Source organism: Panicum virgatum, chromosome 2N, assembly GCF_016808335.1.
Source record: "Panicum virgatum strain AP13 chromosome 2N, P.virgatum_v5, whole genome shotgun sequence".
NCBI lineage: Eukaryota > Viridiplantae > Streptophyta > Magnoliopsida > Poales > Poaceae > Panicum > Panicum virgatum.
Window position 1 is genome coordinate 15,722,821 of NC_053146.1, and position 283,126 is coordinate 16,005,946.

At 46.9% G+C, this 283,126-nt stretch overlaps 19 protein-coding genes, 3 long non-coding RNA genes, 4 other non-coding genes and 1 pseudogene across 57 annotated transcripts in view; 14 read left to right on the plus strand and 13 right to left on the minus strand.

The window, feature by feature from the left end:
- Positions 1-18,257: 18,257 nt before the first annotated feature.
- LOC120663114 lies at positions 18,258-18,364 on the minus strand. Its single transcript, XR_005670337.1, has one exon. It is a non-coding gene; the product is annotated as a small nucleolar RNA R71 (small nucleolar RNA).
- A 2,670-nt stretch (positions 18,365-21,034) lies between these two features.
- Positions 21,035-21,139, minus strand: LOC120663121. The gene has a single exon (XR_005670344.1). It is a non-coding gene; the product is annotated as a small nucleolar RNA R71 (small nucleolar RNA).
- Positions 21,140-21,923: 784 nt separating this feature from the next.
- LOC120662440 lies at positions 21,924-27,039 on the plus strand. Its single transcript, XM_039941586.1, has 4 exons — positions 21,924-21,929; positions 22,322-22,546; positions 22,604-22,654; positions 26,761-27,039. The coding sequence occupies exons 1-4, from the start codon at positions 21,924-21,926 to the stop codon at positions 27,037-27,039; spliced, it is 561 nt and encodes a 186-aa protein (XP_039797520.1).
- A 19,320-nt stretch (positions 27,040-46,359) lies between these two features.
- On the plus strand, positions 46,360-47,300 carry LOC120658145 (thaumatin-like protein 1). The gene has a single exon (XM_039936388.1). It carries the CDS (start codon positions 46,360-46,362, stop codon positions 47,035-47,037), a length of 678 nt encoding a protein of 225 aa, XP_039792322.1. The 3' UTR covers positions 47,038-47,300.
- A 3,153-nt stretch (positions 47,301-50,453) lies between these two features.
- On the plus strand, positions 50,454-51,877 carry LOC120658146 (thaumatin-like protein 1). Its single transcript, XM_039936389.1, has one exon. It carries the CDS (start codon positions 50,454-50,456, stop codon positions 51,126-51,128), a length of 675 nt encoding a protein of 224 aa, XP_039792323.1. The 3' UTR covers positions 51,129-51,877.
- An 893-nt stretch (positions 51,878-52,770) lies between these two features.
- LOC120658148 lies at positions 52,771-55,019 on the minus strand (annotated as a pseudogene).
- A 2,376-nt stretch (positions 55,020-57,395) lies between these two features.
- Positions 57,396-62,632, minus strand: LOC120658150. Its single transcript, XM_039936394.1, has 9 exons — positions 61,093-62,632; positions 60,927-61,007; positions 60,024-60,113; positions 59,725-59,891; positions 58,591-58,660; positions 58,240-58,319; positions 58,094-58,156; positions 57,878-57,954; positions 57,396-57,787 (listed from the first exon to the last, which is right to left on the minus strand). The coding sequence occupies exons 1-9, from the start codon at positions 61,369-61,371 to the stop codon at positions 57,687-57,689; spliced, it is 1,008 nt and encodes a 335-aa protein (XP_039792328.1). The 5' UTR covers positions 61,372-62,632; the 3' UTR covers positions 57,396-57,686.
- A 165-nt stretch (positions 62,633-62,797) lies between these two features.
- LOC120658151 (ATG8-interacting protein 1-like) lies at positions 62,798-65,933 on the plus strand. The gene is made up of 3 exons (XM_039936395.1): positions 62,798-63,097; positions 64,248-64,927; positions 65,528-65,933. The coding sequence occupies exons 2-3, from the start codon at positions 64,259-64,261 to the stop codon at positions 65,636-65,638; spliced, it is 780 nt and encodes a 259-aa protein (XP_039792329.1). The 5' UTR covers positions 62,798-63,097; positions 64,248-64,258; the 3' UTR covers positions 65,639-65,933.
- A 224-nt stretch (positions 65,934-66,157) lies between these two features.
- On the plus strand, positions 66,158-68,903 carry LOC120658149. Of its 4 annotated transcripts, none has more exons than XM_039936391.1 (5): positions 66,158-67,090; positions 67,123-67,363; positions 67,451-67,683; positions 68,060-68,538; positions 68,574-68,903. In XM_039936391.1, the coding sequence occupies exons 1-5, from the start codon at positions 66,581-66,583 to the stop codon at positions 68,620-68,622; spliced, it is 1,512 nt and encodes a 503-aa protein (XP_039792325.1). In that variant the 5' UTR covers positions 66,158-66,580; the 3' UTR covers positions 68,623-68,903. The 4 variants fall into 4 exon arrangements, with proteins under 4 accessions (XP_039792325.1, XP_039792324.1, XP_039792326.1 ...); XM_039936392.1 differs by having other exon boundaries at positions 66,173-66,734; positions 66,885-67,090; positions 68,060-68,903; XM_039936393.1 differs by having other exon boundaries at positions 66,592-66,801; positions 66,885-67,090; positions 68,060-68,903.
- An 830-nt stretch (positions 68,904-69,733) lies between these two features.
- On the plus strand, positions 69,734-71,974 carry LOC120658152. Its single transcript, XR_005668534.1, has 2 exons — positions 69,734-70,401; positions 71,497-71,974. It is a non-coding gene; the product is annotated as an uncharacterized LOC120658152 (long non-coding RNA).
- Positions 71,975-81,741: 9,767 nt separating this feature from the next.
- On the plus strand, positions 81,742-90,489 carry LOC120662441 (putative cyclin-dependent kinase F-2). Its single transcript, XM_039941587.1, has 2 exons — positions 81,742-81,935; positions 89,599-90,489. Exons 1-2 carry the CDS (start codon positions 81,742-81,744, stop codon positions 90,386-90,388), a joined length of 984 nt encoding a protein of 327 aa, XP_039797521.1. The 3' UTR covers positions 90,389-90,489.
- Positions 90,490-91,096: 607 nt separating this feature from the next.
- TRNAS-GCU lies at positions 91,097-91,178 on the plus strand. Its single transcript has one exon. It is a non-coding gene; the product is annotated as a tRNA-Ser (tRNA).
- Positions 91,179-94,331: 3,153 nt separating this feature from the next.
- LOC120663175 lies at positions 94,332-94,470 on the plus strand. The gene has a single exon (XR_005670395.1). It is a non-coding gene; the product is annotated as a small nucleolar RNA Z247 (small nucleolar RNA).
- A 7,222-nt stretch (positions 94,471-101,692) lies between these two features.
- Positions 101,693-108,878, minus strand: LOC120662442 (inactive leucine-rich repeat receptor-like serine/threonine-protein kinase At1g60630). The gene is made up of 4 exons (XM_039941588.1): positions 108,651-108,878; positions 108,056-108,454; positions 102,141-102,468; positions 101,693-101,697 (listed from the first exon to the last, which is right to left on the minus strand). Exons 1-4 carry the CDS (start codon positions 108,876-108,878, stop codon positions 101,693-101,695), a joined length of 960 nt encoding a protein of 319 aa, XP_039797522.1.
- Positions 108,879-121,538: 12,660 nt separating this feature from the next.
- LOC120658741 lies at positions 121,539-123,751 on the plus strand. Its single transcript, XM_039936955.1, has 2 exons — positions 121,539-121,832; positions 123,414-123,751. The coding sequence occupies exons 1-2, from the start codon at positions 121,587-121,589 to the stop codon at positions 123,747-123,749; spliced, it is 582 nt and encodes a 193-aa protein (XP_039792889.1). The 5' UTR covers positions 121,539-121,586; the 3' UTR covers positions 123,750-123,751.
- Positions 123,752-127,434: 3,683 nt separating this feature from the next.
- On the plus strand, positions 127,435-158,107 carry LOC120659852 (BTB/POZ domain-containing protein At5g41330-like). Of its 6 annotated transcripts, XR_005669219.1 has the most exons (4): positions 127,435-128,975; positions 154,673-154,828; positions 155,085-155,147; positions 157,429-158,107. XR_005669219.1 is itself a non-coding variant. In XM_039938109.1 (2 exons), the coding sequence occupies exon 1, from the start codon at positions 127,505-127,507 to the stop codon at positions 128,951-128,953; it is 1,449 nt and encodes a 482-aa protein (XP_039794043.1). In that variant the 5' UTR covers positions 127,435-127,504; the 3' UTR covers positions 128,954-128,975; positions 154,673-154,829. The 6 variants fall into 6 exon arrangements, 3 of the variants coding, with proteins under 3 accessions (XP_039794043.1, XP_039794042.1, XP_039794041.1); XR_005669217.1 differs by lacking the exon at positions 157,429-158,107 and having other exon boundaries at positions 155,085-155,198; XR_005669218.1 differs by lacking the exons at positions 154,673-154,828; positions 155,085-155,147; positions 157,429-158,107 and adding exons at positions 130,213-130,352; positions 130,463-131,104.
- On the minus strand, positions 131,468-136,113 carry LOC120659850 (F-box/FBD/LRR-repeat protein At1g16930-like). Of its 2 annotated transcripts, none has more exons than XM_039938106.1 (3): positions 134,964-136,113; positions 132,772-132,951; positions 131,468-132,204 (listed from the first exon to the last, which is right to left on the minus strand). In XM_039938106.1, the coding sequence occupies exons 1-3, from the start codon at positions 136,053-136,055 to the stop codon at positions 132,112-132,114; spliced, it is 1,365 nt and encodes a 454-aa protein (XP_039794040.1). In that variant the 5' UTR covers positions 136,056-136,113; the 3' UTR covers positions 131,468-132,111. The 2 variants fall into 2 exon arrangements, with proteins under 2 accessions (XP_039794040.1, XP_039794039.1); XM_039938105.1 differs by having other exon boundaries at positions 131,468-132,184; positions 134,964-136,106.
- LOC120662443 lies at positions 153,510-154,151 on the minus strand. Its single transcript, XM_039941589.1, has one exon. It carries the CDS (start codon positions 154,149-154,151, stop codon positions 153,510-153,512), a length of 642 nt encoding a protein of 213 aa, XP_039797523.1.
- Positions 158,108-164,951: 6,844 nt separating the features above from the next.
- LOC120659854 (homeobox-leucine zipper protein ROC6-like) lies at positions 164,952-167,598 on the plus strand. Of its 2 annotated transcripts, none has more exons than XM_039938110.1 (6): positions 164,952-165,356; positions 165,464-165,560; positions 165,668-165,883; positions 166,025-166,199; positions 166,328-166,728; positions 166,910-167,598. In XM_039938110.1, exons 2-6 carry the CDS (start codon positions 165,516-165,518, stop codon positions 167,357-167,359), a joined length of 1,287 nt encoding a protein of 428 aa, XP_039794044.1. In that variant the 5' UTR covers positions 164,952-165,356; positions 165,464-165,515; the 3' UTR covers positions 167,360-167,598. The 2 variants fall into 2 exon arrangements, with proteins under 2 accessions (XP_039794044.1, XP_039794045.1); XM_039938111.1 differs by having other exon boundaries at positions 166,331-166,728.
- A 4,147-nt stretch (positions 167,599-171,745) lies between these two features.
- LOC120659856 lies at positions 171,746-173,681 on the minus strand. The gene is made up of 2 exons (XR_005669221.1): positions 173,480-173,681; positions 171,746-172,092 (listed from the first exon to the last, which is right to left on the minus strand). It is a non-coding gene; the product is annotated as an uncharacterized LOC120659856 (long non-coding RNA).
- On the plus strand, positions 172,697-175,042 carry LOC120659855. Its single transcript, XR_005669220.1, has 2 exons — positions 172,697-173,099; positions 173,355-175,042. It is a non-coding gene; the product is annotated as an uncharacterized LOC120659855 (long non-coding RNA).
- Positions 175,043-177,203: 2,161 nt separating this feature from the next.
- On the plus strand, positions 177,204-179,765 carry LOC120662444 (thaumatin-like protein 1b). The gene is made up of 2 exons (XM_039941590.1): positions 177,204-177,276; positions 178,993-179,765. The coding sequence occupies exons 1-2, from the start codon at positions 177,204-177,206 to the stop codon at positions 179,685-179,687; spliced, it is 768 nt and encodes a 255-aa protein (XP_039797524.1). The 3' UTR covers positions 179,688-179,765.
- A 31,849-nt stretch (positions 179,766-211,614) lies between these two features.
- On the minus strand, positions 211,615-214,655 carry LOC120659859. 8 transcript variants are annotated; one of them, XM_039938122.1, is made up of 4 exons: positions 214,443-214,652; positions 213,745-213,819; positions 212,863-213,095; positions 211,615-212,773 (listed from the first exon to the last, which is right to left on the minus strand). In XM_039938122.1, exons 3-4 carry the CDS (start codon positions 212,874-212,876, stop codon positions 211,810-211,812), a joined length of 978 nt encoding a protein of 325 aa, XP_039794056.1. In that variant the 5' UTR covers positions 212,877-213,095; positions 213,745-213,819; positions 214,443-214,652; the 3' UTR covers positions 211,615-211,809. The 8 variants fall into 8 exon arrangements, with proteins under 8 accessions (XP_039794056.1, XP_039794057.1, XP_039794053.1 ...); XM_039938123.1 differs by having other exon boundaries at positions 212,863-212,959; positions 214,443-214,648; XM_039938119.1 differs by having other exon boundaries at positions 211,615-212,959; positions 214,443-214,655.
- Positions 214,656-216,226: 1,571 nt separating this feature from the next.
- On the minus strand, positions 216,227-229,934 carry LOC120659858 (sterol 3-beta-glucosyltransferase UGT80A2-like). The gene is made up of 14 exons (XM_039938115.1): positions 229,760-229,934; positions 228,504-228,670; positions 227,753-227,992; positions 227,235-227,346; positions 226,969-227,139; positions 226,737-226,800; positions 226,299-226,356; positions 225,268-225,445; positions 224,890-225,020; positions 223,867-223,969; positions 223,697-223,773; positions 217,964-218,011; positions 217,725-217,874; positions 216,227-216,736 (listed from the first exon to the last, which is right to left on the minus strand). Exons 1-14 carry the CDS (start codon positions 229,812-229,814, stop codon positions 216,548-216,550), a joined length of 1,743 nt encoding a protein of 580 aa, XP_039794049.1. The 5' UTR covers positions 229,815-229,934; the 3' UTR covers positions 216,227-216,547.
- Positions 229,935-231,636: 1,702 nt separating this feature from the next.
- On the minus strand, positions 231,637-268,294 carry LOC120659857 (myosin-6-like). 2 transcript variants are annotated; one of them, XM_039938113.1, is made up of 40 exons: positions 267,928-268,264; positions 266,650-266,778; positions 266,245-266,388; positions 265,792-265,937; positions 265,547-265,703; positions 264,952-265,010; positions 264,674-264,833; positions 258,591-258,740; positions 258,371-258,507; positions 258,153-258,299; positions 257,949-258,050; positions 256,972-257,029; positions 256,757-256,858; positions 256,387-256,424; positions 256,186-256,312; positions 249,879-249,947; positions 249,354-249,521; positions 249,141-249,272; positions 246,593-246,702; positions 246,449-246,509; positions 245,781-245,958; positions 245,470-245,675; positions 244,918-245,037; positions 244,382-244,480; positions 243,941-244,150; positions 236,777-236,916; positions 236,561-236,669; positions 236,370-236,405; positions 236,202-236,282; positions 235,930-236,100; positions 235,655-235,804; positions 235,259-235,432; positions 234,836-234,988; positions 234,690-234,760; positions 234,504-234,603; positions 233,972-234,028; positions 232,775-232,831; positions 232,603-232,683; positions 232,220-232,305; positions 231,637-232,145 (listed from the first exon to the last, which is right to left on the minus strand). In XM_039938113.1, exons 1-40 carry the CDS (start codon positions 267,928-267,930, stop codon positions 232,031-232,033), a joined length of 4,593 nt encoding a protein of 1,530 aa, XP_039794047.1. In that variant the 5' UTR covers positions 267,931-268,264; the 3' UTR covers positions 231,637-232,030. The 2 variants fall into 2 exon arrangements, with proteins under 2 accessions (XP_039794047.1, XP_039794048.1); XM_039938114.1 differs by lacking the exon at positions 249,879-249,947 and having other exon boundaries at positions 267,928-268,294.
- A 1,500-nt stretch (positions 268,295-269,794) lies between these two features.
- On the minus strand, positions 269,795-270,523 carry LOC120662446 (DBF4-type zinc finger-containing protein 2 homolog). The gene has a single exon (XM_039941591.1). It carries the CDS (start codon positions 270,521-270,523, stop codon positions 269,795-269,797), a length of 729 nt encoding a protein of 242 aa, XP_039797525.1.
- An 8,836-nt stretch (positions 270,524-279,359) lies between these two features.
- LOC120659861 overlaps positions 279,360-283,126 on the minus strand; it is a 4,493-nt gene continuing 726 nt past the window's right edge. For 3 of the 14 annotated variants that reach the window (XR_005669225.1, XR_005669223.1, XR_005669222.1), the window contains 3 exons: positions 282,346-282,465; positions 282,220-282,265; positions 280,997-281,347 (listed from right to left, as the gene is read on the minus strand). Coding sequence is in view for 4 of the 14 variants with exons in the window: in XM_039938124.1 (XP_039794058.1) it covers positions 279,618-279,876 (259 nt within the window). In the remaining 10 variants the exon portion in view is untranslated. Of the gene's footprint in view, positions 279,877-280,996; positions 281,491-282,219; positions 282,266-282,345; positions 282,507-283,126 lie in introns of those variants that run through there. The other 11 variants (XR_005669231.1, XM_039938124.1, XR_005669229.1 and 8 more) reach the window with 10 other exon arrangements.

A 283,126-nucleotide genomic window follows, 5' to 3' on the forward strand; every position in this document is an offset into this window, starting at 1 on the left:
TCCTCTGTTGTTCTGAGGCCGGGAGTCGCGGTCTTCGTCACTGGAGACCGTGCTCACGGCCTTTGGGGTCTTCGCTTGCTCGGCCCGATATGGCTTCGATTGGTCGCGATTGCGCGACCTCTTCTCATTCATCTCTTCGATTCTCCGGTGATTTCCCCTGTCCGAGATGCAATATTCTTGCATAATCTCGAAGAGCCTGTTCAGGGTCTTTGGCTTGCGGCGCTCGAGGTACTCCCCGCATGGGCCAAGGTTTAAGCCGGCGATGGCGGCTTCAATGACGGTCTTTTCTGCCACATCTGGAGCCCTCGCGCGAAGCCTGATGAGGCGATGCAAGTATTCTTGCAGAGTGGATCCTGCTTGGTTCAAGTTGTGGAAGTCACATGAGCTGATTTCTTCTGGCTTCAGCGCTCTGAAGGCAGCTGTGAGCTCTCTTCGGAGCTGGTCCCAAGTGTGGATGTGACCACCTGGGAGGTTGGAGTACCAATGCTGAGCGAGGCCCTTCAGCGAGAGGACAAATGCTTTTACTTTGCATGCCGCGCCACCCCCGGATGCTTCGATGGCTGCTTCGTACTTGAGGAGGAAATCTTTTGGGTCGGATTCCCCATCGAACTGTGGGAGAATGGTGGGGTTGAAGCGTGGTGGCCACGGGAGCTCTTCGAATTCTACGGAGAGAGGCAAAACTATCACAGACGAAGGTGATGTGGCATCACGTACTCGCCTCCCTCTTCGTCCGAGTACTGTTCTCCTTCAATGAGAATGGGTTGTTGGTGAAGCCTTTGAGGCTGAGGCGCCTGTTGCATGGGTTTGGGGTCTTGGCGAAGGGGCTTCATCATTATCAAACGATCTCGAAGAGATTATCGCATTGCCTTACAGTGAAGTTCTTGTTCCTTTAACTTGTTGAGTTGCTCCTCTAACTCTTCGGTGGTGAGCTCTTGTCCTTTTCCCTTTGCTCTTGTAGCTGCCGGCGCTGTCGATGTGCCGGCTTGTGCTTGCTATGTTCGACGGAGACACTCGGAGAGGCGTGTGTCGATTCTCTTCATGACTTGGATGTCTTCGGCGGAGATGCCGAGGTCGTGGAGGTTGACCTCGAAGTCCCCATCAGCGAGGTCTTCGACCTCAAGGTCTTCACCGTGGTCTTCGGTGGTGTTGTTGCCGTTGGACAGGACGAGGGCGTTGTCCGTCGAAAGTGGGGCTTCGGTCGAGGCATTGGCCTCCAAAGCGCCAGGGTTTGGTTTCTTCTTCGGTGCCATGTGGTCGTGTTGTTGGCGCTCCTTAAGTATCCATTTTATCCCTTGTTTAACTTTGATAATGGCATGAATTTAATATCAAAATCACTAACCATCCTAACCTCGGCCCAATTATTGGTCGTTTTCACGTTTGCACATATATTTTGGAGGTACTTCGTTTTTGCAGGTTTTTGACCAATTTTGGAGCATGAAATGGCGAGGCCCACGATCACGCGATGACACGAAGAATGACGAAGGCCAAAGCCCAAACAAAGGATCGAAGGCCATGATTATTAGAGGCCCATTCATGCACATCCACCCTCCAATGAAGCCCAAAAGACAAAGCCCACAAGATAAGATTGAGATGCTTCGGGGCTAAGCAAAGCAAAGAGATATTTAAGGAAAGATTTTCCATCCTATCCTTCTTCTCGAAGAAATCTCGAAGATAACGACGTCTAAAGGGGTGCAATCGTGAAAGACATAAATTCTAGAAGATTCCAGGAGACTTGGGGAGAAAGTTGAGCACCAGCCGGCGAAGGAAAGACCCAGGCCGGCCGGCCTAGGCTCATTGGGCCGGCCGGCCCAGCCTGTTTTTAGGTCGGTTCGACCTCCCCTTTGACCGAGGGTTCCCTGAGGCTATTTAAAGACCCCTCCCCAAGGTTCACGCGGAGAGCAATTCGGGAGACGACGCCAAGGAGCAGAGAAGATAGAGGGACACCTCTCGGAGAGCCGAGGGTCGTGCTAGTTGTCTAGGGTTTGCCCTAGCTGACGTGGGAACCTTGCAAGGAAGACCACGTCGGAGTTCTGGAGCTAGGATCATCAAGATCAAGGTAGGGCCCCGGTTGTGATCTTGTGATGTACTATCATTCATGGTGAAGTTATTTGTGTTTCCGAATGTTTAGCGACCATGTTCTCCTCTTTCGATTTCGTTATTTTCTTTGGGTTCGCTTCATCTTAGATCTATTATCGAGATAGATCACTTAGCATGATCTTGTAGTCATGGTGGCTAGAGGTTCATGGCGGAACTACCAAAGTGAGTTCGACTTGCTTCAGGGTATCCCGTTGAAAAGGGGGGCGTCGTGACAGGCCGTCTCCACAGAGTAGGTTGGGTATCGAGGGATCGGATTGGAGATTTTGGGGTTAAAGAGGCATTTCATTGAGATTCACATCTATCTTACTTCACTTTATCTAGCTGGAACTATAACATATGCATGATCTAGGTGATCTAGATTGGTTATCTCTAACTTTCTCTTGCTACCTTCGGTGTTTGTCGTGTTTTTAGTAGATTAGATTCGTTTTCACCATCTCACATAAAGGAATCTCTATGCTAGTAGATTGTTTCTTGTCTCTTTGGTTCCGTGGATTGATAAACCTTGGGGGAATACTCTGAGGGAAAAGCTACACGAAACCGTGCGCTTGCGGTATATAAATCAGGGGCGCTAAGGAGCGTCAACACGTGTCAAGGACGAACCACGGGTGGGTGCCAAAACTGTTGGTGTAGAACGCTCTCCGGGATGAAGAGGCCACAACAGCTCGAATGGCAGAAGGCGAAGTCTTGTGAGAAATGGCGACAAACACAATAATGACACGAAAATCAAAGCAACAACGCGTTTACTCTGTTTTCCATAATGATTTGTATAGTTACAGAGGGGGTGTTATAGCCCAACGGCTCACCTACCCACTTGCTAAAATTCCCATAATGCCCCCCTAACTGCCCCAAATACAGAATATTCCGTGGGCTTTTAGGTAATATTAAATCTACAAACTCTCAATGGATTACAGCTGGCCCGACATGCGGGTCCTAGTCTTGTTCTAGATCCTTCGCCGCCGGTTGCCTTCGACCAGGGTTTCGGGTTTCCATCCGTCCTTGTACCTTCGCTTCGGACCCTTCGCGATCGTGCAGGACGGAGGTTGACAGCCGCGCTGGCGGGCGGGGCCTTCGTCAAGGCTACTTCGCTCCGAGGGCTTCGCTTCGGGGTCTTCGCTCTCGACCGCCGGCGTCTTGTCGTGTACTGGCGTCTTCGCACCCCACCGAAGGTGGCTTTCCCAACACTGCCCGGATGCAACTAGCATATACTCTATATCAAACAAAGTTAAGAGAGCGTTCACTAGATGGTGCAGCTCAACTGGTTGACATCGCGCCATCCGAAGGAGGAGGTCTGGGATCGACCGCTTCCGCCATCGGTGTTTTTGCAAAAATTATGCGTACCTTTGGGTTGAAACTGGCTGCGCTGCACTCCGTGGTCGGAGCAGGCCGAAGCCCATGCAGCCGAAGCCTCCCTAGGCTGAAGGACGTGGAGCGAAGCCCATGGAGCCAAAGCCTCCCTGGGCCGAAGAACATGGAGCGAAGCCCATGCAGCCAAGCCTCTCTGGGCCGAAGAACATGGAGCGAGGCCCATGCAGCCGTAGCCTCTCTGGGCCGAAGGCCACGCTCCATCATTTCTTGGGCCGAAAAGGATGCCGGGCCACGAAGGTACGTCTGGGTGAAGTTGACGCTGAATTGCGGCTGGTTGTGCCAAACGTGGGCCGAAGCTTGCAACTGGACACAACAAAGGCTCTTCGGGCCGAAGCCACCAGTGGTCTAAGGCGGCGTCTGCCACGTGACGACGCCGGGCAGGTGGCCCCCTTCGCCTGGAGGCGAAGTCGAGATGCGCCGCGCCTATGGATGGCAACGGGCACATTACCCGCGGGTAAGAAGCCTACAGACCCGTACCCGCGAGGCAATTCTCAAACCCGTACCCGCACCCGCAACCCGCGACGGGTGAAAAACTATGCCCGTACCCACTACCCGCGGGTACTGTATGCCCGCGGGTACACCCGCGTCTGCAACGTTCCAAATAGGCAATGGGCTGCAGGGGTCCCTGGGCCACCACATGCTGCTCCATTCTAACATGGGGATGAACTGACAGATTGGTCAAGCAACAATAATATCATCAATTCAAATGGAGCAAAGCCATCAATCATGCAAATCAACATAGTAAAACATACAAGAACATGTTCATCAGTTCATGGCTACATCACACATAGTTCAACATTTAGGAGTACAAATCCAAATATGCATAGTTCAGCAAGCCAAAGTCTTAGGAATAAGCAGGATACATATCACATACAGTGATAGAAGTGCACATAAATAACTTAACACAAATGGAACAGCAAGTTTTTAGGCTAATCCGAGTCAATCGAAGAGATGCATGGTTCATCCTTCATTTCTTCTTCAATATCTTCAAGGCAAGACCAAAATGTATCAATCTTTCCATCATCTTGACCTACAAAAGTCATTGTGTACATTACTAGCTGCAGCCATCAAGATCAAATAATTTGAATAAAAGAGCAATATGATACAATACAAATGCACATTTATTTACCTTTCAGATTGTGACGAAACCAACTTTGAGTGCACATTAAGGCTTCCAACATTTTTGGTGTAAGGCGGCTGCGATGCTCACTAAGAATCCTTCCAATAGTGCTAAAAGCTGATTCAGAAGCTACTGTGGTGATGGGAATTGCCAAAATATCACGAGCTATCGATCTCAAAGTGGGGAAACTAGTTCCAGCCACCTTCCACCAACCAAGGACATCAAAGTACTCATTTTCATCATGAGGAAGAGTTTCTTCATCCAAGTACCGATCTAACTCATTCTTTGCTTTCCTCTTTTCTGATTATCAGCAGTCCATAAATCAGTTGTAATAGCAACACGACAATTGAGCTTCTGAAGAAACATCCTAGCTTTCCTCTTTTCACTATCATAGCAATCCATGATACCCTTCCTAATAGTGTTTCTAGTTCCTATCTTGAACAGGGGCTGCAATGCACTAACAAATTTCCGAAAGCCATAGTGATCCACAATGGACAGAGGGTACTCATGTAGTGTTATCATGGTGTAAAGTGCTTTCCTTGCTACATCTTGGTCAAAAACATAATTTTCAACAGCTACTGCCCCCTTTTCAGTGGCCGCAAACCTAAGATTTGTTTGCACTTTCTCACCAGGCTTCTTTCTATAAAGACAGATTTTCAGATGAGTACGCAGATGGTTTGTACCATTTCTTGTTGTAGTCGAAAGCTTCTTGTTACAATGTTTGCACCTTGCCTTCCAAACTCCATCATCATCACACACTCTTGTGAATTCGTTCCAAACTGGAGAAGTGAGCTTCCTCTGCGAGCCGCGAGAGCGACTAGTTGCAGGAGTCCCATCTTGCGGCGCATCATCTGTTCCATCATCGATTGCTATGACTTCATCTTCATTAGCAGGGGCATTGGCAACTACTTCAAGAGGGATGGATGGTGGTGAGACTTGTTCAGGCTGGTTACTGCTGGACGGCGTTTCCATCACAATAAAAGAAGATGGAGTAACTCCAATTAGGCAAACTCTGTGACAAACACTGAATTTAAGGTTAAGCCAACATTATTTGGTCCACCATTATGGCAAATTGGCCAAAACACGTATAACGGTATAAGCAAATGGTTTATTTAAAATAATAGTAGAACCTATCAGGAGACTGGACAATTAGTGGTAGATCAATCAACAAAAAACTGATGGACTAGATCGTAGAGAAAAATGGACCGTAACACTATGAAATTAAAATGGGAGAACCAGACTACTCCATGGCCTGATAAGCATTTCGCATCTAGCATCGACATAACTACCAGTGCTACTACCTACTGAGTTCAGAACCAAAAGAGAAGGCAATACCTTGGCCATCACAAATAAAAAGTTATATTAAACAAAGTAACCAAGCAGATCTGATAATTTTTCATGCATACTTGCATCTATCCTTGCAAATCTAAGCTTTTTGCATCTAGCATCGACACCTACTGAGTTCAGAAATCAAAACCAATAGAGAAGGGCAGAAGGCAATACCTTGGCGATCCGTAGGGGCAGTGGACGGCGGACGCCGGTCGTTGGGGCTCGGGCTTCGGCACTCCCTGGCTCCCTGCTCGGCTGCTCGCCTCCTCCTCGCGAGTCGTGACCGCGCCTTGCTAGGGGGCCTGGGGGCGGGTGAGCCGGCGAGCGCCCGAGCGGGACCCGTTTGAGGGAGGGCTGGCGGTGCTGCGGCTTGGAGGAGCCAGGAGCGGGCTGGCGGCGGCAGCTTGGAGGAGCGCGGGAGCAGGCTGGCTAGCGGCGGTGGTGGGGGTCGGGGCAGTCGGCGGCGGGGTCTCGCCGTCTCAGGGACTCGGCCACTCAGGGGACGGGAGCAAGGGGTGGGCCGGTGGGGTGGCGGCGGCTGCGAAAGGGAAGCAGGGGGAACGGGGGAATGGATTCGATGGAATGAGTGGAACGAGTGATTATATATGAAAACCCTAGCACGAGTTGTATACTTGTATATGGGGTCCACATGTCAGTTGATTTTGGGGGTTCGCGGGCACAGGTACAGCTTTTTTGAACCCGCAAAATTTTACCCATCGGGTTCAAGTGCAAACCCGCACCCGTACCTGTGGGTACAAATCCAAACCCGGATCCTCGCCCTAGCGGGTTTTTGCCCGCGGGCACGCGGGTAATTTGTACCCGTTGCCATCCATAGCCGCGCCGAAGGGTGGGGTCAAGCCGGTGTCGACTATCTGCCGCGGAACAAGCCCCTGCACCGAAGCCTGCATCGAAAGTTGCGCCAGACGCCCCGTCGTGTGGTAATCATGTGGGCGCCAAACTGTTGGGGAGAAGACTCCGCCAAACAACAGAGTGAGAAAGAAGGCACTGAAATCATATATGAGGGGAGGGAGGTGGTAATCTTCTCCCGGCCCCCTAGCAAGTACCTAATTTACAATTAGGTCATCGGGCCGCCGCATGAGGCCCATTAATCTCATGGGCTGGGCTACTCCCCCAACATACTACTACTCCAGCCCACTCCCCCAACATACTACTACTTTTCTATGGGACTAGTTTACCTCTTGTTCAGTTTAAATTCACTTTCTTGTCTTGTCAAAGCCTGTTTTACGGGTTTTCTTGTCCGTACTAGTGTAACTCAAGTTAGTTCACTAGGTTGAGGGGGATTTCTCTTGAAGGCCTCAAGAGAAGTGTTTCAGGAGTCCTTTCTCACTCGTTGTCCTCCCAGCTACTACCTCTCTAAGATATAGAATCTCCTGTGTGTCAAACGGTCATAGACTGGCCATTTATCTTTACTAGTTATCTGGCTTACCCCTGCTGAATTAGCCGGTCGATAGATTCAGTAAAGGTTGCCACTACAATTTATGATACACTTTACCATTGTACTTCCCTGAGGATTTCACGATACCCCAGAATACTCCGTGGTGAAGTGCTACACCTGTGATTCTGTGCACTTGCAGAATACCTATTTAGATTGAGCATAAGAGACGCCAACAGCGATCTTGTGCCACGAGGGCACATGGTCATATAGTAGAAGGAAGAGATAGCTTGACCTTGGGGTCGATATAAACTTTCTCAACGGAGACTAGGATTCACACGTGGGCAATGTTTTCCTAAACGTTAAACGGTAAACAATCTGTCACCCTTTGTTTAGTGTTTAGGTCATTTAAACAGTGTTTAGACCGAGTTAAACGACCTAAACGGTTTGGCATAGTAACATTAAAATATGCATATTTATGTACGTAAATGTCAAATATGCTTGAAAGTCTATATATTTATACATGCAAAAGTAATTATTCTGCCAAATAATCTTTTTGGAAGAAATCTAAATCCCACAACATTTCATATACTTACGGTGTTACTTGGTTCGGTATTGATTGTGGTAGTTGTAATCCTCCTACTGACTAAATTATGAATTAAATGATCATTTAGCTCATTTAATCATGATTATTCCGACTCTGTTTAGATAATTTAGACGGCTTTAACGGTTTAAACAGGTTTAAACGGTCCAACCGTTTAATTCACCGTTTAGGGCCTAAACGAAATGGGTGACCTCTGTTTAGCGTGTAAACGTTATTTAAATGGACTAAATGGCCATTTAGGCGAACAGAGCACATGGGTGCACGGGGTAAATCTGAACTTTGATAATACAAATTCCTATATTCATTGCATTTACATTTGTTTTGTGGATTTGAGGAGCTCTCCATTAGACACTAGTGTCTTGGAGAGATTGTTGTTTTGCGTGTGCAAGATCTGTGTGAATTGGGGTTTGAATTGACTCTACAATTGGGGTTTGAATTGTGTCAAGGAACTTCACTGATTAGACTCTACAATTGGGGTTTGAATTGATATTCATTTTCTAAGCACTATTTTTATTGTTTTCAGTCTACTCTGAGTGAACTCAAAAGTTCCGATTTGATAAACCCAGAAGTTCCGAGTTCACCTACTGTCTAGCCCAAATCCGGAAGTTCCAGACTTGCTAACCCGGAAGTTCCGGGTTTGGTAGACAGTGAATTTAATCCGCTGCGTTTGAGTGAAAAATATGTAGGTGCGCCTATTCACCCCCCCCCCCCCCCCCCGCGTCTTGGCGACATCAAGGTCCTCTCACACCTGATCACCTTCCATACTTGCAATTAGCGGGAACCGACCTCCAATAGTATAAATAGGGCCTCTCCACCCCCCTCTCATCACACACACACATACACACACACACACACACACTGTCAGACCTGGGGCAGCGGAACTGCTTATAGGCATAGAATATTCTAGAGTAAGGGATAGCTCATGGATGTACCTTACTTCTCTTGTAACTACCCGAATAGGCGTAGAACTAGCTGCAGTACGAAGGAAACTACCTGATCGTGTTGTAGTAGAACTCCAACTGTACTCGGCTAGGACTTTCCATGTAACCCTGTCCCCCCGGATATATAACGGCGGGCAGGGACCCCCTCGAAAGATAAACACCTAAGGCAATATAAACAACCACACAGGACGTAGGGTATTACGCAACTCGCGGTCCGAACCTGTCTAAATCTTTGTGTTCCTTGCACCATCGAGTTCCAGAGCAGTCGATCCCTACCTATAAACCTTACTGCTAAGGGTATCCCTGAGCAGGCTTGGTGGTAAAAACCGACAGCTAGCGTGCCAGGTAGGGGACTCGGCGAGTTCATCGGTGAGTTCGATGGCCACTTTCGCTTTCAGCACCATGGCGCCTCCTCAAGGCGCCACCTTCGTCTTCGGCTCGTGGGTCTGCGTCGCCAATGGTTTAGGCGGCTTTGACAGCCACCTAACCAATCCCCCCACACTGAAGGAAACCACGCTGAAAAGCTCCAACAAGTTCGCCAGATCAGATGATCATGGCGTCATGCTGCTTCCCGACCTCGCAAAGGAGATCGAGATGAAACTCGAAGACAACTCGAGTTTCACTTGGACTCAGATTAATCTCGAACCGAATTCTACACGGATTAAGATTCCTCTTGCCCAACCCGTCTTTGGGTTGCACAACGCATCATCTACTTACAAACAGATGATCAGATCCATCTATGAAAATAGCTTGGATCATCTTCTCTACATCAAAAACCACTCAGTCACCGCTAGCTGGGAGGCACCCGTTTTCGACGTATATCCAGATCCAGTCGAGTCGTCTCAAGACAGCCTGGATTTCATCACCAATGCGCTGGCAAGAATTCAGCTCAAGTCCTGCCAAAATCATACACTCGCAGAACTACTCGATAACCTTCGAGAAGTTGCCAGCATTGATGATCTCCCGTTTCAACATGATACTCCCCTCGCGACTGAGAGGGAAACTGGGTCTGGGGAAACTGTGCTAGCTAATTATGAATCAGACCTAGAAAGCTTCTCCCCCGAGCGTCTCGTTTCTATCATCAACCAGCAAGGAGGAGGTGCTCCTAGCCAGCACGATCCCAACGAAGCTTGGATCAGATTTCAGAAGACAACCTGACCCAAGATGCCCCGCCAGATGAGGATGAAGCTACTCGCACAGCTCACAGGGCAAGAAATCAGCGTAAAGAAGAATGCAGGGATCGAGCTGCTGAGCGCGCTCGCCTTCCCCCGCACAACCTCAACAACAAATTCAACAATGTCGCGGATCCAGTCTTCACTACTCCTATCGCCGCAATGACAGAAGCAACCCTACGACTCATGCAGATGCCTCAAAACCCGGAGATGGAGCGTGTTATACACCTCGCCAAAAATGCTGTCGAACAACTCAACAGACAAAACCCCTTGTCCTCGCTTCATGGCACTCGATCAAGGGCTACCACGACAGTCATACCTCAAGCAAGTTGCACCCCCGGAGGCCATCATCGCCAACAACATCCGGAGCAGCAAAACCAAAGAAACCAAGAGGATTAGGAAGTCGCAAGCAACCATCGCCCCAGGGGTGGCCAGCCACCTGCTAACCAAGCCCTTGGGCCGCAACCAAACCGCAACAACCACAACTGAGAAGTAGCCGATTCCATCATGGACGCTCGAGACATCATCAACGCAAGATGCAGAGCGCAGCTTGAAGATAATTCCGATCGCTTTCCAGCCCTCAACAGCATCTTCGACAACGCCGAGTACCCAAAGCATTTCAAACCAACAAACATCCAGAAGTACAACAGTAAGCAAGACCCTGCACAATGGTTACGTTTATACTTGACCACTGTTAGTGTTGCAGGAGGAGACACCAACACCAAGGTCCTCTACTCCCCGATGGCCTTGGAGCCCGCACCTCTGACGTGGCTCGAGAGCTTGGCGCGCGAGTCCATACACTCATGGGAGGACCTCAATAAGGCCTTCATCGACAACTTCCAAGGGTCCCTACATCGAGTAGCTACTCGACACGTCTTGTCCATGTGCAAATAGGAACAAGGTGAATCCATCAGATCCTACGTCAAGCGCTTCTTCGACACAAGAGCCACCATTCCCAACAGCGCGGACGACGATATCATCGACTACTTCTAGAGTGGCATTACTATCCAATCTCTCTACCGCGACTTTGGGCGTAACCGCCCCAAAATGGTAGTAGAGCTACGCGACATGATGCAGTGTTGGGTTGACGAAGAGGAGCAAGAGCGCAGCCGCTTCCCACGCTGTAACAACGATAACAACGGGAAGCGTCACAATGACCGTGGAGGGTCCAGCAACCAGCGGGATCCTGCGCGCAAGCACAAGCCCGATGACACCGTCGGCACTATGGATCGCACTCCGCGTGGCAAGAAGAATGAAAAACCGCAGGATCAGTTCGACAAGATCCTTCACAACAAGAGGTGCCCAATCCACCCCAAGAGCAACCACTTGATGTGGGAGTGCACGATCCTGCGCAAATCCTTCTAGTCGACACCGCCAGATGCTCCTAAGAAAAAGCAGAACAAGGATGACGAAGACGACAAGAAAGATCCCGACGGGTTCCAACAGCCACAAAATGTCATCAACATCATATTTGGAGGAGATCCCAGCTTCTCCAAGCGGGCCCAGAAGCTTCTACTCAGAGAAATTCTTTCAGTTGAGCCTGCAATTCAGAGACCACTAAAATACAGCGAGGTTCCCATTACCTTCTCCAGGGAGGACCAATGGACCAGCTTCTCCGAACCCGGAAAGTTCCCACTAGTACTTGATCCAGTTGTCCAAGGATCCAAGCTTACTCGAGTACTCATCGATGGTGGAAGCGAGCTCAACTTGATCTTTGCAAGTACTCTGGCTAAGATGGGCCTCAACTACATGAGTCTGCTCACTCCAAGCAAGGCCCCTTTCTACGGCATTGTTCCCGGAAACTCTTCTACACCAATTGGCTCGGTCACCCTTCCGGTCACATTTGGTACATAACAAAACTTCCGGACAGAGTACATCAAGTTCGAAGTCGCCGACTTCAAATCTTCCTACCATGCCATACTGGGAAGACCTGCTCTGGCCAAGTTCATGGCAGTGCCACGTTATGTGTACCTGCTCCTCAAGATGCCAGACAATACAGGAGTACTCTCCCTACGAGGAGACCTCCTCAAGTTTTTTTGAATGCGACAAGGAAGCAATAGATCATGCTGCCACAATTCAAGTTCCTAGCTCTGTCAGCGAAATACTTGCTGCCGCCAAGGAACTTTCTCTCAATAAGGACTCAATGCCCTCCAAGAAGCCGAGCCAGTCGTCGGTTAAGCCAGCCGGTGACATGGGCACTAAGACTATTCAGCTACAAGAGGGAGATGACTCCAAAACTGCCATCATCGGAGCTGGCTTGGGCGACAAATGGGAACTCGAGCTCGTCAACTTTCTTAGGGTCAACCGAGACGTATTCACATGGAAACTAGCGGATATGCCAGGGGTGCCCAAGGAGTTGATCGAGCATGCCCTGAAAGTTGACCCTAAAGCCACACCAAAGAAGCAACGGCTATGACATTTCTCCCCGGACAAACGAGAAGCCATCAAGAAGGAGCTAGCGAAACTACTAGCAGCAGGGTTCATCAAAAAAGTCTACCATCCCGAATGCTTGGCCAACCCTGTACTCGTCCAGAAGAAGAACAACAACGAGTGGAGGATGTGCGTCGACTACACCAATCTAAACAAGCATTGCCCAAAGGATCCTTTCGGGCTACCCCGCATTGATCAAGTAATCGACTCCACGGCAGGATGCATCCTGTTATCCTTCCTCAACTGCTATTTAGGCTATCATCAGATCGCCTTGAAAGAAGAAGACCAAATCAAGACGGCATTCATCATCCCTTATGGGGCATACGCCTACAAGACCATGTCCTTCGGGTTGAAGAACGCTGGCGCCACTTACCAGCGTGCGATACAGCTGTGCTTTGCTGATCAGCTACATCGCAATGTTGAAGCTTATGTTGATGACGTCGTCGTAAAAACAAAGACCCAGGATCAATTCATCACTGACCTGGAAGAAACCTTCAACAGCCTCCGAAAGTTCCGTTGGAAACTCAACCCAACCAAGTGTGTCTTTGGCGTACCCTCTGGAAAACTACTCGGATTCATCGTCAGCAACCGAGGAATCGAGGCTAACCCAGAGAAGATCAATGCCATCATGGCCATGGACGCCCTAGCTACCATCAAGGACGTCCAGAAGCTTATAGGCTGCATGGCAGTCTTGAACCGGTTCTTGTACAGGCTTGGTGAATGGGGCCTACCCTTCTTCAAGCTCCTCAAACGACAAGACAAATTTGAGTGGACTACAGAAGCCGCAGAAGCACTCGAGAACCTCAAGCATCATCTCCAGTCACCGCCAATTCTTACAGCTCCACTACCAGGCGAGGAACTACTCCTCTACATCGCTGCGACTACTCATGTAGTCAGTACGGCGATAGTAGTCGAACGTCCGGAGGAAGGCCACGCTTACGGCGTCCAGAGACTAGTCCATCAATTCAGAAAGTTCTCTATGGAATTCTAATCACCTCCAGGAAGCTTCGACATTATTTCGACAAGTCCAAGATCTCAGTAATTACTGACTTCCTATTGGCGGATATACTCCACAATTGGGATGCCACTGGACGAATCTCAAAGTGGACAGCTGAACTGGGAGCCTTGGAAATCAACTTTAAGCCAAGAACAACAATCAAGTCACAAGCACTAGTCGACTTCCTAGCTGAATGGCGGGAAAATAAAAAACCAGCACCTCACAACGTTCCAAAGCATTGGGTAATGTACTTTGATGGCTCACTCAAGCTCGACGGAGGCGGCACGGGAGTTCTGTTCATCTCCCCCAATGGAGAATAGTTGAAGTATGTGTTCCAAATCCTGTTTAAAGTCTCCAACAATGAAGCAGAATACAAGGCATTGCTACAAGGCCTTCGCCTAGCAGTTTCTCTCGGCATTAAGCGACTACTTGTTTACAGCGATTCCCTACTCATTGTTCAGCAAGTAAATAAAGAATGAGACATCAAAAAGGATACAATGGACGCATATGTTGAAGAAATCAGGAAGCTAGAGAAAAAGTTCTCTAGATTGGAAATCCACCACGTAGACCGTGACAACAACGTGGGAGCTGATGTCCTCTCCAAACTCGGATCTACTCGAGCAGCTGTTCCACCTGGAGTCTTTGTTCATGAACTACATCATTCATCAGTCAAGGTACAAAGTCAACAAGCTACTAACGCGGAGGCTCCGGCCACAGTCAGATAGGTACTAATGATCGAAGAAGACTAGCAGATTCAGTTCATTGACTTCATCAAGGAATTCAAGCTTCCTCCACAAGTTGATGCCAAGAGCACTGAAACTGCCCGCATTATCAGGCGAAGCAAGGGTTTCGTTCTAGTTGGTGACAACCTGTACAAGCGCTCTGCCTCCGGCATCCTAATGAAGTGTGTTACCCTTGAAGAAGGCAAAGACATCCTCAGGGAGATACATGAAGGAGTTTGCGGCAACCACACCGCATCAAGGACACTAGTCGGCAAGGCCTACAGGTCAGGATTTTTCTGGCCAATAGCTGTATCAGATACAGAAGACCATGTCAGACGATGTCCTGGCTGCCAATTCTTTGGCAAGAAGACTCATGTACCAGCACACAATTTGATAACAATCCCTCCATCATGGCCGTTCGCCTGTTGGAGTCTGGACATGATCGGACCACTGATCGTAGCTCCAGGAGGATTCAATCATGTGCTGGTAGCAGTCGACAAGTTTACCAAGTGGATCGAGTACAAACCCATTGTGAAGATATCATCAGATAGAGCAGTGGATTTCATCTCCGACATTATACACCGGTTTGGATTTCCGCACACTATCATTACAGATCTGGGTTCTAACTTCACATCGCAATCTTTTTGGGATTTCTGTGACAATTCTTGCATAGAGGTTAAATACGCTTCAGTAGCTCATCCTCGAGCAAATGGTCAAGTAGAACGTATCAATGGCTTAGTACTCGATGGCCTGAAAAAGAGACTCTACGACGCCAATTCCAAGAAAGGTGGCAAGTGGATTCAGGAACTACCCCATGTGGTATGGGGGCTGCGAATGCAGCCTAGCAAAGCAACTGGACAGTCTCCCTTCTTCCTCACCTATGGGTCAGAGGCTATACTACCCGCAGATATCATGTGGAAATCTTTGAGAGTAGAAGCCTATCAAGAAGGAGAAGCAGATGAAGCTCGACAACTTGAATTGGACTCAGTCGAAGAAGCCAGAATTAATGCTTTGACCCAATCGGCTAGATATCTTTAAGGAGTCAGACGCTACCATGATCGCAATATCCAGCAAAGATCTTTCAGTATAGGAGATCTAGTAATATGAAGGATTCAAGATGAAACGGGACTGCACAAGTTAAATTCCAGATGGGAGGGACCTTTCATCGTATCCAAGGTTACAAGACCCGGATCATACAGAATTACTGATGCAGATGGTAATGAAGTACCCAATTCCGGGAACATCGAGCACTTGCGCAGATTTTATCCTTGATCCAAGTAACATGATGATGTCAGTTGATCTCTTTAATAAATCAAGGATTTCCATTAACCATTTGACTACATTAGAGGCAGTTTTCAACCTGGCAGCATCATATTGGACTATTCTCTAATAGGTTTTTTCCAACCAGAGTAATCTTCACAGATTCATACCGACCTGGATAACCTAATCAGGATAGCTTACATAGTTTTCCATGGGGACAACTATACAAGCCACATCCTTGTCCTCAATATAAGGACACAACATACTCACTGGCTCGAGAAGGTATATGGATACCTTTACTAGTTTGTCCAACTTGGGTACCTCGACGGAGTTCATCCTAACAGGTCAACTATAAGGAACTCCAGCCTTGTGTTAAAAGACAAAACTAATTGATTGCTCGAGTATATTTTGGATACTACTAAAATTAGTCCTACTGGGGTAACTCGACGGGGTTCACCCTAACTAGTCAATCTTAGTAGTTACTCCAGTCTACAAGATAGACACCCTACTCGCTGGCTCGAGTAGGTCTTGGATATTTTAAGATGGTTTCGTCTTGGATAACCCGACGGGGTTCATCCTAATAGATCTATCTTAGAAATTACTCCAGTTCTTAGCCAGGATACCCCACTCGCTTGCTGTTGACGGTCGTTAAGTGCAAAATATGACCGTCAACTATACTCATTTAAGAAGGAAAACTATACCTCTTACTCGCATATTTGTATCACTAACCTAGCTCCACAGTTGTTTTCGAGAATTTATGATTTCAGGAGCACAGGTCCGGAATAAGACGAAAACACGACGAATACGCAGACATAAGTCGCGAACGAATGTGTCCTGCATAACATGAGCAAAGGAGGCCCACAAACCAGACCAAACTGACCAACCAAGCCCCGGCACCGACCATCTGACATCAGGACCCACAGAGCAGTGAACCAGCGAAGGTTGGTGGGAAATGGCACCAAGGGGGGGTCGGCCGACCCCACCTGGCAGCCTCCGAGGCTGGGTTTTGGCGGGAAGCTTGTTCTTATCCTCCTGAGGTCGGTTAGGCATGTTTCCATGTATAGAGATGGCGGGAACCGACCTCAAGCACTATAAAAGGGGCCTCCCACCACTCTCTCAACACACACCATTTGGAAGCCTCTCTCTCTCTACATTCTCTTGTGACTTGTACTCCTTAGGGTAGTGGAGCTAGGCTAGTACTTCATCTCTTAGCGAATCTAGTCGTCCTCGGGGTCGGCGAACAATCCTCGGCCTCTGGTATGGCTTTGTATTCCGACTTTCTTTATGCTAATCATTCAGAGTTCGTTCTTGGTTATCTTGCTATGTTCATAGCTTGCTTAGCCTTGATCAGTGTTTATCGAAGTTATAGTAGTTGCATGCTTAGACCAGATGATCTGGGTAAGGATATCGGTTCGTTGTGCTTTCGGGCTTGCCTTAGCATCTTACTTGTCCATCCGAAGGGTGGGGGACCCGGGGGTGCTAGGGTAGTGACCTCATATACGGGCATGGTGCCCAGGTATGAGGAATCCTTCGGATATGACGGTGCTCCACGGTGTGACTGGGGTAGACCGCAGGTGGTGACAGCCCTGTCGGTCCTCCGGGAAGCTGCTTCTCGGTTAGCGTACTCCCCGATGTTCGGGTACGGTGTAGGAGTTCATGCAAAGATGAAACGGGACTGGATGTTCTCCAGTGCGGGTCATTCTCCCCGATGTCCCTAATTTCCCGGCACCTACAGCTCTAAGCAACGCAGCTAATGTAACTTATCCGCTAACATGATTAGTATAACAGAAATATTTGCCTATGCTCCCACTAACCTTAGGATTACTTGTTTATTCTTTATTCATGAGAGTTGGTTGTTCTGTATGTTTTACATTACCCCTGATTATCCTTATCATTTATCACTTACCCCTGTATAGTCAGTGGTCTTCATCTTGCTCATACGTGTCATGGTTATGTAACTAAGTAAATACACTTTACACAACCTAGCCATCCCTTGGGAAAATATAAATAACGATACCCTGAATACTTCCGAGTGAAATGCTACAACGGTATATCCGTGCGCTTGCGGATCCTTCTGTAAATGTTAAGACATACCACATGGCATCTTCGAGGCGCCATTGCTAGGAACTAACCACTCCTAGTGATGACGCTAAGAAATGCCAACAAGCATTTCTGGCGCCGTTGCCGGGGATGGCACTAGGTGTAAAGTATATTTACTAAAGTACATAAATAGGGCAATATAAGTAAGAGGTAGCTACTGCTTATACAGGCTAATGTGTTTATCTTTTTGTTTTCTTCTAATTGGATGAAAATAGGGTAGTGTATGTATGGTTTCTCCTTGCCGACAAATTTTGTTGAAAATTCCGAGAAGCTCGTGAGAAGGGTCCGACCTCGCGTCGTTCCTCCTCCGATCTCACAGTCGACAAGCGAACCAGCTTTCCAAGCACCATCAACTGAACTCATGGCTGACAAGACTCTCCGCGACTTCTCCGTCCCCTCAACTACCAATGTGGCAACTGGACCCAACGTTGATGTTGGGGACATGAACTTTGAGCTTAAGTCTAGCCTCATAAACATGGTGTAGGCTAGCCCATTCTGTGGCAAGCCAAATGAGGACGCCAACGCCCATCTCCAGAACTTTCTGGAGCTTTGCAAGACCGTAACCATACGGGGTGTTACGGCTGACGCCATCAGGCTCCGCCTGTTTCCTTTCTCCCTCCTGGGGAAGGCAAAACAGTGGTTTTATCAGAACAAGGAAGCAGTCAGCACGTGGGAAAAGTGTTCCATGGCGTTCCTCGCTAAGTTCTTCCCGTTGGGCAAAACTAATGCCCTGCATGGAAGAATCTCAAGTTTCCAGCAGACAGGGATGGAATCCATCCCAGAAGCTTGGGAAAGGTTGCAAGAGTACATACTCGCCTGTCCTCATCATAAGATGGACGAGTGGCTCGTGCTCCAAAGCTTCTACAATAGGCTAACGATTACATCCAAAGCCCACCTTGATGCTGCTGCTGGAGGAGCCTATCTTGATCTCACAATTGCCAAGGCCACGGCCTTAATCGAGAAGATGGTCTCCAATCAGGGCGGGAACGAGGAGCGTTCCCAGCCCAGAGCCAAGGGCGGAATGCACACCGTCAAGGAAACGGATATGCTCACCGCCAAGCTGGACCTCCCATTGAAGAAATTCGATGAAGGGAACCAGCCACAGACGCTTGTTCCCGTCCATGCCATGAACTCATACTTTACGTGCGAGGTTTGTGGTGACGGTGGACACTCGGGGAATGACTGCCCCGAGACCCTGTTGACGACCATTATTTCCCATTTTGACCGTAAACTTCTCGAAAATAAAATGAGCTTTACATCATGTTCCATACATATTTTACTTATTTCTAACAAGTTCCACAAGTTTTGGATTAGTTGTGCTTTCAGGAGACAATATACCAAAAATGAGCTAAAATAGGGAAAAACCCAGCCGGCCGGCCTGGCACCTCTACACACTGTGCTATGTCTTTGATCCAGGAGTGAAGTGACATCCTCACATTGCCTCTAAACCATGGATTGCAAGTTGGTTTGATCAAATGGACCGAAAGGCCTAGCACAAGGATTAAAAGACCCACTTGCAGCACTTATCGAAATCTTTTGGGCCGGAACACCACCATGGACTTCATACATATGTGGATTAAGATGTCGGTGAAATGGGAGGCCGAGATGTGCCAGACCCAGGCCGGCCGGCCTAGGACAGGCAGGCCGGCCTCCAACTGTCAGCGTTCAGGCAACACAACGACTACCGACTTCAGGAAGCAATCTCAGACGTCTGTGCAAAGGAGGTGGCCAAAATCCCAGGCCAGCCGGCCTAGGGGAGGCCGGCCAGCCCCACTTTGCAGTGTCTCATGCTCATTGCGTGGAAGCTACGTCAACCAACCCTCTTGCGTACAACCGATGCCTTGGCCAAATACCGACCTCTAGCTAGTATAAATAGGCCCCCCATCCTCACTTGTGAGACACACCAAAAGGAGCTCTCTTCTCTCATTCTTAGTTTCTAGAGTAGGTTAGGTAGTCTGGGAGTTAGAGTCGAGTCGAGCTTGTCTCGGGATTCCGGAGTCGTCATCGGAAGTCGGTATAAGCTCTTGTATCTTTTCCTTTGACAATTATCAATATAAGTTATCTTCTTTATCTTTTCGAGTCAGCTTTACTTTCCGCATTTATTTATCTTTCCAAGTTATCTTACTTGTGTGCGGAAGTAATTCTCTAGCTTAGACTTTGTACCTATCTTGTTTATCAGGATCTTATCTTACGGGTTTTCTCGCCCGGACTAGAGTATCTCAAGTTAGTGCTCTAGGTTGAGGGGGATTTCTCTTGTTCGCGACAAGAGAAATCCTAACACTGAGTACGGACGTGGTGTCTGGGTTTAGTGTTAGCTAGAAAATGTGTTCCACCCCACGGAACTGTTGTGGTAGTCGGTAGGAGGTGACAGCCCTATCCGTCCTTTGTAGTCCACCACGTTCGGGTGTTTTCATAGCAGTAGTTGCAGGTTGCTGTTGGACTTCCCTCACATCCCTTTCTGAAGTCCTTCCTCTTCCAGCCGCCGAAGTAAGCTCAAGGTTCCCGATAACTAGTTAGAAGCAAGGTTTAGTCTAGAGAGGCTAGCTCGATAGTTTAGAAGTGTTTTAGGAGTCTTTCTCGCTCGTTGTCCTCCCAGCTGCCTACCTCTCTAAGGATTAGAGTCTCCTATGTTAGACGGTCATCGTTGGCCATTATCCTACCTATCATATCAGGGTTACCCCCACTAAGTTAGTCGGTTAATATCTCTAGTAAAGTTTATCTTTCGATTCTTCGATACTCTTTAACCATAGTGCTTCCCTGAGGAAATATACGATACCCTGGAATACTCCAAGGTGAAGTGCTACAGCGGTGATTCTGTGCGCTTGCGGAATCCATATTCTATTGAGCGTAAGAAATGCCAATAAGCATTTCTGGTGCCGTTGCCGGGGAAGCAATTGGCTAAAGATATCATCGAATAGTCTTATAAAATTTACTAGTTTGTCACCGCTAATTTTAGCGGGATTACCATTGCTCTCAGTATCTTTGTGATTTTTGCAGAGCAGTGCAGGACCGAATTTTATGTACCATTTCACTTCAACTCAAATCCAGAAAGAATTGGGTGAATTGTTTGACGCATAGTCATCCTACCAGAAGAAATTTTCTTAGGATCAAGGTTTGACAACACCAGCTTTAATACCCATGGCTCAGAAGACACTCCGTCAATTCTCAGCCCCGTCCAATAGCCATATCCCTACTGGACTGAACAATGACCAAGGCACTGATGACTTTGAGATAAAGACTGGGCTTGTCAACATGGTTCAAGCAAATCCCTTCTGCAGAAAGCCATCAGAGGATGCCCACGCCTATCTGCAGAATTTTCTGGAAGTGAGCAGCATAATCAACCCAAAAGGCACTATGATGGATAATATTCATCTTCGACTGTTCCCATTCTCTTTGCTTGGGAAGGCAAAGACGTGGTTTTACACCTACAAGAAAGGATTCAACACTTGGGATGCGTGCTCCAATGGTTTTCTGGTCAAGTACTTCCCGGTGGGCAAGACCAATGTCCTTCGGAATAGGATTTCCAGTTTTGAACAACTCCAGGATGAGACAGTCCCGGAAGCCTGGGAACGTCTTCAGGAATACATTGCAGCATGCCCACACCACGTCATGGAAGAGTGGCTTATCATTCAGAACTTCTTCCATGGCCGGAACCAGAGATCGCAAGATCACATGGATGCAGCAGCTGGAGGAGCATTCCTCTCTCTCGATGTTGCAGTAGCTAAAGTGCTCATCGACAAGATTGCTTCCAACCAGAGTTGGAAAGGAGATAGGTAGCCAAACCATGCAAAAGGAATACATGAATGCAACAGTGTCAATATGCTAGCAGCCAAGATGGATCTTCTCATGAAAAAGCTGGAATCTCCACACTAGGAGGTTAACCAGACTATGGAGTCTCAGATGACATGTGAGAAATGTGGCAATACTGGACACTCGGGCAAATCTTGCCCATTCACTCAAGAGGACGAGAACTCCATTGGGAACAACACTCCCAATGACTCAGACTGTCATCCTCAGCAAGGTTGGAATTCTAAGTCCGACCTCTCCTTCGGCCAACAGCAAGGTATCAATTTTAATAATAGTTTTTAGCCCATGCTTAAAGACTTCATGAATGGCCAAAAACAAATGAATGACAACATTAGTGAGAAATTTCTTGCTATTGATAAAATTCTTGAGTCTTTGGCTATGCAACTAGATGGGTTTAACTCTGTTATTAAACATCAGTTGAGTTTCAACGAATTGTTAGAAACTAAAGTAACTCAACTGGCCTCATCCTGCCTTAACCATGACACGGGGAAGCTATCCGGGCAACCGGAAGTGACCCCGAAAGAAAGTTTGAGTGCGGTAGCTGTGCGGGCAAGGCAATCCGCACAGAAACCACATCTTCCGCAGGATGCAGGTATACCATCCTACCTTAACCATGACACGGGGAAGCTATCCGGGCAACCGGAAGTGACCCTGAAAGAGAGTGTGAGTGTGGTAGCTGTGCGGGCAAGACAATCCGCACAGAAACCACATATTCCGTAGGATGCAAGTACACGGTGGAAGACCGTAACCGCCAGGAATACCTATGCTGAAGACGGAGTGTTGGAGGAGGCCGAAGAATCCAACACCATTGCTACCCAGGAAGACCCCGTGGAACCCCCTAGAACTTCACGGGACTGTCGCGATACAACCACCTTACTGTTTCTAGAGCGGAGAAGGAGGCCGGTGGCCGACGAGCAATTCGGCAAGTTCGTCGAGATAACTAAAAAGTTTTATGGCAACATACCACTTCTTGATACTATGCAGGTTCCCACGTACGCCAAGTATCTCAAGGATATTCTGGGCAACAAGAAGGTTCTGCCGACCACCGAGGTCGTGCAGCTTACGAATGAGTGTAGCACAGCTATACTCATTCCTCTCCTAGAGAAGAAGAAGAAGCCAGGATGCCCCACCATCACATGTTCAATCGGAGCTCAACACTTTAAGCACGCTCTTTGTGATCTGCGAGCAAGCATCAGCGTCATGTCAAAGGTAATTTATGATAAACTTAACCATCATGCGCTTGCTCCTACTGCCATGTGTTTGCAGCTAGCAGACCAATCAGTTCGTCATCTCGCAGGGATCGCCAAGGATATTCCGGTGAAAATACGGAATTTCCTTGTCCCCGTTGATTTTGTCATTCTCAACATGGAAGTCAACACTGGGATCCCTCTCATATTGGGGAGGCCATTCTTGAGCATGACAATTGCACACATTGATGCGGGAGTTGGAGTAATCCAAATAAACATCAATGGGCAGAAGGAGAGATTCGGTTTCAAACCGAAGGATGAAAGATGCTCACAGATCAAAAGTTTCAACTGAAAGGAATCCGTGAAAGAGCTAGAGAAGTCGTATTCCCTCATCGATTTTGTGGAGAATCTTCGAACTCGAGAGGAGATTAAGGTGTATAACCAACGGAACGCGAAGCGGAATATCCAACGTAAGAATTTTCTGGAATTTGGGAAGAAAGAGATCGAAGTGACTCTGCCTACATGGAAGGTGTAGCAGAAGAAAGCGTCACCACCAATGTCTCCATCAGGTGATGACGACCAAACTCAAGGTATGGATAGTCTCGCTCAGGACGAGAAACTCGAGCCCTTGCCATGAGGTACGTGGTAGTTATCCATTCTTGCATTTGCATATAGGATAGTTTATATTCTTGCATAGTCTTCCCTTTCTGATCATGGCATGTTTAAATTTTCGCAAATACATTCTTTTCACTTTACATTGCATACAAAAAAATCAACCAAGACGGCAGACCTACTAGCTTCATTCAAGCTTGGGGGGTGCCCATGTATCCAGGTAAGTCATCCGATCTATCCTTTCGTCTTGTGTCCTAAAAAAATATAGTTAGTTTAAATAATTCAAAACCTCAAAAAAAGTATAAGTATAAAATAAAATAAAAACAAAACAAAATAAATAAATTAAAGCACAAAAAAATGTTTCATGCTTTGAATAAAACTCCCAACTCATATGTGTGGAAATCCGTGTAAGCTCTTATCATGGAGATGATGTTTAGTTGCTCTATCAATGCTTTGCAAGTGCCTTGTTTACAATTGTTTACTCTCCTATTACTTGAACTAATTGGCACATAAGTAGTTCCACTAAAATCTGGTTTGAGTGGGAGCATGAGCTTGATTTCCAAGTCTAAGTTGTTGTGAGATTTGAGAAAGCCCGAACCGGAATAAAACTGCATGCTCTAGTAGGGAACCTCTCGGAATTTCTTTAAAATAAAACATGGTAAAGAATTCCCGTTTGGTTTACATGTCCTACCCCAAGCCATATCGTTTTATCATACTAACCTTTATAAGCTATCTTGAGTTATTTTGAGCTTTGCTGAATGGTGAGTTCGTTCGAGGAAGGTACTTGTCATCTACCGATCTTTCTCCTTTACGTAACCATTGTTTTGCTAGCCTCAAAATGTCTGGCATATCAATTACCTACCCCGGGTATTGATATCCACCTTCGCCAGACAATTCCCTTCACAACAAAACCCAAAATCTCTACAGTGGACCTATCCATCTCGAATGGTCTGTCCAAGCAATGCTCCCTTCCAATAACTCTGTACTCATGGAGTGTGGGTCATCTTCTTAAAAAAAACTGGAGCTGAAGCAATGAAAAAAAAAGCAAAAAAAAAAGAGAGAGACAAGACCCATACCTCCACTCAAAGAGTTGAAATAAGGAGCTCAAATAAAAAGACCACAAATGTTCTAAGTGTGAGTCCATTTCCTCTCTCTCCCCTGAACACTTCACCTCCCATAAGATCGGGATTTGATCGAGTACCAACCTCTTGTGAACCACTCTTCGGCTCGGCAACACAGGTAACCAAGGTATGCTACACTCTTCCTACCCAAAACTCCACATATTAGCCTTAGTGTAGGAAGAAGATGGTCAAAATTTCCAACCATGGTGAGGATTATACACCTTGAGAGATTTGAGAGCACCATTGGGGAATCTTAAACCACTTTTGAAAAATTTGCAAAACTCCGAGATAGGAACCTGAATAGGAGGCAGCAAATATTTCGGTGAAGGTTGTTCAATCTCTCAACCGCCCAAGACAAGGGATGAAATGCGAGTAAGCCCCATCTCCAGAAACCAAGGCATGAGCCAACTTATTCAAAGTACATATGGGTTAAGAGTATTATGTTGTACATAAGGTTTCCGCAGGGTATGAGCATTGATGCAACTCCTGATCCACCGAGCCTCAGCTTTAGCTTTGCTCGAGGACGAGCAAAAGTTTAAGCTTGGGGGGGTGTTGACGGCCATTATTTCCCATTTTGACCATCAACTTCTCAGAAATAAAATGAGTTTTACACCATGTTCCATACATATTTTACTTATTTCTAACAAGTTCCACAAGTTTTGGATTAGTTGTGCTTTCAGGAGACAATATACCAAAAATGAGCCGAAACTGGAAAAAACCCAGGCCGGCCGGCCTGGCACCTCTACACACTGTGCTATGTCTTTGATCCAGGAGTGAAGTGACATCCTCACATTGCCTCTAAACCATGGATTGTAAGTTGGTTTGATCAAATGGACCGAAAGGCCTAGCACATGGATTAAAAGACCCACTTGCAGCACTTACCGAAATCTTTTGGGCCGGAACACCACCATGGACTTCATACATATGTGGATCAAGATGTCAGTGAAACGGGAGGTCGAGATGTGCCAGACCCAGTCCGGCCAGCCTAGGAGAGGCCGGCCGGCCTCCAACTGTCAGCGTTCGGGCAACGCAACGACTACCGACTTCAGGAAGCAATCTCAGACGTCTGTGCAAAGGAGGTGGCCAGGTGGCCAAAATCCCAGGCCGGCCCGGCCAAGGGGAGGCCGGCCGGCCCCACTTTGCAGTGTCTCGTGCTCATCTTCGCGTGGAAGCTACGTCAACCGACCCTCTTGCGTACAACCAACACCTTGGACAAATACCAACATCTAGCTAGTATAAATAGGCCCCCCATCCTCACTTGTGAGACACACACCAAAAGGAGCTCTCTTCTCTCATTCTTAGTTTCTAGAGTAGGTTAGGTAGTCTGGGAGTTAGAGTCGAGTCGAGCTTGTCTCAGGATTCCGGAGTCGTCATCGGAAGTCGGTATAAGCTCTTGTATCTTTTCCTTTGACAATTATCAATATAAGTTATCTTCTTTATCTTTTCGAGTCAGCTTTACTTTCCGCATTTATTTATCTTTCCAAGTTATCTTACTTGTGTGCTGAAGTAATTCTCTAGCTTAGGCTTTGTACCTATCTTGTTTATCATGATCTTATCTTACGGGTTTTCTCGCCCGGACTAGATATCTCAAGTTAGTGCTCTAGGTTGAGGGGGATTTCTCTTGTTCGCGACAAGAGAAATCCTAATACCGAGTACAGACGTGGTGTCTGGGCTTAGTGTTAGCTAGAAAGTGTGTTCCACCCCACGGAACCATTGTGGTAGTCGGTAGGTGGTGACAGCCCTATCTGTCCTTTGTAGTCTACCACGTTCGGGTGTTTTCTTAGCAGTAGTTGCAGGTTGCCGTTGGACTCCCCTCTCATCCCTTTCTGAAGTCCTTCCTCTTCCAGCCGCCGAAGTAAGCTCTAGGTCCCCGATAACTAGTTAGAAGCAAGGTTTAGTCTAGAGAGGCTAGCTCGATAGTTTAGAAGTGTTTTAGGATTGTTTCTCGCTCGTTGTCCTCCCAACTGCCTACCTCTCTAAGGATTAGAGTCTCCTATGTCAGACGGTCATCGTTGGCCATTATCCTACCTGTCATATCAGGCTTACCCCCACTAAGTTAGTCAGTTGATATCTCTAGTAAAGTTTATCATTCGATTCTTCGATACTCTTTAACCATAGTGCTTCCCTGAGGAAATATATGATACCCTGGAATACTCCAAGGTGAAGTGCTATAGCGGTGATTCTGTGCGCTTGCGGAATCCATATTCTATTGAGCGTAAGAAACGCCAATAAGCATTTCTGGCGCCGTTGCCGGGGAAGCAATTGGCAGACTCCTCGCACTAACCATGCACGCAGGTACAATCCCCCGAAGAATGACACCTGGGATGGCCTGGTAGCAGCAATTCAAGAAGATCCAGAGGTCCCCATGATCAGCTGCTCAATCTTCGATCAATACTATGAGCATGCACTCTGCGACCTGGGGGCTAGTGTCAACATTATGCCCATGGTGATATACGAGAAACTCTTATACCCTGCTCTCTCCCCAACATACATGTGTGTGCAGCTTGCAGACTCTACAATCCGGTATCCCGAAGGGATAGCCAAGAATGTCCTGGTCCGCGTGCGAGACTCCTTCGTCCTTGCAGACTTTGTGGTAATGGACATAGAGGGTGACCTCGGAATCGACCTCATTCTTGGGCAACCATTCCTGAGGGCTGCCAGAGCAAGGATCGACATAGGAAGAGGAGAAATCTGCTTCCGCATTGGGAAGGAGGACATGTTCTTCAAATTCAAACAAAGAGAAGAGCATCGCATCCTGAACCGACAGGATGACGAAGGGTAGGCAATCTGGGACGCACCAGAATCCCCATTGCTAGAACCTACGACCACACGATCCAAAAGGAGATGTGCAAAGAAGGTGTGGCGTAAGGTCGCAAGCTCGTCCTCGTCCAATTCTCCACGACGAGCCGAGCAGTGGTAAACACAGCAGGAGAAAGGCCCCGCTCGTCAGAATCAAAAAGACGAGCCCTTGCCGAAGGTAAATCGGTACGTATCCCATTTTCATCCTCCATCATTTTTACTTTTCTCGACTTTTTCGATTTTTCCCACTGCATATTTGAATTTTCAAAACACCCTTGCATGCTAGAAACATTTCTAGCACTTTTTCTTTCTCTCACAAAAATTCAAAAATATTTCCGAGCATGAAAATCCCTTGTAAAATAAATTTGAACATCTTTTCGAAGCAAAGTTTGGCCGGCACCAAAGTTTTAAAAGTTTTTGACCATTAGAAGGGCAGTGGGCCCTGGCTGTCAGCAGGGTGGCCCAAGGGTTCGGCCGAACCCTAGGGTCGGCCGGCCCCCTGCCAACGGCTAGTGGGCCCAGCCTTTTCCAACGGTCACTAGCCATTGTGCCTGGCTTCTCCCAACGGTGCCCGGCCATTTTCCCTTTAAATAGAGGCCGAGGGGTGGGTGTTGATCTCTCATACTCAACTCTCATTCACTCACTCTCTCTCAAAACTCTCTCAAACTTTGCTCTCGAGTTTTCATTAGATTTTTGCTCAAGATTTGATTTCAAGAGACCTCTCTCTCTCATTTCTTTGCTGCAAGAAAGAAGGAACAACTTGCGGGTAAGAACTTTCATTTCGTTTTCATTAACGTAACCCATTTCAAGTTGCATTCGTTTTTGTTCCATCATGAAAGGCATTGGGCGGAATGTTTCTGGCGCATTCAAGAAGATGACGGGTGGGAGTTCATCCTGTTCTCGGGGTGGCTCAAGCTCGTACACACCCGAACCTACGCCTACACCAAGCACGATGGACTACAAAGAAGAAGAACAATATGAAGAGATGCAAGCCGAACCGCAAGCTGAGGTCATAGAGATTGATACGGAAGATGCACCGTACCTCGACTTGCGAGATGATCATGAATGACAAGGCTACGCCATCCTCAAGAACAGAAGCGTCGTCCACACCCGAGCCTTCGATCCGGACCTCCTAATCAAAATAGGTATGTACAAAGACTTCTCTAACATTTGGCATGCAATTTCTCATTGAGGAGTATGGTTCTCAACTCCTCACCATCCAATTTCTTTGCACTCTTCGGGAGGTGGAAAACGGGGTTTATTTTCAACTTTTCAGGAAAGAATATTTGCTTTCTTGGAAAACTTTTGCCGGCAACCTCGATTTCAACAAACGCTGGCCTATTTCTTTGGACCAAGCTTGCCGAGGTTTTAATCGTCATGAATTTTGGGGCCGGATTTCGGGTCAAGGTGTCCATGGCAAGTTTGCACCTTGGTGCAGTGATATTCAAAATCCAACTCTTTAGTTGATGCACAAGTGGTTGACCATCACTCTCTTCCCAAGAGATGATGTCCGACCCGTGCGCAACGATGAGTTGCTCATTCTCTATGCCATGGTCAACAAGATCAAAATCTCCCCCGCGCAAGCTTTGGTTAGGCAATGGCTTTTGAATTTCAAGATGACGGGTCCTATTGAGTGCACTTCTTTGATTACTCGTATCGCTACACATATCGGTGCCTTAGAGGGGAATTTTATTCCTTTCATTGAGGGCGACCACGCGTATATTGACGAGGACTATTTGATCCAAGGTCACACACTTAAGAAAGGCCCGAATGACTCTTTGATTTTCTTTTACATGGGCTATACAAATGAGATTCCGCTGCCCAATGCGGAGTTCCATTTGTATAATTGCCATTCGCTAACCATCCCTCTTGTTCCACGAGAAGGGGGTCGTAGGCATAGATCTTCTGGTTTGCCTGGCAGGATGACAAAAAGCAGGAGCAGAAGGGAAGCAGAGCCGACACCACCGCCTCAGGAGCCACATCACTCATATTAGCATGAGGCCGGTGGTTCGTCATGGCACAGTGCCAGCATTGAGGAGTGGACACGGCAGGCACCAGGCCGCCGGTCCACTAGTTCCAGCTCCGGTGGAGCCCCGAACCTTGTCAGACGGACATCCTCATCCCGAGGTTTCGGTGCCATCACCCAATAGCTAGGTGAGCTACGGGTGCAGGGAGACAACATACAAGAGACGCTGAACCAACACATCAACAGTACCCAAGCATGGCAGCGTCACACTGGCGAAAGACTCCACGACATGGAGCAGTCGCAGTTGCTCGACAGGAGGAGTGGAGGGCATACTGCCGCTGGACGGGTTTCAACCCCGACCAGCCGTAGTAGCCTGAAGCTAGCTTGGGGGAGGACCCCCACGAGAGGTAACTTGTATCATTTCTCATTTACTACTTTCATAACCTTGCATGAAACCCATAAAAATTTGCAAAATCAGAAAATCCATAAAAATTTGCATAACTAAAAACAAATAAAAATTTGCAAAACTTAGAAAACACCAAAAATATTTTCCTTTAATATGTGTAGTAAGCATGGTGTAAGTTTTTCTTGTTGAGATGATGAATAGTTGCACTGTTAATTTCCTTCATATGCTTAGTTACAACTTTATGCTCTACCTAGTTTTGAGTTTGGTGGCTTAAAATGTTCATACCTTAAACTTGAAACTTGTGGCTATGATATGGTTAAGTAGAGTTGCTATGATCTTCTCCTATGTGATACTTGACATTCGGAGTATTTAATTTTTGAAAACACAAAAAAAATATAAAATTCCTCGATGATATGAAATTCCTATCCAAAGCCATATGATGTTTTTATTGCAAAACCATCCACATATGCAGCTTGTTATCTCATTGAGTTTTGTCAAATTGTTGTGACCCTTAGTGAGATTCATTTCATACTCCCATGATCAAGATCACGTATACATTTCCACCACATGCTATGCTTCTACACTAAAAGTAAGCAAAAATTCCATCCATCCATAAAATAAAACTCCATGTCCATGTATGACACCACTCTCTCAAAAATATGCCAAGGATGTGGGGCTATACAAAAAGAAAAAGAAAAAGATGCATACCCAAAGAAGGTATGCCACATGCTTCGGCATGTCAAAAAAAAGAGAGAATAAAAGATGCATACCCAAAGAAGGTATGCCACATGCTTCGGCATGTCAAAAAAAGAGGAAAAGATAGCCCCTTATCCAAAAAGAAAGAAAAAGAGAGAGATGGTGCATACAAAGGAGTTCATACACCATCCACCAAAAATATCCACACACTTGCACATCTTGATCAAGGTTTATGACTTTTTTCTCCTTTGGATCCGGTCTTTGACTTAGCAAAATATGAGAAGCAGGTATGCCTTCAAATCCTCCATACCTACAGCTCCACAAAAATAGGCATTAGAGATAGGTTGAGGAAGAAAGGCATAATAAAAAGCCTTGGTAAGGAATTATACACATTGAGCGATCTGAGAGATCATCCAAGGAACTTTATAAATTTCTTTTGAAAAACTTTACAAAACCTCTGGATTGATGGTTGAACTAAAGAGAAAGAAATATGAGCACTCTATGATACTGTTCTAACTCTCAACCGCCAAAGATGAGGTGAAGCTATAATCTCCATAGAAGTAAGGTAAGAGGTAAGAACAAAATGCTAACTTATTCAAAATCAAGGTAAGAAGCATTCAGTTGTGCCTAAGTATGAGTTGGAAATTCAACATTGTAGCAACTCCTGATCAATAACGAGCGCCTTGTTTTGCTCAGGGACGAGCAAAAGGCTAGCTTGGGGGTGTTGTTGACAGTCGTTAAGTGCGAAATATGACCGTCAACTATACTCATTTAAGAAGGAAAACTATACCTCCTACTCGCATATTTGTATCACTAACCTAGCTCCACAGTTGTTTTCGAGAATTTATGATTTCAGGAGAACAAGTCCGGAATAAGACGAAAACATGACGAATACATAGAAAGAAGTCGCAGATGATCGTGTCCTGCGTAACATGAGCAAAGGAGGCCCACAAACCAGACCAAACCGACCAACCAAGTCCCGGCACCGACCATCTGACATCAGGACCCACAGAGCAGTGAACCAGTGAAGTTCGGTGGGAAATGGCACCAAGGGGGGTCGGCCGACCCCACCTGGCAGCCTCCGAGGCTGGGTTTTGGCGGGAAGCTTGTTCTTATCCTCCTGAGGTCGGTTAGGCATGTTTCCATGTATAGAGATGGCGGGAACCGACCTCAAGCACTATAAAAGGGGCCTCCCACCACTCTCTCAACACACACCACTTGGAAGCCTCTCGCTCTACACTCTCTTGTGACTTGTACTCCTTAGGGTAGTGGAGCTAGGCTAGTACTTCATCTCTTAGCGAATCTAGTCGTCCTCGGGGTCGGCGAACAATCCTCAACCTCTGGTATGGCTTTGTATTTCGACTTTCTTTATGCTAATCATTCAGAGTTCGTTCTTGGATATCTTGCTATGTTCGTGGCTTGCTTAGCCTTGATCAGTGTTTATCCAAGTTATAGTAGTTGCATGCTTAGACCAAATGATCTGGGTAAGGATATTGGTTCGTTGTGCTTTCGAGCTTGCCTTAGCATCTTACTTGTCCATCCGAAGGGTGGGGGACCCGGGGGTGCTAGGGTAGTGACCTCATATGCGGCCATGGTGCCCGGGTATGAGGGATCCTTCATATATGACGGTGCTCCACGGTGTGACTGGGGTAGACTCCCCGATGTTCGGGTACGGTGTAGGAGTTCATGCAAAGATGAAACGGGACTGGATGTTCTCCAGTGCGGGTCATTCTCCCCGATGTCCCTAATTTCCCGGCACCTGCAGCTCTAAGCAACGCAGCTAATGTAACTTATCCGCTAACATGATTAGTATAACAGAAATATTTGCCTATGCTCCCACTAACCTTAGGATTACTTGTTTATTCTTTATTCATGAGAGTTGGTTGTTTTGTATGTGTCACATTACCCCTGATTATCTTTATCATTTATCACTTACCCCTGTATAGTCAGTGGTCTTCATCTTGCTCATACGTGTCATGGTTATGTAACTAAGTAAATACACTTTACACACCTAGCCATCCCTTGGGAAAATATAAATAACGATACCCTGAATACTTCCGGGTGAAATGCTACAATGGTATATCCGTGCGCTTGCGAATCCTTCTATAAACATTAAGACATACCACACAGCATCTTCGAGGCGCCGTTGCTAGGAACTAATCACTCCTAGTGATGACGCTAAGTAATGCCAACACTTGCTCGAGTAGTTTATGGATATCTCTACAAAGTTCTTCTATCTGGGTAGTCCGACGGGATTCATGCTAACTGATCAACTATGGAGATTACTCCATGTGAGCTTTCTACTCGACCACTCGAGTAATTTGTATTTATCCTATGGTATCAGATCATGCTTCTAAAGACACACCAACAGGATAAAAGTAATACATACAAAGACAAGTTCTTACAAAAGATGACAGGAGCTATTACAAGCAGATTACTCTGCCAAGTTCTTCAAAATCTCCTCATCAATTACTTCTGACTCTTTACAATAGCTCTGGAATTTCTCATCAGAACAATCAGCAGCTATTCCTTTGGCTATGGGAGCTAAGTTATGCTGAGGCCAGTATGACTTGACAACTCCAATCATATGGGTCAGATAATTTTTGGAGGTGGCCGTCATGACGTCGAAGAATTTCTTGGGAGCCTCTTCCAAACGCTCTACCAAAGACTTACTACTCGACGACCCCTCTTCAAAATCTACCATATCTACAATGACTTGAGCTGCTGCTATTAGTCGAGTATGGTCACTTGAAGAACCTGATAAAAGGATATCTCAATGATTATTCAATCAATTGGCGAAGCATCATCAAGATAAGGATCAAGTACTCACAGGCTTGAGCAGTCTGTAATTGTTCCTGGAGTTTTTCTTTCTCTTCCTCAAGGCTTTTGATTTGCTGCTTCATCTTATAAAGTTCTCGAGTATGCTCTCGGTTTGCTTCATAAAGCTTGTTCCGTGCAGCAAGGGACTCATCAAGGCATTTGTCAATTTGTGCATTTTGCTGGGCCAAAGGTTCTCCGATTGTCAATAGTTTGATACAAAGCCTGTGACTTCAGGAAAGACCAATTGGCAACTTCCTACAAGTGCAACGAATGATGGGTCAGATGTCAACAACTACTCGATATAAGCAACAGCAGCAGAAGAAGGTTTACCTTGGTATATTTAAAGCTCTATTGCATATAATCTGCGATTTTCTTTACATTGTCCATAGTTAATAATGGATCATCAAAGAGCTCCTTTCCCAATTCCTCCTGGGCAGACTGTGGCAGAGACTAAAAGGGTACTACTCGAAGAGCAGGATTCTTTGATCCTTCAGCTCCACCACTACCAATTCAAGAAGCACTTGAGGTACCTTTAGTAGCTGTAGAAGGAGTAGGCTTGGGTGCCCCAGGATTCGGCTCATTCGATGTCCCAGGAGTGTCTGCATTCTGACATATAGCAGTTGAGTTCTCAATCAACCCAATTACTGGCGATTCGGGGGCTGATCGAGTAGTTATTTCTGGATTATTCTGCACCCAATTATGAGAAGTCCTGAATTTGATCCTTCTCATGTGCTGGAAGATATTGGATCCTAGCCAAGCGAGATTCGAAATAAGAAAGCTACGGCTAATAGGTTCTAATTTGAAGATTAGATTCTTACTATCCACTATCGAGACGGGGTATTTTCCTCTGCAACAAAGCTCTAGGAGCCGCCTTCCACTTCTTGTTATCATCAGAAGGGGCAGCATCTTCCGAAGATGGAGGCATGCAGTACCATGTCTTATAATTCTTCTATAAAGAAAGAAAGGATTCATCAGAAGATCAAAATGCTTATTTACAAGTACTCGACAATGTTTCTCAACACTTACCTAGGCCTTTTCAGGAGGATCGACTGCCGAGAAGAGTGCTGGTAGTACCAAAAACTTGTCAAAATTATCGAGTACCTTACAGCATCTTCTGACTGCTTCAGAATGAGCCATTACTTTTGGAGAGAGTCTGGTGGGATCTTTTGTACCTTCATATCTGAAGGCAAGATGCTTTCGACACTGAAGAGGTTGAATCCGACGACTCACAAAGGAAAAGACCACATGATCACTAGTAACTCCTTTGTTTTTGAACTTTGCAATGGCGCCAAGGATACATTCGACTTGCTTGCCACCAGGTCCTGTACTCGACCTGCTTGCTTGGACTTGGGGGGCGCCAGCAACTCTTTCTGGAAGTGGAGATTCGAAGTTCCCGACATGAAACCAGAAAGTTTTCCACTCAATTCCTTTACTCACTGGATCATAAGATAAGTACTTGTCTCGGGTCTCAGGACGAAGCACTAATTCACATCCACCGACGACGGCGGATTTGGTGGCATTTGGAATGGATACAATGGTGAAAAAATGTTGGAAAAGATTGAAGTGGGGAAGGATACCAAGGAATGCTTCGCAGAAATGGGTGAATATAGAAGGATGCAAGATGGATTGTGGGGTCAGATAATGCAATTGGACTCCCCAAAAGTGCAGAAGAGCATGGAAGAACTTAGACACAGGTACTGCAAGACCACGTTCCACAAAATCACGGAACACAACGGTTTCAAGTGTACCTTCAAAAGGGTAATCTTCTCCTTCGCTTGCGTGCCATTGGATCATAGCTTGACTTTGGAATAGACCCATATTCTCCAGTTCTTGTACAGCTGCTTCAAATATTTTGCTCTTGCGCCATCCTGTGGAAAGATCAGCAGCTGCTTCATCTTCAATTTTGGATTTGTTCTTCTTGGGAGCCATCTCAGTGTCACGAGCTATGCTCGGGGGCTACGAGAGGGGCCAAAGGATGGCACAAGTAATTGGGAAGTCTGGATCTAAAATTTACGGTGGCCAGGAGTTAAAAGGATAAAACCCTAGAAGTCACCGCACGGGTTTATACAGTCTCGGATGGCAATTTTGTGAATACCTTGAAGATCAATGGATTGTTTACTTTTCTGAGCAGTATCATCACAAATTTTGTCACGAGTTTTTTATTCTTAAATCTAAATTAAAAGATTTAAATTCAAGACTCGGGGACTATGGGATATGTAAATCAGAGATTTATTTTTCAATTGTTTTGGAAAATAATGAAGGAAAAAGACTGAAGTGACGCTCAGCCTGATTCTGTGATTCAACCTAAGGCTCGGGGGCTACTCCATATGGAGCGCGAGTACTTCGCGCACCATATATGATCAAGATTTCGGGCCTTGAGCACCTCACAGCCGCGAAGCAACCGGACGTACTTGGAGGACTACTCGACGTATCTGAAGGAAGGCCCAGAAGCAACCAGAAGGATGTTCTGACTACTTGAAGTACTCGAAAACGCCCAGCCAAGTACTCGAAGCCTGCAGGACTCGGCTACGAAGAGCTCGGGGGCTTGTCAGACCCGGGGCAGTGGGACTGCTTATAGGCATAGAATGTTCTAGAGTAAGGGATAGCTCATGGATGTACCTTACTTCTCTTGTAACTACCCGAATAGGCGTAGAACTAGCTGCAATACGAAGGAAAATACCTGATCGTGTTGTAGTAGAACTTCAACTGTACTCGGCTAGGACTTTCCATATAAGGACTTTCCATGTAACACACATTCACCATTTCACACACTCACTCCCTCCCTTGCTCTCTTGCTTAGGTAGTGGAGTTAGGCTAGTTTCCCTTAGCGAAGCAAGTCGTCCTCAGCAGTCGTTGAGTGATCCTCGACTCTAATATGGCTTTGTATTCTATCTGTCAGTACTCTATGCATAATATAGAGCTTGATCATGGTTGTTATGCTATTTTGATAGTTTATTAATCCATGCTTCTTTTTATCATGAGTTGTGTGACGAGTATGGTTAGGCCAGACGATCTGGGTACGGATATCGGTTCGTTGTGCTTTCGGGCTTGCTCTAGTGTTTTACTTGTCCATCCGAAGGGTGGGAGACCCGGGGACACTACAGTAGTGACCTCATATACGGGCGTGGTGCTCGGGTATGCGGGATCCTTCGGATATGACCGTGCTCCACGGTGTGACTGGGGTAGACGGCAGGAGGTGACAGCCCTGTCCGTCCGTCATAACAGTTTTGTTGCGATTAGTGCATTCCCCGACGTACGGGTATGGTGTAGGAGTTCATGAAAAGAGGTAACGGGACTGGATGTTCTCCAATGCAGGACCTTCTCCCCGCTATCCCAATTTCCTGGCACCTGCAACCCTAACCATGTTCTAACATAACCTTCGCTTTGAATAGATACACTAGGACCCCTAACCTAGCCTAAGCTCCAGCTAACTTAACATAGGATAGTTTAGTTCGTTCTTTCGTTCTTTGGTTCTTTTCTTCGTTGGGTGTTAGTTATGTGCTTGTTTCACATTATCCTAATTTATCTTCTTGATTATGGCTTACCCCTGTTAGAGCTATGCCTATTACTTGAGGAACGATGTCATGATTAATGTTAAGTACAATACCTTTGCCACTGCCATCCTTTGGGAAAATATAAATTACGATACTCATACTCTCCGGGTGAAATGCTACAATGGTATATCTGTGTGCTTGCGGATCCCATCTGTAATCATATAGACTATACCACGAGAGTGGCGTTTCTTGGTGCAGTTGCTGGGGATGGGCTTAACACACCCGTTCCTAGTGATTACGCTAAGAAAAGTCAGCAAGCATTTCTAGCGCCATTGCCGGGAACAAACAACTCCTGGTGGGGACGTTAAGAAATGTCAACAACCTTCTCTTCATCATCCAGATTCCTAATGAGTCCATTGATGGTGAACTAATGTCTCTTGTGTTTCAGTGAAGTAACAAAATCCATCCAAGAAGGTGGCAGCTTAGAGATAATACCTCCGGCCACAAACAGTGGCAAACCTAGGATTTTATAGAAGGTATGCCACGATACTTTTTTCGCTTGCTATAGGGTATAATACCCTTTCAATGCTTGTCATCGCAATCGGTAAAAGCCATGCCAATTTGAAAAGCGTGTAAACCATATTATATAACATGTGTCTATTTGTTTGCACAAGCTTTACTGAGAGGTGAGCAAGATTCACTATGCCTTTGAAGATATCATTTTGTCTCATATCATCAATATAATTGTCAAGTTGCAAATCAAGTTTCACCAAATCATGGCCTTTAATGTTATTAGGGTAGAACTCAGCTAGTCTACGTACCTTTTATGCATCAAAAGAAGCAAATGAGTTGGAAGGATTGAAGACAGATATACAAGAAAGCAATTCCATGTCTATCACAACAAATTGATAATCAAGCTCTTAACTAATTTGATCAATGACACTATTATTTACTAGGTGGATCAAAATATTTAGGTATGCCATGGCATACATGGCCCACCCATTGGGTACGCCATTGGCCACAAACTTATTGGGTAACACACATGGAGTCTCTTTGCTACAATTTTTGAGATCTTTTGCCAGAGTATGTATTTCACGGGCCTGTTCTACCTCAGAATGGTTTTCAACCATCCTATAGTCAAGAAACTGCTCCATCATATACAACTCACTGCCGACATCAAACACTCCATATTGAGCCTCAAGAGCATCCCACAAATCCTTGAAAAGCCAATTCAGCTAACTGGCTATCACTAAGAGATAGGCTAAAGCACCTGCTCCTAATGTCCCTAAACATCTGGATATAGTCCGTAACAGGTTCATCGTTCCTCTACATGATCGACGTTAGGTCTATGAGCTTCATCGACGTTAGGTCTGTGAGCTTCATCTCATGTACTCCTGCGAAGAAGTACTTGTGGCATTGCATCTTCAAATCGGCCATGTGATAATGGAATTTGCAGGCAAGTCGGAGAACCATACAAAGGCCGATCCAGACAGCGAGAGTGGCACCAAATGAATCTTCAGAGCATCGATTCCTACATTCTCCACATTGGATCAGGAATCGGCTAATGTGCTCGGCAGTGGACATTGAGTTCTGTCTAGAGAACTTGGTGAAATCCGACACTCTGTACCTATGTGGTAAGGCAATTTGATCATAAGCCTCAGGGTAAGGCGTACAGTACATGAATGTTGGCTCTTTTGGATTCAATCCGAATTGATTTCTCATCACATCGTCTATTTGTGTGGACCAGTCAACGATTTGATGCACAACACTCTGATGCTACATAGGTGCTTGTTGCATCTGTGCTAGTACTTGTTGCACCAATGGTTGAACTACAACTTGTTGGTGCTGGACGGGCACCTACTATTGCGCTATTGGTTGCTCCAGGACAGGCTGATTTGCCACTGCCTGTGGTTGAAAACTCATCATGTGTGCCATGAACTTGGTGAACTGAGCATAGGTTGCTAGATCTTGTTGGTACAACGCCAACGGCTGAGGAGCCAATGTTGGTGCTAGGGTGTCTCCCTGTGATGTTGCTGTGGCGATGTTGGTTGTTGGCGAACTGAGCATAGGTTGCTAGATCTTGTTGGTACAGCGCCAACGGCTGAGGAGCCAATGTTAGTGCTGGGGTGAATCCCTGTTGATGTTGCTGTGGCGATGATGGTTGTTCGTACATCACCATTGGCCTGGTAATCTAGGGCGACTGCTGCATGACAAATGGTGCCCCTCCCCTAGAGTTGGTAGCACTTGGACCAGAAGAAAACATCGTCTCAATAGGCATTCCGGGAGATGTCAATGGAATGTAGCCGGTGGAGTGCTGAAGAGATTTCGCTGGGCCGATGCAGCCACCAACGATAAACTGGTGGTGTAAGTTGGCGCCGTCTGCATCAGAGTTTCCATGGATGGAAACACTGGTGGCTACAAGAATGGAGGCGTCGTAGGAGCGGGTGTTGTGCCTGCCGGTGCAGCACCATCTGCCATCAGTTGGAAGCTAATGCCTGCTACAGGAGAAGTCGCTGCCCTGCTGACTGCTGCAGCCAATGACTCTTGTTGGGAGTAAGCCAGCTCTGTGTACCCAGGAGTCCAATTGCCACTCATCATCTGATATATGGCATTCTGGATGGAGCTCGTCATGACCTTCGATTGATTGATCATGGCGTGATGCGTGACCCGATCTAACAGCTCCTAGAACTTCATGGCATCTTCAATGATGGTGATGTGACGTGGCGTAGGGAGGTTGCTTTTTTGGATGACCTTCCCTTCTCTCCCCACAAAGCTAAATGACTGCAGGCAAGCATCTCTAAAGCTATCGATGGCGTGGGCCATCTGTTGCTTCTAGACGTCATTGAGGTGCTCTTCAGTGACTTTGAGGATATTGTCGGTGTTGACCTCAAATCCGTCACGTGCAGTGCCGTCGGTGGCGGCGGTCGATTTGGTTTCGACCATATTGATGTAGTGGAACATGTTGTTGTGGATGTTGATGTCATCTCCCATCAAGCGTGCCAACAAGCGTGTTGACGTGAAAATCCCGCCGGAAAGATTCCCGCGCTCCACGTACGCTAGGGTCAGGGAGATCTACTTCGCTTCGGAGTACCGAACCCAACAGGCGCGCGTATGGTGCACGAGGTGTGCCAGACAATTTTACCTACAATTGACAAGGATAAATGTTAAATTCCGGGGCTATCGGCTAGCCAGCCGATATTGATGATGCCAGCAATCGGCTATCATTCAGCTTATTGGGGATGGGCAAGCTACGCTTAAAGCAACGTAGCTCGCAGACAACACTCAGATCGAGATCCAATCGGTCTGCGTGTCGAATCATGAGAAGCAGCCGATCGAGATAAATCCAAGCTAGATAATTTGTGACAAAAGCTTAATACAAGCAAGATTAAACGGATTAACCTAGCAAGATCTAAGCAAATGCCGACAACTTGAGGTAAAAACTTAAAGCAAACCAGATTAAATGGATTAACCTAGTTAGATCTAAGCAAGTACCGATAATTGATGATGAAAGCAACAATAATCTAGATTAACGGATTAATTAACCTAATAGATTGATAACTTTTATCGATAAATTGGTGAACAAACCAGACCCCGCCGGACGAATCTAACTCGCTCGATAACTTGAGTGCTATAGATAGAGGAAGAAGCGATGCGCCGTCAACCTTGGCCTATCTATGCAACTCAACTCGGAACTTACCAGCAAATGATTAACATGCCTATTGAGAAGAACTCGTAAAGAGAAAATCTACTACAACTATGCCAAGGCCGCCTGCAAGAAAAGTAGATGCGATGAATGTAAAGTTTTTGGTTGGATGTGGTTGATCAAAGTTTACAGATGTCAGAGGTCTGCTATTTATAGCCTAAACCTAGAACTCATTGCTGATACAGCCAGATTACAACTTGTTTAACATGAAACAAACCTGCCTAATTTAAACAATACAAAATCCAAAAGATAACTTGCCAACATGATCTTGTTGGCCCCTTCCTCATGTTCCACCGGCTGCGACGTCCATTCTAGCCCAAGGGGCCAAATTGTTGTTGCTCCTTAATCCTTTTGGCGTTGGCCCATTCTCCATCGATAGCCTATTCATCAGATTGACATGTGCTAAAAAAAATAGGGTCAATAGTTCTGCATGTGTATGTGTATTTGCGGGTGATGTAATGATAGCCTTGGTATGAGTGGAGATCCATAAATGAGGAGTTGGTGATTAGGATTTTAGCGGGAGCGGGTGAAGGGTAGGGGGGTGTGTGTTGGGACACCCTACGAAGAACCTATGGTGGGTGCATTGGTGTCGGAGGACACTCGAGAAGCTTGGAGAGGCGAAAACGGTAATAGGTGCCTTCAGCGGACCGTTGTTGGGTATTTTAGCATCACGAATAAATCCACAAGCGCACGGATACCGTCGTAGCTTTCACCTCAGAGTATTCCAAGGGTTATCGAGTCCACAGGGAATGTGTGTGCACTAACTCCTAATCTAGTCGGTCCAAGGACACACCAAGATAGGTGGAAAGGGTAGAGAGAATTCCTAAGATAGAACTATAGCAGAGTTAAAGGTTGATCTCTCGGGCACAATACTCGCTTCGAGCACCGGCTTACGCTTGGTCTGCCTTGCGACTCCAGCCAACAGCTCTACGCTATATCCGAACATAGAGGATTACGAAGTACCAATAGGGCTGTCACCACCTACGAACTACCTCTAATAAACCTTGGGATATAAGGCAAACGAAGGATAACCCCTAGCCTAGACACCACGTCTACGCTATGGATTACTACTGCAGTCTAACTACGTATGACGCCCTGTCGCAAACTACAGCACTTTGTGAGAATACAGAACGACGAACCCGCGAGTAAGAGAACTGATCTCACTCGACTACAAGCACTACTAGCATCTACTGTACCAAGTAAAATACTAGAGATAGGAACCACGAATACTTACAAGAAGCAGAAGAATGTAGCAGCATCCGTAGATGTACAAACTGGGAGAAGAATGACAACACCCCGACACATCACCCGAACTACTCTCTTACTCTCGTAGAGGTACAATTTAGAGAAGAGCGCCGAAGACATGCGCCCCTCTTGAGTACCTCTTCCCTCTCCCTATTCTAAAGACAAGCTAGGAAGGCTTTGCCTTTGGAATGAAGCTCTCTTTGCTGGTGTTGTGTGTCTCAAATATGAGCCCCCCACCTAGTATTTATAGAGGGTGACAAGGGGGAGGTGCCTTGGGAGAGTGGACTTCCTCCAAACCTTCAACTCTTCTCCTTGTGCCACTTAGCACTTCTTAAGTCGGTGACTTCACCCTGAGCCTATCAGAACCGCCTTTGGGATGTCACAAGGAGCCAACACGTGGAAGATGGGCACGAGACGCGCCGACCATAGGTCGGGCGACCATAGTGGTCGGCCGGCTGAAAAAGGGGGCCAAACGCCCCCCCCCCTTTGGTCTGGAAGCTGCTAGGAAGGTCCCAAGGTCGGTTATGGGTGAGTGGGCCCTTCTTAAGACAGTACCTCGTGAACGCGCCTGATTCGCTGAGAAGGTGTCACCTTGGATTGATGATGTGTCCTCATGCTCTCAAGGTGTGTTTTCTCCCTTGTTTCACCTGCATACAAATTTTACCAACACTTGTGGAAATGGTTAGTAATAAACCCCTACCACTACATTGGTGTTTATCTTTTACGCAAGATTTGACAGCCTACTATTGGTACTTAAGAGCCGTCAACAACCGTTGCGGTGGAGACGTACTTGGACAAAGATGCTCGCCTCGGCATGTATGGGAATGAGGTAACTATGATTAGTGGGACTATGTCAAACATGCACACCACTTACGCCTTATGGGATGGGGTTCCAGCCATTCCTAACTCTTCGGCACCAGGACTGTAGGAGTAGAGTAGTGTGTCAAAAAAGGGTACGACCATGCACGCCTAGGGGAAATTCGGGGTGCATGGGACCCGATTGAATTCCTCAACCCTAGTCTTCGAGACTATCGAAACAAGTTGGCCAGGTTAGAGATTCACAGTCCCATGTCATTCATTGCAGCAAATGAGCCCTAACCCCGGGAAAGTATGATGGTACCATATTGTCTAGAGAGTCTTGGTTGTGGGTTGTGTCTCAGTCGGTTAGCTCCCGACTTGCAGCCTAAGTTGGTACAGGTGTACAAGCTCTGTAGAGTTAAAACTATACATATAACCACTTACTCGATCTGTCGATTATGTACAATCCTACTCTTCTGTTACTTCATCTAGTTAGTGTTACTTGATTTCTACCTCCCTCTAGTATGTTTTCCCTGCCGGTTTGTAGTTGAGGTAGTGAGAATTGGGAGTTCTCGCACCGACTTGGTGGGTTTTGAAAGGTGTGTGTGAACAGGGAGTCCGGGATGCCAGAATGGCCCGCGTTGAGGAGTTTGGATGAGGTATATGTTGATATACTTGTGCTACTGCTTGCGCATAGGAAACCCTTGCCCTTCTTTGAATTATTTTATATCCATAGTATAGTCCACTTAAAGCTTGCATGCGGATGGTGACGTGGACCTCTCTCGTTCTTAGGGATAGTTTGGTATATGCAGGATCCGACTTGAAGATCAAGCCCGACGACGAGGAACGAGCTAAGGACGATTCGGGCTACACTCAAATATTCCTGTGGATGAAAGCCACCAAGATGAAGGATGCACAGAAGATTAGCTACTGCTTCGGTTTTCTGCTTGTTTTAACTTTAAGTCAAGGGGCTTGTATTGGAATTCGTACCACAAATCCTTTGGATTTATGTAATAATTAAAACCATGTTTGTACTTAATACGTTGTATGACTATGTATATAATTAAAATGAGTTCTGTATATGATAGCTACTAATCCAGGGACTATCACGACGATACAGGGAGTCAGGTTCCCTTTTCGGAAACCCAGTTCATTTTAAGTTGCATCCTTAGTCCTGTACTGAATCTTGCCATGACACCTCGCACTATGCGGTGAGGCAGGTATATTGCCTGGCGTGGCCATAGTCCCGCCTGCTAACTTTCATGGAAAGAGGCGGCCCATAGTACTATAGGCTATCCTGGTTGGTGGTTGCTCGGTTGGCGAGCGTACCCTCTAGTCCTGTGTCGTGTTGTGTTGTTGATGTTGTACGACGCATCCCTGCTCGTACCAGAATCTGATGGCAGGCGGGTGGCATAGGAGTGTGTCCTTATGCGCAGCATGGGTCATGATGTGGTACGGTTGACTGCGTTCACAGGGAACATCCCTCCAGGTCATGGCTGTCACTTCTAGTCCTCTGTGCCATGTCTTATGCGAGTGCAGGGTGTCCGTGGATCGAAGGCGGCTCCTGGCACGGCATGGCATCGGTTCCCCCAAGCCTCGTATGAGGGGATTAGGAGCATGCCACACGTCCCCTCCTGACACCGTGGTCGAGGCATTAGGCTCTAGTTACGCACATGGGCCAGGTCTTTAGCGGCTCTTCCGAGCGCTCTTGTCGGGCCATGTGTCGTTGGGCTGTGTGGCCTGTTAACGTCAGTAGGAATGCCTTTTATGAGGGTGCCTCGATACATGCACTCAACCATAAAGAGAAGGACACCTACATGAGAAAATCTAGGTTTGAGGAAGCAGTAAATGACAAATAAAGCAATTCGCGGATATGCTATATGCTGCCATTCCAAAACTACGCCTAGAGTTTTCAACCGTACGATCAAATCGACAATACGCATGCGATCATTTGTCTCTCCCCACACTTCCTCTCTGCACATGGTGGGCCATACTAGATAAATCTCACCACTACCTCTCTGCCTTTTCATTTCTCCATTTTCATTTTCTCATCTGTCTCTCTCTTTCTCATTTCCTTTCTCGTTTCCACTATCCTTCATTCCCTAGATCTAGCTGCAGGGAGAGCACACTACCAGAAGGAGCTGTGGTGACCGGCAACATTCTAGAGCGGCAGCGAGCAGCAACATGAAAATAGCGACTCGGCAGAACCCACCCAAGCTAGTGTCAGGCACGACGGCGAGCTCCCCAAGTGGGAGCGACGACAGCAAGGCTAGAGTACGTGGCTAGATCCATGCGAGGTGCTTATAGATCTGGTTCCTCCACTCACCGGAGGGACCAGATCCGCATGGCTGCCATGTGACCCGGTCGCCTGAGCGACCTAATCCGCCTGAGCGACCTAATCCGCACGGATCCTGCCCGAAGGCAGGTAGGTTTTATTCATTTCTTGAATATTTTTCTATAACTTCCTTTCTGTGTAGTCTTTTTCTCAATTTTTTTAGTGTTTGTCCATTAGTTTTTTGTTACTTTTGAATTTCGTTCCCTATTGTCACTTCCAAATTTCAATTTTGAATATTTTTTGCTTTTCTAATTTTTTTCCAAAATCTGCTTCAAAATTTTGCCCTAAATGCTTGTTTCTAAAAATTTTCCCTGACTATTGTTCCATTTTTCTATGTTTTTGTTCATAAATTATTTTTCTACATAAAATAGTTTATAAATCTACGTATTAATTGGAATAGATTTGTACAATAAGTAGTTATACAATTTTTACGTGTATGAATTTTGTACATAATTTTTCTTTTTTTTAGAAATGAGGAATGAAGCGTGGTGCACCCATGACATGAGACAGAGAGCGTGGTCCTCAGGGGGGGGGATCCGGAAGTGGTCAATCTCATATTTCATACAAGACAAACTAGAATGTAAGAAGATTTGTCCCATTATATTCTACAACTTATTTGGACCCAGAGCTCATTTCCATGTTGACCATGTATGCATTCTGAAATATGTTTTGGTCAAGTGTTTAATTGTTCAGTGGCGTGCAGGATCTTTAGACTAGTGGATTTGAGCTGTGTACATGTGGCATACACGTTTTTCAGAAAAACATAGTAATGACGGAATTAAGACGATGAGCTTGTGTGTGAGAAACTGAGAGAACCCAGCCAAAGGATGGGTCATAGTACTTGTACTACCCTACAGTTCCTGTCATAGTGATGAGTGCCCTGTTGAATTAGAATCAAACAAATACAGTTGGGGCTGGAACCGGAGACGGCTGGTGATATGAAATCCCCGTGTAAGCCAACAGATCATGCAACACAATTTGCTAAGCAATACTTAATGTGCTTGCTAGCTATCAGTGAGGAAGAAACGACGACGCATTGCATTGCCAATCCCCAGCTGGCCAGCACTGATCCTTGTTGCATTTCCAAATTTCATGATTGATCTAGTAGTACTAATCTTACAATCATTCATATACCATCCGTAAACCTAAAAAAAAGTTTGATCGGCATGAAGCCTAAAATGACACACCTTCTATTGTATTTTTGATAGATTGTAGATATTGCACCATATTATTTAAGAAGATTATATTTATTTGCATGATGTGGGAAGTTTTTTGTATGGCACTTCTAATAGTGATGCAGAGGCCGAAATATTGAAATATTTCTTTATATGAAAAATAATTACTTTGCTCTAGGAGAAGAACAAATTGGATATACTAACCCATTTAAAATCCAAACAGGTACATCAAGCATCCAATGGATGTAGGCATGTAGCCAGGTAAGCCTCCGTCCGGATGATGGTTGTTTTCCACTTACCCTCCAAATATAGCTTCGTAGTAGATCGTTGATGATCTTCAATTTACTGCTGCGTATCCTTTCAAATTTGTATGCATTGATCTCCTATGATAACATTTTTTTTCAAATTCGTCTATAAATTACTGCGCCTATGCGCTTCACCAATCACCACACCATCTCTGTTGCACAAGTTCAAAATTCTTTTTGGTGCCTGCTGCCTAGTTATCCACAAAGGCCACCATGGGAAGCTCCTCAACCATTTCTTTGCTCTTCTTCTTGATCCCAGTTCTTCTGCCAGGTATACTGATCTCATCTTCCAACACATTCTTGAATGTTTTGGTATGTATATTGACACTGATGAAGATGATGATCACATTTGCAGGCGCCATGGCAACAATATTCGTGTTCACAAACCGGTGCCCGGAGACGATCTACCCCGGCGTACAGACGAACCCGAACCGCCCGGCCTTCCCGACCACCGGCTTCGCGCTGCCGCCTGGCCCCGACGCCGCCTTCCCCGGCGTCCCCGCCGGCTGGGCAGGCCGCATCTGGGGCCGCTACCGCTGCGCCACCGACGCCTCCGGCAGCTTCGGGTGCGCGTCCGGCGACTGCGCCACGGGGCGCGTCGAGTGCAACGGCGCCGGCAACCAGGCGCCGAGCACGCTGGCCGAGTTCACGCTCAACGGCCAGGGCGGCAGGGACTTCTACGACATCAGCAACGTCGACGGCTTCAACGTGCCCATCCAGATCCTGCCGTTCGGCCAGGCGCCGGGCTGCGCGACGGTGACCTGCGCCGCCAACATCAACGCGGCGTGCCCGCCGGAGCTGGTGGCGCGGGCGGCGGACGGCAGCACGGTAGGTTGCCGGAGCGCGTGCGGGGCGTTCAACACGGACGAGTTGTGCTGCCGCGGGGAGTACGGGAGCCCGGACAGGTGCAGGCCCAGCAGCTACTCGCAGTTCTTCAAGGCGCAGTGCCCTCAGGCCTACAGCTACGCCTTCGACGACGGGAGCAGCACCTTCACCTGCGCGTCCGGCGGCAACTACCAGATCCTCTTCTGCCCTTGACTAATCTAGTTTTTCCTGCTGGATTAGCTAGTAGTGCTTGGAACTGTGCTCCAAATTGAATAATTGTTGTTGCATCTCTCCAGGTACTACTCTGTTTTAAATTATTAGTCGTTTTGATTTTTCTAGATTTATAGATTTTGCTATGTGCATAGTAAAATTTATAAATCTAGAAAAGCCAAAATGACTCATAATTTAGGCGGAGGGAGTACTTAGGTTCAGACTTTATGTTCCATCATATATATACGGTTTGAACCTTTTCCTAAGACTGCTGTGTTTCAATGGAACTAGTGCTTTCAACTGGATCTCAGGCTATTTTTGCTGCTGTTTAATAGGAAAGAAATTGTTCATATCTCAGTATCTCACCTAGCCTGCTCGCCATCCACATGTATGGCGAAATCACTGGCATACATAAGAGCTAAACACCCCGCTCCACCTCTTTCTCTCTTTCTTTCTTTCTCTCTTCTCTTCTCCTGTTGCACTTTTCTTCTCGGTACAATACTCATCCTAACAGTTTCCTTGTGCCGGCTGAAAATTGGATCTACTCCGCCTGACATTCGATACCCACTCCCTCACTGTTTCCTGAATATATTTTATAGATTTTTTTGGAACAAGTTCTTGAAACAAAAGTAGAAGAACTTATTCGGATAATTTTTTTCTAGATAACTTGATTGAAGAAGATTTATCACAAACCATTTCTCAAAAAACCTATCTGACGGAGATTCACTCAGAAAATTCCACTAGTTGTTTGAAGAAATAAGAGTTTGCCCAACTCCCGTGAGTCCGTGACAATCTCTCATCAAAAAAAAGTTTCCCAAATAAGTTGTCATGGAAAGTTGATGAAGTTATCCAAAAAATTTCTTCGGAAAGGCGAAAACTTTCTACAAAACGAAGGTCACGTATATGAATAGTTAAAAAAACAAAAAGTTAGGATTTGTCGTTACTCGGTCGGAATCGTGTGCATCAAGCCTCCTTTGTGCTTATGAATTTGCGGCTTCCCCTGCCTTGTGTTATCTCTCTTTGCCTATGCATGTGGATCCAGCGTATTTACACACCACTTGGACCCTTTTGTCTTCCATGATCATTGGCTCCTCCAGGGGCGGAGGTGGGCCAGCGCAAGGCCTAGGGCCACTCCATGGGCCAACTGTGCAATTTGGATTGGGCCTTCATGCTACAGTATGGAGAAAATGGGCCAATGACTAGGGCCGTAGCCCTAGTTGCCCTACCCTCTCCTCCGCCACTGGGCTCCTCCTCTCTTGTCCAAAATAGCGGAACCCTTTACTCTTCATAATTCTTCTCCAATGGAGCAAGACATCCCACCCTGCATGAAGAAAGCGGCTGCAAATTGTATCATCAACCGCATCAAGTCCCATTATTGTTGTAGCGGATCATGAATTTTAGGGTTTGTTATATCGGCAAGTGTGTGATATTTTAATTTGATATGGAGTTTAGCCCTGAGTTCCAAAACCAGACAAAGTACCCTGAAACTATGAATACCGTTTATATTTCACCCTCCGTTATTGTCGTAGCTGATCACTAGATGAAATTTAGGGTTTGGTATATCCTCAAGTGTGTGATGCTTTAATTTGATATGGAGTTTAGCCCTCGAGTTCCAAAACCAGACAAAGTACCCTTAAACTACCAATACCGTTTATATTTCACCCTTGAGCTATAGTTTGGTAGGTGGTTTCTGGGGTGGAGAAATTAAGAAATAAAAGGGGTGGTGATTGTGTTCTTGACTGGCGCCTGCTCTAGTGCTCTATGCCTCTGCGAAGTGATTTTGAATGGTTACCCCATTGGTTCTTTTTTGTCGGGATGGAGTGGAGATTTAGATTTGTGCTTTGCTACAAGCCTATTTGAGCTCGCTTGCTCTATTACATCATTCTAGAAGGCTGCTAGAATTAGTAAATGTAGACGCATTGTATATATTCTGATGAAACTGACCCCTTCTAGGGGACCATGCACGACTGAGTGTGTGCCTTCCAATCTCACATTCTCACTTACTGTTATAGAGAATTATATATTGTGATCTGTGATGTTACGCTAGCTATCATGAAGTATTGAGCAATAGAGAAATATCTGTACATCTTAATCAGCTAAGGTCTTCTTCAGTTTCTTGCATGTCCATACAATAATGATCATTTTGTAATGACGGTATGTTTAGACTCAGACTTGCAATCTCAGGTGGGGGACTCTCTCCCTTCCGTGTCGACCCTTGAAAAAAAAAAGACTCAGACTTGCACATTGCGGATATACTCATGGCACACCACATTGATTGGTTTTCACCCATTGTGGTGGGGCGGATAGGGTGGGTTAAGTAGTTGAGTTTTTGGGTGGGTTTTTGAGTTGCCAGTAGAGTCCCATAAGTTTTGGGTTGGGGTTGAGTGGTTGAGGGGGAGGATTTAAATTAAGACATTGGCATGTCTAGGTGTTGCATGCTAAAACACCTTCTGAATTAAAAATGACTATTGATGCTGATAGGGAGTAGTTGTCATGGCACGAAAACCACATGATCATTCCTATTTAAAATGTTAGCTATTATAATGGTTAGCTAATGGATATACCTAGATCTAGAGTGAAGATTTTTCCTATTATAATCTCACCCTCATATTCTTTCATAAAATGAGCTTAGCATTTACTGTCTGAGTCCACCAATGGATATGCCAAGATTGTCTGTCTGTATTATTCATATTTAAAAGATCTTAGAATAAGATAGCAATTTATGCCTGAATTGATGAGGTTATCCTTAGGCAAGGGGCTACGGATTAGTTTGCCCATAGACCATATTGTAGCAAACTCTCCCTATAAATACATAGTAGCTTCACAATTCTGTGATGCCCAAAGTGCTTAAGAACTCCCACCCCCACCCCTTGCTGGTTGTCCGTCAAGGTCATCATGGGAACCTCAGAGACCATTTTGTTGCTCTTCTATTTGGTATCTGTTTTTGCGCCAGGTGAAAATCTTCTAACACTTGCACTAGACTTTTTCGGTGCATATTTTTACATCCAAGACCGTCAAATCGTAAAAATTTTGTTAAATTAAATGACATATCCAAAACGTAGTTACCATGCTTAACAGTTAATTGTTGCAATATTATGTTGGCGGACCTAAAACATTCATTTTGTGATGCTAGAACACTAGAGATTTTGTGTCCCATTGCATTATATCATGCACGTTAAATGAGTATGACATAGAGTTAAAAAAGATCGTAGAGATACCGTTTATGCTCAATATCTATAAGGCGAAGAAACCTTGCTCACATTTTGTAGCTACTCTCATAGACACATACACGTGGAACATTGTCATACTGAATTGTAAGTTTTTTGTACATCAGTTAATGCTATCCTTGTGATATTGGGATTTTTGGATACCACAAAAGCCTTATAGACAATATAAAATCTGAATAAATTTCAGGCGCAATGGCAGCAACGTTCGTGTTCAGAAACAATTGCAAGGAGACGATCTACCCCGGCGTGCAGACGAACCCCGGCAGGCCGGCCTTCCCAACCACCGGCTTCCAGCTTCAGCCCGGCGCCGAGGCCCAATACCGCGGCGTCGCGGGCACCTGGGCCGGCCGCATCTGGCCTCGCCACCGCTGCTCCCCCGGCGGCGCCTCGGACGGCGGCTTGTCGTGCGCGTCCGGTGACTGCGCGGGGAGGCTCGAGTGCGGCGGCGCCGGCAACCAGCCGCCGAGCACGCTGGCCGAGTTCACGCTCGGCGGCTCGGGCGGCAACGACTTCTACGACATCAGCAACGTCGACGGCTTCAACGTGCCCCTCCGGATCGGGCCGGTCGGCGCCGGCTGCGCGACGGTGACGTGCGGCGCCGACATCAACGCGGCGTGCCCGCCGGAGCTGGCGGTGAGGGCGGCCGATGGCGGCACGGTGGGGTGCAGGAGCGCGTGCCTGGCGTTCGGCACCGACGAGTACTGCTGCCGCGGGGATCACGGGACCCCGGACAGGTGCAGGCCGAGCAGGTACTCGGAGTTCTTCAAGCACAAGTGCCCGCAGGCCTACAGCTACGCCTACGACGACAGGACGAGCACGTTCACCTGCGCGACCGGCGCTGGCTACAGCATCGTCTTCTGCCCTTGACCGGACCGGCGTATTTTTTTTCAAATAAAATTTGTGTATCATGTATGTCCAGCGGCGGAACCAGAAAAATTTTGAAGGGGGGCCAAGAGGCTAAGCCAACATATGGCCATGGCGGCGGCCGGCGGCGTTACTGCGACGTATGTACATCTGCAGTTCGGCTGAGGCGTCCGTTAGTTTGTTATACCATTGCAAAAATGATTCAGAGTCTATGTGCCATGTCTGCGGCTAGGGGCGAAGCTACCTCTAAAATTATCATGGTGCAACCGTTAAAGACCATAAAAAATTAACAATACATGGTAAATGCAAGTCTAGCTAGTGCTAAATTTTTCATTACCCTGGTGCATCGGTACCAGGCAAACTGTACGTAGCATTAACCCTGGCTGCGGCTCCTCCTAAAATAGCTTTGGTACAGTTTTTTGATGAAGTAGAAATTGAAGTTGTGTTAAAAAATTGTTTCGTAAAACGGCTTCAGTCGCCTAGGATCATGGTAGCCGCGAGAAGCCACAATTTTTTGCTCACAGGCAAAGCCGTTTTATGGCTTTATTCACGGCTCCCATGATAAAATCATTTTGAAAATGATATTTTGACAGAGCTTTCATCAAAAGTCGGTGAGGAAGCTATGCAAAACAGACTACTTTTTGCTTGTAATTATTGCCTCTTAGACTATGTACTTGATTTTAATTGAAAATACAACGTGAGCTACTTAGATATTGAATTTATCGTAGAATCACTTATCTAATTATTTGTTATATACTGCAAAAAAAAGGGAAGTTCAATTTTTTTTTTCAGCCTTAGGGGGGGCCGTGGCCCCTGCTAGCCCCCCCTGGTTCCGCCGTTGTGTATGTCACCAAGAATTTCACCATAATTTAGCAAGAACATGTTTGGTGCCATGGTTTTAACTCTTTTCCTGAAAGGCTATTATGTTTTGAATGCTTTGATCGAGTCTTCAGTAACAAACAACAATGTGCACTAACCGTAATGCAGAACCCTGCCTCAGTTTCAGGTTTTCAGCAAGTACTCTTCAAATATAAGACAGAAATATATAGTGGCGTTTACCGTTTAGTGGCAGTCAAAAAAAACTCGACCGGCGGGGGAAAGCCCCCCCCCCCCCCCCCTTTTTCAATTAAGAAGAGGCCAGTTGACCCCGGCCGAGAAAACCCCCGAAAACCAGCTTCCGGGCTTGGACTGACGGCACCTTGGCACTGGGCCGGTCCGTAACCTTCATGGGCCGGGTTTCGTCGTCCACTGGGCCGGGCCGTAGCCACATGGGCCGGGTTCCGTCACCCAAGAGCCGTGTCGCACAGCCAAGCTCAACGGAAGCACAATGAGAGGGTTTTTTTCCCACAGGCGGGGGTAAATCTGCCCCGATGGGGGTTCGAACCCCCCACCTGTGGAGTGCCGCCGGTTGCTTCGCACCAACTGAGCTAACAACCTTAGGCAGTCAAGATTTTGGAGAAACAAGGTCGCCTGTACTGCTTGATCGAGTGCTTGTCGAGCAATCAATACTACAACAACATAGCCTTAACAAAATCAATATAACAACAACATAGCCTTGTTGTTGTATTCATTGCTCGACAAGCACAAGCAGTACAGGCGACCTTGTTTCTCTAAAATCTTGTCGAGCAATCAATAATGACAAATATATGAAACAATGTACAACATAAGAACTGTGTTTTGCAGATTCTGTTGTGTTTGGACAACGGTGCGCTGGCGACAGGAAGTCAACTCAGCCTTGGTAGATAATGTAGTTGGCACTGACTTCAAGTTTTTACAGTGGCATCCTGGCATTGAAATAACATGTAGGTCAGGGGCTCCACACAAAAATACATCTTCTGGCCGCCCCGTTTGACCTTGCAGGTGCCGCAATTTTGACTACTGACCATGGCAACCTGGCGTGCTGTACCATATGTCCATATCTATAACACTGAATATCAGATCAATCAGGGGCTTTACATAATCTTCCAGTTTCTCCTTAAACTAACTATGAGTTTAATGTGGCTCATCTTAGAGTTTCCCTCTCTCCAATCTCATGTATCCAACCTTGCTCGTCATCCAAACCAGCAAAATGAATCATGAAGTCTCCATCTGAATAAGCCCCTGAAAATCCAATATGATGTGAGCAAATCATAGAGGCCATAAATGATAGTAAACAAACTTCCGTAAGAAGCAAAGTGGAAAACTTAGTTCAGGTGATAATTGCAATTTATTGAGACTCAATGCAGGGATAGCCGACAATGTAAGGTGACAGATAACAAGTAGTGTGTAATTTTGTGGTAAGTACCAACCGACATGTGCTACACAAGGACTAGAACAATGGTAAGCAGCACGAATGCTTGAGACGTGTCAATTTTCTTGTTTATGAGTAAAACTATACTGACTTAATTTAATAAATATCGTTCTTGCAGTATCATGCAGCAAATGATCTATAAAATCAATTTGCCAAAGCTATCAAAAGAGTCGGCAGATAAACCTAAAGGACTCCTAGGAAGTTATGTCCTCAATTTAATATGACGAATTATAACATTCAAATGCAAACTCACATTACATATGGCAATGTAGACTAGTAGAATGGATGAGAATGTGAAAACCTTTCCATATAGTGGGCAGGTGGAAGATGAGGCAGTGGGCCGACTTCCATGTGAGGACCCAAGGGTAGGAATTGAAGAGGCACTGCATTTTTGCTATTCGGACATGCGCTTGCATTTCTTCAGCTGATAAGTGGTCAATTAGATGCTTGAGTGCTGCATTATCTCCACTTTTTGTGGAACCAAACTGTATCCAAAAACCTCTCACTCCATTTTGACCTCCTTATGAAGAAAACTCCTGCATGAAGTATATGCCAAGTTGACAATGGGATTATAAAGGTCCCTCTTTGGTGTTGGACATGACTGAAAAAGTAGTGTGTCACAACAATTTTGCTCTCAAAACAATTCTAATAAACAAAAAACACAAAATAATCACTTGTTAAGTCTCCCATACCAGCATTCACACCACCGAAATCTTCTGTCAGAACAAGATCAGGTGAGTCATCAAAATCACTAGGTCCTATCACTGAGAACAAAATTCTCTCCTGCAAACCATGTAATGAAAAGAGAAAAGTATGTCAACAAGACAAGCAACCTCAGGTGAACATCCCAACATGGGAACCCATCTCAACCAGTGCATACGCTAGACCCCAACAATCGAAGTTAATGGCCCAACGGTAAATTACAACCATCAGAGACTCACCAGCAGGATTTCTGGATTAGTAACCAGGGTGTCCTGTAACAACCAAGATAAAACATCAATTAGGTGCAAGAATTTTCCTCGTATTATGCTGAAAGTATGCTCAAGATCCAATCCGACAGTAATTAAGTAGCAGCGGCGACCCACCGCGTCGTTCCAGAAGAGCCAGTGGTGGCGGCGGAGGTGCACGCGGAGCGCGAGGACCTTGCTCCAGCTGGGCGGGCGGCTGGAGTCGACGGCGGACGCGGGGAGCGCGACGAGGTGGTACCCTTGCGCCGCCGCGTACGCGCGCTTGTTCCGCGCGGTGGCCGCCAGCACGCCGCGGAAGGACCGCCGCCCGCGCGACCCGCTCACGCCGTCGTCGGCGAGGGTGACGATGGCGAGGCTGAGGCGGGGGTCCCGGACGAGGCGGTCGGGGGCGCCGGGCAGGCACCGGCGGCCGAGTGAGTTGGCGCGGCGGAGGAGCGCGGGGAGCTGCGAGAGGAGGGCGAGGAGGAGGGCGAGCGGGAGGAGGACGAGGAGCCGACGGAGGCGAAGGCGGTGCCGGTGGTCCGCGGAGCGCCGCGGCCGCGGCCGCTCGGCCATCGCCGGGAGGCGCCTGCCTGTCGCCTGCCTGCGCGCGGTGGCGTGCAGCGGCGGCGCAATGCGGTCAACATCTGGTCAGCAGAAATGGATAGACATCCAGAAGGTCTACGTGCCATCGCTGGGTTCTACGTGGGTCCGCGCACGTTTTGAAACTGAGGAAATTCCAGCTATTATAAAAGTTCTCAATTTTCTCTGTACCACTCAAAAAATTCGAGCTCCTACCCAACTACTAATTTAATTTTCTCTAGACTTCCATACCATTATCGTCTATTACCGGCCAACTTCGTCACGTTGACTGTCGGTCAGACTCGTTTTCAAGTATCAGAGGACGAGTAAGTGCCCATTTTATCCCTCCTCACTGAAACATCTTCAGCGTGAACCAACAACGCCGGCATGCGTGCGTGCACAAATAGCGGAGCTGGTCATGGCGCAGTGCGGGGTGCCGGCAGGCTTAGGCAACGGCGAGGGAAACGATGGCAGAGCTAGTCGTGCACGCGTGGCTGTCGGAGGCGGTGCCGAGCTTCGCATGGGACGGCGTCGCGGCGGACCCGCGGCGGATGTACGCGGCGGTGCTGTCCCTCAACCTGTTTGACGCCGCGGGCAATGTCGCGGCGGACCTGTTCCTGTCGGTGGCAGCGCCCGGGGTGGTCAACGACGCGGACACGGCGGCAACGAGGTGGCAGTATGCCGCGGCGGCCGGGAGCGAGCCGGCAGTACGCCAACCACCAGGAGAGGGAGGCGCGAAAGGAGGTGAGGAGGCAGCGGCACAGCGTGTCGTGGAGGCGTGCGGCGTGGCACCGAGGCGGAGCGGAGTGGGGCGGTGGGTCGCGCGGCAAGCGGCGGGGCAGAGTGGTGCGGCGGTGTGTCACGGCCAAGGACCCGCCCCTGCTCCTCCCTCTCGCGGTGGCGCGCGACGATCCGCCTGCCCGCGCCAGGACTGCACCTCCACCGCGCTCTGCCGGGGAGTAGAGGATGAGACAAGAGGGAGGGAGGGAGCAGAGGGAAGGCGGCGCTGGGATTCAGCTGCCGGGACCCGACGACGGCAGGAGGGGAGGCGGTGTGCAGGCCGAAGCTACGTCGCACGGGCTCCGCCTCGCCTCGGCCTCGCCGCTGGCGCAGGGGAGAGAGGGGGAGGGAGGGAGGGCCGGGCCCCTGCTTGCCGGAGGGAGGCGGCCATCGCGTGCCGAGCTCGGCACCCAAGCCAGCTCCGCCGTGGCCGGCGAGTGCGGCGCCCGGCCCGCTCGAGCGGAGGGGCGAGGAGGAGAAGAGGGCAGTGGTGGAAGAGGAGCAGAGGGAAGAGGGGCACACGGGCGCAAGATTGGCACCGCCGCGTCCATGGCGTGCGACCCGCGCAGGTCTAGCATCGTGAGGCGGGGGTGGAGCTAGAAGGCGACGGCGGTGGCGCGGGGCCAGTGAAGAGGGGAGAGGCGGAGGAGGGGAGGCCGGCGCGCGCTCATGAGGGCGGCCGCCGCCGGCAAGGTAGAAGACGAGAGAGGGAGGCAGGTTGGAAGATGAGGGAGAATAATGACACACGGAGTCCACCTGTAAGAGGGGCGGAATGGACATTTTTAGCTGCAGTAAACTGTCGTTTTTCTAGAAACTAACGAAAGTGGTATGCAAGGGATAAAAGATTAAAGTAGTGGTTTGTATGGCACCATAATTTTTTAGTGATATATACGGAATTGAGAACTTTTATAATGGCTCAAGGGAATTGTCTCTTTGAAATTCAAACTTTCACAAGTGTCACATCAAATATTTATAAAAAATTAAATATAGATAAAATAAAAAATTAATTACACAGTTTGCTTGTAGATTGCGAGATGATCTAATGAGCCTAATGAGGTTGTGATTAGACACTAAACTGCTACAGTAACACATGCTCTAATAACAGGTTAATTAGGTTAATAAATTCATCTTATAGTTTACAAACTAATTATATAATTTATTTTGTAATTAGTTCATGGGTGAGGGAAAGTTAGAGCGTACGTTGTATCTCCGTTGCAGTGTTCATTGGTACCAACTTTTGGTCCGCGAAGTGCTCGTCGTGCTTTTTTTTTAGCTTAAAGTGCTCGTCGTGCTGAGACCTGAGAAACAGCACCAGCTCGCTGGCCTTGTTTAGTAATTCTTTAGAAGTACTCCCTCCGTTCCAAATTGTAAGTCGTTTTGACAAATCTAGATACATAAATTTTACTATACATCTAGATAAACATTGTCTAGATACATAACAAAAATTATGTATCTAGATTTGACAAAACGACCTATAATTTGAAACGGAGGGAGTACTTTTGATCTCCCGTTTCAAACACAAATATAAATGCGGTGAGACAAATCAAAGACATCTTTATCTACGAATTATTTTTTACAAGGAGAATATTATCATATACATGACATAGCCGCCCCACCTTCGGTCAACAGAACATGGCTCCTTGGCTAGACATTCAAATGGCAAAGCATTTCTTATTCAAAGAATTTTGAATACATATGATACAATAAACCCATAACAATGACAGTCAGTATTTCAAAAGTTTGATAAGATGTCAACAAAAAACATTATGTTTTCATGACCGCAGGAAATATAACATTCTGAAAATTATCATACAAATAATCAGAAACATCGAGCAGTTAAGATAAATTAGATGATATTGAACATGCTCACAAATTTGTGAGCTATGCATTTAATAAAAAATGCAAGCACATCAACCAAAGTAGGACACAGTTTGGAGTTTGGACAACCCAAGCCATGGCCTCCTATTTCAGCTTCTTACTGAAGTCTGGGAGATCAACCATCTGGATCCTTGAGATACCTTGTGCTTCTTCCCTCTCCTTCGGTGTGTTGTATCCCCATGTCACTGCCCACGTGGCATTCAGTAATATGAGAAACACAAATTCATTTTGACCAAGAGAGAACCATTGGGGTTTGGGAGAAAAACATCACTTACCCAGGTAGAGGTTCCATTTATCCAGCGCTGGTTCTTTGATCACATTCTTCAAAGTCGCAAGTCGGTCCTCAATGAAACTATTCAAGGTACAACAAGAACAAAAGAAAACAACAATCATTCCGTACTTCTTTTACTGTTGTCCATCGCATATGGATGCTTAGAACTAGTTCATGGGATGCAGTATATGGTATTAAATTTCAACCATGCAAGACTTACTGAAGCATTAGGCCTTGGTGCTGCGGCATCTGCTGCAGCTGCTGGAGAACTTTTACCTTCGGACTGAAGAATGAACTCACATATTCAATACTGAAAAATCATGGATAGGCATAGGTTTAGGAAAAGAAAATAAGATCCATACTAACCCAGTACCAAGGCCATATATCCTTTCAGAGGGAAAATCTATTCCAGCCAATTCTTTCAGTAGTGCTTCAGCAAATCTACTCTGAAAGATGACCAATAAGTGATCAGCAGAAGATCAGCATTCTGCCTTACCTACAGAGCAGAACTGTGAAAATAAATTTTAAAATATCCATTATCCAAAAATATCTATATTAAGGTAAAGTCTAAATATGTTTGTTAAAATCATTTGTTGGAAAAGTTCAGCTTTTCATAAACATCTACACAAAAAAAAAACAGAAACTGAAACCATGAACACATGAAATAGAAGATTGAGAAAAGTTAGGTCACACAGCAGAGAAATATAGGAGATTGACCTGTTTTGTTGTGACTATGTAAGCTTCAGAGTTTGAAAGCTTTAATGCATCAGCTGTCCCAGTATAAAACCTGCAGTCACATTGACCGACCAATGAGTAACATGAGACACCTCAGGTTCATTACATCCCTTCAACTTTTTCGAGCGAATCAGCTGTAAAACTGAAAAGGGAAAGAGTGGGAAGAATATCACCCTATCGGAAGCGACTAATAAATTTGTGATCATTCAAGCCAAACAAAACTTTTACATACAGCAATAAAATTAAGCTAGCGCTTAAGATAATCACACAGGCAAGCAATGAGCCAATAACACACAGCAAAGAAAATATGTATGCATATGCATGCTCATGCAGTCACACATGCATAGAAATGGCTAGCTGTCCCAGTATAAAACTGCAGTCACATTGACCGACCAATGAGTAACATGAGACACCTCAGGTCATTACATCCCTTCAAACTTTTTCGAGCGAATCAGCTGTAAAACTGAAAGGGAAAGAGTGGGAAGAATATCACCCTATCGGAAGCGACTAATAAATTGTGATCATTCAAGCCAAACAAAACTTTTACATACAGCAATAAAATTAAGCTAGCGCTTAAGATAATCACACAGGCAAGCAATGAGCCAATAACACACAGCAAAGAAAATATGTATGCATATGCATGCTCATGCAGTCACACATGCATAGAAATGGCTAGGGTGCAGACATGGAGCCAGTAATCAAGACTTGGGATTAGTGATCAATTTTCTTTCCAACTTATTTAATAGACATAGCTACTAGAAAGTTGTTTACTACCTAGACCCACTTAGATACGATGAGACCTCTGCTACTAATTTATCAAATTATCTTTGCAAGCTATGTATAAGGGAACTATAGAAATGTATGATCTGTATTTCATCCATGTGGTCATGGAGCTGAGAGTATTTCTGAAAGTTTTGAAGTGTTCCTCACAATTGAGGAGTGAGGACAGAACACTAGAATATCTAGAGATGGTTGTCCCTGTGGAGTATATACCTCCCAAGTCCCAACTACCAGCAGTAAAACACAAAGTTATAGTTAGATCTAACTTAATTTCTCTGAATATATATTGGTCAGACCCAATGAAAATATACACCAATTATTTCATAGATCAGTTACCTGTTAGCAGCTATCCAGCCAGATAAATCATTTTCAATCCAGTCATCTCTTACGCGACCAAAGAGATCTACCAGAGACTCCCTATCTTCTTGCCACTCGTCCATGAGTGTGGGCTTCAGTTTTAACCAGTTCTCCAATATATCTTGGATGCTAAGCCCATCTGCAACCTTGCAAATATCACCTTAATATAAAAATTCAATCAATCTATAAGCTATACTCATTTGCCTATTCTTACCACCTAAGACAGCATGATAATATTTGGTCATGAATACACTACAGATGAACACTGCAGAACTTACTGATGATTTCCGAATTGATGGTATCTGGATCTCAACAAGCAACCTAACAAGCAACAGGTTCTCATATCCTGTTTCCACCACTGGACGGAGCTGAAATAGTGGAAAACGTTTTAAGTATTACTCCTACATTGTGTAAATAATAGAATTGGGAAGAGGAATGCTGTGTTCCTTGTCATGAAACCAATATGAGAACATCTATTATGCTTCATGAGGATGAGAAGCTTAATTTATTCATAGCACCATTTTTCTTTAAATCAGAAAGCGTTAATTATCATCAGTGGTGCACTATCCTTATTCCATAGTTGCCGCAGATACTCATAGCATGTGGATTTTTCAAATGTCTAGGCAATTGTGGACCAAAAGTTCCTACCAGTACATGGGTTAACTTCATATGGTGGATAGGTGAATGACAGGGAGAATTCACTTTGCTTGCTTGCTGAACAAACTATGGAGGAGTTGGCTTTCATGAACTTTCTAAGTTTCAAGGGTTTTCAATAATAAGCAAAGGGAGATTAGTGCTTCAGCACAGGGCACTGAAAGACATGACAAAACCAATCACTAGGTGCACATTGTTCCAAACCACTAAACTCAATGATCCATCAACCTAACTTTGTTTTGTACATTCTCTTAGTTTTTCATTTTTTTGGTAACATTCTTGTTAACTAAAGCTGCTGGATGTGTAGCAAGCTGCATTGCGACATGGAATTTATTAACTATTCAGAGGAAGGTTTATTAGTTCCCCCATCTCCATAAAAGATGCTTCCAACTAACTACTGCAATCAATTTTTTTTAAAAAAATGAGCGCTCTGCAAAATAACAACAATGCTAAATGGAGCTCTGAAATGCTAGGGTGTGCTAGCTTGGTAGTTGGTAGCTAAGGCCATGTGGGCAACGAAGGCTTACGGTGTACATCTGCTCCACTATCCACTCCTCCATGGCGGAATCAACTTGCTCAAACACCCACGGCCACCTAACCTTCGCGGCCTGCACAAGCACAACAAATCGATTAATCGAACACCGTTACTCGTTTGACGCATGTCAAGCACGCAAGAGGCAAGACGGAGGAGACCTTGACGGCGGAGAGGGAGCTCTCGCCGCAGCTGTCGCATAAGACGCCGTCGAAGTCGAGGGCGAACAGGTCGCCGCCCATCGCGGCGCGCGGGGGCCTCGCCGCCCTTACTCCCCTCCTCCCCGTCCCCCCGGGCGGCGGAACGGACCGCACGAAGTAGGGGCGGACCCTCCCTACAGGCAAGGTGGAGCGGCAGCCCAAGCTGCCGGCGGCCGGTAAAGCCCCCACCACCCTCTCGAGGCGGCTAGACGCCGTGCCGAGAAAACGAGCGGCGGCCATGTCGTGCGTGAGGCCGAGGAAGAAGAAGAGGCAGCCGAAGGGGGCCGGGGCTATGGGCTTTAAGCTTTGCGGGCCAGTATATGTTACGAGAGAGAGAGAGAGAGAGAGAGAGAGAGAGAGAGAGAGAGAGAGAGAGAGAGAGAGAGAGAGACGGCCCAGCCCACAGAAACGTATTCAACTAGTATATGTTAACAATTTAAAAAAAAACTATATGTTAACAACAATCGCTATTGTTTTTTCTTGCTACTGAAAGTTTGACTGAATTGAATATGTCATTGTGTAATTACAAGGTTCCTAATGCTAAATAATGATTCGAACCGACTAAACAATTATACCGTATTTGGGAAAACCATGCATTGAGAATGAAGGACGATATGTTACGTTCAATTTTCCAATAACTCTTGAGCCTTGAGAAAATGCAAGTAAAGCATCACCAACAGATTACTTATATCCCTCTTCCTAAATACTACAAAATAAATATTTAGTGATGGAGATACTCCAGCAGATTATCATCCAATCCCCATTACCTATAAATTTTTGATAATCATCAAAATTCACCTCAGTCTCTGTTAAATGGAGTGGATTTCCCCTACTCTATTCTTGGTGATTGCATTTTGGTAGTCTGCTACAACAACTATTACCTAAAATACAAAGATAATTATTAGTAATGGAGATATAATATGTTTTGGATATGAGATATAAGTAATTTGTTGAAGATGCTCAATGTTCTTTTTAGAAAAAGATCTAAAGGGTGTTTTGAGATTCATTTAAAAACCTTCTGCTTCGTGCAAAGCTTTCTCAGCTTGGATTAAGATAGGATTCATATCTTTCTTTCGATTCATACATTTGGAACTTGCGCCATGGGCACGCCAATCCTTCGATTGATGCAGCATTTTTTTTCTCTTTTGAATGGACTGATGCAGTATGGGTAAAGCCTATAACCTTTGGTGTGGCGGGTACAGTACTACCGTACACGGGCACTATGCTCGTTAGTAACTTCCGGTAATTTCCTTGAACACGCAAATCAAATAACATTCATGTGGTATGAAAAAGGTAGAAGGCTAAGGATGCTTTCAATTTTTGTTCTTGACCAAGATTTCCCATTGAGGATGTGGAGCTGGATTGGCGCGATTGGTTAGTGGGAAAGCTCAGCTAGCTGAGGTGAGTTTAACCCTTTTTTTCAAAGAAAAGAAAAAAAAAGGAAGAATCGAACGGCCACGAATACGCTCTCAGCGAAATTTGCAATGATTGATTTTGAAATCGGGATCGTTTGGGACCTGTGGTTGGAGGTTTGTTGGACTCGTGCATCTGGCGGTGGTACCATGTCCGAATCACGTCCCTGTGCGTGGGCCCACCGCGACACCCGGATCCCTGCTTCCACCATGCCATCAATCATCAGTTTTTTATTTTCTTTCTGAAATAAATCAATCACCACTTATTATTAAATCATCAGAAAAAAAGCTTCGAAAAGAGGAGATTGGGATCCGGATTCGCGTTGTAAATCGGTTGTCCCTCCAACACCCCTACCGAACAAATAAAATCAATTAGTGCACAACTCCAGAGGGTGAAAGAAAGAAACGAAAAAGCTCCAACTGCCAATCCTCCCACCGAGCCAAATCCCCCGCGCCGCCGCCGCCGCCGCCGCCGTCGCCGGCGCCGGAATCGACCAAGTACTGACTCCCTCCCTCGCCGGAGAATCCGTCCCCCGGAGTCGTCTTCACCTCAGGTACCGGCCCCCACCTGGCCCTTGTTCGTTGATCGCGTGTCCGCTGGTGGTGGTCGCCGCGCTTCTTGATCTGTTGCTGGGTTCCGCCGCGGTGACGGGAGGAGGCTGCGGCGGGTTTGCGCGATGCGGTTCCTCGGTCCTGGGGCAGCTGGTCCTCGGGGGATGCCAGACGTAGCTTGGGCTGCGCGGCGGCTGCGTTAGGGGGGGTGCCGGTCGCGTTCTTGACTGATTCTTGTGCGGCTTGAATAGGCCGGAGGGAAATCTCGATGGCGTTTGTAGCTGCTATCATTGAGTTCGTTCTATTTTCCTGCTCGAGCCCACTGTAGGCTGCGGCTCCTTTGTGCCCAACCAGGATAATATGGTCAGAAAAAAATGCTGAATTGAACGTGTTGATTGTCTGTCAAAAGTTGCCTCTAGAAGATTTTTCAACTTTAGATGGCGAGGTCTTGCTAAGTAGTTTGGTCAAGCATGGCAGATAGCATGATGGATTCATATGGGCCTTAGACCGCGGATAAGGAAAAGCCTACTGCAGGATATTATGGCATATACCTGTCTTCGAAGCGTTAGACGGTTAGGTAGGAGTGCTAGAACATCCAGGCTTCTTTGTGCAAGAAATTTAGCTAGTTGCTTAGTTGGAGAAATTCTTGACTTGTGTTATTGTCCATATCGACTTGGATCTTGAATTTTAAGTGGCATTACAGACTATATGGGAATCTGTGATGCATTGATCCTGTAATGTTAATGTTGATGTGAGTGCTAACAGTAAGAAGGATCTAAATAAGGCCTTGTTGGTGTGAGGGGATGTGGGAGGGGGATGTTGGGGAGTACTGTGAAAACATGATCAGTCTAGACACTGATGCATCTAACGGCCATAAGTGAAGTAGCGAGCATATGAACCATAATGGGCTGGTGACGATGATGATTGGGCATGGATAATTGCAAATTATCATCTGGTTTTGCTCTATTTGCCACTAGTTCTACCTTTTCCTACAAGACTACAACTGGGAAGAAACAACTATTCCTTCATGACTTAACACCAAAATGAATGAACTATTAAGTTGTGTCATGTAGTTTGCCATAATGATCTGCACTAACATCCGTTCTTTTGAATTTTTCCCATCTAATGTTGAGTTTTTGGTGTTTGTGATAGGTTTTGTATGCATGGCAGATGACAATGAGGTCACTGGAGTGTCACCTACGGCTGATGAATGGGATATGCTACCTCTGATTTCTTCAGTATATACCAGCCCATTATTCCGAAAAGGATTTGATCCTATTAATTTGCCTGGATATGGGGATGTGAGTAATAGTCAGGATGGCACACATACTGGATTAGTCATGTCAGATGGCTTTGTGTTCCCTCCAAGTGAGCACGAGAATTTGCCAATTGAACCTGAGCATGAGATTTTGCCAGTACAACCTGAGAATGATGAATCAAATACAATCAGCAATGGTAAGGAAGGTAGATGTGCTGGGAGTAATGATGATGAGTGGTGCCATGTATCACCAGAAGAAGTTGATGACATGAGTAATGAGAATCTATCTGTCAACAGCAACTTGCCTGCTGCCAATCAAACTCCTTTACCAGATTTCAAATCCACAGAAACAAATGCTAAGCAAGATAAATATCGCACAACCTGCAAGACTGATATTCCTTGTGAAGGATGGTGGAAAAGGAAATCCACTTATCTGTTTCACCACATAAAGGGAGTGACTACAGTCTGCTCAGTTGTGGCAGCTGGTGCTGTTGTGGGTTTGGTTGTGATGAGTCAGAGGTGGCAGCAGGACCATTTGCACCTTCATCAATTTCAGTTCAGTGTCAACGGTGAGGTATGCCATCTATCCTTTATCTGAAAAAAATTTTGCTAGGAGTGCCTTATTTCCACTGTACCTTGTTTGTCTTGTATGTTTCTAATTATTCGGTGATATAACCTACGCAATACATTATGAAAAATACTGGTGACATAGAATCACACAATGCTCTTCCAGTGTCCTGTTTGTTGTTTAAAGTACTTCCATTGCAAAAATGATCATACTCTCACTTAACATTTATTTTCTAGTCTCAATGTTTCAACAGTTTGCTCCTGTTGCATTCAAGTTTGTCTCACTTAAGCTGTTGTCTGTTCTGTTGAACACACATCCTCTAGACAGTACTAGGTTTGTTGACAAGGATAGTAATTGATCTGTTTGTTTTAATTGATGAGATTGAATTGAATCATTTACATAAGATGCTTCCTGTCGGACCACAAATTTCCAGTTAAATCATATCATAGTTCACCATATAGTATTTTTTTTTGCCAAGTAGCCATTTGTTTCTATATCATATTGGCTTTTTTTATATAGACAGGAATTTGCATATCCTTTGAGAAAAATAGTTTTTTTTTAATTTTCTGGTAACCATATGGTTGGTTGATGTTCACTGTTTGACAGAGCATGAGCCGAGTCATTGGAGCATTCAGCCGTTTGAAGGATGGGCTTCCAGGGAGTGAGCAGCTTAGGTCTCTGCTGCCAACTCGCGTACTCCCGCAACAGCCACTTTAGCGCCTAAGCACAACATGAGCAGGCGCCAGAATATGGTGGCAGGGACGGCTTCTACTGGCATTTTTTGTTGCTCATATGATTTTGAGACCGTGCAATTCTTTCTTGTTCTTGTACGACTGTAGATTTTATCCTTCTGTAAATTTATGGTTGAGACTTCAAAGGCGCTGAAATGTTACTATTTGTAGTCCGTAGCAACTTGTACAATATAATGTGGGAACACACACATTATGGGGCATAGGGTCACTTCAAATATCTGTACGGGCTTGGCTATCAAATTTCTCCATGTTCGATGTGATGCGTTTGTGTTTTCGGTTCGTACTCATAAGTTTGTGAAGCTTCTTATTTAGTTTAGTGGTGACAATTTCCAAACAAAAAGTTTCAAATTTCAAGTTGAAAATTATCCCGAAATTCTTAAGTTTTTATTCAGTTGAAGGTCCTTAAAGTTGAGTTTTTTGAAGCAAGGACTTTGAATTGGAGTTTATGTGCATCTGGATGTTAGATTATCTTCCTTCCCTGTCTTCTGGACTGTACAAATCCGTCGGCCAGAGGAACAAAAGTTTACATACCTTCGTTTTAATGACTAGGCAAATATGTCAATGTTTTTCCTGCGACATCAAAAATCGGCTGACGCCGCCATGGCTGTCGCCTGTCGGCGGCGAGAGCAAGCGGGCGCGGATCACGCTCGGGAGCATCTACGACTACGAGAGCTGGAGCCTGGAGGTGCTTGTCCGGGGAGGGCAGCTTCGGCGTGGTGGTCGAGGCGCGCCACCGCGCCACGGGCGAGGCGGTGGCCGTCAAGCGTGTCAGGGCCTCCGACCTCCGCGCGGTCCTCCGCGAGGCCGGCTGCCTGGACGCGTGCCGCGGCCACCCCTCGGTCGTGGCCTCGTGGGCATCCGCGACGTCGTCTAGGACGCCGCCAACAGGGACGTCTTCCTCCTCGTCATGGAGTTCGTCGGCGTCTGCAGCGGGCGGCAGCGCCAGCCTGCGGCTCCCGGAGGCGGGGGGATCATCGACTGGGACATCAAGCCAGACAGCCTCGTGGGCGCCGGCGTCCTGCTTGCCGTCCAGCCCAGTGACAGGCTCACCGGCACCCTTGGTGAGTTGTTTCGCATGGAATCCGACTCGAATCCAACTCCAGCACCAGTCGGATTCAATTCGCCACGGTACTCCACCTATTTAATTCTGCGCGCGACCAAACCAACCACCCAGGCGGCCACCCAGGATCAGCGTATCCGAATTTGTGTAGGTTTTCCTCCCCATATCTTGAGCGGTGCCGGCGGCGAGCCGGCGACAGATCGTAGGTGTGTGGCCGCGCCGTGCGAGATGGAGAATCTGTCGGAGGAGTTCCTTGTCTTCTGGAAGGAGGCCGAGGCGGAGGATCCGGAGGCGTCGTATGCCCGCGAGCAGGAGGAGGAGCAGAAGCAAAGGAGAGCCAGATGGAAGTCCTCCGAGATGAGCATCTTTATAGTCGCAAAAAAAAAAAGATGAGCATCTTTATGCAGTTATGGTTACTGATAAAGCGCAAGAAAATGTCGGAACTCGAGCAAGCACATGCCATGAAGCAGGCGGAGAGGGGATCTGAAGAAGAGGAGGTGCAGCAGCAGCAGCAGCCCAACAAGCTCATGGATTACTTCTTCTCCAATCGCAGCCCTCTCACTGGGCGTTACAAAAGGTTTCGGGCTGACTGGATGGTGATGCATCCTGGCCTGGCCTTCGAGGACATCAGTGAGTTCTTCGTGCCCGTTATGCATTGATTTTTGGTTTCGGCTTGCCTAACTGCCGATTTATTCTGATTGGTCTCACTAACTGCAGCGACGATCCGTGCCATGATCTACACGAACCAACCTGTGCCCAAATATGTGTATGATGGCAGCGTTGATAGTCTGCAGATTTATTCAGTCAAGGTTGTCCTACAAGGTCGGAGAGGCTTAGAGTGGCCGCTCCATGTGTTTGGTTTGGTTGCTGTACGCGACTCCATTGATTCACAGCGCAACCTTATCTTCAACATCCAGGAAAGGGATGACTGTCAAACCCTCACAGAAGAGGTTTGTATATATTGTTTTCTTAACTATGTTTCATCATTGTTTAAAAGCCTTTAAATCATCGCTTCTAGTTTTCTTTTCACGCTGCAATGGAGTATTTCCATTCTTTGTCAAGGACACGTATAACCTGCTCATTCCTTATTAATGGTGCGCAGAAATAAAACCAAAACTACTTACAGAGCAGTAGTCTAGTAAATCTTAATTCTTGATTGATAAACACATATGCATCCGTGACCAAATTATCATAGAATAAAAAACAGCTATACTAATACTTTGTGTTTACCTCATCATTTGCTACAGTTTACCTACTGTTTATCTAATGATGTTGCACATGATCCATATTTTGTGCTGACTATTTAACTATAATGATGCTGCACAGAATCCATATCTGGTACTGACGGGCCCTACTCGAGCTGTTGGGTTGAATGGGCCTGTGAACATTGAGGCTGAGCTAATAGTGAAGGGCGCCGTTCAATCTGAGGACCAGTACATCATCCTCGATACTGAATTTTTACCATGTGGGCTTCATTGCTTTGCTCCTTTGTACGGTGCAAAGGGTAGCATGCTGCAGGTTGCATTTGAAAGGATCCCGGATAGTGTGGAGGCCACAATATTTATCAGAGTCATTCATGGTTCATGGCCAGCTGATTTTCGTGGTCATTTTGCTGCCAGTACCAGTGTTGAGTTCGAAATCTTACTCATTGAGTGCAAAGGTGATGGCAAGTCTATTAGAGAGGATGGCAACATGAAGCATTTGCGACATGTTGTTTCCGTTCCACAAGATCAACATCTTACGGTATGGTTCCAGGCTTGTGATGAAGAGGAGCCTGTGGAGGTATCATTCAAGGCAAAGCTATCAGGTAGAAGCTTTGGTCATCTTCAGTGCGGCCCCTGTCGTGTTGGGGTCCTTGTCGCCTGGTCGCGTATTCGTCCCATGTGTGATGACCTGGTGTCTGATAGTCTGAGGCATTTGTGCCATTCATGAAGATCCATGTCTTCTGTCTCTGCTCATGGGCTCCTATCTGACTGGTGAGCGGTGGCACCCCCTCCCGACCTCCCCCTCTACCCTCCCCTGCCATAACCTTTCTTGTGTGTGAGGCATGAGATGTTCTTGGTATGTACGATGAACTTGCTTTGTATGTGTGGGACTTGAGATGTTTATGACTATCTGTGATGATCTCGTGACTCTATCCATAAAGCCCTAGAGATGTACTTGTGATGACCTTGTGTTGTGATTTTCTGCATAGCTAGCTTAATAAAAAATGTTAACCTCGAATTAGTCAAAGGTTGGCGTGGGTACTTCTATGCAGCTTTTGCAAGCTGGATAAGCGTTACAGTTTTGAAATCCACTAGATATATCTATACATCTATACTATAAAGAATGAAAACTTTCAAAAACGTTTCTCAACTGGATCAGGTCTATTGTACTCCTCACGTTGGACCTGTTTGTCGGGATCGAGGGAGGTGGGAGAAGAGGTAGACTCATAGAAACAACGAGTTGAGGATTTTCACATTGAACCTACCTGTCGGGATCGAGGGAGTTCGGAAAAGAGGTAGATCAATAGAAACAATGAGTTGGGTGATGTTTCTGCCCAAAACTTGTTGGGGATTGACCGTCGACAGGTGGCCTAGACAAGGAAGTCACGAAGAGAAAGCTCAAGATCGAGAAGGGCACGAAGGGTACTATAACACCCCGGTGTTAATTTCATGCTTAATCTGCTAATCAGCAGCTTAAGATCGTCGTTAGCATCGTTTAACCTTTCTTGGTATGCCTCGCCTTTAGCTAGTTTGAATCAAGTTTTTCTCCCTAATCCAAGCTTCAAATCAAGTTTTGTCCAATACCAATGTTGTAGATTTATTTTTTCTTTACAACTTTTATTTTGGCCAAATCTCAAATGTTAGTTGGAAATTTTGAGTTCGGGGCGCTTAAAAATCGAGCCTGTTGATTTGCTGCTGGCTGGGCTCGCTACCTGTCGGACCGGTCCGCCCCTATTCACAGCGCCGCCGTGCGCCACCACGCGTCGCCTCATCGATCCGTCTCCCCGCCGCTTAAGTCGTCGTCGAAGCCCAATTCGATTTTGCTTCTCCCTGCTCGCGCGAGAGCCGAGCCCCAGCCCTTTCCCCTGCTGCCCAGAGCGAGCCTCGCCGCCCGCCATGGCTGTCGCTCGACTACCACGCCGAGCCCCTCCCTGCGCCCTCGCCCTGACCCGCCCAGGCTCTCCCTGGTGAGCCAAACCGCTCGCACTCCCTCCCCCTCTCCACTCTCACGCCCAAGAGCCGAGCCCGAGCTCGTCTTAGGCCCAGCGCCACGGCCGCCGGCAGCTCCATTGCCGCCGACCGCCGCCGCACGCGGAGCACCCATCTCCGGTCCTCCTCCGCCCTAATCGAGGCCGTGGCGAGCTCCCTCGCATCCCCCTCGACCTCCCCAGCCCCTTCACCGACCTCCAGAGACCACCCCCTCGCCGGAAACCGAGCTACAGCACTGCCTCAACCACTGCTCCGCCGCCGGCGCCCTCCCGACCATCCCCGGCCCCAACTCCCGCAGCAAAACGGTCGTAGGTGATGTCCTAATGCTTCTCCACCACTTTTCTGTAGCCGGCAGGGCCTCCCCTTGCCAAAATCGAGCTCCTAGGGTGCCTCCTCTGTTCCCAGTTCACGTGAGGGACCACGTGCAACAATTGAGACAAGTTCAAGGTGTTTTCTGCATTGTCATAGACTCAGGTGAATAGTGGTTTAGGGACCAAATCGCTTGAAATTTTGAAAATTCATAGAAAATAGTAGAAAAATGATAAAAATGCAAGACCAGTTTTGTTAGCTTCATCTTTTTATGATCTATATGATAGAATCATAAAACATGTTGTTTGATAATTATTTCTGTGCAGTTTTAATTATGCAAGTTAAATGCTTTTGTAGCTTGTTAATTGCATAAATGGAGTTAGGAGCATGCTAAAAATATAAAACCAGTTGGGTTAGAGTTGTTTTGTCATGTTGTACCTAAGAAAAATATTAAACCTGCTGTATAGTTAGTGTTTCTGTAATGTAGCTATTTAATCATGTTTAATACTTGTTTAATCTTGTTTATTTTGTATCTGCAATTCGGGATGTCCAAAAATTATGAAATTTGTGTAGTAGCCTAATCTTGGCATATGTTATTCACTGTAAAATTTTCATGTGCAGAAGATATGTGTATGTTGGTAGATCTAAATTGGTTAGTTTATCTTGCTAAAGCTAAATGAAATAGCTCATGTTGTCAATAAATGTGGGTAAATGGTTAATACATGCTTTATCAATACTTCATCATGTTGGTAAAATTTGGTTACCATTTTATGCCTGTAAGTTATATTTTTGGCATATTCTTCATGTATAATTGTTACTAGTCAACTTTTCTACAGATCTCTTTTAATAACTCATATTGATCTTGTACAAGTTAGGTTACTTCTTTTAAGACCAGAATGTGGGTTACTTATATGTTTGGTTCTATGTGCTTTCTAGCTGAATAAAAATCTACCTGTTTTGCTCAATGCTCGTGCTTTGTCGTTCTAAGCAAGTCTAGTAATGCTTTTTGAAGGAAACACTTCAGTCTAAATAAGTTGAATAAACTCTCATATTGCAGACCCGAACTGTTTTTCTTTTGAGTGGGTTTGTTGTGTTTACTCGATAAATGATTGCCTAGTCGTGTCCTTCTTCATGATTGCATTGCATTGCATCATCCACACCCATGTAATTGTGACCGTATGTTTGCCTTGTATGCCTTTTAAATGCATCGTGTGTTGTCTTCCTTAAATTCATGCATTTTCATCGTTGCATATCATCTAGGTACGCTAGATGTGCGACACGTGAGACTGGAGGGCAATGTTGAAGCCGAGCCAGAAGATGGTGCACGGGTGGACCAATTCAAAAGACGGAAGGACCGACTGGAGTGCATGCTTGGACTGGGATGATGTCAAGCCGGTGCAAGACTGCAAGCTAACTAACTGATTTTGTGTCAAACCCAGGCAAGCCCCGGAGCATCACCCTTAATTTTAGTATTCAATGTTTATTTAAGTATTTGTGCATTTATGTTTCTAGGAGTTGTATGAAACCCTAGCATAGCATGCATGTTTTTCCTAGGTACCTATGAGTCTCTATTAGTATACAGGTACCGTTAGAAAGGCTTTGCTAAGTAGGGACGCGGTAGAAGTCGAGTGATTTTCTGTCACTCGCGAGATATAAATTTTGTTACTTGTGGAAATGTTACTAGAGAATGAATCAATGAGGAAAGAAAATAGAGACCAGACGGAGATGAATTTGGTTATGGATATGGAATGAATGTAACATAAGCCTCCGCCTGTGTCGATTGAGGACCGTACCGTTGTTGGCCCTTTGACCGAGGATTGAACAGTACTAACCACATGCCGAAAGTAGGAGGTAGTCGAAACCGGTAAGCTAATTACCTAATTGCAACAAAATCTGATTCTCCACCCGCTACTCTGGCGTAGGGGAGAGAGGGCGGATGATGTTGTCACCCACGGGTTCACCGGGTGTTCGCACGTGTGGGACTCATCATCCGAAGTGTTTGCGGCCGCGAGTCAGATTTCGAGGTAATTATGGGAATAGTTGCTCGGTGTGACTCGACGGGGTTGCACTTGGTGTGTGAGTTAGGTCCACCTTGCAAGGTTAAATCGGATCGATTCGCCGTGACTCGCGGATATAAGAGCCTTGGTCAATGCGTCGCATCGTAGTAAAGATTGAATGGACAGAAAGATGGAAGTTGGACTTATGATTGTGATTCTCTGATAAGATATTTTGATCAATCATGTATGCTCTAGAGATTTAGTCAAACCTAGTTTATGGCTAATAACTCAATTTGGGCTAAAATATTGAAAATAAGGATCCAACACTAACAGTTTTTCAGCAAAAGAACTACACTGTCAAAGAGCCTTGCATGTTTAGGAGTCGGCTAAGTATATACCAATAGTCGGGTAAGTCTTGCTGAGTATTAGTATACTCAGAGTTTGTTGTTACCCTGTTTTCAGGTATTTGTTGCTGGTTGAAGCTGACCATGATTCATATCAGTGGGCTTGATGTGACATCCTCACGTCTTCATAGTATCGTGGTTTTTAAATCAACTTCTATTTAAATTCTGCTGCATTTTGAACTCTGATATTTTATATAAACTCATTTTGTTAAGCTCTGTTTTGTAATTTAAATTTGAAAAACTCCTGTTTGCATGTAATTATCTGTGCTCGTCTTCGGGTGAGACTTCCGGTGTTTTCGATCCTTAACTCAACAGGTTGCCGGATTACACCGTTTTAAGAGCACTGTAACTTAATTGATACTTAAAATGATAGTTAGCGCACTTAAGTCAGTTTAATTTAGGCAGTTCTGTGACCGAAACCGGCTCCAAGAGATGATAGCCGATGCTTCTGCTAAGCGAAGGGTAGGAACGAAGACCAAGCGTGAAGCCAGAAGGGAAAGAAGGGAAGGCCCGGTGCGAAGTGATCCGGACGGTCTCGTGTCCCGCATGGGCGTTTCCTCGGGTATCGGTATATATGTGATCGTTAAAGACCACTTTGCCCCTAACAGTTGTCTAATGAGGGTTTTGTAATCGAGGGGTATCACATTTAATCTGTCGGCTTACTCGGACTACAAATACAGGGGCATTGTGGATTTGTAAAGACATGATGAATATTAAGAACTCCTTCATACTCTTACGTCTTGATGCTTGTCCGATTGTCTTGCTTAGTTTGGTTGCATGGTTGTCCTTGTTTGATCCGTGGGGATCCAACATTGGTGCTGACCATGGGGAGCAACGACATTACATGGCACCTGGGGATTCGACTAATCAAAGCCTAGAAATCCAAACCCTCTAGAACTCCAGATCACCAACCCAAAAAACCATGGCACCGAAGAAGAAACGAAAACGAACAATCTGCCGCAGACACATCACACGAGAAGATAGAGGGGATCTCAGCCCCCCTACAAGAAGAAACGAAATGAACAAACTCCTAGTCATCACGGTGGAGCAGAACCCTCGAAACACCAACGCCGAGGCTGCACCTACGAAAATAGCACCACAAGCACCGCTGACCGGCTCTCCAGCGAGGTCTAGAGCGACGACTCTGTCACAGCCCAAGAAAAAAAGGAAATAAATAAAATTTTCCCGCCGGGCCCACCCGTCAGCCTCTTTCTTTCCTCCTCCTCTCTGTTCTGCACCGCGGCACGCACGCATCGCCACGCGCCGGCCATCCCCGGCTTCCGTGCCGCGCGCGTCCTCCGCTCGCCCCATCCTCCACGACGACGCCGCAGCCTTATCCTTCCCCGCTGCCGTGTTCTCCTTCTCCTCCCCATTTTCCTCCTCTTGGAACTCGAGCAGAGCTCGCCCCCATCGATGCGCCGACCAACTCCGACCGCCGTTCCTCGATTTCGCGTGCCCACGGCCCCCTCACCTCGCCCTCCACCTCCTCCAGCCTCCTCGAGCTTGCTCCCGCGTTTTCCCGGCCGGAATCGAGCCCGCGCCACCCGACCGCCATTGATGCCGCCGCGAGGAGCTCCATCGGCTGCCGTCGATTCGCCGTCTCCGGTGAGCTACTTCTCGATTCCTTGCGCGAGGAGCATCTCCTCCCTTCCCTCGCTCGATTTCCCTCCTCACCAGGCCTCCTCCCCCTCCCTGCAGGGCCGTTGGCGCCGCCCGCCGCCGCCGTTCGTCATCGCGCCGCCCCGTCGTCGCTCCTCTCCGCCCGTGCCGTTGTCGGTGAGCTTTGCCGTCGCCTGGAACACGCCTTGCGCGCGTCTCCGGCCCCTCTCCGGCCCTGCTTCGCTGCGCCGCCGTCTGCCGCGTCGCGCGCGTCGCGCGCGTCGTGGGTCTGTTCGTGGACATGAAGAAGATGAGCAATGGTAGAAGCTAATAACAATCCTTGTTGTGCTTGTGTGTGTTTGAGTTTGCAAAAATCATAGAAAAATATATATAGATCCAAAAATAGTGAAACTTGTTTTGTTAGTTTCCATCTACTCCTGAAAAATATAGTTTTGCATGTTACTTTGCTGTAGATTTATCTATAGTTTTATCTTTCAAAAGTGAGTTTAATGCTTAGATTATTTGTTTATTGCTCTAAAAATTTCAAACTAAATTTTGTTAGACTCCTTGTGAGGTTTAGTTTTCAGCGGTGAAACTTGTTCACATGCTTCCTTGCTGTTTATCAAAGTTTTAGCTTGTTTTCTTATACTTTATCTGAAAATGGTTTAATATAGAATTTTTTGCTGGAAAGTGAGAAAATAGTAAAACCAGTTTTGATAGCTTTGTTTTCATGCCTAGTATCTAAGGTAATTTTCTTGGTTTTGTTTAGATAAGTTTGCATGTCTTTTCCGATTTATCTTGTTTTGAATTGCTGAAAACTAATATATTTATGATTAATTATAGGAAAATGCTTTTGCTGCAAAACCAATTTTCATGAGTTCCTTATAATGTTCTTTGCTTTCTCAATTTAATTTGTGATTTATGCTTGCTGTATAAGTTTATTTGCTAATTCTTGATCTAGCTTTTCTGTTCGCGTGTACGATAGTGATTGTTTGTCGTCGCGTGTGTTACGTTTGTGCATCATCGCATATGTGCCATTCATTATGCATGTCTTATCACCCTTGCATAATCTAGGGTATCACACTAATGCATGCATCTCATTTCGTGCATAGCATTTCTTGCACAATTATGGCATCATGCTAATTCTGGCATCTCATTCATGCATTATAGTGACTGAACCGTCGGAGAACGAACCCGTTGAGCCTGCCGAGTCCGTCGAACCTGAACCCGGAGTCCAGTTCATGGTCGACCCCGAAGTTAACCAAGGCAAGCAGCTAAGCATAATCCCTTGCACCTATTTAATTTGACTAGTTTAGTTATCTCACTTGGGTATTGTTGGGTTATATATATACTAGGTACGTATTACATTCTTGTACCTATTTTCATGCATTCTCCTTCCTTGATTCGTTTATTCATATCCTTGGCACCAGTTAGACAGTTAATAACTTAATCTGACTAGATGCTTAGCCCTGCTTAGAATACTCATTTTGCTCGCTAGACAGGAATGGTTTGGAGGATCACACTTACCGATAATCCTTGATCGCACTGGTTCGGTTTGGGTGGTGATGAAGTGGGAGTACCGAGATTTGAGCGGAATGTTAGGGCCTAGAGAATGAAGTCACATGGGCATAGTCCGCTTGGAGCGATTAAGGACCGAGTGGACGACGTCGGTTTTGAGCACCTTTCCGTGCTACCACATATCCAATATAATAGTACGGATAAGCCAATTACCTTCTTTGACTTGATCATTGATGTGCAGTCCTAGCTACGTGGCTACGAGCTATGCAGAGAGGCTTAGTGTGTCCCCAGGTGGACCTATGTGTAGGAAAGTTTAGAGATGTCCCTGGTGGAACTAAGTCTCTACGCGTAAGCTATGTGTGAAGATTTCAATGATCGAGCCATGTTGGGAACGGTTGACGCGAGTACTCCCTTATCCAACTTTGGCCGGTTGGGTGAGTCGCATGGTCCTCGCGTCGTGTGGGTAAAGTAGTACACCTTTGCAAGGTTTTAATCAATTTGAATTGCCGCGCTCTCGATTATGAGCAAGCTCATTATCCCATGAATTCCTCGTAGAATTTCGTTTATGATGAGAATGGTCCATGTTACAGCTATGATCAGTTATGGATTATATTACTCTCTTAATCAACTAAAAGTGTTTGGGGTTGGGCAAAATTAATTAATTATGATAGGTGATAGTGTAGAGAACAAATGCTTATACAATAAATACTTAATCTTAAAGCTTTTACTTGAGCCTTTGCATGATCCTTGTTTATTTAATTGCGTAAGTCTTGCGAGTGCCTTTTGTACTCAGGTTGTTTTCTAAATCTAGTTGCAGGTGAGCCGAAAGTGGTGTTCGGCCACTTCTACCCCGCCGATCTAAATGCGGGGGAGGAGTAGGTTGTTGTGGCTGTGATGATGTCCTTGAGCAAGGCATCATTATCTTAGGTATATTTTATCGTAATCGAACTCCATGAGAGCATGTAAATATAATAATCTTTAAGTTTCTTTATTTAGAAGATGGCTTCGGTGAGCCCAAGGCTTGTAGTGGAAGTTAGCTGAACCCTCCTATATCAAACTTGTAATTTTAAGTGTGTAAAACTGCTCTTTGTGGATCATCGGCAATGTACGCGCTTGTATAACTGTACGTGTGCTTAATCCTGGGCATGTGGCAAACACGTACCGGGACTACCGGGTTTGCTCACGTTCTAGGTGATTTGTGTTGATTAAGTGCCTCTAAGGTGTGGATTAGCGCGTGGCGTGTCGAGAGACGGACACGTGCTAGCCCTCAACTTAAAAAAATTAATCAATAATTTCATCTAAACCGAGTGCAAATTGGGCGGTTCTCACATACTCAAAAGAAAGAAAACCGCCACTGCCAAAGCAACAGCTTCCACCAGTGCAAGCGAACAGAGCAAAGATCAAGACTCGATGCCATAAACTCCCAGATCGAGTCCAAAATGAAGAGACTTGAGGAGATGGCCGCGACAACGAGAAGCGAAAGATTTCAAGAGGAAATCGAGAAAGTTGAGAAAGCCCTGATAGAAATGGAATCTCAGATAGCAGCACTCAGGAGCAACCGCAAACTGCTTTCAACAAATACCCGCACCTGAGCCTTCACACTACCACGTTATCAACTACATGTCAGCCTTTATCTGCAGAACTACAAGTGCGCCCATGGCCTTCAGGATATAAACCAGCAAAGATACCTTAATTTGATGGACAGACCGACCCAAGGCAATTCCTAGTGAGTTATGAGCTGCAGTCTGATGGCAGCAACGAGATATAGTGCTTGCCAAGTCCTTCGCAATCGCCACAAAGGAAATAACCAGACGTGGTTTGCAAACTTAGAACCAGGAGTAATATCAAGCTGGACAAAGCTATGAAGCCTGCTAATCCAAAATTTCCAATATTTTCAGTATACAACCCTATCAGCCACAGACCTTTAAACTGCAAAGGAAGATTCCGAGACTCTCGAATCCTACATGAAACTGTTCGTGCAGCTAAGGGCCCAAGTGGTTAATGTTCTGGATTCAACTATTATAGAAGCAGCCATCAAGGGCTTAAGATCGGACAGTGCGCCTCGCAATTCACAGGCGACCACCCAAGAACAATTGATGAACTATTCACCACCATGGTGAAGTATGTAAAGTTGGCTAACGACCTTCGCAGAAGCGTAGAGGAAAGAAACAAAGGAAAAAAACAAGCGTCCTAAAATTAATATTTGGTCCCAACCTATCATATCCTATGGAACACCTCCAAACACTAACAACATCCAAAGAAGTGTACACCAAATAGAGTTTGAGTCCAACACATCCGAGATGGAATCCAAAAGATAATATTCTAATGACTTCAATCACAGAGGCGGTCGGAGTGACACGGGCAGAGGGCGTTGGGGGGGGGGGGGGGGGATCCCACACATCCCTCGCAACCCATTAGAGTTGTACTATGGATTTCATAACAAGAATGCGGTCCACACCATAGAGACTTTGCCCGGAAACCATCAACAAGAAAAAAAAAGGCTAGGTGAGCTTAACTCAGTATTGTTAGTTTGTTACTTCCTTGAGCCCTTTTGTTACCTTTTCTTTTCCTCTTTTGTCTTCTGACCGGACATCTTCTTCCTTGTCCGCTATCCAGATGAGGGGCTCTCGTGATACACTAAAACGAGAGCCATCTTGGTGTAGTTTAAAGGAAAAAACAAGGGAGTGATCGATCCGGGATTATACCCTTTCACAGGAGGGGCGGGTGCAGAACCCTAACGATTCGCTATTGCTAGCGAAAGATCATGGCCCCGCTATCTCTATCTCTGCTATTTCTAACCAAAGTAATGATTCATTGGTCCGTCAATCGGAATCCTAATCGCAATCCGGATAAAACAATCAGAATCCTAATTGGAACTCGAACAAATTAATTGGAATTCCAATCGAAACCCGGAAAATCAATGCCTCACGTACGTGATCATGGTGCAGTCTGTACACTTATTGAAAGAGTGCAAAATTGGAGGTCTCATGTAGGTTCATATAAAATTAATATTACCCATAGAAATGCAACACGATGCTAGTAAATAAAATAGATCAAACGAGTTAAAGATTGCCTTTTTTAAGGAAAAGCTAAACAATGGTTGAGTTGGGCCGGTCCATCCCCCGTGGTAGTCCGAAGTGGGCTAACCGATAGATAGGAGGCCTCTTAAACATGCTAAGTTGGGATGTAAATGGTACAAATATTTTTCGACGAGTAAATTGCACCCACCATACAACAACTTGTCATATCGGTGCAAATTAGTCCAACAACTTTTAAAATGCTCAATTTAGTGCAATAGCATGATAGGTGGGTGCAGATCAGTCCAACAACTTGTAAAATGCTCAATTTAATGCAATAACTTGGCAATAGGTGCATTTACAGTCCAAACATTACACGGCAATGTAACTAACACAAAGTTTCAATAAATAGTATATTCATGTTAGGACAAATTATGAAGTATTATTTGACCATTGATTTTTATGCTGCACCTGCGTGGCAATATATTTGGCCAGGATAAAAACCCTCACTGTTTAGAAATTAATGTTATATCTTTACATTAATTATTTTGTATAGTGATTTAATTTTAGTTAAAACTATTTAATTTGATATTCAATATTGAAAAATTCACCCTCAATGTTTCTGATATATTTGATTATATGCATTGTTAAATTAAAAAAACTAATATGTTGATACAAATTATTGATACCTTTTAGGAGCTTGGTACATATATTTGTAAAGCCTCGTATATTTGTTCGAAAGAAAAAATGAGCTAAATAAACAGAAATAAACATGTGCATTGTTGAATACATGAGTAGAAGCGCAGAAGACACCTAAAGGTTCAGGGTCTCTCTTATTGACTTCAATTTTTGAGTGATGCAAATGGTATAATTTTAAATTTTATTTTCATTTGAACTAATAAAAAATTGTACATAGTTGAAAAGCAACAACCGAATAACCATCAATAATTTCCATTTATAAATTTTAGAATTATTGACGTTCAACTACTTTGCTTAATATATTGCTATTGTAATGGTGGTTAAATAATATATTATTTTTAATAAAATGATATTAAATTTATTCCGAGAATAAAATTATTGGTGTCCATTGCGACACAAAAATCTACGATCAAATAATACGTTCCAGCATTAATATACTCTTTATTGTGACTTCACGTTAGCAAATATATTGTCGTGTAATGGTTGGATTGTGAATGCACCAATTTACCAAGTTATTGCACTAAATTAAGTATTTCTTAAGTTGTTGGATCAATCTGCATGCAGCTATCAAGTTATTGTACTAAATTGAGCACTTTAAAAGTTGTTGGACCAATTTGCACCCACCTGCCAAGTTGTTATATGATGTGTGCAATTTACTCTTTTCCGACCGACCAACCAAGTGAAGTCGGATAGTGATTCGGATATTATTTTTGGATATCTGGATATTTTTAGGATATCAGATTCGAATACAAGATATCAGATATCCGGTCGGATAATCTGGACAGTGAAGTCGGATATTAGGTTCCGATAGTTATATTATATTAAATATATACATTGATTAAAATCTAGTTTAATCTTTTAAAAATTTATAAGTAATTCATTTCAAATCGAAAAATTACAAAACTAGCGCCAAAAATTTTCTAAAATATAATCTATCTATTGACGATCTATTTTGGAGATCTTATTTGTTCCTAATTTTCTTGAGTTCGAGGACTAAATTCAAACTCTAGCATTAATTAGTTTGATAGTAAAAAATAGACTTGTTCCATTTGAATAAAATTTAAAAATATTTCTAAACATGTAAGTAAAGTGAGTGCAAGTTTTTTTTTCTAAAGTTATTTTGTCTATCTAATATAAATTCAACATTTTCAATTAAACATCTATTAAGATGGTTGATTTCATGCGATACATATACTTGGCTTTTCGTTCAAGTATCATATAATTTTATTTTCAGCACAAACTAGTTAGAATTTATGCTTTATCAAGTGGATAAATAATTAACACTAGCGTGATATATATAGTTATAACTTTTACTCCATATTTGAGGAAAGATTCGTACCCGTGTATCAATCTGTATCGGACAGATATCTGTGTTTGAATTCGACTCCAAAAAAAATTATGAAAACAAATATGATCCCTAGTGCTACGATACCCTATAAATTCAATTGATGGACGCCACTCTAAAGCTGTCACGAAACAAGAATCATCCGTCTTCCACCACTAACCCCACCGCCTCGCCGCAGCAAGTGCACCTTAGTTTCCATGTTTAGTTTGAGAGCTATTTGATTTTATTATACAATATCCAGTTTGTTTGTATGAACCTTTACTTTTCCTGCTCTTGCCGGTTTTTCAGAAAAAAACTTTAGTCCATATTATAATAAATACTAATGGGGCTAAAAAAGTAGATTAATAAAAAAATGATTTTCCTTCAATTATGCAATTGTAAACATTAGTTTTTTTTAAAATACATTATAGACGAGACACTGGAAGACACCCACTTACATTCACTCCTAAAAAAATAATATCTTCGATTACATTATCATAGTTAGTCCTCTCCAAAATCAGTATCATGTTTTCGTAAGGGCATGAACTGTGAGAAAAGAAGTTTACAAAGGAACGTGATGATCACTAGATGAGTGGACTGAAACGGACTCTGTAAGAACCTGAGAATTAAAGCGCTGTCCTCTGTATTTTTTCATCCTCCACGTGGCACGATAGGGGGCTGCCACGTACCGTCGGAGTTCCGTGTACTCTTCTCCGACTTGGCGACATGCTCTGGGCTCAGGAGCCCCGGGAAACCCCGCGCGCACGGCACGCATTCAACCATGAAATGCACCGGCTCCTGAATCCGACTTGAATTTGAGTCCAACGCTGCCCTATAAATTCAACTGATGAGCGCCACTCCAAAGCTGTCGCGTTCCAAGAATCATCCGTTCGTCCCCAACCACCGCCTCGCCGCGCCAAGAATTCGACAGGGCTTTCCTCATGATCATGGCGGCGAGGCGCAAGCGCACGGCGCCCGACGGCACGGACGCCGCCGCGGCAGCCGGCGGCGAGAGCAAGCGGGCGCGGATCACGCTCGGGAGCATCTACGACTACGAGAAGCTGGAGGTGCTCGGGGAGGGCAGCTTCGGCTTGGTGGTCAAGGCGCGCCACCGCGCCACGGGCGAGGCGGTGGCCGTCAAGTGTGACAGACCCGCCGAGTTAAAACGCTTAATTAAGCGTAACCGCCGTCCTTTGGCGCGTTAGCTTAATTAAGTGTAACTTGACAGGCTGCTTCCAACCCACAGGCCGATCGAAACACACCAGAAGTCTCGCACGAAGGCGAGCGCAGAAGGTACCAGCACGATAAAATCTTACAAAATAGTAAATAATATTAAGACTTTTACAAAGCAGGTTAAATTTAAAATTTACGAATGAAATGATAGCAGTGGACGAGAATCTAACTTACAGAGTATTTTTACACGAAAATAAATAAAACGAACTAAATAAGCCGAGGACTACCGAGACGGGAGGACGAGGCGCCACATCGAGCCCACCGATGTGAGACCTAGTTAGCTTCTATGCCTGAAACAGGGTAAACAACAAACCCTGAGTATACTAATACTCAGCAAGACTTACCCGACCAGTGGGTATAACTTAGCCCACATACCTAGACATGCAAGGCATTTGGCTGGTGGTTATTTTGCAGAAAAAGCAACTAAAGAAATTCCTTACTTTCATTATTTTAGCTTCAGGTTCTAAATAAATTAACTCTCACCTAATATTTGCATAGACCCACTTTAGCAATCATGGTAATGCAAGCAAAATAATTCAATGAGCTCAATATTTTATATAAACATACCTAACTCACATTCTACATTTTTGCTACGGTGTGACAAAGAGACCAAGGCCCTCATAACCGCGAGACACGGCGAATCGATCCGATTTAATCTTGTAAGGTGGACCTAACCAACACGACACGTATTTGCCCCGTCGGGCTATACATGCCAACCCTTCCCCTCCCCACCTCGAACTACAGGACCGCCCCACCATCATATGGTCAGCCGAGCTCAACGTGAGACCACCAAAAGTAAACATATATCCCCGTTTCTCCGCGACTACTCGACTACCCCAGGAGGTGAGTTGAAGTCCTGTACTTTCGAAGCAAAGCAAGTACTAGGCTTACCGGTTTCGACTACCTCCTACTCCCGGCATGTGGTTAGTACAATTCAATCCCCGATCAGCACTGCCACATCCACCGGTCCTTAATCGACACAGACGGGGCTAAGACACCCAGGAACCCTGTCCTGCTGCCACCTAACATCATCATCCCCGCCCGGTCTCACATTTCCATAACCATTTCATACCACTTCAACAATACTGATGTACAACGATAATAATGCATCTCGCGAGTAACCGGCAATTACTCGGCTTCTAAAGTTTTCCTGTGTCTCGCGAGTGACACGAAGCCACCCGACTTCTACCGGACTTATTTAGCCTAGCACCGCTATCGACCTAGACTTACTAGTAAACTCAAGGAAACCTAGGGATTATGCAGCTAGGGTTCCAATCAATCCCTAATACGTAATGCACAAGTAATAGATAAAACATATACATAGTGAGTCATAATTTAAAATAATAGGACATGCACCGGGGCTTGCCTGAGGGTAACACTAAGTTAGTGTTAAAGCTATCAAGGCCTTGGGCCCTTCCGACCTTGGGCCGGGTCTTCGGTTGCTTCTTAGGGTCCTTCCTTCTTCTGGAGATATCCGCCAAACACCGTCTTGTGGTTCAACTCCCCACCGCGGGCTTCACGTCCACACGTCGTACATCTAGCGTCCTAAGTGAGGTGCAACGATGCATATGTATGAATGCATGGATAATGCAATAAAAAGTAGAGCAATACAAGCGCAAGGTCGATAATGTCTAACTATAAACAACTACACTGGCGGAGGTTACTTAAACCTTACATGAGTCTACACAAAGTTAACCCAACTAGTTTTGTATTTTTAGAATTCTCCTAACTCCAACTATGCATTTATAAACTATAAAAACATTTTATCTAGCACCATAAAAAAAATTACATGTAAAAATTGTCAAACAACACACTTTATAGTTCTCCCCCACCGAGCATGAAAATAGAAAGCTAATAAACCTAGTTTTACATTCACCGCCGTTTAAATTCGAGACCAAAAATCCGGAGTATCCGGGCACATACCCGGAGTATCCGGGACAACATTTCCGGAGTATCCGGGCACCTTCTCAGAGTATCCGGATTCCCAAATCCGGAGTTTCCGGGACTATACCCGGAGTTTCGCCCGGAGTTTTCAAAACCCGGAGTTTCCGGGCTTATACCCGGAGTCTCCGGGCTTGACAGCATTTTCGGCCCAAAAACTGAAATTTTGATTTTTGGCAAAACCACCCCACCAAATTTGAAACCCTCTTGAATCCTAGTTGAAGAATGCATATAGAGATGATTGACCAAAGGAAATCACCTAGAACATCCTAGAAACATAGATCGGGGCGGCACAAGTTGGTGTACCTTGAACGTGCTTTTCTCCGCGCGAAGAACTTGAAACCGAGAGCACCCCGGGAAGAAATTCGTGGGGAAGATGGTCCTCCACGCGGATTCGAAGTCTCTTTGGTCTTGGGATCGATTCGGGGTGGGGGATTTGGAGTTTGGGATTTGGGGAGAGGGAGAGCTTGTGAGGGAGAGGGAGAGCTCAAGAGGGAGAAGGAGAGAGTGCACGTGAGGGTGAGGGGGAGTGTGAGCTGTGAGGGAGAGAGAGAAAGGGTGAGATCCCTATTTAATGATTGTGTGGCCTAGAGTACAAAAATTACATGAACTAGGAACTCCATGTCCGGAGTATCCGGGCCTACGGCCGGAGTATCCGGGGTGTTACAATCCTACCCCTTAAAGAAATCTCGTCCCGAGATTTAAAAGGAAAGTAAGGGTCAAATATTGACCCCTAGGAATTGTATCTGACTCATGAAAGTTGGTCATTTTTAAAAGAAACTAAGGAAATATTTGGAAGCAGGAAAAACACTCAAAGGCACTTGTACCAGGTCAAACAAGGAACCGAACATCGGTTAAGCGGCACCAAGAAAACATAACAGGTTAGTGCAAGTAGAATACACAAAGAGACTCTCAATGGAAATTGATTAGAACGGATTAAATCAAGGAGGTTTTTGAAAGGATCGAATTCTCTTGAGTTGGGAATAGGAGTCATTAGTGTCAGGGAAAGTTTTTGCTCAAGTCCATTCTCGCTCAAGTTGTTTATTATTTTTAAGTTGCATGATGCAAGATGCTATGCAAGTTAGTGGACTTTATAAACTCTCATGTAAAACACCCCCTTTGCATTTTTACTCCCCCAAGGGCCTACCCCCTTAAAGAACAAAGGTAGGGGAAAACGATTCCAACATTGCACAAAGAAGTGTCGATGTAGTTTCATCCACACGCACTTAAGCACCAGCGCGCTCCCAGTGGCACAATCGCGTGGCGGTTGCACACGCGAGGCCCTAGATCCCGTCGCGGCACTATAGGGCGTGGGACAAATCTCCACCATATAAGAACCAATAATAAAAATCCGAATAACATGATCGGATACAAAGAGATTAGAGAGCAGCCAGAAAATATATTCAAAGGCATATAATCCACATGGTTAGCCAAACTACCACTAAATTTTTCCCTAACCTTGCATGCCCCAACAATGCAATTTGATGTGATGCAATAGTGTACTTTCCTGACAACCAACGGGTGACCTTATTCATGCAGGATGACTATAATGTATGTGATCAAGTTTCTAATTCTTTTATATTTATTTGAGAAGAATGCAAGCGGATCCACTTTAGGTATAGGAATCAATGCGATTAGAAATAAACGAATACTCATACTAGAAGAACAACAGGGTGGTTTTAGTTATCAAGAATGACCGGGACGCTTCAAGCATTTGAACGAATGACCTAGGGACAAGGATGTACGATCTCAATTTAACATTGACCAATAATAGTGGAAAACATCAATGTTTGGATAAAAATAGAATGATCCTGGAACGACAGATAGGACATGGTTAGCTGATTATGGTGGAGAAAGGTATACCAAGAAAAACAACCAACAATTTTATTTAAGACTAGCATCCTTATTTTGATTCTCAAGACAACAAGATTTTAATAATTCATACATCCTAAATGGTGAACACAACATCTCTCATATTTAGGGTGTGTATCGAAACGGCTCAAACTTTGGTATTCAAAGTTCAGTCAAACTAAACGGTTTATTTTGTTTAACTTTGTTTTACTTGAGTAACACCTATGTTCAAATTCCAAATTTCTCGATGGTTTTATAAGAGACATAGGTCAAGTCATATACTGTTCACAAATTTAAAATATCGTCTGTAAATAGATGGAGATGGTTCTATATACATATATATATTTCATCAAGAACTAGATTCACTTTTCCTGAGTCAACTACCTTCAAGATGAAAATTTGCATAAATTAGAATACCATAAGTAATACACAAATTTTGAGCCAACTTTCCTAAACTGCGTTTTCAAGCTAACGTAAAAAAGCTTTAAGTTTTCTTAAGAGCTGTACAAGAATAGAGTTCAACCATATTAACCATAAACCAAATTTCATTTCTAAACTTGACTGGCATAGACTATGAACCGGCTTCTCCTAGTATTGAGAATTTGATGAAAACCGATGCAGTATTATGTGAGGAAATTTATATGGATATGACACACAGAGCAAAACAAATGTATGACATGATACATGCATGACATGCACGTCCTCACAAAAGAAAAATATTTTTGCCAATCCAACTATGGCAATATACGGATATCCCACAATACGTACTCTCCCTATATACTGCCCGTTTACTATTAATCTTTCCTACATAAACGGGGTTAGTATACCTGCAGAAGAATCACAATATATATGTTCACACCTACTTAATGCCTGGGAGTTAGTTGAAACTATATTTACAGCCACCTGACATAACCTACACTATATAGGGCTTACGATCTAATCTCTCATAATCCCTTAATCGCAAAGGAACATAGATTTCTGAAATTTATTTTTAATTTTGAAAACACCAAAATAATATTGCTGGTACCCCCTGGTGCATTTCAGCTCTGATACCAGCTGAGACAGACCCGCCGAGTTAAAACGCTTAATTAAGCGTAACTGCCGTCCTTTGGCGCGTTAGCTTAATTAAGTGTAACTTGACAGGCTGCTTCCAACCCACAGGCCGATCGAAACACACCAGAAGTCTCGCACGAAGGCGAGCGCAGAAGGTACCAGCACGATAAAATCTTACAAAATAGTAAATAATATTAAGACTTTTACAAAGCAGGTTAAATTTAAAATTTACGAATGAAATGATAGCAGTGGACGAGAATCTAACTTACAGAGTATTTTTACACGAAAATAAATAAAACGAACTAAATAAGCCGAGGACTACCGAGACGGGAGGACGAGGCGCCACATCGAGCCCACCGATGTGAGACCTAGTTAGCTTCTATGCCTGAAACAGGGTAAACAACAAACCCTGAGTATACTAATACTCAGCAAGACTTACCCGACCAGTGGGTATAACTTAGCCCACATACCTAGACATGCAAGTCATTTGACTGGTGGTTATTTTGCAGAAAAAGCAACTAAAGAAATTCCTTACTTTCATTATTTTAGCTTCAGGTTCTAAATAAATTAACTCTCACCTAATATTTGCATAGACCCACTTTAGCAATCATGGTAATGCAAGCAAAATAATTCAATGAGCTCAATATTTTATATAAACATACCTAACTCACATTCTACATTTTTGCTACGGTGTGACAAAGAGACCAAGGCCCTCATAACCGCGAGACACGGCGAATCGATCCGATTTAATCTTGTAAGGTGGACCTAACCAACACGACACGTATTTGCCCCGTCGGGCTATACATGCCAACCCTTCCCCTCCCCACCTCGAACTACAGGACCGCCCCACCATCATATGGTCAGCCGAGCTCAACGTGAGACCACCAAAAGTAAACATATATCCCCGTTTCTCCGCGACTACTCGACTACCCCAGGAGGTGAGTTGAAGTCCTGTACTTTCGAAGCAAAGCAGTACTAGGCTTACCGGTTTCGACTACCTCCTACTCCCGGCATGTGGTTAGTACAATTCAATCCCCGATCAGCACTGCCACATCCACCGGTCCTTAATCGACACAGACGGGGCTAAGACACCCAGGAACCCTGTCCTGCTGCCACCTAACATCATCATCCCCGCCCGGTCTCACATTTCCATAACCATTTCATACCACTTCAACAATACTGATGTACAACGATAATAATGCATCTCGCGAGTAACCGGCAATTACTCGGCTTCTAAAGTTTTCCTGTGTCTCGCGAGTGACACGAAGCCACCCGACTTCTACCGGGCTTATTTAGCCTAGCACCGCTATCGACCTAGACTTACTAGTAAACTCAAGGAAACCTAGGGATTATGCAGCTAGGGTTCCAATCAATCCCTAATACGTAATGCACAAGTAATAGATAAAACATATACATAGTGAGTCATAATTTAAAATAATAGGACATGCACCGGGGCTTGACTGAGGGTAACACTAAGTTAGTGTTAAAGCTATCAAGGCCTTGGGCCCTTCCGACCTTGGGCCGGGTCTTCGGTTGCTTCTTAGGGTCCTTCCTTCTTCTGGAGATATCCGCCAAACACCGTCTTGTGGTTCAACTCCCCACCGCGGGCTTCACGTCCACACGTCATACATCTAGCGTCCTAAGTGAGGTGCAACGATGCATATGTATGAATGCATGGATAATGCAATAAAAAGTAGAGCAATACAAGCGCAAGGTCGATAATGTCTAACTATAAACAACTACACTGGCGGAGGTTACTTAAACCTTACATGAGTCTACACAAAGTTAACCCAACTAGTTTTGTATTTTTAGAATTCTCCTAACTCCAACTATGCATTTATAAACTATAAAAACATTTTATCTAGCACCATAAAAAAAATTACATGTAAAAATTGTCAAACAACACACTTTATAGTTCTCCCCCACCGAGCATGAAAATAGAAAGCTAATAAACCTAGTTTTACATTCACCGCCGTTTAAATTCGAGACCAAAAATCCGGAGTATCCGGGCACATACCCGGAGTATCCGGGACAACATTTCCGGAGTATCCGGGCACCTTCTCAGAGTATCCGGATTCCCAAATCCGGAGTTTCCGGGACTATACCCGGAGTTTTGCCCGGAATTTTCAAAACCCGGAGTTTCCGGGCTTATACCCGGAGTCTCCGGGCTTGACAGCATTTTCGCCCCAAAAACTGAAATTTTGATTTTTGGCAAAACCACCCCACCAAATTTGAAACCCTCTTGAATCCTAGTTGAAGAATGCATATAGAGATGATTGACCAAAGAAAATCACCTAGAACATCCTAGAAACATAGATCGGGGCGGCACAAGTTGGTGTACCTTGAACGTGCTTTTCTCCGCGCGAAGAACTTGAAACCGAGAGCACCCCGGGAAGAAATACGTGGGGAAGATGGTCCTCCACGCGGATTCGAAGTCTCTTTGGTCTTGGGATCGATTCGGGGTGGGGGATTTGGAGTTTGGGATTTGGGGAGAGGGAGAGCTTGTGAGGGAGAGGGAGAGCTCAAGAGGGAGAGGGAGAGAGTGCACGTGAGGGTGAGGGGGAGTGTGAGCTGTGAGGGAGAGAGAGAAAGAGTGAGATCCCTATTTAATGATAAATAATGATTGTATGGCCTAGAGTACAAAAATTACATGAACTAGGAACTCCATGTCCGGAATATCCGGTCCTACGGCCGGAGTATCCGGGATGTTACATCAAGTGTGCCAGGGCCTCCGATCTCCGCGCGGTCCTCCGCGAGGCCGGCTGCCTGGCCGCGTGCCGCGGCCACCCCTCGGTCGTGGGCATCCGCGACGTCGTCGAGGACGCCGCCACCGGGGACGTCTTCCTCGTCATGGAGTTCGTCGGCGCCAGCCTGCGGTGCCTGCAGCGGGCGGCGGCGCGGCCGCGGCTCCCGGAGGCCGGGGCCCGCGCGGTGATGCGGCAGCTCCTGCGCGGCGCCGGGATCATCCACCGGGACATCAAGCCGGACAACATCCTCGTGGGCGCCGGCGGCGCGGTCAAGATCTGCGACCTGGGGCTCGCCACGCCGGCGAGGCCCGAGGGGGCGGCGTACCCCGAGCGCCGCGTGGGCACGCTGCTCTACCGCTCGCCGGAGCAGCTGGCGGGCCGCCGGGACTACGGCCCGGGCGTCGACATCTGGGCGCTCGGGTGCGTCATGGCCGAGCTCCTCACCGGCCAGTTCATGTTCGACGAGGACACGGAGGAGAAGATGATGGGCAAGGTGATGGACCTGCGGCACGCACTCGCCGAGAGGGGGTTGCAGGCGTTCGACGAGTGGCCGGCGTTCCAGGGCCTGCCGGAGCTGTCACCAGGAGCGCGAGAGGTCCTCGCCGGTCTGCTTGCCGTCCAGCCCAGCGACAGGCTCACCGCCACGGCCGCGCTCCAGCATCCGTGGTTTGCCGCGGAGGAAGAGGAGGAGCGTCCTGCTGCCACCTGCCGCAGCGCGGGCAGAGCAGCTCGGAGTAGCAGGGCTAGCGTAGTGACCGTCGTGGTCTGAGAGCTCCTGAGGACTGAATTGACTGTTGTAAACTTGTAATCCAATTCGTTTATTCATCATTATCTGTAATCTTGGCTATTGACATGAAGATGAACCAATAGATATCCTTTTTGTATATAAGAAGGCAATGCATATGTTGATCCTCTATTCCCTTGTGAGCTGTTCAATCAGAACTCTGTTAATGCTACCATGTATACTGTGCTATGATGACTTGGCAACAGAGTTGTTTTGAGCACCATGTGTTCAGACATCTGTCATGGGTTGAAGAAAAAGAAATAGCTGATCACTGTGACGCAATTGTGGTTATCAAATACTGTTAGCTATCCTCTTCCTAGTCCTAGATAAGCAAAATGCTATGTATGTTGCATCTACAGCAAAATTGGGCAAGCATCGGTGCTATTGCTGAATGTGTTGACGACTGAATGTTCTAACTTCTGAGAGTCCTCTGCTTTCGTCGTCATTCCGTTAAGCATCGGTGCTATTGAACAATTGGACGTTGCAGCGGTTGCTGATGTTCCAACATGAGCAAAAGAGCAGGGAAACAACTTGGCCTGAACACTGAAATCAAAACCATCAGCGCTAGGATAAAGCCATCACGCAGTGGTCGGAGCAAGCGCAAATCGCGAGGACTAAATCCCATTGCCAAGAAGGTTTTCGTCTCAATACAACTAGGACAAATAAGAAAGTTCCACTTTGCTTACACCCAACGACGCTTTGGCCGAGTGGTTAAGGCGTGTGCCTGCTAAGTACATGGGGTTTCCCCGCGAGAGTTCGAATCTCTCAGGCGTCGTCTCATTTTTCCCGCTTTTATTCTTTTCGCTACTGTTTTTTTTTTTTGCCTTTTTTTTGATTGTTGAAGCCTACGACTTGCCAGCTCGCCGTTGAGCGTCGGCAACCGTTGAGAGATGGATGCGGGACGGGCGGACGGAGTCAGGTCATCCGGGACGTAGCAGCAGCGGCGGCAAGTCATCATCGCCCTCCGGCAGATCGAGATCGCTGAGGCCAAGCTGTTTGATCGCCGACCATCCGCAGCTGCCCGAGGCTCGTCGCAATCTCGATCCGCGTCGGCTCACGCCGTCGTGTCGTGTCGTCCTGCGCCACATAGCACAAGTTTTTTTTTTCTTTCCTTTTTGAGCATCGCCACATAGCACAAGTGCCCGGACCTCGGAGTCCACCAACGTGATCCGCTCATCCGCACCGCACTGCCGCCGTTTTCATGGGCCGCCCGTGTGCAGCTGCAGTTTTAGGCCTGCGCGTTGCTACTCTGTTGTTTGTGGATCTCTTCCAGTGCCTGCTGGTGCTGCTTATGCTTTGGGCTCCTTGTCTGATCTCGGTTTGGGCTGCCGGTGCTCGCTGCCCTTTTCTTTTCTTTGACTTTCTCACTGTTTTTTTTTGTCCCAACAGCCAACCAGCCCAATAAACATTGGGCAGTCAACTGCATAAATTTGTTTCTTTTTATGTTGACACTAATTTGCGCTAAACACACTCAGAACGCGCTAGAACGCGCGAGAACGATCAACATCAACAAAACTCTGGGCGAATTTGTCTGACCGGTTGCGCCGACCGGTCTGACCGGTATGTGCAGAGTTTCACGTCGAGCCTAGGAACACGAGCTCGGGAGGGACCCCGTCGGAGCTCGCGTAGCTAGGGTTGCCCTGAGGTTGGCAATGCCACTCAAAACGCATTCGAACGTCGTCGGGACGCAGGAAGAACAACAAACTAGGATTTGGAAAAGCTAGGGTTTAAGAGAACAAAAGTAGATGTAAATTGTATTGATTCGATTGGGAATACTTCAATCGGCCTTAGCCTTTATATTTATATACCGAGGAAGTCGTACCCTTTTCCAAGTCGGTTTACACAAAGATTATAAAAATAAAACAAAACCTTCTCGGACTAGAACTGGGCAGGCCGGTCTGACCGGTCGGCCCGACTGGTCAGACCGGTCGGTCTCTGACTGCCAAATTTAGCTGTCAACATATGCCCCCTGCGTTTTGGTGAGTTTTACAAGCCAAAAAACAAAAACTAGCCTAATATACATGTTTTACACAGATTACACAGGCCTAAAAAATAAGGCAAGGGCGATACCCAATATCGGCCGTCTTCATCTTTATGCACTCTGCGACACGCTGGGATAATATTTCTCCAAATACCTCCCATTGATAGCTCTTGGTAGACGCCCACCTTGCACTGTCTCCAATATATATGAATTCCTGGAGATAACCTTAATGAATGTACAGCCCTTCCCAACTTGGCAACCATTTACCAAACTTATTGTTTTTCATCCCAAGAGGCAAAATCATCTTCCAAACCAGATCTCCAACCTGAAAAATTTAACTTTGAAAAATTTAACTTTTACCTTCTTGCTGTAAGCTCTGGCCACCCGAAACTTGTCCTTCTCAATCTTCTTTAGAGCCCTCAAACACTTGTCGGTGACCTCATCAATATTACCCTTCATCAAGTCATGGAAATCAACAGCGAAAAGGTAATTTTGTTTTGCCAATCTATAAGTGTGACAGAACCGGCCAAATTAAAATGGTTTAAGTGGGCTAATTATCATCTTAAGCATTAATCAAGTTACCACGCACTTAAAATAGTGTAATCTGGCAGCCTGTTGGGTTAAGGATCGAAAACACTGGAAGTCTCGCACGAAGACGAGCACAGATGATTACAAGCAAACAAAAGTTTTCAGATTTAAATTACAAAGCAGAGATTTACAAATTAAGTTTAAGAAAAATTTCAGAGTTCAACAAGCAGCGGAATTTAAATAAAAGCTCAGTTTGAAAACAACGTTATCTATGAAGTCGAAAGGATGTCACATCGAGCCCACCGACATGAATCTTGATTAGCTTCAACCAGCAGCAACTACCTGAAAACAGGGTGACAACAAACCCTGAGTATACTAATACTCAGCAAGACTTACCCGACTATTAGTATATACTTAGCCGACTCCTAGACATGCAAAGCTTTTTGGCTCTGGGGTTATTTTGTTGAAAAGCCACTAATGGTGGATCCTTACTTTCAATATTTTAGCTCAAGTTTAATGTAACCATCTAGGTTTGCATAAACATCTTGAACAAACATGATATATCACATTAATCTTCCAAGAATATCATAATCATATCTCATCTTATTCCAATTCTTTACTACGATGTGACATAGTGACCAAGGCTCCCATATCCGCGAGTCACGGCGAATCCCGATCCGATTTAACCTTGCAAGGTGGACCTAACTCACACGACACATGCAAGCCACACTGGACCACACATGTCAACTGTTCCCATCATTACCACGACATCTGAACCACTCCTGCTAAAACCCAGGTGTTGGGCCCCTCATGGTGAACTCCCAGAGAACCCGAAGGCGACATCCTATCCAACACCCGTCAACTCCCACGCCCAGCGTAGCAGGTCGGAATTCAAAGTATTGTTGTAAAGCAGTACACAGCTTACTAGTTTCGACTAACTCATACTTCTATCAACAATGCCAACAACGGTACGGTCCTCAATCGACACAGGCGGAGGCTCACTTTCTATTCATTCCATATCCATAACCAAATTCATCTCCGCCTGGTCTCCATTTTCTGTCCTCTTTGATTGGTAAACGATGCTCAACGAGATCATGACTCAAACCAGGCATTTCATGATACTCCCAAGCAAAGCAATCAACATATTCTTTTAATAAATTAATCAAATCGGCTTTATATTCAACCGATAAATTTTTGTTTACAAAAGTCGGCCTAGGAATAGTCCCATCACCAATGTCTACTTTTCCTAAAGGATCAGCCAATGTAAATGTTGGAATATGTATGTTTGCATCCCAGTATCGCGCGCGTGTAATAAACACGCGCATGTCCCTCGCCACGGCGCAGAAGGGAACCAGCACTGTGGCCGAGTACTTCGGCCGCATGAAGGGACTGGCGGATGAGATGGCATCCGCCGAAAAGAAGCTCGACGACGAGGAGTTGTCATCGTACATCTTGGCCAGGTTGGATCTCGACTTCAACCCAATTGTCTCCGCCATCACCGCAAGGAGTGAACCCCTGACCTTGGGGGAACTCTACACCCAGCTCGTCGGCTTCGAGCAGCGGCTCAACCTGCTGCAGGGAGGAGGATCCAACTCCTCGGCGAACATGGCTGCGCGTGGTGGACGTGGCCATTCACGTGGAAGCTATGGTGGCCGTGGCGGAGGACGCAGACGCGGACATGGCCGCGGCGCTGATCGTCATGGTTCCAACTCTGGATCCAATTCCGAGCGTCCCACCTGTCAACTGTGTGGGAAGTAGGGCCACACTGTCATCCGCTGCTACAAGAGGTTTGATGCATCATTCCAAGGCCCGTCCGAGAAGTCTGTTTCTGCTGCAACAACTTCATCCTACAACATCGACACCAACTGGTACACTGATACTGGAGCTTCAGATCATGTGACTGGTGAACTTGTGAAGCTCACCATGAGAGACAGGTACCAGGGTGGTGATCAGGTCCACACTGCAAGTGGAGCAGGTATGGAGATTGAACAGATTGGTCATAGCATTGTTCATGCCCACAATCGTAATCTTCACTTAAATAATGTTCTTTATGTCCAACAAGCCAGCAAAAGCTTAGTTTCAGTTCATAAGCTTGCTTCTGATAATAATGTCTTCCTTGAGTTTCATCCCAACTATTTTTTTATCAAGGATCGGGAAACGAAGAGAGTTCTTCTGCAAGGCAGATGTGAAGGAGGACTCTACCCCTTGAAGCCTTTTCCCCAAAATAAAAGGATGCTTGCCTCCGTCAAGCTATCGTCTTCGTTGTGGCACAATCGACTTGGCCACCCCTCTTCTTCTATTATTCAGCAGATCATAAATAAAAATAAACTTCCTGTTGCCTCTGAATCAAATGATAAACATGTGTGTGATGCTTGTCAACAAGGGAAAAGTCATCAATTGCCATATGCCCGATCTTCTAGTGTGTCGCATAATCCTCTTGACCTTATTTTTTCTGATGTTTGGGGACCAGGACCAACCTCGGTTGGGAAAAATAACTTTTATGTGAGTTTCATTGATGACTTTAGTAAATTCACATGGATATATCTTCTGCGTCACAAGTCTGAAGTTTTTCAATGCTTTCATGATTTCCAAAATCTTGTTGAAAAGTTGTTTGATCGAAAAATCCTAGCTATTCAAACAGATTGGGGGGGGGGGTGAGTATCAAAAGTTGAATACTTTTTTTCCAACGCATTGGTATATCCCATCATGTTTCTTGTCCCTATGCTCATCAGCAAAATGGATCTGCTGAGAGGAAACATCGCCACATTGTTGAAGTAGGACTCTCGCTTCTTGCTCAGGCTTCTATGCCTCTAAAATTTTGGGATGAAGCTTTTCTTATCGCCACATATCTCATCAACCGATTGCCCAGTCCAGTGATCCAAAATCAAACTCCTTTTGAACGCTTGTTTCATCAAACTCCCAACTATGAAATGCTTCGAACCTTTGGGTGTGCATGCTGGCCGAACTTACGTCCCTACACCAATCACAAACTCCAATTTCGCTCGAAGCAATGTGTTTTTCCAGGCTATAGCATAATGCACAAAGGGTTCAAATGTTTGGATCCTTCTACAGGGCGTGTTTACATCTCTAGGGATGTGGTTTTTGATGAGATTGTTTACCCTTTCTCTAAACTTCATCCTAATGCTGGTAGTCGCTTACGATCTGAGATCCTACTTCTTCCAGATACATTAAAAAATCCTTCATTTGGGGCTGACAATGACTATGATGCATCTGTTGTTTCTCCTAACAATTCCACTGAGTCTTTGGATGCAGCAGCAGAAGAAAATGGGCATCACGTCCTGCTTCCAACGCCGGTCTTTGGTGCATCTAGCGCTGGAATGTTTCCCGAGGATGGTCCTCTTGCGCCAACATCTGCTTCGGATCAGCCAGCAGCAGCTTCTGCCTCCCAGCCGATTGTCACGGCTACTGAACCTGATGCGCCGGCCTCACTTGGTGATACTTTCCAGCCTCCCGTTGCCCTAGTTGTCACACAGCCGCCTGCTCTGATGCATGGGGGGGGGGTAGGTGCACTTGACCAGCATACTGAGGATCAACACACCAATGTACCAGTACAAACATCTTCTGCTCCTGCAAGCTCTGAAGTGCAAAATCAGCGACCTGTTACACATCTTCAACATGGCATAAGAAAGCCCAAGGTATTCACTGATGGTCGAGTTCGTTGGTGCAATTTAGCCTTGACATCTGAACCTTCTACTCTTCAAGAAGCTCTGAGTAATGCAAATTGGAAATTAGCTATGGATAAAGAATATGATGCTCTATTAAAAAATCAAACCTGGCATCTAGTACCACCACAGCAAGGTAAAAATGTTATAGATTGCAAATGGGTTTACAAACTGAAGAAGAAAGCTGATGGCACAATAGACAGATACAAAGCTCGATTAGTAGCCAAAGGTTTCAGACAAAGATATGGTATTGATTATGAGGATACCTTTAGTCCTGTAGTAAAATCTGCTACTATTCGTCTTGTGTTATCTATGGCAGTATCACAAGGATGGCATCTTCATCAGTTAGATGTTCAGAATGCTTTCCTTCATGGAATTCTAGAGGAAGAAGTATATATGCACCAACCACCCGGGTATGAAGACAGTATACATCCCAATTATATTTGCAAGCTAGACAAAGCTCTCTATGGTCTCAAACAAGCACCACGTGCATGGTATTCTCGCTTGAGTTCCAAACTTCAACAGCTCGGGTTTGTTCCATCCAAAACAAACACCTCATTATTCTATTATTCCAAGGGCAAGCATACAATATTTATTTTGGTGTATGTTGATGACATAATTATTGCTAGTTCATCTCAAGAGGTAGTGCAGGCTCTACTTGCAGATTTAGAGAAAGATTTTGCCTTGAAGGATCTTGGTGATCTGCATTATTTTCTCGGTATACAGGTGCAAAGGACCAAGGCAGGTCTTCTGCTATGTCAAGGAAATTATGCATCTGAAATACTCCAGCGTGTCAACATGAGTGCGTGTAAGCCTATAAACACTCCTCTTGCCACAACAGAAAAATTGTCAAAAGCTGAAGGTGAACCCTTGGGGACTGATCACTCAACACGGTACAGAAGCATAGTTGGAGCTCTTCAATACCTTACTTTGACTCGTCCAGACATTTCTTTTTCAGTCAACAAGGTCTGTCAGTTTTTACATTGTCCAACTACAACTCATTTTGCTGCAGTCAAAAGAATATTAAGATATGTGAAAGGCACTCTAAATGTTGGGCTTGAAATCAGCAAGTCACCATCCATGCTGCTCAGTGCGTTTGCTGATGCAGATTGGGCTGGTTGCCCAGATGATCGCAGATCGACAGGAGGGTTCGCAATCTTCTTGGGTCCTAATCTGATCTCATGGAGCGCTAGAAAACAAGCAACAGTTTCTAGGTCTAGTACAGAGGCAGAATACAAGGCCCTTGCTAATGCAACAGCCGAGCTAATGTGGGTACAAAAGCTGTTGCGAGAACTGAAGATTCCTCATCCTCCAACAGCAAGGTTATGGTGTGACAATATTGGTGCTAAGTACCTATCTGAGAATCCAATTTTCCATGCTCGTACTAAGCACATAGAAATAGATTATCACTTCGTCAGGGAACAAGTGACACAGAAATTGCTTGAAGTAAGGTTTATTTCTACTGAAGATCAGGTAGCTGATGGCTTCACTAAAGCTTTGCCTGTTCAGAGATTATTGATGTTTCGACGTAATCTCAACTTGACAGATAGTTGCGATTAAGGGGGAGTGTTGGAATATGTCAAGATCTCCTGCTGTATCATGGTTCCAGAAATTGTGCAAATGATCTTCCAATCATCTAGAATAGGTAACATAGGATAATTTGTTTGTTTCCTTTTTGTTGTATCTTGTGTCTCAAGAACACTCTTGTACAAGCCACGCCAGGGGCTGTTCCTGGCCATATATAACACGCAACCGTGATCCCTAAGGGGTAATCACATTTACACCAAAATTCACAGTAAACCCTTGACCCAACTTGACCAGATTATTAAAATCTTCAATGGCTTCACAAATATCGTTCGTACGGGCCCAATATTGATCTAGCCTCTGCTGCAGCCACTCTGAGTTGGACCGGTCTGACCGGTCAGGGTATCCGGTCTGACCGGTCGGCTCTGTGTGTCGGTCTGGTTCAGATCGGTCTGACTTGTCGGTGCAGGCGGTCTGACCGATCGCCTCTAGAACTTCTGCTGAGCTCATTTGATTCACATTAAATGATTTAGCCGATTGTCCATCGGCTTTAGCACAAACAAAACCATCCTTGGTGCAGCTGATCAAATCATAATCGCACAGATCCACTCCCGATAAACACTTGACATTGTCATGTGCACCAATAGAATCGAAATCGGCCATAGCAACAAAAGATGAAGTGTCCCTATGAACTACCTCAATCTCATCGCCGATCCACTGAATAAGAATCTGATGCAAGGTAGTGGGAACAGACTGGTTTTCATGGATCCAATCCCTCCCAAGAATTAAATTGAAGTTACCTTGCACCTCTGAGACGAAGAAGGCTGTAGCAAGTGTCTTACTCCCAATGGTGAGCTCCATGGAAGCAACTCCTTTGGCACCAATAGGCTCGCTCCCACCAATGCTGCTAATCGTCATGTTGGTCTTAATCAGCTCTTCGTCTTGACCACCAAGCTTCTTATATAAAGAGTGGGGCATATGGTTCTGGAACACGGCTTCACGAGGCCCAAACTGAAGATGAGCCATGTCCTCCTCTGGAACCACGAAGTAATCCGAAGATAAACGCACAATATTGATTTCCATGTTGGTACGCTCCGGAGATGCTTCATAATCCAACAATTCCTCATCCTCTGGCATTGGAGGAACTGCTGGGGCTTCATCAACAGAAGAAAACGAAACAAGCACTGCTGATTTGGCTATTGGCTCTGCACTGGGCTTGACCGGTCTGACCGGTTGCTCAGGGAGGTCAGACTGGTCTGGCTCACCGGACTGACCGGTCGGCAGTAGCGGTCCAACCGGTCCTGCTGGCTGGTCAGCTGATTTGACCTGCCATACTTTGCCTTGAGAGATCATGGGTCTGTACTTGTTGAAGTGTTCATCCCTCATCTTCTCTGCCTCTAGCTCCTTCTCCTTGTTGCGAAGGCGCTGCAACTTCCTGTTTTGTGTGTGAGATAAGCCTGGAGGACACCATCTAGGTTGGTGGTACTTGTCTGTTGTGCTTTTACTGCTACCGGCCTCATGACCATTAGCCATGACCGGCCTTTGCACAGGAATATCAACCGATTTTTTAATAACCATCGGTTCTTTGACCGCAACCTTTATAGCCACCTTGATTTCGTCGATCTGAATAAAAGCATCGGCTTTAAGCTTCTCTGAATCAACAATAAGCTTTGGCTCTTCCCACTTTTCCTTGACGCCGTATTCCATCCTTGGAAGAGGAGTTTTGCCTGGCCTCTGATGAGACCGGTCTGACCGGTCGATGGTGACCGATCTGACCGGTGCGGCCCGCTGCACGAGACCCAATTGGTGCGGTCCCAATCGGTCATGCACGGGTCTCCTGGAACTTTCCTCTTAATGATATGTAGGATAAGGCATCGGGAAACACTGCATCCAAATTCCTTCATGCTCCCATGCAAGATTTTTAGCATTTTATGCCAGCGGCACCCACGGCATTGTAGCGTACACCTTCTGAGGAGGAAACAGTGTGACAACCTCACCCCTGCGCCTACTGGATTCCCTCTTCTGGGATACTGGATAGTCATGGCATGGCGGTGAGCGTGGTCTTTTTAACGGCCGATCCATCTGAACGGCCTTTGTATACTTGTTCAACAACTGATTAAAGGTGGGATTCTGATTAGCAGCTCTTCCCTGCACCTTTACCTCATTGGTTTTCTAAGTACCCACTTCCGGATGCTTCGGCTTGAAAATCCGGAGACGGTCACTGGGCCGGTCTGACTGGCTGGAGGAGCCGGTCTGACCGGTCGGACCGGTCTGACCGGTCGGAGAAACCTGTTTGACCGGTCGTGCCTGGGCAGCAAACCGACTGTCTGGTGGAGAGCTCACTTGCCCCCCGAGCCTTGGAGCTCTGATGGTGATCTTCAGAGTGTATTTGCCATCATCAGTTTTCTCTTTAACAACCTCTCTGGACAGAATCTTGTCATTAGCATTCATCGGCCTTGGATCACCAATGACAATGTTCTTCCCCTTAGCTCCTTCGGCTTGATCCAGCCGAATGAGTATCTTTGGATTGTTCAATTCCAGCATTTGAACAGGGAAAGGAGCCTTGTCAATTTGCATCTCAGAAAGTACCATCGTCCTTCATTAATGGCCGATTGTACCTGTCAACGGAAAATATTACAATCATTAGTTGCATGGGATGTAGAGTTGTGCCACTTACAATATGCATGTCGTTTAAGCTCCTCGGGCGACAATATAGCCTGTGATAATCGGATGTTCCCATTTTAAGCAACTCATCAAAAATCTGATCGCATTTAGAAACATCAAAGGTAAATTTCAGCTCCTCCTGCCGATTCTTTTGAATCGGCTTGAGATATGGAACCGAACCGGGTTTGGCCTTTGATGGCCAAACAAATTCAGCAGCATACACTTCCTTGCTCTCATCGTCCGAACTATCGGAATTGTGATCAAGAAGATGAGTGTTGGACCGATGAGGCTTGTAAGTGTCTTTGGCATTCTTAAGCTTAAACTCCAAACCCAAGACTTTTATTTGCAAATAATTAACCGTATGATATTCAAAGCCTTTGAGTTTCTCTTTCAAATAAGAACGTAAGTCATTAAACGCCAAATCTGCCAAATCTTTTTCAGAAATCATCAAACTAAAGCATCGGTTTTTAATTTCTTTAAATCTCTTGAAATAATCAGAAGCATGCTCATCTCGGCCATGCCTAACCGATATCAAGTCCGACAATTTTGCTTTAGTTTTCCCACTAAAAAGTGCTCATGAAACTTATGATCCAACTAATTCCAATTGCGAATAGAATTTGGAGCAAGTGAGAAAAATCACGAGAAAACCGTTCCAGTCAAAGATAAAGAAAATAAACGCACACGCAAAGCATCATTGAAACTAGTTTCCCCCAATTGCAAAATATATTGACTTACATGTTCCCAAGTCGTACGAGAATCATCACCATTAAATTTAGTAAACTCAGGAACACGCCAACCAGCAGGATAAGAAACAAAATCAAACTCAGGAGGATAAAACGCGAGCTACCCATATCCACCCCAAGTTTACTTTTAATCATATTAGCCAGATGCTCTTTGAACTTAAGGAGATCAGCCTGATAATGTGCGTTGGTATAAAAGTTAGAATAATGACGATGTGCATTGGCATGTGTCATCATCTGTGTAGATATTGGGATCGGTCCTTGGTTAGGTCCAGATCCTCGTGACCTGCCTGCTACAATGGTAGTGCGAGGCGGTGTATATATAGACAATTCATTGATTCGGCTAGGGGTAGCCGAACCTGGAATCGTCTCAAGGGGCATCGGTGATGGCGTCATCCCTGCGTGACCTGTCTGACCGGTTGCATAACCGGTCTGACCGGTCGGGCCGATCTGACCGGTCGGTGAGATCTGTTCAGCCGGCGCCGCGTACATGGACGATGGTGGTGGTGTTTGCCCTGGAAACGAGTTCGGCGGCATACCATAAAACGGTTCAGATGTGAACTCAGGAGTAGCCGAACTCGGATCTGATGAATGAGGATCTACCATAGGTTTTTTACCTTTAAGCGCATCGATATCACTATTCATCTTAGCCAAAATATCACCCACAGCAGTTTGTGCAGCAACAAGTTTTTGTTCTACCATGAGCGACATTTTCTCAAACATGTCAGAGGGAGAGGTGCTTACACTGGGGATCTCTTCAATCTTATCTTTGTTAAGCTTGAGAGACAGGATGAACTCCTCAACCCTCTTGACGAGGCCACCACGATCCTTCTTGAAGCCCTTCAGAAATTGAGCTTTGACATGTTTTTCAAGAAGCAAGTACGCCTTGCGCTCCTCCTCGCTGAGCTCCTCAATTGTAGTCGTGATGATGTTTTCCTTGTTGATCTCGGAAGAGCCCATCTTCTTTGAGAACTAGATTAGATTGGTTTTAAAACCAGATTAAATTTGTCCCCAGTGGAGTCGCCAAAAAGTGTGTTGACACTAATTTGCACTAAACACACTCGAATGCGCTAGAACGCGTGAACGATCGTCAGAACGATCAACACCAGCAAAATCCTGGGTGAACCGGTCTGACCGGTTGCGCCGACCGTTCTGACCAGTTTGCGCAGAGTTTCACATCGAGCCTAGGAACACGAGCTCGGGAGGGACCCCGTCGGAGCTCGCGCAGCTAGGGTTGCCCTGAGGTTGGCAAGGCCACTCAGAACGCAGGAAGAACATCAAACTAGAGTTTGAAAAAGCTAGAGTTTGAGAGAACAAAAGTAGATGTAAATTATATTGATTCGATTCGGAATCCTCAATCGGCCTTAGCCTTTATATTTATAGGCTAGGGAAGTCATACTCCTTTTCCAAGTCGGGTTACACAAAGATTCTAAAAATAAAATGAAACCTACTCGGACTAGAACTGGGCAGACCGGTCTGACCAGTCGGCTCGATCGGTCAGACTGGTCGGCCTCTGACTGCCAAATTTGGCTGTCAGCACTTTATTTCTTCTATAATATTTTCCTCTATTATTCTCTATTTTCTTTTTTCTATGGATGAAGTCTATAAATGTTACAAATATAGTAATACTTAATATTTTTTCTTTTTCTTATGTTTTCTTATAGTTTGCCAGTTATTCCCTATCTGATATTTTCATTCATTCTTTTGTTTCTTAATTTACTATTTTTTATTTAGTTAGTGTTTCTTATCTCTTTTATTTAGTTTTCTTTGACAAGTCTGCTTATAGACTTCTTTCTTTTCTTTTTTTTTGTCCTCATAATCTTTTTCTTCTTTTTCTATATTTATTTTGTATTCTTGTTTTATACTTTTGTGACCATGTAGATATTTTTATATTTTAACTGAATTTTTCTTATTTGGAATATGTTTCTCAAAATATTTTATTTTGATTTAATTTGTTGGTCGATGAATACGTTTCGTTCACTTTTATAGAATAATCTTTTTTAATACTGAATTATTAGTTCTCATTGTGGACTAAGTTGTTCTACGATGCTGACTCATTTGTTTGTGATATTCATTTTCCATTATTTGTCCTATACAGTCAAATATTCGCAATGTTCAATATTTTGTTTGTAATATATTATTATTTATTTGTCATGTTTAACTTTGTTCGTTGAAAGTTATATGTTCATGTTATATTTGATCCTATTAGCCAAAATTTATTATTTAGTATTAACTTTCAAAAAAATTAATGCAAAGATAGGCAATTATGATCTTATTTTGAAGATCTTGTTATAAGAAAGATAATGGTGCAATCGAAATTTAATTTGGATACATAATTTAAGATTTATATGTTTTTTTTAGTTTGGAACTCACGGTAATGTCATCTATTTTTGTCTCCACTTGCATGCATGCATTTCTTATTCTCTTTCCTCTTTTGGGAGTACTACTCGTGATGCTAAATTTTCATGAAGTCTGTGGGGCTGGTGAATTAAATAGAGTATGTTGGGCTAACGGCCCATTTAATCGCCCTATGGAGAAAAACTTTTCAGGTGATAGTTGTTGGTTTATCGTCTCTTGTGATATATAGTCACACCCCTCATGATTACTGCTCATTCTTTCTTGTCCATGATGTGCGGGATCTGCAGCATTGGTATTTCCTTCGATTTTGAGCTAGAACTAAGGCCTGGAACCATGATCTTTCAAAGTGTAGATGATATATTTGGTATACAATTTTATAAAATATTTTGTCCAAACTCGACTTTGCTTGTGAGATATATGACAAATGGGAATATGGATAAAGGATCTATATTTAAAATGTACTATTTATACTACCTCTATGCCAATTGGGAAAGCAGATTGCAGAGAGATGAAGAATAATCACTAGAGAAAACTGCAAGCATTCAGGAACCCATGCATTCCGTCCTCGTTTTCTTCTAGGAGAAGATAGTAGAAAAGTGCTACAAATCAAAGGAGTACAACTGAAACCGATGGAGTCACCAGCTTGGTTGCGGTGTGTAGTATTATAAAGCTAGAGACATATTTGGCAGTGCTTTGAACCAAATGGCAGAAGTATGGATCGATTAAGAAAGGAAATAATGTTTTGTACACCAAACTGGAAATAACTATAAGAAAACTAAATTGAGACGGGGCGATGGATTGCTCTTCTCCTTCAATTCATTTTCCTGATGCCACTCAGCCCGAATAAGTGGTGCACCTATATTGTCTTATCCGAAGTCAAGCAGTCATCATCAAGAATTGTGAAGACTATGTGTACTATGTTATTTGCTGCCTATATGAGAGTGTGGTTTTCAGGTTTTGGTTTTAGAGGAACTAGTGTTGTGCATATATAGATCGTAGATCTACAGCTCTTCTCCTTATGTTTATGGTATGCTAGACATATATATACTAAATAATCAGATCATGAGGGAGAGAGCACTCGATGGCCGTCTTATATATATATATATATATATATATATATATATATATATATATATATATATATATATATATATATATATATATATATATATATGAAGGTAGAATGAGTTTGTGGATGACATAGCTCAGCTTTGCCCCACGCCATGCTATATGATTGATGCATTTAATTACTTCGAGTGTCCCTTGGAGGTTGTAAAAAAAAACGTAACATCCATCCTGGGTAGCTTGATCATGGATTGGGTAGGATAATAACACGATGTTTTTTCTTCGGCCCGAACTCACTACTACATAAATAGTTTTTAGGGCGGGTAAAATTGTATTTGTAGGGGCGAGTACCGCACCCGTCCCTACTTCTCGCTGCTAAAAATACTATTTTCAAGTGCGGCAGCTGCCCGTCCCAACGAACCTGGCGAGCTGCATCTCCGTCGCGCACGCAGCACAGATCCGTGCCGCAGCTGCCGCATCGACACCTCCGTCGCCCGATCTACGGCCGCCGCCACCGGATCTGGCCGCGGGGAGGGCTGGGGAAGATGTCCGCCGGCCGGATCTGAGCCGGAGAGGAGCGTTGCCACTGCTGCCGCCGGGTGGTCCACCATCTAGGTTTCGAGCTAGGAGAGGGAGGATCACGGGTTGCCCCATGCTTCGCCCCGCCGCGTCGCCCCGTGCTCCGCCCGTCGCCGTAGCCCATCGTGCCTAGCTGCTGGAAGGGAGGAGGAAGAGATAAGGTGGAGTGAGGAGGAGATGCCAGCAAAAGATAAGAACGGAGGATAAAAGTGAAACGGAAAAGATATAGCTCGGGGATTGGGACAGACGTTTTCAGGGGCGGGCTGTATGGTCACCCGTCCCTGCAAATAGAGCTCATTTGTAGGGGCGGGTGATACTATCACCCGTTTTTAAAAATAGATTTTTAGTGGCGGGTTAATGCTACAGTGACCTCTCTTCATTTCTAGCAACGGGTTAGTTTTTCATCCGCCCCCTAGAAAAAAACAAGGTATTGCTACAAATCATTTTTGTAGTAGTGACTTGGCCTGACCAGACCACTGTGCTGGATTTTTTAGCCTGAGTTCAACCCAATATGTGGGGTCAAGTTAAACCTGATTTTTTATATAATTTTTTTGGATCGGGTATTTTTTCGATTTCGAGTCAAAAGATCGGCCCATGCCTGGCCAGATTTTTGTTGCCGGGTCGCAAAATTTGGTCTGAGCCTAGCCTATATATTAGTCGGGTTGTGTCAGATCATGTTTTTCTGAGCGGTTCGAATCAGATTTATCGAGTCACATGGCCCATGATCAGGTATAATCAGAGTTACACACACTCATTCATAGTTTGTGAGTTTTTACTGTCCTGCCGCTCGTCATGAGATAGCCAATTTCACTCCCCTTGCTCACGTCGGGGAGCCAAATTTACTGTCCTGTGTCAGCAAGGATATCCTGCTCGCGAGATTAAAGCTAGATGAGCCACCAAATCAAGGTCTGTAGCTGTCGAATCGAGTCCGCTGCCGTCGAATTGGGCCGTGCTGCCGCCAAATCGGTCGATTAGCCGCCGGATTAAGCTTGTCCACCGTCGATTCAGGTGCCGGTATGGTGCGCGAGGGCAGGAGGAACCAGGACCCCTCCTAGGCAAACGGCGAGGCGAGGTAAGGCGAGGCGAGGTAAGGCGAGCAGGCGAGGTGAGGCTAGGGGCGGAGAGGGATCCAAATGGACCCGTAGTTTTTGACTGAAGGGAGAGGAACGGGGAGAGACGAGATAGGAGTGGGAGGAGGAAGATGAGGATATTTTGGTCCAAAATCTTTCATAAGCGCATTGAAGAGGTACGTAGTTGTATATTTTCAAGAATTGTGAAATTGTAATGGTGTGTTTACAATATCATGAATAGTAACGGCAGATCTTTGAAGTCGGATAATTGTAATGGTATAGATCAAATTAACTCTTTAAAATAATAAGCTCATAAAAAGCCTGAAACTTACAGTAGTTAAATGCTAGTAAGTCCTACTCACTTTGTCCCAGAATATAACTATGTTTAGTTTGTTTCCCAAATTAAATCTTTTATACTTTGACTATGGATAGAAAAAGAAACCATAACGATTGACAATATAAAAATAACATTGGTTTATTCATCATGAAACTAACTATCATAACATGTAAGCTTTCTATTTAAAACATTCTATTTGAAATTAATTACTTTTGAAGCTATTGTTAGTGAAAGATGAAAATATTTGACTTTGAATATTCTAAACGTAGTTTTTTTTAATGGAGGGAGTAGTACTTTTTAGCGCACCAAAGGTCCAAATTACTGCTATGGTCCTTCAACAATACACCATTAAGCAGACATTGCTAGTCACTACAACCAAATATGAAAAAAAATAAATAAATTCAAAGATCAATTCACCGCGGTGGTTCAATCGAAGACATCATGTTGTTATATTGGGAAAAATCTGTCTTAATCAAAGACATTGCTCGATCGTGACCTACACAAACAACCATACAAATTATATGCCATCAACCTTCGTAACTCTATGAAATCAGTAACAAGTATGACATGCTGATTATCCTAGAAAAGGACATCGATCTCTTCTTCTCATAATTTGCAAGTTGGAACCCTGCATTGTCTCGTACATATATGGTTCGTGTTGTGGCCGACCCCATGCACAAAATTAAAGCTGTGGGTGGGTCGGTGGTAATCCAAACACCTGCTCGCCCGGCCAGGGGGTTGATGGCATGCACGCTCAGTCAAAAAAGAAGCAATGCAAGGATGTGTTCCCATGCAGAGCATGGCGAACAATGTTGCTGGCATGAACTTGAATATCAGAAGTTAGAACAACACTATTGGGAGAAACTCAGCACGGAGGATGTTTGGAAATGCTTCCTAACGCCTTCCAATACCTCCCAACGCCTACGCAAAAATAGCTATTTTGGTTGATTTTATTCGCACAAGAGCACTACGGTCGTTGCGCATCCCAACCCCCGTGCAGTAACCCACGACAGCCTCGACTGCCACGGCAGCGGCGTTCTCCCCTCGCCTCTGTTCCCTGCGCACGCGTGAGCAGAGCAAGGCTTAACTTTCATGGCGATCGCGGCCGCTGCCAGGTGCGTACGGACTCCGACGTACCCTGCAGGAGCTGGAAGAGGCTGCAGCCGGGTAAGTGCTCGTACACAACCAGCTTCTCCTCCTTGGAGTAGAAGGCCGTGGCGAGGTCGATGACGTTCTCGTGCCGGAGCTTGCCCAGGAGCTGCATGGTGTGTGTGAAGTCCCTGCGCGGCCGCTTCACGACGATGACGGGGCCGGCCTCGAGGGTCACCCGGTATGTGATCCCCAGCCGGCCCATGCCGAGCATCTCCGCCGTGGACCGGAACAGCTCGTCGATGTCGAATCTGGCCCTATCGTGAAGGATGAACTGCAGCTGGGCTCCCTTGACGGAGTCCGTGCTCCGGCTGCCGCTCGATCCCTCGGCCCTGCTCCACATTGTCCTTGATGTCCCCTGCTCTAGGCACTCCTGCGTAGTACGAGAAACACACTCAGGAACAACAACGTCGTCACAATAAAAAGACTCTAGGAAGCGAACTGAATTGTCAACTGCGGCATGGCCGCTGAGACGGACCTCCCGGCCCTTCTTGTGGTGCAGGAAGACAACGACCGCCAATATGAATAAGAACCCTAACTTTTACTCAAAATATTATTTCTATAATTACCATGAGAGACCGCAGCCCCGACGCCCGGCCGCTCCTCCTCGGGGCGGCTCGGGCGGACCCAGAAGCCCGGTGCCGCCGCTCCTCCAGCATTGCCTCCCACCCCTCGCCGTCGCTTGAGCGCCTGCCGGAAGCCTGCGCGGCCGCAAGGAAGGCGGCGGCGGGGCACCCTCCCCCTCCCTCCTCTTCCCTACTCCTCCTCACGCTCTTCTTGGTGGTGGTCTCACCCATGGCGTTGGCGGCGATTTCCGGTGGTCCGCGGCCGGATCCACCACGTGCGGGCCCGGATCCGCCTCTTCGGTCTCCGGATCTGCCCCCTCGGGGCCTCCTTGCGCCGGGAATTGGCGGCGGCGGCGCGACCCGGCTTCGGGGGCTCCTGCGGTCTGTGCACACCGGAATCGGCGGCGGCGCATCCCGGCATCGGCTGCGGCAGCGCGGCCTGGCGTCTGCGGTCTCCCGTCGCAGGCAGGGCCGCCGGTTTTTCCTCAGGCGGCGGCGACCCCTTCGCCTTTGCTCCCCTGTGGGGCTGCGGCGGCGTGCCCGGTTCGACGGTGGCGGGGGCGACCCTGCTTGCGCATGGCGAGGCCGCGGTGGCTTGGCCTGCGGTGGCGGCTCTTGGCGGGGCTCCGTCCCGGCGGCGGCTTTTCACGGAGGGAGATGGAGCTTCGGCAGCGGGCTTTGTGGAGCTGTGACAATGGCGTCCCTCGGTTGGGGCGGCCGCAGTGATGGTGCCGGTTTGAGGCGACGAACGCGTGCATTGGGGTGCCGGCACTCCGGGCGAAAGCCCTTGCCAGATTCATTCTAGTGAAATGGCGGCGGCGCCTCGGCACTCCGGGCGAAAGCCCTCGCCAGATTCATTCTGGTGAAATGGCGGCGGCGCCTCCGGGCGTCGCTCTCCCTGTTGTGGGCGTCATTTTGGAGTTTGCAACCCTCCTGCACGAGGTCTCTGGGTGAAAACCCGGTCCAGCTCCTGGACGAGCGACGGCGGCGCCTGTGGGCGTCGTGACCTCCTTGGAGGCGTCGTCTCTAGAGACACTGTTCGGCGACTTGGCCAGCCTGCTGCTCGTGATTTGCTTCGGCCGGTGGTGACAAATTTGTCGGAGGGCGTGCAGAGAAGGGGGTTGCCTACCTCACGCCAAGACGACTGCTCTTCTGTTGGTGGCCGGGGGTCATCACTCGGCTGTTGTTCTCTTGTTTGCAGCGTTCCGCGGCGCCTGGAGCTGCGTGGCAGTCTCTAGTGCGGTGTGGGACATCATTTGAAGGACGGCGCTAGCGGCAACGACAATCAGTGATGACTTGGCCTGCAGCGGATTGCAGCGGGGTGTTCAACACGGCTGAACCCTTCCGGTGCGGTACAACGTCGGAAGACGGCGCAGGCGACATCTTCGGTCTTCTGGCTCGAGGGCGGCGTCTTCGTGCGAGGGGGAAAGCAACGTGTTGATTTCGAACCACGGAGGTGGTCTGGTGGCTTGGTTCAGTTCCCGAGGGGGCGGGGCACCTCTTCTTGCTGCCTCGACGGCAATCCCTGAAACGAGTACGAAGCATGGTGCCGTGTGGCGGGTTGGAGGTCCCCACACACGAGAGAGGCGTGCTGAGTGGCGGGTTGGAGGTCCCTGCGCACGCGAGTGTGGCGTCCAATGGCGGAAGTGGCGAGGCCCCCGCGTGTTGGGTTGCTCCGGACTTGGTGTTTTTCATGCCGTCGGGCGGTCGGTTTGGGTGCAACAGCACTACGGCGTTGGGTCCTGTACGGCAGTGGCCTCCTGGTGTGGTGGTGTCTGCCCCTTCTGCTCCTCTATCAACACTGGAACACTTCAGTTGTTTCGATAGCCGCAAGAGTGCGATGGTATGTGGAAGTTGCGGTTGTGCCTTTTCTCTTCGGTCATCGTTGTGATTAGAGTTTGGCCGTGTTGATGTCCCAATCTAACCGGCCAGTGAGTATAGTTGAGCGGTAACCCGTGTTGACGTCCCAATCCAACAGGGCGAGTTTGTTGTTTTCTTTTCTTTTTGTTTCCTGCCTATGGCTTTCCTGAGTCGTAGTCTTGTATTTTCTGCTATATCAATAGAAACGCACTCGTCGAGTGCCGTTCGTTCAAAAAAAAATTATTTCTATAATTATGAATTTACTCTTTATCCTTGATTTAAAAAATAACTATGACAAAGGAATTGCCATAGATTACTAATCCTTTTAATTTTGGAGGCATTACGGCACAATGAGTCCAATGACAATAGACACATCTAATGCCTCCCCGACACCTCCTCATTGACGCCTCCCAACGCCTTCCCTGGGCCCACAAATCATAGACACATGAAATGCCTCCCAAGTCCCAACGCCTCCCCAAGCATTGTAAAAAAGTTCTTGATGGATACATGGACAATCTTTGTATACAAGCACACTAACGTGCCCTGTAATTCCATAACTTGCAATCCTTGATGCCACTAATTCCCAAGCAATGCATGCATGCCCTTTCATCAATCGAGACCAACACTATGAGCAGTTTATGAGGAAAGCTATAATTTAAGTTGGGAATTTGAACACCTTAAAAGGACGTAGAGTATGTACGATGTAATTCAAATCTGATCAGATATACGTACAGTAGCACGGGACACTATTTGCACTAGGGTTTCATATATATGGTGAATCGGAATGCAACTGAAATTCTTCTATCCAACGCGATTATATGCCCAAATCAGTGTCTGCCTCTTTGTGAATTAGGTGAAATCGAGAAACTCTAAATGGGGGTTGTGGTTGACTTTAAGAACATTCCACCTTTAATGCAACTTTATTGATGGAGGTTGCCTACCAAGGCATGGACGCTAAATGCTTACCTCACAGCAAGTATTATGAATGACGTGGAGCCGGATAAATCTGACGTGGGAGAGAGAAAAATCATGAGAGGAAGAAGCGGACGTTTCGCGAGACGCCGGACAGCAGCGGACGCAACGATCTCCTATTGGCTGCACTGGTCACCCGCTCGCCATTTATTGGCTGCTGGCTATGCGCCACTTGCCGCGGCTGCTGCTACAGCATTAACTATGGGCCATGCCAGCTTCCTTTTCGCCCGCTGCCGCTGCAACCATCAGCTTTGATCTCACCTCCTTGGAAATTACTCCCTCTGTCCCAAATTATTATCGTTTTATCTTTCCTAGCTAGGTGCAAGTTTTTGCTATGCATCTAGGAAAGCTAAAATGACTAATAATTTGGTATGGAGAGAGTACAAAAATATAGAGGTGAGAGTATAACACCCATTTGGAGTTTTCTTTTAAAGCACGCAGTGGGGAATTATGTAAGAACTCATATGGCCACTCATGCCAACCGCTCGCTCAAACGCGGGTGGGCTGCCTAGAAAACTAGGGAAGCGCTAGGGAGCTCACACATGCACCCACACACCCACACCCGAGCTCCACTACCGCTGTGGGAAAACCCCTGCGCGACACACCCACGCTCATTCCACCGAGCGAAGCTACCACCGAGCCATCGGCTCGTTCACTATCCCACTAGGAGTAGCAAACCATATCCATAGGAGTTGCTTTTAAAAGCTAGAGACCTAGAGTGTTTATTGAATCAAGATTTTTGAATCTCTGGCTATCTAATTTTCAATATGAATACAATGATATGATTGTTATAAGACAAAGTTTTTATTATACAAGATTAATAGTAGATCAAAGGTTTTTATGTTTGAATCTTGAATTATGTGCACGCCTTATATCCTGAAAGGCTATCTTGTTGTGTTCGCTTGGCTTGTCAGTCAACCAGCCAGCAGTACTGTTCTCTCATACTAAATCAGCACCAGCCACCAGCTACCAGCCAGTCAGCAGTACTGTTTCTCTCATAACAAATCAACACCAGCCATCAGCCACAGCCAAACGAACACAGCAGCCACAGCCAAACGAACACAGCGAGAGGGAGTATGACTGCTGGGAATGGCAGCCATTATTAAGAATTTAAGATACTTGCGTGCCACTACACTTTCTTAGAGACTATTGGTTGCTCTTAACCAGAGATATAGCCACCAAACATGCCTTCAATTAGCGGCCGCTGAAATCAATGGTGGCTGCGTGGACTCTTCTGAAATTTCCCACACGTCAATGTGAAGCCTTTCACCAATGATTTCAGCGGAGATATGTGCTAGTTAACATAAGCGCCAGATTGGCGATCATCCGCTGCCTTTGGTTGTACGCCACTCTTCTTGGCAGTCCCAACTTGAGGCCGTTGATTGGACTCTAATAACCAACAGCCACATGGAGCAAGTTAAGCTAAGTCTCACCATGAACTAGCTAGCCCTGCAAGCAATGCCTTTGGTGGCTCTGAAGCAGAGTTACATACGTGATTATTTCTAGGCTGGAAAATTCAAAGCTCTCTAGCCATGTCTGGATGATGACTAAAACAAGCAGTTCGTTGAAGATTAGCTTCAATTCATATTCCTGGTGCAACTCATTCCAAATAAGTGTCCTTCTATACTGTCTCATCTAAAATCACATACTCAACGGCTCCAAATGAGATTGGGATTCTAGAGGTGTGGTATATATTTCAGAGTAAGAAAGTTTCTTTGGAAATTAATTATTATTGTGCAGATGTATCTGCACATTATATTTATAGTTGTGATATGTCATACACATAAATAAAAAATCATGGACACGAAGCATATTTGCCAGGAGAGGTCTCTATTTATATGAAGTTGGACCACAAACAGTGCAATAATATCCTCATAATGGCATCCCTGACAGAACCATGGTGGACGAAATAACCAGCTTTGTCTGTTTCATTGAGGTTGAGAAAAAGCTAGATCCATCCCGGCCGGGTTGCTCACCTTCATTCATTCATACGTTGTGAGTTTGTGAGTTTTCACATGCTTTAAAGTAAGTTCATCAGAAGGAAAAAAACTTACAATAGTTCAATGCTACTAACACCTGCTTTCAGTGCACCAAAGTTTCAAATTATTGACATGGGTCCTTTAACTGTACACTATATGGTAACGTGACATTGCTAATCACTACACAAATAAACAACCACCATACATGCAAATATGTACAATCAACATCATAATTCAATGAGATTAATAACAAGTATGGCATACTGTGATTATTCTGGAAAAGGGACATCTTGATCTCATGGTCTCGTACTATAGGAAGTTAGAACCCTGCATTGTCCCGTACGTGTATGGTTAATCTGTGACCAGCCAACAATCCCAAAACACCTGCTCGTAGAGACGTGCGGTTGTCCTGCACGCTCAGTGAGAAGGAGGCAAGGATGTCTCATGCCTGCTCATGTAGAGCATGATGAACGACGTTGCTGGCTTGAACTCGAAGATCAGGACAAACCCCACGATCATTGAAGGAGGTGCTTTTTTGAAAGATCCATGGACAAAACTGTGGAAAAGCATCGCAAAGTTCCATGAGGTTCCACACTCCTCTCTTCTTGATGCCACTCATTCTCATGCAGCGTGTGCATGCTCTCTCATCAATCTAACCCAACGCCGCGTAAGCTCATGATGTGAGGAAGACCTGCAGTACCTGCAAGTTGGGAATTTGTTGTAGGCATCTACCAATGCAGTGGCCCAAATCAGTGCCAGCGCCTCTTTGTGAATAAGGTGACATATATATTATCGAGAAACCAATGATGGGGTTGTTGTTGGCTTTAAGAACACTTCACCGCTGATGATTCGAAGTGAAGGCATCCCTAAATGCATATCTATCCTCGTAAGTAGGCTTAATATAATTTGCAAAATTAGGGAGGGGGTGAGGGCAAACATCCACTGCCTTTATTGAAGACAAATCACCACAACGAGTTGTTCACTGGTTTATTTTATGAAAAAAAACCAAACAATTGTGTAGCTAGCCGTATATATACACACTGGAGTTTCCTTTAAAACCTAAACATTTGTGCACGCATGGAGACGGGAGTCTCTGATTGAATGGAATGGTCAATTGGATTATTAGATAACATTTTCAGGAAGCTATTTTAGTGCAGCTAAAATTTACGATTTTCTCAAATACCAAATGGTAGTTCTCTTAAAATCCAAATTGGAAGTCCTTGTTTCTAATAATGTCAATTCTTGCGTACATAATTTCCAAAGGAACATACACTGCACAATAAGAAACAACTCTAGCTAGGAATTTGAAACAACTGACACTCAAAATCAACTGTTAAGATTCAATTATACTCAAAATTAAGTTCAACACATCCATGTGAAGCCGTTCACCAATGCATGTACTAGTTTACACATGTTGACAAGCAACAGGCTAGGCAACATCCGGTGCCTTTAGATCTTGGACGCCACTGATCTACTATGCTCGCTCCATGGTTTAATTTGCACCATAACTGTTGTACAACAGGGGTGTTTTTGGTTGCATGCTCCACTTGGTGCATGCATGGATGATCTTCCAGTGGTTCAACTAATTTGCTTGACCATATGGTTCATCATTCTCAGTAAAAAAATTATATATATCAAGTGGGATGGCTTCATGCTGGATGAGTTTGATATGATTCACTCAACCAAACAAAAGGATCACCATCTTACTTGAACCATTCCATTCACGAACCAAATGGTACATTTAACTAAACGCACCCTTACTTTCTTCCTGACATGCTTTGAGGCCACTCAATTCCAAGTAATGCATATGTCCTTTCATCAATCCAGCCTTGCACCACACACAGCCCATGAGGAAGACATGCAGTGCCTTATAGGTATCATAATGTGGTAAATTAACTACACATTATCATCTTTAAATTATTATTGGCCAAATTTCTGCTTGTGGATACTCAAAATCTCACGGCGCTGCATTCCCCAAAAATACGACAAATGAACCATACCAAATCACACGTGCATGCCATATGTACCTTTTGCCATAATCAAGAAGCTAATGAAGTGCCAGAAGTGAAAACAGGAGCAGGTGGTCGGTATGATCGAGACTATCAGGTGAGTAGGAAAAATGTGTGTGGGGACTAATAATGGATATTGGTTTTGTTAGAGAACATAAAACTTCTCTTATTTGGCAAGTTACACTAGCATGCAGAAGTTACAACGACACACCATGGCTCTAGAATAATCTGTGATGTAAATATTCTGACTGACGCTCAGCAACTAACCACATTCAGCAAGTTAAGCTAAGTCACTTTGGATTAGCTAGCCCCCAAGCAATGTATCTGGTGGCTCTAGCTAAAGCGGAGTCCTTGAAACTTCAGGCTTTGGTTTATTTTAGCTAGCCTTTTGGTTAGATAACTGACTACCTTCTTGCCCACTGATCTCCTTATTTCTTGGCTTTCTACTCTTAGTCCTTGAAACTTCAGGCTTTGGTTTATTTTAGACCTTGTCCTTCGACCACGCCTGACAAATTTTAGTCCGTCTGCTCGGACGACTCCGCATTGTACAAGAGCTCTAGCTCCACATACCTATCTCATCTTCTCTTACTCTTTGCTTTCCCAGCCAAATCTGACTCCACGCAAATGGAATCAACGCCTAAGTACAAATCTTCAGGTTTTGTTGTAGAGTAAATTCTCTCAGTGCGATCAAAATTTTGATGTCTTCGTTCAGTGCCATATAAATTTTCGAGTTCCCCTCAATGCCATTGAATCTATGAACTTTCCCCCCAATGCCACATCCGTTAGTGATGCGTTAAAATTTAACGGAGCACAGCAATCCGAAGCATTAGCACCATGGGAAATGACGTTAGTACCCTAACTAAAATCCTTTCCCTTAAACCTTATCCTTTCCCAGGGGAGACTCATCAAATCCTATCCTTTCCTTCCTCTCCCTGGGCCTGCTCCAACGTCAAGCTCTCCCAGCAGCCCTCCCACGCACCTGCACTCGGCAGCAGCGGACACTTGGCCACTACTACTAAAAAAACACGTCAAAGGTCCACCTCAAAAGTACTGGTATAAAAATAAACCAGTACTTATGCTAGTAAAGGTACTGTTTCATCTTCATACTGGTACTTTTGGAGTGGATGGAACCTATGGATGAGCCTTAGGTACCGGTTAGTAACACCAACTGGTACCTAAGACTCTCCATAAGTACCGGGTGATAACTTTTACATTAGTAGGGTGGTACCACCAACCGATACCTATGGATGAGGCTTACCGGTTGGTGTTTCTAACCGGTACCTTAAACTCATCCATGGGTTACTTCAAAAGGAAAAATATCTATCTTTCCATTAGAAATGATGTGTAGGTGAGATGGTAAGAAAGATACACGCAAGACAAGAGCCTAAGTCCGAATCCTGGCCAACCATTTTTGACAAAAATACTAGCCTTAGGTACCGGTTCCTTTACCCGGTGCTCATGACCGAGACTTTTAGTCTCGGTTTCTGAGTACCGGTTTACTTTTAGTCTCGGTTTTTGGGTACCGATTTTAGAACCGATGCCTAAAGCTGTCAATCGGTACCAAAAGCCCATTTTTATAGTAGTGGGTGCTGCCCCTCTTGCAACGCTACCTCTCCCTCGAGCCGGGCGTGCGCCGCATCCCATTCGGCCTCCCCCAAGTCTCGGTTTCTGAGTACTGGTTTTAAAACCGATGCCTAAAGCTCTTGACAACCGGTATCACCTTAGGTACTGGATCTTTTGCCTGGTGCTCATAACCGAGACTCGGTTTCCGAGTACCGGTTTTAGAAACGGTGCCTAAAGCTCTTGTCAACTGGTACCAAAAGTCTTTTTTCTAGTAGTGGACGCAGCCCCTCCCGCGGCGCTGCCTCTCCCTCGAGTCGGGCGTGCGGCGCAGCCCATTTGGCATCCCCCGAGACAGGCATATGCGCGGCACCTAGAGGTGGTAAAGGGCTATGGCCCTAATGCACTTTTCACAATCCTAACTTGGCTCTTAATTTTGTTATTTCAAAATTGCATAAAATTAAAGCTCGATCTTTTTAGAATCCATCTTTTAGATTATCCAACAAAAAATTAAAGCCCTTTACAACCTCTAGCGGCACCCCCTCCGGCGGTGCGGCACGGCCCCCCGCGGGCCCGTGGCACAGCCCCGCGTGTGCGCGATACAGCGGGGACCCCGAGCGGGCGACGACGACGACGGTGCAGTGTCGAGCGGGCGCCGTGCCAAGCGGTTCGTGTTCATGGCTCCAATCCTTCACCAGGAAGCTGCTGCCCTTGCCTTGATCAACTGTTGAAATTATCCAGTAATAAGTACCGGCAGGAAGCGGCGAATATCACCGGCAGCTCACTCGACTCAAACCGATGATGCCATGACGACAAGTAAAAGCTGATGTTGAAATGCCTTACCGAACTGGTCCAGATTGTAGGAGTCTGGCGTACGTCGAACCCGTTGGAGAAATCCACCCTCCCGTTTATGATTATGTAATGATGATTTAATTGTTTATGTTTCATATTAATACGTGAGCCTATTAAAAATATGTGACTTTTTTTTATCTCTATCTAACCTGGAATAGCATGAGGGAAAAGAGTCTAAATTATACTCAGGGCAAATGGGTCTTTTCCATGGCCATTTAACTGCTTCTTGGCGGATGCATCAAAATTTTGATGGCACAGAGGGGAAATTAAAATTTTCTGGGAAATTAAAATTTTCTATGGCATTCGGGAAAGGCATCAAAATTTTGATGGCACTGAAGGATTTTTACTCTTTATTTGTTGTATTAACGATTAACAAATATCATGCACTTAGTTGATCAATAATGAGCCACAAAAGGCCCAGTTCAGGTTTCAGAATCCAGATCTAATAGTAGGAACGATGGACACATCAAAGGCTTGCCTTTTTAATTCTTGTTTTGGACTAGTCCTTGTTCTGTTTTTTTACATGCAAATAGATATGTTTCCTACATAGGAGTAGGCACGCGTGCAGTACTTATCCATGGAATTGTGAACATGCAAGGTCCTATTTGAACCGGCAGAAACAATTATTTCCAACCAATTCAGATCTCTTTTGATCCTGGTCGCCCAACGTCCTCCACCAGACCACCACAACCACCGATATAGCCCGCCAATGTCGTCATCGATCGCCAAGCTCCTGCCGCCGCTGGCCCGCAGCAGCGGCCGACACCTCCTCAGCGGCACGGTGACCACGGCGCGGATGGCGACCGGCACGCACCTGCACCAGATCGATGGTTACTCGCTCGTCGAGGGGTCCCTCGTCGCCGGCGAGTCCGTGAGCTCCAGCCCGTTCCTCGTCGGCGGCCGCTGGTGGCAACTCCTCTACTACCCCAACGGCATGGACTCCGGCCACCGCGGCTTCGTCTCCGCCGAGCTCTTGCTCGCCTGGGGGGAGGATGAGAAGGCCACGGCGTCGTACCGGGTCAGCATCCTTGACCACGCCGGCCTCCCGGCGCACAGCGGCGCCATGGGCCCGCGCCGCTTCTGGGGCAGGTACGGCCCCCGTCGTCGTCGTGGGGTAAGCCGCCGGCTGAGACGGAGGAGCTCCTGGGGAAGACCGCCATCGAGCGGCAGGTCGCGACGGAGCTCAGCAGGTCGGCGCCGCTGCTCATCACACTATATAGAATGTTTTTTTCCGGACCATTTATCCCGGCAGCCTTTGGATTCGGAATAATAGGTGGCTTTTGCCCCGGAGCCAACGACTAGCCGGGCCAGCGGGGGACATGGGTCTTTTGTCCCGGTTGGAGGCACCAATCGGGACAAAATAGTGGCCTTTTGTCCCGGTTGGAGCCACCAACCGGGACAAAAAAAACCTTGGCCCCCTTATACTCTTCCATCTCTCCCGCCCGAGTCATTCAGCTCACTTGTTTCTTGCTGTTTTTGACTCGGGAGAGAGGAGTTCTTGCTTATTTCTACACCACATTTTATGAAGATATTTGATTCCTCGTCCATCCATCGGCGCTAAAGGTTTGGGGCTTGCTTTTCTCTTCTTCTTTGGCTTGTATAGCTCATTTCATGCTTTAGAAATAGAGAAAATATGTAGCTAGCTCATTTCTTGGACATTTAGCTAGATTGCATATGTAGGTGTGATTTTCTTTTAGATTTAGATGAGTATGTGGATAGTAGAAATTTTTAGAATGAGTGTAGACACTTCATGTGATGTACTTGTATATATGACCATATTGTGGATAGTTGATTTTTGTATTCATGAATAAATTAATGAAATGAGTATATTAGAATTTTTTGTATTATGAATAGATTATTTGGACACTCTAGTGATGTATTTATTCAGGCTCACATTGAAACCATCTAGAAGCTAAAAAAATCTTTATTTCGAAACAAGTATACGTCGTTAATCTTCATCCAACGGTGATGACACTACCTTTCGGGGGATACACGATGTGCTATAAGGACGTCGCGAATCGGTTGGTCGCATCACCAGCACTTCCGATTGATAAGAAGACAGCATTTGACGCAGTCAGCATTACCGTTGTTGTACTGAGAGCATGAAAGGATCGGGTGCTCTAGCCTAAGAGGTGGAGGGGGTGAATTAGGATCTAATAAAAACTTAGACCTATGGCTCCAACTAGTTTGCACAAAACTTAAACTAAAACAAGCTATCTAGATGTGCAACTAGATTGTTCTAGTGTGAAACCTCTATCCCAAAAGAGTTATGCACCATATAGCCTTTCCTAATAAGAAACTACTCTATGAAAGTAAAAGCACAAAGGTAGCAAGTAATAAATGCGGAATCTTAAAGAACGGGATAAGAGATAGCAAACTCTTGATGCGGGTGTTTATCTCGTGTTCGGTTAGCCACAAAGGCACACCTACATCCACGTTGTTGTAGCACTCACTAAGAGTATTGCTACTCGGCTACCAAGTCTCTTCCGTGAATACAATCACGATCACCTTGACCCCGTGTTCCACTAAGGAGCTTCTCCACAAAGGATGGGGGTCTCCACGTCCCCCGCACAAAGATGTCGTCGCTGCTCCACACCAAGTCGGAGGGTCGATGACGTTGCCGGCGAGCTTCACGCTCTAAGGTGCCGGCACACCAAGCTCTTGTTTTGGTTCACTAGAGAACCACAGCACAAAGGCTCAAGGCCTTGCAATCACACTCACTAAGAGCTAACCTTTACACAACACTCTCAAAGTGTGCTAAGGGCTAAGAATATGATCTTGATGCTTTTGTATGGCTTGGAGATGTTCTTAGGTGTGTGTGGGATGTCCAGCAACTCTAGCAATCTTCAAATGGCCGGGGTGAGGCGTATATATAGGCCACCAAGTCTTGTAGCCGTTGCTCCAACGGTCAGCTGAAATTCTGCGTATCACCGGAAGAACCCATGCCTTTGGCTGAGTTAGCGTCGGTTCTTCCGATCACTCATAACCCGAAGTAGCCGTTGAACTCCTGACAGCTGACGCAGTGATCACCGGTTGAACCGATGCTTTGTTCCGATGCATCACCGGTTCATCCGGTGTGTTGACAACCAAAATTGGCATTCGACAATACCGACCGGTCTGACCGGTACGCTCTAGCGGTCTGACCGGTCAGACGCTATAGTCCGTCCGGCAGCAGCCGACCGGTCTGACCGGTAGGGTCGACCGGTCTGACCGGTCCAAGTGGAATCCGAGTACAACTAGAGATTTTAATAGATTTAGATCTTGTAATCGGATTTCTTGCGGGATAAGTCCACCCCACCCTATAAATATAAAAGGTCACGGCCGATTAGGGAATCCAATCGATCAAATCAATACAACTTTTATCTTTTTACTTTTCTCTTGCCCTAGCTTTTCCAATCTACTATTTGCTGTTCCTCCGTCGTCTCTACGTCGATTGAGGGCGTTCTAGGTGGCCTGCCGATCCTAGAACAACCCTACGTGCGCCTGCCCCGACAGGTCCTTCCCGGGCGACGTTCGTTGGTCTCACCGCCGGCCTGCTCGGCGACAACCGATCTGACCGGTATACCCGACCGGTCTGACCGGTCTGAGCATCGGCGCTGCATTGTGCCGTCGCTCGCTACGCGTTCAAGCGTTTTCGTGTGTTGGCCCTAGTTCTGCGCCAACATATTTTTGGCGACTCCGCTGGGGAAAAGAATCAATCGGCTGCCATGGCCGGTAAAATTCCTAAACCTAGTGATGTTGATGCCGCCAACATCCAAAGGCCGACTGTTCAGCAACTTTCGGCCGAACAACAGAAGGCTCTTGATGACATCCAGAAGAAGATCAGAGAGGAGAAGGAGAAGGAGATCCAGAAGCTGGAGGAAGAAGCCATGAAGCAGTACATCTCACACTTCTCCATCGACCGACAAGGGAAGGTCACGACGGATGCCGGCTTCGATGCTTCACAGTTTGAGGTAAAATTCGATGAGAGCGAACAGCCCGTTCTTAATTCTGAAATAGCTAATGCTATAGATGATGCTGTTTCTTCTCATGTGAATAATAAGTTGGAATTTATTGGTCAAAATATGCATGATATGTTTGATGATCGCTTTAGCCGAATTGAAATACATCTTGGTATGAAGTCTGTCGGTAATAATACATCTACATCTAATACCGATAAGGCAATTCGTGGTTCGGCAATTCCAACTAATAATGCTGTTGTGACTAATTCGGCTAATCAGCAAAGCCGAATTAATTATAATGCATCACCTCATGCCAATGTGCCATATGGGGCAGCAAGTTCGTTGCGACATTCCACACCGCCGAACTTTGCTCAACTTGGTAGTACACCGATCACAAATCGGCTTAACGCCGATGATGTTGGATCAGGTAGTATCAAAGAGGAGGTGATTAAGATATTTCGGCAAACTTTTGGTATAGATCCTAAAGCCAAATGCCGATCTTATCAAAGGCCATACCCTGAGAATTATGATTATGTTGCATATCCTCAAGGGTTTAAAATTTCTGAATTTGTTAAATTCACTGGTGATGATAGTAGAACTACATTGGAACATATAGGTCAATTTATTATACAATGTGGTGAAGCTAGCACTAATGATATTTACAAATTGAAGTTATTTCCTTTATCTCTATCGGGTGCTGCATTTACATGGTTTATTTCATTGCCACCAAATTCAGTTTTCACTTTTGCTGATTTAGAACAGAAGTTTCATGATTATTTCTTTAGTGGTGAAACTGAATTGAAATTGTCACATCTCACATCGGTTAAGCAAAAGATACATGAAGGTGTTTCTGAGTATATTAGAAGATTTAGAGATACTAAAAACTGATGTTATAGTTTGACAATTTCTGATAGAGATTTAGCTGATCTAGCTTTTGCTGGTTTACTTGATTTTCATAAAGCAAAACTAGAGGGGCAAGAATTTCTAGATGTTAGTCAAGTCTTACAAAAAGCTCTGGCTAATGAAAGCCGAGCTAAAGAAGCTAGAGATTCTCAAAAGTCCAATGAAAAACCTAACCGTCCTATTTATGTGCTCGGGTGTGATTCCAATTATTCGGATGATGAAGGTAAAGATGTTTATACCGCTGAATTTGTTTGGTCCTCTAATGATAAACCTTGCGCTTGCGGTTCTCTTAAGCCGATTCCTAAAGATCGGCAAGAAAGATTTACTTTTGATGTATCCAAATGTGAGAGGATATTTGATGAATTAAATAAGAATGGTTACATCAAGATGTCGCATGTCATACCGCCGCTTGAAGAATTAAAGCGGCGAGCTTATTGCAAATTTCATAATACTTTCTCTCATGCGACTAATGATTGTAATGTGCTTCGGAGACAGATTCAATCGGTTGTTAATGAAGGCCGAATAATTGTTCCACAAATGAAGGTGGATCAAAATCCTTTCCCTGCACATATACATGTGCTTGAATTGAGTAATCCTAAAGTGTTAATTTGGCCAAATCAAGCCGAATCAACAAAAGGGAAAAATATAATCATTGGTGAAGAAAGGTCTGAGCCTTCGAAATCTTATCAGGAAGCTCCAGCAAAGAAGGTCCCTGAAGATTCATTGAAGAATTCAACGCTCGGGGGGCAAGAACAGAAGAAGGGCGCCAGGTCTGCTCAGACCGGTCTGACCGGTCTGGAGACCGGTCTGACCGGTCGATCTGGAATTTTTGGAAAGAATTCCAGAAACAAGAAAGAAAAAGAAAGGCCGAGTTTTAAAGAACTCTTGGCCAAATATGAGAAGAAAGGAGTCGTCCAGAGGCAGAGGGAACGGCCGGACAAAGTCAAGGATACAAATCCGTCATCGTCTCAAGAGCAATCGAGTTTGAGCCAAGGTAATTCATTTAATGGACCGATTGCTCCATGATATTGCTGGTATCCTTGTTATATGCCTTTGGATTACAGTAGGATGCACATACAGTCATATTATATTCATTATCCTCCTATATATCCGAGCTTTGCTTCACAAAGACCGATTAGCGATAATCTGGTTAAAAAAAACATTGATTGCAGCAAGGAGTGTGAGAAGAACATAAAACAAGATTCAAAATATCTACAGCCGAAGTGGTGTCCTTCAGGTTTGTCTCACACCCAAAAGAGGAGGCTGCAAAGGATGCACAAGAAAGAGTCCATGGAACAGCAAGCAGAGGTTATACCAACAAGGTCGGCGACCATGAAGCAGGTATGGAAGCCCAAGCAAGTTGTTTCATCATCAACTTGAGGAAGAAGCAAGATACGGCCGATAAATCGTTATCGCCCTTAGACAATTTTGGTTCAGAATAGTGTTCTTTGGCACGCAAGCTTTGCCAAAGAACAGGGGGGCATATGTTGACAACCAAAATTGGCATTCGACAATACCGACCGGTCAGACGCTGTAGTCCGTCCTGCAGCAGCCGACCGGTCTGACCGGTAGGGTCGACCGGTCTGAGCGGTCCAAGTTGAATCCGAGTACAACTAGGGATTTTAATAGATTTAGATCTTGTAATAGGATTTCTTGCAGGATAAGTCCACCCCACCCTATAAATATAAAGGGTCACGGCCGATTAGGGAATCCAATCGATCAAATCAATACAACTTTTATCTTTTTACTTTTCTCTTGCCCTAGCTTTTCCAATCTATTTTTGCTGTTCCTCCGTCGTCTCTATGTTGATTGAGGGCGTTCTAGGTGGCCTGCCGATCCTAGAACAACCCTACATGCGCCTGCCTCGACGGGTCCTTCCCGGGCGACGTTCGTTGGTCTCACCGCCGGCCTGCTCGGCGACAACCGGTCTGACCGGTATACCCGACCGGTCTGACCGGTCTGAGCATCGGCGCTGCATTGTGCCGTCGCTCGCTGCGCGTTCAAGCATTTTTGTGTGTTGGCCCTAGTTTTGCGCCAACACGGTGCTTAAGGATCTTTTCCTAGGCGCTGACGTCATTGCACCGATGGTATACTCCGATGCTCCGTCGGTTGAACCGGTGCTGAAGAAGCTTCTCCTGGGCTCTTGACATCGTCTCTGGAACATAGGACGCCCAATGCACCGATGCCCCCTTTTGACCCGACGGTTCAACCGGTGCCTATAGGCTGGCTTGGCTTCGATTCCCTTCTGCACCAGAATTCCATAGCGTCGGTTCTTCCGACTACCATCGGATGCGCCGATGCTCTTGGCGTCAGTTCTTTCGGTGCTTCAGACCGAAGAGCCCTTAGCGGAACCCCCGTAGGGGCGGCCCTTCGGGCCTTGCTACGCCTATCTTTTCTTTCTCTTTGTCATCACTTGAACCTAAAAGCCTGAGAATGATCATCTTAACAATCATATTAGTCCAAGTGTTGTGTTGTCATTCGATCACCAAAATCACTCGAAATGGCATAAATGGTGCCATGTTCGTTACAGAGCATATCAACGAGCACGCTGCCTGTGCCAAGTGCTGTGCCTATTAATCATAAACGTTGGTGTTGCGACTGGCCGATTGGTGACATCCTTATACTGTACCGTGTCCCCCCGAAAGGCAGTGTCATCACCGCAGGGTTGAGGATACTGACATATACATTTTCAGAAATAAAGGTTTATTTTTCTTCTATAGGGTTTCTGGATATTGAAAAGAGTGTACTCCTGGAACTGAAGGGTGTCAAAGTAATTAGAAGTTATAGAGATTTCTTTCAATTAATTAGAGATTTCTTGAGGATTAATGATACATTTCGTCTTTTTTATATTGATTTCATTGTTATTTGTATGTATTAAATTTCTATTTATGAGTATGTATGTATTATATATATAAGCACTCCAATAATATATATGTGTGTGTATATATATATAATATTGGTCCTAGACATTTTCATATGTAAAGGAATTCACATGTATAGATATGTGTATACATATATATATATATAAGTGAATTAATTTATATATGAAAACTATCTAGGACAAATATTATATAAGTAACTATATATATATGTATATATTAGTGGAGATCATACACACTGAATTCCAATACATAAGTTTAATTGAAATGCAAAAGTATAATTGAAATAGAAAAAGAATTGAGAAAAAGAAAACAGGAAAAAAAGGACCTTTTGTCCCGGTTGGTGTGTTACCAACCGGGACAAAAGGTAGCCTTTTGTCCCGGTTGCCAGACCCATGACAAAAGTACCCCTTTTGTCCCGGCCTGGCGTTCCCGGTTGGGAAATCGGGACAATAAAAATTTCCCAATCAGGGCAAATTAGCCTTTTTGTAGTATGTCAGGAACGACCTGCTCCGCGTCCAGTGCGACGTCACCGTGGCGAAGACGAAGACTGCCGCGTCTTTTGGCAGTCGATGGTTCATGCGAATGCGGCGCGATTTGTTCAGTTAGTTTTTGGTGCGAATTATAATGTTTATTAGTTTATTAGGCATGCGAAGCATTTTCTATTTTTGTGTTTTAACCTCGTAATTTGTTCTCCGTCCGTCCTAAAATACAAGACATTCTGATTTATCCAAGTCAAACTATTTAAATCTAACCGAATTTATAAAAAAGAGTAATAATATTTTAAATTTCAAATGAGAATAATTAGATCCATTATGATGTACTTTATATAATTATATTTCAGGACGGAGAGAGTAGATATCATCGAGTTGTATAAGTTTCATATAAGTTTTTTGTCCTCATCAAAGGACAAAGGTCATACGTAAAGGCTATGAGTTTATTCTCAAATACGCTAAATAAGCTGCGCAAAGAAAAAAAGTACTAACTTTTGATTGATTGCAAGGCTCTAAGACCCATCTGATAATATATCACTAAGTGAATCGGTGGCAGCTAATTTGTGGGTCCGACAGGTAGATTTAGCCAATTAAATCGGCTATAGACAATTCAATTGGCTATGGCAATATGAATTGGTGGTGGTCTTTCTTGTCGGATGAACCGGTGGGAGAGATATAGATTTGAAAATTTTTAAAAGAGCATTTATTTTGACAAAAAAAGTTCATTTTACTTCTCTCAACAATTCACTTTGTCCATTTAACCTCCAAATAAAATTAATGCTCAATTTACTTCCCCAAACTATTTCAAGTGATCCAGTCTACCCCTACTAAAATTTCTCGTTTTTATTTCTTCGAGTGGAATTTTAACTTTAAATGTTGCAACGCAACTTATAATGTGTGCCCTATGCTAGAAAAATACATTATAATTTTTTTCATAAATATTTTTCTGGTAGAATTGTATATCTGTGATATATTTTATGTTAAATGTTTCCAACCTACGAAAATAACTATTGAAAATTTTAATGTATTTTTTAACATAGAGCATCATGTTCCGCTCGTAAAATTTGAACTTAAAATTCAAATTTAACGTGGTGAAAAATGATAAATATTATTAGAGATAGATTAGACTAATTAAAATTGTTGAGAGAATAAATTGAGTCTATATATTTTGCTCTGTGGGTTAAGCCGACAAAGTGAATTGGTAAACGGGCGGGAATAAAAAATATAAAAATAAAATAGTTCAAGGGATCGTGGGCCAAAGCCGAGGGCTATGGAGCGGACATTGAAAAGGCCCCCAAACGATAAGGCCCAGTGACTCCCTCCCTCTCCTCTCTGAAAAATTAGCAGGTCAAGAGAAGCCGGAAGTCAACCCAACCACGCACATCCACCGTCAGATCACACCCCAGCCATGGCCTCCGCCTCCGCCGCCGTCGCCCTCAACGTCGGCGGCGAGCTATTCCAGACCACCGCCGCCACGCTCTCCCGCGCCGGGGCCTCCTCCCCCCTCGCCTCCCTCGGCCCCTCCCCCCAATCCGCACCGCACTTCCTCGACGGCGACCCGCGCCTCTTCGCCCAGCTCCTCTCCTTCCTCCGCCACGGCCGCCTCCTCGCGCCGGCCCCTCCCTCCGCCGCGCTCCTCGCCGAGGCCCGCCGCTTCGCGCTCGACGGCGCCCTCCTCGCCTCCCTCTCCCCGGCCTCCGCCTTCGCGCCGCTCTCGCTCCGCCCCTCCGCGCTCCTCCCGCTCACCGGCCGCGTCTCGCCCTCCGCCGTGGCGGTGTGCCCCTCGCCGCCGCACCCGGCCTCCCTCGTCGCCGCGCACGGCGGGGTGGTCACCTGCTTCGACGCCGCGCTCGCCACCCGCGCCAGCGTCCTCACGCCGCTCCCCGCCGTTGACTCGCTCGTCGCGGTGTCCCCTGCCCTCGCGCTCGCCGGCGCCCGTGACTTCCCCGGCGTCCACCTCTGCCGATTCCCCACCGATGGCCCCGCCGCCGCTGCTGTTCCGGAGGTGCTTTCTTGGCCGGGCTCGCCCTCGGCCACCGTGCTGTCAATGGCGGCCACAGCGCCGTCCGGAGACCCATCGGCGCCGTTGCTCTTCGCCAGCTTCGAGTCCGCACGGCGCAACTCGAGCGCCATGGTGGTGTTCGATCTGAATTCCTTGTCTCCTGTGGCGGAAATCGGGCGGAAGGAGGTGTTCGGTGCGGATGTTGAGGCCGCGATACCAGCGACAAAGCTGGGGTGGCTTGGTGAGAACAATCTCTTGCTCGCTGCCGGCTCATACTCCAGCCCGGGCGGGGTTGTGGGGGACATACGCCTGTGGGATATCAGGGCCAGTGCTACGGTGCCGGTGTGGGAGGTCAGGGAAAAGGAGGACTGCTTTGCGGATGTTGCTGCATCAGACACTCTGTCAGGACTATTCAAGGTGGGGGCTTCATCTGGCGAGGTGTTCATGGCAGACTTGAGGAGGCTTGGTAATGGTGGTGGCATTGGGTTGGAGCCATGGGTGTGCATTGGCGACGGACAGAGGGCAGCTGCTGCGGCGTCTTCTAGAAGGAAAGATGGGAATGGCTGTATGATTGAGTGCTACTGCAATTGGGTGTTTGTGGCACGAGGCGCAGATGTGGAGGTGTGGAGTCAGGTTGAATTGGCACCAGAGGCCGGTGGGAAGAAGGTGATGAAGAGGAATTGGGTTGGCAGCGGACCATACATGGATGTGGGGGCTGGCGAGGAAGCAGTCAAGGAGAAGGCCAAGATTGTGAGCTGGGCATTTGGAGGCAGCAGGATGGCATTGGCCAGAGCTGATAAGAGGTCTGTCGAAGTATGGGATAGTGCTCTGGCGAAAATCTGTGCAAATCCCTGAATAGAGGAAGAACAATGCAAAAGTAAGATGATGCTTCTCAATGTTCAATTGCTGATCTTGTTACTCTGTACATGTACTTTTCCATGTCATTTGTGTATCATTGAGTTAGGTTCCTGAATGGTTAAATACAATTGCCTGGAAGGTATAAGATGATCTCATGGAGCCATGGAGGTTGAATAAAGTCTATATTTTGGGATTATGCAATCTGCCGAAGTTTGTGATCAACCTAGCTCCTAGGAAAAGAGCAGTCTCTTTTTAAGCAAATGTGGACAAAGAATTGTTGGCTAACCTGAAATAACTTCCTTTGTATAACCAGTTTATTCTATTCTAGTATTCAAAATCTAACTTCCTAAAAGAAATATATGTAAATTCGTTTAATTATCTTACATGTATATTAGATTTGGTGCCTTTATAAGCTCATCACAGTTCCCGCATGATTCGGGAACTAGGACATGATTCACAGTAGTCCATGCTTACTGCTTTGTGAGCTTTGGCTAAACTTATGTTGAAGTTTCAGCAACATGATGAAGCGTACCATTTAGGTACGAGGATTGAGTAGAAACTCATCACTCCTTTTCTCAGAAAATGAAAACAAGGAATGACTAGCTCTTCTCTTTTGGGGGATATTTCGCCACGGAAGTTGATTTGTTATGTGCCAAAAGTTCAAATTTGGAGGTCATATAAGTAAACACGCTCTGTTCAGCTAGCTTGTCAGCCAGCCAACTAGCAGTGCTTTTCTCTCACACCAAATCAACATCAACCAGCAACTAGCCAGCAGTACTTTTCTCTTACAACAAATCAGCACCAGCTACTAGCCACAACCAGCCGAACAGAGTTGCTGATTCATCTTAAAGTGAACACTGCAATTTAACTAACTAAATGAACACATCAAGTGGAAATGAACGATAAAGTAGTAAAGTGATAGCTATCTAGTCAATATAATAAATTTGATGGTTTGCTTAGATCGACCACTAAAACCTGCGGTTTCTTTTACATTGGCCTCCTGATTTAGGAACAATTACCCTTGTGTGGATGAACACAAGGTTTGATTTGCAATTTGTATTGTGCTCATTAAATTGCAATTGGATCATTGAATTGAATCACCAATACTGTGCAGGCTAGAGGCTTTTTTTACAATTTTCTTCTCAGAAAGGGGGAAAAGAAGAATGCGTAGTTAGCTTTCATACTGTACTTTCCTGTAACTGAAATTGCCCATTTCACAAAAAGAAGTGTAATATTATGGCTTTCATCCTACCAAGCTTGATAGAGCTTCGATCAAACAAATCCCCCCCACTTGAGCACCTTCAGCTGACGGGCTGAGACGCTGGCCACCGGCCGGTTCCGATTGCGAAAGAAGCAAGCTAGCACTTTCAAGTGCTCGAGGGCCGGCACGACGATGGTGAGCTGCTGCAAGGCGCGCACATTGGCCAGCTCCATATGCCGGAGAGAACTGGAATTGATGATTAGGTTGTTCAGCCCCTGGGTGTCACTGACCGTGAGCTTTTGCTGGCATGAGCACCACCGGGAGGAGAAGGCGTCGCCGAGCGCGCACGGGCCGCGGAACTGGACGTGGCTCAGGGAGAACTCGGTGAGGCGCGTGAAGATGCCGGCGCGTGGGACGGCGACGAGGTTGAGGGAGACGCGGTGGCGGCGTTCTGTTCTCGAGGCAGGGCAGCTCAAAGGCGCCTCTTTTCTCGCCGGCGCCTCGTTGCTGGCGTCCTTCCCCGGCACGCGGTTGGTGAAGACGAGGCTGCCGGAGAGGCGGCGCACGGCGACGGGGAGCCAAGCGGCCACGCACTCGGGGGCCACGTCGTCGGTCCCCACGTCGAGGCGGCTGATAGCCGCTTCAAAGTGATCGAGCACCATTTAGTTATCATGCTTTACATCATACAGAATTTAGTTTCCTTTTGTTCTATCACGGTATGTGACTTCCAAGGAGCGCCGCCTTAAGAATCTTGCCACACCCCCAATATCATCCAAAGCCACCACTCTTTGGTTGTTTTATGGTTGATACTTGATAGCACGTTTGTTTCAGCTTAGTTTTTTTCTTCTTCCAGAAGCTGCATTTGACTTTCAACTCAAGAGATTGCTATTTTTTCTTTTAAAACTACTTATATAAAGTCTAATGCCCCAAGCAGTTTGTAGTGAATATATATTTGTTTTCATGGCTGTTTCATGATTATTTCTGTCACTTGCACACGTCTTGCAACCACGATTGCTACAAATTCATTTGCTAGCAATTTGTCTAACTTGTAAAATAAAGGATTGTCATTAGGAGGTGAGATAGTTTTAGGCCCCAAAGAGGGAGAGAGTAGTGCTCCACTCACAGTAACAGAGCAATTTAGTTTTTGCTGCATTATTGATCATCCATTTTCTGTTAGCAAAATAGTGTTTCACTCGAAGTACGTAACAGAACATATTTAGTGTGCCTTTATTAAAATGTTTCATTTGTGCTCCAACATACCTTCTAACTGTTGCCACATTGGCAATACCAAACCCAATTAGAATCATCAATAGATCAACCAAACGACTCATTTCCACTCTTCCGCATGTCAGCATCGTGAAAAGAATACAAAAAATCCATAAGCGAAAAACAAGACATAAAACAACTCTGACCATAGAACGATGGGTCTTAACATTTTTTTCAATGATCTGCTGGCATTTTGATGTTCCCAAGCACAGCAAACCATAGCACGGAAGAAAACTACAAAAACAACGTCCAGCCCTTAAAGTGATAACACACTGCCTTAGCTAGCCTTCTTACTCACACAACCAGGGGCAGAGCTCAAGCTTGCCATTGGGGGCCGCCGACCACGACGAGTTCGGAAGATTTCAATAGAAAACATTGTATTTTGGTATTAATAGTGTTAACGACCCCATCCTCTTTTACGCTAGACCCCGGTGGTTCCACAGTATGGCTTCGCCCCTAAACAACGCCTTGACCGTGTCCTGATGTGTGTAAAATTTCATGCATATTTCTGTCCTAGAGAAGCTCCGTAACATCTGGCACAGCTCGTTGGCCATGTTTTCTGTAACCGAACTATGAAAAGTTATTGTCATCCTTTTTAGCAATCCCACCCAACTTAACAGTCGCTTCAGGAAAGCAATTTCATGTTCAGATCCTCTCAATTCAGTGATTTCTACTTCTTCAAGGTGATTCAACGACAGTTCCTCAGTCTTCCAGTCTGCTTGCTGACCACAAATGCAACCTGATGGACATGAACTTTGTGCCTGAAACAAGGAGAATATACCTGTAAGATCAATTGATATTGTCGGATTCAATAGAAAGATAACACTAGAAAATTATCAGATTGCATGCAACACGATTGTTTGGAGCTAAGAAAAATGGTATGGTGAACATGATTATTTATAAAGATCAACCAATCTTTAGGTAGCGTGCTAGTGTGCTACCCATCGCACATTTTTTTCCAACCCAAATAGTATAGCACTCAATGAAAATTCAAAGCTAGAGTAAGGTGTAGCCATCAGAAAATACATAACCCATAAAGTTACAACAGATAAACATGGGAGCAAACCACAAGTATGCAACCAGCGCCAAGACCACAAGTATGCAACCAGCGCCAAGAGACACTAGCAGATCAGGCCTTGGACCTTGGTGAGCCCAGAAATACATATGCATATTAGATAATATACTCCCTCCATTCAAAATTGTAGATCGTTTTGGCAAATATAAATGCATAATTTTTATTATGTATCTAGACATAGCATTTATCTCGGTGCATAGCAAAAATTATGTATCAAGATTTACCAAAACAACCTACAATTTGGAATGGAGGTAGTAGAAAAGATAGCTGTACCTCAGAGTCAGTAGGAGCTTTAAATCTCAGCTTCAACCTTCTTATACCAGAACACATCATAAGAACATGAAATGCGCTGGCCCCAAAGGCATGCCCATATGTCAATACATTCAGGTTCAAAAACGCGATGTCAGGGAGCACAGTCATGTCATCCATCAAGTAGGCACAGTTTTCTATCTCCTGTGTGTCCATGGCAAGTCACAAAAAGAAAACAATCATATGTGAATATTGGAAACCAAAAGAAAATTCTCATTTTTATATGGCAGTTATATGCAGGCCCTTGCAGTTACAATACAGGAAATGGCTGTTATAAGCTAACAACCTACCTTAAGATCTCTTGTACAAAACCTATTATTCCGAGCCTAAATAGAAATGTATTGCTAATTCAACCAGAAGGCTTTAAATATAATTTCTCATCAAGTGGAAAAGGAATGAACATTTAAGCTCAGTTAAGCCGCAGCGCCTTGAGCAAAGCAAAACAAGAAATATTTCAGGGCTGTTCTGAGATACCACGACCATCTAGACAGTTAAGTATATATCCTCAATTCGTGTGGAAAAACAATCCAAACCAGCCATCCTACTTGATCAGGACACTTGTTTCAATGTTTAAGTGAAGCTATATTTTTTAAATAATCTCATACAGTTATTATGCCTAAAGTACTTCCACGGTAGCTGCTTAATTTGTTTCTTTAGTCGAAGAGAAGGTTTATCTGCCTTGCCAATATGAGGATATTGTGCAAATACTCCTTGCTTGGTACCAATGTTTTTAAATCGCCTAATCGTCTGATCGAACAATGGGTGGACCAGACGACTAATCGTGATTAGTCGTCGACTAGGGTCGATTAGTCGGGTCTGATCGACCCTAGTCGTCCACTAGTCGTCCAGGACATTTAGGATCCAATATATATATATATATATATATATATATATATATATATATATATATATATATATATATATATATATATATATATATATATATATATATATATATATATATATATATATATATATAGCAAGGTGCGGTGGCAGTTTTGCTATAGCCTTCTCAGCATATGCTGCAGAATCTGGAGCAGTTGAGGAAGAAGAACCAACAACACCAGTGGAGGCAACCACTGAAGGACGGTCGGCAGCGTCACCACTCCCACCAGCACTGGGTGCATCTAGTTTGAGCATTATAACCTCCACCATAGCGCGCCTCAGCTCCCCTTCTGCTCAAGACGCAAACGAATCACAGGATGCAATGGTACTTGGCAGCAAATCGGCACACTGGAATAGAGGAGGGAAAGGAGGGAAGAAGGGATTGCTCACCACTATCAGAGGACGACGAAGCCATCTTCTCTGGAGCTCGCCGGACCCGTCACCCGTGCTAGCGCTCGCGCGCCGACAGGAGGAGGTCGCGGGTCGGGGCAGCTCGCCGGAGGGAACGGAGGAAAGAAGGGAGCTCGCCGAAGGGAAAGGAGGGAAGAAGGTCGCCGGTCGGGGCAGCTCAGCTCGCTCGCGGCGCCGACGGGCCATGGCGGCGGCGGCAATGGAGGGAGCGGCGGCCGCCGACACAGGCGCGGCTCGGTCGGGACGGAATGGTGGCTGCCTGGCTGGGAGCCTCTCCAGTCTTGCTTCTTAAGTTCTAACCCTAGTGGGCTTTGGGCCTCTCATTTTCTCACCAGCCCACAAGCAATCCAGCCCAGTTACACAAACCTAATCGAGAACACCCCTAGTCGGACGATTAATCGCCTCTAATCGCCGATTAGTCGGTCAATCGGTCGATCAGGCTTCCTGATCGAGTCGTGGACCCTAATCGAGCACGCTAGACCGATAAGGTCGATTAATCACGATTAATCGCGATTAGTCGCTCGATTTGAAAACATTGCTTGGTACAGGACACAGCACTTCTTGCTCAGTGTGCCAGTGTCACATAGGGCATTTGGACAGATGTTGGTTTCCAATACTGAAATCTCTAAAGATTAGGGGGTGTTTGGATCCAAATGATAATGTCCAAAAGCGCTAAACTTTAGCACTACCTCCTCCAAATAGGTGTGCTAATGGGGTGGGGCTAAACTTTAGCCAAGACTCAAAAACTAACTTTAGCATGGAGTATAAGCGCCAATAGGTGCTAAAGTTTAGCACCTAACTTTAGCTCATCCAAAGCATGAACATCCTGAAAATTCAGCATGAGTGAGGAGGTGACTCACCCCGATATAGTCCAGTGTGAGATTAAGACCTCCCATGACCTTGAAACGCTCGAGGAGCCTTATACAACCGCGATTGTGTGCAACTGCAAGGTTATCTGGCCCATAAACAAGAAAAGAGGAAGTGCTCAGCCATTGAACACGTTCCATCTTGCCAAGATCGACGGAGCTCGGATCATTCGGGTCCCTCCAGTTGAGACATACAAGCTGAGGAGCTGAGATGCTGGCGACTGGTTGATTCCAATCATAAATGAAGCAATCTGAGACTACTAGGTTCTCAAGGACTGGTGCCACGATGGTGAGCTGCCGCCAGCCACACAGATCTGAGACTGCTAGGTCCTCAAGGACCGGTGCCACGATGGTGAGCTGCCGCAAGCCACGCAGATCTCTGAGCGACACTCGCAGGAGAGACCCGGAATGGATGGCGAGATTGTTCAGCCCCCGGACGGAAAAAATGAGTAACTTCTGCAAGCACGGGCACCGCGGCGAGGAGATGGCATCGCCGAGCTCACACGGGCCGTGGAACCGGATCTGGAACAGGCATAGCTCGGTGAGCCGGGCGAAAATGCCTGCCGGCGGCATGGCAACGCCGAGGAACCCTAGGTCGAGATAGAATGCGGTGGCGTTCCCGAAGCAGGGCAGCTCAAAGGCGCCTCCTTGCGCCGCCGCCTCGTCCTCGTCCTCGTCCTCCTCCTCGCCGCCTTCCTTGGCGGCGTATTTGTTGATGAAGACGAGGCGGCCGGAGAGGCGGCGCGCGGCGGCGGGGAGCCATGCCGCCACGGAGTCGGGGGCGGCGCCCAGGGTTACGACGTAGAGGAACCGGAGGGCCGCCTCGTGGGACTCGAGGATGGCGCGGGTGCTGGCTGGCTCAGGGGCCACGGCGAAGTGGAGCTCCGGGAGGATCGCCCAGAGGCGGCGCCAGCGGCGGGAGAGGATGCTGGTCCGGGCAGCAGCAGCAGCGGTGTGGAGGCGGAGGAGGATGAGGACGAGGACGTCGTCGGGGAGCCCGCTGAGACGGTCCTCGCCGGCGGCGGCGTCGGAGTCGGAGGAGACCCTCGATCCCATGGCGGAGACCTCGCCGCCGCTCCGCTCCATCGAGCAATTCAGAGGGGAACGGGCGAATGTGGAATTGATTCCTTCCCCTCTTTTTTTTCTTCTATATTTTCTTTGAACTTTACTGCACCAGGGATCAAAGCTTTATGCACACCATCAGAATTCAGGAGCAGCTCAAAATATTGCACGAGTCCGGAGACTTATCAGCTATGTTACATTGAATATTTCAATGTCAATTAAAAAGATTAAATATAAATTAATTATAAAATTAATTGCATAGGCTTAGAGTTTATTCGCGAGTGATTTAGCATATATTTACTGTAGCGTCATATGAGTTAATTATGAATTAATTAGTTTTAATAGATTCATCAAAAAACTGAGAGCTATGGAATTTGTTTTTTCGTTAGTTTATATTTAGTACTTTTAATTAGCATCCAAACATATTCAATGTGACGGGATTACCGTAAGCCGCATGCCGCATGGGAACCAAATCTAGCCAGTTCTCGATCGTGTGCATTCAGCGTTCACTTGGTCTTCAGTTGGAGCCTAGTAGGCCAACAGATTTTTTTTGGCTTTTATAGAGAACCCAACAGTCGAAGAACTGTCAGTACATGCAAACTCGTATCACTCAAGACTGAACTATTACCCCAAATATAAATATGTTCAGTTTCAAGAATGTATGGAAGTGCTGAAACTACTGCATGGGCGACACCATCAGGTTGTGGTGAAAATGAACCACAAAGAAAAGAAAGCCACATGCCCAAAATATGTCCATTTGGGTTTTGTAAGGATCGTGGCCTAAGAAAGAAGAATATGTCCATTTGGATTTTGTAAGGATCGTGGCCTAAGAAAGAAGGTTGAATTGGGTTTTTTTTTCAAAATCTAACTTGTCCTAAGCGTAAGCTAGTGTTGCCCAAACCTAAAATTCAAGCCCTAATAGCTAGAGCACACTAACAAAGCAAGGCTAGGTAGGAAAACATACTAACATGTTCATTTGACTAAAGGTTGATCACACTAACAAGTAAGACTAGATAAAGAAACACACTAGCAAGATTAAGTGCTAGTCAACAAGCAAGCAAGATAAACATCAACAAAGATAACAAAGCTGAAATTAAATGCTTGAATGAAAATGAGTGAGGACACGAGACAACCGGATTTTTCCTGTGGTATCGAAGAGTTGACGCTCCCCCTAGTCCATGTTGGAGCACCCACAAAGGGTTGAGCTCTCTTGCATCACGAAGAGCAAGATTCCACTAAGTATGTTCATTCTCCATCTCTGGAATGGTGAGCTTCACACCGTGTACAACTCCTTGTCTTGGGGCTCCCACAAACTCTAAGAGCTCACCAAAAGCCTCCGACCACCAAGACCGTCTAGGTGCCATCAAACACCAAGAGTAACAAGTCCCTAAGCCTTCATTTGAGCTCACTAAGTTGGTCCTAAACTCAAGCACACTTGCTACTCTCCAAAGGATGAATTCGTCTTGAATTTCGATGAATCTCAAGCTCTAGATTTGTGTGGCCTCAAGTGTTCACTATGTCCAAAGGCATCTCAAATGACCTGGGGAATCACCTTATATAGGGTAGAGAGGCTCCCCTAGCCGTTACCAACTTTCTGCAAAAAGTTAGTAGGCATCGAAACTTCCTATAGGTGGCATCAGATTTTCCTGTCACACTGCGAGCAAATAGTAGCTATGATAGGTCTGAAAAGGTAACGAGCTGGCATCATTAGTTCGATTCTTTGATCCGATGGCCCAAAAACATGCTCTGTGAGTGAAGCATCGGTGCTTAGTCCAACGGGCATCAGAACTTCTGGTGTTATAGGCATTTTTAAAACCTGAGAAACATGCTCTCTGTGTGACGGGCCGATGCTTAGTCCGATGCCTATTATTGGGGGGCATCGGAACTTCCGGTGGCATGGAGATTTTCAACTGATTCCCAACACCACCGAGAATTTAGCCTGATCCTAAGGAGTCGGAACTTCTGGTGAGGGGTTATTGAAACTTCCGATGGCCCACCAGAACTTCTGGTGGTACTGAAAAAATTGTTTTCTGCCTTTTTTGACTTGGCTTTGGTTCGTTCTTCGATTCTTTCTTCTTCCCAGTATTCTTTTGAGTTCTTTGGGCTGTCATGAGATGAATTTGAGCAAGTGTGCAAGATTTCTAAATCCAACTCAATTTGGATCAAGCGTACTCATGAACATCTCTTTATAGTACTGTCACGGACTATAAACTATAAAAACCTAACTAAATCAAGTTTCCTTCATCTCCTTGTGACACTTGAATCTAGAAGGGTTCTTAATCTTCGAAATTTGAGTCAGTGGCTCGTTGATCATGAATTTTGAGGGGTTGTTGACGGTTCTTAAGTGCCATTTTCAACCGTCAACTATACTCAATAATCAAGGAAAACTACATGCCTTACTCGCATATTTGTATCACTAACATTGCTCCACAGTTGTTTTTGAGTTTTGTACATTTCAGATGAGCAGGAGCGGAATAAGATGAAAACACGCAGCAGACACCATACAACAACGCAAAATATCGCATCCGGCGTCACACCCTTACAAAGAGAGCCCACATGTCAGAGGAAACGGGGCCTCCACGCAAGATGCACTAGAGGATAAGGATAAGATCCAACTAATCAACCACTCAGCAAAGGATCAGGGCGAGGGGCTTCCAGGTGGGGTCGGCCGACCCCCTGGGTCGGCCAAACCTGGCCTGGTTCCCGTCCAGGTGCACTTCGAGGAGGAGTAGCTGCCAAGGCACCTGATCACCTTCCATATGTGCGTTGGCGGGAAACCGACCTCTAGAGCTATAAATAGGGCTTCTCTCCACCACCCTCAACACACACACTTCATTCCCACCATTCCAAGGAGGCTCTCCTCTCTCTTGCTCTCTTAGCTAGGTAGTGGAGCTAGGCTAGTTCTTCTTTAGCGAGCAAGTCGTCCTCGGGGTTGTTGAGCAATCCTCGGCCCCCGGTATGGCTTTGTATCCAATTTGTCAGACTTCTATTCATAATATAGAGTTATGCCATGGTTGCTTTACTATCTTGATAGTTTATCAATCCATGCTTAGTTCGTTCATGAGTTATGCTAAGGTCTTGGTTAGGCCAGATGATCCGGGTACGAATAGAGGTCTGATGTGCTTTTGGGCTTGCTCTAGTATTTTACTTGTCCATCCGAAGGGTGGGAGACCTGGGGGCACTAGAGTAGTGACTTCATACACGAGCGTCGTGCTCGGGTATGCGGGATCCTTCGGATATGACCGTGCTCCACGGTGTGATGGAACAAGAAGAACAGTTCGAGGAGCGAGCTGCAGAACCACGAGCCGAGGACATGGTGAAAGGAATCGGGTGCTCTAGCCTAAGAGGGGGAGGGGGTGAATTAGGCACTCTAAAAACTTAGACCTATAGCTCCAACTAGTTTGCACAAAACTTAAACTAAAACATGCTATCTAGATGTGCAACTAGGTTGTTCTAGTGTGAAACCCCTATCCCAAAAGAGTTTAGCAACCTATAGCCTTTCCTATCAAGAAACTATTCTATGAAAGTAAAGGCACACAAATTGCTAGTATGAAATACGGAAGCTTAAAGAGCGAGATAGGAGATAGCAAACTCTTGACGCGTGTGTTTATCCCGTGGTTCGGTTAGCCACAAAGGCACACCTACATCCACGTTGTTGTAGCACTCACTAAGAGTATTGCTACTCGGCTACCAAGTCTCTTCCGTGAACACAATCACGGTCACCTTGGCCCCGGATTCCACTAAGGAGCTTCTCCACAAAGGATGGGGGTCTCCACGTCCCCCGCACAAAGTGTCGTCGCCGCTCCACACCAAGTCAGAGGGTCAATGACGTTGCCGGTGAGCTTCATGCTCCAAGGTGCCGGCGCACCAAACTCTTGTTTTGGTTCACTAGAGAACCACAACACAAAGGCTCTAAGCCTTGCAAACTCACTCACTAAGAGCTAATCCTTTACACAACACTCTCAAAGTGTGCTAAGGGCTAAGGATATGATCTTGAGCTCTTGTATGGCTTGGAGATGTTCTTGGATGTGTATGAGGTGTCTTGGGACTCCAACAATCTTCAAATGGCCGGGGTGAGGCGTATATATAGGCCACCAAGTCTTGTAGCCGTTGCTCCAACGGTCAGCTAAAAATCTGCGTATCACCGGAAGAACCGATGCCTCTGGCTGAGGTAGCGTCGGTTCTTCCGGTCACTCATAACCCGAAGTAGCCGTTGAACTCCTGACAGCTGACGCAGTGATCACCGGTTGAACCGATGCTTTGTACCGATGCATCACCGGTTCATCCGGTGCTTAAGAATCTTCTCCTGGGCGCTGACGTCATTGCACCGACGCAATGCTCCGATGCACCGTAGGTTGAACCGGTGCTGAAGAATCTTCTCCTGGGCTCTTGACATCGTCTCTGGAACATAGGACGCCCAATGCACCGATGCCCCTTTTTGACCTGTCGGTTCATCCGGTGCCCATAAGCTGACTTGGCTTTGATTCCCTTCTGTCATGGCGTCGGTTCTTCTGACTACCATCGGATGCACCGATGCCCTTGGCGGAACCCCCGTAGGGGTGGCCCTTCGGGCCTTGCTACGCCTATCTTTTCTTTCTCTTTGTCATCACTTGAACCTAAAAGCCTGAGAATGATCATCTTAACAATCATATTAGTCCAAGTGTTGTGTTGTCATTCGATCACCAAAATCACTTGAAATGGCATAAATGGTTCCATGTTCCTTACACATGGAGATAGATGAAGATGATGCACCGTACCTCGACTTGCAAGACGACCGCTGTAACATCCCAAAAAAATTGATCAAAATAAATCATGCGCTAAAATTTGTTTCTCGTCGTTGAGCTCGATCCATCCTTAAAACCCTAACCCCAGCTTTTCGGGAACTTCCCTGTTCCGCCAGATCTTCCGATTTCCCCAAAGACCCGACACCCGTATCCAGAACCCTGTTTTTCCCCTCCACCGTGCTTCACGCCTGGCAGCGGCCCGCTGCCGCGACAGCCGCGCGTGCCCGACCGGCGTCGCTGTCGCCACCGGCGGGATCACCGCAAATCTCTCCCTCTCTCCTTTTTCCCTTTTCTCTCCCCTCCTTTTTCTTTTCTTTTCTTTTTCCCATTTTCTTTCTCTTTTCCTTTCTTTTCTCTCTCCTTCCCTCTCCCTTCCTCTCTCCTTCCTCCCTACCCCGCGCGCTCGGCCCCCTCCTCCCTCTCTGCTCCCGAGCGCCGCCCGGCCCCTTCTGCCCCCTACTCCACCCGGCCGCGCCCCTCCACCGGGACACGCCACCTTGGACCCCGCTCCGGCCGCACAGCACACCCGGCCCGGCCGGTCCTCCTCCCCGCGCAGCCCAGCTCCGCACGCCCCTCCTACCAGGCCCGGCTCCTCGCCACGCCCGCGCGCGCACGCCGCGCACGCCGCACCATTCGCTGCGCAAGCACGCCACCGTCGCCGTTGACGCTCACACAGTGGTCGGCCCTTGCCCACGCGCGCCTGCCCGAATGATCTTGTCACCTGTAGCCGCCTCGCCGCTGCCGCCGTTGACGCCCAGCTCTGAGCCGCCCCCCCCCCCCCACGCCATTAACGCCGCCGAGGAGTCGCATCACAAGTCTCGCCGGCCTCTGTCCGTGTCCCGCCGAATCCCACCGCCTCTCGCGCCTATAAAAGACCCCGACGCCGCTCCTCCGCCCCACATCCCCAGCCCCGAGCTCCACAGCCACCTCTCTGACCTCCTAGCACCACCCCCGCCATTGCCGCCGCCCCCTAGCGCGGGCCACCGCGGAGCCCCCTTTCCCGCAGCGCTGCAGCTCGGGCCAAGGTAGGCACTGGGATTCCCGAGCTCCCCATCTTCTTTTTCCCCGGGTCCGAACCGCCGTCACGCTTTGCGGCGCCGCCGCCACACCGGCCAGGGTTGGTCGCCGCCCGCCGCCGTCGAACCACCTCCTACGAGCCACCATCTTCCGAATCAGCGGGAGGAATCGACCTCCCACGGCGCCCGCCCCCTTTTCCCCCTACTCCGGGCTGCCGCCGTGCCCCCAGGCCGCGGGCCCGCGAGCTCCGTCGAGCACCGGCCTCCCTCCCCTGTTTTCCAGCGTGGAGGGAGGAGGAAGAAAGGGCGTTTTTGCCCATAACCCCCTCAACTTTCCTTTAATCAGTAAAGAGACCCTGCCCTTTTAAGCCCTTTTTGCAATTAAACCCTTACCCTTTGTTATATTTCCAAAACAAACCCCCACCTTATAAACCTAATTACAAATAAAACCCTGACCCTTTTAATTAACCCAAGAAACTTCTAAAATATAAACCAAGCCCCTGCCCACTTAATCCTAATTACAACTAGGTCCCTAGACCCCTGTTTAGGGCCTAAACGCTCCCCTGACCTATCATTTTATGTGCCTAACGACCCCGGTTTAACCTAAAATTTTACCCCATCTCTCCTAACTCAGTTTTGGCCATACCATTCAGAAACCATTCGAAAATAACAATCTATGCTCTATATTTCATGTGTTCCCGTTTCGAGCTCGACGACAAATCTTTGTTTTGATTGAATGTTTGTTTGTGTGCGCTGTAGACCATGGAGTGAACGAAGGAGAACCCGTTGATGAGCAGAGCTGTGAGCAGGTGAACGAGGACCCAATCCGCGACCCCGAGCCCGAAGGACAGGACTTCCCCGAAGGCTTTGAAGACGGCAAGTTCAATCCCATCCTTTGATGCATGTTTCTGTCCTAGTTTTTATGAACACAACCCAATGGCCTGTTTTATAAATTGCATATGTCTTACTTGCATGAAAACACGGTTGGATAGCCACCCCTTGATTTGTGATGACCATTCCTTGACCACCTAGATTAATGTCTGATTTTGTTTGGACGTTAATCGATATTAGAATGCTTAGGACTTTACTCATAATACTATCTGATTTATAAAGAAAATGTGTGCGTGTGGGAAGGGATAAAACGTGGATTTTCGAAAGATGAGTATGGGCGAGATGGACGGCATTTCTGTGCGATGTGCCGATTGGTGTGCTTATGCCTGTGTGGCAGGGCAAAGAAGGGAGATATCCATCTTGTCGCGTCTAAGGACCGAGTTGGTGTGTCATCTCACCTAACTCCACTATCGTGCAAACCACTCGACCGTTGTATGGGCAACGGCGTAGCATAAATCCCACTAGTTGGTGTGGTAGCCATCAGGAGAGCTGAGAGCAACGGGTGACTAAGGAAAAGGGATAAGCCCTGAGCGACTTATGCCCGGTTATACCTGAGTGAACGGTCGATGACCCCTTGGTACATCCCGTGATGGCTAGTCAGGCTTAGCTATGGTGGGTAATGGCTATGTTGGGATCTACACCGACACGACGGTGTTCGAGTTGTGGTATCCTACTTGTGGGTAAAGTTGCACACCTCTGCAGAGTTAAGAATCTATTCGAATAGTCCGTGCCCACGGTATTGGGCGAGTTATGGTGTGGTCACATAACTAGTGTTTCTATGGGATGGGCTGGTGTGAGTTGTTTTGGATTTGTGTCCGGCAGTTGTGCCGTGGGCTACGACGGACGGGGAGTCCGGTAGCAGTTTTAAGACGTGAACTCCGTGTTGCTACAAAAACTGATTTCTGAAAGGGACTTTCTTTAAAATCAACCCCTGCTTAAAGTACTGTTTTTCTGCAAATTAAACCGTAACCTTATCCTTGATTTACCTATGCATATTATTCTGATTTAACCCCTCCGTGGGTGTGGTTGGACTTGCTGAGTACGTTCGTACTCACCCCATTCTCACTTTTTACAGAAGAAGACCCGGACTTCATTCCAGACGACGCCGAATAGGGTCATCGTTCTACACCCAACCTTGCCTGTGGAACCGGCCCTGTTGAGATGCCTCCGCTGTCGCAGTACTCTGAGCCCGTAGTAGACCCTATGTGGTTCGCGGTCTGGTGTTATGTCGTAGCCTGGTTAATTATTATTATCATCTGTATCGAGTGTCCGCCAAGGTTTGTAAGGTTTTGAACCATCTGATGTAATAAATGTGGCATCAGCCTCCTGTGACTGATGTTTTGTATCACATTTAAGTCTTCTCTTATGAGGGGACGCTTCAACCGCGAGCGTCAAGCCTATGCCATGATCAAGCATCGAAGCTTTGGTCACACTAGAGCCTTCGATCCGGACCTCCTCGAGAAAACAGGTATGGACGTTGACTTTGCTCGTGTTTGACATGCGGTTGGATGGGATGGTTTTGTGCCCATTGAGGAGAATGGTTCTCGTCTCCTCACAATCCAGTTTCTTTGCACTCTTCAGGAGGTGGACGACGGTGTTTCTTTCCGACTTTTTGGAGTTGAACGGTATTTTAATTGGAGAAATTTCAGTCACCTCCTTTATTTCAGTGCCCGCTTTCCAATTTCCCTTGAAAAAGCTTGCCGCGGTTTTGATCGACATGAGTTTTGGGGTTTGATTTCGGGTCAAGTTGTTCATGGCAAATTTGCACCTCGGTGCAATGACATTCAAAATCCAACTCTTCGTTTGATGCACAAGTGGGTGGCTATCACTCTCTTTCCAAGAGATGATCCACGACCAGTGCGGAATGATGAGTTGATGATATTATATGCCATGGTCAACAAGATCCGAGTCTCCCCTACGAAAGCAATGGTTAAGCAATGGCTTACAAATTTCAGGATGACGGGTCCTATTGAGTGCACTTCATTGGTTACCCGCATCACATCGAACATGGGAATCTTAGACGGGAACCTCGTTCCCTTCATTGAGGATCCCCGTGCTTTGATCGATGAGACTTATTTGGTGCAAGGCCACACACTCAAGAAAGGCCCGAATGATTCCTTGGTTTTCTTCTCCCTTGGTTATGCAAATGAGATTCCGTTGCCAAACGCGAGATATCATTTGTATAACTGCCGTTCGCTAACCATGCCTCTTGTCCCACAAGAGGAAAGCCGCAGGCATAGTGCTTCTGTTTTACTTGGCAGGGTTACAAGAAGCAGGCCAGAAGGGAGAAATTCATGCAGCAACAACCTCAGCCTCAACCATAGCAGTATGAGGCTAGAGGTTCGTCATGGCAGAGTGCCAGCTCCACCGAGTGGGCACGGCAGGCCTCAGGGCGCCGGTCCACTAGTTCCAACTCCAGCGGACCTCCGATCACCGCCAGACGTTCAGCTTCATCCAGAGGTTTCGCTACTCTGACTCAGCAGATGGGCGACCTGAACGTACGTGCCTCCAACATCGAAGAATCGCTAGGCCAGCACATCTAGTCGACCCAAGACTGGCAGCGATTCACCGGTGAGAGGATCCACACCATGGAGCAGCGTCAGCAGCAGATGCAGGAGGAGCAGAGGGCATACTACCATTGGGCTGGGTTCAACCCCAACCAACAGTAGTGAGCCTAAAGCTAGCTTGGGGGGGGGACTCCCACGAGAGGTATCTTGTATCAAACTTTATCCTTTACCACTTTCAAAATCATTGCATGAAACCAAACAAAAACTTGCAAAACTTAGAAAAAAAACCCAAAAATATTTACTTGCTTTCCAATATGTGTAGTAAGCATGTGTAGTTCTTCCTTGTTGAGATGATGAATAGTTGCTCTGTTAGTTCCTTTCTTATGCCTAGTTACAACCTTATGCTCTGCCTAAGTTTTGAGTTTGGTAGCTAAATTGTTCAAACCTTAAGCTTAAAACTTGTGGGTAGCGAAAAGCAGAATTCACTCACATGCTATACTTCTACACCTGGAAGATAGCAAGTACATCCCCCATTCATCCACAAATAAAACCCCAAGTGCCATGTTTATCTTTCTCCAAAGTTATCATCATAATGTATGGGCTATACAAAAAGAAATAAAAGATGCATACCCAAAGAAGGTATGCCACATGGCCACAAGCCATGTCCAAAAAAAGAGAAAAGATGCATACTAAAAGAAGGTGTGCCACACACCCACAAGGTGTGTCAAAAAAAAGAGAGAGAAAAAGAAAATATAGCCCATAACAAAAACATTACAAGGGAGAAAGAATTCATATAAAAGAGTTCTCATCCATCATCCACCAAAAATATCCACACACTTGCACATCTTGATCGAGGCTTATGACTTGTTTCTCCTTTGGATCCGGTCTTTGACTTAGCAAAATATGAGAAGCAAGGTTGCCGTCATATCCTCCATACCTACAGATCCACAAAAAAGAAGCCATTAGAAGTAGGGTGGATAAAGAAAGGCGCATAAAAAAAGGCCTTGGTGAGGAATGAATCATATTTGAGCGATCTGAGAGATCACCCGAGGAACTTACAAATTTCTTTTCAAACAACTTTATAAAACCTCCGGATTGATGGTTGAACAAAGGAGTGGTACTCTACAAGCTGTTCTGACCTTCAACCGCCAAAGATGAGGATAATGCTATAAGCCCCACAGGAGTAAGGTAAAAAGGTGCTTTCGGGCTAGCTCTAGTGTTTTACTTGTCCATCCGAAGGGTGGGAGACCTAGGGGCACTAGAGTAGTGACTTCATACACGAGCGTGGTGCTCGGGTATGCGGAATCCTTCGGATATGACCGTGCTCCACAGTGTGACTGGGGTAGTGGTGACAGCCCTGTCTGTCCGGTGTAACAGCAGTGTTGCGTTTAGCGTACTCCCCGACGTTCGGGTTCGGTGTAGGAGTTCATGCAAAGAGGTAACGGGACTGGATGTACTCCGGTGCGGGACCTTCTCCCTGCTATCCTATTTTTCTGGCACCTGTAGTCCTAACCATGTCCTAACATAACCCCAGCTTTGGATAGAAGCACTAGGACACCTAACCTAGCCTAAGCTCCATCTAACTTAACGTAGAGTAGAGTAGTTCCTTTCTTTTGTTGTTTCTCTCGTTTATTCCTTCCTCTTGGAGTGTGGATGTGTGATGTGTCGCATTACCCTTGCTTATTCTTTACTTGGACTTACCCCTGTTAGAGCATTGCCTATTACTTGAGGCACAATATCATGGTTAATGTTAAGTACAATATCTTTGCCACTACCGTCCTTTGGGACACAAATAAATGACAATACCCTTACTCTCCGAGTGAAATGCTACAATGGTATATCCGTGTGCTTGTGGATCCTTCTGTAATCGTATTGATTATACCACGAGAGTGGCACCCCTTGGGTGCAGTTGCTAGGATGGGTTCGGCGCCCTCATTTCTAGTGTTTGCACCAAGGACCGCCAACAAGCATTTCTGGCACTGTTGCCGGGGACTAACCATTCCTAGTGATTGCGCTAAGAAATGCCAACATGGGTCTCCTTTCATATTTCATATGCGAGTTAACCGGTATAAGATAATTCCTTCAAAATAATCATTAGTCACATATGGTTGCCATTAATCACCGAAACTACCATTGGGCATCTATCGGCCTAGATGATTTCAGGTTCAACTGTCCAACTTATAACGTACACCAGCACATAAGCGACACAGGCCATTTACAGTTACACACATGGTAAATGAGTTAGCGAGAGGTAGGGTTATCACAATAATTCAACAGATGGTCAGCTTGGTTACAATGCATGCAACAAGTATACCATCATGTTCGCACCAGAAAGGTTTCTTTTTACATAGTTGCCAACAAAGGGATTTGAAAGCAACATGCTTGACATATATGTGATATGTGCCACTATTTCAATGATAAGATAACCTTGTAGGAAAATCATAATGGACACCTCAACTAATAATCTATCACTTAGTCTGTTGGCAAAGTACAATATTCTAGGAACAGAGATACCAAATGTCAAAATGTTGCAAACAAGTGATTGATCAAGTTCCATTAAAACGACATATATTGCTTATTCAAGAACAGTAAAAGTAATGGAGCAACTAAACAACTCTCATAGAGCATGAATAATGAAATTCTGCAAATGGTTTGAATGAAATTAAACAAGTATATGTAGTAGTGAACAAAAACATGCTGGTGGCCTTGATGCCTCCTCCTCAGAGCTAGTAAGCAAGACCGCACGAAGTAACCAAAAACCGGTTGACCCGGATCCTGCTCTGTTCACCAAAAATGCAATAGCAACTTTTTACTATCAACGGAGCAAGTAATAATAAATTAAGGAACGAAGGGGAACATACAGGAAATGAATCCGGGAAACAGAGGCATATTAAGACAATTAATTACCTTGCTATCCTGAAGCTCGTGTGACTAATAGTGATCGTGCTTGGTAAAGAATGAATTGAAGGTTAGCTTAGGACGATTGGGATGAGCATCAAGAAAGCTCCGGGTTTTGGCCTCCAGAGCTTGGATGCCTCTCCTCTCCTGTTACGCCAGGCGTGGACCAACATTTTGACCTTGGTGAGGTTAGCGAGGTGCTAGATGCCGAGATCAATGTTACTACCGGTGGTGTAGATGAGTTTGATGTCAAGGTGTTTCAGGTTAGGCATAGACCCAGGCATAAACGGCAGTTGGTAGAGCTCGTGGACACTGAATGATTTGAGACGCTGGAATGCTCCACTACGGATGGTGAAAGGACCTGCATAGCGGCCTCCTACGTATTTCTATATATGAAAGCAGCAGCACTTGGCAGAAGGCCAGCCCGTCCACGTTGCCCCAAAAATGTTGTGCCGTCCCATAGGTTTTTTACGGTGCTCGGGATAGTCACTGTATCGCTTGGGTCATTGGTCTATTCGTTCCGCGTCACTATGGCAGCAGCTGCAAAGACTTACTTCGTCTTCCTCTATTCACATCACGCGTTTTCACATTTGCTTTACGCGCGTAATCTAGTTCCCCTCCTCGTATGCCGCGCTTCATCCCCCTTCCGAATTCTCTCACTTCCCTTCTCTTTCTTCTCCCTCTCTTATCGTTGGCCATTGGCCCATTGCTATGGTTGTACGCGCCTGCGCTATGGCTCGCCAGAGGCCGCCCTCATTGGTGTTCGGCCGGTCCGGTGCTGCTATTGCCTGCCCTGTGCCCCAGATCCTCGGTCGCGGCCGGCTAGGTGGTGGCTGTCGCTACCCTCTCGCGGCTGGTATGGCCGGCCAGTGCAGACGGCCGGGGCCGGCTTCGTCGCTCCTCGAAGATGGCCGGTCTAGCGCCGTCGCCGTCTACCGGCAGCCTGCCCTGCACCTCGGCTCCTCGCCCACGGCCAGCCAGGCGCGGTCGGAGGAGATGGGGAAGGGAGGCTCCACGAACGCGAGGGCCCGCACATAGGCAAGGAGCGCATCCCAACACTACCCGATGGTGTCCACCTTCGCGCCGCCGCCTCACCCCCTTGGTGGGGCCGAGGCCTGCGCCACGGTGCCCACGAGCTGGGTATTTTCTCCCCATGCACCGCCGCCCTGACGGCCAGGCCGCAAGGAATTCCACGCCTCCCACAGCTGCGTGTTCTGGTCTGGCGCCGCCCCCACCACGGTCATGCCTGCTTCACCGGTCATGTTATCCTGCACCCCGCCGCCCTCTACTGTCATCGCATCCGCACCCTATGTGGCCGACGACCACGGCTGGCGGGTGGTCCACGGGAGCCCATTGGCTTCATCTCGCTTCAAGGTGCACCTCCGTTCAGTTGACTGCTCTTGTGTGCTCGAACATCGGTTCCAGCGCTAGGCTCACCCGAGTCTACAAATAATTATGCTTCGTACCCGTATTGTTGGATGCTCTGATCGACTTTTCATCCTTTCAATTTTGTTTCTGCTCATGCGACACTTCCCCCCTCTTTCTAATAGCCTCTTCACATTCAGATTTGAACGAGAGTGTGGAGCAATGTGCTTGTATTGATCTCATGGAGGATGTACATATACATGGCCGATGCACACTCGAGTGCCAACGATCTCCAGAGAAAATGGATCATGGCGAGTGCCATGCGTGTAGCCGCAGCACTCGGTAGACTAACCGAACTATCCTATCTACGACACAGCGTGATCTACCATGTTGACACTCCCCCCTCCCCCCTGCAGTTCGTGCGTCATCAGTGATGCACAAACTGGATCTGAATTCCTCGAACAACGCCTTGGACAGCCCCGGTCATGATGTCCACGATCTGCAGGTGCGTCGGAACATGGCGAACCCGAAGTTCACCAATGACCACTTTTTCCCGGACAAAGTGAACATCAAGTCGATATGCTTGGTGCGGCCATGGTGAATTGGGTTGTCCGTGAGGTAGACTGCGGAGACGTTGTCGCAATAGAGTAGCGTCGCCTTGTCGACCTTGATGTGAAGCTCACCGAGAAGGTGAAGAAGCCAGCAGCACTCGGCGGTGGCGTTCGCCACGCCACGGTATTCGGCCTCCGCGCTAGAACGCGACACGATGGCTTGGCGCTTGGAGGACCACGACACCAGGGAGTCGCCGAAGATGACGCAGAAGCCCGACGTCGAGCGGCGTGTGTCTGGGCAGCCTGCCCAATCCGCGTCCGAGTAGGTGACGAGCGTCGGTGAAGTGGATCGTCGTAGCTACAGGCCTTGTGCAACGGTGCCATGAACATAGCGAAGGATCCGTTTCACCAGTGTCCAGTGCACATATTTGGGATCATGCATGTGGAGGCATGTCTGCTGCATGGTGCAGGTGAGGCCTGGGCGCGTGAGGGTGAGATATTGGAGCGCGCCGACAATGCTGCGATACAACATTGGGTCAGACACAAGCATGCCTGAGTTGGAGGAGACCTTGCCCTTGACGTCGACCGGCGTGGAAACAGGTGTGTAGTTCGTCATGCTGGCACGGTCGAGTACTTCTTCAGCATACTGAGCCTGGGATAGGAAGAAGCCGGTTGCCGTTCGCCAGACCTGGATGCCAAGGAAGATGTGTACGGGTCCTAGATCTTTCATCGCAAACTCAAGATGGAGTTGGTCGATGATACGATGTAGGAGCTCCGTAGTCAAGGCAGCAAGCACAATGTCGTCGACGTACAGAAGGAGATGTGCCTCAGCCGTGCCATGATGAAGAACAAAGAGGGAGCTGTCGGATTTGGAGGGGACGAAGTCGAGCTGCTGCAGGTGAGTGGCGGACCGTTGGAATCAGGCACGAGGTGCCTGATTCAGGCCGTAGAGCGATTTGCGCAGGAGACAAATAACATCTGGTTGCACCGGGTCGACAAAGCCCGCCGGTTGTTGACAGAACACCTGCTCCGTCAGATGGCCATGGAGAAAGGTGTTCTTGACGTCGAGTTGGTGTACTGGCCAGTCGCGCGCAGCCGCGAGGTGTAGAACTGTCCGTATCGTCGCAGGCTTCACCACTGGGGAGAATGTTTGGTTGAAGTCCTGATCGGGGCGCTGGGAAAAGCTGCGCACGACCCAACATGCTTTCCTGCGTTCCAACCTGCCATTAGTGTGAAACTTGTTTTTGAAGATCCATTTGCCCGTGATGACATGAGCACCAGGCGGTCATGCACCAGCTCCCAAGTGTTGTTCTCCTGGAGTGCTTGGAATTCGTCTTGCATGGCCGCAAACTAGGCAGGGTCACGCAAGGCCGCGCGAACTGTGCATGGTACGTCGTCGACCTCCGCAGTGTTGGCGTAGCGCGGGTTGGGCTTCACCACGCCGACGTTGTGTCGTGTGACCATGGGATGGCCCGGAAGCGGTGGCGCGGGTGTGTCAAGGATGGGCGCTGGAGCGGAAGGTGAAGCAGATGTTGGTGAAGATGTTGCCGGAGCTGGCGAGGAAGGAGACGGTTGCACGTGAGGCGCCGGTTCTGGTGGTTCAGTTGGAGCCGGAGATGACTACGCTGGTGGGGGCGTGCATGGAGCCACAGGGTGCACTGGAGCCGCACGTCGTGGTCGAGGGGTAGGGAACAGAACCTGCTCATACTAAGGAGGTGGCGAGCTCACCGGAGCTTTTGGGGATGTCTAACCTGGCGAAAAGGAAACACATGCTCGTCGAATATGACGTGCCGTGATGTCAGAATGCGCCGAGTGGTGGGGTCGTAGCATCAGTATTCTTTTGTGTTATCGAGGTAGCCCAAGAACACGCAAGCAACAGAACGCGGAGCTAGCTTGTGAGGCACGGTCGCGATGGTGCTGGGAAAGCACCGGCAGCCAGACACCCTAACGTGGGAGTAGTCTGGCTCCGAGCCGAAGATGAGGAAGAAAGGTGTGGTTTGGCTGCGAGAAGTGCAAGGTTGGTTGTTGAGCAGATGGGTTGTTGTGTGCAGCGCGTCGGGCCGGAACGAGAGCGGCACTCCGGCATGGATGAGCATGGTGCGTGTGCTGTCGTTGAGGGTGCGCAAAATCCGTTCGGCACGACCATTCTGTTGGGAGGTGTAGGGGCAGGTAAGGCGCAGAACGATGCCGCACGCGGCAAGGAAGGAGCGGAAGGCGGCATTGTCGAACTCGCGACCATTGTCAGTTTGGAACACCATGATCGGCCTGCCAAACTGTGTCTGCACAAAAGCATGAAAAGAAACAAGCGTGGCGAGGACATCAGACTTGCGGCGAAGCGGGAACGTCCAGACGTAATGGGAGTAATCATCAAGCACGACAAGGTAGTATTGGAAACCTGAATTGCTAGTAACAGGCGATGTCCATACATCACAGTGCAAAAGATAGAAAGGAAATAGAGAGACTGAATTTGATTCACCGAAAGGAAGACGAACATGTTTGCCAACACGACAGGAAATGCAAGAGTGCTTATTAGATGGCATACACTGAAAGTCTAAATGTTGCATGATGCAAGTGAAGGCAGGATGTCCTGGATGACCCAAGCGAGCGTGCCAGTGGTCGAAAGTGGCATGGAGACCGAGGGCAGACGATGAAGCAGTGGAGTGCAGAGGGTAGAGGTCGCCGGAGCTCTCACTGCGGAGGAGAACCGCCTTGCTGTGAAGATCCTTAATGGAGAAACCAAGGGGATCAAATTCAACATAGACAGAATTATCTTTAGTGAGTCGACAGATCAAAACAAGATGATGAATGAGGGAGGGGGAAACAAGAACATCACGCATAAGAAAGTTGGAAGAAGGAGAAGGTGTGGGAAGAGAGCCATGGCTGGTGCACTGCACGGGCAAAGAAGCTCAGTTTCCAACGATGATCTGAGAGGAGGACGGGGAGATGGAGGACACCATACCAGGGTTACCCACCATGTGGGATGACGCGCCGGTGTCGAACACCCAGTCGATGGAGCTGGGCGGAGATGGTTGTAGCGACAGGCCGGTGAGCGCCTGATACAGTTCCGGTGGCAACATGCCCGCCGGGGCTTGCTGGGCGGTGAGCAACTGCTGTGGCGCAGCTCTGGGGCATGCACCGTGGATGCCAGGATCGGGCGGGGTTGTAGGTAGGTTGGCGAGCGGCCAGGCTTGGATGACGCCGGTCCAGGGGTTTACCCAGAATACCATGGGTGCGCTGCGGGTCATGGCAAAAGGGCCGCCCGTTGACTAAACTCTTGAGGAAGAGCCGTCACGGGCATACTGCTTCTTGCACTTGTGTGGACGATCATGGCGCCGCTGACGGGGTTGGGGGTTGGAGGCGCATTGGAGGAGCCTGATCCGACAGCGGGCGCATTGGGGGATGGGTGGGCAGATAAGGACGCAGCGAGGAGAGCGGTGGAGGCGGCCCGCTGTGCCCGATTGGCAGCTCAGATTTCCTCCTGGAGGAGAAAAGAACGGGCCTGGAGGAATGTCATCGGCGGGCGCGAGGCCGAGATCGTAGGGATGCAGTTGGCGAACTTATCATTCAGCCCGCTCAGGAGGTTGATGATGAGATCTTGATCGGTGAGGGGTGCGCCGACGTCGCGCAGCTTGTCCGCCAGGTCCTTGAGCTGGTTGCAGTACTTGGTCACCGTGAGGTCACCCTGGCAGAGGGCGTGGAGCGCCTGCCGCAGCTGGACGGTGCGTTGCACAATGTTGTCAAGGAACTGGGAGCCGATGGATGTCCAGACGGTGTAGGTGTTGTCGTGCGGCTGGACGATGGCGGAGAGCAGTTCGGCGAAGAGCATGGTGTAGAGCCAGGAGACGATGCAGGTGTCGATCTGCGTCCACTCGGTGTCGAGGAGCATGGCGCGTGCATCGACCGTGCCGTCGACATGATCCTTGATGCCGAACTTGCGGAACACAATGTTGAAGAAGGTGCGCCCGACGGTGAAGTTGGAGTCGCCAACACCAAGAGTCATAGGAACGTGGGACTTGATGTTGATCAGTTGCATTGTCGCCACCGAGATGGACACAGGCGCGGCGCTGAAGGGATTGTCGTGGTCGGAGGAGCCAGAGCTCGACGCCATGGTAGAGAAGATGAAGTAGAGGAGAAGGAGTGGAAGCGAATTAGGATCTAATGGAGAATGGTACCATGAACGAGAGTGTGGAGCAACGTGCTTGTATTGATCTCATGGAGGATGTACATATACATGGCCGGTGCACACTCGAGTGCCAACGATCTCCAGAGAAAACGGATCGTGGCGAGTGCCGTGCGTGTAGCCGCAGGACTCAGTAGACTAACCGAACTATCCTATCTACAACACAACGTGATCAGCCACATTGACAAGATTGGTTTTGTATTTATCCAATTGATCTGACGATGTTGTCGCTGCCTGCTTCTTGTCCCGTCTTCCTTCGTCTTCTTCCTTGCAGCGTTTGCGACTTAGCTGCACAATATTTCTGAGCACAGATGTTGATTAGCTCGATTTTCCTTTTGAATACATGGCCATGCTTTATGAGCTAATTTCTTTCTTTCTTTGATTTCAATCTTGATTTGATATGGAGCGCTCCTCATTGTGCCTTCTTCCTTTTTCATGAACCTGAATAGAGGCTGGATTTTTTCCTCTGGTGCGGTGGGAATTGCGATTGGTATGATTCCAGTGTCATGAACCTCATCTATTTTTTTTTCAATCCTACATTAAAATTTGCTTGCCAAGTTTGTTGTAGTTCACAGTGTCTGCAACAACCAGCGCTATAGTTCAAGGTAAGCAAGACAAGCCACCTATTCCAAAGTTGTAAATACAGTTAAGAACTTTTCCTTTTCTTGCTTCTATTTTTTACCATTACTTCTAATCTTGGAATTGAATTTAATTTGTGCATTTGCCATATAAGTATAGACACCGACATTTGTAGATCCTTAGTACCAAAACTTGAATGCATGTATACTTAACTAAATGCATACAGATAGCCAACACTTGCAAAGATTATACAAAAAAAAATAATGCCTTCGAATATCGCAGGAACAAAATTCAGATTGGTCTCAACCCTGCTAACTAGAGTATATCTGCAACACCATTAGCTTGGTAAGCTTTACTAACTCCGTCCATATCTATGTAGGACCATTAACTGCTACTACTTTTTTTTTGCCTTTTCCTTTGAAAAAAATATTGATGTGTTCTTTTGTATCAATTGAGATCAACATAGCTTGTGATATGGATGTAAGATGGTCTAGGTTTGGTGTTCTTCAAATCTATAAAATATTCATAGGGAGAGCTTATATAACTATATGTTTGCATACTATTGAGTGTTCAATTGATTTTAAATTATTAAGAGCTCCTAAATCATTGTTCCTAAATAAGCTAACTGCATCTAGAGTTAACGAGATTTAAGGATCCATTCATGTTGGAGAAGCTCAAATCTTGTTGCCCAGGCTTTGAAAGCTTGGATTTTATCATGTTGCTCAGTTCGTCCATTCAATATTTCTATTCTCTAATGAAAGTACATTGAATTGGAAATTAGAGCGTGTTGCGGGACTTGCAGCCAGAATTTAAGTAGCACTTCTGTCCTTTTTTCTTCCACTTTTATATTTATTGTTCATTTTGTTGTTAAAACTACCAGCACTCCTATTGAATTGATATCCAGTTAAGGAAGAAAAGGAAGAAACACAGGGTGTAGGCTCCATTCGTAAACAATAGACGAATTACTCAAGTAACTCTTTACCAGTGGAAGAGAACTTTAGTAATGCTGCCTCATCCTTTGAATTGGGGCTTTGAGGAGTGATTGGACTTTGAGGATGGGGATGTTTCAAACAATTCGGTTAGTAGCATTGCATGATTACCAAATTTTGCACTACCATTACTACTAATTCATGACTCTTGAATTGTTCAAACCTACATCATAAACCGATATCATGTAAAAAAGTATCGCCCACAATTGAAAGGAATTGATTAAAAAATAATGCCTCTCTACCCATGTGAACTCATGAATCCTTCCTTTTGACATTTTCTCTCTACTGCACATGGTTTTGACTATTACCTCTCCCAACAAACAAAAAACGTACACTGCAATGTCAATAAATGAAGACCATCCCCACGCTGAATTCAGATTATCCACAACCCTCCTGATTCAGATTCTTCCTCCGGTACTACTGACAGTAGCCAATATGGTTGAAGCTGCATGGCTCAGAGTTGAAGCTGGATTAATCTCAACATAATTTCAAGTACTTAGCTCCTAAATTACTTGTGGATAAAGTTATGTGATGTTTTTGCGACGCGTCACAGAAACAAAATGGTTCCATGATGAAAGTTTCTTCGTCGCAGACAAAAATGGTTCCGTGACATTTTTGGATGTTTTGTTACAGGAACACAAACTTGCCTCGTTCTTTGATGAACTAAAATTTGTCACAGGATGTTGTAGATATACTCCAACTAGTTGTTGGTAGTTGTTCCAAGTGCTTATGTAGTATGTCATTTGAAGTCATTGAAAGTCGGTTTATGGATGTCCAATCCATGTTTAAGTGATCTCGACCTTCTACTTGTCATCCTCTAGATCCAAGGCTATTATTGGGCTTCTTTGCATGTGGGACAAAGGGGAGGTTAGTTGAGCTAGTTGCTAGGCCGGCCAGCTTGGGCTAGGCTAGCCGACCAATGATTTCCTATATTTCAGGTCAAACCTTTATTTTTTTATTTTTGGTATAGATTGGGTCTCACCCTTAATCTCCTCCTATTGACATTCTATTTTTACCATGGTATCCTCAAGGTATAAATACTCCCACCTCGACCAACATTTGCATTCGTACACCGGATGCTAATGAAATTAGGGGACACATATCATAAGGAGATGAGGGCGCGCCACTGTAAACTTTCAAGGTTACCTAGGAGATGACTTAGCTAGATCCTAGACACCATGGTTATCCTTCGTGGTTGGAGCCATGGTGGATCGCTAGTGCCAAGATTTGTATTCATCAGAGCATGTACACACCAACTCTCCCCTTTGTCTATAAGTACCCCCTTTCACTTCACCAACCTATCTAAGCTATTAGAGGCTTAGAGCATATTGCCTCATATGCAAACACACATTGAAAGAGCAAAGGCAAGGTTAAGCGCTTCAAAGATTAGAAATAAAGAGAGTTAGAGCTGGAGAATTCAAGAGAGGAGTTTGAGATGTAGTCCCTTATTCCACTTTGTGGCTGGGAGATTGAGCTCCACCAAGAGTAATGTCTTCTCATTATGACCGGGTAACATTATAATCTTATTTTTCTAGTTAAATAATAAATTCAGTTCTTATCTATCTTTTATGTGTAGGTTCTTTGTTTGTGTAGACATAGCTTATGCATTTATCTTTTGTGCTTGCTCGTATTTTCAGTTCTGGATGTGAGTACTAGACTGCAGTTTAACAAGCAATGCACCCAGCACCAAAGACTAATTGGTAGGCAGTATGTGGCGGCATCCTGTCTATCCTTTGCAATTCACCACATTCAGGTTGGTACATAAAGATCTTAAATTGTTATAGTTGCAAGCTTCTCCTCAGCCTGTGGTGTAGCGATGGCTGAAGAAGGAAGAAGTACATAAGATCTGCATAAACTATCTAACTAGATAGAAAACTACGTGGACCCTAAGAGATCCTTTCTACCCATATAAAAGAATTCTCTTTCTATCATTACTTAACCCAAACAAATTAGCTTATGGTTAGTACACTCCTCATTGATTATGTAAATCAATACTTAAGAATACTTTCAGGTGAAAATCATAAACGGTATGCGTACTCTTGAAGGCTAACAATAGTGAACTACTCAATGAAGGCATATTTCCCTTTATGGATATGAACTTCTTAACAACATTTATCATCATTATTGTTCTTGTTAACTTTTTAGTGGTTTATCCTACTCTACTTGTTGGCTGAAAGAATCTAGGCTCCTATTTCGAGTTTTGGTAATTAATGACAAACGTTTGTGGACTAACAATTTCTTGACAAGAAATGAGTATAGGTTGATCCAAGGTAAAAGTGAGCATACACCAATGATATGAGAAAGCTTGGAATTGGTGTTTAAGGAAGAGCTCAAAGCAAAGGTATATTGATAGGGATTTTTTATCTTTGCCGGTCATGTGGTGATTAGTGAATGAGAAATGATTGGATTAATACGATAGATAGTCATACTATCAAGAGGGGTCAATGTACGTTTGTTCGACGGTTCTATAGTGTCATTTTGGTCAAACACGTGCATTACATGCATGAGGGCTAACTTCATATGGAAATGGAAATTTGAGCTTTAACATGAGTGCTAACACGTAGTGGCGGACAGTCTAGTTCAGATGGCAGATAGTCTGCAATCCTTTCAAAATAAAGAACAAAGACTTGTTGTTTCAAATTGGAGCTAAAAGTGTAATTTTTGTCAGAACCACTATTGGTTCTTGTTGCACCGAAACTTTGAACGGCGGACAGTCCGCCTTAGGGCTGCAGATAGTCCGCCCCAGGGTTGTAGACGGTCCGGCGATTAGATCCAGATTTTGTTAGAGAGGTTTTTGCCTCTGAGTGCTTGGAGTTTTGTGCTGCGAACAGCTTGCCCATTGGGCGTGGACAGTTCGCCAAGGGTAAAATAGTCGACTCTGACATGCATTTATTGCAGTTCTAGCTATTGGGTTTGAATGCTGGATAGTCTGGTTTTTATGAAGCGGACAGTCCGCGATAACTCTGTTCCAATGGGTTTTGAAGGTAACGGCTAGAGTTCAAAGGGGTGGCTATATATACTTCTTGCTCGGCCATGGGTGAGGTCTCTTAGCACTTTAGAAAACTTTCTTGACATTCTTGAGCCAACCACTTCCTCTCTCTCTCTCCCTCTCTCTCTCTCTCTCTCTGATTGCATCCTTGTCAATTGACAGCATCCTGGTGCATTGCATAAAGAATTTGAGCTTTGTGGCACTAGGGAGTCTTCAAGCAAGTGTCATCGACTTGTTACTCTTGGGGGTTGCTGCTCCCTAGATGGCTTGGAGAAGGCGAAACTGTTGAGCGCTTCAAGAAGATTGTGAAGGAGCCCGGTTTGGTTTGTGAGAGTCTTGTGCTCATCTCGCTGGAGTGGTGAAGAGCAACTCTAGTGGAATCGAGGTATGGAGAGATTCATTGATTCAAGCCACGTCAAGACCAAGAGAAATCTTGATAGAGGAGTGGTTAAAGCTTTGAATCCACCTCAACATGGATTAGTGGTGATAGGCAAGTCATCGATACCATGGGAAAAATTGGTCTCATGACTGGGTATTTCTTTGCTCAATTTATTTCTTGTAATTTAATTTGAGCACTTTACTTTCCTAGATATTGAATTGCTACTTGTCACCCTAGGTTGCAAACCTTCACTAGTGATAGGTGTTGGTAGAAATAGGAGCTCACTTGTGTTACTAATTAAATTTGCTAAGTGTTTGTGAATTTAGTTAAAACCGTCTATTGTCTCCCCCCTCTAGTCGGTATCCTTGGGTAACAAACAATACAGTCAAATGTTTGACATATGCATCATTCCCTCTATGACCAGATCATCCAACTCGCGATGGGATCCTCTAGACCTATTATAAAACATTCGTTGACTAACCAGGTTGCCTAGTAATTTTATTTTTCCATCAGCTAAATTTTGCAGAAATATCTATTCTCCCCACTAGATGACATCTAGATCCTTTAAAAGATCTTGTGTTTGGATAGTATCAAAATCATAAGTATAAGGGGCTCTGTGTGTCATTAAATTTATTTTTAACAAAATATAGTAAATTCAGATCATGATGTGTGGATTTAATTGTAGGAATATTTTAGTGCAAATAGTTTGTAAATATGACACATGGTTTTTGGTCTATATTGATATAGAGAAACTAGTATCAAAATCTTGGACCACATGCAACTACTTTGTGGACAAGCCAAAATTAAAACTAAGGCCTTGTGGTATGTAGAGACAGTGTCGATGACAACCAACCGTGACAGGAGTTGCATAGTATTGAGGGCTATGATCAGGAGGGTCCAAACCTGTTCTTGCCCATGGTTGGGCGATGAGGCTTGGACAGGTGTAATATATCATTTCATACGCTCAAGGGTGAGTATTCGTCATGTGGTGACCAAGAATTTCAGTGCACCCAAACCATAGCCAAGTTTGGTTGAGTTGGGTCGACATGAGTTAGCTCCATGGGTCATGCTGATTCACATGGTTAACAAAATTTGGAGGTTGTCTTGATCCATTGCAACTATTTAGTAATTGAAAAATTGCCTTGCATCTCAAAGTAGATCTGCTTGCGTGTGTAGATGGTGCTTGTGTCATTGTTGGCAGTGGAGAGGCTACATGTGCATAGCGATGTTGTCCAAAATTATCCACCTAAGCCAATCTAGGATCGTTTGGGTGTCGGTACAAAGCTATTCATGTGGGATACAAGACTAAAGTTGCACTAGGTGGCCTAAAGTGTGTCTACCACTTGATGAAGTTAATCAACTTGGAGTTGAGGATCACCCATCACATGCATCCTAATGGAGGTATCGTAAATGGTGGTGGCCACTCAGGATTGAAGGATATGAGCCACCATGCTATTGACAGATCTGGTGGTGCAATTGGCCAGGTCGATAAGGTGGGAGCACCAGTAACCCATGGAGTGGTAAGGTTAGCAATTGCTGAGTAGGAGGGAAGCAACAACACACAGTGGGTAACATATGCTACAAAGGTTCAGGAGATGAATCTGCTCTGATGCCACGAACATAATGAATAAAGGAGAAGATTTGGAACAACTAGATCACAAAATATCCCGCATCAATTGTATGATAGAAATTTGATTTTTCCGCTCACATCACTTCAAAAATTTTGTATCATGCAACATTAATTGCTAGTGCATTGTGTAATATGGAAAATATTTATTTATTCTAGCATACGTTAATGATATCCTAGAATAGTAGCAAGATATGGATGTAGTCATACGAAAATGACAATATTGGGCACAAGAACATTTATTAGTTAACAGTTGGATACAATCTGTTCAGTAGTGATAGGGTGTTTTTTGTAATATGCACAACTCAAGATGTTATAAATAGGCCTGATTGCTGCTTGTCCTCCGCATCCTTATACTTCTCGTCGCCTCTTTGTGAAGCGCCTTTGGTGTTTTCATACCTTCGGAATCTCATCAGCGAAAGGTATAACAATCAATCTTTGTATGTTTTTCTTTGCATTCTTATAGTTTTCTTCGGTGTATGAGGGGAAGGATTGCCATGTGAAAAAAGATTGCTTTGCTAGGTTATCCATGAGGGAAAAATCATGTGCATCTATTTGCAATCCAACCCCGTATAGCCACACCTCGATGCAACGCACCTTATCTTATCAATCTCAACCATCCTCGGGGGAGTAAGAAATCAAGGGATGGTTTAGATTGGCGACATGAGATACATGTCGTCTATTAGAGTAGGGCTGCAAGGGATAGATCTGTAGCAAGAATGCAGAGAATCTTTTTTTTGGAGGTGCACACGTTTAGAATCTACACAGGGCCTAAACCTAGGGGCCCAAAAACTTGAGGTAGTGTCTAGTTTGTCTCTTTTGTAGCGTATTTAATTTTAGGTTTTTTTTGTTAGGTTATGCTTGTTCTTTAATAGTTGTGCACACGTTTATCATCCATGTACCATAAACCTGGCAAGCAGTTTGTCCTCATAACCGGAGTCGGCCGCCATCAGATTAGGGGTTGGGGTGCGGAGGTGCGTGCGGGGGGGGGGGGGGGGGTCGCTGGGTGGATCTGTGACCGGTGATGTTAGAGGGAGGGCGTGGGGTGGAGGGGGTCCAGTGGTGGTGGGTAGGTGGAGGAGGTGCGGGCGGTGAGGTTGCCGGCTGCCTCACCGCTAACCGCGGGAGGTGGAAATGGCTGGTGGGAGATTGGTTGACGGCTGCAACATCGGTGGCGGTGCTGTTTGCCGAGGATGGGAGGAGGTGATATGAACGGGGGTGCCTGATCTTCCGTCATGTGAAGGATGACTCATTTTGGTCGGAATGCGACACACCGATCCGGCTTCAAGTCAGCAACTCGAACCCCGCAATCTTAGCACCACAACTCCTCTAGTTATCAATCGTAGTCACAATCCGGTTGACCTCGCCGAGAAGGCTAATCCCTGCCTGCGAAACGAAGAACACAAGCAAGAACTCGAAAGAAACGCAGCACTCAAATTGAAGTGGCGACTGCAGATGAATGATTAAGCTCGAAAGTTGGGGTTCTACAAACCGAAAGACGGTGACTGTTCAAAGACAAATTGATCTAAAGCAAAACCCAAACCCTAATAAGGGCGGCGGCTACTTAGATATAGGGGATAGGGGCGTGGCTCCCCCCTAGACGCGCCCCTAATGGGCTCAACGAAGAAACACGGCCCAAAGGCCAAATTACGATGTCGCAGCACCGCGACAGATTCTGGACGCCAACTTCCTCGGACAATTCCCGATGACTCAGAATGTGTTTGGGCCTGAAACCAACGCCAATAGAAGCTCCATGAAATTATCTTTCCATCCATATGTGGATCGTCGAATTCGGACTTCGGATGTGGACTAGACGTCCAATTTACGTCAGGCTGCTCCTAGACTCCGAGGTGGACTCGAAGTTAAATTGTATTGGGACTCCATGTGGCTTGGCGGCCCTTGCTGTTCCTGCACGCCTCCATGCTCCTCTTCATGTGTTCCCTAGCCCTCTCCTTGGTTCCTAATCACATTGTAAAAATTAGGTAGCAAACCATTCTCACAATTATTAATAGAAACGCTTAGGAGCGAGCTCACCTCTAAATTTAATTGTCGCGCGCGAGCTCTTGTGATTGGACCTTGAATGGTTTGAATGTCCAGTGGAGGAACCTCTTGTATATCCATAGGAGTGATGTCCTCATCTGGAGGGCCGTGGGGGTGGCATGGTGGTGAATGGCCATAGATTGGATCTTCAGCAGGAGGAAGAAAAAGGAAGGAAAGAGGAAGGAGAAGAGGAAGGATTCCTGATAACCAATGTGCGGGGTTTGAGCCATATGTCAGTGACTGCACTCTTAAGTACTGTAGAGGATCCTCTTCCAGATAAGGAAGATAAACAGTAGAGGGACTGAGGAAGAGTTCGTTCGCTGTAAATGGATAGCGGCAAACGCTCGCTCGCAAGTGGCCCCACTCCCCAGCCGCTGCCGCATATGCAAATCTCCCTGCGGCTTTGTCCACCTGAATGTACCCCCCCCCCCCCAAGGCCACTGCACCATCATCACTCAGTTGTGTGGCGAACACGATGTAGACCCTTATATGATTCATGTTAGTATACGCATTTTATTTTCCAATTCTCCATTCGTCATCCATGTGAGTTATGGAAATAACTTCTAAAATTTAAATGTTGTAGTGCTACGCGTTCACATCCTCATAGTGATATTTGGCCAGCAGCCAGGCTAGTGGTGGATATAGGATCTGAAATCTAGGGGGCTCATTTCCCTTTTTTCATTCATGATTGAAAATTGCTTTTTTTATTTGGAGGGGGTGGGGGGGTCCTCCATATGTTGCATTGGGGTAGGGGCCTCCAGACCCCTGCACCGCTCTGGATCCACCCCTGAGGCCAGCATACTGATACAGCACGTGGAGCCATGCATTTTTCATGTCGCTTGTCTTTTGAATTTAATTTATATTTCCATCTACCTAAATAGCTTGCGAAAGAATAAACTTGCAAATAGTCCTGCAGAACTCTATATAGAGTACATTTATATCATTTATGCTTTTGCCCTTCCTGTTTAGACCAGTTATTGAACATATGTTCTACATTTACAGGTGGTGGTATACCTAGCACAAAATAAATTGCAAGCTAAAGAAATTTTGCATAATGATATTCAACAAAAAGGTGTTGGATAGTTTCAGGCTTACTACGAAAACAGCAGGCTTTATTCCCATTTCAATTCCTTCTAGCTAAATTATCTTTTGTTAGGACTACTCCCCTTTTAATATACCACAAATATTTTTATTTAGTCCCGCAGAATTCTGTATAGAGTACATTTATTTGTTCTATTTGTGTGTATTGTCCACGTATTCTTGCCATTAATGGCTACTTTTTACTATAGACGCTGTAATTCTCCAAAGTTTCTACCATTTTTTCCCTGGCTATTTTATCTCTCACTGCCACTCCCTTTCTCTTTTGGGTTACAAGGTCACCATGGAGAAAGGAGGTCAGCAAGCAGCCAACAAGAACGGGCATCTGGACCTCAATGAGCCCATCCCGCTTCCATGGAACAACGATGAGGATGCAATTGATCACCTCTTGGGAGATGAGGACCATGCCCACACTGATCCTGAAGACGAAGACTACGTTCCTAATAGGCGCAGCAAGCCGTCGAAGAAGCGTGTGAAGCGCCACACACCACAGCAGATTCAAGAACTCATGGCGTAAGACACCGCAAACGAAAACGAATCATTCACTGCCTTTTGGTCTCAAGAATGTGCCTGACCTCATCTGCTTCTAACCTTATGATGCAGTGCGTATGACCAGTGTACTCACCCGGATCCCCAGGCAATGCAGGCACTTGGCGCAATGATTGGTTTGGCGCCAAAATATGTGAAGTTCTGGTTCCAAAACAGACGCTCCCTAGTGAAGGTAGCATATCTTTCTCTCCACCATGACACATTTGATGTTACATTAGCAGCCAGCCTTTTCGTGATGCACAGCCTGCCCCCATAAATCTTGTTCCAATCCAAGGTCATTGTTTTGCCAAGTTCATGTTGCCATCTGAAAAGAATTTCTGTTTCTTCCAATCAATCTTTGCAGAAGAAGGACCAGCTGGAGCAAAACCAACAGATGCAGCAAGTGAATGCTTCACTGAAGGCAGAGAACCGGTCACTCCGTAAGGCTGTAGAGACGCAGAGATGTGTCAAGTGCGATGGCAAGATCCCGCCCTTCAATCCACTGCTGGAGAAGCAGCGCTTGCTCGCCAAGAACGCACAGCTCAAGGATGAAATCCTGCGTGTTTCTGCCGTCCACACCAAGATCATCCGCGATTCCGCTCTCGCCCAACCTGTGCCGTGGTTCAGCAGCAGCAGCAGCAGCAGCGACGCTGGTCGTGAAGCGCTTCTCCGCCACGCGAAGGCTTCCATGGAGCAGTTCCTGGTGCTCGCGACCAAGGGGGAGCCGATGTGGCTCCCTGCCGCAGACGGCGGCGAGGTGATGAACTATGTGGAGTACCGTGCCGAACTCTCCCCGGCCATGATCGGGCTCCGCCGCCCCGAGGGGTTCGCCGTGGAGGCCACCAGGGACGCTGCCATGGTTCGGGGCAGTGCTGCTGAGCTCGTCAGCATCTTCATGGACACTGTACACCTATCTGCTCCATTTCTTCAGCAACACACTGTACACCTATCGTGGAGGGCTTTTCATGTGTCCTTGACTCCTTGTGCGTGTGCCTTTGCTGTGTTTTGCAGGCTCGCTGGTCCGAGACGTTCACTGGGGTTGTGGCAAGTGTGGTAGCCGGTGATGTTTGTGTCCACTGGTAGTTTCGCTGATGGGCAGATTCAGCTGGTGAGTACATGCATTCTTACACGAACATTCTGTGCTTCAGTGGCTGATCTTGATCAAACACCGGCGACCAATGATAAATCTTAACTGGTTGTGTGGAGCACCTGCAGATGAATGCCGAGATGTGGGTGCAGTCGCCATGCGTGCCGAACCGCACCGTGAAGATCTTGAGGTACTGCAAACTGGTTGCTGAGAGGCAATGGGCTGTGATGGACGTCTCTGTCGATGGCATCTTTGGGCAACAAGTTTTGCCGGCTAGGTACATGGGCTGCAGGCTGCTGCCGTCCGGCTGCCTTATTGAGGACATGAGCAATGGCCACTGCAAGGTACTCCTGTCACAGTTATTAGATACTAATTCTGGATAGCTTATTATCAAACTTGTGGAATTATTCATAGCTATTTGTGTACATGTTGCAAAGGATGTGCATTCACAACATTGGATTATACATGTACATTAATAATTTCAGGTCACATGGATTGTTCATGCCGAGTATGATGAGACCACCATGCCACCGACGTTCAGGCCATTGTTCCTCAACGGGCAAGCCCTGGGTGCGCATCGCTGGCTCGCTTCACTCCAGAGGCAGCGTGAACACGCCGCTGCTTTGTACTCCAGCCTTTATCCAGGAAACAACAACGCAGGTTAATTAGTAGTCAACAGCAACCAGTGTCACTCTGATCTGAACAGCTTTTTTACCTGCATTCTACTGACAGTTTTTGTGTGTGTGTGTGTGTGTGTGTTCTCTGTCATTCTGTAAATTGTGCATCAGCAGAAGCCGCTGGCATGCTCAAGCTGGCGCAGCAGATGATGGCGAGCTTCTACGCGGCTGTCTCCGGGCCCATCCCTCGGACTCCGGCAACGACCGGCATTATCAACGACTGGTTTGGCAGCATCGGCACCGGCGTCGAGAGGTTTGATGCAGCTGTGCGCATGGTGACCTGGGAGAAACCCGGTGGCGGTGCGGCCGGCGAGCCGGCGAGCTGGTACCTGAGCGCGACCACCACGCTGCGGCTGCCCTGCACTCCGCCCGAGCGCGTGTTCGGCTACCTCCGCGACGAGCAGCGCCGTGGCGAGTGGGACTTCGTCTTCGCCAATGGTGCCGCGGTGCAGGAGTTGAGGTCTGTTTCCACGGGCTACCTCTCAGGCAACGTCGTCTCCATCCTCTCCAATGTAAGTTTCCAGCTTTTAAAATTTCCTGACACTTCCACCTTGCTAAAACAGCACTTGTAAAGTAAAATGCTTCAGAACTTGATTTGGGATAGTCACTTTGTTGATCCACCTTTAGTCATCAAAGTGCATTCCATTTGTTTCTTGAAACACTTAAATCATATACTGTTTGTTCTTCTTGCAGATGACTGATGGAACCAAGGGCAGGGTGCTGATCCTGCAGGAGGCGCGCACCGACGCGTCGGGCTCCCTGGTGGTGTACACTCCGATTGGGGAGGAGGCCATGGCCATGGATGCTGCCATGGCCGCCGCCGCCGCCGCCTCCTCCTTCCCCACGCCGTCTGGATTCGCCATCCTCCCGGACGGCCGCGGCAGCAAGGCTCGCCACGCTCCGAGCACCTCCTCCAGCGCTCCCGTCCTCCGCGACGGCGCCACCGGAGGGTCTCTTGTCACCATGGCCTACCAGGTGCTGCTGCCCGGCCCGCCGCCCGACACCGCTGGGGCCATTGATGACATCGGGAAGCTGATCTGCCATGTGATGGAGACGATCAAGATGTTAGATTCACTGGTTCTTGGTTTCTGTACAGGATCATCTTCTAGATGTAAACACGGGCATGGGGATTACATATTCTAAGTAGTAAACAAGTGTTCATCCTTCTAGTACAAGAGAGGGAGAGGTAGAGAGAAAAAGAAGGGGGCGCAGAGGATGCAAACCCCATGGCGCCGATGGCGCAGAGAGGCTCCGGTTCGTCGAGGCGCGGGTCCGGCGGCGACGGTGGTCGGCGAGGGAAGCGGAAACTCTCTTGCCTCCATCGGGTCTGGCCGGCGACAGAAGTAGCGGAGGGGAGCGACGTGGTGGCGCTTCCCATCGGCCTCGCGCAACCCTAGATCGGTAGGGGTGTGGGAGAGGGTTGTGGCGGCGGTGAATCTCGTGTTCTGTGTCTCGGCCCCTCTCCCGTTCTATATAGCGCGGGCGACGGGGGCCCACCAGCCATATGGGCTGGACGCCCCGATCAGGGCGTGTTCAAGGGGTCCGGCCCGATCTTTGGATCGGGCCCATAGAGATCAACTCTAACATTCTCCCCCTTGATCTCTCATTATTCTTATTCTTGTTCTGTATCTGAATTTGGTCCATCCCATCGCAGATCAGTGTATAGGGCGTGCCTCGTCATGACAGTTATTACCGTCAGATTAACAGCCACAATCACCTTTCCAGTCTGGAACAGAGTCTTATTCTTGGGCCCTCTTTGTCCAGGAATTATAGGCTTTCCCTTAAACCCATGCCGGCTAAGTGTTCTCTGAACACTTTGGGTGGTAGGCCTTTTGTAAGCAGATCCGCTAATATCATGTTTGTTCTGACATGTTCTAGACAAAACGCTTGATCCTGGACCTGCTCCATAACAACATAAATCTTAATGCCGATGTGTTTGGCAGCACCACTCGACTTGTTGTTATGAGCACAAAATACTGCTGGCTCGTTGCTGCTACGTTGTCGACCACTTTCTATCCGGGTACTAATTTCTTAAGCCATGTGACCTGCCCTGAGGCCTCATAACATGCTACGAATTCAGCATACATCGTGGATGATGCTGTGACTGACTGCTTGGAGCTTTTCTACGATATCGCTTTTTTTTCAAGAGTGAAGATAGGACGTGGATTTTCTATCATCCGCATCTCCTGCAAAGTCTGATTCAGAATATCTTTCTATTTCTAAAGATTCTGATTTTCTATATGTCAGCATGAGGCCTGTTGTACCCTTCACATAGCGTAAAGCTTTCTTTACCATTTTCCAGTGCTCTATGCCTGAATCACTCTGGTATTTGCCAAGTACCCCGGTAACAAAACTTAAGTCAGGGCGTGTGCACACTTGTGCATACTATAAGCTTCCGACAGCTGAAGCATAAGGCACTGCCTTCATTTGCTCGAGCTCATACTGGTTCTTGGGACACTGATGTTTCCCAAAACTGTCACCCTTGACTATTGGAGCAGGTGTGGGTTTACTTTTATGCATACCATATTTCTTTAATATCTTTTCTAGGTATGCCTTCTGTGATAATGCTAACACCTATTTCTTCTGTCTCAATGAATCTCAATTCCTAAAACGAATGAAGCTTTACTGAGATCTTTCATATCAAACTTCGAGGACAAGAATTTCTTTGTCTCCAGTAGTAGATCGACATCACTGCTAGCTAGCAGAATGTCATCCACATACAGGATGAGGAAAATAAATTTCCCGTTCTTGAATTTTGCATAAATGCAATTGTCCTCTTTATTTTCTTTAAATCCAAACTTTCTTATTATTTCATCAAATTTCAAATAACACTGCCTTGAGGCTTGCTTCAAGCCATAAATCGATTTCTTCAGGCGGCACCCTAAGTTTTCTTTGCCTTTCACGACAAAACTTTTCGGCTGCGCCATGTAGACATTTTCATACAAATCCCCATTCATAAATGCCGTCTTTACATCCATCTGATGTAATTCTAGATCATAATGTGCAACTAAGGCCATGATTATTCTGAAAGAATCTTTACATGAGACCGGAAAAAATATCTCATTCTGATCTATCCCTTCTCCTTGCGTGAAGCCTTTCGCCACAAGTTGTGGTTTAAATCTTTCTATGTTCCCTTTGGAGTCACATTTCGTCTTGTAGACCCTTTTGCAGCCTACTATTTTGGCTCCTTTAGGAATTTCTTCTAAGTCCCAAACTCTATTGGCACTCATATATTTCATTTTATCTTCCATGGCTGCAGTCCACTTGGATGAATTCACGCTTCTTCATGGCTTCTTCAAAAGAGGTGGGATCATCCTCCATTTGAATTCATGACTTCATAGTCATCAGAAATAGCTGATTTTCTAATTCTTTGTGGCCTACTCGGGGCCATTGTGACTGGTATTTCTGGTTCAGGAGGCTGCTGCTGCTCCCCCTTATCCATGGCAACGGGTTCTATTTGGTCCTGAGAAACAGGGTCCTCATTTCCATTTGCTACCACGTCGGGAGAACTGACAACAGGCATTGGCACTGCAGTTTCCTGCTCTATCGGTGCCGCAACCACAGGCAACAAGAAATAGGGCTCTTGAGTCATCGGAGTGGGAACAAATACCCGCTTCTCTTCAAGATCAATTTTTCTGGCTACCATGCTCCCCCCGATCATCTGATCTTCTAAGAAGGCAGCGTGCCTTGTTTCTATAAACTTTGTGTGTCTGTCGGGACAGTAGAAGCGATATCCCTTGGAATTTTCTGGATAGCCAATAAAATGGCAACTGAGTATCTTGGAATCTAATTTCCCAGTGTTTGGATTAAATAACTTAGCCTCAGTTGGACAGCCCCACACACGAAAGTGATTAAGCGAGGGTTCTCTTTCTGTCCATAATTCATACTTCTGACCATATCCATCAGGGTACGGTTTCTTTTTCTGCTGCTCCGTTCTGCTGAGGCTCGCCCGGTGTCGAATACTGGGCAACTATGCATTTTCAATAAGGAACCTCGCAAAAGGTTCAGAAATTTGGTCATATGGGGTGTGCCGACCGTAGTACTCCCCCCCCCCACACACGGTCGGATCTTACTATCTTGATCTTTAAATCATATTGATTTTCTACTTCTGCTTTAAATATCTCGAATTTATCCAATGCTTCCAGTCGTTCTTTATTTTCTCTTTAATGCAGTCAATACATTGTTCTAATTCTGAAAATTCTAATGGCGGAAGAATTGATGCTTTCATTAAGCGCTCTATTCTCCCCCTCGAAATATGGCCTAAACGACAGTGCCATAATTTCGACGAGATTGCATCAATTCGTTTGTGTTTCTTTATAATATTCTCATGTGAGGAAGAATTCTTATTCTTACAACTTACAATATTCGCATTCTCTAATAATGAAAGCAAGTATATCTTGTCTTGTCGGAAGGCAAGACTAACACATTCTTTATTAAACTATATTTCACACTTGCCATCACCAAAATGACAATCAGTAGAGTCATCATCTGATCGTGACACACTTATCAAATTCCTTCTGATTTGTACTAGGTGGAAAAGTTTCTTATTGTTCTGATTGTTCTTGTTTTTCTGCTGAACATGGAAGACAAGCTCACCTCCATTGGCGGCCTTGAGTCTATCCTATTTTTGATTGCACATGGTAAACAATTTCTCAATGTTCCTATTTTCTGGCTGAGTGTTCTAATTGACATGAAAAGTCGGAAAGTCCTTGGGAATAGACTTGAACACCAGCTGAATAATGAAAGCATCTGGAATAGGAGTCTATCCTATTTTTGACTGCACATGGTAAACAATTTCTCAATGTTCTTATTTTCTGGCTGAGTGTTCTAATTGACATGAAAAGTCGGAAAGTCCTTGGGAATAGACTTGAACACCAGCTGAACAATGAAAGCATCTGGAATAGGCATGTTCACTGTCTTAAACTTGTTTGCCATGTGGCTCATTTCTAGAATCTGATATCTTATTCCACCGCTAACATGGATATATGCTGCTCAGCCACAGCGGCAGCATAATCTTGGAAGAATCAGTGAACTGACTCTCCACCATTGCTAGATACTCAGTAGCGGCGACTCATTCTGGAATTGTCGTTCTTATACCATCTGAAATGGTACCTCTGATGATCATCAGGAACTTGCGGTTTGAAATATTCCAACGTGCCTGCTGAAATTTCTATTTTGGTCCAAGCAATGTCATGGGCTTTCTGTTGAATAGACCATGCATCGTCTGCTTTGTTCTGAGCCCTAACGGGATTTTCTAGTTCTTCTGAAGCTGGCATTATGATGGTTAAATCTATACTAGACATCGCCACACCAATTTGTAACTTCTGAAAACTATTTCCCATAGTTCTGGCCATTTATTCTGGAAAGCATTCACATATGGCATAGCATTGGATCACAAAATTCAAAAACTTGAGTACAAATTCAAGATAACAATAATGGCATGTTTAAATTTAACTTTGGTCAAAAATCAAACATACAATATTCTGTGCATCAAGTCTAAATGACCTTTGGGCAAAGATAGAAAAAATGCATAAAAATTTCTAGGCAAGATTATAATATTGTAACATCAACTTTGGTTAGAAATTACAATATCATAATGCCCAAAATTCTGCGTTCAAGTCGAAATTCTATATTCAAAATTCAAAATATGCATTAAGTCTAAATCACCTTTGGGCAGAGATAGAAAAAATGCATAAAATTTCTAGACAAGATTATAATATTGTAACTCCAAAAATCCGTCCTCAGTTCGGATTGCAGGATGCAACTCGCCTGCATGAAGCAGGAATCGCTAGTAATCGCCGGTCGTCATATGCGTTGTTGCTCGAGAATCCTCATTCAAGGAAATCTACTACTGGGTACGGGTCCGCTTGACTTTCCTACAACAACTTTGGTCAGAAATTACAATATCATAATGTATAAAAAAAATTCTAAAAAACAAAATTCTATAAGCCTCTATATTAATTATCTCGTTGGTTCAATTAACATAGAGGAACAAATTAAATTCTTCGCGGCGGAAACATGTAAAAGTTCTAAATATTTAGAAGTATGTTTCTGTGTTCTTGGTTCTGAAAAATAATTTACACTTTGGTGCAAATTTAAACTGTTCAAAAATCTTATTCAAAAAGAGCTTCTGGTAAAATAAAAAGGAAAATTTCTATTCTCCACTGTTCATTCGGCCCAACAGAAGCATTCAGCCCGCGGCCCTTTATTCCAAAAGGTTCTTCTGATCAGAAATTAATAGAAAAAAATGAGATTCTGTTTGTTTCTTGCGGCTCACAGCGAGATTAGGCCCAAAAACCCGGCTGCACAGCCGCCCCCACACGCCCAGGCCGCAGCATGGGCCTGGGCCGGGAAACATGCCCGCGCGCGGCTCCCTCATGGGCTGTTTTCGGCCTGTCGGCCGGCCGGCCGCCCCTGACCATCGGATCGAATCCGACGGCTGGGCGCCGATCGTGGCGGCAGAAAATCCGGCAGGGCGCCGGGATCCCTGAAGCCCTAACGGGATTCCATTCTACCCTCCCCTTTCCTTTCCGGGTCCAGCGGCGCTGCCGTCGCCGGCGACTCTCGCCGGCGCTCGGCCGGGTCTGGACGCCAGGTGGCTTTCTTCTATCTTTCTTGCTTCCCCCGTCCTCCCCCTCTTCTGGATCTAGCCCGAGCGGGCGGCGGCGACGCCAGTGGTGGTCGACGCGGGAAAGGCGGCGGCGCTGCCGAGGCTGCCTCGCCGGCGCGTGCGCTCGCCTGAGGGTGAGTGTGCGGCCGTCGAGGTGGCCACGGGCGGCACCACCGGTTCTGCACGGCCGTGCCCCCGCGCATGCATGCGTTACGGCGAGCGGCGGCCGCGGCTTCTACACCGCACGCCGTCAAGCGGCGTCGGCATGGAGAGGTAGGCCCCCCCCGGGGTGTTCTTTTCGTGATTCGGTTCAAGAGTTCTTAGGGATAGGGTTTGGGGATTTCTAGGGTTAGGGTTCTTAGCGTTCTGGGTCGATCCGAGATCGAATGTTGCTTTCTTTCGGTTCTGTTGCTTCGATTCGACAACGATTCTCTGTTTCTTTCTATGATTCTTCCCCAAAAACCCAATCTACAACTAGATCGGCTCTGATACTAATATTAGGTTCACTGGTTCTTGGTTTCTGTACAGGATCATCTTCTAGATGTAAACACGGGCATGGGGATTACATATTCTGAGTAGTAAACAAGTGTTCATCCTTCTAGTACAAGAGAGAGAGGTAGAGAGAAAAAGAAGGGGGCGCAGAGGATGCAAACCCCATGGCGCCGATGGCGCAGAGAAGCTCCGGGTCGTCGAGGCGCGGGTCTGGCGGCGACGGTGGTCGGCGAGGGAAGCGGAAACCCTCTGGCCTCCACCGGGTCTGGCCGGCGACGGAAGTAGCGGAGGGGAGCGACGTGGTGGCGCTTCCCGTCGGCCTCGCGTAACCCTAGATCGGTAGGGGTGTGGGAGAGGGTTGTGGCGGCGGTGAACCTCGTGTCATGTGCCTCGGCCCCTCTCCTGTTCTATATAGCGCGGTCGACGGGGGGGGGGGGGGGGGCACCAGCCATATGGGCTGGACGCCCCCGATCAGAGCGTGTTCAAGGGGTCCGGCCCGATCTTTAGATCGGGCCCGTAGAGATCAACTCTAACACAAGAAGGCTGTGGAGGCCGAGATGGTCCTCCCGGCTTGATGCGCGCGCGGGGCGTGCTGGTGTCGTGCTCCATGTCGAATAATGCTTCCGGTATTTGAGAGTGGTGGAGAGAATAAAATGGTTCATCATCCATGGACATGGTTTCGGATGGATCGCCTCCTAGACGCTGCTTTACTGTTCGTCGAAACGTTATCGTCACTCTTTGTTTTCAGACTTATGGTTTTGTGCCACCAGTGTTATGGATTTATGACGGTTCAATCTGTTTGCTTAATGTTAGCATGGATTGTGATAGAGTTTTCTTGTTACACCATTTTTTTCATCTTGCATTGCTGGGTGATTTGACATATTTCGCTGTGATTTAGTTGCAATTTATCAATTTGCAGTTTTTTTACAATACATGTCTTTTGGGATTGCGACTCTTTTTATGGATCCACGTCAGACAACTCAATCAAATAGAATTGCAGCTTTTGCTCTGTAATTGAAACTTTAGGTAAAATTTTAGGCGATTAGAAATCAGCTTGCAGCCTGTTCGGCTGGTGATGGGCTGTTGACTGGTCAGCCTAGTTCCAGCTAGCGCCAGCTGCTCCAGCCGGCCTCCAACCATTTCAAGTTCAAGCAAGCCCGCCATGGGTTCGGCTGGTGATGGGCTGTTGACTGGCTTTCCCCCCCAACCGAACAGGCCGTTGGCTATTGTGGTGAAATTCATTGAATGGTCCACAGCTGCCCGCAGGCGGAGTCCATCCCATCGTCTTCGCTTTCCTGCGGGACGCCGTGCGCAAGGACGTCGGCCGCCGGCGCTGCTTGCTCCGTGCAGGCCAGCGACGCATCGCGCCTCCATCCTGCCCGGGCCAGCAGAGCCATCAGCCATCGAGCATGAAGCACGGGCACCACGACGGCGGTGAACGACATCCCGACGCCCAAGGGCCAACGCGTTCGACAACAAAAGTACTTCACCTCGGACCAGGAGCTCTCCACATCCACACCGACCACGGCAGGACCAACAAAAGCTGGGATATAGTGGCCCTTGTTGGATTTGAATACAGTCACCAATACTATACAAAGCACAGCCTTTGCTGGATCTGTTAGATATGGTTGTCATGAATCTATGGGTGAAATCTTGTTCGAATGCGTTGTGTTTTGAGGAGGCAATTTTGAATCAAAGATTCGAACTTTTGCCCTTTCTTATTATGTTCTTTCTCTGTTCCATTCTTTTCTGCATGAGAAAGTGGTTTCTGAGCGGTGGGGGAACACGCGACGAGCACACCACGAGGCGCACGGAGCACTAGATGTGCGGCGGGTGCAGCTAGGTAGCGCGTTAATTTTTTGCTCCCACGTGGGACGGGTTTTGGGCCAAATCTCAATCATAGATCCGTTAATACATGCATGCAGTTGGAGACAAATTAATGACATCACCCGCAGGAAAAAGAAGTTCATAATAAAAAATCTATAAATCTTAAATCGTGCATCCAAACTAAATTCCGATTGCACCATCATCTTTACTATTTCAAAATCTTCAAAATAAGACCATACTTGCCTATATTTGAGTGATATTTTCTAATACCAAATAATTAATTTCAGACACTTTAACAACAAGAACAATAATTATTTTTACATACAAAAATAAACACATCGAATAAATAATAATGTACAACAAATAAAATATTAAACATCACGAATATTTGTTTGTACATGATAAATTAGGAAAAATAAATATCACAAACAGTTTATACGAAGGGGGCGCGGGCGCGGCCCAGATCGGGGCACAGGCGCAGCCCAGACCCCGCAAGGAGGCGTCCCAGGCACGGGACTAGCGCCCCACTCGCGCGCAGTGCGGCCCAAGCTCAGGCGCAGCAGGGCCAGCAGCCGCTCGTGGGCTGCCGGCACGCCTGCACGTTGGCTGCCGGCACGCCTGCATCAGTCACACGCGGCCCAAGGCAGCCAGCACAGCTCTCACATTTGTTTATTTCTTGTTTTTTAATAATGGATTGAAAATCGGGCTTCATCTACCTAATGGTAAAACCTGACTAACAATACAACGTCCAACATCCAGCACAAACCAAAGAAAGCTATACGAACAAAGTCACAACACTTAAGATCTCAAACAACCAAAATAAAATTTATGACTATGCAGCACCAACTCTCCTTAGAGAAAGCCAGTTATTGGAGTGGAAGAAGTGCAATGCCGAAGATTCAAGATGACAGGCACAAGTTCTTCACAACGGTCCTCATGATGCTGAAATTTGTTTATTTGTTGCTATCATGCTTAGTTAGTTTTTGCTAATTAGTTTCTGTTCTAACTAATTTTAGTTAATTCTTGCCTCCTGTTAGACTAGATAATTATCTCTTGCTTGTGCAAATGAGTCTACAGTAATTCGCATGCTTAATCAAGTGCTTGGTCTTGCTAATTGTTTTTAGATATTTTCATGCTTAATTAAGAGGGCTTTTTTGTCATGATTAGTTATAATCTTTTTGTGAGATTCTTGATCGGCTCTTTGTTAAGCTTCGCTTACGCTTGGCTTTGAGCTTTGCTAATAATTGTTGAATCGTCGCTTGCATGGTTAAGTGAAGTTGCGAAGAAAGTTCTTTTGCGCAAGTGTTTTTGGAAAAGCTCTTTTGGCACTTCAGTAAAATCGCTGCTTCTGCTTTGTGTTGTGTGTTGCTTGAGTAGATTACTTTTCTCTTGATTCCGCTTTGCATCAAAGATTCTTAATTTTTACTGATGAGCGTGTCACGAGTTGATTCGTGTCATCTTGATGATTAGAAGAGGTATTTCAGGCAGTGAATTGGAGTCGGATTTTCAGAGAAGTTTTTAAAAGCTATCATTCACCCCCTTTGGTTGCCCGTTGCAAGTTTTGTTACGGTGAATATTTTGTTGTGGTTCTCGTGACTAAAAAAAAAATGATGCGTGTGCCAATCGTGTCGCTCCTCTATCAAGCTGGAACACGATTATTGCCTGCATAGCCGCAATGAGAATTCTCCTGCCAGCAGGCTTGACTTGGGCGCCTCTAATGCGCGTCTTGTGAATTCTGTGGCAAAAGTTAGTGGCAAAACAGAGGGTGATGTGATGCCCATGCTACTATAGCTAGTAGATACCAGCATTGTTTAGCTTCTTTTTTTTTGAAAGGTAGTGTTGTTTAGCTTCAACAACATGCGTGTACGCTAAAACGTGTACTGGTATCTTATCTCCATGGCAATCAGTGAACGCACGGCGCCGCGTCCAGCCCTCCGGCCACCAGCGCACAACGACACATGTATATATAGCCCACAAGCCATGTGACATTCTCTTGAAGAACAACTCGGAAGGCGAGACAGAGGGTATTTGAGAGAGAGAGAGAGAGAAGCAGCGTCGATGGCGATGGCCGGAGGTGTGTATGATCGTCTCCGTCTGATCGCCTTCTTTGCCTTCCTCCTCAATACACATGGTAAGTATACTCACATACAGTATACAGAGAATGCTTCCTTTTTCCTTTGATTTTGAGGCTTTTACAGATTTAGCACGGCTGATCCAGTAGCAAAGACTCGTTCTTAAATCTTAATTCCCTCGCTCCTCTTGTATGATTCGTAGAGTACTCTGATTGGTGCTCTAGGCACCACCAACAAATTAAACAATACTTGAAATTAAAGAACGCTGCAAAAGCCTACAAATTGGGAAACTATATCAAGCGCGAGGATGAAATTTAGAACCGCGTGGGCTGCATTTAGTGGTACATTTGTCATGGTACTAATGAACAGTAATGGCCTTGCTTCGGATTTTAGTTCCACATATAATTAAGCATAATATATAATATCCGCCACGTTTGTTCAACTTAACTTTGTTCATATGCGTACAACATTTTGTGGGGTTTTAAGCATTGGCCATGACATAATGTCTTTCTAATGCTAGCCGGATGGATTCCAACCTTTCACTAGTACAAAACTGATTTGTAGCAACACTTTTTTTTTCAGGGACGGATCAAAATGTAACCCGTTCCTGCAAAAGAAGTGACCGAACGAGGTTACTATAGTAGTTGACCCGCTCATAGAAATGGATTTTCAGGAACAGACGCGTTACCCGCCCCTAAAAATAGTATTTTTAGCTGCGAAAAATATGGGTGGGTGCGGTACCCACCTCTAAAACTAAGTTTTCACCCGCCCCTAAAACTAAGTTTTCATAGTAGTGTTTGTCAAACAGATGAGCAAGCACGACTATATTTAGACGTGAGCCACTCTCATAGACTCCAACACTCATAATAATCGCGTGCTTATTGTTGCTGAAGCTCAAGTGTGCACGCTTGCATCCATCTGTTCTTCAGAATCCATGCGATTGGGATATAAATATTTTACATTTCCATGTTTTTTGTGCTATGTCTATATCGTCCATAACGTACGCACATGTCTTGGTTTGTTTGTTGCTAGCTATGTCTTCTTTCTCTTCTCCTCTTGTTTTTAATTTGTTTGTTGCTATAGCTATATATATATTGTTTAATTTGTTTGTTTTTGCACAAGAAAGCAACCCTGTAATAGAAAAATGACAATTGTAATTCCAGATGTTTACAACTCCTTCCCTTCCAAATTATAGGTCGTTTGACTTTTTTATAGCAAATTTGACCACTCGTCTTATTCAAAAAATTTATGCAAATACAGTCAAATTTAAGTCATTTTTGAAGAACTTGTATTGATAAAGCAAACCACCACAAAAGAAGTGATATTTTGCACAAATTTTTAAATAAAATGAGTGATCAAACTTGGGTTTAAAGTCAAATTGCCTATAATTTGGAGTGGAGGGACTACTATTTCTCTGTGCTTGCACTACTGTTGAGAAACAAGAAACAACACCTGAGATCCAACTTCTTCGATACTCATCACCTCAAAGAAACAAGTGGCGACGCAGTGCAAGTTTCATGGGACAACGCAGTGCCAAAGGTAGCAAGCGAGCTGATGCTAGGTTCATCAAGAGGGGGAAATTAGATGCCAAAGCAAGATGCAACAATGCTTGTAACAAGAACAAGCAGTTTAGATAGCTAGGGATTGCCAAATTGGTTTGATCTGCATTGATCTATTGTCTAGCTGATATCTTCGATCTACATTGTTGGCTTTGTGGCAAGTGGATGCAAGTGATGATCTTGACATGCCGTTCTTTCTTTGACACCGGCCGATAGGTGCGACGGCGGTGACGTTCACCTTCCGCAACAACTGCCCGGAGACAGTCTGGCCGGCGACGCTGACCTCCAGCGGCCCCGCGTTCCCGACCACCGGCTTCGCCCTGGCGCCGGGCGCCTCCGTCTCCTTCCCCGGCGTGGGCGCCACGTGGTCGGGCCGTGTGTGGGGCCGCTACCGTTGCACCGCCACGCCCCCCGGCGCGCGCTTCTCCTGCGAGTCCGGCGACTGCGGGACGGGGCAGGTCGCGTGCGGCGGCGCCGGCGGCGCCCCGCCGGCCACGCTGGCCGAGTTCACCCTCGGCGGCGCCAGCGACTTCTACGACGTGAGCAACGTCGACGGCTTCAACCTGCCCGTGGACATCGAGCCCGCGGCCGGCGCCGGCGGGCGATGCCAGCGGACGTCGTGCCCGGCGGACATCAACCGGGTGTGCCCGAGCGAGCTGGCGGCGAGGAACGGCGGCGGCGCGGTGGTGGGCTGCAAGAGCGCGTGCCTGGCGTTCGGCAGCGACGAGTATTGCTGCCGCGGGCGGTTCGCGTCGCCGGCGACGTGCAGGCCGAGCGGGTACTCGAGGCTGTTCAAGGCTCAGTGCCCGCAGGCCTACAGCTACGCGTACGATGACGGGAGCAGCACCTTCACCTGCAACGGCGGCGTCGACTACCAGGTCACCTTCTGCCCGGGCTCCGGGACGAGCTAGGAGCCACGCCGTGCCCGTGCTGCCGGCCGATCACGGGCACAACTTGTAAACGGAGGGGTCGTGTGTTCATGTCGAAATGTCTACTAGGTTCAGATTCCGATACTATTTCAGGAAAACTGCTATTTAGGCTGTCTCCAACGATACACGCTAAAAGTCCCCCTCACCCTATATTCGGTGCACATGCACAGTACTCCCGCTACCCTCTCCAACGGCGCCCCCTATCTGTCCCCCCTGTGTCCGGGGAGCTCGCTCCTCCCCTCAGTTTCAACTTCCCCTATATTCTAATTACATCGTTTCTTCATGATATTAATCTCGTTTGAGTCCCGTAACATGATGATAATACGTATTATGACAGTACAAATACTGTATGATTTTTTTTTAAATTCAAAAATGATAAATAAATAGTTAGTTAATGCGTGATAGTATATAGAGGGAATATATATATATGAGGGGAATGGTTGGAGAGAAGGAGTTATAGGGGGATGAATCTTTTGGAGGGAGGTAGTAAAATATAGTAAATAGTACGTTTGGGGGGAGTTGGATGGGGGGAATGGTTGGAGATAGCCTTAGTGTTCCTTATTTTCAAGGGAGAAATTCCGTGGAATTTAAAGACACGTTTTTAAATCCTGATTCACACTTTTACCACAACTGCTTAATTAAAATCGCTCCCTACCCTCAATCTCTCTCCACTTTTCATAGCACTTTTGTGCCCACGCCACGCATCCAACTACACTCTTTGATGATTCCGTAAGAGTGGCAAAGCACAAGTATGCAGTATTCAGATATGTATTAAAACATTAAATTTATGAATAAATAATTTTAAAAATTAAATATCCTAACGAGAAATTACAATGCAGTGCCATTTTTGAGAAAATAAGTTAAATTGGATTTTACCGTATGAAACTTGCAAAACCCAAATTGAAATATCATAATTCGAAAATACAAGTATTGCTTTCCAAATTTCTCAGTGCAAATACTTTAAATCCAAATTATACCGAAAGCTTTGACGATAATATTTTGGATTCAGATATGAGTGTTTGCATTTTGAATTAGACGTGTGAAATCTGCGGAGCGGATCTGGCGCGAGGCTCGACGTCGGCGGCGGCCGCGCTCAGCGGCAGCATTCGCACCCGGGCGGGGCGGATCCGGCATGGGCGTGCGGCGGCGGCCGCGCGCAGCACAGCGGCTGCCAGGTGCGGGTCGATCCGGCGCGGGCATGCGGCGGCGTCCGCACCCAGGTGGGGAGGATCCGACACGCGCGTGCGGCGGCGACTGCACGTATCTCGACGTCGATGGCGGCGTACGCACTCGGGCGGGGCGGATCCGGTATGGGCGGGTGGCGGCGGCCGCACTCGGCGGCGGTGGGAGTCATGGGCGGTGGGCGCCGGTGCAGATGCGCTCGGCGGGCTCCGATGAGCTCAGCGAGCCTGGCTCCTTTTTTGTTTTTTTATTCAATTAACAGAGGCGGGCGTTTGAAAATGACTCATTTACAGAGACGTTTGCTCAAAGGCGGTTGCCCTTGCCCGCCTTTGAAAATATATTTTAACCGCCTCTGAAAAGAATATTGTAGTAGTGACGTGATGCACTGAGAGTACATGGATGGCTGAACACGACGTCTTCGAGTCAAGTGGGATGAGCGTTGGAGGCCTAGCAGAGACTAGATACGCATCGACATTGAGACGGTCGTGTGGCAGCCAAGGGAAGATGGACGATTTGGTGGTTTGTGCCTCAAACCCACCAGGCAAGCAGGTTTATCGTTTTGGGTCTCAAAACCCAGGGCGCGTCTGGTGCGTGCAGGTTGCTGAGATGAAGGGCACATGACGATATCGCGAAGTTTGCATCGAAATGAAATAAAGTTGTGAAGGCGGCATGTCTGACGGATAGTTCTACAAAAATCTGGATCATTTTACCTCTGCATGGGTAGTTATCTTAGTTATTAGAGTAGGACAATTTCATCTTTCATCAGAAACTTTATATAGAAAGGCGTGATACCTTATATAGAGAGGCAAGGCTAGTTAGAGGGTTATCGGGGCTGCTCGAGGTCACGCACGTGACCCATCACAACCAACCCATTCTATGTTTTGGATCTAAAATCAGCCCAACAAACTGGCTCTTATGTGTGATCATTCGAATTTGTTGGTGGAACTATTTTTTTGCTCGAAATAATTTTTCAATTGTTCCATTAATAAAAATTGTTCCACAACAAAATTTTTTCTACAATATAAAAATTGTTCTGCCTTATGTGTTGATTTGACTATCAGTCACACGTGTGATTCCTAATATTTGCTAGGTTATCCCTCTTAACCCTAGCTTTATTTTCTCTTTATTTTTCTAATTTTCGGTTTAGAGTTCGTGGAGATTTTCTTGGGAACGGAGGTCATCTTTGGTGCGATTTTCAATTCGCGAGTTTTACTTAATCTTTACAATTATTTTTGGATCATTTAATTTTTGAAGTTGTGGATCTCAAGCTCGAGTTTCTTTTCGAATCGTTGTGATTTGAAAGAGGAATTTGGAGTTGAAGTTTGAAACCCTTCTCTTGTTCTTTTTTTTTTTGAAACATAAAACCCTTCTCTTGTTCTTGTGTTTGTACTTGGCTCGGGATTTTGGTTCTCAGCAGAGTAGGCGCGCTTGAGTGAAATCGTGCGGCGGCGAGCAGCGACGCTCAGGAGCTTGTGCAGCCGCCAGCAGTGGCAGCGGCAGAGCTCGTGGAGCTGCTGTGCTGTGCACTTCGCATCAGTGGGCCATGCGAATCGGCGGCCCAGCTGGAGCACTCGCGGCCCAGCACAGCGCACGGGAGGTGCGTTCTTTTCTTTTTTATATTAAAAAAAATTAAAATTTCAAAAATATATGTCGTTTTGAAAAATTTCAAAACTACCCCGGTCGCCCTATGGGGGCGACAGGCCCTAGATGTATTTTTTTTCTTCAAATTTGCAACGAGGTTCATGGCCAAAAAAAAATAAAAGTGGGGGCCTGTCGCCCCCGCCCCCCGGGCGACCGGTGGCCCCCGCCCACAGGAGCGACAGGGGGCCTGTCGCCCCCCCCTCGGGCGACCAGGCCATGCCCCTCTATATAAGCATCCGACTCCCATTCCCTCCTCATTTGAGCCTGAAAATTTCACGAAAAATCTAGAAAAAAAGAGGGGTGAGGAGAAGGAAAGCGGCGAAGCCCTGCCGGATTCCGCACTTGTGATCTGCAGGTTAGTACATTTAGTTTATGTATTTTTCTATTGGTATTGTAGAGTAATTTAATTTAATTAGTGCTATAGTAGAACCATTTAAGTTGGAGTTTAATGATACTTTAGTTACGTAGTAGTAAATTAGTTTAGAAAATTAGTACTACGCATTTATTATTACAATTGCAGTACTATTAGAGACGTGTTTATAAATTAATTGCGATTTAGAATAGAATTTGGCATATGCAGTATAGAATTTGAGTGTCATCACGTAGTTATGAATACTTATACGTTGTAGTTGAATTCCATACTTAGTTTTTACGGATTATTGAATAAGGTAGTGAAGTAAAGAGTATAACTCGATAAGTATTCTGTGATATACAGATATGTCGAGCAAAATGCAGTTTCAAGTATTTTATGGTGTGTCGTGGTGCTGCAAACCACAGCCGGGTGGCGGAAGGCACCCGCCCTAGCCCAGAGGGTGTGTACTCGGGGGTTAGCTAGTCTTAGATCAATCTTCCTCAAGAACTCGATGAACACAGCAAGATTTAGAGTGGTTCGGGCCGCCGGAGCGTAATACCCTACGTCCACTGTGTGTTGTATTGCCTTCCCATGAGAGTGAGAAGGTGCGAGAGCTTCAGCCTGTCTGGATTGTGGAGATTGTCCTGTGCACAGCGGGCACCTCCCTTTTATATCTCAAGGGGGTGCGTACACGGCTGTTGGATCCCCGACAGGTGGGTCCAACGATGCAATATAAAATAACGGAGTGTTCATACATTATGGCGTTGCAGGCAAAGGAGATCTCTCTCTTGGATTCCCTCGCCTGCTCCCGGAGCCCTCCGTCCATCATGTCTTGGCGCTGTCTTGTCGAGACGGAGCCCAACGCAGCTAGTAGCATCGCCTGTCACGTAGCTGAGCGGCTGTGTAGGGAGCGGCGTAGGTGGCATGATGGAAAAGTGCCGGGCCGTCGTATCCATTTAACGCGGCAGACGGGCTCTGCGCGGGCGCGGCTCCGGCGGCTGCACTGTGCTCCTTGGTAATACGCGGCGCGCAGCAGGGCCTGACAAAAGGCTGTCTTGTGTACCGCGGCGGCAGAGCACGCCTTGTCCATCGCATTAAATGCGGTAGGTGGGCGAGTCTTCCTGCGGAAGACTCACGCACAATCCCACGTCTCCGGGACACGTGGCGGCTCCGGACCCCTACACGGTGAGGGGAGTCCGGACGGGCGCAGGAGGTCCCGGACCCCTCTGGGGGTCCGAGGCCTCGGCGGTCAGCTCGGAGCTTCCCTTTTGTGTAGACACGTGGCGTCACCGGACCCATCCTCAGGCGGGGAACGGTCCGGGGCCGTTGGCCTGGTGAGGGAAAAACCTGGCCTGTGGGGCCTGGCTACTCCATCTTTCCCGCGCAGCTACGGGTAACTACGCGGGTCCTGCCTTGCTGCAGTAAGAGTGGGTATCCCTGTTACAGGGTACCGACAGTGGCCCCCGGGCCCACCTTGGGAGAGGTACGAACCCACAGGTGGGGCCACTTCTGCGATTTGGCTCTGTATAGCTTGAAGCTCCTTTCCGCAGGGGTCTTGACCGGCTTTGACCACCCATTGGGTTGGTTGCTGCTTCATCACGTCGCAACGGATTACTGACTATGGGCCCCACGATCAGTGGTTCACCTAGTCACACGCGCGACGTTCGGCATTGCTGCGGCCGGAGTAAACGGATCATTTACCACCGGCGCAGCTCCCGAAAAGCTCGGCCACGCCTGCGATTAATGCGCGCACGTCAGCTCGGCTTTCGCCTTGCTTCACGCGCGCGGGCGATGGTTCGGATCCCGCCTTCTCGCTCCCTCGTTGATTACCCACCCTCCCTGACATGTGGGCCTGGGCCCCCACGTCATGGACTGGGCGGCTAACTCCGGGTGCGGGCGTCGCTTGAGTTCCGGCGACGGTTCCGGGGCGCGCCGGTTGAGTCAGGCTTTATAACGGGGCATACCGCATTCCACGGTTGCTTTCCCGCATTCGTCTTCTTCCTCCAGCCTTTGCGCCCCTTTGCCTCCGAGCTTTCCTCGCCCTTCTCCCCCCCCCTTACACAGGCTCCTTCCTCACCCACCAAGAGATGGCATCCCTTGTTCATCCCCGTCGCTTCCAGACCGAGGGAGAGCTGAACACAGTGCGCCGCCTGCTTGGGTGGAGTGCTCAGGAGACCGGCTGGGGGGTGCGAGCAGGCTCGGTTCCCCTTGGCAACCTCCGCGCCGGGGAGTTCGTGCTATTCACCTCGCATGTATCCGCTGGCGTGGGACTGCCGATTTCTTCATTCTTCCTGCTGCTGCTGGAAGACTTCGGCCTCCAACTTCAGCATCTGACGCCGCACTCCCTCCTCCTGACGTCCATCTTCGTGCACCTATGCGAGATGTTCGTAGGAGTTCGGCCCTGCGTCATCCTCTTCCGCTACTTCTTCATTCTGGTGAGGTCCGGAAGGAGCAGGGACGAAGTGGGAGGGTACTACTTCCAGATAAGGAGCGACCTGCCGACTCCTTACATTCCCGGCCTTGCTGGCGGAAGGTGGGAGGAGTGGCGCAGGGATTGGGTGATCGCCACCACCGAAGCCAACGAGCGCCTTGCCCTGCCGATCGCGGGGCCCGCCTCCGACAAAGCATCCTGGAGGGCCAAGCCGTCGCTGCAGCCAGAGTTCGACTCCATGCTGGACAAGATCAGGTCGCTGGCGGAGAGCGGCCTCACCTCATGGCACGTGCTCGGCGACTTCGTGAAGCGGCGGATCGCCCCCCTGAAGCAGCGGCCACGACCGGCGTGGAGCTTCACCGGCCTCAACGATTGCAGCAGGACCCACCGCGGGGAGGGAAGCGACCTGACCCAGGAGGCCTTGGAGGTCCTGGTGCGGAACGTGACGGGAGACACCTTCATCCCGGAGAACCTGATCCTCCCGCAGGGCATAGTCCCCCTCTGCGAGGACTCCGCGAGGGTGGCGGTGCTGGCAACCCTGCCGACTCTGGACGACGGGGGACTGGCCCCACGCCAGACCGGAGGCGACGCGAACCGCGGGCTCCGGATCCCTGGCACATCCGGGGATCAGGCTACGCTGGGCGCTGCGGGGTCCGGCACCACTACGAAGGGGAAACAGGCCGCGGCTAGCAGCACGGCCGCGGCCGGCTCCAGCCGGGCTCAGAGCAGGTCCGGTGCGTCGTCGGGGGATGCAGGCCGGCGGAGGCTACTCCGGGGCGACGGGACCCTGGTCTCGGAGCCCGCCGTGAAGCGCCAGAGGTCTTCTGAGGGCGCAGGCCAAGGTAGCTCCCGGGCTGCCGGCCCCCACGGGTCCTCTGGCGCAACTGGACCACCACCATCGCCGCCGAGGAATTCATCGCGCCGGCAGCAAGAGCAGCAGCAGCAGGAGCAGCCGCAAGAGCAGCGGCAGCAGGCACGCGGACGGCAGCAGCAACAACAGGTGCGACCCCGGGTTGCGCCCATGCCGCAGCCGCAGGAACAGCAGCAACGGGTGCAGGCCCGGGTTGCGCCTGCATCGCAGCTGCACGGGCAACAACAGCAACAGCAACAGCAGCAGCCACAAGAGAAGAGGCCCGGGCTCCGGGGACGCTGGGTACCCGGTACTGCTGGGTTAGTGTCATCCTGCTCTCCTTGCCTGCGCCGGTGTTCTATTTGTTTGTTTTTTGTTGATGGCTTTTCTGCTTTGCTACCAGGGCTTCCCGCCCCAGCGGTTCTTCTACCACCGTTGGCACATCAGCAGGTGCCCGGGCGGCGGCGACCTCGGCATCGACAGCGACGGTGGCAGCAGGTGCGGGACCCTCAGGTACGGCGTCCTGCTGCTTACTCCGTGGCACATGATGCGATGCTGACTGTCATGCCATTTCCAGACTCTGCAGTGCTCAGTGCAGCAGCGGCGGCGGCGGTGGCGCCGGTGCTGGGTGCAGCCGCACCCGACACGGTGGTGGAGGTGCCAGTGCAGGGCGCAGCCGCTCCTGACGCATCGGTGGAGGGGGCACCCGATGCGGCCGCGTCCGCCACGGCGGCAGCGGGAGTGCCGGAGTTAGGCTCGGCCGCGCCCGACTCGGCAGCAGCGGGGGCGCCGGAGCTGGGCCCAGCCGTGCCCGACTCGGCGGCAGCGGGGGCGCCAGAGCTGGGTCCGGCTGCACCCGACTCGGCGGCAGCGGGGGCGCTGGAGCTGGGTCCGGTCGCGCCCGACTCGGCAGCAGCGGGGGCGCCGGAGCGGGGTCCGGCCGCGCCCGACTCGGCAGCAGCGGGGGCGCCGGAGCTGGGCTCGGCCGCTCCCGACTCGGCGGCATCGGGGGCGCCGGAGCTGAGCTCGGCCGCTCCCGACTCGGCAGCAGCGGGGGCGCCGGAGCTGAGCTCGGCCGCTCCCGACTCGGCAGCAGCGGGGGCGCCGGAGCTGGGTCCGGCCGCGCCCGACTCGGCGGCGGCGGAGGCGCCGGAGACAAGTGCCGCAGCGGAAGCCCCTACCTCCAGCTCCGGTCCTGTTGCGGAGGAAGAGTTGGAGGTGGTGTTTGGCAGACGGCTCCTGCAGCTCCAATCCCCGGAGGAGGATGCGACTCCGCTTCCTCAGGTGCTGTTGCGAGTTCGGCGGTCGATCGAGGAGGCAACCTCCTCTGCCGAGGCGGCCTTCCGGCGGGAGTGGTCTGCACTGGAGAGCGAGCGCCAGCGTCTCTCCGACTGGCACACCCGCCTAGAAGCGCACACGAAGGCAGAAGCCTCCCGTGCTGCGGAAGCTCGGTCGAAGCTCAAGTCGGACCAAGAGGCCTACCGAGCCAGCCTTAAGAAGGTGTTTGACCGAGAGCTCGCAGTGTCGAACCGGGAGAAATCCTTGGCGCAGCGGGAGCAGGACTTCACCCTGGAGGTTGTTGGCTTCGCTGCTCAGCGGTCCGACCTCGAGGCTCACCTCGCAGTTCAACAGTCCGAGCTGGAGACTCGCAGCGAGGACCTCGAGTTCCGGAGGCAGGAGCTCGACGTCTTCTCTGCGACTCTGCAGGGATGGCACGAGCAACTGCAGGAGAGAGCCAGCCAGCTGGCTACCGACGAGGCGGATCTAGAGGAGGGCCGGAAGTCCCTCGCCAAGCGGGAGGCCCACGCCACCGGCATAGAGAAGGAGCTCGGGCGCCAGCGAGAGTCGCTCAAGAAGCTGAAAGCATATGCGGAGCAGAAGGAGGCCAAGCTGGAGGAGCGGTCCCGCGAGCTCGAGGAGAGATCCCGCGAGCTCGAGGAGAGGTCCCGCGAGGTGGAGGTGGCCAAGGCGGCCTTGGACACCCGGGTGCAGGAGGCTGTCCGGGAGGCGGTCCAGAAGCACCAGGAAGACCAGCGTGCTGGAGCCCAGCGGATCGCTGACTGGGCGGCCGAAGCGAGCCTCGCACTGGTGCCATTTGGAATGAGCTCGATCCAGGTGGCGGAGCCGCCAGCTTCGATAGCTGACGCCCTCCCAGTGTTGAGCTCTGCTTCGGATAGGCTCCAGCGCCTGGGGCCGGTCCTTACTGGACAGCTTGAAACCGAGGGCCGCGAGCTGATCCGGATGGTGGCGGAGCACATCCTGACCTGCCTCCGGAGCCACGACCCGGCCATCTCGCTGGCACCCGTGGTCGATGGCCCTATAGCAGAGACGGAGGCCGCCGCTCGGGATAGCGTGCGGGAGGTCGTTGACTTCGTCGCCGCCTACTTCAAGCGAGAGCCTGCGGACCCTTAGGCTGGGGATTGTATCTTTTTTCCTTTTTCATTATGTAACAAACATTGTATTAGTTGAAAGTTTTTGAAATAGAAGAAACTTCAACTTAGCTATTTGTCGGTTGTTGATTTGCGGTATGCGGCACCCCGGCGCCCTGGCCCCCTGGCGGATAGGTTCAGTTGTTTGGACCTGTCTGCCACGTGAGCCGTAGAAGATACTGCGGACCTCCTTGGGCATAGGTGTCACATAGTTTGTAAGACGTGCAAGCGTCTTGTTCCCTGCGTAGCATACAGAACTACAGAGAGAAGAATCAAATTTGCTTAAATGGTAGCAATGATACTGCAACCTAGCTGTTTGGCGCATGCAGAATCCATTCATGGTGTCTGGGACAAAGTGGATGCTCGGGCCCCCTGGGAGATAGACTCAGTTGTTTTGAGTCTGGCTACCACCCTAGAGGAGGCTTAACTTGTATATCACTTCAAATTCACAGCTTAGTAGCAGGCCCGCGGGACTCATCCCTGACCAGTGCCAGGCTGGTACAGGGTCCGGGGCTCAAGATGCGCAGGTCCAGGTTGGTCAGTGCTTGTTACAGAGTGGTGGAGTGCGTAGGCTTCGGGTCGGAACCAGGCTAAAGCGCTACGCAGGGCTCCGGACCATTCCAGGAAACAGCACGATCTTTCCGGACCTGGCTTCACCGTCCCAGACCCTTCGCAGCAGTGGGTGAGGTCACTTTGCTGTGCTCGATCCTTTGAGATATAGTGCTGGACATGCCGTGTTGGACTTAGGAAGCCAGCTCTTGAGCTGGGACGAGGTCCGGGCCCCTAATTACCTGGCTCCAGGTACTAGAGCACTCGTTACAGGGTGGTGGAGAGTGCAGGCTTTTGGGTACGGAACCAGCTAAGCGGCTACACTGGGCTCCGAACCACCCCAGGAAACAAGTACCCGCTCCCCAGAGTAGGTCTCTAGGGGTCCGGACCCCTCTCCAGCAGCAAGAGGGTCCGGACCTGTACGGTAGTCCAGCAGCTCAATGCAGATCTTAGTTGCAGCAACAAGAGTGGAGGTCCCGCGGGGGTTAGAAAAAAGCGAAAATTCCGAGAATCGAAATGCGTAATTTAGCTTTGACACAAAGATAGAACTAGGAGAAATTCTTTCCTTTGCAATCTCGATGTACATGGCTTGCACGATGGATGTCAGAGGCCGGGTTTATGAGGTCGGACCTCTACCGCTCTGAGCCGCGCGTTAGCCGACGGTGCGATGGATGCCAGAGGTCGGGTTTACGAGGGTGGCCCTCAACCGCTCTGGGCCGCACGCTGACTCTATCTTATTACAAAGGAAAAGTTATTTCCCTGCTCTGCCTAGGTGTAAAACTTACGCAGATGCTCTATGTTCCACGGGTTGGGCAGCGGCACTCCGTCTTCTGTGGCGAGGCGAACGCATCCGGGCCGGCATACCTCCGTAACCTTGAAAGGCCCCTCCCAGCTGGGGGAGAGTTTGTGGAGCCCCGCTCGGTTCAGGATCCGCCTGAGGATGAGGTCGCCAGCCCGGAGCTCCCTACTGTGCACGAACCGTTGATGATAGCGCCGGAGCGCCTGGTTGTAACGTGCATTTCGGATTGCTGCTCGCCACCTTCGCTCATCAACGAAGTCCACGTCATCGCACCGCAGCTGCTCCTGTATGGATTCGTCAAAGGCCTGGACCCGTGGGGAGCCCAGGTGAATTTCTGGGGGAAGGCATGCTTCGGCCCCGTAGACCAGGAAGAACGGAGTCTCCCCGGTAGCTCGGCTGGGTGTGGTCCGGTTGCCCCATAGTACACATGGAAGCTCGTCAACCCATTTGGCACCATGCTTTTTCAAGCAGTTGTAGGTGCGGGTCTTGAGTCCCCTGAGGATCTCTGCATTCGCTCTCTCAACCTGTCCATTGCTGCGGGGATGTGCCACGGACGCAAAGCATAGCTGGATGCCGATGTCCTCACAGTACTCTTGGAAGAGTCTGCTTTTGAATTGGGTCCCGTTGTCCGCGATGATGCGGTTTGGGACGCCAAATCTGCACACAATGGACCTGAGGAATGCGACTGCTAATTTCTTAGTAATATTCACCACAGGTTTAACTTCCGGCCACTTGGTGAACTTGTCGATGGCGACATAGAGGAACCGGTACCCGCCGACAGCCCGGGGGAAAGGCCCCAGGATATCCACACCCCACACAGCGAATGGCCATGAGGGTGGAATCATCTGCAGGGCTTGAGCTGGGGTGTGTATTTACTTTGCATGGAACTGGCATGCTTTGCAGGACCTAACCAGCTCAGCCGCATCCTGGAGTGCTGTTGGCCAGTAGAAGCCATGCCGAAAGGCCTTGCCAACAAGCGTGCGAGAGGAGGAATGACTTCCGCACTCGCCTCCATGGATCTCCGCGAGCAGTTCACGGCCCTCTCCCTGGGAAATGCATCGCATGAGGATTCCGTTGGCGCCACGGCGGTAGAGATCCCCTTCTACCACCGCATAGCGTTTAGCCAATCGGACTATGCGCTCAGCGGACACATCGTCATCAGGGAGGATGTTATCCTTCAGGTAGTCCCGGATCTCGGAGATCCATGCATTGGGAGCTCCCAAAGCAGGTAGGAGTGGCTCCGTGAGGACACCAGGTTCCTCATCAGAACACACAGCCCCGGTTGGGCACCATAGGTGGAATGCTGCCGGGACCGCCAGCTTCGAGGTGCCAGCTTGATCCCCCTCACCCGGCTCGGCAGGCTGGGCGGTAGGTTTCAGCAGCCGTCTTTCAAAGACACCCTCGGGCACAGATGCCCAGGTAGATGCTCTCACAGAGAGATCATCTGCTGCTGAGTTGTGCTCGCGGGGAACGTGTTGCAGTTCCAAGGCGTCGAAGTCCTTCTCGAGCTTCCTCACGTGAATGAGGTATGCCGCGAGCTGGGGATTGTTGCAGTTGCAATCCCCTCGGACCTGCTTGATGATCAGCTGGGAGTCCCCCTTCACCAGAAGCTGCCGGACCCCCAATGAGAGGGCTTGCGTCAGGCCGAAGATCAGAGCCTCGTATTCCGCCATGTTGTTAGTGGCCTTGAACTCAAGGTGCACCATGTACTTCAGCTGATCTCCGTTTGGGTCGATGAGGACCACACCAGCCCCGGACCACTTCTCGCGGGCGGACCCATCAAAGAAGAGTGTCCAGTGAGGCTCGGTGAAGACTGGTGTCCTGATTTCCGGCTCCGGGGGTCCAGCATTTATGACCGGACCCCCAGGGTTGCTTGGGGAAGGAGTCCACTCCGCTATGAAATCAGCCAGGATCTGGCTCTTGACCGCGTGGCGTGGCTGGAAATCCAGTTGGAATTCTGCCAGCTCTGCTGCCCATTTGGCGATATTGCCTGTGGCGTTGGAGTTGTGTAGGATCGCTCTTAATGGGTAAGAGGTCACTACAACAACTCGGTGTGCTTGAAAGTAGTGGCGCAGTTTCCTGGACGCAATAAGTATTGCATTGATAAGCTTATGCGTCTCAAGATACCTGGCCTTTGCCTCGTGGAGGACTTCACTGACGTAGTAGACTGGCTTTTGGACGGTCCGGACCCTAGTTCCTGGGTCCGGCTCGCCCTTGTCCATCACATCTGTCCCTTGGGCCCCCAGTGGTTCTGGGTTCCCACTGGGATGAGGCTCCTCCGGACCTGCCTGTGCAGGGCCCGGACCTTCAAGCTGGGGTGAGGCTGACGGGCCCCCGTGTCCGGGGTCCGGCTCACCATCCTTGGCCAAGGGGTCCTTGGTGCTCCCCTGGGGAGTTTGCTCCATCCTTTCGGCGACCAGCACCATGCTGACCGCCTCCGCAGATGCAGCAAGATACAGAAACAACGGCTCACCGGGTTCTGGAGCCACCAGTACTGGCAGCGAGGTGAGGTGCTGCTTCAGCTCCTGGAAGGCTTGTTCAGCCTCTTCGGTCCATGAAAATGGACCGGACCTCCTCAACAGCTTGAAGAAGGGAAGGGCCCTCTCAGCCAGCCTCGATATGAAGCGGCTAAGAGCAGCGAGAGATCCAGTAAGCTTCTGGACGTCCTTGATACGGCCAGGAGGCCTCATTGCTTCGATTGCCTTGATCTTGGCTGGGTTTGCCTCAATGCCTCGATGTGAGACCAGGAAACCCAGCAGCTTCCCTGCTGAGACGCCGAAGATGCACTTCTCTGGGTTCAGCTTTGTGCGCGTGGCGCGAAGACGGTCGAAGACGAGGGACAGGTCCTCCACTAGTGTTGACCCTACCTTAGTCTTGACCACAATGTCATCGACATAAACCTCAACAATATTTCTAATTAGATTACAGAAGGTTTTGTTCATAGCTCGTACAAACGTGGGTAAGGCATTTCTTAGACCATACGGCATGACAATGTAGCAATAAAGCCCATCTACTGTTACAAAGGCAGTATGCTTCCTATCCTCTCTAGACATCTGAATCTGGTGGAAACCAGAGTATGCATCTAGGAAAGACAAAAGTTCACACCCGGAGGTGGAGTCCACGATCTGATCGATACGCGGAAGAGGATAGGGGTCTCTTGGACATGCCTTGTTGAGGCTGGTGTAGTCGATGCACATCCGGAGCTTCCCGTTGGCCTTTGGGACGACGACCGGATTGGCCAACCACTCGGGATGGTGGACCTCCTCGATGAAGCCGGCGTGTAGGAGCTTGTGGACTTCTTCGCGGATGAAGTTCTGCCGCTCCATGGACTGCTTCCGAGGCTTCTGGCGCACTGGCGTGGCATCAGGGTAGATCCTCAGATTGTGCTCGATCACTTCCCTGGGGATCCCGGGCATCTGTGACGGTTCCCAGGCGAACACGTCGACATTTGCCCGGAGGAAAGCGATGAGCGCGTCTTCCTATTTCTCCTCCAGGTTTCCCGCGATGCGGGTGGTCCTGGTGGAGTCTGTTCCAATCTGTACCGACTTCACGGGAACTTGGTCCGGGTCAGATGGTTGGACCTTGGGAGCCTTTGCAGGCGCCCTGGGTTGTGAGGTGGACGGATCCTCCTCGGAGCGTGCAGCCTCTGCCGCCAGAGTATGCAGTCTCTCAACTGCAGCGACGGCAGCGGTGCGGTCACCCTGCACGGTGAGGACTCCGGCAGGGGAAGGCATCTTCAGGACCAAATACCCGCAGTGGGCAATGGCCATGAAGCGGTAGAGTGCCGGTCGGCCAATGATGGCGTTGAACGGGAGGTTCACCTCCGCAACATCGAACATGACGCTCTCTGTGCGGAAGTTCTCCTCGGTCCCGAACGTGACCGGCAATGTGATGCTCCCCAGGGGGAACACCGGGTGTGGGCCCACTCCGGAGAATGGGCGAGAGGGAGTCAGCTTGGACTCTGGGATCTGCAGCTGCTTAAATGCTGCATAACTGATGACGTTGAGACCAGCCCCACCGTCAATCAGCACGTGGTAGAGCCTCACGTTGGATATGACAGGAGCGGTGACTAAAGGTAGCACACCAGCTCCGGCCATATTCTCCGGGCAGTCGGATGGCCCGAAAGAGATGGTGGTGTTCATCCACCTCTGGTGCGGCGCCGCCCTCGGGACCCCCGGTTTCACCGAAAGGACCTCCCGGCGAAGGGTCTTCATGTCCCGCCGGGAGACAAGCTCCCAGCTCCCGTCATATATTACGTACAGCTTCTTGCGGCGGTCGCCGTTGTCGGAATCGGAGTCGTCATTGTGATAGACGCCCTTTAGCTCTCGGGCGGGGGATTGGTACCCCAGCTCCTTCTCCCCGGCCGCGGCCCCACTGTCAGAGGCCTTCTCCTTGCCGGCCCGCTGGCGAGGAGGGGGTGAGCCATCCTTAGAGGACTGCTCACGCCGCCCACTGACCCGTTTCGCGAGCTTTTGGATCTCGCGGCAGTCAGCGGCGCTGTGGCGAGCGGTGGGATGCACTGGGCATGAACCTCCGCTTCCACCTTGCGGGCGAGGGCGTTTGCCGTGTGTATTCTGGCCCCCAGCCGCTGCAGCCGCAGCCGGCGCCGCTGCTGGCGCTGCTGCTGCAACGACTGGTCCGCCGAAATGCGGCTCCCCGCGACCCCGGTTCTTCTTCTTCTTCTTGCCACCGCCCTGAGCGGTAGCACTGGAGCCACCAGCTTTGGTGTCTCCATCTTGGGGGGCTGAGTGCCAGGCACGGCCCTCAGCGGCCCTGGCACACTTGTCTGCCAGGGAGAAAAGCGTAGTGACGCTTTCCACCTCGTGCGTCGCCAGCTTCTCGAGCATCTTCTCATCACGCACCCCCTGGCGGAAAGCAGTAATAATAGATGCATCTGAGATACGAGGAATGGTACCCCGTACCTTGGTGAAGCGCGAGATGAAAGCCCGAAGCGTTTCCCCGGGTTTTTGCCTCACGGCATGAAGGTGTGCCTCCACACCATGCTGCTGGTAGGCGCTGGCGAAGTTCGCTGTGAACCTCGCACAGAGCTCTTCGCAGGACTGGATCGTCCCGGGTGTGAGATTCATGAGCCAGGTCCGGGCTGGCCCAGACAAGGCTACATGAAAGTAGCTTGCCATGACGGCGCCGTTGCCACCAGCCGCTGTGATGGCGGTAACGTACACCTGCAGGAATTCCGACGGGTTAGTAGTACCGTCGTACTTTTCCGGCAGGTGGGGGCGGAACTTGGGTGGCCACGCCACGGCGCGGAGGTGCTCCGCAAGCGCAGCACAGCCCACCCCGGCCACCGGTGCGCCCGACTGAATCCGGGCGTTCACCGGAGGCCTGGGTGCCGCCGCGTCCAGATCAACATTGAGGTTGCGTCCCTCAAAGTTGAGACGGCGCTCTCGCGCCCTCTCGACAGTGATGCGGGCATCCTCCCCCGCGCGCCGGCGGTTGAGCTCCGCCCGCAAGTCTTCTGTTCGTGCACCCCTCACGGTAGGGGAGCGCACAGATGCCGATGCACCGCCCTGACGCTGGTGGTAAGGTACCACCGCGTTGCCAGGCGGAGGTCGTTGCCCAGTCTTTGCAGAACTGGGGGAGGCCTGAGCCAGATGGAGGAGACGATCGACGTCGTCCTGCCACTGCCTCAGGGCGTCTGGCGAGGCTGCCTCAGCCGGGGGGTTGCGAAGCAACTCCCTAGCCGCTGCCAGCGCTCCGCCGCTCGCAGCCTGTGAGGGGACCCTTGACGGGCGCCCTGACTCTTGCCGGCGGGCGGCGCGCGCCACCGCCAACGGTGCCTGCTCCACAGGCACAGTTGCCCCTGGAGTAGGAACGCGAGAGGCATGTGGCGTGGAGGACGCCACCCCCTCCGTCATCTCCACGTCGTTTACGCGAACCATGGGGACGAAGAAGATGATGAAATGCGACCAGCTGGTAGCCCCTACCTGGCGCGCCAAATGTCGTGGTGCTGCAAACCACAGCCGGGTGGCGGAAGGCACCCGCCCTAGCCCAGAGGGTGTGTACTCGGGGGTTAGCTAGTCTTATATGAATCTTCCTCAAGAACTTGATGAACACAGCAAGATTTAGAGTGGTTCGGGCCGCCGGAGCGTAATACCCTACGTCCACTGTGTGTTGTATTGCCTTCCCACGAGAGTGAGAAGGTGCGAGAGCTTCAGCCTGTCTGGATTGTGGAGATTGTCCTGTGCACAGCGGGCACCTCCCTTTTATATCTCAAGGGGGTGCGTACACGGCTGTTGGATCCCCGACAGGTGGGTCCAACGATGCAATATAAAATAACGGAGTGTTCATACATTATGGCGTTGCAGGCAATGGAGATCTCTCTCTTGGATTCCCTCGCCTGCTCCCGGAGCCCTCCGTCCATCATGTCTTGGCGCTGTCTTGTCGAGACGGAGCCCAACGCAGCTAGTAGCATCGCCTGTCACGTAGCTGAGCGGCTGTGTAGGGAGCGGCGTAGGTGGCATGATGGAAAAGTGCCGGGCCGTTGTATCCATTTAACGCGGCAGACGGGCTCTGCGCGGGCGCGGCTCAGGCGGCTGCACTGTGCTCCTTGGTAATACGCGGCGCGCAGCAGGGCCTGACAAAAGGCTGTCTTGTGTACCGCGGCGGCAGAGCACGCCTTGTCCATCGCATTAAATGCGGTAGGTGGGCGAGTCTTCCTGCGGAAGACTCGCGCACAATCCCACGTCTCCGGGACACATGGCGGCTCCGGCCGGTGCTGTCGTGGTGCTGCAAACCACAGCCGGGTGGCGGAAGGCACCCGCCCTAGCCCAGAGGGTGTGTACTCGGGGGTTAGCTAGTCTTAGATGAATCTTCCTCAAGAACTCGATGAACACAGCAAGATTTAGAGTGGTTCGGGCCGCCGGAGCGTAATACCCTACGTCCACTGTGTGTTGTATTGCCTTCCCACGAGAGTGAGAAGGTGCGAGAGCTTCAGCCTGTCTGGATTGTGGAGATTGTCCTGTGCACAGCGGGCACCTCCCTTTTATATCTCAAGGGGGTGCGTACACGGCTGTTGGATCCCCGACAGGTGGGTCCAACGATGCAATATAAAATAACGGAGTGTTCATACATTATGGCGTTGCAGGCAAAGGAGATCTCTCTCTTGGATTCCCTCGCCTGCTCCCGGAGCCCTCCGTCCATCATGTCTTGGCGCTGTCTTGTCGAGACGGAGCCCAACGCAGCTAGTAGCATCGCCTGTCACGTAGCTGAGCGGCTGTGTAGGGAGCGGCGTAGGTGGCATGATGGAAAAGTGCCGGGCCGTCGTATCCATTTAACGCGGCAGACGGGCTCTGCGCGGGCGCGGCTCCGGCGGCTGCACTGTGCTCCTTGGTAATACGCGGCGCGCTGCAGGGCCTGACAAAAGGCTGTCTTGTGTACCGCAGCGGCAGAGCACGCCTTGTCCATCGCATTAAATGCGGTAGGTGGGCGAGTCTTTCTGCGGAAGACTCGCGCACAATCCCACGTCTCCGGGACACGTGGCGGCTCCGGACCCCTACACGGTGAGGGGAGTCCGGACGGGCGCAGGAGGTCCCGGACCCCTCTGGGGTCCGAGGCCTCGGCGGTCAGCTCGGAGCTTCCCTTTTGTGTAGACACGTGGCGTCACCGGACCCATCCTCAGGCGGGGAACGGTCCGGGGCCGTTGGCCTGGTGAGGGAAAAACCTGGCCTATGGGGCCTGGCTACTCCATCTTTCCCGCGCAGCTACGGGTAACTACGCGGGTCCTGCCTTGCTGCAGTAAGAGTGGGTATCCCTGTTACAGGGTACCGACATGGTGACTACAATGTTTTGTATGGGCCAAATGGAGTAGACATTTCTGTCTTTAAGTGTACATCTAGCGCCATAGATAAACCTTTGGAAAGGAGTTTTGATTCCATATGTAAGTGGCTGCAGCGTGGGTTCCGTGTTGATCCGTTGACACATGTGATGACCATCCAGTCTCTTGTTAATTGGGAGGTAGAAAGTGATTTATGGGAATTGATGATGATACACAGCACTGATGACTGGCAGAAGTACATGCAAGCAGCTCTAGAGCGTGGGTGGCCTCTGGCCATTCTTGTTCAAATCCGGGAGAAGACACAAAATGAAATCCCACATGGTGCAGATCAAGCAACTCCGAGTATTCGAAGAGAGACCAATTATATTGAGTAAGATGAGTCAGAAGAGATAGAGAACCAAAACATGGGACCACATGGCCTTACTGATGAGGGAGAGATGATACATAGCATTGTAGACGAGATGGAGGCAGAAGACCAAACCGCAATAGAAATGGAAGAATATGAGGCTCATCTGATGATGAGCAGTACTCATTGCCAAAAGAGTGGAAGGAGCATGGTTTTGGCAGTCATGTCGCAGAAGACGTACGAAATCAGGAGTGGGAGTACAGAGGGAATGAGGTAGTGCAAGGTGCAATATATCCAAACATTGAAGCTGTAAAAGATGATGTGAGACTATGGGCAATATCATTGAAACGAGAATTCAGAGTCGTAAAGTCCGGCAGTAAAGAATATGAGGTGAAGTGTGTGAATGATGGATGTCCATGGCGAGTATATGCATTCAAAGGAAAATGGAAGTCGAACTGGAAATGTTCCATTGTGACAGAGCACACTTGTTTGCTGTCAGAAGTTCTTCCCTCGCATCGCAATATATCATGCGACTTTGTTGCAAAGCAAATATATGGGTTGATTATGGACAACCTAAATTATGAGCCAAAAATGATTGTTCGACACATTGAGCAGACTTACCAGTACACCATTAGTTATTTGAAGGCATGGCGGGCTAAACAAAGGGTGTTCGAGATATACATATGATGCATCATATGATAACCTACCTCGTATGTTATCCCAGGTTGCTGCTAGAAATCCTGGAAGCTTTTATGACACATACCTCGTACCAGCCGTGACTAGGGGGTAAAGAATTATGCAACGAGTCTTCTTTTGCATAGGTGCTTGTGTTAGAGCATTTCAGTGTTGTCTTCCGGTGATCTGCATTGATGGCACATTTCTAACTGGAAGGTATAAAGGTCAGATACTCGCCGCAATCAGGGTAGATTGCAACAACCAAATAGTTTCGCTCGCATTTGCATTTGTTGAGAATGAGAACTTAGACAGTTGGTATTGGTTCCTTGAACGAGTGAAGGTTCATGTTGTTGCTGCATGTCCAGATGTGTGCCTTATTAGTGATAGGCATGCAGGTCTCCTGCAATTAATTCTGAAATTACAACGTGAAACTGCGACAACGCCTCCATTGTGGCCCGATGTCCAAAACAGGTGGTGCATTAGGCATATGGGTGCAAACTTCTATGACCACTTCAAGAACAAGGATCTTAAGAACCTGTTTAAGAGGTTGTGCACCCAAAATCAACAGAGAAAATTCAATGCATTATGGCAGATGCTTGATCAGTTGATTGCAGAGCTAGTGAAGGCAAGGGCATCAGGAACAGGCACGAGTCAGGCTGCAGAGGCTAGGGATTCAATTGAGAAGCCATTTTCACACTGGATTCGAGGTGCACCTAAGGAGAAATGGTCATTCCTTTATGATACCAACGGAATACGGTATGGTATTCAGACAACGAACCATGCAGAGTGTTTCAATATGGTTATGCGTTCTTGTCGTGCGTTTCCTCTTGTGGGAATTGTTGAGTTCATCATGTATGGGTGCATGAAGTATTTCAGAGAGCGTTACATGGCTGCAAGCATAAACATCAACAACTCCCAAATTCAGTTTTGCACAAAAGTGACACAATATATGCAAGAGAAGATTGAAAAGGCCAAACTGCACCGCGTCATATCGACAGGTATAATGGAGCATAGAATTGAGGTTCTATGCAAGGATAGAACTGGTCGTGGTATCCGTAGAGATAGGGTGGTACAGGAGAGTTTGATTACAGTAGATGGCAAAGTCTTCTGCTCCTACATGAAGCCTAAGTTATTGCATTTGCCATGCTCGCATCTCATTGCGGCATGTGCAGAGTCTGGGTTGCAGTCAGGAGTATTTGTTTCACCTTACTTCAGCAAGGAAGCAGTTGTATCCACCTGGGGACATGAGGTATACAGGATTGGAATAGTGGGACCTTTCATTTAGGATAATGAGAATAAGATGTTTATTCCTGATCTAGCCACAAAGAAAGGCAAAGGCCGCCGTCAGACACGTCGTATTCGGAATGGTATGGACGAGTCCGAAGCAAGCAAGACACAAAAGCATTGCAGCCAATGTGGAGCATTGGGTCACAACTACAAGAAGTGTCCTCAGAATGCACTTCACGATGCTGCTGACGTCAGTCCTTCCGGAAATCCCAGAGATGGAGCACCTCCTACGTTTAGACGACCATCGGCGAGAATTGCTCGTGGAAGGCATTCGGTGTCATGATCCACAATTGTATCGAACATATTTGTAATATGTAGTAATCGTGCGTCCAGTTTGTATGGAACATATCTGTAATGTATAAATATCGTGCGCGGAGTTTGTATCGAACCTAACTGTAATATATAGTAATCGTGCGTGGAGTTTGTATCGAACCTATCTGTAATGTATAAATATTATGCGTCCAGTTTGTATGAAACATATATGTACCTATGTGTTCTCATATATTTTTGAATGCAGGTATGGAGATGGACTCCTTGCTAGACCCAGTTATTGACTCGAGCCACAGGTCTTACTTTGCAGCAGTTGAGCTCCGAGCCCTAGAGGTGCTACGTCCTCGTCCACCCGGGGAGGCGATCTCTATACACCACGATCTGTGTGACATGTATGTAATGAAATATTATTGTTTATCACTTATGTATTCATCGTTATTCCTTTGTTTCGACAATTTTATTTATTGCAGGTTACGTGAGGCCGGTCTACTGACTCTGAGCCGTCTTGTCGAGGGTGGGCCTATTCAGCTCGACCGATCCCTCCTGATGGCGCTCGTTGACAGATGGAGGCCGGAGACACACACGTTCCACCTCCCGTGTGGGGAGATTACTCCTACGCTGCAAGACGTGGCCTACCTCCTCGGCGTCCCTATCGTCGGGGAGGCTGTAGGTCTGCGTGTGGTGGCGGCCTCGTGAAAGAATGACCTGGAGGCCCGTTTTGCCCTGGTTGACCGTGTGGAAGAAGCAGGTTCGATCAACCCGCACCCGCGAGCAGCAGGTCATTCGAAGACCTGGTTCCTACAGTTTACAGTACGTATTCATTCCATATTTAAATTTAATTGTTACAATTCACATGTTCCATTGTCAGTTGAAACCATTAATCTTAATTGTTTATGCAGCCTGCCCTGTTGGCTGCGGATGCCGACGAGTACAGTGTGACCAGATCGCTGGAGGCGTACCTACTTTGGTTGTTTGGTTACATCATGTTCAACAACACTCATGGCAACTCGGTCGATAGGATTCTCCTTTCGTATGCACAGGAGATTGCGGATGGGGACGAGGACATACCGCCCTACAGCTAGGGTGAGGCGGTACTTGCAGCCACTTACCGTGGACTCTGCAACGGCTACATGAAGACACATGGGAACACTATCCTGGTAGGGTGTCCACTACTGCTACAGCTTTGGTCGTACGAGAGGCTAGCCGTTGGTCGGCCCATGGTCAGCCACGAGCCTTACCACGGGGCCATGTACGGCGACGAGGAGGACGAGAGGCCCACTATGGGAACTATCTGGATCTGGCGTCAGGTACGTTCGCAACAAATCTAATTTTGTTATTCATTGTTACATGATGCATTAGCGCACTTTTAATTTTACTTATTCGGAATGCAGAGGTCCTGGGCGCATGCGCAGGTTAGACACGCATATCCTGAGTTTGTTTCGGAGCTCGACATGCTGACGCCCAAGGACGTTGTCTGGGAGCCTTACAGCCCAGAGGCTGTGGCTACCCGTGCACCAGCAGGCCTGTCTTCGCACTGCTCCGCGAATGCGAGCCTGTGGCTTACTACAGCCGTCCTGGTTTATGACATCGCGGTTGAGGCATATTGCCCCTGGAGAGTCAGGAGACAGTTTGGGCAGCGCCAGGAGTTTCCGGTGCCCACCGCGTTGGAGCGTGTCAGTCGCCAGGACCACAGGTAATTATGAATGAACTTGACTCATACATTCGTGTCGAATCTAATGATTCTTCGTGTTCCACTTTGTAGGTTGTCAAGGAGTGGCTTGCCGTGCTCTGATGATTGGCTTACCAAGATGCAGCCGTGGGTGGACCAATGGGAACAGGCAGACGAGCACTTGGTCCATCCAACAGGACCACACACAGACAGCTCCTTTAGGGCTTACCTCACCTGGTACTTACCCCGGACTCGGGCTCGTCTGGTTTATGTTGACACTCACCCGCAGCCACACCAGGCGAGGCCTCAGGATGGCTATGCCCGGCACCACGTGGAGGCACTAGCTGGCGTGGTGAGTCTCTTGATCATATATATATATATATATATATATATATATATATATATATATATATATATATATATATATATATATATATTCATAAGATAATTCATAAGATAATTCATGTGTTTCTAACTGTTCCTTTACTGAATGGATGCAGTTTCGCTTTTGCAACATGATGGAGACGGACTGCTCGACTTACCTGACGAGGGTACGTGCCGGATCCCCAATGACCTAGTTTGAGCAGACAGAGGCATGGTCGAGGCAGCGTGACTAGTTGCGTCAGGTAGTGCACAACTTGGGAAGCCGTGTGCAGTACGAAGACAGCCATGGGTCGTCCCAGGCCTCGTCGTCGTTCCCGTGTCCGTCGACCGTGCACGGGCTGACGTCGCAGTTCTTCCCAAGTGCAGGTAACGTACATACCTCTTTAAAATTAGATCAAGTGTTCCTACATTTTTACTAATATCACAAACAGGATACGATCCAGCTACTGCATTCGGCTATACTGGAATGTTTAGAGGGACAGCACCAGTTGGCGGACCGTATCCAGGGATGGTACTGGAGCCACAGATACCAGCCTACACAGGTTAGTTTATGTTTCGTATTTCGGTTTCTACATATCATGACGAAAGACACGAGCGTACGCTAACATCCGCATTTTATGCGTAGGATTCTACCCCGATGCGGGCGCCGGACCTTCTTCTTCCTCCTTTCGACCAGATAACGAGGGCTTCACCTCAGACGACCTCGACAGCATGACTCCAGAAGAGCCTGCCGCGCAAGGTGACCCCGATGTCTTGGGGTATTCACAGCTAGGAGGAGCACCACTTGGGATCTCTCAGCAGCAGACACCGCAGCCTCTTTCGCGTCCTGAGCGACAGGTGAGGTCTCCGGATGTTCTCACCTACTCCGAGGGCCATTTCCGTGCCCAGCAGAGGGCTAAGAGGGTCCGACGCCCTAGGGGTGGTTAGATATATCTGATGTTTGTATCTCTGATGTTTATTTGTAATGAGATAGCTGTGGACCGCTTATTTGTATCCGATGTTTATAATTGTGCTAGTTTACTTGTCATTTGTTTCTATAGATACTATTAATGTGAACTTGTTATGTTTGTGGGTTCCATAATGCTCGTGAAATAAGGGAAGTTCTTGCGAATTTTTTCCGTGATTTAATGAAGGACAAGTTAGGTGCGGTAGGAGTTAGCGGTCGAGGTCCCGCCGACGATGATGATGACTACACGCTCGAATAGCTCAAATTAGGAACCATAGTGTATCTAGCTGCGAGTACGAGATCACAGGTTGCCACTGCTCAGCACGGCGATCACGGGTTTCCCAAATGTCGCATTCTTTGCCCAGACATACGTGACAAAAGACGACAACCCAATAGCAGTGCCCTTCCACCATTTCAAAAAGATGTGACGGACCTGTCATTCTACAGCGAAGGTCTGTGGCGTGTAGTGGGAAAGGCGGCATCTAGGCGCGATCGACCGAGCGGCAGCAATGCAGTGCTGTGAGTCTGTATGCACAGAGATGCATCGAGTAGTCATTTCGAGAATCGAATCTACCCTTTTCTGTGTTAGGTCAGCTAGCCTCTTCACTGTGTTGTCATGTAGTCTTTTTAGGTGCATTTACACTCCACACTCCGGGTATCAGACCTTTGTGCGCCTATAAATACTCCGAAGTTTGTGAACTCCTAGCAGCACTCAAACCCCAAAGCTCATTGTAAATGTCTGGAGGTGGGTCTAGCAGGAAGAATTACTACGGTTTTGGGAAAGGAAAAGGGGGAAGAAAGGGAGACCCCATAATATGGGAGGGGCCTCTTGGATTCCTTTCCGGAACCACTGTTTGAGTTTCAGCCACAGCACAAGAGTGAATTTACCAATGAAACTCATCTTCGACAATACGATAACCATAGAGAACCGTGCCCAAAATGCAGACATGGTGAGGACTATTTAGTGCAGATGTGCACCGACGGGATGGATGGCGGTCGGCGTTTCTTTAAATGTCCACACACATGGGTAATACTCGGTTGTTTCATTTCTTTATCTTCAATGAGACACCTTACATGAAATTTGTTTTGCAGTCTTCCGATGCTCCATAAAACTGTGGTTTTACTATATGGGTCGATCCTGCACCAATTGATTCTGTTCAGGAGTTCATCGAGTACCTCCAGATAAAGTTCTTTGATCTGGAATTCAAGGTGAACTATTATGAGGAAGTGAGCGAGGGTAACAAAGACGACGAAGATAATAATACCAGCAATGCTGCCGGTTCACAGGATGAACCATGCACTATTCCTTACTGCAACTGCCCTTGTCACAAGAAGAAGGGCCCTGCGCCTCCAGCACCACCGCCTGCACCACCTGCAATGGGTGGATACTGCGGAGAAGGCTCAACGCAGTTTGCTACGTGGTGGTACGGCTACTAGGACTACCCTAGTGCTAGTGACATGCTGCATCATTGTGTTTGTTGTGTTTTTTTAAATTACCTAAGGCATGTTAGGTTAGTCCGGAATCTGTTTACCGTAGTTTGTAACGAGTTCTGCCATGCCACTGCATGTGTGATGTGTGTTTCATTATTGTTGTATTATGATGTAAAATTTGATGGTTCACATTATGTAATGCATTTCTTAGTTCTTATTTCTTATCGTTATATTAATTAAATGTGTGCTTTTTAGTATTCTAGTGACATGAAAAGCTCCGAAAATACTAAGGACAAGTTCAAACATTTCATAGATTCCCGGCTACAACTGCAAATTAATGGTAAAAGTTACAACACACAGAGTCAAGCTCTCAACTGAAAACATAAACAACTAATTGCAGTGGCATGTGCACGCGACAAGATAATTTCTTGTTGCATCTAAACCTACCATGCCTTATGGAATGTAAAATGCCGGGATTACATGGTACTACTCTACTGAGTGCACCGAGGATATTTGCCCTTCCTAATTGTTTCGGGCCCGGCTTCCTTCGCACGGCGTGCCCTCTCTCGCTTTCTCTCTCTGTCAGCTTCACGTTCGGCCGCCGCCTTACGATCCACCTCCTCCATCCTCTTGCGGATCTCTTCTTGCTCCTTCTTGCGCTTCTCCTCTTGCTGTTCCTCGTGCTTCATTCGGCGCCAACGTTCTGCAGCCCACCTTGTTTGTTGTTGCACAAAGTCCTTTGCCTGCTGCGACTGCACGGTGTCGAACCACTGCATAAAATCACAAAGAGGCGGAGGAGACTTTGTCCAACAAAAGTTACAATCATAACTCAATGTTAGGTCACAAAGAAAAATAGCGTATGTTGTCCTGCTACCTTGGCCCGGTTTTTGCCGTATCGCTTAGGTGGATTATATTCGTAGTTCTCACACATAAAGAACCTCATGTCGTAGTCATATCCTAAAACCTCAGATTGCATGAACTTGCATAACGAACCACAGAAGCACATTGGCACATCAATTCCTTCAGGTACGGTGGCTACACACTTGCTCCACGGAATGTAGGTTGATCCTGACGAAGACATTGGCGCTATAGTGTGGTGCGCCAAATGACGAACAATGATTTAAATAATGCACATATCGTATACCAAATCGATGCGTGAAAATATAGGTACTGTCATAATTCTATTGTCTTATGCTGCAATATCAATAAGGTACTGTCATAATTATATTCTAATGCATAATTAATTTAAAAACAAGTCTGTAATAGTACTCAAATTGTAATATTAAACGAGTGTTCTAAAGAACCAAATCTAATTCAGCTAATCCGCTAATTAAATTAAATTGTTATACAATATCAACAGATTCATACGGAAGTTACCGGTAGATCGCAAGTGCGGAATTCGGCAGAGCTTCGCCGCTTTTCTTCTCATCACCCCTCTCTTTTTTCCTGAATTTTTAGACTCAAATGACAAAGGAATGGCGGCCAGGGCTTATATAGGGGGAGGGACCCTGTCGCCCCTGGGGTGGGCGACAGGCCCCTGTCGCCCGTGGGGGGGGCGACAGGCCCCCCTTTCATTTTTTTTTCGGCCATGGATCTCGTTGCAAATTTGAAGAAAAAAATTACATCTAGGGCCTGTCGCCCCCCATAGGGCGGCCGAGGCTATTTTTAAAAATTTTCAAAATAGAAATATATTTTTGAAATTTTGATTTTTTTTTAAATATAAAAAAAAGGCCACGGGAGGCAGCCGAACGACCTGGTTGATGGCAGGTGCCCAAGCCGGGCCGAGTCGAAGCCATGGACTCCACGGCCCAGTCGCTGGAGCTGATGAACTTCTTGCAAAAAGAAAAAAAAGTCATTTTTGTCTTCCTCAACTTTGAGCCGAAACTGTTTTTCCTTCCTAGATCACAAAAACATCCGTCCAACCTCCTTAGACTCACAAAACCATTCACATAACCTCCCTGGGCGATTCGAGGGTGAGGTGGCGGCGGTTTTTCTATTTTTCTTTTATTTTTTATTTTGACTAAATCTTTGAAAAATCACAGTAAATCACAACAAAATCATAAAAGGAAAATTTTAATTTTGTTGAACTCCACGTAAATAAATACGCATTGAATATATTATATGATATACTTGAGTATAATTTTTTATATAGTTTTAGATATATGCTTTTCTGCAATTAATTTATGTCTACAGTTTCTATTGTCTAATTATGGTGAAATTTTTGTGTGATCTAATCATTATATAATTAAGATATATTAAAAATTTTATAATTATTGAATCATGTTTAACTGAGCTATAGATTTATCTATATAAATCTAGATAAATCTCGACCAATCTATAGATAAACCTAGATAAATCAATAACTCAGTCATACATAATTCGATAATTATAAAAATTTTACTACATCTCAATCATATAATGATTATACCACCATAAAAATTTCATCGTAATTGGACGACGGAGACTATAACTATAAATTAATTACAAAAAGCATATATTTAAAACTAAAAAAATTATATTAAAGTATATCATATAATATATTCAATGCGTAGATCTATTTACATGGAGTTCAACAAAATTGGATTTTTCATTTTATGATTTTTAGGTGATTTATTGTGATTTTTCAAAAATTTAGTCAGAATAAAAAACAAAAAATAGAAAAACCACTGTCACCTCACCCTCAAACTGCTCAGGGAGGTTATGTGAACGGTTTTATGAGTCTGAAGAGACTGAACGGATGGTTTTGCTGTCTAAAAAAAAGACAGATTCGACTCAAAGTTGCGGGAAACAAAAGAGTACAACTTCTTCACCACCAACCCCAGCCAGAGCTGGGCCTGCGGCAACAACTCGGCGCCGCTGGTCAGCCGGCTCAGGACCTGCTACGACGCCGCCGGCAAGCGCTGGCCCAACTTCATCGCCGTCGACTTCTACATGAGGAGCACCGGCGGCGGGGGCTCCCCTGGCCACCGACGTCGCCAATGGCCGCCTCCAGTGCGGCTGCGACACCATATCATACTGCAAGGCAGGGACATGCGCCATGCCATCATCATCTCCTACTCCTCCACGGCGCGGACCAGCTCGGCAGGCCACGGCACCCGCCACCCGGCTCGGCGGCCCAGGTGGGGCTGCTCCTGCTGGCCCGTGCAGGCAAGCCACGCAAGCAGCCTGGAGGCGCGGCCCAAGGAGAGCACACGGCTCTCATGCTGAGCAGGCTGGACACAAGGCCAGGTCTGCACCCGGCCCAAAGCACCAACAGTTGCAGCCCAGTGAGGGAATTGTCGTGGTTTCTTTCGATTTCCTGGACATATGCTTAAGAGCATCTTCAAGAATTTCTCATCTTTCTTTTCTATCTTTGATTTTTTTAGAAAAAGAAAAAAACTAGTCCCCAATAATTCCCCATCATACTTCCCTATCTACTAACAATTGGCAAACTAATCATTCCTATGCACTATATATGCGCACGACTTCCAGACTCCCGATCCGTCTCCCTGTCTTTTTATTTCCGTGGCACACAACCTCGCAGCAGGCGTGCAGTACCTTGGAGCAAGAGCCGCACTGCAGCGATGGTTTCTGGGCAGGGGGGCGGAGCTTGATCTTCTTGTTGACCGGTGGTTCGTGTGTTGCCGCAGATTCTTGCTTGCAGGCCTGTACAACACTCCACCAGCACGAGCGGGAGCCGGGAGCCCGAGCTCCGCCGCTGGGAGCACGAGCAACGCCGCCGCGGGGAGCAGGAAGGAAGAATGAAAAAGGAAGTGAACGCATAGGAGGCGCGGAATTCATCCTGTGTCTTGCGGGGCTACATTTTTGTTTGTATTTGGGATGTTAAAAGAGATATTCTTGGAGGCGGTCTTTTTTTCCCCTTCCCATATCTATTGGGGATTTGGCAAACAATCGCTGTGTTCGTTTGGCTTGTCAGCCAACCAGCCAGCAGTAATGTTCTCTCATACTAAATCAGCACCAGCTACCAGCTAATCAGCAGTACTGTTCTCTCATAACAAATCAGCACCAGCCATCAACCACAGCCAAGCGAACACAGCGAATGAGATTTGGGGAGGAAAAAATAAGAAACTCTTGGAGATGCTCTTAGCTAGTCTATTAGACTTATTGTTACTAATCTCTATTATTCCTTACTTGCATAATTAGCTTGTTTTATTTATTTCTTGCTCTTGCTATTTTATTCAGTGCTCTCTTACTCTAATTAGTTAAGTAGTACTTATTATTGCTAATTGTTTTTGGATCCTCACAAGTTTAACTAATTAGCGTTTGTTAATCTTTATAGAATTTTCGCTTGCTTAATTAGCTAGTTTTAACTAGTTTTTGTTCTTGCTAATTATTAGTTAATTTATGCATGCTTAGTTAGGGTCGTTTTGAGGTAGTTTGGCTTCTTTTTCAGTGGAAGTTTTCCTTTTTTGTATTTTCCGCATTTCTTCTGTTTTACGTTAAGAATTTCTAATCATTCCTAGAATGAGCATGTCACTAGTTGAATCGTGTCATCTTGACGATTAAAAGAGAGGTGTTTTGGGTAGTGGATTATTGTCGTCTTTTTCGCAGAGATATTTGGCGGCTCCTATTAAACCCCCTCTGGTTGCACCAATTCCGGTCCCACACACTCTTGTGTTTGGGTTGTCTATGTTGGAGACAGTCTTAGGGTGGGAAAAGGGCCCTAAATAATATATCTGACTTCCTTGCGGGCTGGATTCCTTTGTACTGTTGGGATTTTGATTTGAAGATGTTTCATTTTGCAATTGTTGCTTTGGGGGGGTTGAACCAATAGAAATAAAATTATTATCGATCACAAATTTCCTACATCTCGATTAATGTGCTATACAAAATCGATATGTTGTTGCAGAGATGGGGGATATTCCTACCTGAAGGTGATTGTAATAAGATGGAGGCGACTAAAAGGCGGATAAGCGATTGGGTACAACGTTTCTCGTTTGGAGTCAAGCGACAAAGGAGGACGTTTTCATTTAATTTTTGGACGCTCTTTTGAGTTTTTTCTGTTTCAGTTCCGTTTAGTTTCCATTATGCAGTCCTTGTAAGCTGGTTTCCCTAGCAGATATCTTGTACGAACTGTCATTTGCTTTCTTTAAAAGCAAGAAGTTTTCTGGTTCAAAGAAAATGGTACAAATGATCCATACGAAGTTTCTACCTATTGTGAGAGAGATGGGGAATAGTATAGCTAGTAGTGATTCTTGAGAAAGAACCACACTAACGCTTCGCGGTGATCGCCATTGATCCAATGTCTAAATTTCAAAACAAAATACTGAGAACAAACATAGTTTTGTTTTGTTTGTTTTTTTTTTTAAAAAAAAGAGGAACCACACCAATGCTTGTCAGGGTCTCCATCCAATGTGCAAAAATGCTTGTGTGTGTTCTTGTAATAGTTCTTAAGGGGTCTGTCTTGGGCTTGGTATAGGCCCTAATTGTACCTTTTGGGGCTTATCTCTTCTTTCTTCTTAATATATTGAGGCGTAGTTCTCCTATGCTTTCGAGAAGAAAAAAAAAACTGCACATGGCCAATCGATCAGAAACTGAGACCAAACTGGGGATGGCGTGCCAAAACATCAATTTGCTTGATCTGGCTTTGTGGCCTAGTGTGAAACTGTGAATAACTTTGCTCCATGATAACTCTCTTCCCATTTTCAGGTTATAGTATCGGCTAGCTCTTCTTTTTCTTTTTCAAGTTGTGAACTTGTGATATCATATCATCACCTCTTGAGTAGATATCATATCATCAGCTCCTGACTAGCCACACTGAGGACATTGCGTAAACAACTATCCACCACTATACTAATATTATATCTTACAAAGACTTGTGCACTTTTTTTTTTGACAAGCATTCTATCCTTGCATGTGCCCTCGGAACAAATTGAAGCTAACAAAGCACCTTTCAGCTGCTTCAGCGTACAATAGACACAGCACGCAATAGATGCAGGCATGACAAAGTCAGGTCGCAGCCGGCAGCGGCAAACGTGTGCCTCTCACATTCTCATCGCTACCTGTCCAACGATGCGTTGCCAGTTGCCACCTTCAACTGAAATAAGCCTTCATCCACTCGTGCAAGAAACTTTGTTCCCAAAATAGACCGGGAACCAAAGCTCCTCTAGTCTAGTTGGTTAGAGGAGCTGAGGTATGGTCGTCCCCACGAGGTCGCGAGTTCGAATCCCAGTTGGGACGAATTTCCGCCCGTGGGTAAAAAAAATCCCCTCGCTGTGCTCGCCGTAAGGCTTGGCCCTCACGGGCATGGGCTAGGGTTCGGGGATTTTTCCGCGGCTGGGAGAAGCCGTGTTGATTCCTCTTAATGAAAAATGGTGGGGTCCGTTCACCCCTCCGGCCACGTTTTTTAAAATAGACCGGGAGAAAGCATGATGGAGGCTTGCAAAGATGAAAGTCGATCTCCAAGCAACGTTCAGGAGAAGCAATAATCAGAAGGAGGCGTAAAAATGTGGTGTTCAGAATTTCTGAAGACAAATTTGTTACCAAATGTTTGAATTGTTTTTTCCTCCGAATTAAAAAAAACACTACCAATCCTATGTCAGATCATTGCAAGTTATTTTACTATAATGATGTGATCTGTTGCCATCATTCACTTGCAGATAATTAAGGATGCGTGAACGAACAATTCACTTACAGGCCGCATCTGTAAGAAACATCATGAATTAAACTTCAGAACAAAGATAGATCACCAACTTGATATAAAGTCCAAATTACAAATACATATGCGAGGATGAACACATTTGTTCCTCAAATAAGCTTGAGAGGATGAACAAATTTGTACCTCAAACGCAGGCAGGTATAAAAAATTGTATGCATGTAAACCCAATCCAATGATGTGCAGGTGTAACAAACTGAGACAAGCAGCCAAAGAAATGCAGCAACGAGACCGTAAATAACATTAAAGAGGAATGCCTTTTGCATCTGGGATAGATTGTTTCACATAATACATGATACACAGATTAAATAAACTAAGGAAATAAACATAGTCTTGGCCATTTGTATTTACAAAGATAGCTTGGGTGGAACCACAACCACCAATGAATTTCTACAGAACTGCTATTGTTTCCATCAGTAGTGGCTTCTGTGCGTGTACCGCAGCCGCTGCCGCCTGCTTGGCACCAACGATGGATCTATGCTCCTCCCTGGATCTCGGGTACCACTATATGACCGATCCAGGAGCGTGCGACGATAGCCACGATAATTGCTGCGATGTCTAGAGTGGCTATTTGAGAAACCCTGTCGCAGTAGACTCTGCGTCCTTGGTTGCCGAATCCCCTGCCAATCTGAATTGAAGCTACGCCTATTGCTGAATGAAAGCCTCGGTAAAACTCTGTTGTTCTGTGGCAGATGCCTTTGCAAATTACGTCTTTCATCTGGCCAAATGCTAGGTGATCCTAGCGTATCATTTGGCCAAACACTTGGAGAATCAAGTCTGCTACCTGGTGATTCAACATCGTCTCGATCTGACCACCACTCTTCACTACTTTCATCACCAGAGTCTATGTCTGGGGACATGTCATCTCTAGTCTCAATAACATAATCACCAACTATTATTGCCCCAGGTATCTGGGACCTGATTGCACTAATGACGTCACCGACCTCCTGCTCACGCTCAATGCGATCCCAAGTTCTCTTCCTTGACAGATCTACATGAGCAGGATTTGTAAGCAAGTGAGCATTCCTAGCATGCTCACGCAGCTGCTCATAGGTTCCAACAAATTTACAAGAATCATGAGAGCAAGTTCTCAGCTTTCTGTCCAGATACTGCCTCACGTCACCTGCAGGGATCCAACCAGATACAGATCCTCTACAGAGAGGACATTTCACTTCAGCAGAACTTTGCATAGCATCATAACATCCCCCAATTACAATGTTTCCTTCTATAGATAAGGCTGGGTTTTCATATTCTTGATAGTTAGCAAACTCAGGTTCAGATCTAGATATTCCATCTGGGTTTTGACCATTGTTTACATTGGAACGATAAGACGCTTCATTATCAACATGCCTTCTGAGTCTTGGGCTCCTTGAACGTCTGGAAATGATATCATAGTGAGCTCTTGGTTGGACAGTTCTGATATTGGAGTTTGAAAGCACCGAATAGGTTGAGTGTGAAGCACGGACCTTACTATCACCATTCATTTTTCTGAACCGGTCAAGGCAATTAGAGTGTCGATGGCTTGTGTTACAAATGTAACATCTGCAGCCATTCTTGTATGAACTGCATATAAGTAAAACAGCATTGTGGGGTTGCTCCATACAAATAGGGCAAGAAATCCTGTCCCATTCCATATGCAGAGCAGTGCATGATGTGACTGTAGATCTGTTACTTTTCTTACTTGTCATCTTGAAACCAACTGTGTCGAATTCACTTAATCGTTAGAATTGTTGAAAAAATTTATTGTGTGAAGTTAAGAATTTAAGCAGTTTGGAGAAAAAAAAGCTGTGAACATGTTTTTATGCACTCATGGAATGATGGAAATAGTAAAACTTTTAGATATCAAAGCACATTTGCTTATCAGATTAACATTTGAGATGGTTTAGCAGGTACAAGACTACGGTTTCCAACAAATATTTTGGTTTTAAATAGAGTATTCTGCTACAAAGAGATCATGCCTTGAAAAGTATAATCATATTTCTCAGAAGATAACAAAGTATAATCCAATCAACAAAAGTAACTACATTAGGAACTGGAAACCAACAAAGAGACTGTGTAACTGCTGATAACAAACACAATACTAACAAGAGTTATGAATAGACCATGAACTATCAATTGTTCCAAAACAGGCAAAATTTTAGTAGCCAAGGAAATTTTTTCCAAAAAATCACATTAGCACTAGACACAGAAAAATAACAAAGAAAGCTGGCTGTACGAAATGGTCTTATTGAGCACATTTTTCTTTATATGAAAATAAACAAATAGGGCAACTCTTAAAACAAGAACCTATGAGATCTAATGCATAAGAATTTGTTGGTTGAACTTGTGCAAAGAAAGTTAGCACTAACCTACAAGAAGCAGTTGTATGTAATGAACACTTGAAATGGATCAAGAGCGATGATGATATTGTCACAATTTAGTCCCTGAAATAATGTGTACACTGTCAGCAATAGAGGATTATGTTACTAGCCACAATATGCAAATCAGATCCCAGTTAAAAATTGTTTTGCTCGATTATGATACCTATCTATATAACTAATGAAAGCATCCTGAAGTTGTACCAGAATCAAATACCGAAATTAACTGGACATTTACATGAATGACTGAAGTTTTCAACAATTGACCGGTTATCACATTAACCATAGAGTACGAGCAAAATCAATAATAAGTTGCCAGTCAATAAATCACTCAACACGGCCTACAGCACAATCGAATATGCCAGTCTGCAACTAGTAATCCAGCAAGCTACAAGAGGTTTTCTTATTGTGGAGATTGAACCTACTTTGTGTACAGCAAAGACAATGAAAGCACAATTTGACCCCTGAATTCGCAGATCGAACACTAAAAATCACCATCGGAATCAACGGAACCCCCCAATAATCCCCCCAACTCACGCATGACGAACCACCGAATCGGCCCCCAAATCCAAACCCCAGATCATCGAATAGCCCGCCGCCAGCCTCGACAAACCTAACCGGGACCAACGGCGCCCGATCGCCCCGGACCTAACCGCGAAACCACCCCACCGATCGATCCACCCACCTACCCGAAACGCGCCGCCGACGCGGATCGATCAGGAGCAGCAGGCGGCGAGACGGGCCGGGAGGAAACGGAGAAAACGAGGGGAAAAGGGTAGGAAATTTTAGGGGGGGGGGGGGGGGGTTGACGAGGCGAGGAGGCGGATCGGAAGCCTTTTTCTTCGCTCGATTTCTTCCGTTCTCCGCTCGCGGGACGGCCGCCGCCTGCCTCGCGGTTATATAGGCGAGGAGGGGGAGGCGTCCCTTGGTTGGATAGCTGTTGGTGGCTGCGGTTGGTTTATTTCGCGGCGCGGCTCCCATTTCCGTTCCGTTCCGGGGTCGGTCGGGTGGGCCCATGGAACACAAAACCGCTCGATAATCGCGATTATCGGTGAAATTTACCGTTACCGATGTTGACTGATATTGGTTTTCAATTGATTTTTCGATGGATTTCAATCCAAATTTCAAAAATTCAAAGAAATTTATAACTAGTGTGGAAAAAATTCTATAAAAAACTAGAGCCTCTCTATAGTCTAGAATGATGTCACATATTAAAAACAACCACCGTTTGCTTAGAAAAAAAATGTTTCCAATACTAAAGCCTGATAAATGATGCAAATCCATCGATAATCAATGCAAATCAGTTGATATTCAACAATTTTGGTTGATTTTCTATTTCCTTTCACCAACTTGACCAAATATGCATGGGGTATTTACTATATTGTTGTATATTATGCTACAAATGGATGGTTATACTGATAATTTGCAATGTAGATTAGTGTTAAATATTAGTGGTGGGAAGAAAGACTTCAATGTTGACTTGTTGTTAAATCAGTTAGGATACAATAGGCTTCAATGTTGACTATAATATGTATGCTTATACTAAAAAAACTGTCTAACTGGTTTACATAATTATTATAAAAAAGTGTCATTTATGAAAAATGGATGTTTTAAGTGCCTTTCTGTATGAATTATGGATGTGGTCATATGAGTCTGTTACCAATTTGCATAAAACTTGTGTCAATTTATGCTAATATGGACAATGTGGTTTGTATGGACTATGTACTTTTTTGTATTTATGTGCAATTTCATTTGGTGTATGCCTATTTGTGTGGTTTGCATAATTATACATAACATGGATATGTGTAATATGTATCTATAGTTTATTCTATCGTAAGCTACGTATGTATGTATAATTTACCTTATAAAATACCATACTTAACAAACCAAATAAAAATACTATAAAAATTTCTATTTTCCATCTACTAAATACATTTCTCAGCCGAATTTTCGATAAATCGACTGATTTGCATCGATTATCAATGATAAATCATTGATTATCGATATTTGAATTTGACTTTCCTTATCAGTTGATTTTAGCGATATTTCACCGATTTTCAATTGATTATCGATACCGGAGGGCACTGATAAACCATGTATCAGTGATAACGTAAACCTTGGGTGGGCCCGCCATCCTCTATTGATTATTGATTATTTTAGTCATGTATCATGATTGTTGTCCTCTTCTATTGTAGTGTCAGGTTACATGCACGCTTACATTGGTGGGCGGATGGTCCATTAATACCATTTCTTAGGGAGTTGATATATTAATCTCCAGAACCCTTCCTTCAAGTGATGGTTCAGAGAACCATCGCCTGAAGTGATACATAATTGCGCCCGGATTATTCATGATAGCTGCTCACCTTTTAGTTATGTATTATCTAGAGGTGACAAATAGTATATATCCATTATTTCGGTTTTGTGGTAGTCCTCAAAAAGGGTGAGTATGTACTTGGCGTAATGCAATACCGCCTTTGATTTAACTGTGGTTTACTACAGCAGAGAGGAAAAAAAGGGTGATAACAAACAGCCAGTCAGGACTCAGGAGCCAAGTCTCAAGTTAGACTAGAATACTCTGTACACACAAATCACAAGCTATACGTACATCAAATAATTACAGTATATGAAAGAACGAAATACCCTACAATAGTAAAGGTTGAAAAACGGCAGTCAACAAATTAGCACCAGCCACCAGCCACAGCCAAACGAATAGAATGTTGGCGACTTCCCCATTAGTATGTGGCGCAACAGCTTTTGCCGTGATGTCACAGGATCAAAGTATGAAAATGCTGAGTTAGGAAGCAATGCCAAAACATCTCTTTACAGGGAGAAGCAAGGGGCGCATGAAGGTTGATGGTTGTGCAGTTGGCATCGTCTCAGAATCTCTTTGTTGTGGAAGATGTTTCAGAAAGGATCTAACAGCCCCATCAACACCGTCTTCTGATTCAATTGCTTTTGCTAGCTCAACAGCTCGTTCTTTTACCTGTCGCCAAATAAAGTGAAATACAAATTGTAACTTTCTAGAGCTTTCACCTGTTATCCAGGAACTTCTATGCATCGTCACAAATGCTACTTCTCACAAATGGATGAGTTGTCCTTCTCAATACAGTATAAATGAAGGAGCATTTGATTACTTTCTCAATCCTAGTCTAAACTACCTACTTTTGCAAGAGGAGTGTATTGGATAATGGATAATACATGTTCTATCAACTTAGTTTTCAGTTTAATGTCGAAGTGCAGACACTAGACTGCAGGTAGCCTATGCATTATTTTCAAGCACAAGGTTGTTTATATGATCCTTAAGCTTCCCATCCTATATCTAGAATTCTAGATAATAATAAACAGTAGTTTGGTAGGAGGTTCTTTTTTGAAACAAAATAGTTTGATAGGGGTCATTAGTAGTAATAGGAACACACATATTCCAAAACCATCTTACATGGTGTGTGTTGTGACACTACATCGACATTTTTTATTAATTGCAAATTTGTGGTTTCTATGATGTGTATTAAATCCTTGCTATGCTGGGGTGCCACCATCACCACATGGGGCGGTAAACTCACAGAACTAACCTCAGGAAGCTTTTGGTACCACCTAAAACTTGCAGGGGCTAAATTAGTGCAGAAGCTGTAGGGTGGTTTATGCAAAAAAAAACCTTACAAACAGTTAATGATCAAAACACACATCAAATTTTGCATTTTAGCTCTTCAAATTAGTGAGTGCCTAGGATTCAGCAATTAGATCAAGACAGATGATTGTAAATGTTGCACAATCCCTGTAACAACATCGTTATTGCATAACTATTAGATAGATATTGTTGTATATGTCTTGTATTGAGCTTACTTGTACTCCAAGCCATATGACAATATATATATGAAAGGTCACCCCCCCCTCCAAGGGCGTGAGGTGTTTGCCAATGTCTCTACAATAACTTTGACATAAAAACAAACACCAATCAGCATTACAATGTTTACCTTTGGATCAATCATAAATTTGATTGCATCAACCAGTGAATTCAATTGTAATTGCTCCACAGGTACAGGTGGTGCTCCCAATCCTCTGGCATGCACCATGCTGCCCCAAAAGAATTGATCACCAAAGAATGGGATGATGGTAGTGGGACACTGCAAATTAGTGGTAATAAACATCAGAAGGAGAACACACACATATTATCATGGCAAATTAGTGGCAATTAGAGAGAGGGAGGGAGTACCGCAGCTTTAAGACCCGCTGCAGTGGTTCCTGCACCACCATGGTGTACCTGAAAAGGACAAGATGACTGCATTATTTAAACAGTGTCATATCATAGCACATAAGAAAAGCAGAACTATTTCATAGGTAAAAAAAATAAAGGAAATGTCAAGCACTTTCACTGTCACATGGCATAAATTATTTCAGTCCCAAGTGCGCAAAAATATAAGGAACATTTGACTACCTCTGTGGCTCCGTCGAATTAAATGACCAGAATCCCGTCCATTTCAATCGGATTTTAATCTTTGTGCAATCCCCGATTTTTTGAAAAGCTTGTAATCCCCGATTCAACACATTATTTCCAACTTCTTTTAAATTTGTCTAGAATGCTAAATATGTACTGTACGCATGGTGTTCTTGTGAGGGGGGGGGGGGGGGAGGCTTTAGAGCCTCTCCCGTGTCCATTGTACATTTTGTACTTCTTAATGACATGAGACACAGCTCCTGTGTCGTTCGAGAAAAGAAAGAATGCCAAATATGAATTCCAACAGAACATAACCTAATGCCCTAACATGTAACAAGGAAGGATTCATGTGCGTGTCCTTTATATACATGATCTGCAAACAGCAAAGCTCATCACTAATCCTTCCCCAGATTCATCTGCGTAAGCTTTGCTTCATGTTAAACCACCATTCTTGATTTTGGCAAATAAACATCCTGGAAAGTGCTAGATAGAATAACCGACAGCCTTGTATTTCCATGAGCTAGGGTACATATACAAGATATGGGCCGAATGGGCCATATGGCATATTGGGCCAAAGACTATATGCAAGCCTATATACATATTAACATCCCCCCTCAAACTAAAGGTGGCTGTAAGGAATCTAAGTCAGACACATTTAGTTTGAGTACATGAAAATGATGTTGATCCCGAGTTTGAGCTTTGGTGAAGAAATCTGCTAGCTGTAGTTCAGACGGTGTATACTGAAGATCCACAACAGATTGTTGGCAATGGGACCGTATGAAGGAGGCATCAACACCAATATGCTTAGTGAGCTCATGCTTGATAGGATTGTTGGCAATCTGAATAGCACTAGTGTTGTCACAGCGGAGAATGGTAGGATCAGCACAAGTAACCCCAAAATCAGCCAGCAGCCAACGTAGCCAAATAATTTCTGCTGTCGTTGTAGCAAGAGCTCTTAATTCAGCTTCAGCACTAGAGCGAGAAATAGCAGTTTGTCGCTTGGACTTCCATGAAATGGGCGAGCCACCAAGAAAAATGCAGTAACCAGTAACGGATCGACGATCAACATGTTCACTGGCCCAAGTAGCATCAGAATAAGCATGAAGTGTAGGTTGACTTGATGTGGCATAGAAGAGTCGGCGGGACATTGTCCCCCTCAGGTACCGCAAAACCCGAATCAAATGAGCATAGTGGACTGTGGTGGGTGCACTCACAAATTGAGTGAGAATATGAACTGCATAGGCAATGTCTGGTCTGGTGGCAGTGAGATAGACAAGATTACCAACAAGATGGCGGTACCTGGTCGGATCAGCAAGAGGAAGACCATCCGATGGCTTCAAATGAAGGTGAAGTTCCATAGGGGTAGCAGCAGTCCGAGTGTCAGTGAGACCAGAATGAGCAAGTAGATCTTGAATATACTTGGACTGAGAGAGATAATAGCCAGCAGCAGTTGATTCAATCTCAATGCCAAGAAAATAGCTGAGAGAGCCCAAGTCAGACATCATGAATTGGTCACAAAGACGGTCTTTAACAAAGGCAATATATTCTGGATCATCTCCGGTGATCAACATATCATCAACATAAAGTAGAATTAAAGTGCGACCACGTGAAGAGGTGTGAACGAACAGAGCTGGATCATGGTCACTAGGAGTGAAACCTGCAGCACTAACAACCGAACTGAACCTCTCAAACCAGGCCCGGGGTGCTTGCTTGAGGCCATAAAGAGCACGCCGAAGATGACAAATATATCCAGGAGGAATCTCAACCCCTGGTGGTGGATGCATATAAACGTCCTCTTGCAAATCACCATGAAGAAAGGCATTCTTAACATCCATTTGAGAGATGGTCCATGACCGAGCAGCAACAACAGCAATAAGAGTACGAACTGTAGTCATATGAGCAACAGGAGCAAATGTCTCCTCATAATCACGACCATACGACTGTTGGAAACCCCGAGCAACAAGACGAGCTTTATGCCTCTCAATAGAGCCATCAGCTTTGGTTTTAACCTTGTATACCCACTTGCAGGTGATAGGAACAACATTAGGAGGCAATGGAACAACCTCCCAAGTACCCGTGCGGTGTAAGGCATGAAGTTCAGCAGACATGGCATCTTGCCAAACAGGGAGGTGAACTGCTTCCTGATAAGAAGAAGGCTCACAAACAGCACCAGCAGTGGGAAAACCATATCGATCAGGAACATGAATATCAGAACGATCCCTGAGGTCATAAAGCGGTGTGGGGATAGGAGAAGCATCGTCTAAGGTAGGGCTGGAGGTAGGAGAAGGAACACGAGGACGACGACTATAGTGGAAAGGAAAAGGAGTAACAGATGAAGGTGGGGACCGTGATGGTGGAGGTGTTGGATCAGGTGGTGGCTGTAGTACATGTGGAACAGCAGATGAGTCAGAAGGAAGAGGTGGAACCATGTCGACAGAGGAAGTTGGTGGGGAAGGAGAGATAGGTGGGAGGAAGAGGAAAGAAAGGTGCTCAACAGATTTCGATGATGTAGGAGTGGAAGAGTGAAAATATGGCTTGTTTTCAAGAAAAGAGACATCACGAGAAAAACGAATACGACGAGCTGAGGGATCATAACAACGATAGCCTTTATGTTCAAGACTGTAACCAAGAAAAACGCACTCAATGGATTGAGCTGTCAGTTTGGTGCATTCACGGGATGGTAGAAGAACATAACATGTGCAGCCAAAAACACGAAGATGATCATATCCAGGAGGTGAGCCATGCAATACTTCTCCAGGGCATTTACCCTGAAGACGAGATGATGGTTGAAGATTGATGAGGTAGACAGCAGTAGATACAGCTTCAGCCCAAAAATGAGGGGGCACAAAAGAGGAAATGAGAAGAGTTCGTGCAGTTTCAACAATATGACGATGCTTGCGCTCAGCAACACCATTTTGAGCATGAGCACCAGGGCAAGAGAGTTGAGGCAGAGTTCCCTCAGAAGAAAGAAACTGACGAAAAACTGTGGAAAGATACTCCCCCCCTGAATCAGAACGAAAAATACGAACAGGAGAAGAAAATTGAGTATGGACCATTTGAGCAAAAGTTTTATAAATGGACAACAGTTCAGAACGGTGCTTCATGAAATAAATCCATGTATAGCGCGAGTAGTCATCAATAAAAATGACATAGTATTTGTGACCGCCTTTGGAAACAAAAGGAGCAGGGCCCCATACATCCGAGTGTACAAGAGCAAAAGGTTGAGTAGTTTTGGAGCTACTAGAGGGATATGGGAGCTGAATCTGTTTCCCTAACTTACAACCATTACATTCAAAAGAAGGATCAATATGTACATGACCTAGAACACCCTGCTTGACTAAGGCAGACAAACATGAGCCACACAAGTGACCTAAGCGATGATGCCATTGAGGAAAAGTAGCTGCAACAAAAGCTGATGACGATGATGTGACGGAAGACAATGGTGATGCAGGGGTTGGCAATCGAAGATGATCAAGGATGTAAAGGCCCGAGGAGCTCTTAAGGCGATGGCCAGTACCAAGAAGAGCTCGGGTTCGACGATCCTGAATAAAACAAGAGGTGTCATCAAAACCAATGACACAATTCAGATCAGCAAGTTGCCCAACAGAAATCAGATTCATGGAAAGTTTTGGGACAAGAGAAACATCAGAGACATTGAACTGAGAAGTGACAAGATTTCCTTGATGAGTAACTGTGCAAAAGGTACCATCAGCAGTTTGAACAGAACGAGGATGAGAGATAGGCTGACAAGAATCCAACTGAGAGAAATTGGAAGTCATATGAAAAGAAGCTCCAGAATCCAACACCCAAAAATTAGTACCTAGATGTGATGGAGAGGACAAGGAACTAGCTGACATGTATGCACTGACAGGAGCAGAGATGGTACTGCTGGACTGCTGTTGGAACTGAGGTGCTGATTGCTGGTGTGCTGCCGCTGGGAATTGAGATGCTGCTGTTTGTGTGCCAGAAGAGGTTGTTCCCCGGCGTGAGGCAGAACGCTTGGCTCTCATTTCAGCCAGGAGGTGAGGATACTTCTTGAAACACCGTTCATCAGGATGATTTGTCCTGCCACAATGTCTGCAAGGAGTCTTTTTAGAAGAGGCTGCTGCTGCAACTTCAGTAAACAGGGGAGGAACACCTAGCACTGAATGCTGAGACACTGGTGAATTTGAAGTAAGAGTCTTAAGACGTGTCTCCTCAGCCAGGAGAGCAGATAATGTCTCAGACAGTGTAGGCAGAGTAGGTCGCCCCAAAAGCTGAACACGAATGGGTTCAAACTCGGATCGCAAACCCATCACAAAGTCAAACATAGTATTTTCCTGATCATACTTGTCTCTGGCAGTCCAAGAGGAGACACAATCCGTGCATAAGGACGAAGGCTTGGGGACCATGGATGCAAGCTGGCTTGACAGCTTAGTAAAGGCAATGTAATACTCCTCAATTTCCATGTCCTGCTGTTGAAGATGATGAAGATTCTGACGAAGTGAATAGCGAAGGGCTGAGCTGCTTTGTTGATAGCGACCTTGCAGGTAGTTCCACATTGCTTTTGCAGTATTATAATCCTCAAGACATAAGCGAATGCTCAGATCAGTATTCAGACAGATAGCTGCCATTACCCGATCATCTTGAAGACTCCAATCTTGGGCCGCTTTATCATTAACAGCAGCCACTGGGGGTTCATCAGTAAGATGTGAGGCAAGACCGACAGATCGAAGGAGCATCTTGAAAGAGAAAGCCCAATCTCTGTAATTTTGACCAGTGAGCTTCACATCCATAACGAGTGCACCAATGGGAACAGAGGCAGGGGAGGCCATAACAGCAGCAGAGGCGGCGTGTAGCACAGCAACGTGCAGCACAACAGAGGCAGAGGAGGTCAGGGACCTGCAGTGTCCTCGAAGAGCCCGACGAGGTAGGCCTCCGCGGCCTCCTGCAGCGCGGCGACGGCGGAGGATTGGAACCGGAGGTCGGTCTTGAAGTCCTGCGGCGTTCGAAGGGGAGCTTGCGGATGAGCAGCTCCGTGCTCTTCTGGTACTTGCGGATCTGGCGGAGCGCGACGGTGCCCGGGCGGAAGCGGTGCGGCTTCTTCACGCCGCCGGTCGCCGGAGCCGCGCGTCCGCGGCGGGCGGAGCGGCGCGTCCTTGACGGGCGGGCGGCGGACGGGAGGGCAGCGACAGGCAGCGGAAGAGGAGGACAGAAAGGACGTCGCCAACGAGGAGGACGATGAGGCGAGCAGAGATGGTGGATCTGGGTGGTGGAGGTGGCGGTGGCAGCGGCCTCGCCGGGGAGGACCGGAGGAGGCGACGACGACAGCAGGCTCGTCAGGGAGGAGGCGGCGGCGGCGGAGGATTGAGAACCATGCTCGATACCATGCTAGATAGAATAACCGACAGCCTTGTATTTCCATGAGCTAGGGTACATATACAAGATATGGGCCGAATGGGCCATATGGCATATTGGGCCAAAGACTATATGCAAGCCTATATACATATTAACAGAAAGAACAAGCCTTACCACTGCCTTGCATTGCAAAAAGAGCCAATCATGTGGAATGTTGTCAAGTACATATACAAAATCCTTTGATTCTTCCACTAGAAGAAAAAAAACATATAGTTAGACATGCAAAGATATGAAACTGTGGAACAAGCTAATATATCAAAAGCCAAGGAACTATTATAACTTACAATTTCCAAGTCCACCCCAACCCTTATTAATGATTCCTCTCTGTCCAGTAATTTCTAGTGCTTCCACAATGATTTTTGTCAACTTATCTGGTTCTGGAATCGGCTGGAAATACGGAGTCATCAGTAACAAACCAGAAGTGACAAAAAACATGTAGCAATAATTATCCGCAAGGCCAAAGTGTCACAAGATAATTGAAACAAAATAATAACGAGATTTTCTCTTGACATGGAGTAAATAATGATTCCTGGTAGGTATTGTACAGCAACAAATATCCATGAATATCATGGACACAAAAAAATTAATCTCAGTTTCAACTAAGTAGATGAGGTTTGACTTTATCAGTCAAGTTGCCAAAACCTAGACATGTCTGAAAGTGATGGAATGTCTTCTAAGGTTAAACTTCATCTCGGGAATTCAAAGAAACTCAGCTTAACAGCAATACAAGGATATCAAGGTCTAACTTCATGAAACATACTCAGCTAATCAGCTTATAAGAACATAAAGGTTTTAAGTCATTTATTTTCAATCTATATGTCACCGAAAGATATGTTTTTATGTGGTACAACAATTGTAACCGATTCTATTAGCAAGGTGTATCAATCTTCAACTTCTAAAATGTCACCAAAAACTGTACAGTTGTCAAAAATGCCATCAATGGTGAGGCTGAGTGGCTGATATACCTACCTACCATGCTTGATCCTACATAGAAACATCCAGTGGCATTTCCAAACCTTAAAACTGTGTGGTCCAATTTTAAGGTTTATGAAGTGAATGTGAGCACATCTTGTTTCTTTCACAATATTTTGTTACAAGTCAGCTAAACCTCCAACACAAATTTCCATCCGTTCCACACAATCTAAAGAACTACAAATGGGTGAACATTGAATAACTAGTATAAAAAAATAAATCATTCATCCAAATAGAAACATAAAGAGCTTAAGCACAATTGTGACTTGCAGCAGATAGTAAAAAAATTGAAAGCAGTAAAATACATTAATTTTAAGAACTAAATAAAAACTTACAAGGCTACCAAAACCGATATAAATAGGCTTTTCACCGCTGCCAAGCCACGTCAAAAGTGGCTCAGGGGGCTCATAATTTGAAGCAAGATCAAGGAAGCAAAATCCAACAACGTCAATTTTAGGTCCCCAGTCTGAAAAAAAAGGAGCAGGTCAAAATTTAAGCATATAAAAAAGATCAGTTAATATTAAAGTAAGAACTAACAAGTTCCTGCCCAAATTTAGTTCCTGAAACTGACAGATGTTTTTACAGATATTCATGGGAGTTCATTGAATACAAAATAAACAGCGAGCAGGCTTGTTTTGATGGTCAAGCTGCATGACTATTTCAAATTCTTGTTAAATTTTGATTGGTGTCTTATCAGAGGACAAGATTCAGACCTTTTGGTTTGGGGACAAGGTAAGGGCTCCAGATATATGCATGAGGAATGTCATTTGAATAAGCATGTGTACCACTTAGGTAAGTAACTGGTCTTAATTTCAGCTTCCTTTTTCGGAGATCATTTATCATATCCCTTATGCCAAGCCAGACAAAAGAGTCAACAATCTGGTATGAGAGCTGCAACCAAAGATTCAACGAGTGGATAATGGGTACCAGATAATAATTGTCTCTAAAGAAAGAGTGAGGAAGCCCATCAAAAGATAGAATGTCTGCTCGTAGCAGCTCTATCATATTATAAAGTAATTTCCCTACTTCAATACAAGAATTTTTTGAAGTTAGAAACTAGAGACATGCAATACCAATGTTTAGAAAAAAGAAAGAAGTTTGGAGTGGAGTAGAGTTTTATCAATGCAATGGTTTCCAAAACTACAAGTTTTATAGTATCCAAACATCCCATAGTTCTCCAAAATAAAATTATTTTGCAAAACCACAGATTTTTTTTTCATCCAAACAGGGCCTAAGGCTTTTATGAAATACTTAGTTTTTGTTAAAATATACAATTTTACAAAACATCTTTGAATGTAGAAGCTTAAGACTAAAGGGAACTAAATACTGATAGCTTGATAAATTTCCCAAGTTCATCTATATTCGGTGGCAAATCAAAATGTAGTTTAACACCTAAATGTAGTGAGGGTGCAGTTACTTGCAGAAATACTGTGTAAACAAGACAGGCTTAGTGCTTGAACATGCTAACCTTACACGAGCACATGATCCTAAACAGGAAGGTTACCCAATTGAATCCTTTGCTTTTCACCCATATTCACGAATTAGTATGAATGGAAATTTACAAATATGACTTGTCTAAAGAGATAGTTTTTGGATAGGAGCGCTTGGAAACTAGCAATCAATGTGCCTGAACCGTGACCTTTGTTTCTTTTGGGTTTCATCTCTAGCCTACCCCAACTTGCTTGGGAAAGAAGGCTATGTTGTTGTTGTATGGATCTGAACATATGAAACAACATAAACTTACTCTATATCCTGCAGATTGCTTCACACGTGAGAAAGGATGTGGAAATTCACAGGTAGGCCTGGCAATAAAAGAAAGATCATCAATAACATGCTTGAAATTAAAACCTAGGCCTTGCTTGGTTCATGTCAAACTTTGGCTAACAAAAATTTCACTTGCAAAATTTTTGGCCAAGGTCTTGCTTGCTAACATTAGGACAACAGCTGGCAAAAAAAAATACACACATAGGAAAGGAGCAAATGGGCATGGGCTTGCCACAATTTTGGCAACCATCCGCACTAACCACATGGATGCCAAAACTGTTGGGGATAGCCAAATTTTAGCAAGGCGAGTTTGGTCATAAAGCAAAAATGTTAAATATCTTAATATCCAGGAGAAAAACAAACTGGAGGCCACGCATATTCAGAGGGAGGGAGGGAGGGAGAGAGAGGGAGCACTCACGTCCAAGGCATTGTGAAAATTATGTGAATTGGTATATTGAGAGCCTCTGCCACATGTACATGTCCTGAAGAAGCACTAGTTTAGGTCAGCAGTTGAAGTACGTAACAAATAAAATGCTCTAAGGTGGGAAGGTCATTCCCTCAAAGCCAAAACCAGGGACTGTAACCTTGCATAGCTATAAGTGCAAGAAATCGAAATGGAAATAATATAAATAGGAACAAAAAAATATTACCATATGCTGCTGGATTAGCTATTATAGCATCTGCACTGAAAGAAATGCCAGTATCAATGTCTGGATCCTTGCAAGCAGGAAGCAAGGAGAATATGATGTCCCTAATCTGCTTGCGCTGGATCGGAATTTCTGATGGATTTGCGGGCAAGAATCCTTTATTCTTAACCATGTCTGCTCAAATTACCAACCCTGTACTGTTATGCAAGATCTATTTATAGCAAACTGCAAGGTGAAAGTGCAAAAACAGTAAGAATATATTCACATACATCCAGCAAGAACTTTTGGATCTCCACCAAGGGGATAAAACTCCAGTCCAGTAGCCATCACAAAATCCTTGAAGTTGGCATGGGTTGCTAGTCTAACACGATGACCATAGTCCTGCCAACAGAAATAAATGTTACTCCACCTTGAACATAACATAAAAATATCAAGCACTTTGCAGTTCTATTTGGTGAAAGTCCGAAATCAATAATTAGTGCGGTGCCCTCCTTGTACTGTACTGGACCCTTGAATATTTGCTGCCAGTGAACCATAACACACGCACAGCAATAACATTGTACAGTCTATTTGATTATTTTTCTCAAATATGCAGTAGAGCGGCTGCCACAATTTCAGATCCTACATTTGATTATGACATGCTCTAAATTCTAGCTAGCTTATTCATCATATGAAAAATAGGGCCAGATACTCATCCTCTTAATGCACATCTCATAAGCAGCATGAATCAATATAAGTTCTAGTGGAAGAATCATGAAATATCACAAGAAAGTAATAGCATACCAACCTGCAACCGTTTTCCTATAGCTATGAATGGCTGCACATCTCCTCTCGTACCAACAATCAGCATAACAATTTGCATAGGTGGCATGTGCTGCAGATCTGAGTCCAACGGTTCCCCACCGAAAGCCACACTGTGGTTATCCTCTGATGGAAGATCAAGTGATGCAGCCTCAAGATTGGTGGGGATATCAACAACTACGGTTCCATCATCCTTCAATGTAGCCATTCGACTAAACAATTTCAGCTGCAATGAAAAGAAACAGGGATGCAACCAGTACAATCAGTCATTCGTTTACGAAACAACAACATAATGGAAGCAATAGGAGGCTGATAATTAATTATGAGAACTGAAAAGCCACAAGCAACATTAGCGGTGCTAGAAACTAGTTCAAGTTGCTAGAAATTCTGCAATGAGTACAGCAGTCCACACTGCTTAGATTTTTGCTATGCTCATAGTACAGTACAGTTTCTTTTCCTTAGAAAAACATTTGCATGTTTCAGTGCCAAAAGAAAAAAGACACACATATATTTGTCACACATGCAACAGTAATGAAGGAAAACGGCACTTTCTAGCAAAGATAGACTGGAAAAGTTGGAAGAGTAAAACTCAATCCCTTACATCATGTGTTGGTTACAGTTATAGCGTCCTCTAGAATCCTAGCTGGGTCTGGTTCATAAGACAAGAGTCCGGATCCTAGAATGTTTTCTAGCCTTAGCACAATACATCATCCAACAAAGATGACAGATCAACTTACCTTCTTTTTTATGGATATCTTCTTATCCAATATGGGATAGGTTTTTTTGGCACCTTCAGGCCTAGATCTTTCAGAATTAGACAGCTCTGAGGATGTCTTAGAGCATTCAGTATTGTCCATCTCGCTGGAGCTTGTACCCTCATCTTGTGGGAAACAATTATTCGACACTAGAAGAACAAAATTTCAAACAGTTACACGACCAATAAAGTTGAGCTTCTTCAAAGTACTTGCATACATAGAATGTAGCTAAAAAGTTCAAATGAAATGAACAAATCCAACCTAGATCACCAGACAAGAAGTTAAGAACCAATAACAAATTGAACAGCTCGCGAAGCTAACGTACTGTTTGTCCTGATCTCTTTACTTTGCAATTGACTACTGTTTGTCTATCAAATTATAGTATTGAATGAATGAATATCCTATTTCATTCTTTGTAGCCGTATTTTTATAATGGGAGAAAATTGAAGGCAAAAAACAAGCATTACAATCAGGTAAATGACGCATCACATAACTGCAAATTAAAAGGTTAATATATACGACCACGATGAACTACTTTGAACAGAGGAACTACTCAAGAGTCAGATCAGAGTGCCTCACAGGAATCTCACAAGTATGTGGTGCTCCTATTTAGTGTTGATCACTAGAAGAGAATGGTGTAATGGCCAAAAAACGAAAAAAAAAGAAAACCTGTCATTTTAAGTCTGTGAGGACCATGCAGGAAAATGTCGAAGTCACAAACACTGTGCAGTCAAAGGAATCAGGGGACCATGCAGGAAAATTCCCCTGCACCCAGAATCTATCCACCTGTACCAGTGTACCAGTTTGCTTTTTGTTCGCCACAGAAATAACAAGGGCACCCAAAAAAAATCAAAACAAAAGCTGCTGCTCCCCCAACGTCATCTGGTTTCCGTTTCTCCCCCCATTCTCCTACCTTTCAGGTCGGCAAACCTCAAGGCGACAGTATTAGCCAAAACCCAGCAGCAACCTCGTATAAACCCTAACGCCCGCCTTCCAAAATTGACAACTCCAAAACCCCAGGCCAAGGTTTCGCGCAACAATGCCGCACCGATACGCCTCCGTTACCAAATATTATGAGTCAAAAGAGAAAAAATTACGGATCAAATCGGTTTCATAATCCGCCGCCGCTATCATCATAGACACAGAATTCTAGCTAAGGGTCGACGAGACGAAGAGGACTAGTGGAAACTCCCAGAAGCGTCGGGCGGCGTATTGGAAGAGGCACCAAGGGGGCTCACCGGACGAGGAGCCGACGCCCCCAGCGCCGGCGCCGGCGCCGCTGGCTTCCTCCATCGGCCGCGGCAAAGGCTTCTGGAAGCTTCCACACCTCCCTCCCGAGAGGAAGAGGCCTCCTGCGGAGACCAGAACCTCCCACGTGGGCCAGCCAGGCGATGCGAGAGTGGGAGAGGAAACGGGGAGGCTTCTCCTGGAAGGAAGACGACGAAGGCCACCGGGGGCCGGGTAGGGGGCACGTGGCGCGATCTGGGAGCGGAGACGTGCGCGCCAGGTGCCGGCCGACGGTCGTGATCCGCGGGGAGACCGGGTCAGCGCGGTGGTGGCCGATTGGCGTTGAGAGCGGTTGAGCGGCCGTCCGTTGCCGAGACGGCGAGAGACCGCGGAGCCGGCTGGAGGGAAGTCAACGTCGTACCTCTGCTGGTAGCCCGCGCCGTGCGCGACAAGCCGCGCCCACGTCACCGACCGTGCGTGCGGTGTGCCAAAGCGTAGAATTTCATCTGTGAACTTGTGGGATTTGTGCACGTTTTGTTCACGTTCACGGTAATCGAAGTCCTAAATAAAATTTAGCACACGAGAAAATGAGAGCAACTGGCGTCCATTTCAGAAATTTTAAAAGGCGTGAGCTTATCCTAGTCTAAAGCACTGAAATCGTAGCATGGAAGTCTGAAATTTAAAGTTGTGTACACGTACGGCCGTTAAAAGATGAATCCCAAAACGAAGTCAAATGGGTATTTGCACGTTGCAAGTCTGGAATGTCCTTTTCCAAACTTCTGAGCTAGGATTTCAAATCCAAAATTGACTGATTGAGGGCTTGAAATTTGAAGTTTTTGCGTTCAGTTTGAACGTTTTCTATGGAGGACTAAAAGCCCCCGAGCTCCTTCCTCATTACTAGAATAAAAATTGTTCTTGACACCTACCATTCAAATGGGACCATCCCACCTTAAAATTAATTTCTTAATTATTAGGGCTTTTTTTATACTTGCCACACATGTACAGTTTGGAGCAACCAAGCCTCAAACTCTATTTTCTCTCACACTATATCAGCATCAGTCACCAGCAGTACTTTTCCCTCTCACAACAAATAAGCACCAATCACAGCTAGTCGTGCAGAGTTAATTGCATTTTCTTAGCTCTTGGTTAGCTAGAGTTTATCCGCTCAATATCGCAAAATTTCTTGCACTTTTAGAATCATCGGTCATGTTTTTCTTACAATTCAATCCAGTCTATGTTATTTTCCATCATCATTCACTCTTTATATTTTCTTCAATTGTGCCAACGACAAATCCAACGTTATTCAACATCAGATATATTCCATCATCAAAATAACAAGCATGTTGGTAGCAGTTTTGCTACGTTAGTGATCCCGAAGGGCCGAAGCTCAATAGTCAATAGACAACAATAACACAGGTGATGTGCTGATCGTATGAAAATTCATCCGAGATCCAATAAAAATACCAGTTAAGCTATTAAGGCCACTAAGGATGTAAATAGTACGGATATTTCCTGACCGTATTTGAATTCGATCCGGTTTGAAAGGGGTTTTATCCGTTCGTATCCGATTCCAGATATTCAATATTCATAACTGATCCGTGGATACTAAAAGTTACATTTTTATGATGACGATATCCATTACAATTTTATCCGAAAAAACAAACACTATCCATATTCGCCTCCATATTCGAATAAAAATATAAAAACAAATATGATATTAGTAATATCCGTCCGTATTCGATCCGTAGACTACAAATACACTTTTTCTCACTTTTCACAACTTACAAAGGTTTCAGCTGTTTAAAGCTTGGGGCTACACAAGTAATAATTCGTAGTAAAATCATTCCACATGGTAAAAAAGTTTTAAAAAATGAAAGCACACAAAAGAGACAAGTCCGAAACACATTGTTTCCTTCAAAAATAATTTGACTATACAAGTTATTCACATTGTTATGCAGAACCAAATCTGACAAAATTTGGATAAAAGAATGATTTTCAAGGAATTCCTAGCTGCTACCTTGAGAAAAATGATGCTTTCAGTCTATGAATACTGCACACATACATTTTGGGAGGGCAGAACGAAAAAACCTATTCCCAACCCAGCCAATTGAAACTTGAGAACAGCAAACCAACCTATCTAGACAAAAAATAATTACATAGCACAACAGGGGTGAAGGAAACCCTAGGTTGAATTTACATCATATGATGGAAGAATGCAGAGGTATATGCCCATGCAGCAACGTACTGTGAGGAAAAAGAAGTGTCTCTGGCCCTTTGAGGGCTCAGCTCTTCAAGAATTGGAAGGCATGCATTGAAGTAAGTTCTTGTGGCGAGGTGACATTCTGAAATTCTTTGGCATCCATAGAATCTGCTATCTCTTCAAGTGATATGGGCATGCTGCAATGAGTAAAGGTCAAAAGTTAAGCATATCCTCAGAATTTCACAAGCAGCACATTATTTTTTACACACACCTAATTTCGTCATCCAGTAAAAAGGTGTTCTCCAGATTGTCCTGGTTTGATTCCTTGGTTATCAGTGTTCGCATCTCCTCAAGGACCTACAGTCAAGAAGAGAATCAATCAGTTCCCCTACTAATTGGCTGCTCTATGTTCTATGGAGGAGGAAAATGCAAATTCAAAGTGCAGGACCAGGAAACAGGCGAAATGGTGAAATGTTGAAGGTATCAATTAGTTTCAAAACTGAAGTGGCATTCCGTAATACATGAGCTGTTGAATCCAGCTAAATTTTCCATTTTGCAGAATTGTGCTAATGCCATTCCATGTGCATCCGGGTTAAAATGAAACTGAATATGACTATATCTTTGAGCATTAAAAAAGATAGATTCTCTTATTACCTCTTCTGACACGCTCTCTGTGTTATATTTGTCATCCCAGTACTGAGTGCATATTTTGTAGAGCTGCTGTACACTTAGTACCTGCATGATACCGGAATAGTATTTTTTTTTATAAATACCGGAATAGAGTTGGTTAGTTATTGTGTGCATGTGCGAGGGAGGGAACACTTACTGGGCAGAGATCATTGACTATCTCATCATATGAAATCCTGAACTTTTTGAATATGACCTAGACAACATAAACATCTCATCAGTATTGAAAATTCATATTGCAAATCCTTTAAGGAGCCATAAAATACAAGCATCAATTGCCATAAATGCCTCCATTAAATTTACCAAGCAGGAAAGATCAGTTAGGATCATCCTCAAACTAAATGAGTATTTTACACGAAACGTCAAACTTACAATCTATCCTAAGAACATCCAACTAATACGCCAGGGGTGATGCGCTGCTACTAACTGCGACACACGAGTGCCTACTAGGGGTGGTAAAGGGCCTCAAAATTTAGACTAGATAATCTACGGGACGGGTTCAAAAAGGGTCCGGCTCTTATCATATACAATTTTGAGCTAAAAATACATAAGGGACAAGTTGGATTGTGAAGAGATTACTAGGATCATGATCAATTACCACCCTAGTGCCTACTGACATGGCCCTAAAAAGCAACCAGAACAGGACATTGGTGACTTTCATAGTTTCATTTTCTCCAATGCAACAAAAAAATATATTTCCATTCTAGGAAGCTATCTTCTCCTTAATACAAAGATACGCTGCTCTCCTGCGTGTTCGAGAAAAAAAATTCTAGGAAGCTATCATGCTCATTTCCCTCTATTCAGGTATCATGTAAAAAGCGACATCTTAGACAATCTGGAAACAATACTACTACAACAACAACATAGCGTTTTTTCCCAAGCAAGTTGGGATAGGCTAGAGATGAAACCCAAAAGAAACAAAGGTCACAGTTAAAGGAGGGTAGGCCCGGGTAAAGGAGGAGGGTTGCTTTAGGTTTGGCGAACCAGCATAAAATATAGCCACTCTAATGGATTTGAAACCCATAAGAAACAATTTGGAAACAATAGAACTACATTAATATCCATGATATATTTAGAAACTATATTAAATTCCATGATATATTTTACACTAACAATGAACAAGTTAAATATTATAGCTTCCTTATAACTACATACCCACCCGGAAAACAATAACACATTTGACAGCCAAAATGATCTAATTGCAAGTCAATTGGGCTGTTGGGGAATACTTGTTTAACTTCTGTACTTCAGTTCTCACACTAGCTAACCATGTTATAGACACCTTGATGACAATCTATAAGCATAGGTGTGAACAAATTGCTCAGGTATCACTTACCAAGAAACCAACAGCTTGCCTGATATGTCTGAGTTCATCCAATGCAGATCCTGCATACTGTTAGCATTTAATAGTTAGGTATGAGCAAAAGAAACAAAATGCATACTTAGTGCTGATAGTTGCACTTCAACATTCAGCCACAAAAAATACAAAAATATGATAGTCCGGAGCAACATTAGAGGGAAAATGGAGGGGTTTTACATGATGAGCATATAGTGAGATGCTAGAGCGTAATGGACAATTTTGCTCCATGTTACAAGAGAGCCCCTCTATAACATAAAATTCTGCAAACAGAGATGCATCTGTTGGGTGACATAGGAATCCAATCCAGAACTCATCGGGGGGGGGGGGGGGGGGGGGGTTCTCCCCAGCTGTATAGCTTTCAAACAAAAAATCATTAACTTTTAGCATTACAGCTTTACTGGACTAATGCCAACTAGAAAAAAAGGGTTCCAACAATGTTCATCCATGGAAAATGGTAAAAAAAGAAGTCATGTTTAGATATATGGTGCAACTGCATGTCTAAGATTACCTCTGGCTTGACTTCTCCACACCATGCCTCTAGTTGAGCCAATCCTTGTTTCACATACTCTCCATTACTGAAAGAGCAGCACTCATGACGTACAAGAAGGCTGCAGAACAGTTTAGTGACATAGTAAGCAATTTATGCATTGGAGATGGCAAAGCACTAGATAACTGGAATCAGAAGATAATTTACCTATTGAAAAGTTGTGAATTGATAAATGAGAAAACCTGGGTAAATATCTTCCGGATAAAAATAGATGGGACCTAGAAGTTCAGCAGAATGTTTAGAACAATACCCATTAGTTATGGGGAAGGTATGTCAAATAAATTAAAACTTACACAATTGTCTTGCAAAATTTTCAAGAGTTCATTCAAATTATCGACCATTGCCTGCCAATAACTAGCTTGATTTGAAAATGAACGTCCCCTTGGCAAACTTGACGATCCAAAAGAACGCCCTCTCACCATACTAGCTTTAACAGTTCTTGGGACCTGTGATCACAACATGATCCAAAAATCAAAACCAATGAAAACACTAAAAACATTGCGAGTGCATGCAAATGAAGGCACTGAAACAGAAAGATAACTGGGAGCAGTAAATGTCAACCAAGTCATAAAAAATGAAAAATGTGGATTTTTTGAAACAAAGGTGTACACTATAAAAGAACATTCTTATACGTACATATCCATAGTAACCTAAAGAGTGTGTGTGAAATCAACTGACATGAGGTTAGCAAAAATGAAGATCACATGGTATGATACCTGAATAGCATATGACAGCAAAGAAGAAAGGTCTTTCTTCAAATTGTCACAGATCATTCCATATAAGCCTTCCACAAATGCTGAAAGTTGCTGCTTAAAAAGAAAAGCAGGATACTTGGCCTCGATTTGGCGCACAAGGTCCATATCAACAGTGATGTTTGAGGAGCGGAATACCTGAAAAAAATGACAACAGCAGATGTGGTCATCAAGTACTGATAATGTAAAAGAGAACAACTAAACTATGCCATGTCAAATTCAGGACAATCTTGTCCTACAGATGCAATTCGATGAAAACTCTTTATTTTGACCCAAGTGTACTAAAAGAAAATACAATGCAGAATCTTGTCAAGAGGACAGATGTGTGAATCCACTAAAAGAGTAACCGACGAAACATACCATCCTCCCAAGAAATGATGACTGAGTCTGTGGTCTCTTCAGTGGACTAGTTCCTGTTGTGCCAGCAGCTTTTAGGCTCTTTTGAAGCATGATCAATAAAGTCGACGAATTTGATAACCAGTATGCAAGATCCTCATTGCTATCATGTTTCTGAAATGCACACAATGTCAATTATTTAAGAGCTAAATCAACAGAGGGATACCAGGAACAAATGTCTGTGGAACATGGGATCCATGTAAAAAAAACATAGAGAATCAACAAAAAGCAGAAAATACCTGCATTGCAGAACCAAAAATTTGAATAAGACGATCAAAAACACTTGTTTTTTCTGTTTCAAAGATCTTCCAATGCACAAGACACTTATATATGGTTATTGCAGCAACTGGCTTTCCTTCACTAAAGCCAATATTTTCACTAACACAGTTTATAAGTGCATCAACACTCTCCTGCAAGAAGCATATTGTTAAAGTGAAGTTTCATATGTTATATTGTCCTATAACTTCATTAATGACTTAAAATACACACAGATATAAATATTTTAACATACATGCTGCCTTTCAAAAAAGGATGCCCTAGGCTGTGCAAAGCTCCCATATTCCTTGGGAGCTGGAGGGGTGCCATGAGGTGTCTGCAGACAATGAGTGAATTAGATTCAAACATAGAAAAAACTAGTAATTGTCAATTTAATATATTGTATAAGATAATTGCTTCTGACCGTTTGTTCACTACGTGGACTGCCATTAGTCAAATTCTGCAAAGATAGAAAGACAGAAATAAAAATGTGTAGATTAAAATTTTAACAAGTAAAATGTGCAAAGAAGCAATATAGAAAACAGTGAAGGAAACACCAGTGGACCAATATTTGTACTAAAATGCTATGACATGAAGAATGGAGAGATGACATACAGATTTTGGAGATGAATTCTCGGGTATTGTTCTAACAGGAGTACGCAACAGTGCCTGCTGCCGAAGTAATTGATTTTCTGCTTCCATAGTGGTTACCTTTTCTTGAAAACTACCCATCAAGCAGAAGAAACATTTTTCAGAAGGTAATCAGCAAAAGAACAGATGTACATGATGCACCCAACACCAAAACAGATTACATATGTAAACAATGCTGACCTTAGCATTGTGTTAGTCAGTTCATTTATCTTTGACTTGGCATCTGCAGCTTTTTTCATCCACTCTTCCCTAGCTTTCTTCATTTCTTCAAACTTTTGTTCTGTTTCATCAATTTTGGTCTCAAGAGAGCCCACTAAAGCCTAAAAGTATAGAAGAAATACAAAGGATCATGTCAGCATCTTCTGTTGTAATACAAAGGAAAAATAGGAGAGACATAAATGAAAGAAAAAGAAGAAAAATGAGTTGATAGAGCCAGATGATATCACAAGTCTCATTGAAAGAACTAAGATGGGTTAGGCTAGGCAGCACTTCCAATCAGATGTTAGCTTTCCTAAAAGCATTTCTACTAGCAAAAGATGAGTACCACCATGATCATTTGTTAGAATTTAACAGATAAGTTTGGCAAGCTTTTCAAAGGTCATCTTATGAGTTAAGATAGTTAAAGAATGTAGTTAGTTTGGTGTACAAATCATGCTGAAGCACCAAAAATATAGTAGGATAATAAATGTTTATTCATAGAAAAGCACCTGAAGATGGTTATAATGGATTAAAAATCAAAAATATGTTTCTCCGGTAAAAAAAAGGGTCAGTTGGATCCATGCCACTCCAATTTCTTGAAATTGGATCTCATGTTGAAAATCATGCCATTGAGTGGCATGATTTTCAACATGACACCCAATTTCACGGAGTTGTGGTGGCATGAATCGAATTTTCCCTAAAAGTTGAAAATCCAAAATATGTTAACAATTCAAAGTTGAGCTTAAACAATGCTTATGTTCCAATTTCCAGACCACTGAAGTTACTAGGCTAACTCATATAAACAATATTGAAGCACATTACCACAACTTGTAGCAACATGGTTTTGTTCAAACAATATGGTTCCATATGGTTCAAACCCCAATCAATACGTGTAAAACTAAATTATCCCCATATCAGGATTAAAGTTTCCTGCCCTGGTCATGGTAGAAGCATGATTTGAGTATACGGAGGATCAAATGCTTGGGGGCATAGCTCATTAGCATTTGCTCATAGTTTGAATATTGTGCTCTGTAAAGTGTACTTCAATTCCCATCGCATAATGCAATGCAATATAGAGATTACAGCCTCGAAACATCCCTTAATATAACTATGAACTACCATGATGCATTTCGCTAATCCTGAGGGTTTTGATAATTTTACCACAATAGTTGATAGACAGACTAATGCAACAACTGTAATTCAGTGGACATCAAAATCATTTATCATACTTAATGACGGGAATTATTTCTCTATTCCTCCAACCCTAGATGGGTGGGTATATATAGATCCAACACATGGGCCTCTAGATGGGCCTCTATACACATGGGCTCAATATACTCCAACACCCCCCCGCAGTCTGAACTACCGGCGCAGCGGTGTTCAAGACTGGATAACAAGAAAGCTAACACCCCCCCCGCAGTCTGAACAACCGAGCAGCGGTGTTCAAGACTGGACAAGATGAGAGTACAAGTAGAGCACAAAAAGGACTAATACCCCCCCCCCCCCGCAGCCACAACTAGCCACCGGCTACATTGAGGCTGGATCGAAACTCCGAGAAGGTCGACGAGGGCAGCCCCTTCGTGAAGATGTCAGCAAACTGGGAGGTAGTCGGGACATGGAGTACCCGAACATCGCCGATGGCGACTCTGTCGCGCACGAAGTGTAGGTCGATCTCCACGTGCTTCGTCCGCTGATGCTGGATGGGGTTGGTGGAGAGATACACGGCGCTGACGTTGTCGCAGTAGACGAGCGTGCTCTTGGCGAGCGGGCTGTGGAGCTCCGCCAAGAGCTGTCGCAGCCAGGACGCCTCCGCCACGCCGTTAGCGACAGCCCGGTACTCCGCCTCGGCACTGGAGCGGGAGACAACCGGCTGCCGCTTGGACGACCAGGAGACCAGGTTGCCGCCCAGGAAGACGGCGTAGCCAGAGGTGGAGCGACGAGTGTCCGAGCAGCCAGCCCAGTCAGCGTCGGTGTAGACCACCAGCTCAGCAGAGGACGATCGGTGAAGTACCAGGCCGAGGTCCACAGTGCCACGGACGTACCGGAGGAGACGTTTCAGCGCAGCAAGGTGTGACTCCCGGGGATCATGCATGTGGAGACAGACCTGCTGAACAGCGTAGGTGAGGTCCGGCCTGGTGAAGGTGAGATACTGCAAAGCGCCGGCCAGACTCCGGTAGGCTGTAGGGTCAGCCACTGGATCACCCAGATCAGCAGACAACTTCGCCTGAGTGTCGACTGGAGTGGAGCAGGGCTTGCAATCAGTCATCCCAGCCCGCTCCAGAATATCGAGGGCGTACTGCCGCTGGTGCAGAAGGAGACCAAACTGGCATGGCTCAACAGTGACGCCCAAGAAGTGGTGTAGCTGACCAAGATCCTTCATAGCGAACTCCTGCTGTAGAGAGGAGATGACACTCTGAAGCAACTGCTGACTGGAAGCTGTGAGCACAATGTCATCGACATATAGCAGCAGATATGTCGTCTCATCCCCACGGTGGTAGATGAAGAGAGACGTGTCAGACTTAGCCTCGGTGAACCCCAGTGTCAGCAAGAACGTGGCGAACCGAGAGTACCAAGCCCGTGGAGCCTGCTTCAGTCCATAGAGAGACTTGTTGAGCCGGCAGACCATATCCGGACGACTCGAGTCCACAAATCCCGCAGGCTGAGAGCAGTAAACGGTCTCTGACAAGGTGCCGTGAAGAAATGCATTCTTCACGTCCAGCTGGTGCACAGGCCAAGTGCGCGAGAGCGCAAGTGAGAGGACCGTGCGCACCGTAGCGGGCTTCACGACCGGGCTGAAAGTCTCATCATAATCCACACCAGGCCGCTGAGTGAACCCCCGGAGAACCCAGCGAGCCTTGTAGCACTCCAGTGTGCCGTCAGCCCGACGCTTATGCGTCCAGATCCACTTGCCAGTCACCACATTGCAACCAGACGGACGCGGCACGAGGTCCCACGTCTGGTTGGCAAGAAGAGCCTCGTACTCCTCTTCCATCGCGCGACGCCAGTGAGGATCTGCCAAGGCGTCGCGGACAGAGGAGGGTACCGGAGAGACCCGCGGCTCTCCCTCGGTGGCGGAGAGAGTCGCGGCCTGGGACGCCATCCGCCGAGTCACCATGGGATGGATATGTCGAGGATCCCGATGGATGACCGGCGGGTGGTACACCTCTGGCTCTGCTCGAGAGGGAGCCGGAGGAGGCGGCGGCGGCGACGGCTCCGGTGTCGGCGTCGCAGGAGCCTCCGGAGCAGGAGGCGGCGCCGGTGTTGACGCGGAACGACGCCGGTACACCTGCACCGGCTCAGCGTACCGCTGCGGTGCCGGGTTCGGCGTCGGACGACGCCGGTACACCTGCACCGGCTGAGCGTACCGCTCAGGTGCAGGGGAAGGCACCGGGTCCGTGCGCGGCACGACCGGAGGTCCGGAGGCCGCGCGTGGCGCGACCGCGGGCGCCTGGGCCGCACTCGGCGCAGCAGGGATCACCGGGAGTGGTGCCGGTGCGCCGGGAAAACCTGCAGGAAAAGGACAGACAGGTAACGGTGGCTGGACCACCGGGTCAGTCGGAAACAGGGACGCCAGCTCGGGATCAGGAGAAGGTGTGGAAGAAGTGGAGTAGGGAAAATCCGACTCGTCGAAGACGACGTGTCGGGAGATCAGAATGCGGCGAGAGGTGAGGTCAAAGCATCGGTACCCCTTGTGGTCAGGGGAGTACCCAAGGAACACACGAGTCGAGCGGGGCGCCAGCTTGTGAGAAGCGGTGGCGGAGGTGTTAGGGTAACACGCACACCCGAAGACCCGAAGGTGGTCGTAGCGAGGAGGGGTACCGAAAAGAGCGTGGTGTGGTGTGGGAGCAGGAGAAGCAGTGGACGGAAGGCGGTTGAGCAGGTAGGTGGCGGTATGGAGGCTCTCAGCCCAGAAGCGCGGGGGAAGAGAAGCCTGGATCAGAAGGGTGCGCACGACGTCATTCGTCGTGCGAATCATCCGCTCAGCCTTGCCGTTCTGAGGAGAGGTATACGGACAAGACATACGCAGCTGAACACCCCGAGACAGGAAGAAAGACCGGGAGGTGGAGTTATCGAACTCCCGCCCGTTGTCACACTGGACGGCCTTAACGGTGAGGCCGAACTGAGTGGACACCCAGGCAAAGAAGTGGAGGAGGGTGGGGAAGGTCTCAGACTTAGCGCGCAAAGGGAAAGTCCAAGAGTAATGAGAGAAATCATCAACAATGACCAGATAATATCTATAGCCAGACATGCTGAGTACAGGAGATGTCCACAGGTCACAGTGAATGAGATCAAATGCATGCACAGCATGCGAAGAAGAAACAGAAAACGGAAGTCTAACATGACGACTTAACTGGCACGCATGACAGAGGTGCTCAGCAGGGGCCCTAGTACATGGAACATCGGTACTACGGCGGAGCTGAGCCAAAACGTCGCGGCCGGGGTGACCAAGCCGGCGGTGCCAGGTGGTGGAAGAAGGCGTCACGGCAAAAGCAGAAGACGAAGAAGCCGAAGGCGAGGCAGCGGAAGCAGGAAGCCGAAGAGTGTAAAGGGGCCCCGGGCTGTCACATCGGAGAAGTGGACGCCGGGAAGCCGAATCCTTCACAGTAAGACCAGAAGAGTCAAATTCGATAGAACAAGAGTTGTCAGCAGTAAACTGGCGAATAGAAAGAAGGTTGTGAACCATTTGAGGAGCAACAAGAACATGAGGAAGACGAGGAGCAGAACCCACGGCGGTGACAGGAAGGCAAGACCCATCACCAACCATGATAGAAGAAGGACAAGAAGGGTGTGGTGGTCGGACAGAAGAGAGGATACCAGCATCGGGAGTGGTGTGGAACGAGGCGCCCGAGTCGGCGATCCACTCGGTGCTGGTCGGCGGCGTCAGTCCCATGGTGCTGAAGGACTGCGCCAGAGCGGCCTGGTCCCACCCCCCAGGCCAGGTCGGCTGCTGGCTGGGCTGAGCAGGCGGGGTCCAGGAAGGCGCGAAGAGTGGAGCAGCGCCAGTGAACATGGCCGCCGGCTGGAGCTGAGGACGAGGCCCCCCTCCCGGACCCTGGAACGGCCACATCGAGATGCGCCCTGACCATGGGTTGCTGAAGGATGGCCAGGGCGTACCTCCTGCGGCAGGGGCGGGAGCGGGAGCCGGAGCCGGTGTCGGCGCGCCGCCCCGACGGCCCCCACCGGTACCGGTGTTCCCAGAAGCAAGGCCACCAGTGCCACCACCACCACCCCGTCGCCGGCGACGTCCACGGCCCCCCCCCCTCCTCCGGTCTGCCCAGCGGGAGTAGGAACAGTGGAGGAGGGCGGTGGAGTAGCAACGAGCGCGGCGGGGGTAGGCGAGGACGATCCGGGCGCGAGACCCCTGGTGATCTCCTCGAGGGCGAGGTCGTCCCGGACCTGCAGGAAGGTGGGAAAGGGCCTCTGGCGGGCGATCCAGCCCTTCAGGTGGTCGTAGGTGCTGCTCAGTCCCCGTAGGACATTGAGCACCAAGACCCGATCGGACACTAGATCCCCGAGATCGTGAAGAGCATCGGCCATGCTCTTCATCCGCCGGCAGTACTCACCGACGGAGAGGTCCCCCTGCACGAAGGTGCGGAAGGTGGCGTCGAGCTGAAGGGCGCGGTACTCGGCGTTGCCGAGGAACTGCCCCTCGAGCGCCACCCAGGCCTGCCGCGCAGTGCCGCCGTGTGTCCTGACGAGGTCCTGAAGATCCAGGGAGATGGTCCCGAAGATCCAGGAGAGGGCGACGCTGTCGAGGCGCAGCCACGTCATGTCCCGCGCCTCGATCGGCGAGTCGACGAGGACGTGGTCGTCGAGGGCGTAGCGGCGGAGGGTGAGGAGGACCTGGTCCCGCCAGCGACCGTAGGAGGAGGACGCGGGGTCGAGGAGGACGGAGACCAGAGCCCTGATGTTCTGGACGCCGGCCGCCTGGAGGTGGAGCTGGGCGACCATGGGGTCAGTCGGGTCGTACCGAGCTCCAGCGCCAGCGATTGGGGCCTGGCGTGAGGAAGAGGCGCCGGGCTCGGGGTCGACAGGTCGGCCGGAAGAGACGCGGAGGAAGCGCTCCGCCTCGGCGACCCGGAGAGCGAGGGTGTCGGCCGTGGCGCGCTCACGCTCCCAGGCGAGGGAAGCTGCGCGGACCCGCTCCTGAGCCGCCGAAGCCTCCGACTTGGCGGCGAGGAGGGCCGCGGCGAGTGCGGCGTCGGCCGGCTGCCCGCGGATGGCGATGGCGGAGAGCGGCGCATCCGCGGGCGGCATCCCGAGCCCGGTCCACACAGTGTCGGACGCGGCGTCGACGACGGGCTGCTTGCCTGCGGCGATGGCGGCGCGGTGGGCAGCAGCAACGGCGGGATCGGCGGCCGCGTCCTCAGGAGCAGCCCCCGCGGCGTGTAGTAGCTGGGCTGCGGCCTGCAGGACCGCCGGATCGGCGCCCGCGGCCTGCAGCAGTTGTGCTGCGGCCCGTAGGGCAGCCAGATCGGCACCTGCGGCAGCCATGGCGGCCACCATGGGCAGCTCCTCCACGGGAGGCGGCTCCTGGGCCTGCTGCAGAGGACCCACGCCGGGGCCCGCGGCTGGAGCAAGGGGGTGCGCTGCCCCGACGGCCCCTGCAGCGGCGTGTTCGGCCGCGTCCGGGCCGGATCCCGCAGGGGCGGCGGCGGCCGCACCCAGACCGGCGGTTAGGACCACCGCAGGGGCGACGCCGGCCGCACCCTGGGCGGATCCCGTAGGTCCTGCCGCGCCCGCGCCCGGCCCTGGAAGGGCGGCGGCGGAACGGGACCATGGGCCAGAGGCGGCGGCGGCTGCAGGAAAGCCAGGCGGGGCGCCGAGATCCGCGCGAGTGGGAGCAGAGGGGGAGGGAGGGAGGGGAGGGAAGGAGGAGGGGGGAAAGAGGGGAGCCGGCGGCCGGCCGGCCATGGCCGGCGGCGGCGGGTACAGGGGAGTCGGCGGCTGGCACAGGGGAAAACAGAGGAGGCTGGAAACAGAGGAGGAACCCTAACCTAGGCTAGTGATACCATAATGACGGGAATTATTTCTCTATTCCTCCAACCCTAGATGGGTGGGTATATATAGATCCAACACATGGGCCTCTAGATGGGCCTCTATACACATGGGCTCAATATACTCCAACAATACTTATGGACTTACCTTTAGATTCTCATTTTCAGTAGTGAGTTTATCAACAAGAGTTGTATCAACTTTGACCTCTGGTACTAAGGCAGCTTTCTCCAGTGCTTCTTTCGCGATTTCTTGTTCCCTTTTCAACAGATCTTTTGTCTCCTTGGATTGTAATTGTAGTTCCTGCAATTGTTGTTGCAACTTCCTATTTTCTTGTGTCTTAGCTTCTTCCATGTCAGTCTGCAAGCAAGCAAAATGCAGATCAGGTACTTGCAACAGCGTTAGATGAAGCAAACTAATATGAATGACCATAATAACACAGGTTGTACCAACAGTAATAATCCATGTTACAGAGCTACACATCTTATTTATGAATAAAGTTCGCAACAAAGTGTATTGTTTGCATATTCAGTAAACATTGCTTGTTCACTTCCTAATTCATAGCAAAAATAAAATAATCCAGAACTTTACCCTGATGCGTTTCTCTAGTTGCAGACGCCAGGTGAGCTCCTCCACTTGCTTCTCTAATTTATTCTTGGCAGCTTGGAGAGCACCAGTTTCTTTAGCAGCCTGAAAATACAAGAAAGCATTAAGATGATATACTATTGTAACCTAAACAATGATGATTTTACCAAACTCTGGCTAAGCTTTCATTATTGATCCAGGTTTTGGAGTACCAGAAGTGTGAGAGCTAGATATGGCTGTTAGGTGCACTTGCAAATGGAGTTGGCCATAAGGGCCATAGCATGACCATAAGGAGTTGGCCCATAAATCAGGGTTGGCACAAAAAAGATATGACCTCATTTGTGTCATTATGTGTGAATACCCAATTGTCAATCAATAACATTTTATCTCAAAAGCATCAACAAACATCATAAAGAGTACACCTTCGTTGATAATCAGCTGATGACATATGTTATGCATAGCACTGTAATTAAAATGATACTGCAACGCTAAAGAAACTTACAGTAAAATATACTCAGGCCATATACACAGGAGTTTCTTACCATTTTAAGTTTCCGGAGTTCTTTTCTGGCAACTCTTCCTCTCCAAGCACATTGTGTAGTAACAGCTGCCTTCTTCAAGCTCGTGTACCGAGAGCGTGCTCCATAACTACGCCAGAAACTCTGGAGAATAAAATGAATAAAGTGACGTTAAAATATTGTATCATAAATGGAGTTAGCAGGGGCAAATACGCAAAGAGGGATTAGTAAGAACTAAGAAATGGATACAGTTGCATAGGCTTAAACTGTAATCTAGTTAGATAAAGATACCTGAAGAAATAAAGCTAGTAAAAAAACTTTATAAAAAGAATACCTATTTATAGGCTTATAGCTTAGGGTCAATAAGAAAGTACTAGAACTTGTATTAAATTTGAAAGTATACTCGAAAAGGTAAATACAAACTTTTTCAGGAAATGCAACGTTAAGAAAAACGTATAACAATCCTCAAGGAATCATGGTCAGTTTTAGTTAATAATTAAATATGCATAAGACTTTGAATGGCCGACTGGAAATAAGATACTTCCAAAGAACTAAAACAGGGACCTGAAAACATACCTGAATAATGACCACAGCTTTTGTTTGCAGACGGAAATGGAGTTCGTTGCGAGCAGCCATACCACGTAGACCAGATTGGATAGTAGTTGATGCGGAACAGAGATTTCTGTAGTTCTTCCTTGCAAAGTGCATACGATAGCAGGCTTGTATTGTCAATGAAGCAGCCTGCCTGCGGAGATCTTCATAATGATGTCTTGCAATTTGTCCTTCAGTTATCACATTTCAACAATCATTATCTCCATTTGAAAATCATAGAGAATACTAAAATATGTTTCTTTTTTAAAGAATTTCAGAGTAACAAGAAGATATACCTCTGCAAATAGCCTGAAGATGGGTAGCAGATATTCGAAGTTGAATGAAATTTTTGCGAGCCAGGTAAGACCGAACTTTTCTCTGGATTTTGGTAGCAGACCGGCCCAACACCTCAGTTCTCAGAGCATCTAACTCAGCCATTTGACCAGCCCGCAGAAACACTTTAGTTTTCCCTATCTGTAAATTGGACATGAGGACATAATAAAGTTAGAACTTCAGAAGCAGCAACTTGTCCAGATAAGGATAGAGATTGACTTGCACTTAGTTTCTCTTATAAGTAATTCCTATAATCCATTTGTAGTGTTTCTCTTATAAGTAATTGCTATAATCCATTTGACAAGATACATACAAGGTTGTTCTAAAGCTTGTCTTAGAGGAATTGCAATATTTTTTTCTCATGATATCAAGACAACAGGTCCAATGACTGGGTTGAATATTTAAAGCAATATGTAAAACTAAGTATACACCATTCAACTAAATCTGCTAACCAGAGTGGCCTTTTCAGTGGTTACAAGATTAGGGGAGTGAAGGATATATGTTGTAAGCCTTCATAATTGAGGGAAACAGTAGAGAAGCCAAATAAAAACAAAATCTAGTACAAGTAAACAATTAAAATTGATTTGATTTAAAGACATCAAGACTACACATTTCACCAACCACCACTAACCTGATAGCCTGTGAGATTGGCTTTCTCAAGGAGCATGTTTGTAGCAGTAACTTCATCATAACTGCCAATGTAACAGTAAGGACAAGCTGCACGGCTAAAAGGCAACCAAAATGCAAAAGACTAGATCAAGATAGTCTAGATTACCTTTCACCAAGTACTTCAGGTAGCAAGACACCAAAACGATCAACAAATTCATCAAATCTACGCCTCGTTGGATATCCTAGACAGCTTATCCTTATCGCCTCTAATACTCCCTGTTTACAAGGTTAGATAACGTATCAATTTAGCATCTCTATCTTCAACAGTTAGTTAATACAAACTAAATCAAGAACAAGATTTATCAGAATAAAAATCCCCGGGCATACTGCCACCATCTGTACAACTTAATACCACAGGCAGTTATAAGGTGCGTTACTTTGTTCACATGATTGTCTGAGGTCCTTATACAACAACAACAACAACATAGCCTTTTTTCCCAAGCAAATTGGGGTAGGCTAGAGATGAAACCCGAAAGAAATAAGTTCAAGGTTCAGGCACATTGATAGCTAGTCTCCAAGCGCTCATATCCAAAACTATCTCTTTAGAGATATTCCAATCCTTAAGGTCTCTCTTAATCGACTCATCCCACGTCAGTTTAGGTCTACCTCTACCCCTCTTTACATTATCGACCCGCTCAAGAACCCCATTACGCACCGGCGCCTCAGGAGACCTTCGTTGGACATGTCCAAACCATCTCAGCCGATGCTGGGTAAGTTTCTCCTCAATTGGTGCCACTCCGACCTCTATCCCGAATAACTTCGTTCCGGACTCTATCCCTCCTTGTGCGCCCGCAAAACCACCGCAACATCCGCATCTCTGCTACACTCAGTTGTTGGACATGTCGCCTTTTTGTAGGCCAACATTCAGCACCGTATAGCATCGCCGGACGAATTGCTGTCCTATAGAATTTGCCTTTTAGCTTTTGTGGCACCCTCTTGTCACAAAGGATGCCAGAAGCTTGCCGCCATTTCAACCAGCCAGCTGAAATTCTATGCCTACAATCTTCATCAATGTCGCCATCCTTTTGTAGCACCGATCCTAAATACCGAAAAGTATCCTTCTGAACCACCACTTGTCCATCTAGACTAACGTCTCCCCCCTCATGACTAGTCGCACTGAAATCGCACATCATGTACTTGGTCTTGGTCCTACTAAGTCTGAACCCTTTCGACTCTAACGTGCGTCTCCACAGCTCTAACTTCCTATTAACCCCTGCCCTACTCTCGTCAACTAGCACCACATCATCAACAAAGAGCATACACCAAGGGATCTCACCTTGTATATCCCTTGTGACCTCATCCATCACTAAAGCAAATAAATAAGGGCTCAATGCTGACCCCTGGTGTAGGCCTATGTTAATAGGAAAGTCAGTGGTGTTGCCATCACATGTCCGGACAAACGTCGTCGCATCCTTGTACATATCCTTAGTGAGGGTAATGTACTTAGTTGGGACGTTGTGCTTCTCCAAGGCCCACCACATGACATTTCTCGGTACTTTGTCATATGCCTTCTCAAGGTCAATGAAGACCATGTGCAAATCCTTCTTCTGTTCCCTATATCTCTCCATCAATTGTCGTATTAAGAAAATCGCCTCCATGGTTGACCTTCCAGGCATGAACCCAAATTGGTTTTGGGTCACACTTGTCACTCTTCTTAGGCGATGCTCGATAACCCTCTCCCAAAGCTTCATCGTATGGCTCATCAGCTTAATCCCACGGTAGTTAGTACAACTTTGAACATCACCCTTGTTCTTGAAGATAGGTACTAATATACTTCTCCTACATTCTTCCGGCATCTTGTTTGACCGAAAAATGAGATTAAAAAGCTTAGTTAACCATATTATTGCTCTATCTCCTAGGCATCTCCACACCTCAATGGGGATACCATCAGGGCCCATCGATTTACCTCCCTTCATCCTCTTCAAAGCCTCCTCGATCTCTACCTCCTGAATTCTCCTCACAAAACGTCTGTTGGTATCGTCAAAAGTGTCATCTAACTCAAGGGTAGGGCCCTCACTCTCCCCATTAAACAACTTGTCGAAGTACTCTCTCCATCTATCCATGATCTCTTCATCCTTCACTAGCAGTCGATCTGTCCCATCCTTAATGCATTTGATTTGGTTGATGTCCCTTGTCTTCCGCTCGCGGATCCTAGCCATCCTATAAATGTCCTTCTCCCCTTCTTTCGTGCCTAGCCACTGATACAGGTCATCATACGCCTTACACTTTGCTACATTCACAGTTCGCTTTGCAACCCTCTTCGCTAATTTATAGCCCTCGATGTTGGCTGCACTCTTGTCAAGGTGGAGGCGCTTGAAACACTCCTTCTTCTCCTTAATAGCCCTTTGCACCTCGTCATTCCACCACCAGTTGTCTTTCCCCTCCTATTTGCCTCCCCTACTCACGCCAAACACCGCTGAGGCCACCTTCCGAACACATGTTGCCATCTTTAGCCACATGTTGCCATCTTTAGCCACATGTCTGAGGTCCTTATATTACTTTAAAATCTATATGGTGAAATATGAAAGAAGAAAGGCATTTAGTTTGAAACAGTTTTATTTTACCAGTGTAAAGTCTGCCTTAATATTTTAACTCGACCTTTTTATCCATAAAAATATGTACTTCCAGTGAAATAACTCAGCACAATGTCTTACCCCACATCGTAGTTGCTGGAGAACATTACTGTTCTCGAAAATTGCTGGCTTGAGAACATTATTGGGCTTTATGCAGCGTATATAATGTGGTTCTGTTGCACTCAGAGTTTCCAGCAACGCTTGTAATTGTTGCTGTGATGTTACCAGAAACAATAAATTTCCTGATACAGAAGCTATACAGGTTTATGTCTGACAAGCAACAAATTCTTTTACCTTAAAGCTCGAACCTATCGATGTAAATTTCGTGGATTTAATTGATTCTTCAGAAGGTGGGAAAAGACTTGAAACAAATGAACATCTAGAAGCATTTAATAAAACTTGATGCTCATTCACAGCATAATCAATGTTCTTATCCAAGAACAGATCTGTTTGATATGTAACCTGCAAAAGAAGAAAATGATTATTGTAACACATGTACCCCGTATTCTATCCCAAAATTCCCAATTATAGAAGGATATGATAGCAGTATGGCACCACAAAACTAATTCATCTCCAGGTTAGACAAATGGATCGTGTGGAGCAAGTAAATCATCTTGCTATGATGGGGCCAAAGCATATGCTGAAAAGTGTGTTACTAACGTGTTAGAAAAAGAGCAATTCAATTCTAAACTTACATCTGTTCATCAATACCTAACTTGCGTTTATGCACTAATCCACCTCAAAACATTTATGCGTGTACATTTCAAAACATGTATACCTGGAAAAACATCTCCTTATGTGCAGTTGTGCACTACATACCAAGAAAAGGAAGATGAACATGTGCCACAACTTCTCTTTCATCACCTTTTCTTCTGGTGCAATGCATATCTGATTACATTTAACACAAATTTATGAATATGTTACATGACCAGGGTTTTTTTTCCCAACCGGTAACCCCAAACCAGAGCACTCCGGTTCCGATAAACCGGACCGGTTTGACCGGTTACCGGTAGAAACCGGTCAAATTCAAATTTGAATTCAAAAAACTCAGTTCAACCGGTTCGTACCGGTATACCGGTCGGTTTGACCGGTTTACCGGCCGGTTTGACCGGTTTGAATTCAAATCCAAATTTAAAATCGCATGTGTAACCGGTTTGGACCGGTATACCGGTCGGTTAGACCGGTTTATCAAGTGGGCCTTAATGGGCTGTCTCATTTTTTTCTTTTTCTTTTTTCTTTTAACTTTAAATGCCTGAAAAGTATGTTAAACGAATGAATTTTTGAGAAAATTTGACACTATTAGATTCGTCGCACCTTGAAGTATTTTTAGGAATTTTTTAGGAATTTTTAATTTTTTTAAATTCAAATTTGAATTTTGAATTTTGGCCGGTTTGGTACCGGCCCAAACCGGAACCGGACCGGACCGGTTTGACCGGTAACTGGTCAAACCGGACCGGTTCCCACCGGTAAGGGGAACCCTGTACATGACACGATGTACATGTATATGTTCTTTACTTCTTTCAGAATTATTTTTAAGTACAACATAGGTTTAAAAGAACTTAGGTTCAGAAAAGTGTCAATAAGAAAAATGATCAGTTAGTTTTCACCAATCAAAATTTTACATATTGATGATCTTTGCTTACACATTAATCCTATCCAATAATGGCAAATCCATAGACCAGAAACCTTCTTCAACAGCCATTAAGCTTTTTGTAGGAGAGAATAATGAGATGTATTATCCAAACCCTAAAAGAGTGGGATATATAGATCATATACATGGGCCTCTAAATGAGCCTCTATACATGAGCTCACATATACACCAACACCCCCCCCCCCCGCAGTCTGAACTACCGGCGCAGCGGTGTTCAAGACTGGACAACAAGAAAGCCAACCCCCCCCCCCCCCCCCCGCAGTCTGAGCAACCGGCGTAGCGGTGTTCAAGACTGGACAAGAATAGAGTACAAAGAGTGTACAAAGGGCAAATACCTCCCCCCCGCAACCACAACTAGCCACCTGCTACGTTGAGGCTGGAGCGAAACTCCGAGAAGGTAGAGGAGGGTAGTCCCTTGGTGAAGATGTCAGCAAACTGGGAGGTAGTCGGGACATGGAGTACCCGAACATAGCCGATGGCGGCTCTGTCGCGCACGAAGTGCAGATCGATCTCCACATGCTCCGTCCGCTGGTGCTGGACGGGGTTGGTGGAGAGATACACGGCGCTGACGTTGTCGCAGTAGACGAGCGTGCACTTGGCGAGCGGGCTGTGAAGCTCCGCCAAGAGCTGTCGGAGCCAGGACACCTCCGCCACGCCGTTAGCGACAGCCCGGTACTTCGCCTCAGCACTGGAGCGGGAGACCAACCGGCTGCCGCTTAGACGACCAGGAGACCAGGTTGTCGCCCAGAAAGACGGCGTAGCCGGAAGTGGAGCGGCGAGTGTCCGGGCAGCCAGCCCAGTCAGCGTCGGTGTAGACCACCAGCTCAGAGGTGGGAGAGCGGTTAAGAACCAAGCCAAAGTCAACGGTGCCACGGACGTAGCGGAGGAGACGCTTCAGTGCAGCAAGGGGAGACTCCCGGGGATCATGCATGTGAAGACATACCTGCTAAACGGCATGGGTGAGATCCGGCCGAGTGAAGTTCAGGTACTGCAAGGCACCGGCAAGGCTCCGGTAGGCAGTAGGATCAGCCACGGGATCACCCAGATCAGCAGACAGCTTCGCCTGAGTATCGACAGGAGTGGAGCATGGCTTGCAATCAGTCATCCCAGCTCACTCCAGAATATCGAGTGCATACTGCCACTGGTGAAGGAACATGACAGACGGGCGAGTTTCCACAGTAACACCCAAGAAGTGATGGAGCTGACCAAGATCCTTCATAGCAAATTCCTGCTGCAGAGAGGAGATGGCGCGCTCAAGCAACTGCTGACTGGAGGCGGTGAGCACAATATCATCAACATAGAGCAGCAGGTAGGCAGTCTCATCCCCACGGCGGTAGATGAACAGAGAAGTGTCAGCATTGGCCTCGGTGAATCCCAAAGTCAACAAGAACGTGGCGAACCGAGAGTACCAAGCCCGAGGAGCCTGCTTCAGACCATAGAGGGACTTGTTGAGCCGGCAGACCATATTAAGACGACTCGAGTCCACAAATCCCGCTGGCTGAGAGCAGTACACTGTCTCTGACAGAGTGCCATGAAGAAAGGCATTCTTCACATCCAGCTGGTGCACAGGCCAGGAGCGAGAGAGTGCGAGCGAGAGGACCATACGCACCGTAGCGGGCTTCACCACTGGACTGAAGGTCTCATCATAGTCCACACCAGGCCGCTGAGTGAACCCCCGGAGAACCCAGCGAGCCTTGTAGCGCTCCAGTGTGCCATCAGCTCGACGCTTATGCGTCCAGATCCACTTGCCAGTCACCACATTGCAACCAGACGGTCGCGGCACGAGGTCCCACGTCTGGTTGGCAAGAAGAGCCGCGTACTCCTCTTCCATCGCGCGACGCCAGTGAGGATCTGCCAAGGCGTCGCGGACAGAGGAGGGTACAGGAGAGACCCGCGGCACTCCCTCGGTGGCGGAGAGAGTCGCGGCCTGAGACGCCATCCGCCGAGTCACCATGGGATGGATATGCCGAGGATCCCAGTGAATGACGGGCGGGTGGTACACCTCCGGCTCGACTCGAGAGCGAGTCGGCGGAGGCGGATGCGGCGGCGGATCCGGTGTAGATGGCGGTGGGGACAACTCCGGTGTAGGCGTCGGAGGAGCCTCCGGAGCCAGAATCGGCGCCGGCACGCCGACGCCGAACGACGCCGGTACACCTGCACTGGCTGAGCGTACCGCGGCGGCGCTGGAGTCGGCGTCGGACAACGCTGGTACACCTGCAGCGGCTGAGCGTACCGCGCAGGTGCAGGGGGAGGCACCGGGGCCGCGCGTGGCGCAGCAGGAGACACCGGGTCCGCGCGCGGCACGACCGGAGGTCCAGGGGCTGCGCGTGGCACGACCGCGGGCACTGGGGCCGCGCGTGGCGCAGCAGGGATCACCGGAAGCGGTGCCGGTGTGCCGGGAAAACCTACAGGGAAAGAAAAGACAGATAAAGGTGGCTGAACCACCGGGTCAGTCGGAAATAGGGACTCCAGCTCGGGGTCAGGAGAAGGTGTGGAGGAGGTGGAGTAGGGAAAATCCGACTCGTCAAAGACGACGTGTCGGGAGATCAGGACGCGACGAGAGGTGAGGTCAAAGCATCGGTACCCCTTGTGGTCAGGGGAGTAACCAAGGAACACACACCGAGTCGAGCGGGGTGCCAGCTTGTGAGGAGCAGTGGCGGAGGTGTTAGTGTAACACGCACACCCGAAGACCGGAAGGTGGTCGTAGCGAGGAGGGGTACGAAAAAGAGCGTGGTGTAGAGTGGGAGCAGGAGAAGCAGTAGACGGAAGACGGTTGAGCAAGTAGGTGGCGGTGTGGAGGCTCTCAGCCCAGAAGCGCGGGGGCAGAGAGGCCAGGATCAGAAGGGTGCGCACGACGTCATTCGTCGTGCGAATCATCCGCTCAGTCTTGCCGTTCTGAGGAGAGGTATATGGACAAGACATACGCAGCTGAACACCCCAAGAGAGGAAGAAGGAACGGGAGGTGGAGTTATCGAACTCACACCCGTTGTCACACTGGACGGCCTTAATGGTGAGGCCGAACTGAATGGACACCCAGGCGAAGAAGTGGAGGAGGGTGGGAAAGGTCTCAGACTTGGCGCGCAAAGGAAAAGTCCAAGAGTAGTGCGAGAAATCATTGACCACCACCAGATAGTACTTATAGCCAGAAAGGCTGAGAACAGGAGAGATCCATAAGTCACAGTGAACAAGATCAAAGGCATATGCAGCATGCGAGGAAGAAGAAGAAAAATGGAGCCGAACATGACGACCGACCTGGTACGCATGGCAGAGGTGCTCAGCAGGAGCACTAGTACCAAGAACATCGGTACTACGACAGAGCTGAGCCAGAACGTCGCGGCCAGGGTGACCAAGACGGCGGTGCCAGGTGGTGGAAGACGGCGTCGCGGCAAAAGCGGCAGACCAAGACGGCCAGGGCGAAGAAGAAGGCGAGAGTGGTGCAGCGGAAGAAGGAAGGCGAATGGTGTAAAGGGGTCCCGTGCTGTCACACCGGAGTAGGGGACGCCGGGAGGCCGAATCCTTTACAGTGAGGCCAGAAGAATCAAACTCGATGGAACAAGAATTGTCAGTTGTAAACTGACGAATGAAAAGAAGGTTATGAACCATATGAGGAGCAACAAGTACATTGAGAAGACGAAAAGAGCCAGGAGCAGAACCCACTGCGGTGACAGGAAGGCAAGACCCGTCACCAACCATGATGGAAGAAGGACAAGAGGGGTGTGGGGTTCGGACAGAAGAGAGGATACCGGCATCTGGGGTGGTGTGTAAGGAGGCACCCGAGTCGGCGATCCACTCGGTGCTGACTGGCGGCGTCCGCCCCATGGCGCTGAAGGACTGCGCCAGTGCAGCCTGGTCCCACCCCCCAGGCCAGGTCGGCTGCTGGCTGGGCGGAGCGGGCGTGGTCCAGAACGGCGCGAACAGGAGAGCAGCATCGGCGAGCATGGCCTCCGGCTGGGGCTGAGGACGAGGCCCCCCTGACCCTGAAACGGCCACATCGGGATGCGCCCTGGCCATGGGGCGCTGAAGGATGGTCAGGGCGTACCCCTAGGGCCAGGAGCAGGAGTGGGAGCCGGAGTTGGGTCCGGAGTGCCCCGAGCACCACCACCACGTCCCCTCCGCCGATGACGCCCTCGGCCTCCCCCACCCCCGGTCTGGCCGGTGAGAGGAGCAGCAAGGAGGGGGTCAGGCGCGTGCCAGGGGCCTCGGGGAAGGCGGATCCGGCGGCCGGGGCGGCGGCGGTACCCTGGGGCAGCCACGCGCTGGGGGCGATGGCCTGCGCGGCGCTCGCGGCGGCGGCGGCGGGGCCGAGCGGCGACGGCGTCACACCGGCCCTAGGGGGTCGTGCGGCGGCAGCCACGCGCCACCAGCGCAAGGGGAGGCAGGGGACGGCAGCGGGGGCCAAGCACAGGCCACACCCGCGGCCGCACCCCCCACAGCAGAGGAGGCAGGGGCGCGCCGCGGGGGCTAGGCGCCGGCCGCACCCGCGGGCTGCTGGGCGGCCATCGCGAGGGAGCTGGCGGGCGTGCAGCCGCTGGTGGAGGCGCTCCAGCCCGCCGCGCGGACGGCCGCGGAGCTGGCGGTCGCCGCGGCGGCCATCGCGAGGGAGCTGGCGGGCATGCAGCCGCTGGTGGAGGCGCTCCCGCCACGCGCACGCCAGCAGGGGCTGCAGGGGCGGCGGCCGTGGCCGCGCCAGCCACGCCCGCGGCGTGGGCGGCGGCGGGAGGCCGAGCAGAGGAGTCGGCGGCGCCAAGAGCAGAGGAGGTGGCGACGCCCTGGATCCACGCAGGAACAGGGGAGCGGCCGCCGGGAAAGGAAGAGAAGCCGGCCACGGCGCCAGATCCGGAAGCAGGGAGAGGAGGGAAGTAGGAGAACGCAGATAGGCTACTGATACCATGTAGGAGAGAATAATGAGATGTATTATCCAAACCCTAGAAGGGTGGAATATATAGATCCAATATATGGGCCTCAATAAATGTGAAACTCGACGAAAGTTACAGTTGTCAATCCAATTATGGGACAGACCTATCTGTTGTTTTTTGTTCTACTCAATTATATCATCCTCTATGATGCTCCTACTAATATACAACTGTATTTTTTTACAACAAATAATCAAAATTCAGTAAGCAACAACTGGTATGACTGGCTAGAATGGTCATTTCACATAAGGCATCTGTCAAACCCTACTTGTGTTTACAGGTTAAATGAGTAAAGGTTGACTTATTGAGTTGCGAATATACACCAAGCATGGATTGACATTTTTTGCAGGATATAAGACTGCCAAGTTGTGACCCACTACCTGGGACCAGTTTATTGTTTACATTAATGTATGTGACCACATGTGTCAACATGTGTCGCTGTCACATGTTCATAGTTAGTGCATCGTGTATCACCAGTTGCAAGCCAAAACATGTTGTAGATAGTGTAAAGAATTATTCTTTCAAATGATAGTACGGTAAACAGAACAAATATGCTACTTACATTTCCAGCGTAGTGATGAATAGTGAAATCAGACCGCGCAAATTTTGGCCTACTGAAGTGCGGGTTGCCTTTAAATTTTTGATAAAGCTTTTCAGCAAATATTTCATGGGTTGAATTTCGCAACATGCTGATGCACAAAACAAGACAATGTCATAAAGGGTCGGGACTGCAAACAAAACAAGATATTCACAGGTTACATACCAAGTCTCATCCAGTAGAGCAATTATACCCCCTGGTTTCTGTATTAAAGAAAATCAGAAGTCAAAAATGCAATCCCATAGCATGGCTAAACTGCAATGAAATTAGTAACTAATATTTCTAGATGGTTAAAATGCACATGGTACTCAGAGCCATTCAGATTATTCAATAATTCTGAGTACCAGATAATTCCACATTCAATCTTAAATTTCATTAGTAAAGTAACAAAAAAAGACAATAACTTGCTGAAGGCAGATGAAAGAAAATGTCATGTATTCAAGGTAGTGCTCAAAGCAGATCATATGAGTGCAAGACTGAAATATTGATAATAAAGAAAACACTGCATAGGATACTGTATCTGTATGTTATTCACCTTCTCAATAAGATCAAGAATCTCTTGGTTGTCCACAAACTGGATATAACTCCAATCAATTTCTTCCTTCGTATATTCTTCTTGCTCCATCTTAAACACGTGCTGCTCACGGAACATATACAAAGAACGATTAAACACGAATAAATTTTTTTGCTTGACCAGATAAAACATAGAATGCAGAACATTCTCAAGAAATAAGACTTCCTTTCTCTAACCTGATTAAAGTGTTGCTGCAGCTTCTCATTAGTTAAGTTGATACAGAACTGCTCAAAACTGAGGCATAGAAAAACATCACCAAATAACATTTATCTTTCAAATCATCAAAAGGTAACAAAATGGATCGTGTCATACAGTATAAATTACTAAGTAGAGATATGAAGATTAAAGACTCTTAACAGGGAGAGCATACAACTTCGCATATTGCTATGCCCTTACTGTAACCAGTGCAGGCATTTGCTAAAGAAACTACACGCAACAGCTATAAAGAAGATCACGTATTTCAGCCAAATTTCATACCAACAGACCATATTCATGTCGACAACATGATAAGAGTTTCCATGAAGGTTTTCTTCTTTGGTTAAGTGTTCAATATATGCAATTACCACGCTTTCTATATGTGAATTTGATTCGTTATGTTTCAGACATATGTTCACATATATGAAATAAAATGAACTCAACATACATATTGAATGATTCTCACAATGTGCAGTATGGTCATTGTTCATGTATTTGTAGTTCCCATAAAAATGTTGCAAACGAAAAGTCGACTATAGACGAAAGTACATTGGGAGAGAATTTCAATATGCTGACATTACAACAAGATTTTTAGTTAAAATGCAGAAAAGTCGTGTCTGTTTTCTAAGCACATCAAGATCATTGTTTTAAATAATACGCTGGCATAGTAAGATATATGTGTTGCATAATCAATCATTTCCATTTTGAACAAATTCCCAAGACTTGAGGTACACAGTGAAACAAATAATCTCCTAATACAAGGAAAGCCATTTATATTCAAAATAGATTGATTAGCTTTTTGTTGCAGTAAACAAAGTTGAACATGTTGAGCCCGGTAAATGAGTGACATACACTATCCAATAAACAAAATATTGCTGATGTTCTTTTGTTACACTCTATTAAAGCATTGGTAAAGATAAAACAGATGATTAAATGTAAAGGCATACCAGTTAAGCACCTGTTTGTCTTGAAACTCTCAAAACCATATATATCCAGCACACCAATCAGAAGCTTTGAGCTCAGATCTTGTCCTATTGAACTATTGATCTTATTTACAAGCCTAGAAAGCAGAAACATAAATGTGAATAATCTTTTTTTGCTATGGAAATAATATAATATAAAGCAACATGACAATAAAGTACTGGCTAATGTCAGAACTTACCAATCAAACAAACGAGAGTAAACAATTCTGGCCAATGCATCTCTACTAAGAGCTGCTGCTCGTGCATCTAAAATTTTCACAATACTTTCACCACGTGTTGCCATAACACGCTTACACAAAGATTCTTCAAGACCCTTTTCATCACACCTGTAAAATGTTGTCAAATGCATGTCCCACCAAAGACAAAATATCGAGGGAACACAAGGAAGGACTAATACATGAAAAGCTCTGCAGCTGTCTTAAGATGGAACTGGGATTTTTCATCTTTGGGTACAGAAGAATCTGCCTCGCTCCCTTCTGAAAATTCCACATTGCCCAAATGAAGAATAGCAGCTACAACTCTAAATATTGCATCCTGCATGAAATGCCAACGGAAGTTTAAAGAAAATATTTTATCTTTCAAGTGAATATTAATTTCAACCATGCCCTTGCCGGTACCTGTTCATCAGAACTAATGCCCACAATATCCATCGCCCTCCTAGTTGTGATATATTCTGAAGCATCATCCATCGCATCAAGTTTAATGCAACTAGACTGATTAAGATAGTGAAATGATGCAGCATCTCCTAATTTATATCTCTCACGGTCCTGCAACAGCAACATTTCGAGAGCAGATCAATAGGTGTAGACTACAGACTCAAATAGATAAGGGTAAACAAATGAAAACAAAATGTTGTGTTAGAGAACAATTACAACACCCATAACAGGAAGAAATACTAGCCAAAATGCAGTATTGCAGTGTGTTGCATATATTGTGTTTTCCATTAGATGTATGAAGCTTTAAACAACAGACAGATCTAAAAGGTTTTAAATCTCCCACTATAGCTTCTGCTATAGCCCGCTATAGCTATTTGAGGCATGGTACCGCTATTTGAACTCATATGTAATTTAGCCGCTATAGCCTGCTATAGCTTCATTTAGCCCGCTATTAGCTGTTTTTTGAGTCCAGCCGCTAAACCCCTTAGCCCGCTATTTAAAACCATCACCTAAGTGATAGCTCGGTTGGTAAAGCCTCCAACAGAGAGGCCACCCACCCAGGTTCAATCCTTGGTGCATGAAAAGTGTGGTTACCTCCCTTAGAAGTTAGAACTGGTTTCAGCAAGTTTCTAGCCATCCAGGGTTCCGTACTCCCATTATTTAAGATACAGCCAGCAGCATGACTTCTCCCCGTGGTCAAGTTTTTTGTCTTAATAAAAGGTATAACAATTTACTGAGAATCTGGCATATTGATTTCTAAAGTGGTAAACCAGCAATTATAACTGTAGGAGGAAATGATGGCTTGTATTCCTCCAACCCTAGAAGGGTGGGTATATATAATACCTATACATGGGCCTCTAGATGAGCCTCTATACACATGGGCTCAATATACTCCAACACCCCCCCGCAGTCTGAACTACCGGCGCAGCGGTGTTCAAAACTGGACAACAAGAAAGCTAACACCCCCTGCAGTCTGAACTACCAAGGCAGCGGTATTCAAGACTGGACAAGAAGAGAGTACAAAGGGCAAATACCCCCCGCAGCCACAACTAGCCACCGGCTACGTTGAGGCTGGATCGAAACTCCGAGAAGGTCGAGGAGGGCAGCCCCTTGGTGAAGATGTCAGCAAACTGGGAGGTAGTCGGGACATGGAGGACCCGAACGTCGCCGATTGCGACTCTGTCGCGCACGAAGTGTAGGTCGATCTCCACGTGCTTCGTCCGCTGATACTGGACGGGGTTGGTGGAGAGATATACGGCGCTGATGTTGTCGCAGTAGATGAGCGTACTCTTGGCGAGCGGGCTGTGGAGCTCCGCCAAGAGATGTCGTAGCCAGGACGCCTCCGCCGCGCCGTTAGCGACAGCCCGGTACTCCGCCTCGGCACTGGAGCGGGAGACAACCGGCTGCCGCTTGGACGACCAGGAGACCAGGTTGCCGCCCAGGAAGACGGCGTAGCCGGAAGTGGAGCGACGAGTGTCCGGGCAGCCAGCCCAGTCAGCGTCGGTGTAGACCACCAGCTTAGCAGAGGACGAGCGGTGAAGCACCAGGCCGAGGTCCACAGTGCCACGGACGTACCGGATGAGACGTTTCAGCGCAGCAAGGTGTGACTCTCGGGGATCATGCATATGGAGACAGACCTGCTGAACAGCGTAGGTGAGGTCCGGCCTGGTGAAGGTGAGGTACTGCAAAGCCCCAGCCAGACTCCGGTAGGCAGTAGGATCAGCCACCGGATCACCCAGATCAGCGGACAGCTTCGCCTGAGTGTCGACAGGAGTGGAGCAGGGTTTGCAATCAGTCATCCTAGCCCGCTCCAGGATATCGAGTGCGTACTGCCGCTGGTGCAGGAGAAGACCAGACAGGCGAGGCTCAACAGTGACGCCCAAGAAGTGGTGGAGCTGACCGAGATCCTTCATAGCAAACTCCTGCTGCAGAGAGGAGATGACACTCTGAAGCAACCACTGACTAGAGGCTGTGAGCACAATGTCATCAACGTAGAGCAGCAAATATGCAGCCTCATCCCCACGGCGGTAGACGAAGAGAGACGTGTCGGACTTGGCCTCGGTGAACCCCAATGTCAGCATGAACGTGGCGAACCGAGAGTACCAAGCCCGAGGAGCCTGCTTCAGTCCATAGAGAGACTTATTGAGTCGGCAGACCATATCCGGACGACTCGAATCCACAAATCCCGCCGGCTGAGAGTAGTAGACAGTCTCTGAGAGAGTGCCGTGAAGAAACGCATTCTTCACGTCCAGCTAGTGCACAGGCCAGGAGCGCGAGAGTGCAAGCGAGAGGACCGTGCGCACCGTAGCGGGTTTCACGACTTGGCTGAAGGTCTCATCATAGTCCACACCAGGCCGCTGAGTGAACCCCCGGAGAACCCAGCGAGCCTTGTAGCGCTCCAGTGTGCCATCAGCCCGACGCTTATGCGTCCAGATCCACTTGCCAGTCACCACATTGCAACCAGACGGACGTGGCACGACGTCCCACGTCTGGTTGGCAAGAAGAGTCGCGTACTCCTCTTCCATCGCGCGACGCCAGTGAGGATCTGCCAAGGCGTCACGGTCAGAGGAGGGTACAAGAGAGACCCGCGGCACTTCCTCGGTGGCGGAGAGAGTCGCGGCCTGAGACGCCATCCGCCGAGTCACCATGGGATGGATATGTCGAGGATCCCGATGGATGAACGGCAAGTGGTACACCTCCGGCTCGGCTCGAGAGGGAGCCGGAGGAGGCAGCGGTGGCGACGGCTCCGGCGTCGGCGTCGCAGGAGCCTCTGGAGCAGGAGGCGGCGCCAATGTCGGCGCCGAACGACGTCGGTACACCTGCACCGGCTCAGCGTATCGCTGCGGTGTCAGGGTCGGCGCCAAGCGACGCCGGTACACCTGCACCGGCTGAGTGTACCGCGCAGGTGCAGGTGAAGGAACCGGGGCCGCGCGTGGCGCGACTGCGGGCACCGGGGCCTTGCTCAGCGCAGCAGGGATCACCGGAAACGGTGCCGACGTTCCGGGAAAACCTGCAGGAAAAGAACAGACAGGTAACGGTGTCTGAACCACCGGGTCAGTAGGAAACAGAGACTCCAGCTCGAGGTCAGGAGAAGGTGTAGAGGAGGTAGAGTAGGAGAAATCCGACTCGTAAAAGACGACGTGTCGGGAGATCAGAACGCGGCGAGAGGTGAGGTCAAAGCATCGGTACCCGTTGTGGTCAGGGGAGTACCCGATGAACACACAACTAGTCGAGCGGGGCGCCAGCTTGTGAGAAGCGGTGGCGGAGGTGTTAGGGTAACACGCACACCCGAAGACCCGAAGGTGATCGTAGCGAGGAGGGGTACCGAAGAGAGCGTGGTGTGGAGTGGGAGCAGGAGAAGCTGTGGACGAAAGGCGGTTGAGCAGGTAGGTGGCGGTGTAGAGGCTCTCAGCCCAGAAGCGCGGGGGGCAGAGAAGCCTGGATCAGAAGGGTGCGCACGACATCGTTCGTCGTGCGAATCATCCGCTCAGCCTTGCCGTTCTGAGGAGAGGTATACGGACAAGACATACGCAGCTGAACACCCCGAGACAGGAAGAAGGAACGGGAGGTGGAGTTGTCAAACTCCCGCCCGTTGTCACACTGGACGGCCTTAACGGTGAGGCCGAACTGAGTGGACACCCAGACAAAGAAGTGGAGGAGGGTGGGGAAGGTCTCAGACTTGGCGCGCAAAGGAAACGTCCAAGAGTAGTGCGAAAAGTCGTCGACCACCACCAGATAGTACTTATAACCAGAAAGGCTAAGTACAGGAGAGGTCCACAGGTCACAGTGAACAAGGTCAAATGCATGCGTCGTATGCGAAGAAGAAGAGGAAAAGGGAAGCCGAACATGACGACCGAGCTGGCACGCATGGCAGAGGGGCTCAGCAGGAGCCCTTGTACCAGGAACATCGGTACTACGACTGAGCTGAGCCAGAACGTCGCGGCCAGGGTGACCAAGACGGCGGTGCCAGGTGGTGGAAGACGGCGTCGTGGCAAAAGCGGCAGACCAAGACGGCCAGGGCGAAGAAGAAGACGAGAGTGGTGCAGCGGAAGAAGGAATGCGAAGGGTGTAAAGGGACCCCGTGCTGTCACACCGGAGTAGCGGACGCCGGGAGGCCGAATCCTTTACAGTGAGGCCAGAAGAATCAAACTCGATGGAACAAGAATTGTCAGCTGTAAACTGACGAATGGAAAGAAGGTTATGAACCATCTGAGGAGCAACAAGGACATTGGGAAGACGAAAAGAGCCAGGAGCTGAACCCACGGCGATGACAGGAAGACAAGACCCTATCACCAACCATGATGGAAGAAGGACAAGAGGGGTGTGGGGGTCGGACAGAAGAGAGGATACCGGCATGTGGGGTGGTGTGGAAGGATGCACCCGAGTCGGCGATCCACTCGGTGCAGACCGGCGGCGTCCGCCACATGGCGCTGAAGGACTGCGCCAGTGCGGCCTGGTCCCACCCCCCAGGCCAGGTCGGCTGCTGGCTGGGTGGAGCGGGCGGTGTCCAGAACGGCGCGAACAGGGGAGCAGCAGCGGCGAGCATGGCCGCCGGCTGGGACAGAGGACGAGGGCCCGCGACGACCTGGACCGACGCGGCGTGCGCGGCGGGCCCGACAGCCTGCGCAGCGGCGAGAGAGGCAGCGGCCCGCGCGGAGTCCCTGGGCGCGACGGCCTGGGCGGCGTGCGCAGCGGCGAGGGAGGCAGCGGCCCGCGCGGCGGGCGCGACGGCGGCCACAAAGGCGGCGGCGGCGGCCAGGTCTGCGGGCGCGACGGCCTGATCCTGCGCGGCCTGCGCGGCGGCGCGGCCCGCGCCCTGGAGCGGAGGAGGCGCCTGGGCTGCGGCCTGGAACAGAGGCGCGCCCTGGAGATTGCAGTGCGCGTCGAAGAACCGCATGGCATGGGCGGGGGCGGGGGCCGAGCCCGCACACGCGCCCCCTGTGCCAATCGCCGCCTCCCCTGCTCCAATCGCGGTCGGGGCCAGCGCGTCCCCTGCTCCAGTCGCGCCGAGGGTGGGAGGAGGCGCGAGCAGGGGTCGGGACGCGGCCCTCGCAGACGCGGCGGCGTCCCGGAGGTCGACGGCAGCCTGGGCGGCACCCTGGGCGGCGGCGACGGCAGTCCCTGCCGCCCCAGCGCCCACACCCTCCCCGGCGTCCGCCCTGGCGCCTGCTACCGCGCCCTGGGCGGCGGCCAGCACGACGGCGGCGTAGGGCGGCCTAGCAGCGGCGCCCGGAGCAGGGGAGGGGGCGTGTTCGGCCGCGGCTGGCGGCCGCGAGCCACGAGCGGCGCCGGCCACACCCAGCGCGGCAGTGGCTGGGACCTGCGGGGCAGGGGCATCCCAGGGCCTCTGCGCCCTAGATCCGCCCGCACCAGGGGCCAGCGCGGCAGAGCGCGCAGCAGAGGAGAGGTTGGGGAGGGAGGAGAAGGAGAGGGGCGGCGGCGCCAGAGGCCAGCCGGCCATGGTGGCGGCGGCAGGGGCGCCATGGAGGCCGGCCGCAGCCGCAGTAAAGGCCGGCGGCGCTGGCTGTGCTGGCTGCCGGCCAGCCAGGGAGTTGGCGGCGGCAGGGGCACCATGGGGGCCGCCCGCAGCAGCGGCAAAGGCGGCGGCAGGGTGGCTCCACGCGCACGGCGCAGGAGCAGAGGAGGGAAGGGGAGGAAAGGGGGCGCCGGTGGCCAGCCAGCCATGGCGGCGGCGGCTAGAGGAAGGAAGAGCTAGCTGATACCATGTAGGAGGAAATGATGGCTTGTATTCCTCCAACCCTAGAAGGGTGGGTATATATAATACCTATACATGGGCCTCTATACACATGGGCTCAATATACTCCAACAATAACATGATAAGCTCTAACTGCAGAGATTTTATGTACTAATGTGCGGTTTCATTTACAAAAGGTGTCCATATATGTGCAGTATTTATTTTGAAGTAATATAGATCCACAATGTTCCGCCTCCAGATACCCGACTTGATTCTTTTTATGCGTTAAAAAAAACTAGTACAAACATGTTGAAAGCTGGCAAGATAGAATTCCACATATATTAGTTACCTCAGGTGGTGCAGCACAAAGCATGTAAAAGCAGTGATAGTTCCTTTCTGGATCAGATATTTGACAGACACGAGATCTTTCAAGGAGGTAAGTCCTTATGGCAGCTCCTGAAATCTTCCCATTCTGGTCAAACTGGATCTCAACAAATTTGCCGAAACGACTGGGTAATAAGATAAAAGAAAGCCATAAACTAGGAGGAAAAATAGAAAGCAGTGATAAATAAGCAAACACTAACTACTGAAACAAAGAAAAGCATAAGTGTCATTGAAGGTCATTACCTCGAATTGTTATTCCTGACTGTTTTTGCATTTCCAAATGCCTCAAGAACAGGATTGGACTGTGTCAAACAAACAGATAGATTGGATAGCATAAGACACTAGAATGACATCAAGATGATGAAATATGAATTTGATGCAATCCAGAGAAACAAATTGCTCGCTTCTTCATGCACATTCCAAGTTGACAGCTCATAATCCATATGTCTAGTACTTATAGTTGCTCTTATGCCCAAGAGTATACCTCACGGGCTACCCGATCCAATAAACCCGACCGGATCCGCCCGAAAAAAACCCAACCTGATTAATGCATGGGCCGCGCTTGGGCTGAAACTTTTGACCTGACACAAAAAAACAGGCCGAGTGCAGGCCGAATTGTTTGACCCAAAACCCGACCCAACCCGAATTTTATACACAAAAAATCAGGTTTGACCCAATCCGAACCCAACCCAACCTGACACGTCAGGCCAAAACATCCAGCCAGGTCTGGCCAGGTCCGGGTCGAAGAAAAAGGTACCGGGTTTTTTTTACCAGACCCGATAAATGATCAAGTCTACTCAAGAGTAAGGACACCAATAGAACTAATGGGAGCCCTCACCTCCAGTACTTGTTGTTGCACTGACCTTCCTCCAGATTGAGCCTTGCCACCCATAAATGCAAGATACTGCATAAGACTTTTAGTGCTTTCTGTCTTACCAGCTCCACTTTCACCACTCACTAATATGGCTTGGCTTTTACCATAATTAATCATAAGCCTGCATGGCCAATATGTCAGATACATGCACCATAATTAATGCACAAAACACTCAAAAAAAAAGTTTTCTTGTGTGTGCTGAAACACACCTATATGCACGGTCCGCGATGGCAAAAGGATGTGGGCTCAGGTCGCCGAATTCTGCTCCTTTATAAATTCCCATCATGTGATTGTTGTAAAGGTGTGGAAGTCTTTGAAATGGGTTGACAGCTATTAATATGTTACCAGTATAAGTCTACAAGGACAAATAACTTTAAGCCATTAGATGAGGCCAAAAAGGGTGTTCAGTACAACGGAGGATATCATAAAACATATCGTTACAATGTTCAAACAGTAAACACCATTACAGTAATATCGGCAATGAAACATAAACACTAATACAGAAAGGAGGTGTAATTTGAACAAGTAATTGTACTAGCATCCTAGAGAATGTATTAGAATTAAAAAATTTAGAGCATCCAAGAACTCATAGGAATGGATCCAAGCATGCATGAATAATTCGCACAAAAAGAAGAGCTAATATGTTGAACAACTCAACTTACATATATTTCATTCATTGCATATCTAGACTTCAAGTTTTGTAGAACCCCTGGTTCATTCAGATAAGCCAGCCTTGTCATATCCTCAACACCACAGCGCTTTGCTTCTGCATCCTTAGGATACACACTTGAGACATTGGCAGTAACCTGTAACCAAAATATAAATATGTTTATCTATTATATGCAACAACAGGACTATATTCTGGCACTCATGAATTAACAGTTCCAGACTTTAAAAAGTAATTAACATGAGGACTAAAAAAGAATTTTAGGATAAAAGTGTTGCCAAATCCCCAGTTAAGCATGAATAGAAAGTGTTGCACCATTAGCCAGTAGGACTACACAAACTACCAAAAGTTCACTTTGGGCGGAAAATAAAAGGAAGCTATCACGGAATTAGTAACTGACCTTCTTCCCAGAACTGCAGTTTATTATTAATTCATCTCCCTGGACCTCCTCCACCAGCCCATCAATCCAAGCCAAATCCGCATCCTCAACCCAAACTTGAGAACCCACTGTAAAACGGACATTGGATGCCTGCAACAGGAAACACGCCCACACGACTAATGCCAGTTACCCAGTGCTTGCAGCAAACTGAATAATATGAAGGACAAGCAAAACAGAGAGTAACATCTGCAACATCTAAATCCGAAAATCACAATCCAGGAGCAACACATACATATACTGATGAATATAGTTGAGAAGTTCCTGAATATCAAATCCTTCCTCTTTTGTTTGAAATTCAAACACGTAGAATACGAAGATCCACATTTGGTGATAACAAACACATGGGCTAAGTTTCACTCTCCACTGAACAAAATTCAAACTAAAAGAGAAAAGAAGTTTAGCGAACATCAATAGACACTGTCCCATGATTTAGGTGTCTATGTCTGCCACTAATTTCAAGTAATGAAACGCCAAGCAGAGTATAAGAGCATCTCCAGCAATAGCCCTTAAATCAGACCCTCTAAATGTTAAATGGGGGCTGCCTCTGTTTTTTAGAGACTACTAAATTTGTTTCAACTCCAGCAATAGCCCTCAATTCCAATATATAATAGAGGGCTCCCTAGAGACCCCCTAGGAATGGAGGGTGGAGGAGGGATTTTGGAGGCCTCCCCAAAATAGAGAGTGAAGTAGAGGGTCTGCTGGAGTGCATTTTTTTGGCTTACCCCTCTAAACTTGGGATAGGGGGCTGTTTAGAGGGTCTGCTGGAGTTGCTCTAAGGTTCCTGATTTCCTCAATTGGTGCTGGCTCACCAACATTTACATTCACATAAGCCTATAACAAATTCCACGATATGATCAAACCCCACATCTCCGTAGGACCGTAAGGACAGACTTAGTGAGTCAAATTGGACGGAATCTACCAGAACACAGAGTTTGAGCCTGAAGCCAGAGCCCCAACCTCGCCACATTGCCCAATCAGGGACAGAAGGAAGGACAGCAAACAGGTCTTCCGATTCATATCATCCTAGATACCATTCCCTACAACAACGCCGTTCATCCGAACGATCTCGCTGCACGGCTGCTTCAACTAAAGGGACCACAGGGCGCGAAACGGAAACACCCCGAACCGAGCGGGCATTTCGGCGCCGTCACCGAAAGGCCGATCCCCAGCCAGCACGCACGCTACTTCCCAAACAAACAACCAAGCGCAAATTCCGATCGGGCAAATCGTAGCACGTACCATTCCGCCGGCGGGATCGGATCAGGCCCGGCGGCACCGAGGGCGAAGAGGCGGCTCCGCTGGCGCGATCGCAGCCGCAGCCGCCGCCCACCTCCCGAGCGCCGCCGCGAAGGGGGGAGGAGGACGTGGCGCCGGAGTTGCCGACGCGCGAGCCCAAGGCGGGATCGGCGCCGCCGCCGCCGCGGGAGTGGTTGGGGGTGAAGGCTGCGAGATCGCGACGCGGGCGCTAGATTTGGATTCGGACCTGTGTGTTTCGTGTTTGTCTGGTTGTTTTCTCGCTTCCACGGGAGGTAGGCGACGCGAGGAGGCGAGGGCGAGGACCGACTACCGAGTCGACGGGGGAGGGAAAGAGAAGGAGCTGGGCACGAGTGCGAAGTGGGAAAGGGAGTGGCGAGATTAAACAATGCCGAGAGGGAGGGAGACTCGCGCGCGCTGCTGCGGCACACGGCTCGGCTGTCAGTCTCGGTGCCTAGGGATGAAAACGAAACTGAAAATTTTCGTTTACCGAAAAACGTTTTCTAGATTTTAACGAGATTATGGTGTAAATGAAAATGTAAACGGCTACTGAAAATATGGAAATGAAAATAGTATTTTTATTCGAAACTGAAAGCAAAAATGATTTCAGCCTCTATCAACCGTTTTTGAGAATTACCGTATTTACCGCCGGTATTACCGTATTTGATGTCCAACCCCAACACTTGCTTTCCCTGGACTCTGGCCCAATTAGCTCGCGGAATTCCGGCTGGCCTAGCTTCTCAAGCTAACCCTAGCCTCAAAAGGAATCGAGTACCCCGCTCACTCCCCAGTGCCCCAGCCCCCATGACCTGCCACCCACCGTCACCGCCCCCTCTCCACGTCTACAGGGAATCCACGGTCCCCTATCCTCCGGCCTTCGGTGCTATCCCTCAACGATGACGGCCGGCGACGCAGCACAGGGCGATGGCATCAGCAGGAGATGCATCGTCTCGAGGACGATCGATGCCACTGTCTTTGAATTTGACTAATGATCATGTATGACTATGTCTTGTATGTTGTGTGTAACTTTGTGTCATAATATCGTGCATGCTACTATGTGTTAGTTATCACAGATTGGTTCGATATTTGGACTAATATCTTACTCGAATCTTCACTCCTTGCATGTGAGATGTATCAAGTCATATAGTTAATACTATGCTCTATTGTTTGATATGTTTATCGTTTTTTAAATATCGTTTTGATGGGTTTCGATCATTATCGATGTGTTCTCGACCGTATGTTTTTGTTTCCGAAATTACCGGAATACCGGTATTGTTTTCTCGTTACCGAAAATACCGTATCGCTTTCGTTTCCGATGAAAAAAAAATATGAAAGTGAAAGTGGTGGAGCCTTTTCGCCGATCGTTTCCGACCTTTTTCATCCCTATTGGTGCTGCGCGCGGCGGCGGCTGGAGAGCTGGGTCGGTCTCAACAGGTAGGAGAGGGTGGCTGCCGAGCATAAAACTATCCGTATTTATCATACTCTAAATCTATCTTCTAAAATAAATATTCAGTTATAGTCAACAATACTTTTTTCTATATACAGTTTCACTGCAGCCATCTATATTCTATATCTTGCTCTATCCCAACCACCCACTCCCCTTCTATGTTTTTACCCCACCCCCTCATTTCTCTCTCTCCCCACCCTCTTCTTCCCCACACGGCCGCTCCACGTCCTTCCTTCCTCCCTCCTCCCCCTCCCTCCCTCCCTCTCTCCCCACCGGTGTGGGTCGAGCGACGCGCGGGCGGGCGAGCGTCGCGCCGCCCCCACGGCTCCTCCCTCCCTACCTACCTCTCTCCACGGCACGCCTCGGGTCCTCCGCCGCCACCACCTCGGCTCTCCCCAGTGCAGATCAAGGCCGGACGGCGGTGAACGGGCTCGAGCTCGCCAGCGCGCCCCTCCTCGCGGCGGACGGCTCCTCACAGCGGCCCTCGTCGAGCTCGGCGGCACGCCTGCGCGGCGCGGCAGCAGAGGCGGCCGGCAAGCCTGCAGCGGACGCGCGACGGCCGGCCTGCGCGGCGCTCGCACTCGCACTCGCCGCGGGCGGGCATGGCGCGCGCGGGCGGAGCTTGACGGGCGGCCACGGCGCAGCGAGTGGCCACGGCGCGGCGAGCTCGGCGGCGCCACCTTTCGCCTTGGCTGGCGCCCCCTCCCCCTCCTCGTTCCTCCCTCCTCCCTCTTCCCAAGCCGACACGGGCCTCCTCCGGCCTCCCTCCCTGGCGGCCGCACCGTGGGACCGCGACGACGCGGCCCGGATGCTCCCGCAGCTCAAACGTGGTGCCCCCAACGGCCATGGCGCGGAGCTCGAGCGCGGCGGATCCGGCGGCCATGGCCCATGCTCCCCACCAGGCGGAGCAGGCCGCCGAGCGCGGGGGGAGCAGGTGGCCGTGCGGGGGCCGAGCAGGCGGCAGCGGGATGCTGGCGGCGCAGCCCAGCGCCTGGAGCGCGCCCGCGGCCGCGGCTGCGCGCCTGCGCGCGGGCTATGCACGCACGCGCGGAGGAGGCGAGGTGGGGCCGGGCGACGAGGCAGCGCGGAGGCGGCGCGGCGAGCTTCCTCCTCCTCCCTCGCGGGTGCGGCCATGCCTCCTCCCTCCGCGCGGGTCCTCGCTGTGCCCCCTGTTGCACTCCTCGCCGCGCCCCCTTGCCGGCGGCGCCTCCCTCCTCCACGCGGGGCCATGGCGCGGCGGAGGTCCTCGGTGACTCGCCTCCCCGCTACGAGGCCCTCCTCAACGGCGGCTCGCCTACCTAGTGGGCGCACGCGGGCTAGCCAGCGTGCGGCGGCGGCGGCAGTGGCGGCGGGCCGCGGGGCCGTGGGGCCAGCCGGCCGCGACGGAGATTCAGCGCCCCTTCCCTGCCCCGGCGCGATGGCCACCCTCTCCGGTAGCGCAGTGAGGCTCCGGCAGGTGCAGCGCGCGGCGAGGCAAGCCCGTGGCGGCAGACGCGGCTTCCGGCGGTTGAGGGTGCGCGGCATCAATGCTGGGCCCAACCATAGCGGAGGAACGGTACATGCGCTAGGAATGGCGGATGGCGAGGCGTCCGCTGCCTTCCAGTATGCGGTAGAGGACTCGCTGCAGAGGAATCGTCCGCTATCTCGTACTGGAGGACGGTCCGTCCCCAGTGCAGATAGCCTAAAAATTTAGGACTTCACGCTTCATATATTTGCTATTGTTAATATTGATATCGTAAAATTAGTATTTAAATACGTGTATCCACTACCATTGTTAACTTCAGAAAAATATCTACTACCATTGAGTGTATGAAAGTGATCGGGTGCTCTAGTCTAAAAGGGAGAGGAAGTGAATTAGACAACTTAAAAATTTATTTTTAGGTTCCAACTAATTTGCACATAAATTAAACTAAAATATACTATCTAGATGTGCAACTAGGGTTTTTCTATTGTGAAATTCTCATTCCAAAAAGAGTTTAGCAACCTATAGCCAATTCTATCAAAATGCTACTCTATGAAAGTAAAGACATACAAAGATTGTAAAAAGTAAATACGGAAGCTTAAAGGAGGGATGAGAGAAAGCAAACTCTTTGACACGAGGATTTATCTCGTGGTTCGGTTAGCCATAAAGGCACACCTACATCCACATTGTTGAAGCACTCACAAAGAGTATTGTTTCTCGGCAATCAAATCTCTTCCGGGGACACCGAGTCACCACGGTCATCTTGATCCCGATTTCCACTAAGGAGCTTCACCAAGAAGGGCGGGTCTCCACATCCCCCGCACAAATATGTCAACGCCGCTCCACACCAAACCGGAGGGTCGTTGACGTGCCGGCGAGCCACCAATACTCCAAGGGGCCGGCGCATCGAGATACAATGTTGGTTCACTCTAAAACCACAGCACAAGTCACAACACCTTGCTCTCTCACTCATTTAAGAGCTAACCTAGCACTAATACTCACAAAGTTGTGCTAAGGACTAAAGATTTGATTACTATGCTCTTGGATGGCTTGGAGGTGTTCTTGAGTGTGAATGTGACTTCTAGGAACTCCAACAAGCCCAAAATGGCCGGGGAAAACCATATATATAGCCCACAAATTTGAAGTAGCCGTTTGTAGTCGTTGGGAGCATTTCTGCGTAAGCACCGGTCTACCCGGTCACTAATAACTTGAACTAGCCGTTAGCCCTTTCTAACGAGTTCTGCAGCTGAAATATGGTACCACCAGTTTATCCGGTGATGGCGTCGGTCTAACCGGTGCACCGCACCGACGCTTTTTTTGTTAGCACCGGTTTAACCAGTGCTTATAAAAACTAACTTCACAGTGCTTCGTATTTTGGTCATAACTCTTTACTCCGAACTCCGATTTCGATGATCTTGTACTCTATGGAAAGCTTGTGAATTGCTCTACGATATTCTGCTGAATACCATCTCATTTGACAGAAGTTTGAGCGTCGGTTTAACCGGTGAGCATTGGTTTAGCCGGTGCTTCCAGAAATCAGCTTCACAGTGCTTCGTATTTTGGTCATAACTCTTTACTCTGAACTCCGGTTTTGATGATCTTGTACTCTATGAAAAGCTTGTGAAATGCTCTACAAGATTATGTTGAAGACCATCTCATTTGATCAAAGTTTGAGCACCAGTGTAACCGGTGATAGGGCACCGATTAAACCAGTGCCACTCAAAAATAAGTTTTCTTATGTTTGGGTCATAACTTTTTGCACCGAACTCCGATTTTGATGATCTTGGACTCTATGGAAAGCTTGTGAAACTCTATACAGGTATATCCAAAAGTACATGTCATTAGATCATTTTTTGGGCACCGATTTAATGTATCAGTTTAACCAGTGCTACTATTTCATGTGAAACTTCAACCAATTCGGCATTTCTTTGAGTTCTTTTTTTTATTCTTGTTTTGCTAGGGCTTTGTATTCATCCTTGGAACCTAATATGATTCACTTGACAAACGTATTAGTCCCATTGATTATGTTGTCACATAATCACCAAAATCACAAACAATGGCCTAATGGGGCCATGTTCCTTACAATGTATCTCCTCTATTTTTCATGTATTTGGCTAGGTGAAAAGATGACTGCCCATCTGTGTCGCTTCGTTTTGTTCAGATCATCTAATCTTCTTTCGATCACTCTTTCATCGTTCGTGACCTAGGCGGCGCCGGCGCCATGCATCCACCTGATGAGCTAGCCCCACCTCTGCTGCTGCTTGCGCCCCGCTTCTGGAGGCCGTCCCTAGTCGCCGCGGCCCAACGTGCCAGCCCCTGGCTGCCATCGACCCTAGCCCCTGGGGCCAAGCGAGGGCTTGGCCGAGATTATTTTTAGATTGTGCTCAGATTATTTTTTTGTGTTTGTTTTAATGTTCGGAATATTTTGTTTGCATAAAAATAATATGCACAATTTTTTCCAGGCGGTGGCGGCCGGCCAACCAGCTCATCAGCGACCTGCGTCAGCCTGCCTAGGTGGCGACAGAGCCCTCTGCCTGCCTACTAGAAAAAAATTGAAAAGAGAGGAAATATGCTCTGTGGTAGTAGATACAAGCACATATTTGGAGTTCCAATTTTACGATGCCAATATTAGGAATGCCAAATATACGAAGCGTGATGTTTCAAGTTTCAAATTTGCAAATTTTTTCGAGGTGGACTAGTTGTTTAACCATCGCGTATAGTAGGGCATCAGCTATGGCAAGAACTCACACCAGAGAACCCACGACAGGCGCTAGCAAAGGTGCAAACAATGAAACTGAAAACATGATCAGACCAACCTTGAGCATGGAAAGCAGAGTACCGGTCCGATCGATGGAATTTCTGACCTAGGGCGGATATTTTTTACCCAAGTGGCGGAAAATTCTAGCAGGACCGTCTGCACCACGGCCGAGGCTCACCGAAAAGTTCACCACTGGTGATTCTGGCAACTATTTGGGATTTGATTTGTTCCTAAAGGTTCCTAGGAGTGTGGGGTTTCCATTTTGCCAACTCGAACATACATGCATTTAGATTTCAAAACTCTAGGTCATCAATAGTGATTGGGCTCTAAAGGGGTTCCATGTCTTCAAAACCCAGAGCAATATGATGGGATCGGGGAGGTGATGACCTCACTGGCAATGGGCGGAACACATGCATGAGTTGCAAGTCGAGGTAGAGGGCCTTGGGGAAGCTCGAGCTCGTTCTTTGTGTTGAAGCTTGAAGGAGAGAATAGGTTGGAGAAGAACTTGCGGAAGCTCCTATCCCCAAGAAAGAAGAGGGAGTAGAGGTGGTGCAACTTGTTGGTGTCGATCTTTAGCATCCTCCAACGAACCTCCGACGAGGTGGAGGGGCTTCAATGGTGGGGGAGAAGGTGAAGCTCCACCATGGCTTGAGGTTAGATAGAGAGAGGTGTTTGAGTGAGTGGGAAGGGGAGAGGGAGAGAGAGAGAGAGCAGGAGGTGCTCTGGTGGAGATGGTGCTCGAGTTGACATGTGGGGCCTGTGGAGGCACGTGGCGTCCAAGTCCTGCAGGCTTGATACGCACCTAGAAGTCACTAGCGGACGGTGTTCACAAGTGGGGCACGGATCATCTGCCTCTGTAATTTTGAAAGGGCTTATCTATAGTTTTAACATTCCTAAGTGCATTCTAATCATGACTAATGCATGATGATGCTTATGATGACATGTTTATTATCTTAATTAACCTAGGGTTGTTACACCCGACGCCGAAACAGAGCTAAAAATGAGCCGAGCTGATGTACATCGAACGATTGGGTCAAAAGCGTCGGTGACAGTAGAGTATGAATTCATCATTCTAGAGCTGAAATTGAGCCAAGCCGATGAGCATCGATTCATTCGGTAAAATGTGTTGGTGATAACAGAGTATGAATCACTTACTAGCAGATATTATCTGCAAGCTAATCAAGATTAAGAGTAGCAGTACATGCAACTAAAATGGTCCAGATATGACACAAAAAATTAGATGACTAGTATTCTTCAGTGTACTAGCAAGCACTATGTTTTCAAGACCTATCATTAACCAGGAGAATAGAAACTGGAATTCAAATTTGCTCAAGAAAATATGTTACCTTCATCATCTTCATCTTCATCTGAGAGGTACCCTTTAAGCCAATTTTTTGCACATAATATTGCTTCCACCGTTTCTGAACATAAAGAACTATGGTATTTGTTAATTACCATACAAGCAGTACTAAATGTTGATTCAAAGGCTACAGTTGACAATGGAATGGCAAAAAGTCATGAGCCATCTTTCCTAGTATAGGATATTGATCTTGGTTTCTTTTCCACCATTTGAAACATCAAATTCTTCACCCTCCCTTAAGGGAACCAATGAATCATCTAGATAAGCATCAACTTCTGACCTTCTTGAGTGATGAGGTTGGTTTCTCTGCTTGAACAAAGCAAATTCCTGCCCTAGCTTTCATTTTCCAGACACCGAAGACAACATACTTGAAGAACCATGACTTCGGGATATGATTAAATGTTACTTTGGGAACTCCTTTGTTGCATATTTTCGTAATGAGAATAATATGCTTTAAATCAGGTAAGAGCATAGTTTGCTTTTCTATCAGCTACTTCCTCTCCATACACTCTCATGAGATACTACTTCAAAAAGGTTAATTTGTACCATGGTCCAGCAAAGATGCTACCAAAAGGATTTTGTTAGGTTCATCCTAGTATTTGTCAAACTTGGACTTCATTTGATGCTCAAAAAAAAAAACTTGGACTTCATTTCATCACACAACACCTTTAAGAATTTATGGCTTCTATTTTTTTCATCAAGAAGTAGTTCCCTTATCCCCAAAATCTCTTCAACATATCTGTGAGCACTTGGAGTTTTATGCTGTGAGAAGACTTTTGTTGTATCAGAGAAATGTTTCAAAAATTTGCACACCCTTTCTATCAGGTTCCATTGTTCAAGGAGTGGTCCTTGAATGTTTTGCAGATTAACATAGTGAGTCAATGCATCCTTATACTCAAGAGCTTCCTCCAACATGTCATACATAGAATTCCATCTTGTAGAAACATCTAAATTGAAACCCCTCATAGTATTATGATTGAATTATTGTAGGATGGTATTGAAAATTTGTAACCGGTAGCTGGATGATGTAATATGTTTAATGACATCCCAAACAGGCTCAATGATACTACATATGGTTTCCATCCCATCTTGGACAACCAAGTTCAATATGTGAGTTGTGCACTTGATATGATGATCATCACCTTCAAAAGGCATATGTGTCCAAAGAGTTTCATTTAAGCTTTTTGACGGCTCTATCATTAGATGTGGTATTATCTAGAGTAAAAGCAAATGTTTTAATGGACAGATCCCACTCATAAAGGCGGTCCATTATAGTGCTTTGTACTGAAGCCGCATTATATGGGTGAGGAACTTGCTTAAAGTTGATTGTATGGTGGTGCAAATTGAAATCTACATCTCTATAATGTGCAGTCACACAAATATATCCAAGATTTTGGACAGATGTCCACATATCCGAGGTGAAGCTAACATAAGAATCTGTATTGGCAAAACCATTCGCAATCTTTTTTTTCTCTCTTCTCGGTACACTAGCATGCAATCATTCTTAAGTGTCTGCCTGCCATGGACTTCAAGGCTAGGATGGGCTGATCTCATCATTCTCTTGAAAAAACCATTTTCTATCGTTGCTGTGATCCAAAACTTAGTCATAAAATCTCTAACTAACTTAGGATCCAGCACAAAATTGCGAACATCCACACTGGACACGCTTTTTGGAAAAATGGATTTACGATCGATATCTGGAGGAAGTTCTTTGCATGATGATCTAATATGATTTCTGTAGGTGAGATATTTCAATACCTTTGTGATAAGCAAATTTTGACCCGCAATGGATGCATATTGCCTTTCCTTCATCAGGTAACTCTTCAAAATATTGCCAAACTGCAGATCTCTTCCTGCTGCGGTTGGAATTTTGTGCGACTTCACCAACACTTTCAGGAAGTAATGCAACACTTTTGCTATTAGACATTCTCTCAGTTGACTTGTTCATAAAACAATACAGAGAGATATTTTTTTATGAAAGAGGCAAAGTGCTATGGAGAATAATACTTGTACCAATATTAGATAACTGAAAATAGTGAAGTACAAAGAAAAAAAAACTGGGTGCTAGCAGGCGCAGAACATGTATAAAAGGATCTGTACATATGCTCACAAATTTGTTATGTGAACTATAGGCAAAGAGCCTGTAGTTAAAAAAAATATAGGCAAAAGTATATGGAAAAATATATTGGCAAAGAGGCAAAGAGCTCTGATGATCTGAGCACCTACCAGCTACCCAGCCATCATCTTTGCGTGTACAGAAAAAAAGAAGCAATGACGGTTCGTTCTCTTGGCCTCCTAACCATGCGTGTGTAGCAGGAGGCCAGGAAGTAGAACCCATCAGCCGCAGCTCCCACACTAAGTAAGAAAAGCCTCATAGTGATGAGCATCATCTCTCTAAGGGCTAGTTTGGTAACTCGAGGCAGCCCAGCACCGGGTTGCCTTCCCCCGACGGGAAAATTCACCTGCCACACATTTCCCTGGGTTGCACTCCCCCACCCCGGCCACTGTTTGGAAGATGCAGGCTCGCGAGGGGCAGGCCACTGTTTATAGCATCAGCAATAATTGTTGATACTAGTCATTTATGATGAAAATAATTTATTTCCTCTTTGTTTAACACATGTGCAGTGCAATAAGAATACATATGGCCAGTGCCGGCCATAGGGGTAGGCCACCATGTGCGACGGCCGAGGGCCCAAGCCAGGAGGGGCCCAAGCTTAGATATATATTATGTACGTACAATACAGCTACTAACCAGCTGGTCTATATGATCGCAGTCTAAAAGACCAAGAGCTAAGCATTAAAGGTGCCGCAAGTAACTTTGCCAGATTTCTTTGATGTCAGCACTTGAGATTCTGAAGTTTGTTATAGCTGCAGATTGCTATCCAAATAGTTTGGTCACTTATCGAATCCTCTTAACTGTACTTGTGATTGTAGCTTCTCAAAACTAAAGTTGTTGAAAAACTATTTGAGATTAACTACTCCCTCCGTCCCTAAATAACTGTCGTTCTCGCTTCCCGAGAAATTATTTTGATTAATTTTATATAAAAAATTATTAATATTTATGATATATAATTAATATCATTAGATAGAACTTTTAATCTAGTTTTTTAATAAATTTATTTGAAGATACAAATGTTACACGTATTTTCTACAAATCGAGTTAAACTTGTGGCACGCACACCCAAAGTGACAAATAATAAGGGACAACAGGAGTATGTTACAAGAAAGATTAAATGGCTTTGCAGTGTGCAACATAGAGAAGGCTATATTGGACACTCGATCTCAATACCATTTTGATGATTTTACATCAAGAAACGCCAAAAGAAGTATCTTTTTGTGAGCCAATAGATATTATGGAGTGCAAATATATGATAATCAAATTAATTCTAGAAGTACAAATAAACTATTGTTTTAGTCTATAATGTTCCCCGATAATTATCAAACATGTTAAATATTGGAAGAATGCAAGTCAACCTTCTAGAGTATTCTCCACAAGGCAATAAGAAGATATTTTCACAAAGAGTCTAGTCTTCATCGTAGGAAGGCTCTGTCTCCCGAAAGACAGCTTCATCTGTTGGTAGGTTCTACCACTGGGAAGCGAGAATGCGGCTCTGCCGTCGAAAGGACATTATACACAAAGTATGTAGAAATTGAAAAAAAAACTAACCAACTCTAGAGTGAGTGGGTGTGTCTTAGTTGTAGATCCTCAGCTTAGTGGGTATAGGGCCACCTCAATTTCCAATATTAAATTAAAAAGATATCAATATGTTTGTTTTCACTTTACAAAAAATAGCGTATATATATTATAAAATTTTATATAAGATGTAGACTCTCGAGGGCCCGTCACGATGAGTTCGCTAGAGTGCCTTCAAAATCCTAGGACTGGCACTGCATGTGGCCTCAATCAACTATCCCACTCTAGTATTGTGTCCTGCCATACCCACAAACACAAATAAAAAGGAATCGTGAGCGTAGTCCGTTGCTTCATATATATATACCTTCTGCTGCTCCTCTCCCATCCACTACCTGTGAGTTGTGACCATATAGTATATAGTTGATATGTTGCAGCTAGGTATCATGTCTAGCCTAGCTGCTTTATTTAACCCTGCCTACAGCAAGTAATAGGACTCAAAACTAGCTAGGAATGGGAGGTATCAGCAAGTTCCCAATCAACGACATGGTCGCTGAGGATTCTCGTCGCACCACCTGATGAACGTACACGGTGAATCCTTCATCGTCAAGCAGTCAGGTCGTTTCGCATTTGATGCGCAGGTATGGAGTCTGCCGTGCCGAACATGGGCGTGAGGCTTCCAAGAGGAGCCTTTCGGGAAGCTCGCGTGGACCTGCTCGGCACCTGCCGAAGTCCTGCCTGTCCGTGCCTACGGCCCTATTGGCCAAATAACATGAACAATTTATTGGATAATGAGGTGGTCTGCAGACAGTTAGGAACCTTGTTACAGCGCTTGAATATAGTTGTCTCATATACAGATATACTAGCCCCCAATGCTTTTGATTCAGTTTCGTGGTCCTTTCTCTTGGAAGTTCTCTCTCATTTGGGCTTTGGCATATCGTGGTGTAATCTGATCTCGAGTTTGCTATCAACCTCTTCCACTTGAGTCATGTTGAATGGTGAACCAGGACAGCTTATTCAGCACCAACGTGGGCTTCGGCAAGGCGATCCCTTATCTCCTATGCTTTTCATCCTTGTCATGGACGTGTTAAATAGCTTGTTTGTGAAAGCAGGTGAGGAAGGGCTGCTACAGCCCCTTTCCTCAAGAATTTCAGGGCAGCGCTTATCCTTATATGCTGATGATGTTGCATTGTTCATAAGACCAAGTGGAGATGAGTTGCAAGTCACAAGGGAAATCCTCAATATTTTTGGGTCGGCCTCAGGTCTGCACACAAACCTGCACAAAAGCAGCATTATTCCCATCAATTGTGAAGAAAACTCCATGACAACAGTAAGCAATACCCTCCCATGCAGCATATCAGAATTTCCCTATACCTATTTGGGGCTGCCCTTGTCAAACAAAAAGTTGATAAAAATTGATCTTATGCCTTGGATTGAGAAAATAGCAGACAACCTTCCATGTTGGAAAGCAACACTAATGAATAGGGCTGGGAGAATCACTATGGTCCGGTTTGTTTTATCAGCCATACCTATCTACTCATTGATTGCCATCAATGTCCCAAAATGGTTCACTAGGGCAATTGATAAATTCAGAAGAGAATTCCTTTGGAAAGGGAGGGAGCAAGCTAATGGCGGTTGTTGCTTAGTCTCATGGGAAAAAGTCATGAGACCTCTTGATCTTGGTGGACTAGGAATTCCTAATCTGGAGGTTATGGCATGGGCTTTACAAGCAAGATGGCATTGGTAGAAGAAAACCCGAGCTGATCGACCGTGGAATAATCTTGAACTTCCATCCCATCCTAATGCTTTGGCCCTGCTTGCTGCTGCTGAGGACTGAATTGGGAAATGGAAATAACACTCTCTTTTGGATAGACAAATGGGTGCATGGTTGCTCTTTGGAAAATCTGGCACCTAACGTCTTTGCATGTGTGCCTCCAAGAATCCGTAGAAGGCAAACAGTGGCTGAAGCCACTACACCACAGCCCCCCAAATGCCGACTACAATTTGGTCGGCAAAAACTCAATCAGCGTCTGACCATGAGTCGCTATAGACTTATAGCGACTGACGTCTTTGGTCGTTGAAAGTGGCGTCGCTATAACCTTATGCCGACGGACAGCCCTATACCGACTGACTGTTGGACGCTAGAGCGAGAAATACCGACAGACATACATATGCCGACTGACTGTTTGTTAGAACTTGTCGCGTCTGATTGTTGGACGCTATATTTGTCTATAGCGACAAACAATCAGACGCAGCAATCAGATGATCTTACAAATTAGGCAATAATTAAGCTCACACTAATTATAGCAGACAATAATTAAGTCAACATTAATCCCAAACAAGATCACATTGAGCATTAGATAAAATTGATTTTACTAAATGGAAGCACACATATATACCACACATTGATCACCAGACAATATATATTTCTCAAAATATATATGTTCACGGAAACCATAATAGTTTGAACTTGTACTAATAACTCCATTGCAACAGTACATATATAGAAGCCAACACATCAACACTGCATCCAGCCGCCAAAAAGACTAAGTGTTCACACAACCATAAAGTTTGGTTGGCACATCTCACATATTTGGCTTGCATAACCACTACGACATTTGTTTACAAAATGTCTCATCCTTAGGAGATCCAAAATAGCAGAACATCCATGGGCCTTTAGTTGGTCGTGTAGTGTGTGCACCAACTAGCATGCCTTCCTCTAGCATCTCCTACAAGTCCCTGAACAACTGAAGTTACCATTCAATCAACATTTACTTCCACCCAAGTTTCAGAAGTTCAAATGAAGAATAAGAAATGCTACAACTTGGCATACTATACTGTGTATCAATCCATGTTCAATTTTCACAGCTAGGATTTGCTCACGAACTAGCTGCCATAGCACAACAAGATATAGTTTTAGTGGTGCTATAAAGAATAAAAACTAGAAGATGTCTATAAATTCAAGCCACATGTAAATGCAGACAATGTTTTACAGTCGTCCGACTAATCGCGATTAGTCAGGCTTATCGTTCCCTTAACACCGATAAGGAGCAACGACTAGGTATGAGCGACTAGAGTTCTAGTCGTCCGATTAGTCGCGATTAGTCATTCGACTAGGTAGGAAAACGATCAGATTTGCAGTAATGGGCCGCGTCAACTGTGTGGTTGGGCTGCTGGGCTGGCATTAGGCCCATTAGGTTTTAGGTATATATGCACAAATGCATGTGCCTCAGACCCGCTTGTCACCCAAATCTCAAGTGAGTGACCAACAGACCATCATTGCGGTGTTCATGCTTGATATACACTAAGTAATGTATAGTATACATATCATATCAGTCCTAGCATGATAGGACGACTATACATACGACTAGGCTCGACTAATCGGCCTGATCGACGACTAATCTCGACTAATCACCTTATCGTGCCATGGCGACTAGGTCCGACTAGACGACTGTAAAACATTGAATGCAGGTGATCAAGAGATAGTAGCTATGGCAATTTTGGGGCTAATCATCACTAAACAGATAGTAGAATGCATGGAAATAGACTACAAATTATGCTGAACACAAAAAGGCAGGAAAAGACAGTTGTTTGTTTAAAGTACATTCAAATAAATTACCTGCAAAACCATGGGCTAACTTTGATGGTCTGTTGACAACCTTGAGCTATGAAAATATTAGTAATTAGAAACTATGGTTACTCATCACAGATCAAAATAAGAAACAAAGTGAAGTTTAGTTATTACTTTCTTGTATGGCCACTCAATTGACATGTTATCAGCATCAGCCATAGTCTTCATTTCAGCATAGGGGCGAGGTAGAGATTAATGCATTTCAAAACTGAATATCTGAGCCATCTCATCAACCTAAATAACAGGAATATCTGTTATTCCTGTTTTAGTGTTTGCTAGGTCAAAAGTCAAAACATAATTAAGTCAGACAACAAAATGGAAGCCGCCCAGTGGCTAGAATTCATAAGAAGTTTGTGTCTATTATCATCTAATAGCAGGCTGCTTTACTAGACTACTTCTAATTATAGATTCAGGTACAACTAGAATTCATAGAAACTCTGCTAGTGTTCCTTGTAGACAAGTATATATTCATGTGTAGCAGAATGTCTATTTCACATACTTGTTGCCATAATTATAGAATTGGTGTGTTTCTAGCTTGCTGACCGACTACCTTCATTATGAATTGTATAAGTATGCCATCTAGGTAATTTCTGAAGACATTATAAGTCAAAGCTAAAATAGTTCATTCGTATAGCACCCCCAAGCTGGCCATGTAAGACATACAAAGGATCCATGTTACTCTGCATACACAACACCTATGTGAGTACCAGGACTTCAAAATTTCCCTCGTCAAAATTTTCCTACTTCAAAATTTCCCCAACAAGCAAGGAATTCCAAGTACTAGATGCGCCACCCAACTTGAAAACTGTGATCACCCCTTCCTAATCCTCACGGCAACTAAATTAACCTGATGCTCTCTTCTATGGCTGCTACATCGCTTTCCCCAATAATTTCA

Coding starts and splice junctions, on each gene's coding strand:
- LOC120662444 (XM_039941590.1), top strand. CDS start 177,204: ATGGCGATGGCCGGAGGTGTGTATGATCGTCTCCGTCTGATCGCCTTC. Junction 177,277..178,992: donor CTTCCTCCTCAATACACATG/GTAAGTATACTC, acceptor ACCGGCCGATAG/GTGCGACGGCGGTGACGTTC.
- LOC120658151 (XM_039936395.1), top strand. CDS start 64,259: ATGGCAGATGACAATGAGGTCACTGGAGTGTCACCTACGGCTGATGAA. Junction 64,928..65,527: donor AGTTCAGTGTCAACGGTGAG/GTATGCCATCTA, acceptor ACTGTTTGACAG/AGCATGAGCCGAGTCATTGG.
- LOC120658145 (XM_039936388.1), top strand. CDS start 46,360: ATGGCAACAATATTCGTGTTCACAAACCGGTGCCCGGAGACGATCTAC.
- LOC120662441 (XM_039941587.1), top strand. CDS start 81,742: ATGGCGGCGAGGCGCAAGCGCACGGCGCCCGACGGCACGGACGCCGCC. Junction 81,936..89,598: donor GGCGAGGCGGTGGCCGTCAA/GTGTGACAGACC, acceptor CAAGTGTGCCAG/GGCCTCCGATCTCCGCGCGG.
- LOC120658149 (XM_039936390.1), top strand. CDS start 66,581: ATGGAGTTCGTCGGCGTCTGCAGCGGGCGGCAGCGCCAGCCTGCGGCT. Junction 67,364..67,450: donor CCTGGCCTTCGAGGACATCA/GTGAGTTCTTCG, acceptor CACTAACTGCAG/CGACGATCCGTGCCATGATC. Junction 67,684..68,059: donor GTCAAACCCTCACAGAAGAG/GTTTGTATATAT, acceptor GATGCTGCACAG/AATCCATATCTGGTACTGAC.
- LOC120662446 (XM_039941591.1), bottom strand. CDS start 270,523: ATGGCCGCACCCGCGAGGGAGGAGGAGGAAGCTCGCCGCGCCGCCTCC.
- LOC120658146 (XM_039936389.1), top strand. CDS start 50,454: ATGGCAGCAACGTTCGTGTTCAGAAACAATTGCAAGGAGACGATCTAC.
- LOC120659857 (XM_039938113.1), bottom strand. Junction 266,389..266,649: donor ACTGCAGTTCTGGGAAGAAG/GTCAGTTACTAA, acceptor TTTTGGTTACAG/GTTACTGCCAATGTCTCAAG. Junction 236,670..236,776: donor CTGACTAACACAATGCTAAG/GTCAGCATTGTT, acceptor CTTGATGGGTAG/TTTTCAAGAAAAGGTAACCA.
- LOC120659859 (XM_039938116.1), bottom strand. CDS start 213,084: ATGACAAGTAAGAAAAGTAACAGATCTACAGTCACATCATGCACTGCT.
- LOC120662443 (XM_039941589.1), bottom strand. CDS start 154,151: ATGGCGTCGAGCTCTGGCTCCTCCGACCACGACAATCCCTTCAGCGCC.
- LOC120659854 (XM_039938110.1), top strand. CDS start 165,516: ATGTTTGTGTCCACTGGTAGTTTCGCTGATGGGCAGATTCAGCTG. Junction 165,884..166,024: donor TGAGCAATGGCCACTGCAAG/GTACTCCTGTCA, acceptor TAATAATTTCAG/GTCACATGGATTGTTCATGC. Junction 166,200..166,327: donor TCCAGGAAACAACAACGCAG/GTTAATTAGTAG, acceptor ATTGTGCATCAG/CAGAAGCCGCTGGCATGCTC.
- LOC120659850 (XM_039938105.1), bottom strand. CDS start 136,055: ATGGAGCGGAGCGGCGGCGAGGTCTCCGCCATGGGATCGAGGGTCTCC. Junction 132,952..134,963: donor TCACACTGGACTATATCGGG/GTGAGTCACCTC, acceptor ATGGACACACAG/GAGATAGAAAACTGTGCCTA. Junction 132,185..132,771: donor AAGCTCCTACTGACTCTGAG/GTACAGCTATCT, acceptor TCCTTGTTTCAG/GCACAAAGTTCATGTCCATC.
- LOC120662440 (XM_039941586.1), top strand. Junction 22,547..22,603: donor GCATCAGCGTCATGTCAAAG/GTAATTTATGAT, acceptor ATGTGTTTGCAG/CTAGCAGACCAATCAGTTCG. Junction 22,655..26,760: donor GGATCGCCAAGGATATTCCG/GTGAAAATACGG, acceptor ATGTGTGTGCAG/CTTGCAGACTCTACAATCCG.
- LOC120659852 (XM_039938109.1), top strand. CDS start 127,505: ATGGCCTCCGCCTCCGCCGCCGTCGCCCTCAACGTCGGCGGCGAGCTA.
- LOC120659858 (XM_039938115.1), bottom strand. CDS start 229,814: ATGGAGGAAGCCAGCGGCGCCGGCGCCGGCGCTGGGGGCGTCGGCTCC. Junction 228,671..229,759: donor GGGCGTCGGCTCCTCGTCCG/GTGAGCCCCCTT, acceptor TTGTTCTTCTAG/TGTCGAATAATTGTTTCCCA. Junction 226,357..226,736: donor ATTTTCACAATGCCTTGGAC/GTGAGTGCTCCC, acceptor TTTTATTGCCAG/GCCTACCTGTGAATTTCCAC.
- LOC120658150 (XM_039936394.1), bottom strand. CDS start 61,371: ATGGCCGCCGCTCGTTTTCTCGGCACGGCGTCTAGCCGCCTCGAGAGG. Junction 58,320..58,590: donor ACATAGTCACAACAAAACAG/GTCAATCTCCTA, acceptor GTCATCTTTCAG/AGTAGATTTGCTGAAGCACT. Junction 57,955..58,093: donor CACCAAGGCCTAATGCTTCA/GTAAGTCTTGCA, acceptor TACCTTGAATAG/TTTCATTGAGGACCGACTTG.
- LOC120658741 (XM_039936955.1), top strand. CDS start 121,587: ATGGCCGGTAAAATTCCTAAACCTAGTGATGTTGATGCCGCCAACATC. Junction 121,833..123,413: donor TCGATGCTTCACAGTTTGAG/GTAAAATTCGAT, acceptor AAATCTTATCAG/GAAGCTCCAGCAAAGAAGGT.
- LOC120662442 (XM_039941588.1), bottom strand. CDS start 108,878: ATGGGTGAGACCACCACCAAGAAGAGCGTGAGGAGGAGTAGGGAAGAG. Junction 108,455..108,650: donor CGGGGCTGCGGTCTCTCATG/GTAATTATAGAA, acceptor CGTACTACGCAG/GAGTGCCTAGAGCAGGGGAC. Junction 102,469..108,055: donor TGCAGGGTACGTCGGAGTCC/GTACGCACCTGG, acceptor GGCTCTTCCGAG/ATCAACAAGGAAAACATCAT.